This window comes from Poecilia mexicana, unplaced genomic scaffold (assembly GCF_051168715.1).
Source record: "Poecilia mexicana isolate PSO_F unplaced genomic scaffold, ASM5116871v1 scaffold_15, whole genome shotgun sequence".
Lineage (NCBI taxonomy): Eukaryota > Metazoa > Chordata > Actinopteri > Cyprinodontiformes > Poeciliidae > Poecilia > Poecilia mexicana.
The window spans coordinates 25,621,396-25,876,537 of NW_028263384.1; the positions used below are offsets into that span (position 1 = coordinate 25,621,396).

The 255,142-nt window shown below is 39.3% G+C and overlaps 6 protein-coding genes across 10 annotated transcripts; 4 read left to right on the forward strand and 2 right to left on the reverse strand.

The window, feature by feature from the left end:
• The first annotated feature begins 22,051 nt into the window (after window positions 1–22,051).
• LOC106933308 (phosphofurin acidic cluster sorting protein 2) lies at window positions 22,052–72,767 on the forward strand. Its single transcript, XM_015012452.2, has 25 exons — window positions 22,052–22,375; window positions 43,315–43,402; window positions 49,403–49,492; window positions 50,685–50,810; window positions 52,131–52,293; window positions 53,175–53,266; window positions 53,748–53,828; window positions 54,179–54,238; window positions 56,404–56,555; window positions 57,336–57,429; window positions 58,721–58,804; window positions 60,432–60,565; window positions 60,777–60,909; window positions 61,021–61,125; window positions 62,029–62,135; window positions 62,982–63,136; window positions 63,203–63,313; window positions 64,311–64,413; window positions 64,858–64,890; window positions 67,914–67,956; window positions 68,043–68,085; window positions 68,231–68,369; window positions 68,449–68,672; window positions 69,385–69,498; window positions 69,605–72,767. Exons 1-25 carry the CDS (start codon window positions 22,167–22,169, stop codon window positions 69,718–69,720), a joined length of 2,799 nt encoding a protein of 932 aa, XP_014867938.2. The 5' UTR covers window positions 22,052–22,166; the 3' UTR covers window positions 69,721–72,767.
• Window positions 72,734–76,466, reverse strand: mrpl2 (mitochondrial ribosomal protein L2). Its single transcript, XM_015012454.2, has 8 exons — window positions 76,122–76,466; window positions 75,813–75,889; window positions 75,560–75,731; window positions 74,852–74,993; window positions 74,656–74,771; window positions 74,456–74,566; window positions 73,139–73,212; window positions 72,734–73,048 (listed from the first exon to the last, which is right to left on the reverse strand). The coding sequence occupies exons 2-8, from the start codon at window positions 75,882–75,884 to the stop codon at window positions 72,839–72,841; spliced, it is 897 nt and encodes a 298-aa protein (XP_014867940.1). The 5' UTR covers window positions 75,885–75,889; window positions 76,122–76,466; the 3' UTR covers window positions 72,734–72,838.
• Window positions 76,467–77,937: 1,471 nt separating this feature from the next.
• On the forward strand, window positions 77,938–106,627 carry klc1b (kinesin light chain 1b). 4 transcript variants are annotated; one of them, XM_088013059.1, is made up of 16 exons: window positions 77,938–78,036; window positions 85,708–85,978; window positions 86,177–86,407; window positions 87,707–87,788; window positions 88,176–88,404; window positions 88,511–88,598; window positions 89,886–89,987; window positions 90,830–91,003; window positions 91,481–91,580; window positions 92,822–92,874; window positions 93,182–93,249; window positions 93,428–93,536; window positions 93,903–94,055; window positions 104,517–104,641; window positions 104,773–104,830; window positions 105,366–106,627. In XM_088013059.1, exons 2-16 carry the CDS (start codon window positions 85,730–85,732, stop codon window positions 105,438–105,440), a joined length of 1,896 nt encoding a protein of 631 aa, XP_087869185.1. In that variant the 5' UTR covers window positions 77,938–78,036; window positions 85,708–85,729; the 3' UTR covers window positions 105,441–106,627. The 4 variants fall into 4 exon arrangements, with proteins under 4 accessions (XP_087869185.1, XP_087869187.1, XP_087869186.1 ...); XM_088013061.1 differs by having other exon boundaries at window positions 93,903–94,028; XM_088013060.1 differs by having other exon boundaries at window positions 87,710–87,788.
• Window positions 106,628–108,323: 1,696 nt separating this feature from the next.
• On the forward strand, window positions 108,324–186,389 carry ptk7b (protein tyrosine kinase 7b). Its single transcript, XM_015009789.2, has 20 exons — window positions 108,324–108,880; window positions 156,948–157,244; window positions 164,324–164,426; window positions 164,533–164,717; window positions 167,527–167,674; window positions 170,680–170,810; window positions 172,655–172,921; window positions 173,612–173,748; window positions 173,852–173,987; window positions 175,632–175,751; window positions 176,863–177,012; window positions 177,215–177,362; window positions 178,574–178,701; window positions 180,250–180,450; window positions 181,450–181,608; window positions 181,689–181,921; window positions 182,016–182,096; window positions 183,133–183,284; window positions 183,992–184,170; window positions 184,286–186,389. The coding sequence occupies exons 1-20, from the start codon at window positions 108,769–108,771 to the stop codon at window positions 184,444–184,446; spliced, it is 3,228 nt and encodes a 1,075-aa protein (XP_014865275.2). The 5' UTR covers window positions 108,324–108,768; the 3' UTR covers window positions 184,447–186,389.
• A 4,702-nt stretch (window positions 186,390–191,091) lies between these two features.
• On the forward strand, window positions 191,092–221,668 carry srfb (serum response factor b). Of its 2 annotated transcripts, XM_015009794.2 has the most exons (8): window positions 191,092–192,016; window positions 198,717–198,983; window positions 211,068–211,308; window positions 215,706–215,870; window positions 216,178–216,288; window positions 217,438–217,635; window positions 217,744–217,820; window positions 219,342–221,668. In XM_015009794.2, the coding sequence occupies exons 1-8, from the start codon at window positions 191,381–191,383 to the stop codon at window positions 219,450–219,452; spliced, it is 1,806 nt and encodes a 601-aa protein (XP_014865280.2). In that variant the 5' UTR covers window positions 191,092–191,380; the 3' UTR covers window positions 219,453–221,668. The 2 variants fall into 2 exon arrangements, with proteins under 2 accessions (XP_014865280.2, XP_014865281.2); XM_015009795.2 differs by lacking the exon at window positions 215,706–215,870 and having other exon boundaries at window positions 191,109–192,016.
• Window positions 221,514–236,615, reverse strand: fhip2a (FHF complex subunit HOOK interacting protein 2). Its single transcript, XM_088013067.1, has 17 exons — window positions 236,303–236,615; window positions 234,934–235,012; window positions 233,476–233,645; window positions 233,269–233,373; window positions 233,063–233,185; window positions 232,755–232,973; window positions 232,256–232,452; window positions 232,026–232,140; window positions 231,826–231,902; window positions 231,527–231,719; window positions 230,079–230,251; window positions 229,411–229,557; window positions 229,250–229,340; window positions 229,030–229,173; window positions 228,316–228,456; window positions 226,934–227,037; window positions 221,514–226,848 (listed from the first exon to the last, which is right to left on the reverse strand). The coding sequence occupies exons 1-17, from the start codon at window positions 236,345–236,347 to the stop codon at window positions 226,737–226,739; spliced, it is 2,235 nt and encodes a 744-aa protein (XP_087869193.1). The 5' UTR covers window positions 236,348–236,615; the 3' UTR covers window positions 221,514–226,736.
• Between the last annotated feature and the right edge of the window lie 18,527 nt (window positions 236,616–255,142).

Consider the following 255,142-nt stretch of genomic DNA (forward strand, 5'->3'; position numbering starts at 1 on the left):
AATCCCCCTGCCGTTGCTATATATGTATAGCAACCATTATATGTAAACCTCTGCCTTCTAAACCATATTATGTCCTTAAACTCTAAAACTTTAAATGTTTGGTCTGTGATTGTATGTTTTTATCCTGCTCTAACCCTGAAATAAATCCCAAACCTTTTCCTCTCTGAGAGCAGAGAGATTCACCCTGCAGATGCAAGATAACTTTGCATCTAGACAGCTGTGAATATTCATCCTGCTAAAGCCGGAGAAACAGAACAGATTGTCTTTGTCTTCCAAATGGAAGTTTATATCACCACCCTGGAGAAGGGGGAACTGAGTTTCGTTCGACAGCAAGCTATAGCTGCCCTATAATGCATTGTGGAGAGGAATGAGTAATAGCTGGAAGATTCACTGCATCGGCTGTGGGGAAATTTCAGATCGATTACTGCGTCGTGTAGGGGGGAGTTATCCAATTGCTGAGAAACTCCCCAAACAACCCTGTCCAGTCCCGCCTAATAACAACCCATTTGTATCGATCCTGTGTATGAAGGTTTTGTCACTGCTTTCAAAATCCGTTTCGTCTCTGGCTCCACGTGGACAACAAACAGTATCCCAAATACAGCAAATAACACGGGGTGTAACAAGTGTGTGTGAACACTGTTCTTTATAAAGGGTAGTCTAAATGGAAACTAAGCTCAGAACGCTAATATTTATGATCAGCAAAGAAGACAAGGAGGAGGTTGCTTTTCGAAACTCGTTGAGGCTTTATAAGACTCGCAGTCTGTCAAGTACTGCTGCCATAAATTTTGTCTCTTAGTAAGTCTGCTGACACTGCATGTTTATACCATGTGCAAATGGCACTTTGAAATCATAGTAAAGGTGAGCTATTATGTTTTCTTGAACATATTAGAATAGGTTTATTGGCTATGCAAATCCTGTTTATTATTATTCTGCACAAAATCATTCTTGGATAATGATATTTTAGTCTGCTCAGTTTTTTCTATTTTGAGATGTGCAATTATTCAACCTGTTTAAAAAAACAGAAGCAGAGCCTCCACCACAACCAGCAAGAAAGCAGCAAGTGGTTTGTGAATGGTAAGTCAACAACAAAACACTTGTGTTTTCCAGCAGCCATTGTACAGCAAACATAGCGGTAAAGCCAGCAGACCAAACATCTGGTTTTACCTTGCAACTAAGCCCATCACCTTGCTGAGCTCATTTTCCAGACATCAAAAACATTAACTTATTGCCAACATTTGGCTGGTTGTTGATTTTTTTTAAGTGCTTGGGTTGTTTTCAGAAGCAGTAAAAATCCAAATGACAGTACAAAAATGTTCAAAATGTGAGTTTTGCATAATACAGCCCCTGTCATACTTTGTGTTGGTGTGACAGACCAACACAAAGTAGTGCAAAGTTGTGAAGAAAATGAAACATGGTCTTCAAAATTGTTTTTCAAATAAATATGTGAGAAACCAGTAGATTTCTTTGAGCCTTCAGCTGAAAAGAAATCTACTGAAAGTAAAAAAGTGGAACCTGCTGCCTTCAGTGGTCACCTCATTAGTTAAGAGCCAACTCTGTATAAAACCTTCAGTGAAGGTTTTGGAGGTTTATTGGAAAACATTAGTGAACAAACACCATCATGAAGACGGAGAAACACACCAGACGGTTCAGGGAGAAAGCTAAGGAGGTCATGCACTCCATAAGCCTGGTCCTAATAGCAGAGTGCCAAAAAGAAAGCCATCAGAAGTTTGATGTGGAATAAATTGCTCTGGTGAGGAATATCAGCTACCCAACCACAGACATCCCTGTGATTGCACCATGGAGAAGCTTAGTTGTGGTAGCATTGTCATGTGGGGATGTTTTTTCTGACCAAACTCCTTTGAGAATCTTTAGCAATACATAAAAATCAGTGTTTATAGTTGGTTTGCAACTGTAAACTTTGCTCGAAAGGCCCGTAGCATGATCGGAAAGAAGTCGAGCCGTCAATGTGGTTTCAGGACGTTCGTTTTTCCACACACCGTTCAAGGTATACATGACACGCATTGCTGAGTTCCTGTGAAACTTCTGCATTGCTGCATATGTCCCTGTGTTTTCTCATGTGTGCTTTACAACATCACATTAAACACTGCAGTCATAGCTAATCATCTTTACATCCTAGGAGAAGCCTTTTAAAAGGAACAAGCTTCTTTAAGTTACATCTCCTCCACTTCTTCAAGTTGAGGACAGAACTGGTGACAAAGGTTTCAGATCAAATGAATGCAAATACAGGCCCTCTGACAGCCTTTGGGCCTCAAGTTCACACAAATGTGTTAAATCAGTCAGAAGCTGCAGTTCAGGTGCTGAAGCTGAGGCTGTCTCTTAAATTATAGATAACAGGCTCAGTTGGATACAGTGCAGGGGAGTGAGATGTACAGTCGTCCATATGAGGAGCTATAGGCTAAGGTGAGCTAGCACCTGTTTGTTGTAATTGCCCTTTATTTGTATGACACATTTACACAGAATTAAAAGAAATAATCTTTTTATCTGCCGACATGTAAGTTTGTACTACCTGGAATAGCTTCAACCATTCCTAGTCAGAATATCAATCAAAAATCAAGATTATATGAATGTTCAAAATTGATTTGCATTTCACTGAATGATTCTTTTAACAAAACTTGATTTATTGTTGTTTGGTGGAACCTTCTTAGTTGGAAAATCCAGCAATAATACAAATCTCACAGTTGGTCACCAGGTTTTCACTCATCTTCAGATTACAGAACTTCTCTAAAGGTTCTTCATGGTTTTTTTTGATGCAGCTTGCTCTTCAAATTGTACAACATTTTGGTCAGCAGTGGTCATTTTTAAATATGCTTTACAATTAAGAAGAGTTCAGTTGAGTTGACTTACAGTGTTTCTGCGACAAAGAACAAAACTCATGATCATGTCATTTGGGAGGATTTTTATTCCGACTCGTGAGACAACCAGACATTAGAGACTGTTCATCACTTGGTACAAACTCACAAAACATAAGAAATTCAAAGTTCCCCTCATTTCAGACCACAACAGTTCATATAACCCGCAGAGTTGAAACATTTATATGACGGTGTGTTGCAGATGGTGACTTGTCACTGTGCAGTGTGAACATAGTAGTTACTATTTTAATACTTCCTCTGCTCTCCAGAACATTACTTTTTTACCTGCTCAACTCTTGTTGATCTGCATTTGTCTGGAGCAAAAGAACAGAACTGTAATTGTATTTTCTTTTCTTTTATTATTGAAAGCTCATTTGACATCTTTATCTCAAACAAGCTGTATCGGCAGATGTGTTGCAACTTACAGCTCCAAGTAAAAGTCAAGCACAGAGCACAAACAATTGGCTTCATGGATTTTCTTTTCTCTTGCGTTTGCTTATTGGTTTTCTGCTGTTTTTAAGCATCGCTGCTTGCAAATTGATCTACCCGACACTTTTCTTCTGATTGAAAAATAAAAAATACATGCTGCATGTATTACATTAAAAGTTTCACCATAGTCTTTAGAGAATGAATCAAACGATCCCTGGGAATAGTCTGCACACCACTTAAATTCTTTCGCATTTTCTCACATTCCAACCACAAACTTCAGCATATTTTAATGGGAGACCAAGTCTGACACTAAATCTGAGCATAATTGTGAACACGTCTTACAAACAAATATGTCTACAGTGTATATATGTATTCAGCACCCCTCCTGAATCAATACTTTACAGAAGCTCATTGTGCTGCAATGGAAACAAAAGTCTTTTGGAGTACGTCTCTTCCACATCTGTCTTGTACCTGAAATTTCTACTCTCTATTCTTTCTAAAACAGCTCAAACTCTGTCAGACTGGATGGAGAGTCATGCTGTTAATTTTCAAAGTTTGTTGGATTTGTATTTTCTATTATTCTTTTACTTATAATTTGAATGGATGTGTTTGGTAACGTTTTGTTTTTCTACCTTGCGCTGATTTATGAATCTTATGTCTATATGTCATTTTTTCTCATCTCCTCTAGTAACGCTTCCCTCACAGCTGTAATGCATTCTGTTAATTAGTCTCACCTGTAATAATTTCTCCTCAATATTAATCAAGTATTCATTCACTTTTGTGTAATTTCTACTGTTGCTTTATGACTCCTGCTCTTTTGCCTTCATAATCATTATTTTTCCATTATTCTGCATAATTCTAAGCTGCTGACTTATGTTATTTATTAAATCCACTCATTATGTTTTAGTTGAAAAGACAAAAGAAAACAAAAGGAATTGTGTGCCTGGATGGTGTAAGATGTGCAGGTATATTTGTGCATAAAAAAACGTCAATAGACTGTGTACCAGAAGTGTGAAACACTGTCCAAACACCAGAGATCTGCAAATAGGAATGTTAGAAACAGCAGGGATGTGATTTGAAATGAGAAAACTTCTACAAATAACAAAGAAGATGCAAACACTTATTGAGATTTTACAATGATGGCTTGGATTCTCAATGACATTTTTCCTGGATGTTGTCTGGTCCATTATGAATAAGTATTGATCTAAACTATTCCGTTGCAGCTGTGGCTGTATGTTTAGAGTTGTTTTCCTGCTGGAAGATGAACCTCAGACTCAAGTCTCTTGCAACCGCCTGGTTTATTTCTTTTACCCTTTGTTTAGCTCTGTCTATGTTTTCACCAACTCCTAGTGCCTTCAATGTTCTTGCTGAAGAAAAGCATCCCCACAGCATCATGCTGCCACCATTATGTTTTTGTAGGGCCAAAAATTCTAGTTTGAGTTCATCTTTTTCCACATACTTGTTGTGCCCCTGACATGGATTTTGGCAAACTGCTTTCTCCTTGCCACTCTTTCATAAAGGCTTGATTTGTGCAGCTCATGACTAATAATTGTGATTTTGTTTTACTTTGACTGCTTCTCTAATCAAGTTTCTGAAGCAATTGGAGCAACTGGATTGAATTTATGGTGGATCAGTAATGAAGTAAGAACAAATGCACACCGTTGTCTTTAGATTTTTATTTGTGACAACTTTTCGGAAATCATATATCATTATCCTTCCACCTCACAATTATGTTTATATCACGGGTTACCATATTAAATCTCAATAAGAGTGACTTTTATTTAGGAGCCAAATTACAAGAATGTTTACTATGAATGGTTTGGCAAGGGGATGTATGTCATTTGGATGGAAATTGCGCTTTGTAGAAGAATTTTGCATATAGTCAAAATGTGTCTTATCATGATCTTTGCCTGATAACCCTCACACAAAGTGTTTACGTTCTACCTTACTTCAAAACATTGCTGTTTTTGCCAGAAGGTCAGAACATTTAGGATTATAATGTTCATTAAATGAGGCAGCACGTTGCCGAGGAGGCAGTCGACTTTTCGGATTTTCCCTCGAGACGATTATGCATCTAAAATTATGCTCTCGTTGCCTTCAACATGATCCACATTACATTTGTGCATGAAGGTGCTGCTCTTGCTTCACTTTGTAGCATTCTAATCCCACTTTATTCCGTTGTGGTTTTCCCTGCGTCTCAAGTACAGACAGGCAATAAGTCGACACCAACTCAAAGTTAGTTAAGTAATTAAGCTGTCCAACCTGATTAAGTTCATATTGATTAAACAAGTGGATAATTTAGGGTGCTAATGGCTGTGAATAGCCGTAACATTTCATTCATTTGCCAATATGATGTCCAGTCTCGGCCGTATTTGCTTGTTTTATGTCACACTACAGCTAAATAGCCTTTAGAGAAGAAAAGGTTCTTTGTTTGGCACAAAATCGAGCTTCTACTTTAAATGTTTTTGCAGATTCTCCACTGCGCTGACATTTGGCGCCACATCCAATGTGCAGTTTGATAAGTGCATCTGTCAGACTGTTCCGAATCACATTCCAAGTAGATAAAGCTAAACAACTATTAACCATTTCTAATTTTCAAACCGCGTCCCTATAAATTTCCCATCTTCTCATCGGCTTTAGCGCTGCGATATGAAAGTTAATAACCAGAAAGTCATCACTGGAATCCAGTGATATGTTTATGGTGATAAGGAGCTATTAAGATTGGTGTGAGAGGGTAAATGAGGTGGCGGGGAACTAAGCCTCTTTGTGACTACGCATCAGGCTGAGGAGAGGGAGCCGAGTCATTAAGGTGACAGTGTGTGGACAAGATAATGAAAACGTCATATCTAAAAGAGGGAGGGGAGGACAATAAGCCTGTAATCTGTGCCTCAAGATGCGATAACCCATTACCCACATAAAGATGACATCTGGTGCATAGACTCCCGCTAGGTGTGAGATAACAGACCATTTTATATTTGGTTTCTTATGCTTTTCTAATTCCTTAGCCTCACCAAGGAAAGTCGTCCATGTAATCGCCACACATAAGCAAACTCTTTATCTTCTGGAAGCAAGAACTTTGGAAAGCTAAAAAGTCATGATTTTGATGAGCCTCATACGTCAACATACCTGACCTGAATTTACCAGTAAGTTTTAACGGTGCTCCGAGGTGACGTACTTTTTTCTTACGACATTATTAATATAAACTGTCTGTGCCATAAAGAAATAAATGAAACCAACTTACTTTAGATGGTACATTCCAACACATTTTTCAACGTGGTAGTGGGAGGACGATGGTCAGAGCTGCTTTGCTGCTTCAGCATTTGGATGAGTTGATGTAATTAATGGAAACACAACTTCTACTCCACACCAAAAAAAATCCTAAAGAAAAAAAGCCCGACTGTCAGTTTGTAATCTCAAAATCAAGGATATTGGAATCTGCAGCGAGACACCAACAAATTTACCCCTGAACGGTGGAAAAATATAAACAAAAGGTTTTGGAGATGCCTAGTCTGAACGTACATCCAGTTGAGATGCCATGGCATATCAAGTTGTTCATTTCAGTTTGAAAATCTTCTAAAAGAACTGAAAGAAAACTATTTTTGCAAAATGGAGGTACAGCATTCATTTTCTATGCTCCTCTAATCGGAAACAAACTTGTAGAAAAATTCAAACCTGCTAACATGTCTTTTAATCAACAACCCATTTGTTTAGAAATGCCTTTTATTAATAATAACAACTTAAAAATAGATTATTTCTGGTCCAGACAGTAACCTTTCATTACTTCTACTTATTCTGTCACTGTAATGTAATGTGTCTTTTCTGCTTAGGTTGTTAATTATGTTGTGTTTTTATAGTATAAAGCATTTCAAACTCCCTCATTACTCAAATGTGCTGTTTAAATAAATGTGACTTGATTTGACTTTCACAGGAATATAATATAAAAACAGCTCTTCAAAAGGTGACAAAATAATTTATTAGTTTTTAGGCAATTAAATTTTCACATTGGGCCAGGTTGATGATTAATAAAGTTCTCATTTTAAAACTGCAGGTTTTATTAACTCAGGTTATCTTCATCTGACAGTAAAATGTGTAAAAAAGTGCAAGTGGAAGAAACCTTTGAGGGGACATCTTAGTGTCGTAGTGCCTTCTTGGTTTAGCAGCCTGACTCAGAGGGCTTTTATGGTTTCTAAAAAAAAAGTGCTTTTTCAAATTACCTTTCAGATTTAAAAATAATTAGAAAATTACTGGTTTTGTACTTACATACATTACTTTAAAGCTTTTCTTGTTTTCTAGCTTAAAATGTAATAATTAAACTCGACTTTACTATTATGACAAGTCCAGCTGACTCCATCCCATAAGTCAGATTCCAGTGTGCCTCCTTCTGACAGGCGTTGCATAACGCAGAAAATTTCCAGTGCTCTTTTCCTGTCAAGAGTCAGATAAAGAAAGTGCTGCCTATGTTCCTTTCAAATTAAAAAATTCACTGTGTTACATTTAATTAAAAATCAACTTCATTTCTAAAAAAACAAAATCTAAAGTTGCAAGGAAAGTTCCATCTTTTTTGCAAACTCCAAAATAGCTATCATTAGTCGCTTTCAAAAACCCCAGTCTCGTTCCAGTGTCCCTGATTTGTGTGTCTCCTTCTGAAAAAGCGGCATTTAATTTACAAAGAAAAGTAAGTCTGCTTTCTGTTCACGGAAAAGTCCCTGCAAAGTCAAAGTGCAAGCTGACAAAGAAAAACTCCACAGAAATCAAACTTTGAGAAAAAGAGAAGTTTCTGTCACAGTGCAAATTGTTATTTGTCGGAGCCTGAATGTAGCAGCACGAAATAAATGAAGGAGATAACTGCTTACCGTTTTAATAGGAGCGAAAATAGGCGACAGCTGGCGAGGTGACAAACCCACAGATTCATTGCTACGTGCAATAGATTGTGTGGGCGTTGTAAGGGAAAAGTACAGGAAGTATTCAGTGTTGCTTTTCAAGTTTTACTTCTGAAGAGTTAGTTTTTATTTCCATATCTGGGTCGGGCAAATGACGAGCAAGTTCCTGAACTTGTGACTTGTGATTTAATTTGCATGACATAATTAGTTTTTATCTTGTGAGATTTTACTCTCTGTTTTGACACCATGTATCTTGATTTGCTACCTGCAAGTACCACCTGAATAAATTCAAATGTTTTCTTGTAAAATCATATGACAGAGAAAAGAATACTTTGATATAGTTCCATTGTGTGTTCCATATTTACTCAAAAGTCAGATATTTCCAGGCTTAAAGCGACAAAATAATCAGGGAGCTGCCCTGAAGTGGGAATTACAAGTAGAGAAGTTGGAGGTTTTTTAACAAACTCAAACTCAAAATCCAACATGGCTGCCCTCTGTTTAAGGTAAAGTAATGGCTTCAGAAATAAATTGTTACACTGTAATAAACTGTAATAAACAGAAGTAAACTGTTACTTCTGATAGTTTGTGTGTTATTTGAGCATTTGATACTTTCCAACCTCTGTTGGTGAACAGGCAGGTTTTAATGTATAAAACTTCCAGAAAACTGCAAAAAAGTCGAAATCTAGACTAAAAACCCACCATTTTTACAGTTGCTTTTGAAACATTATAAATGAAACATTAATTAACAATCTGATGTATAACAATAGCACTTGACAAAATGTAATGCTTCAGTTCTTGACTGTGTGCTCTATGACTTTGTATTTTTGTGTTTTTATGATGTGAAGCAATTTGAACTGCCTTGTTGCTATGCAAATAAACTTTGATTGAAAACATTAGGAATGTTTTTAGCTTGTATTGCTAATAGTTACCTTGTGAATTAGCATAACTCACCAATTATCTAATCTGCAATTTAAAAATAGTAAAAAATAATTTTAACAAACTCAAACTCAAAATCCATCATGGCTGCCCTCTGTTTAAGGTAAAGTAATGGCTTCAGAAATAAATTGTTTGCACTGACTTCAGAAGCAAACATTGTAGCCATTTGCAGAAGTTCTCAGTCTCTCTGCTAATTCTCCTCTAAGATACTTCTGTTTGACGCAAAGATAATTATTTTACCCTAACAGCTCATCCTTGTGGCTTTGATTTCTTAACTCAGAGTTAATTCACCTTGTAAGTGCCACCCATCCATCGTCTTCTCTTTAATCTAGGGTCGAGTTGCGGAGGTAGCAGCCTAAGCAGAGCGGCCCAGACTTCCCTCTCTCCATGCAGCCACTTGGGCCAGCTCCTCTGGGGGAATCCCAAGGCATTTCCAGGCACACCGTCCCTCCAGCATGTCCCGGGTCGTCCTCTGGGTCTCCTCCTGGTGGAACATGTCCAGAACACCTCATCAGGGAGGCATCCGGAAACCAAATGCCTAAGTCACCTAAATTGGACCAGAGGCAATTATGCTAACATCAGGTGATATGCTAACATTTGGTACATGGGTAGGATTCCCTTTTGTAATTGCCCAAATAGAGGATTTTGTGTATCAACTGGTAAAGAAAGTTTGACCTTTAATGTTTCCAGATGACTAAAAGTGTTGTTTCAAATCTGGAAATATATTCAGCAATTTTCAAAACCCTCTCTAGAAGCCCAACTTTCTTTTCTGTTAAATGAGCAAACATAAGACAGAGCATGAACATGTCTGAGGAAAGTGTGTCTGATAATTAGCAAAAAATTAAAACTTTACATCTTTTAATTTTGTCAAAAAAGTTTGCCAAGGCAGAGGAAAGTCTGAAAACTCTTAAGATGACAGTAGCAGTTTATACAGCCCTAATAATAACACAGCATAGGCAGGCATGTGAGGGTGTGGCACTCAGGACTGTGAGATTAAATATATTTACATATTAGTGGACAGAGAAGTTTTGAGTTTGAAACAGACTGATTTTACTCGTATGCAAAACACATGGCGGTTTGCTCTCAGTTCTTCCATTTGAACAAACTCTGATTTTCTGATTAAGCAATAAAGGAGCCAGTGAGTCTTAAACTTGTTTGAAAACTGAATTTGTGGTTTAGCACAACAGGACACCTCACAGAACCATTTTTTATGCTGTTCACATATAGGTTTGACCACTGGCTTGTAGTGGATCTGATTCCAGAACTGCACAGCCCTCAGTGCACTGAGGAAAAACTAACTGATAGTGCTTAATATGTTATGGAAAAATATGAAAGAAAAAAAATTTTTCTGTACATCTGTCTGCTTTTGATAGGCAGAGGCACATAAACACAGAAACTTTGGCCAGTTTTTCTCAAATTGCTTTGCAGATGTCTCATGTTGCAAAACAAGTCGGCGTCTTCTCTCAGGCTCTGAACAGCTCATGTTGGGAAGCATAACTCCCACTCTAATATACGAAGCTTCTGTTTTTGTTTTGTTTTTTTCCTGAATCTGAAGCTGAAGGTAACAGGTCACACACTGAATCACGGCTTCACTTTGACAGAATTTAGTTTTGACAGAGGTCAGGGAATATGCTCCTGACATTTAAAGCTCACCAACAAGATAAAGTCACGCTGTTTTTATATTGTTGCCCTCAGGGCTATGTTTGCTAGGTGATCCTTTCCCTACTCCTGTTCAGCTGTAAAATACCAATTCCTGTGCTGCCTCGAAAATGCCGTCAAGAGGGGGAGTAAGAGAAATCTGTGACAACTTCTGGGCAGAGGGGAGGTCAAGGCGAGGCTTGCTGACATTGCTGACAGGCTGTGCGGCCTGCTTCCCGTCACAGCTGAGTGCACGTTGAAGGACAGCTTAAAGCGAACCATTCAAGAGCATTTTTTACTTTGCAAAACATAACATGTACACTAGAAAATTCATAAAACATAAAAACATCCTGACATCAGTCTTCCAGTCATAGATAGTTGCGTTTTTTTAGTTGCATCGTTGTAGCTTGATGCGAAACAGGCGATACTTTGATTTGTTTCCCTCTTTTAATGCAAATCAAAGGTTGTAGTAGCTCTTTTTTTGTTCTGATTTAAAACAGTCTTCTAGTTCCTTAACCCCAATCCAAACTCCTATGGCTTTTCTAAAGAAGGATTGTGTCCTGTCCACCTTGTGAATGTCCTGTTTGCTGAGGGCAGCTCAAATGAAAACGAGCACTCCATAAAATCTGTTGGCTTTCTCAGTTTCCCACTGTTCCACAAATTTGCATTTTATAATTGGGGTATTATCAAATCCATGATGGCCTAGTCTACAGTTCATGTATTACTGCTGAGTAAATGAACAGGAGTAGTACATGTTTCATCACTAATACAACAAGGCTGAAGGTGACAAAGAGTTGTTCTCCAAAGTGCTTTCCATCCGTGACAAATCCCAAGACTTTGCAAGATTGGATAAGCAATTTCGCCAGACCCAGAGAGATAAGCAATCTTCCTTTGCTGTTTTTTTTTTTTTTTTTGAGAAATGAAAGAATAAGATGGACTATCATCCTGTTTGACTGTGTGTTTCGCAACACACATAGGACATCATCCTATTATCAGGAGTAGCCAAATACCCCTCAGTCTCAAACTGTGTACATATACAGAATAAGCAATTCTCTCCAAAATGTAAAAATGTATCAGCTAAAACTTCCACTAAACTTTTTAGTCAAGCTAGCAACATTCAACTAAACTACTAAATAAAACTGGAAAAAAATAACAACTCAGGAAATGGTCCATATCTTCCCCTTCTTTCTCCTCCCTGCAACTGCTGAAACAAATCTTTAAAAGAAGAAGGAAAAACTAATAAACGAGAAAAATGTAGCAAAAATGAAGAAATAAATGTCAAAGTGAAGCTGCTTTGTTGACATCTTTTCTTAGGGAACCTATGATCAGATTACAGGATACACTGACAGCAGACTGTACTTCACTTTGGATACGATCATAGCAGCTGCCATGAAAACAGGTTAATTATGTGCATTTTGGGATTCAGAGTTTTCACTGGTCTCTGGGTATTTTTCAGTCCTTGTTCTCCATGTGGCTGGGATTAATTTGTGCTTTTGAATTTTTTTTTTTACTTTTTTACCAGGTGTTACTCTTTTTGTGGGCTCGGTCCTGTCCTAGCAAATTTGCTCTACAAAAGCTAGAAAATGTGACATTACCCTGTTTCCCCAGTCACCTTCATGAAAAAATTGTTAAACAAATCATAAATTTGAAACTCAACCTTTACCACAGCTGCTGACCGACACCCAGCAGATCCCCCCAACCAACATACGCTGTCAACAAGACCTCACGCCATCCCAAAACCCTCACAGAACTGAAAACACACGATCCTATCCAATAACACGGCTGCTGTGCCAAGCTATGTGGCCTATGACATCTCAGAGTAAAATGCTTGTTTTTAGCATACAGTATCCTGCAAAAGATTTTTCTTTGTTAAACATTCTGAAAACCACACATTATTTTCTTCCCACTGCACAAATATGCATTGTAAAATCCTAGCAAAATGCATTGTTGTTTCTCTTTATAGCATGCCAAAAGGTGGAGAAGCTTAAAGGTTAAGAATATTGTTGCAAGGCATTGCATTTTGCTTCAGTCTTGAGATAAAATAAATCTTGTTGCACTTTCTTTCTACATGGACAGAATAAGCATTTTGAAGCGAGGGCACAGTTACAGTAAGCGGCTCTCTGCGGCTGCTGAGGAGGAATGCTGATGGCAGTTGTTGCTGCCATACGCTCCAACAGCGACCGACCCTTCAAAATACGGCATTTCGCAACTTGCTTCGAGACTTTTTGGTTGACTTCAGGGAAGCGCTGTGATAGGTAGATACCTTTTCAATTTCATGGAGAAGTTTCGGTTTTCCGATTGCAGCTGAGTTCAAAGGAGTGCAGGAATCAGACCTACCTCGGGGCTGCCATTTTAGAAATTGAGGTTAATAGAGAGAAAGATCTGTACTTGAAATCCAGGTACAATTCCAAAGGAGAAAATAACCAGCTCTTATTAAAACGGTGGACGTTTTACTTTGGGAAATCTAAATGGAAAATGACTCCTCTTGAACAATGGTTCCCATCTGAATGCATGAAGGATAAGAAGGAGAGAGAAAGCAGGCAGGTGCATATCCTGCTTCTATGTAAATGATGATCTAAATGGCAGCAGAGCTTTTCCTCCTAATCCTGGCGGGTGTCCAGTGTTGTGTTTTGTGAGGCTACCGAGTCGCGCCGTGAGACCTGCTGCAGGTCTTTAGGACTCCTGGAGGGTTTCTCCTTAGCCAGCTCTCTGACAGACATTGATGCAAACAGATGTCTAGAATAGAGGAAAAACAATGAGTGGCAGGGGAGTGTGCTTGTACATTCTTCACATCAATTGAGCTGGTGCGGTAATGCTGCTGAAAGGATGGGAATTATGAATGCTCAATGCAGAGTTCACGTACAGCAACATCGAGGGGAGCGTTGAAGCTGGCACTTCATGTCCTTTCTGATTTACAAACCTTATGATCCTAGCAGGACTTCATGAACTAATTTTATATTTCCTTGTTGTTTTTTATAGCATTGTCAAAATGTATGCCTGTTAAAATGTTGAAATATGTGAGAAAGAAAACAAATGAGAATCTACACTGCTCAAGAATCTTAATTATGAGTTTTAAAAGTTGCAAATATCCTTATCTGGGTTGAATTGCCAGATATGTTCCCCTGCAACAATTATTAATGCAACCACAGATTTCAGGAATTTTTTTATGGACTTTGTGTGAACATCAGCTTTCTTGTGTTGTCACAGGTTCTTCGATGAGTTTCACTCTTGACATTATGAACATACTTTGATCCAAACCAGGAATTTCAACCTCAAATCCTTGGGAGCTGCTCTCTCTGGAACTTTTAGATGTATCCCTGTTTTCACACTGCTGGTAACAGGCTGTACATTTAATTTATGTTTGTTGGAACAGGGATCAGAGCTGTGGACTTCTGGTCTGTGTGTTAGGTGTTGTTGTCCTGCTATAAGGTGAACGTCTGCTGCAGTCTCAACTGTTTTGCAGCTTTTTCTTCATCAGCTTCATTCATTTTTCCATCAACTTTGACCAGCTCCCCTTTCCCTGGTGAAGAAAAACATCCTCAAAGCATCATGCTGCCATTTTCATGTTTCACAGTGGGAATGGTGGATAATGTGCAGTCTTTTTTTTTTTTTTTTTACCACACAGAGTTTTTCATGAACGAAAAAAATATTAATTTCGGTCTTATCTCACCAGAACACCCTCTTCGACGTGTCTGCTGTGTCTTCTACGTGGCTATTGTCAAATTTAAACAGGACGTCTTAGAGCTTTCTTTCAACAATAGTTTCCTTTGTCCCCACTCTTCCATGAAAGCCATATTTGTGGAGCGTCTGACTAATATTTGTCCTTCCCAGAGCTTCTTCCAACTGAGCTGGGGATCTTTGTGGCTCTTCCAGAGTTACAATGGGCGTCTTGGCTGTTTCTCTAATTCTTCTTGGCTAGCCTGTTATGGTAACTTGGAAATTGTGCTTTGTGTGATGTTTAAAGCTTTCAATAACAACTAAAAGCTCAATAAAGTACAACCAAGTGTGAGGTTGTTGCACACCAGTTGTGGGGGGAAAACAGCTGAAAACGTATTAATATTTCTGCAAAGCACTGTCTGTGCAATTTCCTATTAACTATTTGTCTTTTTAGAAACCTTAACATTGCCACAAGGCTTTCTTCTTTGATAATAAACCAAGTACTGGTGTTAAAGAATCTTATTTCAATCATAACCTCTAAAGGGCATTTTCATTTCAGCAGTGGACTGCTACCTATTCCTGAAATGATCTCCATTTCTTGGGTTTCTCAGTTCCATCAATTTTAGTTAAATCATTATTTTATCTATGATGAAGATAAGATGCCTCTGACCTTAAATAATAGTAAAAAGATAACACTTTGAAAATTAGGTTTTCAATATCTGAATCTATTTTCTAAACTCTACCTCTAACTGCTTTTGGTGCGATGCTAAGGTGATCCAAAATTCACAGCACAACTTTTGATGTGTAAAGATATGCAAAAAATAACCGATAACTGTTGTACACAAAATCATCTGTTGACTACAGCATCCATTACTTCTTGAATCAAATAAGTATTTGTAATGTCTGAAGACATTTTCAAATATCTTACTGTACTTTTTAAGGTGGATCAGACTGTTGATAAAATTAGACGTTCACACTAGCACCACCTAGACATATGCATGACATTTTTTTTTTTTAATGAAGTGTCTCCTCATAGGTTTTAAACCAGATGTAACAGGTAGCACCTTTTGAAATTTTCAATTTTTGTCTCATCAGTTTTCTAAATGTCTTCAAGATCTCTTTGGGATACATTTAGGGTTGAGGCATGTATTTTTTTTTTTTTTTGTTCTGGGTTCTTTTGCAACTTCTACGACTAGAAAATACAAAATAAATCTTTGGAATAAATTTTTGCCCACTTGAAGATGATAAAATTGGATTTTCTTTATACTACATAATTATTTATTCAGTGTAAACTGTTCAGGAGATTATTTAAAGACTACAAAAAACACACACACATAGTCTGACAGCTAGTTCAAAACAGACCCTTTTTTAGAAACTGTATCTGGTCAGTAATCCAGACTGCACTGACGTCTCAGGATTACTCATAGAGACATACACTGAGCTTTGCTTCCCTACAGCAATGTTATAATTTCACTGAAACAGAGATAAGTGGGCTGTGTTGTGTCTTCTCATTGCAGCTATCCAGATTTAATAAGATCTATGATAACAGACGTCTTATGTTTCACCTCTCTGGTGAAATGTTGCTCACACTAAATCAGCATCACAATCTAAGCCAAGCAAAAAATAAATCATAATAACCTGGGCTGAATCATAATTCACGAAACTGTGCATTGATGGCGTCTTGTCAAAGGATATAATCCATGAGAAATAATATCCTTAATGTGCCGGGCTCGCACAACCTTAATTAGATCAGCGGCTTATCTGCAGCCCCTTAGCTTTTTGAGGTGTGACTAGGAGTGAGAGGTGCAAGGCGTGCTTTACGAGGGAACGATGTGTGCTTTAGATTGATCTGTTCTATTGTATCAGGGCATGTGGCAATCTCTCCAGCAGATTAAAAATAGACTGGATCTTTAAATTGGGCCTGGCTGCTCACTGGAGACCAATAGCTGAGCACTGAGAGCCGGGGTGGCAGCAGGATTGTGTGTGGGAAATGAGCTAAATCACTGCGCGCGGTTTCCGTGATGAATGAAACCTCCTCTATAGTCGTGGTAAATGACTTGGCCTTGATAGACTCTGATGCAAACCCCCTTTTTTTTTTTCTCAATGCAGCTCCACAGATAATCTAAACAATTAAGTTGTGAACATAAAACTGCAAATCCTTTCTGCTTTCAAACATCAATGAAGTCAACAAAGGAGAGAGAAAGAGAAATGTTTCTGTTTGATATCTCTAGGTAGTCTTCATTTTCTTTTTGAAGGTAGCAGGAGACAAAGTTATAATTCGCAATACAGATGATTTTGAAACTTTGGTACGGTTTTTCATACCTAGACTGTAGCTAAAACAGCACCACTAATGGATAATAGCTTCTTGCCCATGCATGAAGCTGTTATTGTGCTACAGACCGTCTTCAGTTACAGACCTTCTTTGTGCATCTTAGGTTTACAAAGCAACATTGTCGCAAATCCTTCCTCCCAGCAGCTTTTGGCCTTTGTAATCATCACTGCTCCTAACAATAAAATCTACTGTACTATGTCTTATTCTTATTTTAAAATTTTTTTCTACCTTTGCGTGACTCTGCATGCTTCCACTTACCTGTGATACCTGAATGGATTCTATTCTATTCTATGCTATTTCACGTTAGTTTATATTTTTGTACAAGGCATTATACTTATTTTATAGAGTCTGCTAAGGATACCAGTAAGTATGGCATCTGTGATTTTGTAATAAATAAGTAATAATGCTTTCAATTGAATGTTTGGTTTTCTAAGTATTTAGGCCAGTGTCTCAATCAGCTATTCTTCACTTTTTTCTTTTTTTTTATAGAATTTTTTACAGCATCTTTTTGCCAGGGGTGCCAATGAGTGTGGAGGTGGTATTTATTTATTATACTTTTTTTTTTTTTAGATGGAAACGACTGCTGCATGTGTTCCCAAACTGTTGTAAAATTCTAGCAGAGATGATGCTTGTTTTCTCTCTCCTTTTTTAGGGGTTAGAAGAATTCTCAAAGAGCAGTCTTGAAGTTTTCTCTTATTTTCTTACAGCTCAAAACATTCTCTCTACCAAGTTTTCTCAAAGGATTTTATTTCAACATTTAAACCAGAATATGGGAGTTCACAGTCTGCACTGTGATTGAAAAGAAGTTGTTTGTCCTCAAAGACTTCTTCATTAAAAGAAAAATCCCATTTCAATGTGTGGGGGTGGCATGCAAACAAAACCCCACACCTAAAACAATAGCTCACACCTAAAAATAGATGTATGCTTGGAAGCCACATTTGCATTGTCTTGCTCTGGAATCATGAAAGGGCTTCAGTGAAATAAGATGTTGCTCCCTAACAGAGGCTGTGCTGAGAGAGATGCATTTCAGCAATCGCTCTTCTGCCAGTGTCAAAGTCTGCTCGCCAGCTCTGATGCCAGGAAGTGCCCTGCGGTCTTTCTGAAACATCAGCACTCGCAGCCCTGTTTCTCCTCCTGATCTTTGTTCGCTTGACATCAAGATTGGAGAACGCATGCCACAAGAGCATGCATCCTGAGGTACATGACAATCTCATGGCTGAGGTGAAAGCCATGTCAAAAGTGTCAGCCTGTCGTTTCGGTGGAAACATCAGTTGTGTCACGCTACGTGCACCACCCACTCACACTTGTAGGAGGAAAAAAGTTCAGTCGGGAGTGATGAGAAGGAAGAAGGAGGCAGCAGAGAATCAATTGTTCTTTCAATGTCAGACACACAGAAACATAGAGATGGTGTGCCATCTACTGGAGGATCGGTAGAATGCAGCAGCTGCGGTGAATGCGCCACATTACTTTTGCAGTACTGTTTTTGAGCACTGGGTGGCAGTACATACCAAAATACATTTGTAGCTCAACGTTCTTAGAAAGGAAAAACAAACAGGTCTTAGATAAAGGCTTCAGAACTTTCAGCCTTTTTGTGAGGTTACAAACTTTAATGTATTTAAAATTGTGCATAATTTTGAATTGTTAATAAATAAAAATGAATTACATTTCCATATGACTTCGGGCTGTTCTGTGAACTTCTTAGGTTTGCAAGGGGACATTGATGAACATTGGCATACATGCTAAATACTGTGTGATGGAAAGCAAACTCTGCAAATCACCCTGAACAAATCCTCCCTGTTCTCATTGTGATATACAATGATTTTCAGCATTTGCAGGACCCTAGACATAAAGCCAGAACTTCAACAAAATGTTTGAGATCAGTGGTTTACAATTATTTTGCATCCCAAGCTGCTAAAGAACTAAAATAAATTTAGTAATTTATTAACAAATAATAATAATTAACAAATAATTTAGCTGAAACATAAAGGTTTTTTTTTTCTAGTCCAAAGTTTCTTTGACTAAAGAAAAAAAATATATTCTCAACAGCAAAAACAGGAAACACTTATGGCACTCCTCTTTTTTTCAAAAGTGCTTGCTGTAATTTGCCACATTTTATTCTAAGTCTGCTTTTGAATTTTGTTATCAAACCTCCTAAAAAAAATAAATTAAAGAAAATTTGCACTAAAGATTAACCAAAATGCTGTAATCTGTTTTACATAACATTTATGATTTTTGGAAGATTTAAATTTTTCTGTGAAAACCTCCTGTAAAATCTCTTTGAGTGTCAGCGCTGACAGGTAAAATTTGCAGCATTCTTGAATTGCAGTCACTGGCCACAGAAAATAATTTTGAGAGCTGTAAATGGCCCACAGGCTTCATGTTGAACACGCCTGGTTTAGATCAGGCTTAGATATTGAGGTATCTGTAGCTCAGTTGGCAAAGTATTTGTCTTATAATTAGAAAGTTGTGGGTCTGATTGCAGCTTCCCCCGTCAAATGTCAGTGTGCGGGCAAGACATTTAATCCCAGGTTACTGATCTGTGTATCACTGTATCAGCCATTCTCATGAATGTGAGCCACTGTGTATCAAAGTGGCTCTAGTGTAAAGCACTTTGAGAGGCCAGTATGACTAGAAAATCCCTATAAATGTAATGAATTTCTATTACCAAAGGATAAATATGTGTTAGAATGGCCTAGTGAAAGTTCAAACCCAATTGGCAAGACTTGAAAATTTCTGTTCACACACACACTCTCCATGCAATCTGACTGAACTTGGCTCTTAAGTCATTTAAAAATACTGCAGCAGTTTTGCAGAGTCTGGAGAATTAATTGTTTCTCCCTCCATACACCATGTCCTATTGAGATAGGTCATTATAACTGTTAATCTGCCAAGTGACGTAGTGAATTCAGTTTCTTTTCTTTTTTTTTCTTCTTTTTTTTTTTTAATGACTCCAGCTTTGCTTCTGGCTACAGTGTTGCAAATGCATCGTGCGTAAAACCGGATTTTAAAAGACAATAGAAAACAAAAAGGAGGCTTATTCACTGTGTGTGTCATATTTGTGGGTTTTCCCGAACTAGTAACAACTTGTTGCTTTTTTCCACTTTTCAAAGAGTTTAGTGGTAATCTGTAAGCGTTTGGTTTTCAGCCAACCCTAAACAGACTGTCGCACTGTTACCCAACCCACATGAGCATGTTAAGTCAAGTCAGCTCGACTGGAGTCTTTAGTCACGGATACTGTCATTGGATTTCCTAACATTTGCGCCATATGAATAATGACACCATCACCAGTTGAGCATGAGGTTTCAGGTGTTGCACAATCACAAAAGCATGTGAAGACATTGAAAAAAGGTGGAAGATGTAGTGATTTTTAAAAGGAAATTAAGTTTGAATAAGTTCACTGCTCTATTTTGTAGATATAACGATTTATGTGTGACCTTCGTAAATTAGGTGGCAATGTTTTGTTTTATCTGTTTAGAGTAAATAAATAAAAAAAATCAAGAATTTAAACACAGAAAACACCTGAAAGGTGAGATGAAACATATTGTGGAGCAACACAAAACAATGGGCTCTGGATAGACTTCATGGGATTTATGATGAAAAAATCTTGAAAGTCAGGTTATGACGGAGAGTCTGTGACGGTTAGAGGACAGCTTGGGTGGGCAAAGTCAGAGCATTGAGCAATCTGTTGGAATCGGTTGGGCGAGGCCCTGGAGAGGCAGAGAGTTCACTTGGAAAAGGACAGAAGGAAGGATGACCTGGAAATTTTGCACAAGTGTGTTGACTGAATGAACCAGAAGAGATATAAAAGACCAACAGACGCATCATGGGTCCCTAGCAAACAGTTCATGTAGGAAATAGAAGCATAAAAAATTAATTATCCTGATAGGAACCATATCAAAACATCCACCAGAATTACAACATGAGCAAGAATGTATGTATAAGTTAAAACATTTTTCAATAAAGGGTTGCCAATTCAAACTTACAAACTTTTCCAGACTTTATCAGGCTGCCTTCTGTTTTTTTTTTTTTTTTTTTTTTTTTTTCAAAAATAACAAAAGCCTTTTTCCCCTTTGTTTTCTTGGATCTGGACTGTCTACAGACAGAGCCATTTCAGAATGTACAGCACTTCAACTTGTCAAATCTGGGCAGCTCCAAATGGTGAAATTTGGTTTAGCTCAGTTTATTTACATAGCACCAGTTCACACCGAATGTCATTCCAAGGTAATTCATGTACAGAAAGATATAATTATCAATCTATTCACATGACTGGAGTTAGTTTCACACAGTCAGCAACAGCCAGATTTAGTTAAGATTTTTTGTATCATTTTTATTCAATCTCGACTTTTACAAGGAGAGTTCCCCTTAAGTATATATTCACCTTTGCAAGGCTGCATGGTGGTACAGTTGGTAAGACTGTTGATTTGTAGCAAAAAAAAATGTCCTGGTTTGAGATCCTAGCCTGGGATCTTTCTGCCTGGAGACTGCATGCTCTGCCTCTACATGGGTGGATTGTCTCCAGGCACACCGCCTTCCTCCCGTGTCCCAAACACGACAGTTAAGCAAACTGAACACTGTAACTTGTGCTTAGGTATGTGTGTGAGCGTGTGTTTGTTTTTCCTGTTTCAGCAACTCTGCATGGAAAACTGAGTTTAGAGTTTTATAATGGTAATACAAAATCAATACCATAATATCAGTATTATGGTAATAATTCTCAGAATTATTCTCAGAATTATGGTAATAAAATCAGAATTGTGAGATTTCCACAGTCTGACATAAATTGCCAAATTTAAGTCAGAATTCTTTCTCAAAATGGCTAGCATAAATTCAGAGATTAAAGTCAGAATTCTAAGATTTAAATCAGAATTGTGGGATTTAAGTCAGAATTGTGAGAATTCTCAGAATTCAGAATGTTGAGTTTAGAGATTAAAGTCAAAATTTTGAGGCTTCAATCAAAATGATCAGAATTACGAGATTAAAGTCAGAACTACGAGATTAAAGTCTGAATTCTGAGATTGAAGTCAGATCTGTGAGAATAAAGTAATAAAATAAATTCAGACAATTGTTCTGAGAAATTCTCAGAATTCTGAATTTACATTGCAAGATTAAAGTCAAAATTGTAAAAATAATATCAGTTATAATTTTTTTAATCCAATGGCCCACCTCCTCTTCCATTTAAATGTACCTTGAATCAGAATCACCCATATGTTTGCAAGTCTTGCTGAATTGTAAATAAAAGTCCCCCCACCCCCCAACACTGCCCCCTATCAGCGGGGACAAGCCCCGCCCCGCCTATCAACATCCCCAGTCTGTGAAGGGACGCTGGGAGACCGGAGGAATAGGAGCTGGTGGCGGCAGGGCATCAGCGGCTCCCGCGTTCGTCCGACGCTCAACTATAGCTGCTTCCAGGCAGTGGTGGTGGTGGTGATGATGGCGGCGGCTGTGGAGCGAGGAGGCGTTCGGGCTGCTTTCCTGAATCCGGGCAGCAGCAGCGGCGGACCTGCACCGACGATGCCCCCGACCGGAGCGCTGGCCGGGGCTGTGGTCCTCGGCTCTGGATCCAGCAGTATGCCCGTGCCCATGAACCTCTTTGCGACCTGGGAGATTGACCGATCATCTCCAAGCTGCGTTCCGAGGTAACATGTACGCTGCTGTGTTGGAGAAACTTGTCCCACGAATCAGAATATATATATAAAAAATAATGAAGCATTGCTTAATAAAATATAAATTGAAACGAACAACGCCCTCATTTACCGTATTGTGAAGCAGGGGAAGACGAGCTTCTTCACATTCCCACAACAGAGGCTAGCTAGCACGGGAGCTAATGCTAAAGGTATCTAGCTAACAGCGTTGATGCTTTTTTTACTCTTCACTACATCTCAGTTTATTTTTATTCTGTTTTGAATGTTACGTGTCAGGTTCTAATTTCCAGCTGTCGAATTAAGTAAAATTATTCCCTAAACAAGTCACAGAAAACCCGAAGTTGTTGGAAACATTAAATGTAAAATTGTGTTGGGACCGTTATAACAAGCTAACAAAAGTTCAGTTAAAAGAATTTCATCTGCTTCTCGTCTACGCTCAGAACAATTTAAAAGTTGTTTTTTTTCTCATGCTGCGTATTCATGTGAGACTGATCGGATTTACGGAATGCATGCCGCCTAATAGCATAACTGTCTATAAATAAAGCGACATGGATGCCGAGCAGGCATCCTTTTCATCTTTTAGAGCTGATCCAACTGATCTATGTCCGGAGCTGGCAGGCAGTTCGTGTCAACACATGTTTTTGCTTTTTATTCTGTGGCCAGCTGTTTTGATGCAGATATGCATGCTCTTTTAGGTCAGCGTTGTGTGTTGCTTTGTCGGTTATTCTGCTTGCGAATGTCACGGCCCATCCGTTTGGTTTTAATGGTGCTGAATGCAGAACCATTCAATACCCCTGCGTTTGCATGGATCGTCAGTGAACAGGCATTGCTGCCACCTGATCAGGAACCCTCTGGGGGGCTGTGGGTACATTAATCAGCTTTGACCTAGATCTGCTTGGTTGGAAGTGGGCTTGCAAAAGGGGAGGGTTTCCTCTGCTATCGATTTGCATGTATGCGTTTGTCTGCTCTTGCTTTTGTTCCTGCATGGGTACGAAAGTTCAAGTGGGATTGTAGCTATTTTCCCACATTTGGAAATATGTGATGAAGGTATGTGTACATACATAACCCAGTCTTAAAAAAATTACAGCATATTTAGTTGACTTTACAAGACAGGATGCAGCTAGAGACACATGAATGAATCAGTTAAAGATCAGAACTGGCTCACATCATCTAATAGAGAAATCCTGACGAGTCTGCATCAAAATTAAGAACTGCCACATGCATGTTTTTCAGTTCACTAAAAATCAGATAATTTTGGACTAACTGGGATAATTTTACAATTTCTGTTCGGTTCAAATCTACCAGATCTATTAAAGATATGGCAGCGCATTTGTGTTTAAACTAAAAAAAAATCACCTCAAACAAAACTGGCAATTGGTATTAGCTAGGATAAGTCTGAATGGTGCATCCCTTACTTATAGCTATACAACATTTTATGTCTTTGCATACATCAAAATGTAAATTCAATCAGCAATGTATTTAGTTTTTTCTTACAATGTGCCTTCAAATAGAAGTTTATTCAACTTGGTAAAAGGAAAACACTTCTGATTAAGCGATATATGTTAGATTGTTAAATCATTTATTTTCACAATGCAGCAACTTTTTTGCACATTTTTATTGGGATTGAATATTAATTTATTAACAGAAGAAACCTCACATTGTGTGAGAGAGAGCAGCAAGTGTTGCACGGATCTGCAGCTCAACGGGAGTGGGTTAATATTTGAAAGAAACCTCAAAATTATTTTACAGTTGTCATTTTAAACCATGTTAAATTTGAGATTAGCACGGTTAGCTTATGATATACTGAAGTTGCTGAAGCATTTTGCTGCAACTGCAACCTGTTGCTTTGTTATGCTGCGTTTACTTATTTGAGAAAAACGGAGATATTTTTGAGCGTAAGTCATGGCTGCAGAGTGTGGAGAAATTAGGGGAGGAAGAAAATGAGCACATATTGCACTGATTGTCATGACAAGATTTACTAATATTATTTTCAGTTCAAGATGTTCTAATGTAATGCAGCCCTACTCTGAACGGCAAATCAAAAATTAGAAAGTATGAAATCACCCAATTCCAATAATTCCAGACAGTGCATTCCAGACCCCAATTTTTAAGCATTGTCCCTTCTTTGGATGCGATAACTCAAATTTCGAAGTCAGCAGTTATTACACTAAACAGTGTATTGACTTTAGGGTTCTGCTATCTAATTTATTTCTTTGTTTAAAAGTCGGATGACAGTAGCGTTTCCATTTTAGATTCTGATCCTGGCACTTGTGTGTTTTATTGCACAGTTCTTGCTATTAAATGCTTCACTTTGTGATGATTTCATCATCAGAATTCATAGCAGCAGCAGCTGGTGGTGGTTGTTTGCCACAACACTGGCGCAGTCATGTTCAGGTAGCAGCATTCACAAGGTCAGGAGGCTACATGACGGTGCATTAATAGAACGACTCATACATGCTGCATTGATTTCTCATCTCCCTTCCCCCATGACTTTCTCTGTTGTTTGCAGCTTAGAAAGGGCTGTATTAAAGACAAATGTGTTTGAGCGTGGTAATAGATTATTATTGATGCGCACAGTAAAAGCTCACCACTCAATTGGTGGACAAAGACTGAAAGTAGTTGCGTTTCTCTCTCTTGCATAGGAGTAAATGGTAATAGTTAATGAGCCAGAGGATTTATGACACTGTTTATGTGGCTTTTAAAATATTTATTGTAATAGATTTTAGACCTGGTGGCTTTGTGCTTAATTAATTTTCAAAGTAACTTATGCCTTACGCAGATTTAATGCTCTCAGACATGTTTGTATGAACACTTGTGCAGAGAGCCCAACCCGAGGCCTGTTTTGGGGGATTTAGCCTTCGCATTCTTTCAGGGGTTGGGCTATTTCTCTGTGCAGCTGTTTGTTCCTCTGCTGTAGTGAATGTGGGTGTCCTGCCGATGGAATGGTTTCAAATGAAGGCAATAGGGGCTGCTATTGATTTGCTGTTTTTTTTTTTTTTGTTTTTTTGTTTTCTTTTTTTCCCTTGTGAGTGTTATATGCCTGAGATCACACACAGCTGTGCATATTTAGTAATTACCAGCTGGTTTTACTATCTAAAACCTGGCAGCTTTATTAAAAGCACTGCTCTACTTTCATGGAGTCTTCTAGCACAGGTTTGTGATTCCTGACAGTTATTCTGCTGACCCCACCCTTGGCACTGGGCCACTTTATGACATCTTTTGTCCGTTGCCTCTCTTTGTAAAATCGAGGTGTGCACTTGTTCTGTGTCTGTGCTCTTGCACTTCGATTAGCTCGCCGCTGCATCCAACCACATCCATGAATTTGCATGTAAAGTTTTACCTGGAAATGCACTGCTTGATTTCTATCTGTAGTACATCACATCTTGTTGATAATGCAGGATATGATTGGATATGTGTTGTTGCAATTTTATAGTCTGTGAATGAAGTTATCCTTCGTGCTCACATGTCAGCACTTGTTTCTGTGCACACCATGTCAGGCTGTCAGCGTATGGGGGTCAATATGAAAATCTCAACTATTTAACACAATTTCTCAGAGGTTTTGGAAATGCTTTCAATTTTTTCACATTTTCCCATGCAAAATGTGTATTTATTATTTAAAGTAGATTTTTTTTTTTTTTTTTTTTAGCTTTATATCATGTTATTCCCTCACCAAAAAACGTTCCTGGAATGATGCCTTGATACTTTCATGAATGCCTGAGAAATCCTTGAATCTCCCGTGGCAACCATTCGGGGTACCCAAACACTTGCCCATACAAAGCACCTCCTATTTCCACAAAGCTACATATCGGAGTTGCAGTCTCCAGTCGAGCTTCTGCCGTAGAAAAGCACTTCTACCCTGCACCGTCCTCACTAAGCTCCTTCAGACTAGCAGCAGCAGCAATAACCAAATAGCTAGTGGAACTTTGAATCTGCTAAGCTTATCAAATGAACTACCTCTCTGCCCAACTCTCCTAAGAATGGTTGATGGAGAAACATTGTTGCCATGACGTGCTGAAGACGGAGTGTCGGAAAGAAGAACTTCTTAAAGAGACAGAGATCAATTTCAAGGCGTCAGATTGTGAAGTCAAATTTGCTTTAAGTTATTCTTGAAGTATACAATATGAACATAGTTACCTCACTGTTCTATAAAATGGCATTATGTGCCTGGAAAATACAATAACAATCTCTGATTCACAACAGGGTTAAAAAGGTTTCAGATAGTTTCTAACTGGACTGTAAACACATGAGGCTTAGTCGTTATTTTGAAGAATAATATGTACGGTAGCTACATCTTCAGCACACACCCATCTTCATTCACTATGTAATTGAATGAACGAATTCCACTATATCACATGTTTTAAAGTGGAGATGTTTTCTGCATTGTGGAAGCCCATCGGTAAGGGAAATGTGGCGAGATTTTGTTTAACTTTCATTGAAAAAACAAAGCTTGCCTGTAAAGTTCGACATAGAAAACTGGATTTATTTCACAATTCATTTTTAGTTACATTTCATGTGACAAAAAAAAACAAAACTCCAGTGACCAAATGCTCCGTCAAAACATTTTTCTTAAGCGAAACCTTAAAAAATCTGAATTGCCAAACTGCAAAAAAATAATCTCATTTGGGGCTTCTTTATCCAACTGTGCTGATATTTGAGAGGCTTCTGTCTGCTAGATTAGAGTTGTTAAAGCCTTGTCCTGAACAGGCTGCCTGTTGGAACAGTTGGACTTGAATTGTTTTGATTCCAGCACTCCCATGGCTGCCAGACTGCCACCCCCAATCTTATAAATGCCATGTGGTGTTGGTTTTGTTGCTTATTTCTCTTTGGAGGAATTCATGTTTTTCTTTGTCCGCTGATTTTAACACAAAACCTTTTGAGGGGGCGTTGACAAACAAAACATAAAGGACCAACACACATGCCCATGTTTTCCCCTTGGCTTTGAGCTGACTAGTGCTGTAGTCATGCTGCTGACTAATTAAAGAGATCAAGAGAGATGTGGGGTGAGATTTCTAAGAATATTGAGTTTCCATATGAAGGTTAAATCCTGTTCGCGTGTTAATGTATACACAAGTGACTTCACTGAAATGGTTTCCAAGTGAGAAAGCGATTAAAACGAAAGAATATGACTCCAAGTCTAAGCCTTTCAAAGAAGTGAAGCAATTGTGTTTTTCTCTGCAGAGAGCTCTATTGTTAATGTAGATTGTTAAACATCTTTTCAGATGGGATTTTTATTTGGTACAAAAAGTTCAGGTACAGACTTTTGGCTTCTCCTTCCCCAGTGCTTGGAGTCATAAAAAAAAATAGCATCTTGTTGTAGAACATTAATACCTGCTTCACATGGCAAAAATGTAAAATTTCCAGTTGGTTTCCAAAACCAGAGAGACCCCACACATAGATGTTAGACGTGAGGTTTGTTCCCACAGTCTTTGGTGTACAGCCACACAACAAAGACGACACACCACACACGGATTGTACTCATGAACAAACAGTCGACTAAGAAGAAGCAATGGCGATAGTTTATGGACTATTTGTAATGGAGGAAAAAGAGAAAACACAAAAAGCTGGACTTTCTGGTGTGCCATGGCCGTTGTTTAGTCATCTGTGTATTTTGTGTATTTATTCCTTGTTTGTGCACATAAGCTTGGCCGATGAGGCTGATTCTGATTATTCTGGACACCAGCATTCTGACTTGTCTATGGCAAATTGACTTTAAAGACTTATAAAATCTATTTAAATAGATTCATATTTTAGTATGACAGTCTACTCTATTCCTTATATGTGCTAAATATTAGCTTAGCTTCTTAAAAATATTCTTCAGTAGATTAAAAAGATAACTTCTTCTGTCTGGCAAATAAATAAATCTAATAATCTTGAATTTATGTCGTTACCATAACTAAAAGTTTCACTTGTTGGCTCTAAATTTTCTACTATTGGTTCTTTGTATGTGCTTGTATTAGCTTCTCACCACATGATGAGCTAAAAGGCAACATGGTTGCATGGTGTTTTCACCAAAATTTAACATGTTTATTTTTTTAAAACAGAAAAAGCTAAAACAATATATATATATATATAGGCTACTAATATGGTTTAACATATTTATTATTAATGTTATATGACAGAAGGATGGATATACTGAGGTTAATACATGGACTCAAGCAAAAAGAAAATACCCTAATTGAACAGAATTTTGTCAGTTCTGTAACACAGATGTAACAAACTAGCTGGTTGTGCATAGCAACAGGGGAAGCAGTTCTGCTTTAACCCATTTTCTAAAAAAAAAAAAAAACCCTAGCAACCTCCAGTCTCTAAAGTTATCTCACAAAAGTTCTTTATAGTGGAGGAACATTATGGCACAAATCTTTAGTGTGCTTGAAACTTTTTACAACCTTGGTTAACTTTATTACTAGAAACCAGCCAATGCCTCGTTGGTACACAAACAACCTAAAGGTGATGAGAAGTTATTAGGTGAAGGTGGAGAGAACTTGTCTGACGTTTGAATGACTTACTTGTTGAGGAGATAAATTTCCATTAAAGAAAAAAAAAAATGCATACAGTCAGTTGTGGGACTTTTAGTTGATCCTCTACTAAAGTTTATAGCAAATATATTTTAAAAATGACCTAGTTATCTAAAGGACACCATGCTCTTAAAAATGTTGCAAATTTATTTGAAATGTTTACAAGACTAAATTAACAATAAAAATCTATTTGCCTCAGGCTTTTCTGCAGAAGGGGGGAAAAAAAACCTCTGCTTTTGATGCTTGAATTGTTGTAGAGTCTGGAGTTTATGTGTTGATGTGGTGTGTGTGCAAACTTAGAGCTGACGCAGAGTTGTAGACGATGCCTGCAGGCTCCCATGGAGCTGATGAAATAGAACAGGGTTTTTGCAGTAGGTGACAGATTCTTTATTCATCTTTGCACTGAAAACTGTAAAAACAACAAGCTCTTCCCTGAAGGCCTAATGGAAACTGCTACGAATAAACAAGCCCCCAACCTGAAAAATTCTCCTTTAATATTTTCAGAGATTATGTTTATCAACAGTATAAATCCAATAATAGCATTTTAACATCTCTATCAGTACCATAACATAGAAAATATTGAAGAGAAATGAATTTCGTCAGAAATTCGAAAAATATTACAAATAGGTTTAAAATTGTATAAATATCTCAAATGTGATTCTAAATATCTGTCCTAACATTAAAATTTTTCGTTAAGCATATATTAGTACTTCCTTTTTTCTCCTTGTTCCAACGTGCTGTTCACACACACTCTTAACAGTCGACCAATCGACACTCAAGCCCCCTTCTTCTCGCCTACTCCCACTCCCTGAAATGTGTCAAAAATCTCTTGGTTTCCTTCCCTGCTTTCCTGAAGAAGCAGGAATTTCCTTGGGAAACATTTTTGCATTCCTGGGAACTCGAGATCCGGCTGTGCAGCCGAAGAGCGAGCCACTTCAGGTTTTGTCGTCTTTTTACTGTTTGTCAGCCAACAACAAACTCTCAGGAAAGGGTTGCCAGAACCGCTGAAAAGTTCTGCTGACCTGGCTCAGAGCTTTTTCATGCCTTGAATGTGGATGTTTAATTCCACACAGGGGAAGATGTGTTTGTCCTCTCTTCCTCCCCCGGTTTGGACCTCTGAGTGGGAGAGGGGAAGAAGGGCCAGATTTACATGAGGGCGGATCCTGGGGTCCCAGTTGAAAAGAGATCTGAATTTCTAAACAAGCGAGTGAGACAAATGCACCGTCTTCTGACACGGGGGACGATCCTGTCAGAATGAAAACAATGGGAAATGTGTTTCTACTTGATTTTTCTTAGAAAAAAAAAATAGATAAGATCTTTGTCACTTATCACAGAAACAGAGTTCTTGTACAACAATCTAATAATGCGTTGCTGTATTTACTCATCTGTTGTCATATTTGAGATAGCTGCAGTCATGCTTATTCTGCTTTCTGAAGTGCTCCCTGTGATTTAAAATACAGACAATATTATGATGTTCAGAATTTTAAGACAATTTTAGTAACATTACTGAAGATACCAGATACAAAGGCAAAGATTCCCAGCACTGGGCTCTTTGCTCTTTCTTTCTGCCCATTCCCTGTCCTAAATACAGCAAATAAAGGCCACAAATAACCTGTGGAAAAAAAAAAATCTTCTGGCATTTGGCAAATAAAAATTATTTTGGTTACCCTAACGAATCTAAAACAAGAACAGATTAGTCTGATTAATTATCAAATGGTGAGGGGGAGAAAAAAAAAAACAAACTCCAGCACACTCTGGGATTTGTCTGTTTAGTTTGGGACATAACAGCCTTTAGAGGGGTCATTTTTTTAAATAGCTTTAAGCTCGATGCCCTCCCCACTTTGTCTAATCACAGATTAAGTTCTCTGAACTGTCTGGAGCCCTGTTCCGTCTCCGTAGCGCCTCACCACCACTGCATTCAACCACCCCCCTCTTCCGTGTTTTAAAATAATAAAACAATGGGATATTTGCTTCATAGATTAAAACCTAAGACTTAGTCAAAAATGATTATGAAATCCACCGGATTTAGCTGACACCATTGGAGATATTGGGGGCCGGTATGCTAAGGTTGAACTTTTTTTTTTTTTTTCTGCATGGATTGAGAGAAAAGCTAGAAATCTCTGGAGAACTTGGAGGCTTTATACACCCAGTCCATTAGTCATTTGGAAACGTCGGGCCTGGGGAGGTGAACTGGACCGCATACTCAGCAGGCTGGTTCGGGCTGCTATTGTTCATTCTAAATGACACTGATACAGGAGGATTATATGCAGCAACTGTTTTATCATTGTTGTTGAGTAATGTGAAGAAGTGATTCGTTTCACTGAGTAAATTTTGTCTTGAAGAGATAAGTCTTATACAGGTACGAAGGCTTAATTAAGGCATTTATAAGAGATGCTTACCCCAGGTCTCCAAGGCCGCTTTTCTTTCTGAACGAGCTTCTCTACATAGCAGTGCATAGTTTTGGAGTTAAAGAACATTCAGGCACCACATGTCAGCATGAAATATAAATAATAAAACTCTGTTGATATTTCAGCCTAAATACCAGAAATGGTTTCAGTGTAGATCCAACCAAAAGAAAACCACAGATCTTTGTTTGGTTTTTTTTATTGTTTTAGTTTGAGGGGGGGGGGACCTCTTTGTGTCTGACTCAGTTTAACATCAAATCAAATGAGTTTTGTCATTTGACTGTTAAACAAAAGCACCCAACAGAAAAAGATCCTTTCACTATCCTCTGGTCTTTTGTCTGCTGTATTGCCACTGGAGTCAAAGTGTTCTGTAGCACTGCTCTGCTGGATGTTGTGATGCTGCTGGTAGGGAGTGATCTTTGAGTTTGCAGGCTTTGCTGGACCCGTTTCTCACTCCCAGTGGTGTTCTTTGACCACCATCAGAAATTTGAATTGGATTGGATTGAACCAGAGCAGAATTTGTCTGCTCTGACTTGCTAGTGGCTGTGAATGTCTAGATGTGTCAAAATGGGCAAGATTCAAAGAACAGCAGCAACTGACAAAAATAATCCGTTGGACCATGTTGTTTTTTTAATGGCCTTTTCTGTTTTTGATTTACTATGCTGTCAACATAATAAACTCTGCAGGTTTTTTTTTTTTCATTTTGCATATGCATGTCGCATATAGAGTAGTCTGTTTGTAGTCGTTGGTTATCTCTTCTCAAACTGTACGGTGGGTGAAGTGTCTGCTTCTGTGGTAAATTAACCGTGTTAGAGAAGTTTTTCAAAGGTTGAGGGCGTTCTACAGTGTTGGAGTACTTTGAGTTAGTGACAGAAAAACCAGAGCCACCTCAAGTATTTTTTCCCATGCAGCTGAAAGCACTATTAAGTTAGACATGTAGTCTATCAATTGCATAAATATTTTAGTAAACTCTAAGACTGGAATTTGGACTGATGTTTGATTAATTAATGTGGTGACTGCATGTAAACGGGCTGAATTTATAAAGCACTTTTCCAGTCATATTGACCACTCAAAGCGCTTTACACTAGAGACATATTTACACACCGGTATACAGACTGGTTGGCAACTTAGGGATAAGTGCCTTGCCCAGGGGCACATGGACATGTAACAGGAAGATGCTGAAATTGAACCTACAACATTCTGATTGCAAGACGACATCTACTCCACCTACAGTCGCCTTAATTTAGGCATTATAACTACTATATAAATGTCACTTCTGCCTATTTTTAAACCATAATATTTCTACATTTGGCTCCTTTAAAAGATACAAACCTGAATAAAATTGCCTTTAATTCTTTTGAGGAAAATTTGTTTAGTTTAATTGTTAGTTGAAAAATTAGTTAATTAAATGGCAACTGTTAATCATATTTTAAACTAGGTCTGTTTTTTTTTTAAAAAAACAAACAAACATTAAAGCATCTCTTTGTCTTGACTTATTCATGTTTTGGAAGGCAAAGTGTTTTTCACCCCGCATCAAGTAAAAATTCAGTACAGTATCATCAACGAAAGATTATTTTTCACTCTGCTAGCTTAAATAAAGTATTTCATAAGGTGATATGTGTTTTTCTACATTTGCAAGGTGCCAACAGGGGACCACATCAACCCCCCATATAAACTGTTTAATTTATCAAGAATAAATCTTCTCTGAAGAGGTTTGCATGTATTTGATCAGTTAATTTGACACAGATTGTTTTAAATGAAGCTTTGCTCTTGATACAGACAGAGGGACATTCTAGTGAGACAGAGCATCCACCATAATAGGATTTTAAAGCTCAGTCATAACATTGTCAGAGACAGTTACATTTACAGGATGTACCTTGATCTGTAAATCCGGTGGCTTAGGCACAATGTGAATTCAAGAAGTATGCACCAAATAATAGAGGGCCTACCGTTACTGAGGATGAACTGTATGTTGTCTATGTTTTGACTGTGGTATGGTGTCCTGTGGCTGATCTGGTATTCTGTGTCCATCACAAACACAAACCTGCTGACTTTGTCGGTTTAAGGATAGAAAACAGACAAAAGAGATGTCAGCCACAGCAGTATCAGCAACAAAAGATAAAATTCATTCCACGGAGTTCCTGAAAATTACTGTCAAATCCGTAGAGGTTGTGAATGCACAATGGGTTTGTATTTTCTGTTAAGCTGTTGCTAATGAGAGGACTTACAGACTGACTTATGACGATAAAATAGTGTTTTATCTACAAGTTTACCATTCTGTATTTCCTATTTTTTGCTATCAGGTTCTAGCAGAGCCTGTGATTCACACGTCACTATTGGTAATCCTTTTGAAAGTGTGAGAGAAGCTCTAGTTTGAATCAAATGGGAATATAATCTGGCACTAAGCTGTAAAACGCAGTACCATGTAAAGTTACATAAAATATGGCATTAATCCCAACAACAGTCGGATTGTACCATGACTGGGCTCCTGACCACACTAATACTATATTATGGAGTATTACAACAGTTATAGGCACAGCTCTTACATACTCCCGCCTCACAAGAATACCTTTTCATCTCAGTCCGTCTTTGTCTTTTAAAACGTCTATTCTGATGGTTTAACGCCAAAGTGATGACACCTATCCTCCTCCACGCTGCTGCAAATTAAAATCCTCAGCAACAGTTCTGCACAAAATAGATGGTAAGTACAGAATAATAAAAATAGACACAATAGAGCTAAACCATTCCTCTCTTCAAAGTTGGTATGACAAATCCTTCATATTATATTATTGCAATTTTTGGAGAGTGCTTTTAAAAATTATAGCTAATCCTGTTGATGGTTCAGAGCAGGGATCTTCAAATTCAGGTCTTACGGGCGGGTTTTCTGCAACTTTTAGATGTCTCTTAGCCAACACACCTTGCATAATTAGGTCATCATCAGGACTTGAGTGCATGGTGATGCATTTCTCTCATTTGATTAAACTGTGTTGGATTTGGGACATATTGACAAGCTGCAGGACACCAGCCTTTGAAGACTAGAGTTTGACACCCCTGTTCTTGATTGACGAGGAGCACACTGAGAAGTCAAGCTGAATATTTAACAAAAAAGAGAGGTTTTTATAGTGGTTTAACTGTATAGTGGATCCCTGCCTATTCCTGGTTCTGTATTCCCGGACTCTTCTTTGGCACATAACTCCAAGTTAGCAGAAAAGTCGCTTTTTTTTTTCCTCTCTAAAATATCGAAAAGAAAATGCAATTTGGGAAGCTGAAATATCAACCAGCCAATCTAGAATCACCATTAATTTTCCATACCACTGACTAGCTATAACCCAAGAGCGGAGATGAGGAAGACTGTTGGCTGCTTCCCAAGACGGTTTGTATTGTCCGTATTAAGACAAATCTTGTGTTTAAACTTTTAAAATAGGCAGTTGTGAGCGGTTTTAAGTGGGTTCTCAAGTATTGGTCCACTGTACAGGGGAAATTACTGGATTGGAGTGTACCTTTATGAATAAGTAAGGCTCCCTTTATGTAGAGGTGCGATGTTCATCATACCTCATGAACACCATGTATCTATTGAAGTGTACCTTTATGAATAAATAAGGCTCCCTTTATGTAGAGGTGCGATGTTCATCATACCTCATGAACACCATGCATCTATTGAAGTGTACCTTTATGAATAAGTAAGGCTCCCTTTATGTGGAGGTGTGATGTTCATCATAGCTCATGAACACCATGTATCTGTTTGCACACATGTCTACTAAATTTAAATGTACCACCTGCCACCTTAGTTAAATGAAAGATTTTACAAATATTCCAAATAGGGTTGTGATGAAATCCAGTGATGATGAAATGTCACCATTTTTCCTGTTAAAGATAACGACATCTTTAACAGGCGTCGCCAAAGCACTGTCAGTCATACAAAGCACTGTTCAGTTGCTGACTCTTATCTAGTAAAGAGTAAGTACAGCTCTGAGGGTGATTTAATAACATTTTGTATTTTTTTAAATGTAAAATACCATTTTGTTTGATACAAAATGGTATGAAACAAAACAAAATACTACAGTTTTATACAATGGTATTTTCTCTGTGGTTATTCTGCAACACTTCCATACTGATCCATGGATTTTTCTGACTGAAGGCAAAGTATTGACATCCAGGCATAAGTCTTGTTAAACACACATGGACAGCTCTCTGAATAATAGGCTGTAGCTGTAAAACCTGGTTGCCTCTTTAAAATGTATCTTAAAAAAGGTTATATTCTTGTCATTTTTTAATATTACTTTTGGCTGTTGTTAAACCTGACAATCACACAAATCTGGCTTTGGTTTAAAAGAGACTTCTTCTACTTTGTTTACGCTCTTCAGTGTTTTTCTCCACACTGTGACCGTGAGAAGATTTAATTCAGGGATTTAAAGCTCAACCAGCATATGGCCATCTGGCACACATGACCAGATATTTGGGGTCTAAAAGAGGTTTTGATGGAAGCCCAAGTGCAGGCTAAGCTCTTATGGCACACACTACTGTGTAAATCTCGTAAAACTGTTTTGGTCTTTTCTGGCTTGGGCCACTTTTATTGGCCAAGAAATTAATTTAACTTTTTCCAAATAACTAACCATTAGTCTTCTTGCTTTTGCACAGCTTTCACAAAAGGCTTGTCTTTCCATTTGATGTTGCTTTTTAGTTTAATAAGGAAATATACGAAAAAGACAGCTTGTTCGTGATGGTGTTAATGAGTTTTTGGGATTTACAACATATAGTTTCAATATGTGGTTTTTGGCTTTGTATTTTGACAATCTAAATCAGATGCAGTAAGTGTGGTTGTTTTGTAGCCTGGGGAGATTTTAGTTGTTCCTTTTGCAAGTCCCTTTTGAATAGAGTTGCACTTGTGCTTGGTGTTGGCAAATAAAATATTCAAAAGAAGTTGCTTTCAGAACAGCGTTTCTTTTATTTGGGTTGAATTATACATTGAAACGAGAACAAACTGTGATGTTATTATATAACCTAGTACTTTGGCTTTCATCAGAAAGTGCCTTTTCTTCAGAGTGTTTTTTTTTTATCTGCCACTTATGTAGGACAGTACCACTCAGCTTGAAGAACTGAAGAATTTAATGTAGAGCATTCTGTTACAGGATGCTTTATTAATTGAATCTGACTGTATTCTCATCCCAAGGAATCAAGAAATGGTTTGTTGAAAGTAGTGAAAACATAATTGGAAAATTTTTCTTTAAGGCTGAAACTCCCATGAGCACATACCGGACAAAAAGTGTCTCTTTTCATCCAGCACTCTGTTACATCACTCAGCCTTCATTCACCACTTCCCCCCGCTTTGTGCCCCTGACAAATGCTGTGCAGTGATCCGAAGGCATGGAACTGGCAAAACATCAACTAGATTGCTGACCAGGGAAAAGAATAGCAAAAGTGCCCCTTCTGTTGTGTCAGGATATTGTTAAAGTCAGAGCGCTCCTTTGCCGTATCTTTGGGTCAGATCGCTAAGCAGCCGGAACATAACAGCTATGCTGCACAGACACTTTTTAAGCCATCGTATCTCACAGTTTTAATTTTTTAATTTTTATATGCAGCAATGATTTGGTTAGGGATTGGAAAGAGACTATATATCCTGTTGTCTGAAGGTCAAATATCCAAAAAAAAAAAAAAAGTACTCCCCTCTCCTCCATTTAGTAAATGCATCACTACTAAGAACTGCCAAAATCATTCATCCATTAACGCATCAATCTGTAACGTACTCATTTAATTTTGACTTAAGCCAAATAAAGATTGGGAACATGCAGTGTTAGGGTTCTTGTTCAGTCCTAGTCTGGAATTTTTGGAAAAAGCGTGGAAAAATATTTCTATTTTTAAAGGTTTTACCATAGAGTTGTGTCCATACATCCATGTGTTTATCATCCAAGTGTCCATTTTGGTCTATTTGTTCATCCATCAATCTCTCCATCTGTTCCTCCGTGTATCATCTGTCCACACATGTATCCAGCCTCAGTTTATTTCTAACCATCATAGAAATACCTGCAAGGTATATGAGGATAGGGGCATTTTGAATTTATATTTAAAATTGGCTAACAGGAGCTATCACCTTAAGAAGTATCAGCCTGGAAAAGTAGATAATTTTTAAAATGAAAAGTATGTGGGATTCATAATAAATGTATTTTTCCTTAGAAAAATAATTGAATGGTCCAGAATTAGAATTGACAGGTCAGAACCTTGAAGATAACTGGAAATTATTATCAGCCAGAAGAAAGCCTGATCAGTTCATCTCTTAATGTAGAGTATTCCCTTGGCTGCAACTGCTGCTATTTTTGGTAGACCCATAAATTAGAGTGTTTTTGTTAGAAATTGTACTATCACAGAGATGTCCAGAAATAGCACAGTGATAGAGACCACATGTACTCTGAAAGTGGAAGCATTTCTTTGGCTGACGGCCTTGAAAGAAGATGATTTAGATCTCATGAATCAGTTCCTGCCAGAGAGACGGTTTTCTAAAATTCTTTCAGCCATGTATTCATTGTTTCAAGAATAACATCGGACCCTTCGTGAAATAAAAAGAACACCAGCAGTGTTTTATATATGTTTTATGTGGATTCAGATCTAAAGATACTTCCTTTTTGGAGATATGCAACACAACTTCTTATTTTGCCTTAGCTCATGTCATTTGTAATGTCAGACAAAACTTTAAGGTCTAATTATGCCTTACTATACATTATGCTCTCTCACAGATGCCTACAGTCACATAATCCATTTTTATTCCAATTCCAAACGTTTGAAGGCACGAGGATTTCAAAGTATGTTTATGTTTAAAAACTTTGCAGTGTCAGTGTAATGTAAACTGTATGATATCTTATAAGACAAGGTCATCATTTCGCAAAAGCTGCAGACAAAAGGCTCAGAACTGTTCCAAGTTTTGTCGTCAGCAAAACCTGCAGGAGAAAAACCAGACATGTCAGAGGTTGCAGTCATTCTGCATTTTTGACTTCCACCTATCTGTCCATATTTAGTCCATCTACAGCATTGCTTTGACTGAGAAAATAATTGTAGTTGAGGTTTTCAATTGTGTTGTTCAGTTTATTTGCTATAATTACTATTAATGCTTATTACTAGACAAATAGGTCCAGTTCACCTGTAGTTTTACATAAATATACAAATCAAATTAATACCAGTACTGTTTAATCATTTTGATTCAATGACAAACATTGCTTAGCATTAGCTCTGTTAGCGCCCGTGTCTAGGAAAGATAAGTTACTTATCTGAGAATTGCTAGGTTAGTAGATCTGTGTGATGAAAAACGGAGAGAGAGAGCTCATAGGTAGTTGTCTTAATAGCTCCTTTAATGGCTCTGTCTATCAAAGAGATGAGGTCAAAGATATAATTATTGGAGAAATTGCATCCTCTACGGAAAAGGAACAGAGAGATCATTCACTTATCGGCAGCAGTAACTCAGCCGAAGGCAACAGGAAAGCAAACCAGCCATTATTGAGGGGCTTATCCACCTACTGAACTACACATTTATAGTCATAGCCTTTGTACTGTGTAGTTATTGGACAGCTATGTATACAGTGTTGCTACTGTGCGACATATTTATAGTCATAGCAGGCACTGTGTAGCAACGCCTATTTATATACAATTCATTTTGTGTACATATGTCATTCAATTACTGCTTAATTGTTTTCAGTAAGATGCAATTTGTGTTTCGTTGTCAAATTTTATTGACATTCCCATGTCAATAAAATTTAATCTGAATCAGTCACAGTACACTGCAGCCAAAACAATGGACCGCCATGGAGAGTTTGTGCATGCTCAAAGCAGGAAAAAGCCTTTGGTGCTTCTTTATGGATAATGAGGAGAGCCTTACCTCTTAGACTCTACAGAAACCACATTTGTTCTGGATGGATTTTATGCTTCGTTTGGGGTAAAGAAGGCCTTAAGAGGCAGATGCATGTTAGCCATAAGCATGTTATAATGATTGTTTTGTCTGCCGTAATATTTAGTTGGTTTGCATAATGCTAAATACTTTTCACTTTGTGGTAAAACATGTTAATCTTCCTCTACTTTTAAAGGGGTCATAAGGCATGTTAGATAATTCAGTCATCATTTTACCCACGATTGCTGCAGTCTTATCTAAAGTCAAATATTTAACTACGGCAGAGTGGGTGCCCTGCCTGATTAGTAGTTTTGTTTGTTCAGCCCAGATTATTGTTGGATGGTCGTAGCCACAGATAAGCTATCTCACATTATACATTAGGTTCAACAGTAGCTGTCTGCTTCACTTTGAGGAATAATATATTAAGATTATTTAATGATTCAACCAAGAGCTCAGCAAGGAAATTCATCTGCTTCTTTAATGTATACCTTTCTATTGTACTGATCCCTTGTTTAAAGGATTCACTGGGAGCATTGAATTTCCTGCTGGTGCTCCTGCCTTCTTCAAGATGTCATAGTTCATTGCAAAACCACTTTATTTGAGCATGTTATTAATTTATATTTCTTTTTAATTTGTTTTATCTGAAGAATCAACCTTGTTTTGAATTCTAATGGCCAATCAATCAACCAATCAGCCAATGGTTACTGGCATCGCATCTTATAACAGACACTACCAAGTAGGGCTGCGGCTAACATTTAATTTAGTAATCAATTAATCTGATGATTATCATATAAAAATTGGCACATGCTACAGATTTAACTTCTGTATTTTTACAAGCAAACTTGAGGAGTTTTGGCTAAAGCCTTTTTACAGACAAAGGTGTTTTTATCTTAAATGTATGTATATTTTTAGTTTTGGCTTGATCTATTTTGATTTTTCAGTAAATGGCCTTTTTTGAGTCTTTATACTCCAGTTGGTGATTAATTGTAACCAGGTTGCGGTGCGCTGCAGACTTCTGCCCAGGTCCCCCTTGAAAATGAGATCTGGATCTCAATGGGGTTTATCTGGTTAAATAAAGGAAAATAAAAAAAATAAATAAATAAAATAATCGATTACTAAATTACGGTAGTTGACAATTATTCCAGTAACCGATTAATCCAAATTAATCATTTCAGCCTACCACCAAGACAAAGTGCTTTTTATTAGTGAAATAATTAAAAACATAGACTGGAATAAAAACATATAAAATCAAACAAGTTAACATGGGTAGAAACATAAAGATGTCACTTTAATACTATGTGCTAAAAGCAGTTTTAATTCATCATTGCAATTTCGAAAGGTAATGAATTCCACAGCTTTGCGCCAGCGACAGCAAAGTAAAGGCTAAAAAAGGTCAACATTTAGTGAGTGACATGGAGAGAGTAATGGGCTTAGATGGAGCAGGGCTGCTCTGTTGCTGTTAGCGATGGCATATAGATTAAACATTTCAAGCTGTGAAGTGCTCAGACTCTGACTGGGCGCCAGTATGAAACTGTTCATTGTAAGATGACAGTGAAGTTCAGCCAGTCACCAGACATGTCTGTCAGTCACATAAGATTATATTTTGTAAAATATTTCCTTGTAGTATGTGTTACTTTGAAGGAGACTTGATTTGAGTTACTGTTGTCTTACCATCTTCATATGGTTCAATGTGAACCACATGCAGGGGTAGATCTGACTGAGTTTTAGGACGTTTATACATATGAGATGTTTAGTTTGTGTAAAATTCTGGTTCTTTTCCCCACTTGATGTCTTTTGTTTCTGAAGATGTCAACATAGCAACCTCAATAAGATGGAGACCAAAACAATTGTACCGAGACCAGAGGAGTTGATCTCAAAACGAACTCTAGAGTGGTTTGTGTATGGCGTTAATCCGACTCAGTCCGACGTAGCTGCGACATTGATGTGATGTATGTTGCAAGCTTGAATGAAATGCCTTCATCGGGTCACTAAACACACTAAACTTTCTTGCCTGTTTTGTGGTGACAGGTTTTGGTTCATTTGGAACGTTCTCTTTGGAAAAAGGAACCAAACTGCCAGAAAAAAGTTACAAGTTATCAAAATCATCAACTGATTCGGACCAAAGTAAACAAGCTATTGGTGTAAATAAATAACAAAAAAACCCAAAAGATCAGGGTTCATCTTCAGAGAACCATCTGCCCAGTATTAATTCATCCTCCCTTAATATCATTAGGAATTTCGGAAATTTGAACCTGGAAAAGTAATACGTTTTTACATGAAAAAAATGTAGGGAACCCTGTTTGTAGGAATGTCAAAGCTCTCTAAAATGAGAGGTTGTTTGGTTTATTTGTTGTAGTTAAAATAAAACCACATTAATACATGAAAGACATTAAATTCTACAGCTAGGAAGCAAAATGTTAGAGGAAATTCTCGTTTCCTCTATTTCCTTCCAGAGTGAAGGCATGGCTGTCGGTTGTATTTTTCTCTCCACAGATTTAACTAGACGCTAATCAGGTCTGTCGATCAACAGGGAACCAGGTTTCCTAGATATAACAATAAACTGGATTTCTATCCATGATCAGTCAATCAGAAGGGTTTACCAGGAAAAACAAAAAAGTGCCAGAGGTATTGCCCTTAAAGGGGCTTATCAGCTGGGGCACAGAGAGAACACGTGTCACTTATCTTTGCATTGCACTGAGTGTTTGTAGATATCTAGAGCTAGAGACGACTCCATAGATGCCTTCTCTCTTGACTGTTGACATAGTTTTTGGTACAGAGCTGTGTTTTGACTGTCAGCGGCATTGAAACCAGTTTATGATCCATCTTTTGTGCATCAGTACTAGCAATCTTTTCTAAACTTCCATTCCTAACCCTGTGCATTTCTGTAGCTACTTTAACCAAATATTTGTTGTATTTTTTTTAATAACACCTGGTCTGCCTGAAATTACTGTTTGGGTGTCAAAGCGAACTGGCGCAGAGTATAAGCAAAGGGACGTCCGGGCACTGGGCCAGAACAGATGGCAATGAGTTTCATTTACAACAAAACACAGTGGCAGACAGGAGTGGAGATACTTGTGTCTAGTAACAAAGGGATTTCTGGCATCTGATCTGACCCCTCCGTCGGCAGCAGACTTTTTTAATTACATGCGAATTTGGGTCCTCAGAGATGACATGAAAACTCACAGTGATGATGACCTGGGAATGCTGAAATATCAGCGCTTCTTTCATAAATCCTGCCAAAGAAAGCCACGGCTGACTAATGATCTGGTAGCCAAACATCAATGATTCACCTGCTTTATTAATTGTTTGACTATTTAAGCCTCAAATATATGTGCAGTGCACAGTTATAAATTTGTAAAATATAGCATTATTTTTGTTTGAGTGGCTATGACTGAAACACTGACACATTTATAACCGAATAGACTTTTTGTTTTATTGTTCTCACAAAGAATACTGCTAAACATTATGATAAAAATCCATATCACCCATCTTGGGGGAAGACCATTAAGTTTCGCCTATAGACTCATGTTGTAAGTAAACTACAAATAATCCGACCAGGCCAGTGCTAGAAACAGAGGCCAGGCAGCGAGCAGGAGTTGTCTTTGATGTGCTTGTAGCATCTAATCAATCATTTATCTGAACTTTCTGTCTGGTTTCAGTGACGACACATGAGATTGAAGCTTTTTTTATGCACTGGTGGACTCATGAATAATAATTCACCACCATGTCAGTAATGATTTTAATTCAGGAGCACATTAATTTTTGTATATATCCAAAAGTATTCTTTATTACAAGTCAGGAATTGAGATCATTGTTTTGTTTTTCTGCAGTATGTTTTTCAAGACAATAAAAAAATATTGGCGTTAAAAAAAACTTCTATTTTTTTCATAAGCAGCAGATGGCTATGCACATTAGACTCTGTGTTTCTTATCTTAATGTGTTGTTGCAAACCAACAATATAAATTCTTAAATTGTTTTCTACCTCATTTTAAACAAAAATCCCAATGTTTAGTATCCAACAAAAAGGACTGCTTTGAATAATCTGTGGTCTCGGTTCTTAGTGCAGACTCATGCTACTGATTTCTTTCCTGTAGTGACGGTGCAACTTTTTCTAAGTGCTTGTCTGCTTGTTGTTTCCCTCAGGCTGTGCAGCCTCACACTCAAGAAGCTGGTCGTCCTCAAAGAACTGGATAAGGAGCTGAACTCGCTTTCGATAGCCGTCAAAATCCAGGTTGGTAACTTAACCTCCTATGTGTGATGAGAAAAGGTTCATTGTCAAGACTCTTGAAAGTGGGGTATCTCGGCCTGAACTCGGTGCTTCACGTCGTGTCCGCTTCCTGCTCTATATTGTTGGCCTGGTTGATAAGACATTCACGTAATCCTGCTGCAGGATAAAACCCTCTTTAGCTGCGCCGAAAGCCCCAGTGCCTTACATCCACTCAGGTGGCAGTCCGGCTTACCGCTCTAAGCAGGAGCATTAGCACCTTTAAGACGGATTGTGCATCTTGCATTGATTGCTTGTGCATACATGTGCTTGCAACGTTTAACTTGAAAACTTTGTCGTCTCTGCTTTGAATTATTATGTGATAATTTCACACAAAATCAAGCACAATGGATCCAACATTAAATCTCACTCTTTTCAGACACTGGTTTTTAGACGGGGATTTTATTTTAATGTCATTTATTATGGAAATAAAGACTGCTATCTCAAGCTTACAGACGCAGCATAGAATTCTGTTTGGAGAGAAAAAATATGGTATAAAGTGTGACATGAATCGCTCCTGACAGACAGAAGCCCCATGTCAACTGTGCAGCAGCTCAGGCTGTCATGAAGACAGTGGGAAACACACACTACCTATAGTACAGTCACATGGGAAATAAGCCCAGCAGTTTATATTGAACTCTTTGTTTAATGTTATTCACCATTCCGTCCATTTCTAAATTTAGACGTGCATTCATACATCCCCTGAAGTATCAGTCAATATATCTATCTGCCCAGGCATACCTCCATCCATCCACACATGCATCTCTTAACATGTCTGAATGCATTTATTCATGCATCCATTCATCTGGTGATGGATTCATTCATTCATTTGGGATCAATTTGTGCAGAGTTGATGTCTTAGTTTTCATACCAAAATTATAACAATATTTTCAAATCTTTCACCTGCTCAGATATAAACTGAAGATAATCTTCAGTTTATCTCTTCTTGTCAATAAGACTATGGTGGTTTAAAATATTCTACTTGTGACTAGGCCTGCCACAATAAACAATACATCAATAAATCTCATTATAAATGAAAAGAAACTCAATAAGTGTCATTTGCTTGATTTATCATTTTTCTCTTTTTTTTAACCGAAAACTGAGTGATAAAAGTCTTCAGTCTGGTGCTTTGGTCTCATCTAGCCCTTTAAAAAAAAAAAAAAAAAAAGAAAGAAAATGTTGTTTACAGAGACTTCATAATTCATTTCATTTGTTCTTTTGTTTCCTTGTCTTCCAGCTCCAGTGTTTAAATGTTCATTAGAATTTAAAGGCTATTGATTCTTGAGAATGTGTTCTTGCATTATTGTGCCATTATTACCATTATATAACTTGAAAATGGCCTCAAAACTACAATATTATAGTATATTTATCGTCTAACAAAATGTGTTATTGTGACAGGCCTACTTGTGACACAGACTCACTTGTAACCCAGAATGGTCTGATGCTCTATCAGATCATATGCCAGACTAATCTGCAGTTGCACAGTGTTGGATTGCTGCCTGTAGTCAGTAGTCTGACTGCACAGCTTAAAGCAACACAGGTAGCAGCAAGCATAGCTGCAGTTAAAGAAACAGTCAGTTTTTTCAGCTGTTTTAGTCATCAGCTGTTCTGATATAATGACTATGAAAGGTAAGGAGGATTAGGTGGGAGCTAACAGGAGCTTGTCTTTTGCTCTGTCCTTTAAATTGGATCACTTAATCTGTATTTGTTTTTTTTTGTGTGTGTGATTGAAAATGTTTGCTCTTACAGATTTTCTTTATAGATGCTCTCCGTACATTCTGATTCAGTTTCAGCTGTTTTCTTATGAAGAATAAGTGGAGCACCCTGTGGCTCAGTTGACAGGGCAGGTGCACAATATTAGGAAACTTTAGACCTCAACACAGCTGTCCTGGGTTCCACTCCTGGTCCCAGGCCATTTCTTTGCTCCCTTTTCTGTCGCCTTAATGTGAAATAAATGCCACAAACTCTTAAAAAACAAAAGATCAGACAAAAATGTTACAATCTTAGATGTTCAAACTAAGTAGAGACTTACTTCAAAAGTCTTGCAGCTGTACTTGTAACAAAAAGTGATTCCATAATGTGCCGACACAGCAGGGCCGAGAATACAAATGGTTGGCACACTTCTCAGAGTTTCATTTGTAAAAGAAAAAAAAAAAAAAGAAAGAAAAATTGGAATCCAATGTAAGAGTTCTTCTCTCCAGCACTGCCGATGCATGCTCAGTGTGAGTTATTGCTGCAGAATTATAAAAACGATGCAACCGGGTGGTTTGCCTTGGTGGAAAACGTTTTACCATTTGGCATAGTCAAATGAATTTTATTGTATTGTTTTATAACTTTGTGAAACTTAAACGTATGCAATTGAATTGAACATAAAAAACTGAATTTAACTTTGACTTCACAATTATACCTCACATTTTGTTGGTACTGCGATGGACTGGCGACCTGTCCAGGGTGTCCCCGCCTCTCCCCCGAAATGTCTCGCTTGAGATAGGCGCCAGCTCCAGATCCCACTATGGAAAAGGGTGTAAGAAAATGGATGGATGGATGGATTTTGTTGGCATATCCCATAAAATACCAATGAAATTCATTGAAGTTTGCAGTTGTGATATATGAATAGTTTTGCAATCCACTGCCTCTGTAACAAACAACCAAATTAACAGAATTTCATAAACAGTCATTTGCATTAGTTTGGTTTAAAGGTCAACTAGCTTTTTTTTCCTTGTATTTAATTGATGAACTTTGACCTCTTCATTATGAAAACTAAATAGTAACTCTGCAAAGCTGCATAATTCTATTTAAAGAGAAACCACGGCATCCTCCTGCTGCCGCTGTCCGGAAGGTAAAGGCAGCCAACCAAGTGTGGCCGTATCCATGAGCTACGCTGTCTCCGGAGCGTGAAATCTCCCCATTTCTGCTGAGCTGCCCCGAGGACAGCTGAGTAAAGCTCTGCCCGCCGCAGCTCTGGAATTGGAGCATTAAATGCATTTTCCAGCAGGTTTGGTGAGGAGGGAAAAACAGACGACGAAGAGCTGAAGGAACAAGTTGGGAATATTCCTGGAATCGCACGGCTTTGTTTTTACAGTGAATAACAAAACTTCCTGTTTTACATCATTGCTTGTCTGTTGAACACAGTTGATGGTTGTCTCTTATCAGTGTGGGACTCATCAAGTTAAGTGACATGCAAGCTCAGACTCGGCCCTTGTAATGGGTTTCCATATAGACAGTCTCCAGGCCTCCGCAGTTGTAACGAGGATGTATTCTTGTTTTTTCTGGGCATAGTTGTTGTATCAGATTTGATTCTTATCACTTCAAGTATGTTAAACATGTTAAAAGCAGCCCGATGCATTTGTATTCAGCAAATTGTACAATGAATTCTGACACAAATGGTGCACAGTTCTCATTTCAGTGCAAGTTGCTGTCAGAAAAGCTTTGGTGTGCAGCTTGCTGAGATATGATCCAATTATATTTGTGTGCGTCTTCATCGGTGTGTGTTGGGTGGAAGCAGAAGCCTCCAAACTCCTGTAAAACCTCTGTAATATAATTCCCCGCCGAGCACTTTGAGTGACCTAAACAGACTTCCTGTCATTGCTGCAAACAAGAGATTCAGTTCAGAGTTTTTAATGTGTTCAAAAAAGATAACCATAGGAGGAAATGTGACATTGAACTCATTTTTTCCATGAGCTGGTAGTTGCTTGGAGGCTTTGCTAACTAAGCCCGGCACCCCTCCATCCTCATGTGGCCCCTGAGAGATTGCTGTCGGAGCTGTAGCTGACAGTAAAAGGGGGCCTGAGGACATTGAGTGCAAGCTTTCCTTGCCAAGGTTGTGCCGTTTCAGTGTGCCTAGGTTTTTTCGCCTTGATTCATTGTGCTAGTCAATGGGCATGCGAAAGGTCTGCATACAAGGCCTCTTTGTGGAGCTGATGTTGACGAGGTCAGACTCAGATTTATCCTAGTTTTTCTTGTTATACCAACACAAGAACCACAGCTGCTGTCAAAGGCCTTTTACTCTCTTTTTGTGGTACTCTGAAGCACATTGAGTGAAAGCTCACAATAAGTTGTGAGCTTTCAGAAGCTAAGGCTGCATGTTGGAAGCTAAAGCTGTTGTCCAAGGAAACAAAACAGCAGCTGAAGCTAAAATTGATGTAAAGGTTTTTTGTTGTGTAAAGGGCTCACAATGCCTCCATCTTCACAAAAATGTATTTAAAAAGTTGCTTCTGGCCAATTTTCGCTCTTTTAGCAAGAAAACAACGTTTTAATACTGTACCTTAGCATTTTCATACTGCAATAGAAAACTATCCATCCATCAATTATCTCACACATGTATTCCGACTGGAGTCGGAAGGGGTCGCAGGTCAACACAGAGACAAACAGGACAAACAACCATGTACGCACAAACCCACACTTAAGGAGAATTTCGAGGGACCAGTTAACCTGACAGTCATATTTTTGGACTTTCAGAGTACCTGGAGAGAACCCACGCATGAACAGGGAGAACGTGCAAACTCCACGCAGAAAGACCTCAGGCAGGCAGTAGAAAATGAGTGTTACTGAATATATTGCTGACCTGAATCAATCGGATTCATCTAACATTTACTGTGGTTCAAGTAGTTCTTTGATACATTGTACCACTGGTATTCAGAGGTTAGTAACTACAGCCACCTGCAAACACCTGAAATATATAAATACTTCAGACCCCCTTTAAAGTGAGAGACAAAATAACGTTAGCATAGCACAAAAGCAAACTGGTTACACTGTCTGAAATATCATTGAGTGAGTTGATCATCACTATGATTTAGAAACTCTGGTAACTCTGTGCCTAATTCCTCACCTCCTTCAGCATTACATCATTATTTAGGAATTTATTCTTGAGGAAGTCTTAAGTTAATTGGAATGTGTACTAGATACGTGAGCTAAGCTTGGAAGATTTGTGAACTTTTTATTTATTGCCGTTGCCAAAACTGTTGCACAACAAAAGTCCGCTTACAGCAAGCTCGGCCTAAACTTGTTACTATAACCTGATGAGTTGTTGGTAGCTTCATGCTTTCCTGTCTGTAGGATTACAACCAGCAGAACAAGAAAATTGATTGTGAAGTTAATCTGAAATCTGTAATTCAAAAGTAACTCCATGGATTAAATCCATGGCATGCAAGAGAAGCATGTTCAAGCCTGACAGAGATCATCTGGGGACATGCTGAGTGCTGTTTGGCTTCCGCTCGGATGAGACTGCCACGACCGGTTGTATTTAAATCCTCAGGCGGCCATCTCCCAGAATTAGCTCAGGTGATGAGTTTGTCTTAAGCAGAATGGCAAGCATTAGATAAGGAAGCTTAATGTGGTTTCAAGTAGCAGCTTGAATCAGTGGTTGTGCTTCTCCAACAGAAAATATTGGCTGCAATAGTTAACATTACAGCATCATACCAGGGTAAAGATTTGGCTGATGTGTATTTAGAGCTCTGAGAACAAAATATTTCTCTTATTCTGCAAAAATAAAAAATAAAAAACAACAAAAAAACACACACACAAAAAAACTGCTCTCTGGGGAGAAGTGATGGAGTTGAGACTGTTTGTTCAAGGGTATAGGTTGGCGCGACTCTGCATGGAGGTGTGAATGTGGAGCAGGCCTGTTCTAAAGAGAAAAAAAAAGAAGAAAAACATAAGACTTCCAGACTTGCTCACTGTTGTCTGAGAGAATAAGCTTTTTTTTTTCTTTTTTTTTAAGCTTTGTTTTATTTGTATTAATTAATTCTGTTTAGGCTTACTTACTGTTGAGCAATAACTGTTGTCAAATTTCACATTGATGTATTTAAGTCCGATTTAGTTTTGACCTATTTTCCCCAGATTCCACATCATTTGCTCTACCGGTAGAAATGTATTGACGAAAAAGTCGGCCCTCTGTCAGAGCCTAAAGTTTATCTTTAGTAATTATTCATCAAATTTTAACATTTACTTTCCTTTTGCTTCTCACAGGGCTCAAAGCGTCTTCTGAGATCAAACGAGTACGTCCTCCCTCCCAGCGGACTGATGGAGACCGACCTGGAGCTCACCTTCTCACTACAGGCAAGCCGTCTCACATTCCCCTGCAAACTCTCACACAGATGTCACTGCATCTTAAATGTCTGCTGAAACATTTCCTTTCTTTGTAGTTATTTTTGTTTAATGGCAATAGTGATTTAAGTATCGCGCATAGTATAGTAGTTAGTAATTTAGGTAAATTACGACACGTGTGCGCATGCTAATGGTAACTTTTGAGGCATTAAACACTGGTTTCCAAACTTTCCAGATTCTGACCTTCTAAAGAAAATGCAGGCCATAAATAAACTCAACTCTTGAGTATACAGGCATTTCTACAAAATTAAATAGTGGTACAAGGATAACAGAATTGGTATCAACAGCTGGTATAGCACGTTGCTTTTATTTATTTTACAACATTTCTAAAATACATGTGCTTTCTCATCATCATAATTGGGGTCCCAACCTCAGCTTCTGGTACCGCTTGAATAAACGACCTGCTTTTGAGTTGTTCTGGGCCGCCTACCCAGGATTGGAGGCCCTTTTTCAATAGTCGTTATATGTTGAAAAAGTTTAGGAAATTCAAAAAGGAAAAGTTCAAGCGATAAATTCAGCCAACTTATAAAACCAGCAACTACCAGGTGATTATTATGAGAACGTTGTGGACCTAAAAGGTGAGAAAGTTATTCGAAGAATTTAGTTATGGATTTCAAAAAGGTACATTTCTACATAATAAAAATCTACATTCTGACTACTGATACATGTGGTACAACAGTGAGGGATTAAATTCTGAATCAGTACAGATACCTCGATAGACTCCAGTGGAAGAATCTTTAATGATTCCTTTCCAGGATGTCCTCTAGTGTGAGCAAATATTGCAGTAAAGACTAAAGAAATCCTTGTGCAAACAGACTTTTTTTCTTCTTTATATCACCTGAATAATGGAATTATGTATATTTGGACTTGCCTTAAAAATTAGTTGAACGTTAGTGCAATATTATCCTTCGGGTTATAGAAATGGTCTAAACATAGCATCAGAAAACATTTTTTTAATTTTACAGATTAATTAATTAGACTGATTTACAATTGAATATTTGGATATGTGTTTTAATCTTCAAAAAGTACATAAAAATGTAACCATGAACGGGTTCACCCTTCTTTTTATTTTTTCTTTGTAGGACTATATAAACTGATGAAATGTATTACAGTGAGTGACGTGTTTTCCTCCGATTCATTACAGTACCCACACTTTCTAAAGAGGGACGCCAACAGACTGCAAATCATGCTGCAGAGACGGAAGCGTTACAAAAATCGAACCATCCTGGGCTACAAAACGTTGGCTGTGGGAGTCATCAATATGGCCGAGGTAACGTCCCCTCATCTGGGGGTGGAGTGCTTTCACCCGCTTCATTTCATGTGTCATTCTCAGCCGTTTTGCTTGAGAAACGCGCTATTTTGCTCTGAGCTTGTGAACGTGTTCTACCTTGCTCTGCTTGCCAGGGAGAATGGGCTCCTGTGATTCATTTTCATCAGACAGAGCTGTGTGAAATGATCGACCATCTGGTGGTTGCTCCATATATGCTATTCTAGACTAAAAGAAAAAAAACAACAACAAAAAAACTGTGCATTGATTGTCGATTTGCTGTTGGAATAAATATAAGCCAGTTTGTTTGTTTGAAAAAGAATTAGATAATTTATTATTGAGCCTTTTTACTTCTTTAGGGATAGTCATATGCTTGTTGTTTGTCCCCACAATAAAGGGAAAATAACAGAGAAAACCAACTCCAAACCACGCATTCACATGATGTCCAACCCAAATAGTTTGAGGCATGCATACCTTTGCACGGTACAGGTGTTATCAATCATTTTCTAATCACTATCTGTCCTCTGGCAGAGATGTTTTCCTGCTGTGGCCTTCGGGGCAGAAACTGATTGGCATCGGAAAACAAGACTAATGCATTATTGTGTTTTAAATTCCCACTCAGCCGCTCTGCTCTTTCTTCTGGGAAATAACCCACAGACCTTTTATGAATGAAGCCAAATTGACCATTATTGGACCCTGTAGGGTAATTGCGTTGTCATCCTGCTGCAGAGCAGAACCCTCCCGTGCCTCGTGTTCTGAAACCGTCGAGGCATTGTGTGGGAGGAAGTGGCTTCCTGGGCTTTGCTCGGAGAGTTCAAGTGGACTCCTGCTGGTGGTTGAGCGAAATGAGCCTGCTCCCTGTTCAGCCATTCATCAGCTGAAATATTACAAGCAGCCCCCAGACAGAGCTTAGACGGAGAGCTCATCCTCTCTCATCTAATTCAAAACCGTTTATTTAAAACTTGCGCTGCTAGGCGACGCAGATTGGATTGGGTCACTTAGGCAAAAGCAGTTATTTTTTTTGATGAAGACTTATTTACAGATAGCTTAGCTGTCAGTGGTTTCAGAGAACCTGCTTTAATCTCTTCACCATCTATGCATGTGTGAAGATATGTTTTATTTTTTTGACTGTTTAATCACTGCTTTAGAAAAACGGAACAGAGCGATGGGACCAGATGCGATCTCAGATGGTGTTTAGCTTGCGGATAAATTAAAACTTTCAAACCCGAAGAATCTTTTTTTTCTGGGTGAGACGTATCATTAACTAAACGGATGGATTTTAAATGTGATTTAAATGGGATCTAAATGCTGCACTGTGTCCAGGTGATGCAACACCCAACAGACGGGGGACAGATTCTGGGTCTCCATAGCAACGTGAAGGAGGCCCCGGTGCGCGTGGCAGAGATCAGCGTGTACTCGCTGTCCAGCCAGCCCATCGACCACGAGGACAGCAGCGGGCAGGCTTGCCGCAAGACCAAAACCTCAGGTGGGCGAGCGCCATCTCCCGCCTCCCGCTGTGGGTCTGTTAGCAAGGTCCGAGTCCAAATCCAAATGTGTTTCAGTCCTTCAACCCCAGAGCCAGCACCTCCCTGCTGTGGCCTCTCTCTTCCCTTCTTCCACCTGGCTCAAGTTTCCCAACTGAGAACAGAATAAACTCCATTAATCCAGGCCTGTCCCACAGCCAGAGATATGTTATTCTCTTCAGCTGCGGCTGCAATGTCAATGTGAGACCTGAACAGATGGAGGGACTATTACCTTTCACTGCTCTCTTTCTGGACAACGATGATCCAAGTCCGGACTCCGTGGCATTATTCTGCCGTTCTGATCCGACCGACGCTGTTCTGGATGTTATTAAGGAAGCCGCTCAAACATAACACATGAGCTCATGGGCGAAGCATGAAACGAGTGTCACTCCGAAGGAAGGGAGGGAAGAAAAGATGTTTATCTTTCTCCGTTCATTGATCCTTAATAGCATCCATCCTACCTTGGAGCGTGGAACAGGATGTTTCACAGGCAACAGGAAGAACAAAGAAGCTTCTCCAGATTAATAGAAAGCAGATTTATTTTTAAGCTGAAAATATTTGTTTTCTTTAAAGGATATTTAATTAAGAAAAGCTTTTCCACCAAATCTAAAAAAAAAAAGAAGTCCAGTAAAATCAACATTAAGCCACATCTGCCTTATTAAATGCTTGAAAATCAAGATAGAAATTCAAGATTATTGTTGTTGCATAAAAATGTCGTATTTTCTTTTAAGAACTTTTGCAAAAAAACAAAAAAAAAAAGGAAAATAATTTTTCTATCCATCATAGCCTCTATGGTAGCCAGTATCGCTGTATTTTGACATCTGTTTTCATTTGTTGACCTCAGACCGCTCCCCTGATATGGATAATTATTCAGAGGACGATGATGACAGCTATTCGTCGGAGCAGGAGGCCAGTGATGACGCAGTTAATGCCCAGGTTGGTGCCAGAACAATCATTTTGTGACTGTGCTGCAGCTCTCTGTAAAATCTGGTATACATTCATGTTTCACATTATTTTTCAGCTGCTTGCCAAACATACCACTGTAGCTTCCACAAGCTGCAGTTGGAATTTATATGGCAAACCAACACAGAGTTCATAATCGTGAAGTGGACGGAAACAGATAAATGATAATAAAGATTGTTTTGGAAATGGAAATCTGTAACGTGGGATGTACATTTGTCTTTACTCCAAAACCCCAAAATAAAATCCAGTGTAGCTAATCACCTTCAGAGGTTGCCTAATTAGTAAATATACTATCCATGTAGTTTATTTAATCTCAATATAAATGTAGCTGTTCTTGGTTTATAGCCGGGTTAGGCCATAAAATGGAGCTGTGTTGAATTCATCATCTGAAAATGGAAAGAACATGGCATAGCTGAATGACCTCCTGTCTCATTTGCATTTGTTTTAATGCCAGGATATTTACGATGAAGATGACGAAGTCCGGAAGCCCAAGAAACCCTGCAGGAAAATGATCAGAACCACCTCCATGACCAGGGTGAGTGGCTCGCTCTCCTGTCACAAAGAGCTTAATGTTCGCCAATCATTGACCATGAGAATAGCATAAAACTTGTAGCGTACTGTTCCACAAGCTTTTAGGAGAAGTAGCACAGCGTGTTCCATTTGTCCAAGCCATTAGCAGGATGTGGATGAGCATGTAAATGACCAATGTGGGCTCGCTGAACTGACTATAATGGCCTTTGCATGAAATAAGTAATCCAGTAGTTGGTAACAAGGATAATTTATAAATCCAAGCTTCGCTGAGATGGTTGTTAAATGTGAGATTTATTTCAGCAGTTTCCTTTGCTCATATTTACACCTTTTTTTTATTTTGGTCTTCTCTTACAGCAACCTAACTTTAAGCAGAAATTTGTTGCTCTGCTGAAGAGGTTCAAGGTTACAGACGAGGTAAGCTACAGCTGCTTTATGTTTTTTTAGTTGTTGCCCAAACAAGCATCTTTTTGAGCACCAAAGAAAAGGTTTGCTGGGTTGTTTCTGTGTTCTCAGCCAGACTGTTATGTGGTCTCAAGTTAGTCAGCTGTGATGCTTGTAGTTATTATATTGCCATTGAGGCAGCAGAAAATTATCCCGGCATTGACTGCCTGAATAGTCTTTTACTGCAGAGCAGTGAAAGGTAGAAGAAAAACAAGGTTACGGGCATTGTTGCAGCTAATTAATGTCTGATTCATACATTCCCCATAGATGTGATTCATACAGAAATAATTTACAGCTTGATTAACTCATTACTTCTTATAACAAACGAATGACTAATCTACTTTTTAGAGTATATTTTCTGTGGATCCTGTTGAAGACGTTGTATAAAAGGTTAAAAGTGAGAAATTTAGCTCTTTTTTGGAGTAAGATTCAGATGTTCGCTCGAATCTAAACTATATTAAACTATTAGAATGAGCATAGCCAGGTTGTAAAATGTAAAATCTATAGGAAGAAAGTCAAACATTGTTAAACTGTATTCCTCTTTTTTTTTTGTCTATCGGTAAATTGCAATATTCATATCACAGGTCATTTCTTAGAGTAGCGTAAGAGGCCCATGGGAGCTCTGGAGGAGCTGCAGAGATCCAAGACGATCCAAATAGTAACACTTATTCACACACTCTACAAAGCTGATGAATAGGTCAGAGTGGCAAGAAGAAAGTTACAGCTTTCCTGTGTTCGGTTTGCCACAAGCTATGGGGGGGAAACAGCCTACATGGTCAGATTGGACTTGGGCTGTTTATTAATTACTTCTTTTTTTTAACCTATGCAAAACACTTTATTAGATAGAAAGCTAACACTGCACACTGTGAAACACTATTGTGACAGCATCATGCTGTGGGATGTAGTTCTGCTGGAAGGACAGGGAAGCTGGATGGGGTTAAATACAAGGCATAAGCTGTTAGAGGGTGCAGAAAATACAAAATAAAACTAGTAATAAAACCAGTTGCAGTTTTCTGGTTGATCTGATTCTGATTTTGGCTGATGCTGATTTTTGTTCAAAAAGTTGCTAAGTTGGCAACGGCGGAGTGACTGTTGTTAACCGTGTACGTGCAGACCTGACCTGGTGGGTGGGTGAGTCAATCAGCCCTCTCTCATGGCAAAGAAAAAGGGGACATTGGCTGATTTTTCTGACCTTTGCATAATATGAGTGAATAAGATCGGTTTCACAGTCTCCTAAACTTAAGGAAACCCAGGCCGATTTATTGGTGCACCCCTAAAAATAACTGTGGTAGAGGTTTGTGCTACAGTACAACAACTCTAAATTTACAGCCATTCCTATAATGGAATGACTTAGAGCAAAGCATCGTGACGTAAAATCATCCAGACCTAAAGGCGGTTGTGAATATGTGAAAAGACTTTAATTGGGCCCGTGAGACACTCTCCATCTAATATGTCAGAGCTTGAGCTGTTTGGTGAAAAAGACGAACGAACAGAAAAATTCCTCGCCTAGAAGAGCTCCATTTAGTGTTGACTGAGGAGGGCTAAACACAAGTACACCTCACACTTCACATGTAAGTCTGTAGTTCTAACAAGATTATAGGTGAAAAATATCAAGGGGCATTCTAACTTTTGGGAGGCGCTGTATGTCTAACGATGTTCACTCACAGCTACCTCAGTGCTGTATTTTTCTGGATGGCTCTGAAACCTCCAGGTGGCCCAGTGATCTTTTATCACGTTCACTGTCACTAATCTCTTCCTTGTGCCTGGGTAATGTGCAAGGCTTCAGCTCTATAAATACCCAGGCAGAAGGAGGCGGGGGGACAGACTGTTTATCTGCTTCCCGCCAGCTTCTGCTCTTATGGAGTGGCATTAATCACCTGATTAGTCCACAAGCCTGCCTGTGTGCACTTCCTATGATATAAATCCCCACCGTGCAGCACCTCAGCACTCACCTACCTTTTAACTATCATTAAAAAAAAAACAAAAAACTAAGGTATGAATTTATTGGCCTTCCTTGGTCCAGAAGTCTAAACCAACATTAGATTTTTACACTTCTTGAAGCCATGGCTATGAAGACAAATATGTGTCTGTAGGGTACTAAAGGTGTGTGTGTTTGTGTGTGTGTGTGTGTGTGGTAGGTGCTAGACTCTGACCCAGTAGACCAGACCCAGGAGGTTGAAGAGGATCTGGATTTGCTCTACGACAGTCTGGAGGTGTACAACCAGAGCGACAGCGGGCCAGAGATGGAGGACAACGAGAGTGTACTGAGCACTCCAAAGCCCAAACTCAAGTACGTTTTTCTTAAAGCCCAACTTATAAAAATTTTACCATGACAGATGTTAAATAGAGAAGACACCAGTACAGAACCTTGGGGAACACCAGAATTAAGAGCAACTGAATGGACTTGATAGATTTTGGCTGCATGAAGTCAGAGCAGCCTTGGACGTTATCTAGGTTTTATGTCTGTTCTGTGTTTCACTTGTTACTTGAAATTAAAACCCAAACAATTTAACCAAAGTCTAATTTTTTTAATGTGTCCAATTCTCATGACAAAAAATATACTTGTTAGACATTTATAATAGGCTGCTTTTGTTTGAGCCCCTACACTGGCAAAGGTGTTTCATTTTTTTTTAAGTCTTCTTATTTAAGGGTTTAATTTTATTTGCTTGGTGTCATAAAAAATATAATTAGCATTAATTCATCAGAAAATGTACGTACTGCACCATAAATCACATGTACTGTTAAACGCCTGGTATTATTACAGGCTTCTTTATTTCTCGGTGAAACTATTCAAAAGTCAGTTTATCTTTGTATTTGTCTTCAATTTCTCCCACACGACGCAGATGTTGCTGTCTTCTGCTGTTTGTAAATCTGTACTGGGAATATTTACATTTAATGCCTAATATTTAAAAGTGTTTCATTTTATCAGAAGATTTCCCCATAATGTAACAAGATAAGATTCTTCTAAAGGTTTGTTTCCTTTGTTGAACCGAGGCTGAGCGGAAGAGTTTGTGTCCCTTAGTTTTAAACTCCTAATATTTAAAATATCGTCCTCTTTTTTTTTTTTTAGGCCATTCTTTGAAGGAATGTCTCACTCCAGCTCCCAGACAGAGATCGGAAGCACACACAGCCAAAAAAGTCAGCAGAGAGAATTATCCTGTCCTGTAAGTTGATAATTAATCACCACGTATGAACAGACTGTCTTCCAGGCTCATTGTTTATCATTAGAGCTCAGTTTCATTTGTTTTATAGGTTCCTATGTAAAGAAGAAAAAAAAAAAAAGAAGCTATTGTTTAAATGTAAGCTCTCGGCTCATTGAGGTCGAGGGAATCAGAGTTCGAGCTTGAGTGCAATGCAGCCACTAGTAGGACAGGATGAAGACTTAAGTCCTCGCCCTGTCCACCCCTGCAGGCTCTCAGTATTTATAGGGAGTGTCACCAGATGACCTTTTCAGCACCATCAACACACGCGCTTAGACACAACTATGCTCCCATGCTCCATGAGGAAGATTGGATGGAGTGGCCCTGAACTCCTACTCCCAGATTTATGGACCATTAGAACAACACAGGCAGGGCAGGAGAGGCATGTTGAATCCAACGATGTGAGGGAGGGGTGGGGGGCGTTTATAAATATCTGGGAATCCATTTGAGCTTGTAATAAAATAGCCCGAAGCATCGCAGGCTGCTGTAGCCCCATATTTTGTTGTGTTGCAGTGGAACTTCATAAACACGTCTCGCAGCCAGAAAGGAAAGTTGTTTGATCTCAGACTGAAATGAATTAACCCAGATGTTACAAGACGCACAGGGATATTTTTAATGGCTTAACTCTGAGCACGCAAACAGGCTTAGATGTGTGGGTGAAATTAATGCGGTGAATAGCACGACTATTAGACACTTAGGTCACAGAGGATACTACAGTCTGGAAAAATATGGGATTTGACAAAAACATGAACATTTACAGGTCTGGGAAAGTACGAAAAATGTGGAAAACATTTTGTATTTCCAGACTTTATTTTCTGTTACATTGTGTAAATCATCCATTCGTCCGTCCGTTGTCCATCCTTCCTTCCTTATATGAATCCATCTCTCCATTTTTACACCCATCCTTCCATCCATCCACGTGGGTTTTATATTCATCCATCCATTTCTATCTCTATCTAGCTCCGTTTTTATGTCCATTTTTATATTCATTCACTTTTATATCATCATTCATTCATTCATTCATTCATTCATTGTGTGCAGATTATCTATATACTGTAGCAACATGTACAGTAAATTTAAAGCAAACTTTTGTATTTATACTTCAAAACTCTGGAAATTTGAGTCTGAAAAAGTTTGAAAACTTGTCAAACACATGTAGGAATCCTGGGAACTATCTGAAAAACTACAAAGTTTCCTCCATGGAGGATGTAATCTAATGTAGCCGTGTGTGTGTGTTTTTTTCTCCCCCCTGCAGAGCGGAGACTTTCTGACTGTGGACAGATGTAAAGTCCAGGGGAGTCGATATCAAGATGACAGCATCACAGAAACGTCTGTTGGGGTATGTTTTTGGAACAGCGGCACATAATTTAAACCAAACCCCTCTGGAGCATCTCTTTCTCACATTTACTCCTTCCAACCGTTCGCTTTTCACTTCACCGCCTCCTCCTCCCTCGGGCCTTTGAGAAAAAGAAACAAAGAGAGGGAGTGTGAGAGGGCAGACAAAGATAACTCTGAATGATGAGGACTGAGAGAGGTCCCTGAGTTTCCTGCTGTTTTCTTGCTGCTGGGTCGGCCTAACCTTTTTCATTCAGCCGTGGCTCCCCCTCCGAGCACAGGGCGGCCGTCTCAGCAATCTGCTTCACTAAACCAATTTGAAGCGAATATCGAAGACGTTTCTTCAGCCAGCTGCTAACAAACCACAGCTTTTTATCTCCTTCGTCACGGCGGGCATTTAGAATTGCCAAAAACCCTCAGCAACTTGAGCCATGCAAAGACACGAGCAACATCTTATTTTGTTCTCCAGATCCCCTGGTAGACAGAGCAGACACTGCTGGAGATTAATGAGCTAGGTTTGATTCCCGTAAAAGATGTTTTTCCAATATAAAGCTTATTAACGAGGAAGAAAAATTACTACTTTTAAAAATTAAAAAATTTGTTTCAGATATCACTTCCATTATTTATTTTGGGTCAAATCCAAGCCGTTTGGGCTTAAAAGGGACACCGACTTAAATGTCATTTTGCTCTCGTTAGGTCATAAAATAAAATGCATAAACCTGTTTAAATTATCTGATAATACACTGAGACTTTTATGCAATGAAAAGTTCTAGGCTTAGGGAGAATTAAGAAATCTAAAATAAATGTAATTTCAAAAGCTATTAGAAGAAGATATTAGAAACTATCATGTTGTTCTTTTGAAAACTCCCAGTATTTCACAAGATTTACAGACTGTTTGCCTGTCTCATTATCTAAAAAATATGTTAGTTTTTTTCTTTATTCATCTATTTGCCCACATTCCTTCCACTTTGGTTTATGGATTTTTTGCATTGCAGTTCTAAGCTAGTGCCACTTAACATATCACAAATGTATTGTTCTCTCAATGTGTGAATCTTTGCACACATTGTGAAGAACTGCCTGAACTGCTATAAATGTTAATTATTAGCTAATGTTTTATTATTAACTAAACACTTTTTTGATTCAACATTAAAAGATTTTGAGGGTAAAGACGTGCTGCGGTGGTGAAGTCATAAAGAAACTACAGCTAAGTTGTTTCCATTCTGAAACATCAGATGTAAGCTAGAAGCTAATTTTTCAATGAAACCTTGTTTAGATGGAAATAAATAACTTTTTTTTTTGCATTAACTCAATTGTTTGTTCATAATATGAGGTATGTGTTTCAAATTAACCAAATGCAGAAAGATGGACATTGAATTATTAGATTATTGTTTATTTATTGCAAGTCCATATAATCATCACAACATTCAGTATTACTGTCACATATCACATGTTTTCCTAATGTTATGCAGCCATAGTTTGGTCGCTGTAGAAATTAATTTATTAATGAACTTATGTATTTGTCCTTGTATAACGAGCTAAAAAAAAGAGTTGAAGATTGGAAAATAGAAAAGTATGGAATCTGGTTATGAAATATGCTTAATAACTCTGGTTACTCCTCCTCTTTATTTCAGGTCCAGGAGCCAGAGACGGAAAACAGTGGATCTGGAGTCGGGGAGGCTAACAGCTGGGATGTCAACACTGAACGGATCCCCAGCACCGTCGGCAAGCTCTGCAAAACAGAGTCACAAAACCACATGTCACCCAGGTGAGCGGCTCACCACTGCATCCGAGAATAAACACAATAATCCGATCCTACTCAACCCAACATCTGCATCTAACTATGCAAGTTAACCAGAATGAGTCCATGTGGAATAGGTGCTTTCCTTTTTTTATTCACAAGTTGAGTCCAGATTCTTAGATTTCTTGTTCTCTCTGCCGGTCATACGTTTTGAGCTGGTTGCGTTTTGCATTCTCAGTAAAGTGGAGAACAGGCTGCAGAGGCGTCCTCGCAGCACCTCCATGAAAGACAGGCAGAACTCCAAGGCTCAGAGCGACAGGACCAGCAGCATGGAGAGCGAGTGTTCCCCAGATTCCCGGCTTATAGCGCAGGTAAGCGTCGCTCTTCTGTAAAAACATTAACGGGTCTTTGTCTCCATTTTCTTTGGCTGATGCACGTGCTTGTATCAGTTTCAGAGTCTCTGCTCCTCGTTTTTCTCCAAGGTTCCCAGGAAGTCCGTGTACGACCAGCTAAACCAGATCCTCATCTCAGACGAACGCTTACCAGAGAGCATCATTCTCATTAACACTACAGAGTGGCAAGGACAGGTGTGTTTTTCCTTAAATAACATTTCAGAACTTCTTTTAATCTGTTCATAAAATAGCACTGGGTTTCTATAGTCTGAGTTTTCTTCATCTTCTACTCAGAATTCTTATCTATTCACCCATTTCTATTTAAAGCCTTGCCACTGCAAAAGCATATAAATTAATCAAAATCCTTTGTATTTTAACAAGAATTATTGACAATGAAATCTGAAAATTATTGTCTGGGGATTTAAGAAGTTTGACTATGGATGGGTGATATGGAATTAAAGTTTTATCTCAATACTTTATGGTGCTATTATGATAACAGTAAAAGTGATAATAAGAACTATTTTACTCTTTTGTAAATGTATGGCTGTGAGTGCATGATGCAACAATCATGGCCCCACAAACGCAAATACAACTCTTGAAAAACATAAACATTTGTAAAACGCTTCTTTAGGATACTAGTCACATAAAATAGTGTCATTTATATTACTAAACATTTAATCCTATTTTTACATTTATTGATGCTCTCATTGAACAAAAAGTGGAAAAAATAGTACAAATAATAATCTCAACAACACATAACATTGTTGATTGGAATTTATTGTGACAACAATAAATCATGATAAGAAATGTATCACAATAAATGATAGTTTTGACACAAATAATCTGTAGAAACCCTTCTTATAGAAACAGGGATCACAAAGAGCATGATTTAGTCGCATTATGTGTCATAATGTGAGCCAACCCGACGTTGGCTCACATTATTTGTGAGCAACGTTGGGTTGTGGTACAATCCGACGTGTCTTTCATGCATTGGTTGTGCAGGAGGTTTCTCAGATTGTCCTGCTTCTGCTGTCCTTCAGACGCAGTCTCGCTTACCCATTAACCCATTGTGTCCCTCTCATGTGCGTTTCTGTGCAGTACGTAGCCGACCTGCTCAATGAACAGGGCCAGCCCATTGTCTCCACGTGCTCTGCTGCCGACGTGCAGGCTGCCTTCAACACCATCGTTACGCGCATCCAGAGATTGTGAGTCGCCTGCACACGTGCACATACATGCTTTGTTTGTATGAAACGTTTAATCAGGGAGTGTTATTCCCCTCCCTAATTTGGATTAAATCTTGCCAATCTGCGTTTGTTTACGGAGGCTTCTCCTCAGAAGATTCCAGGTTGCTTCTGCTCATCTGGCTGATGTGTTTTTGTTTGTGCAGCCGTCGTTTGAAAATCTGCTGTTTTCAGACGAGTTGCCGTTTTCAGTGTTCGTCTGTTTCTAAATCCGTCGTCTCTGCTTGTCATCTCCACAAGCTTTCAAGTCATTTTTAGGCAAGGTTATTTTTTATAACCTCAAACAGAAAGTCAAAATGAAAAGGGGAAATATTTTAGAATGTCATCAGCATAACAATAAAAATACTGTACTTTATAAATATTGATCTTGTATAGAGCACCCTGATATAATGACGTCTTTGCCTAATAACTGGATGACAAAAAGTCTCTTATCATTAATGAGGAATTCCAACCTCGTTTCTTTTGGTTTAATTCAGCTAGAGGGTCCAGTTTCAGCTGGACTTAAAAAGGTAACACTATTTATAAAGATTTTTTTTAGTGGCAGGATCAAAAGAGCTGCTTAAATAAAGTTGAAAAAGTCTTGCAGATACTTTTAAGCCCTCAGTGCTGTAAAATCTGTTTGATACAATGTGGCTCTTTGGGGAAAATAACAAAGCTGACCTGTTTTAAAGCAACAATCCTGTAGAGATACAAATCTTTCTTTCAGGCAGGCTTTAATTTTTCACACATCTCTGACCTACATTTCTTAAAGCCAGTTTTGTTTTGTTTTTTCTGTTTAACTCACTGCCTCCTTTATTTATCACCTTCCAGCTGCAACTGCAACGCTCAGACACCACCGACAATAAAAGTGGCCGTTGCAGGCGACCACAGTTACCTCAGCACCGTCCTGAGGTTCTTCGTGGAGCAGCTCGCCAATAAAACCCCGGACTGGCTCAGTTACATACGCTTCCTCGTTATTCCCATCGGTACGTCGACCGGAGCTGAGATTTAACCTGAAGATGCCGCATGTATGTAACCGAGTCTGCATGCAGGTTCCCATCCCCTGGCGAAGTATGTGGCCTCCTTCGATAGCCGCTTCAACAACATCTTCATGGACACGGCTTGGAGGGAGCTGTTCTGCAGGACGGAACGGCCCACGTCAGGTAGGACTCGACGCTCCAGACTCGGGCTGAAGGGAAAGTCTGTGTGTCTAATGCGCAGCTAACTTGAAAGGGAAAGAAAGTGAGAAACTGGGTCAGAGCTCAGGTCATGAGCTGCTGAACAGAGGAGGGGATTTCTGTCTGTTGCAGCAGATGGTTTTTGATCAGGTAGTGTTTTCACACCCTGCAAAACATCTTAAGAACCAGGTTAAAATAGCATCACACATCTTTTTTTTTCATATTAGACATATTTTATGTATTTTTCTTTGACTTTGTATTTTGCTTGTTTTAGAAGCGATTTATTGTTTGTGAACTTGAACATGAACGTATGACTGCACTCATCCAATCGTTTTTAATCCACTGTCTCATGATCACTTCTAAAGTATCAACGAGCCCGGCTACCAAAATCCTTCTCCGCTTTTTATCTTCCTTAATTTCAACCTCAAAGAGAGTCACAGTTTTTCTCACATCGTGTTGAGTCATCGCTAAGGAGCTAATGAAAGCAGGAAGGCTTGGCATCCTTTTTTTCTCCAAATCTTTTATCCTTAACAGAAGCTGCTTTAACAACCCACCACTCTTTTATTTGTTAAGCAGTCTGTCAGATGTGTGCTTCGCCTGTCTGTATTAACCCACATTTGGAAGACTGTAAATAATTAATGTTCAGTCTCCAAGCAATCTGATGTATGTGGAGATGTAGACTCTTGTTGATCTGACATGAATGTAGAACTCAGGCTCTCTCTCTGTTCTAGAAAGTTCCGAAAAATGTGAGGAAGGAGAAATATTTGTATTTCAAGACTTTTATGTTGGATTCTACTTAAAAGATGCACATCTATCCATCCATTGCCTAGATTTATCAGTCGATCTGTTCCACTTATCTAAGGCTAAAACGATTAATCGCGATGAATTGATTATTGAAATAAGAATGAGGACTGGTGTGGTGTGTGCACCATGCGCTCATCTGTCTCTCTTTATTGATGATCCGTCTTTCTTTCCCCTACAGACAACATAGATGTAGCAGGACGAATTATTCAGTATCTAGCCGGTGCCAACGTGTCCCACCAGTTCCCCATCTCAGAAGCCATGCTCACCTACAAACAGAAGAGGTAAACCTGGATTACTTGCGTGTTTTCAACCATATTCATACAGCATCTGTATGCATGTTTATATCTGTGCTTTTTATGCAATCCAAAAATATAATTTCTAATTCTAATTCTGACCATCATTGCAACTCGAGCTCTTAAAGTTAATATCCATTAAACTGCATGAAGGCAGTGCTTGAATTGCTTACAAACATTCAGCTTTTGCATATTGAACTGCTTCTTTGTGATGACATACATTGGAAGAGCCCAACGTGGATTCTGAAATTGACAAGAAGATTAACAAAAACTTGTACCCATTGTTTTTTTTTTGTTTTGTTTTGTTTTTTAACCACCCTTCCCGTCTTAGTGAGCACAGCTTCCAATTGGTCAGCAGGTTCTAAAACCAACACAGTTTTTAACTGTTGCATTCCTTCTCCTCCCCCTTTCCCTCTTTGGTTTGCTTTCAAGGAAAAGAAGTCTGTATTTTGATTTTTATATCAGGTATCTAACTCGGCTCTTTTTGTTTGACCTTTTTTATTCCCTCTCCTCCATTTGGCCTAAGCTCCTCGCTGTGTCTTTACATTTCCCTTTTCACACACTATTATACGTCTAACTTCACTTTGTCCTGACCCGTGTCTCTGGTTTGCTGTGACTTTGATTCCTGCTCTGTCGTCTGTGTTGTTGCTGTGACGATTTGCCTAACAACCTTTAAGACAAGCCTTTAAAAAATGAAGTTGGTGTTCTAACACGCAGCCAGCGATAAAGTACCATAAGAATCGTAAAGACTGTGAGAACCAGGTGCTTTCTTTGAAGGCGGGACCATCTGTAGGTAGAAGAGTCAAACCATTTGTCACATTTTTGTTTATCTATTTCTGCTTTTTCAGCTGTGTGTGACTAAATTCATGATCCTATGACCCCAGTTGACCTGCAGAAAGACGGTTCTTCAGTTGTTCGCATCTGAAGTGTACTTTGATACACCTGGTTTGATTCTGAAATAATGCGAGACATTTTTACAATTTTTGATAATATTTTGTACTTAATGCACACATATTTTAGAACATTGAATTTGGCTGAATATATGCAAATTATGTTGATACATGAGCCATTTAGAGCAAGATTGATATGCGATCACTTAATGGATGAGGTGGCAAAAACTCACAAAGATACATAAACAAAGTCACACAAAAAAATATATCAAATAGCCAAAAACTAAATGACCAATTTTGTTTGGAAATGCATGAAACCTAAATACTAACATGTATGTTGATGAATGCTGTGAAAATAACTGAAAAAGACCCTGCTTTGTGAACTGTTGGAACATCAATAAGGAACATGATGACCACTGAAAGGTGGAGTAAAGAACCGATTATTTCTTCCTCAGCACCTGTTTGCAGGTGGGATATTCAAAACACAAGAAGAAAAACTGTCATTCAGCACCACTTCAAAGAAACAGTGCAAAACAAGATTATGTTTCACTAGCTCATAAAAACACATACATTTAAAATCAATAGCAAGTATTAAAAATAAACAAATATCCAATCATTGCACAAGAGAAATGTTGATTGCACTGATATGTTTTTCACAAACTTGTAAAGTAATGTACAAAAAAGCAGCTATTTTACTGTTCAACAGTCTGAAAAACAATTCCTAAGAACCTGCGCCTCAGGCTACAGTATTGTCTACCTGAGGGTAGCGTACAGGCCGTGGTTGGGGTGTGAAGTGTTCCTGAGGAGGTATTTTCCCAGGATTAACATCAAACATCAGGCAGCGAGTGAAGACTTTGTCCTCAAATAGACGTAGAGATGGAGGTTGTTCCTGCTTCTCAACCTGAAAGTTAAGATCCACGAAACATCAGCAAGTGTTGGTTTGACAAGGGCCAGATTGTGATGGTTTGATGAAAATTTCAGAACTACTGCTACTGTAGCTCAAATTGCTGGTTCTGATAGAAATGTGAAGGGTGCAGATGAGTCCGGATGAAGCACAGTGAGCTTGAAGTGTTCACTTAAATTGCCCCATGTGAAGAAGGCCTGATGGGCCCCACTTCTCTACTTACACAGGTTTAAGAACCCACTGGTGGATACCATGGCACACCTTCAGAGGTTTAGTGGAGTTCATCAGGGCTGTCTTGGCAAGAAAAGGGAAACCAATGTACTTCTGGTAGGCAGCCATAATGTTACAGCTGATTCTTCAGTGGAAGATTTTACCACATAGGCAGGGCCTCCATAATTATGTGGTAACGTGAAAAAATAAACTCATCCTTTATCACAGTACCATAATCTGAACCAGAACAGCTGAGGGAAAAAAACAATCTTTAAGTACATTTATTCAGCAGGAGAAAAATGATGAAATAGTTGTTATAAGTACAATGTTGAGCTTTGTAAATCAGCAAATGTCTACAAGATTGCCTGTTCTTGACCATGTGTTCAATCAAAACAATAATAAAATTTAGAGAATGATACCAGCGATGAAAAATGAATAAATCTCCAAAGTTCACTGCAGCAGAGTGGTATCTTGGAGTCACTTATCCCCCGTTTCCATTGAGCTCTATGGCAGAGGTATTTTATGGTCTGGCGTACTCAGGAGACTCTCGCGGGGCAGGCGTCATGCTAGCATGGCATCATTCCAGTGCAACAACAAACATGACGCACGAGTATGTCTCAAGCAGTTATGCTTTTCTGACTCCCAACCAATGGAAAGCTCCGCCCCTACCGCACCGCACCATCGTCCTATGAACCTACTACCACTGAAGGAGGTCTGGTAACGGCTGTTTTTACAGTGGAAACAGACGTAGTGGCGAACAGCACCGGTGACATATGCCGCTTTCGACCCATCTTAACTAGGAATGGCAGTGATAGGTGGGTGCTGCAATGTGTTTAACAACTGCTCAGTTCATGATGTGTGAAGCTTCTCAGCACTGTTACTTTGGTTGGTTATTTTCTTTCTTACTAAAATCTCCTGAAACAGATTTAGAGCATCACTGTGTTGAAACCATCCATTGGATGATTGTTTTGTGAGGAAGTTGCTTTGCAGATATTGCAACTCCTGCTGGCAATTCCCCAGTCAGTTTAGGAGTTGCACTGTTACCTCCTGGTTGTCTTGAGTGCATTTTGGTTTTTTCTTTTGTTGCCTGGGTTTCTGTTTATCTTAATGAGAGGCTCCGTATTTTTTTGTTTTAATCTCTGCAGAGGCATGCATTGGTAGAGCTTTTCCTTTTACTCATTGCTTAAGAATCCATAAATAATCCCAACTGTTTGAAGAGATTTTGAGCCAACATGAAATGCTCTCTTTAGTTACGGTTGTAAGGAGCGGTCTTCATTTTCATCTCATTGTAAGGTGACATCCCCTCCCAATAAAATCCCATATTCCACCTGAGTCATTTCAGCTGCGAAGGGACATGGTGAAAGCCATTCCTAAGCCATCTCTCCTCCAAGAGCATTGAGTGTTCATCTGCACCTTTGGACTGTTGAAATGCTTAGACACCTTTTCCCACCCTCACAGCATTCTCGCTCTTTCTCTCCTCACAGCCCGGATGAGGATTCCTGTCAGAAATTTGTGCCATTTATTGGGGTAAGGATTCGCTTTTCCATTCCAGATGCGTTACGGTTGAGACATGTCTGTTGTGTTTTCACACTGAAGCCTGTTTGCTCTTGCAGGTTGTGAAAGTTGGAATAGTGGAGCAAAGCCTTTCAACCTCAAGTAGGAAACTATTTTATTTTAGATTTGGTCATATTTGGGACTTTGATGTGTGTAAATGTTTAAGCTTTTTTTTGTTCAAAATATGAAGACATTATTTTTTATTTTCATAAGACAAGACTTAAAGTACTTATTTTATTTCTCACAGTGGATTCTGATGATGCGATGGGAGGCAATACCAGCATCATGTCTTCCCCACCGCTCCCATCGGCTGGCCCGTATGGGAAGGAGATTGGGAGTACCCCACCGCAGTCTCCCTCTGTGTCCACTGCCCTGTCAGGAGCTGGGTACAAAGCATCAAGTTTTACTGGCTTGCGTTTTATTTTTTGTTTTGTTTTGTTTTGACCTCGCTTTCTTCCCCTGTAGCTCTCCGTGTTCAGGCAGTGAGGTTATGGGGCTCCAGGTGGACTACTGGACCTGGCAAGGCTCGGAGAAGAAGAAAGAGGGCGAGAAGAGGGACGTGGGACTGAAGAACACCCTCAAGTGCAACTTCCGGTCGCTACAAGTCAGCCGCCTGCCCTGCGGAGGGGAACTCACTCCTCCACCCAGCATGGCCATGACTGTGGTCACCAAGGAAAAGAACAAGAAGGGTACGCTCACCTATTGGTATTTAGCAGCTCTGAATTTAGCTATTTAAGCTGGACTTTAGGCTCCACACGCAGAAATAAAGATGGTCGTTTTACACTTCCAGTAAATTGTACTTTCAAGGGTATCTAACCAATTTAGCTAGTTATCTATGTCTCACCAACTCTAGATGGTGTTAGCTTGCTATGTTTTGAAAAGAAAGATTTGAGCTAAGACACTGCTTGGATTTTATTCCTCTACAGTTGTGCATCAGATTGCTCTATAAGCCAAAAATGGGACTATGTTGCAGGATAATTCACTTTATTTTAGACATGACGCTTGTAATTTACTTCGTTCACGTTTGACAAAGCCTCCCTGTTTTCCAAACTGAGTGTAATGAAGCAATGTTTGCTGCAGGTGAGATGCTGCCCAACAAGTCCAATAAAATCTTTTTGAAAATAGGCTCCAGGATGAGTTTGGAAAGAAAAAATGCAGTCTGGATTATTTACCTGCTCTGATTTATTTATTTTTTTCTCATCCATCAATTATCTATTCTTCTATTTGACCATTCATTCATTCATTCGTCCTTCTTGTTTGTGGTTTTTGCTGCTTTTGTATTCAAAGCTTGATCTCTGTAGAAATATTTGTCATATCGGTAAATTAAGTTCCCAGGCTTGGGGGGAGAAAGTTTGTAGAGTAAACCTGCTCTGACTGAGCTCACGCTTTCTGCCTTCTCAGTGATTTTTCTCAGCAAGAAGCCCAAGGAGAAAGAGCTGGACTCTAAGAGCCAAGTGATCGATGGCATCAGCAGGTTGATCTGCACAGCCAAGCACCAACACACAATGCTGAGAGGTAAGGCGCTCTAGGCTGCACTGCCACCCGCTGTTTATTTTACGCAATAACAGCAGACCAACTTCTAGTCTTATGCATTTGTCTCACAACTGTTTGGTCCTTTTAGTCAACATTGATGGCGTGGAGTGGAACGATGTGAAGTTTTTCCAGCTCGCTGCCCAGTGGCCAACGCATGTCAAGCACTTCCCGGTGGGAATCTTTGGTTACACGAAGCCGGTGTGACCCCGCCCGGCCACCGTCCGGCCCAGCACCAGACTCTCAGCTGCACTTGTCTTACCCAGAGGGCAAAGAGAATTATATACAAACCCAACAGGGCCCCCGGAAGTAAAAAGTAAAAGTTTTCCTGTGGAAATCTTACAGACTTAAAACCACGTGTTCAGTATACAACAATTCATGTCGTTTGTTTGATGTTTTTGATGTTGTTGGGTGTTGCTGTTTTGGGTTTTTTTTTTTTTTTTTTTACACACTACGAAAAGAACAATTTTGTAAGATCTGTGGATATTTTGAGGTTTTCGACAAATTGCCACATTTCAGTAATGGCAGCTGTGTTTGCACTTTGATTTTTGTTAAACATTTTATTATTTCTGTGAAATCCTACATTTATTGTTACTCTATAGACAATGGAGGAGTGTGATGGTGACGTGCAGTGGCGTGTGTGAGATTGTTACCGACCGTGTTTGTGTTTGCTGTTGAAAGTTGGAATATTGCTGTGAATCTAGATGGAATCCTTCTCTTATAACTCGGCTTTCTTACTCGTCCCTTTAATTCTTTTGAAAAACTTTTGTAGGAAGGAGCGCAAAGTTCTTGTTGCCTTGTTGCTTTGAAGCACACTAAAGCAAATCAAGACAAAAAAAAAAGACATTGGAAGGTAGCTATGATGAATGTAGCTATGTTATATTTGTAACCTGTCAGCATTGGTGAGTGCATTCAGACTGTACAGTAACAACCACTTAGAAGCAGGGTAAACAAAACGTTATTTCAACCCTGGACAGCTAAACGCCAAATTTAGTTGCAGCTGAACGACTTGTCTTGTAGTTTCCCAACAGGTGTTTCAATTTAGCTTTCTCTGACATGTTTCAGGATGTAAAAGCATTTATCTAGTAAGCATAACCACCCTGCGTTCGACTAGATATGCTAAGTTAACCTGAAGTACTTTAGCTAATGCTGGACTGTGCAGTGATGTGCCAAAGTTGGTTTTTACGGACTGTTCACAAGAGCTCTTTCTTTAGCCAAAATTCAGATTGTGTGATTCTCAAAACTGAAACTGTGCATTTAATGCGTCTGTGGTCCCTGTGGAGATCAGTATTAATATTACTGAATTGCTAATTTAGACTTATGTAAGTGTTAACACTCCATATTTGGTCAAACGTCAACTTAGATGGGTGCATGTCCTAACCAAGCAGTTACAAGTTGTGTTTTTGAGTACAGCTCCGCCGTGGCTGGTCGGAGAAAAACTGCAAGGATCTGGGGTTTAGTGTTGCGCGAGGGAGAGTTATACAGTGCCAAGTATTCGTACTCTGACTTTTTCGCATTACGCTACATTGCAACCACAAACTTCAATGTGTTTTAATGGAAGCCATCCCAGATTCCTTTGCTTTTAGCTATGTGAAGAGATCTATTTCCTGGTTACAGCAGCTAAATAAATTGGGTCGTCTTGCTGGATTGTGAGCCTCTGCCACCTTCTAATAGCTTGACCTTTAGCAGCCTTCCTCTCCCTGTTGAAGAAAAGCCTTCCCAGAGTACAATGCTGCTGCCACCAGGTGTCACAATGGGGATGATGTGCTCACAGCAAGCCAAAAAGATGATTTTGAACCTTATTCCATGTTTCCCCACATCCCCTACATCGCTCTGTTGTGCACTCTTGCATAAATGTCAAATTTCTGGAATGCATGACGAAATCTGAACAGATTTTCCTACGTGAGCTCCAGCTCGTCCAGTTACATTGCATTTTATTTAGGGACGTTTGAATACAAAGTTTGAATACCATATCTCGCATAGATGCACTGAAGTTTGCAGCTGCAACGTGGCAAAAAATGTGATCGAGTTCATGTGAAGCACTGTAAATAAAAGAGTTGACTGTAGTTTTGAGCGCTGTGCAAGTGTTCAGTTGCTTTTTAAAGTTATGATAATCCTACAGAGTTTGGCCAGATGTCCAAGTCCACTGCCTGTGTGTCTGCATTGGTGTGCTACAACGTTCGATGGTACTCCCTGAATAGCGTTATGTGAAAACTTTCGCAATAGGAAAACCTTTCTTTGGACAAAGGGCCTTCTGTTTGAGTTTGCTTTTTATAAAGTGAAGACTTTAAAGCTTTGATAGGCTGGCTTTTTTTTTTAATTACTGTATATAAATATTTACAGGATATACTATTGTGAATCACAAACCATCCCCCATTCCCCTCCACTAAATTGAAAGCACAAATAGTGAACTTTTATTTCTTGACATGAATGCCAAATATATTTCCAGAACTCCTAACTATGAAGTCGACAATGCAAACACTGTTGTGTTATTTCTCATATATTTCCCTCACTTTGTAATGCACTTTCATGTGGTTTTATACACATAGTAACTCTAATTGGGACACACTTTAGCTCAAAGTGTTTCAGATGTTATATTTGAAAAGGAAACCACTACCTATATGTATAGTCAAAAGAAGTTTTCTTTGTGTTGATGGGCTAACGTCCACTGATGTTTTGCCACCCCATGAACTCCCGGTCGTCTGTCTCTCCCTGTAACCTGCTTATTGAAGGAGTCTGTATCGACTCTCGGTCAGAAATCCAGATACTTCCTCACAGTTTTGCTGTTTTGAGGGAACCAGCCACATGGGTTAATTCCTTCCTAATACATACAAGCAAATTATAATCCTACTTTAGTGTATTTAACCTCAGTTTTCCCCTCCCGGTTCTACAGGTAGCATATGGGTGTTTTACAAGGCTGGATCAATGAGCAGGCATGCTCACTCTGTTACCACAACTCGGCAAAAGAAACTTCAAATATCAGTGTTACGCTTACAAAAACAGGTCAGAATCCAGTTAAACCATGCCATCTCATTGCTCCTGGTACTTGAACTGCCACCCAGTGTCTTTGCACAAACCCTATTTTAGATGACATGACAGTATTTTTAAATTTACCACTAAAAAAAAAAAATATGGGTTACTCTGCATGTTTTATTATAGATGTAAATATGTTTTGGATTTTTATATTGTTTTTTTTTTCTTTCCATGCTCTCACAAGCAGTTGTGTTTAATAAAATTTTTAATCTTCCGTACAAGCAGCTTGTCTTTATTAGTTGTTTTTCTTCCAGAAATATCACCTGCAGACCAAATACAGAGTAATTTTGTGTTAGTTAGCGGAGATCGATGGCAGGTTAACGTAGCTCTTCATCGGAGGTAGCGGTTTAATCTTCCGTCCCGCCCAGCCTCCTTTCCTCTTCCACAAGCCGCTGGATGGGCGGATCCCCAGCCACCGGTTGCGACCGGCTTTGCCGATGATCCGTTTGTTGTGGTCGATGTTTGACACGCGGCCCACCGTTACTATACAGGTTTCCAACACCTGTGTGTACCAAAACAGCATCGTTCAGTTCACATCACAGCAGAAAATTGTTCTAAATTTATGTAAAAAGACGACGTGGTTCCACCTCACCTGAACCTGCTGCTTTGAAGGGAGCTGAACGATTGCGGTCCCGTTTACTTTACGCAGCAAAACGCCACTTGTGCCTGAAAACGACATGAAACGAGTTTATATTATTATGACTGGTTGCGTTTCAAATACTTTGAAGATGACATCATTAATAGTTTGGCTAGCGCTAGCAGCTTCTACTTTCTAGTAACCTACCAGCTCCTTTCTGAAATATGTTACCTTGAACTTACTAATCAAAACCCAGAACTGTTATGCAACCCAACAGTTACTTTCTGGAACTTTGCTAACGTTTTTACGTTTTCCAGAAACCTAATTTTAATTTCCCCATAATATTTATGGACTTTGATAGAACCTTCCCTGAACTTTCATTAAACTTTACAGTTACAAAATGAAACCATCAGAATGCTATGGTTACTTTCTAGGACTTTCCTCAAACCAAATTGTTCCTCTTTGTATGTTAATTGTTCATTTCAATAAACATTCATAGAACCTAATTGTTACCTTCCTCGAACTTTCAAGAAACTTTGTTTGATTTATGAAATTTAATACATAGTTATGTAACTTAATGGCTAATTTTTTTAACTCTTATGGCATTTAATTGTTACTTTCCCAGAAAAAAGTCATAGAACTTAATTACCTTCTTTGAATGTTCATTAAGCTTTATGGTTACATTCCTTGTGGTTAATTGTTACTTTCTAAATACTGCAACTTAACCTTCCCCTGGCTACTTTCTAGAACTTCCCTAGGGACCAAATCGCTACCTTTTGTATTTTAATTATTTCCAATAAACATTCATAGAACCCTATGGTGAACTTATTTCATTAAGCTTTTTCATTATAATTATTAAATATAATGGTTGCTTCCTTGAACTTTACTAGAACTTCTTTGGAACATAGTTACTTTCCCAGAAAACCTTTTTAACCTGATGGTTGCATTCTGTCTGATTAATTTTCCCAGAACTTTATCTATGGTTCTTGGAGCATAAATGTTACTTTCTGTAACTTGATTTTTACTTCAAAACAGTCAACAAACCTTATGGTCCTAGAAATATAATTATTTTTTTAACTTTCCCAGAACCTTTGTGGAACTGTTACTTCACCAGCTTTCTCAGAGAATTCAATTAATGGATTATTACTTTCCAAAAATAATGACCTGGTAATGATCTGGTAAACTTCCCAAAATTTACCAGGTCAATTTTTGGGGCTTGGGTTTACTTTCCTTGAACTTGGGTAACTCTTCTAGAAAGTATCTTATAGGTCCTGGGAATTGACAGGCTGTATTATGCAGTGCTACTAAAATAAATCACAAATTATAGAGTACCTGCAGCACGTATGTACTTTGATCCTCTTCCTGGCTGAATCTCCAGGTTGTTCACTAGCGTCCCCACAGGAAGAGCCCCCAGTGGGTAAGCATCCCCTTCATTTGCTGATACTGCAAAGAGTTTCCAAAATGTTAATATTACCTGAAATGAGCCAAATGTCATCAACTACGTCAAGAATCTGAGACGAAGTGGTTCAGACCTGCCATGCGTCCAATGACACCAGATGTTTTAATGATGTCTCCAGCCTGCATTTTCTCAGTTGCAACGATCCATCTTTTGCGGTTGCCTCCTGCTAGCAGAGCGATATCAGCAGACCTTTACACAAAAACAGACAAATAAGTACAATTCATCTCTTTTTCTTTAAGCAGAAATTCAGTATGAGGAAATGATCTCACCTGCATGGATCGTAGCGCACCTCAACAACCTTCTCTTCAAAAGGCTGACCTTCTTTGTTGGGCTCATAGCGTAATCGCTGGAAGTCTACCCACCGGTGCTTCTGTTTATGGCCTCCACCAATTCCCCGTGTGCGAATCTTTCCTGGAAATAAGTGATCAGAAAGAAACACACACACAAAAGAAAAACACGATTTACAAACGTAAATAATGGAATGATGCAGGCCTGCTAGCACAGGCTGATATGAGGAATAGTTCAGATGTTTGACAAGAAACTGTCAATATATACAACCAACAACAGATCACAATTAATTTTCCACAAATGTCAACACACTGTTTTTAACAAGAAAAGATTCATAGTTATGCTTTTCTTTTTATTTTCTTTTTTTGAAGGCTAACAATACAAAATAAGGGTGGTTCTTGGAAAAAATGACAAATTTCCTGTAGTAGATTTAGTAGTAGTTTTTAAAACGTCATGTAACATTGGTGAAGAAGCTTTATTTAGCTGGTATGAGGGCAAAATTTGTTATTTGGATTGTAAATGTTGCAGATCCCTATCCTACACCAAAACATAAGCACTGTACAGACTTTTCAGATAACTTAAACATCCTATTTTATTTTTCACCTAAATGCTAAAAAAAATAAATAAAAAGGGGGGGGAAACTATAGAGAGAACATGAAGGAGAAGATGACATTATTCTTCAGTCTAACCTGTGTGATCTCTCCCTCCAGACTTTTTTATCCCAATTGGCCTTATGGTGTACTTATCCAACTGCTTCAAGTACGCCCTGTTGTGCTTCAGAGAGGCAGTGGTCAGGAAGCCTCTGCACTGGCTGACTGTACTGGCCACCAGAGTTCCCAGCTTCAGCTGAACGACCGGCGTCTACAAACACAAAAAGGAGATGCACAACTCGCTTGGTTGAAAGATAACCTTGGATGTAAAAGGGAAATAGTATTTATTTACCTGTGAAGAGAGCAGAGCAGGCTGGGAGAGGGTCAGAGAGCGCAGAGCTCGGGTCAAACATGACAACGCCATGATAGCTGGAGAGAGAGAGAGAATGCAATCACAAACCATTAAAATACATGAGTATTCCCATAAACACGATCTTAAATCAGGTTTTCAAGGCTGTAATTATATTTTTAAGAACCATACAAACACATTAAAACACGTACAGTACGCTAAATTAATATTTTTATTTTAATCCCTGATCAGTTATGGCAATATTTTTGAATTTTAACATCGTGGGATAATACTGACGAATTAGTAGCTTACCGACACCGATTAGAATGCCTTCCTCTTGCTTTCTGCTGTTTTATTTTTGGATTTTTCCGAGATTTTAAGTTAAATCTCACACATAACCCAAAACAAGCTTAACAACCAGCCTATGTTTTTAATCTTTTAATTATTTCATCCCAAACTTCAGCGTCCTTCACAGATCTGCACGCGATGTCTCGCACTGATGACGTAAGCAAAAGCGCCGAAGAAAATAATGTTTTGTTTTGTAAGATACTTAGTTGAACAAGTCACAAATCCATATCGCTCTCTGTTCAGCTAGGCATAAATATTCGTTTTTATATCGAGAATTATGTCATCATTCTGTAGTTTGTCAATGAGGCGTTGGGTCTGTTCCTTCCTAGTCAGCCGGGGGACGACTCGGGCAGAGGTGATTCAGAAACGGAATGGGAGGAGCTCCCCTCTTAAATGGAGGCTACAGGAGGCATCCAGAGAGACCTGAGCTGACTGTTTCATTCATCACTGACAACCTAAAAACGATCATGAAATAGGTCTCACAATGACATGAAATAATCATTGAGAAGGCCGGATATTTTCTGATACGTGAAGCAATGACCATCGTGTAGCTTTGCTGTTTAAATTTATTTAATAGAGTGGCTGATTGGACAATAAATTTCCATCTCTCCCTCTTGGCCCTTCCTCCTTATCCTCTACTGAGGTCATCAAAACAAGTTCTGATGTCTTTGGTTTTCAGTGTGCTTTGCCAAGGCCACCCCAAGATTGGAGGCTTTGAAAACTTTCTGTAGGCGACCTTTGCCAGGTAAATGCACATCCTTGAAAGGTTGAAAGGTTTAATACTCTATCATATATTTTCACAAACTTTGCTTAAATCAGTCAACAGCGCAGTGATGCCCTGACTGTTTCACTATTTGAAATAGATTGCAAACCACGCTTCCCTGCCGGCTGATGAATGGTGCACACCCACTCTCTGAACGCTGCAAATTTTCCATTCCGCCACAAGGAGGTAGCCTTGCGCTGTCTCGACCTGAAGATGTGGGCTTCAAGCCTTCAGGATCACAAAACTAAAACTTAATGTTTTATTCTTTTCTATTCTAAGAGTCTGCGTGCTAAAGTATTATTATTCTGATCTCATCTACATATCTGCCACAGAAAAAGCTCCGAATCGGATGAACTACACAAGAATGTCATGGTATCGATTTCATTCTGCCATAAGATTGGGAACATTGATAAGCACTTTAGAAGACAGTTTTTTCTTTATATATACTCGTACTGAATATTGTATGTAAGATTATATAAAGTACAATGTTGTTAAAAGTGCTGTTATGATATGGATAAAATGTTACATTTCTTTGTGTTTAAACTGTCCAGCAGTGTTCTTGTGGTTGATAAAAAGGGGTAATATTTTGGTCTTTTATACTAATCAAATGAATTCTGACTCCCCCCTCTGATTTCTGATCAAGATTTTGATCTCTGAATTTTGATTTTATGATTTTAATCTCAGAATTTTTTCTTTTTAGCAAGAATTCTGACTTTAATTTGCAACATTTAAAAGTGAATTAAATTCGACATGGGAAAAAAAGGGAAGTTTTCCTGCACAACTCACATTTGTGTCATTCCAGGTGCCTATCTTCAGTAAAATCAAAATTTTGAGATTAGAACCAGAATTCCCTAAAATGTTTAAAATTCAATTGATATAATTGTAAAATCTGACTTTTTCCTCAGAAATCTTTTTATTTTATTTTATTTTATTTTATTTTATTTTTTACCATTAGTGGAGCTAGTCCTCTGACTTTTCCACAGTTTCAGGACAGAAAACAAGACATGACGTCACTGCAAGCAACACAAGCCGCAGAGGCTTGTGGGAGATTTTTGCTGCGTTGGAGACATTTTGGATCTGAAAGGGGGCTGAGCTAGCCGTCAGTCCCAGCTCTCGGTAAGTGAAAAGAGAACAATATGACGACGGAAACCTAAATCTTGGGTGGTGTTTGTTTCAGTGAGTGTTTGAGTAGCGTTCCTTAAAGCCATGCTGTCCATAAATGGTCGACCTGACGCTGGAAACAGCTGGAAGTCGCAGCAAATAGCCAGGGAGTGGTGAAGCTAGTCACCGGTTAGCCAGCCAGGCAACCAGCGGAGCAGCAAACCGCATAAGATGACTTCAGTCTGTGAAGTTCGCTGTAACAACACAATTTTTCGCAAATAAATAAAACTTACGTTTTCAAAGCAAACTACTTGTGTATTACGGCATTTTACATGGGAAGAAGATGGTTAGACGTTGCAAAATGAAGCCACGTTTGTGATCCACGACGCTTGATTTTGTTGTTTTTAGTCCAGAGTTGTGTTTGAGTTCGATTATAGTTCAGTGTTTCCGCTTTAATGCGATTTTATATATTCAAAAACACTTTTTTTTGCCACGTCAGTGTCGCGCGGAGTCGTAAATATGTAATTACGTCGACATAACATAAAACAATAAACATAGTGAGGTGCAGTTATCACTCATTTCATAAAGGTAGAGAGGCTGATGTTGGGTCCAAGTGTTTATTGGTGGCGGACTGCGGTCTGACATATTTAAAGGTAAAATCAGCGCGAGTGATGGATGACTGTGGATGGTGGCACTTCTTGCTCTGCCACACCCTCCTGCATGCCTGTCTCTCCTTTGTGTCTGGCAGTGGTAGCGATTATACTGGATCAATGTTTGTCCGAGAATTAGAGGGAAATGATGAGGTCAGATTGTCTGGAAATGCATCTTTATGGAGAAAAATCTTTTTATTTATTTTTTTAATAGATTTTTATTCCATATTTAATATGTCCCACAGCTTTTTAGCATGTGCTTTGATGGACTTTCCACCTAAGCTTTAAAAAGGATTTGATGCTTAATTTGAGATGAATTCGTAAATTTCCATTTTGCCTTGATATTGAACTTACTAGCTGTATAAAGAAAACCAACAAAATGCTTGATCTGTGAGCAGCATCACTAAGTTGGTATGAAATTAGCAGAGTTTGTGGTGATTACATAGAGATGAAGACAACTGATTGATGCAAGCCAATAAGATAATTATATAAACACAAATAATGTGTGCAGAGATGAAACTATGGGTAGTCTCTTCTATTTGGGCTGCAGGGATACAAAATATTTTGTGATGGTACTATCAGTTGTGATAAATACAAATTTTTTTGCGCCGATTAGTCAAGTTGATAATTAATTTGGGGGAATTTTTCCCTCAATCACTAGTCAAATAACTCAAATCTCAAGTTGAATTACTCAGAACTTTTGATTTCCTGTCAACTTTTATGCTTTTTTTGTTGTTGTTTTAACAAAAGTCACCCACTGTAAAGGTTTAGGGATATATGCTTAGATGGAAAAATAGGGATAATATTGTCTCTTAATGAAAACCAGAAATCAGTGTTGGCCAGCTGTACACTTGTCCTTACTAAACATTACATAATAATTTAGCTCGGTTATATTTTGAAGATTTTTTTGGCAGAGCTCATATATTGTACAAAATATTCCTAAAATCTAGTGTAAAAACTCTCATATTTCTTTTAATTTTTTTGTGCTGTGTTGTTGCTGTATTGCATGACCTTTGAACTCAAGTGGAGCCATCAAAGCTATCCATTACGTTTATTGTTGCAATGCCAGTTTTTACGATGTGATTTTGTGAATGTTGTTAACGGCAGATGGGTCGTAAAAGCGGATTCCTGCGATGCTTTCAGCAGTAAAATGGCTGAAAATTTGCATTTTCTTTCCACCATAATGGAGAAAACGCTGTGAAGTTTTGCTCTCGCCTGAGCCCGTTTGGTGTCATCGAGGTTATTCCATAATGTCTGAGCATGGAGGAGAGCTGCATGGCTCCCTCCCCCACCCAACCTGCTCCTCTGCGCTCGTCTGTTTTCCTCCTGCTGAGGGCGGGCCGGCTCCTAACGCACACCCTGAGCTGATGCTGCTCGTTCTGACGAAGCAGTGGGAAGGTCACAGTCATCCTGCAGGCAGCTCGCTTTCTCCTCCTCCCTCTCTTCCTCTGCAGCATCATCATTCAGCCCTCTCATCACTGTCTCATTTCCTTCCCATTTGTGTGAGTTTCATGCAGATGTTTTTTCCCCATCTTATAGTGAGATTTGTTGGATTTTAGCAGGAGTAAGTGGCAGAATTTTCTCACCTTTTCTTCAGTCTGCAGATGAGGCCTCCACCAGTGAGACAAAGGTTAGTTAGTTCATATATGTTTTAGTGAAAGCAATTCAGACTATAGTATTTCCAGCACTGATGGGGATTCTTGTCTGAAATATTTTATTATGATGGATTAAGGTTGCAAGTGTAAAAAATAAAAGTCAGTTTGTGAAGAATTAGACAGAATATTCCCTCTGGTGTAAAGTGCATCAACATTTGTTTGGCACCATGTTTCATTCTGTGCTGTTCGCATGTTAAAAATGCTTGTCAGATAGCTTTGAACGTAAGTGCTCCAGCAGCATTTCCGGTCAGTTTCTAAAGATGGATGGTGGATTGAGTTTCTCATTCCAAACCAGAGGTCAGGAGAGTAAAAGGTTGGGAAACAAAACTAGGATTTTAATTAATATTAAGGCTTTATCTTGCCTGATTTCAGCAGCTATTTTTTTTCTTTCTTTCTTATTTCTTGATTCTTGAATTCTTCAAGTCATCCTTTAGATGAATTTGTCCTTAATAATAGTTTAAAGTTACAAATTAATTGAACAGCAGCCTCTTTAATGTACAAACATCGTAGCTGTTGGACTTCGTTCGTTTTCTTTAAAGTCTCTGCAAACATTAACTTCCTCGCTGTGAATAGAGGAAGTGCTTGGAACAGGTGTTTGGAGTGTTTTTGCCAAGATGAAAGCATACGTCTTTATGAGTTAATATGCATCCCAGGTTAGTCGGTACGTTTTATCCGTACAGGTGCCTGACAGCCAGGCTGACACTCGGAGTTGCTCTAAAGGGTAACAAGCTGTGTGATCCCTGAATGTTCTTGATCATTCAAAGGGAAACGTTCAGGGAAGTTGGAGCTTTGAAGACAGATCTAATAAGAGAGATGCTAGGTTCCTGTTATCCGTTTTGACTTTACTTTAAAGTCAATATGACGAACGCAGCTGAAAACAATGAAAGCTCTGTTATTTATTTCACTATGCAAACCCTGGTTAATCTTGATTCTTTTTGAAGCATTTGCGTAAAGAAATGAGGCTGTTAATGTCAGCTGATTCTGCTCTGCATATTTTTAATAAGTCAGTTCATAAATTCTTCTTTTTATTTGGGCGCAGCTCATGAGGGTTTATTTTTGTTTTTCTGTACACAAATATTTACATATAATGATAGCTTTTGCAAAAACATGGAGCATGAATTTTTAGACAGTTTTCATTTCATACTCAAAACACAATAGTTAAACCACAATAAGCAGAAAATAAAGCTACCTCAAAAATATTGGTTGTTTTCTGAATATTGGGTAATATCGCTATGCCATTATTTTCAGTACATGTCCTTCAAATTATTCTGAATATTTGATTCATTTCAGTTTATGGTCTATCTCAAGTTTTGTTCATCCACTTCAGAAGTTTGTAGTTAAAGTTGTCTGTAATTTTGCTTGTGCATTGAGATGGAGAGACTTTCCTTCTGAACATGTTAAACTATTGTTTGAATCGAGGCGTGCATTGGAACAGTTGTTCCAAGCTTTTAGTGGCTGCCATTTTTATCGGGAATTAGTGGAAAGTGAGGCAGCATGGTGGATGAGTGTCTTAACTCCACCTTTCTTAATATATTATGGTTTTAACAACTAAGGTGGTTTTCGTGAGTGATTTGATGCAGCCCATTTTAATCAGTTTTAATCCAGTGTAGCAGAGAGTTCAGGCCCAGCAACAGTAGCTGCATGTTCATTGAGTGAATAATTGCACAGTTTGACATTTTGCAAAGAAATTCACTAAATAGATAAGCCAATTTCAAATAAACTAAATTGTCAATAAACATCTTAGCGCTGATGAGGTGGTTTCCGCAAGACGCGAATCACATGATCAACAACTGGATGTTGCCATTAGCGCAAACCACAAAGAAGACGTCAGGAAGTAGTTGGAGGATGGTGGCACAGATGTTTTTAAATTGCGTTAACAAGCGTGATTTTTTAACTGCATTTCTTACTTAATGAAAAATTGTGGTTTTCGACTTTCGACGGAATATAGAAGTTGTGCACACATTTGTAATGGAAACGTTGCTAGGAGCAATTATGTGTCAGAAAGTTTAGCTTTTATTTTGTCTTGATTTGGCCTGACAGCTGTTTTGTATTTGTGTTAATGAGCCACCATCATTTACTCGACATTGGTAATTTGCTTAGCATCAATCTCTGCTGCTCTAAGGCTCGCCCTCAGCTTCCAGCTGTTAGTAAATGGACACCAGTGGGATTGTGGGTAGAGACCACTACCACAGCTGCATAGCTCTCAGCGGACCACCAGCTGTTCACAGTTGCTGCTCTGCGTTCCTGTCAGGGATTAATCATGACACAAATTAGCTTGATGAACAACTTTGTGTTCACATGATCCGACGTGCGCAGAAAGACATGATTACAGGACACAAGAAGATGCAAAGATCTCGTCAGTGAGGGATGTTTTGCTAAGAAACGGGTGAAACTTCTCTGTTTTTCATGCTCAGAAACAACTAATGAAGAGTTTAAAAAAGTGATTATTGTTGATCGTCCATTTTAAGAATATTTAACAGCATTTTTAAATCTTTTTTTTTCCTCTTCCAGCTGTGAACGGTCAATAAGGAGGCAAGACATAAGAGTTTTACCGTTTTAAAAGACAGACTGATTTCAGAGTTGACATTTTACATTGTCTTTAGCGTTGTGTTATGTATTAGCTTTGCTGTAACATGTTTAGCTTCCTGTTTTCTGATGAAGTCTCACCTTCTGTTTTAAAGTAGCTTCCTGAATGAAGAGTCAACATAGATCTGAGTAGCAGGTCTATTTTGCCTGTTTAAACAATCAGAATCAGTGAATCTATAGAAAGTGATTATTTCCAGACTATTTGTTACCCAGGAAGTGATTTGTATACGACGTCTGTGGTTGTTGACATAGTGAACTTGGATCTCTCTGAAATGTCATCTGTAACCCCTCTGGTTAAGTTCCCCTCTATTTCTGAAGGTAACTCCTTTTACTCCGGTCTCAGCATCACTTCCACCCAACTCATCTCTGTTGACTGTTCAGCAATAAGCTCTAATTACTTACTGTATCATCCTGAAGGTGTTAAACACTCAGCTGTCTTTTCTACAGCAGAAGAGGCTTGTATGACTGGATTTAGATGTTTTCTGCAGACTGTGTTTCTGACAGTAAAGTGGCTCTGAGTCACAGTTAACCTTCAGACTCTTTGGGGGAAATGTCACATGTTTCATGCTCGCTCCACATGCCTGACTTTTTTTCTGGACTCCGTATTGCTCTAAGTCACAGAGGTCTTTGCTGTGTTTTTCCCGGCTACTGGACGTTTTGTCATGTTTTCCACTGTTTGTCATCTTGCAGCTGCAGACGTTCATGGCTGGCTGTTTGGAGGCTGCAGCTCCACTCCCAACCACAGCTTGTTTTAGATGGCAAATCCCAACGGATCGCATCCGTTTTTCTGAGGGTGTGGCCCTTTACTCAACCCACACAAACATCAAATACACAAATCATGTATATTTGCTTTAATTTCCCTGCTTATAGAATTTCACTCCCAATATATGCAGATGAGTTTCCTGCCTGCAAGAAATGCTGACCAACTGTGTGTCTCACATTTAGTGATTAGATAAGCTTTCTGCTCGAGAACGATCTGATTCCCAGAGCTCAGAAATGAAATGGTGTCGGTTGGCACTGGTGAAAAGAAAAACTCGCACGCACGCACACACTGAGATCCTATTTCATGTCATGCAAATGAAAAGAAACATCGTCTGCAAAAGATATTTGAAAACAAAGCTGCATCAATTTATTGAAGAAATGAATGACTTTCACTTTACAAAAGTTAGATTAACTCTGCTCTCAGGTTCTGTGTTGAGTTTCTGCGTCACTCGAGTGAAACTGAGTCATTGAAAGATCATCATGATGAGCAACATTTATATTTTAGCTTCACCTTTTAAATTTTGCCTCGCTTGCACACATTTATTCTTTATTGCCCCACAATGGAGAAATTTCTGTGCAGCAGCAACTAAATGACAGGCACTCACACAAAGAACATAAAATGTATATAAAAAGCATAATGAAAAATAAAGTACTGTACAGTAAAGACAAAAATTCAACATAAATACTGTCTAGATGTAAAAAAAAAAATAAAAATACTCCAGAACAGAAGATGTGTGCAATTGAGTTGGTTAATTAAGAAATGTAAAATACAAGATAGTTTCACATATTGACAGATTGAGTCAACACTCTTATTTTTAGATTAATTAAAGCATTTATGAAGAGCCAGGGTTGCTATTGGTGAAGGACAATAGGTTGTTTTAGCTATTCTAAAAGATCTGCATAAGATATATTTATTTATTTTTCCTCCTTATAAAAAGTGTCTTCCCATTTAGAGTGCTGCTGTAGCATAAAATGTTTTTTTTTTTTACAATGAATTGTTTCAATAATCTTTTTAAACTCTCTCAACCAAATAAACTGCTCTTCCTCCTCTTTAACCAATTAGCCTATTCGGTTTTGTTGATGACTCATCTCAGCTCTGCAGCTTCAGCTTTTCCAACAGTCTCATTGCCGGCCTCAAAGAAAAACAATTTAAAAGCCTCACAGGAGTTGAGAAAAATCAGCTGGCACACCTGCACTGTGTCGCTGTGACGAAAATCTCTGGATCCCTTGGCACAGAAGATCCAGGTCACATTGTGTGTGAGGATAATGCGTTCCATCTTAACAGGATGTTTTTCAATATTCTGCAGCCTTCATATTGACCTTAATTCAAACTTTAAATTTTAAAGGAGGATTGATAATGCAACAATTCACATTTTGCACATTTTTATTCTTCCATTTGGGTCTCTAATGCTTAAAAAAGAAACGCCAAGCTGTTTTTTGACTGAGTTAATTGTGTCTGGAAAATGAGCTGTTTCAAAACCTCTTAAATGTTGAGTCACCATCAATGGGCACTGCGCCATTACCTTGCAACACAAGCTGAGTTCCAGCCCATCTGGTCAGTTTTACCGTTGTGTGTGATGTACAATGGCTGCTGGAAAAGACAAGTATTTTGTTGTTGACTTACCATAAAGAAACCACTTGTTGCATCCTGATTGGGTGTACTGGAGGGTTCTACTAATGTTTTTCAAAGATGTATAGTTGCGCATCTGTTTGCAGCCATTTTCACGTGCGAGTGTAAATGTTGAGTTCGGGGGGCGTGGCCAGCAGGAGCTTATTTGGATTTAAAGTGACAAGATGCCCTAAAATGGCTATTTCTGAAAGGAATCCAGAATAGGCAGAACTGATCAGACTAGCATCTCATTATCTAAGAATGATTTTATTCAAAAAATGTGATGGACATTTTTCGCATAGTCCATCCTTCCATCTATAATAATCTGTTCCAGGAAGCATAATGGGTCACTTTTGAAGGCCGTTTGTGTATTTGTTTTTGAGCTGCACCCTTTACTGTGTTTTTCCTGTTTTCTTCTCCTCAGGTTTCCCTGAGCTCCAGAGAACATGTCAACTATGATGTATCCACGGGAGGAGAAGCTAGAGAAGCTTTCCCAGGAGGAGATCATCTCCAACACCAAGCTGGTAATCCAAGGCCTGGAGGCCCTGAAGAACGAGCACAACTCCATCCTCCACAGCCTGCTGGAGACCATCAAGTGCCTAAAGAAGGATGAAGAGGCCAACCTGGTCCATGAGAAGTCCAACTTGCTCCGTAAGTCGGTGGAGATGATCGAGCTGGGACTAGGAGAAGCCCAGGTAAGGCGAGAAGAGGAGAAGAAACGATAGTCTTCTGTTCAGTGTATTTTTTTCCTCCGCACAGCTTCCTCATTCTATACTGAGGCTGCATGCTGATCATGATTCACTCTGAATCTGACCAGATTTGTACTTTTCACTCTTGTCCCCTTCTGCTGTCCTGTTAAATGTCCCCACTCTTCGACGCTGTCTCCGACCCAGGTGATGATGGCTCTGTCCAACCACCTGAACGCGGTGGAGTCGGAGAAGCAGAAACTGCGTGCCCAGGTCAGGAGGCTTTGCCAGGAGAACCAGTGGCTGCGGGACGAGCTGGCCAACACCCAGCAGAAGCTGCAGAAGAGTGAGCAGAGCGTGGCCCAGCTGGAGGAGGAGAAGAAGCACCTGGAGTTCATGAACCAGCTCAAAAAGTATGACGAAGACGTCTCGCCCACCGTAAGTAAAGCCTTTCATTCAACTATGTGTTTTTTTTTTTTTTTTTCAGTTTTCTTGGGATTTATTGTAAAAATATTTAGCTTCATGTTGGGCTCTTCACTTCTCTGTATCCCGGAGAAGTGAAAGAAAGTTGGCTTTGCCCTCATCAATTAGCTTTAAGGGACACAGTTACTAAAAAATGCTAAAACATTTTTTACACTCTTTTGTAGTGATAATTTGCAACATGTCTGACCAGAAACATTTTCTTGTTTTGGTCAAATATCAGTTTTATTTCAAAACAACACAGAATGAGCATCAGTACTAAACAAATTGCTTTATCAGTGGATACTTAACAAAAACAAAGCGAAATTGGCGAATAAGGAGAAGCACAGATTATCTGTAAATGTGAGCCCTGGAGGTGCACCAGTCTGACTTACTGGCTAATATCAGGTGGACTGGAGTCTTTTTTGTTGTTGTTTTTCTTTTATAATATGTAACATATGCAAACACATTTGTGCACAACTTTTGCTATAGTTTAGTGTCATTGTCTTTGTGTATTTAAAGAAAACACTGTATTTTTCCTTATATATAGTGCCTCCTAACTCAGTAATCGTGTTAAATTATTAGGATTTCAATGTTGCCTAAATATATGACATTTAGTTGTTGCCTAATTTTAATTCCAGCAGTTTTTTTTATTTCTAAGTTTGCCAAGTTTCCATGACTGCATGTTGTCACTTAAGACAAAAGTACTGCTGCTGCTGTTTGCAGAGTAAGAAATCCCCTTTTTCCAGGAATGAGCTACATTAGAGTCTTTATTGATGGGTGAAGAAGAACGAGTCGCTGCATTTTCTTACCACATTCTCTGTCCCAAAACGAGGCTGTATTGGTTTTTATTTACAAACCACTTAAATCAGCAGAAACTCTTCCTGTTTGAAGCCTCAGGGACCCTGTTGGTTGTCTAGATTAGAAGCTGCAATTTTTAGCCTTTAAATCATTCTGAACACTATTGGATGGAAGAACTTTATCCACCGCTTCCAGTTTCCACTTTCAGGAAGTAACAAATAGAAACATTTGATACTTTGTGTCAATTTTGAAAGTGTTTTCGTCTTACAAGTCCAACATTTACATTTGTTTGATATAACAACCATTTTAATCAATGAAGAGTGTTTTCTAATTTACCTTAATCATCTTATTGTCAAGGATTTGAGTTTTATTTTCTGTACAGCTCCTTTCATTTGTGAGATTTTATTTTAAGTCTGGCATTTTTTTTTATCCCTGATGTCTGAAGGAGTGTCTAATGGCTCGGTTTCATTTTACCAGCAGGAGGAGAAAGACAGAGAAACGCCAAAGGACAACCTGGATGACCTCTTCCCTAACGATGAAGAGGAGCAGGGTCAAGGAAGTAAGTAAAACCAAAACATGTTTAATTCTAGTTCTGGAATGACTACAGACTAATCTCTGAAACCAATTGGTTGCTCCGTATTTTATGTAGGGTTAACAGAGTACAGGGTTTAGTTGAAATCAAAGTTTAAATAAATAGAAACGGTCAAACAAGATGGTGGGCCTGGGTGTGCCGACATCACTCTTAATTATGGAAACCCAAAAACTGCACTGACGAAGAAAAAAATCCAGATTTTCCAAAAATGAAATCTTCAAAAACCAAAAATTCAATGAATGTATTAAATCAAGTTGTCACCCAGCGCTAGTCGTGACAAGAATTTCAACCAGATTTATCTCAGAAACCTTCTAGTGACTCATTGTTGTAATGTTTTGGGTTCTCTTCCCACAGTGCAGCACCAACACAACAGCGCCGCTGTGGCTGCGGCACAGCAGGGCGGCTATGAAATCCCGGCCCGCCTGAGGACCCTGCACAACCTGGTGATCCAGTACGCCTCTCAGGGCCGCTACGAGGTGGCCGTGCCCCTCTGCAAGCAGGCTCTGGAGGACCTGGAGAAAACCTCTGGACATGACCACCCTGATGTCGCCACCATGCTCAACATCCTGGCTTTGGTCTACAGGTACAAATGGGGAAAAAACCAAACAAACATTGAAAACTTCTCTTTAAGGTCAGGGTTTGTTTTGGTTTTATTACTCTGATCATGTTCTGTTTTTCCAATCATCCAGGGATCAAAACAAATACAAAGAGGCAGCCCATCTGCTCAATGATGCCCTATCCATCCGTGAGAAAACCCTGGGCAAAGACCACCCAGCTGTAAGCATCCGGTTGTCATGGCAGCATGCTCACAGCCATCTGTTACTTCAGATTGTTTATTTTATGTAACTGGTGAACATGCATGTGAAAAACCAGCTCTGTAGATTGTCTACCGTCGTTTGTTCAGATTTACTGGAGAAGGGAAGTTACGGGATAGAAATGCTCAAAACTGGAGTTGGAGAGCCCTGATAAAGATAGATTAATTACACACATAATGAAAAAATTCAAGCATTTATTTCTGTTAATTTCTAAAAATCATGCCTTCATAACAAAATTAGAAAAGAAAACTGATTTAAATATATTTTTAATACAAAAATGTTTGGTTAAGACCTTATTATGGCCTGCAATCATAGGGAAAGTTGCTGACTTTATAGAGAAAAGGAGGATAAGTCACAAAAGATCCCTTCTTAGAAAACTGTCTGTTTTAGAGTGCTGCATCTACCCATATTAATGGAAAATTGAGTGGATGGCAAGGATAGTAAGCAAGACTATTTTAATACAGAAACGTTGTGATATTTCTATGTTATTCCTTGTTCAGTGATTTCCGTTGTTTCCAAGCATATTAATTGAAAGTTAAGTGGACGGAAGAAATGTGGTAGAAAACGGTGCAGAAGCAAGGTTTAATATAGAAATGTTATGTCCTTTCTATGTTATGGTGTGCTTGTTCAACATAGCAATGGAAAGTTAAGTGGAAGAAAAAAGTTTGGCAGAATAAAGTTACCAGAACTTAATATTTATAATTTTTTTTTTTTTTTTTTTGTGTTTGTGATCTTAAAATTTTCAGTGAGACTGAATTTTGGGTTTTTATAAGCAGTGAGCCTCAGTCATCTAAATTATTGTTTGAAATAAATGCTTTTGTGTTATGAATCTATATGAGTTTTACTATTTTAACTGAATTACTGGATTTAATTAAGATTTCTATGATATTCCAATTTATCAAGTTGCATCTGTAAAAGTGCCGATTAGAAAATTTAAGAAGGAGGGTAATCCATTTTTTGTGGTGAATTTTAGAAATTACCTTATAGCTTTCTGCAGAAACACTTCTGAGATGTCAAAGTAAGCTAATAAAACACACTGCTGAAGCTCTGAACTTCATAAATTCATTGCTTTTTGACAGGATGTATTAACCGCCTCAGAGGTTTGAGCTGTAAGGAAAGCTTTACTGAGCTTCTTTCTGTGAAAGAGTTAATTCGCTCTCTGGACTACAGTGGAAAAAGCCCTGAAGTGAAGTGAGTACAAAAGCAAGAGGGAGCTCTAATTATGCTGTCTGTCTGTGTTTGTGTCCAGGTTGCTGCAACGCTGAACAACTTGGCCGTGTTGTACGGAAAGAGAGGGAAGTACAAGGAAGCCGAGCCTCTCTGTAAGAGAGCCCTGGAGATCAGAGAAAAGGTAGGTCGCATCCCCGCACTGCTTCAGCGCTGCCGTCCACCGCGCAGGAAGACCTCACCTCAGGGGCGTCAGCTATGAATAGAGTAAAGAGAAAATTATTTTCTTAAATTGAGCGTGAAGTTTCTACTGGGGGCTGTTCCCTGGTTGGAGGAGGAGTTGAGGGTTTTAATTGAGAGAGCAGCTGGAAATGAATACCAGGCACAGGGGAAGAGAGGCAGATGGATTATGCTTTAGCCAATGTCAAGTTATAATGTGTGATAAAGATTGTTTTTGTGCCCTGTCTGTTTATTATTTTTATTCTAATCTTTTTTCTTCTGTATGTAGATTTTTGAATGGGTTTAATGAGGAACAAAATAGTGAAAATATTTCTAATATAGCAACAATCAATTGCACAAAACCACAAAAACAATTGCAAAAAACAAAAGGCTATCATTACACTGAGATTTCCAAAAAGGTGCCAACGTGTCTTTTTAAATCCAGAATGTTTCCTGGCAGATGGAGGTCAAAATAGAGCGACTTTGCTGTTATACACTCAGCCTTCCTGTGATCTGCCCTAAGTTTTGTTCTCTCTCAGGTTCCTTCAGCCTGAACGAAACAAAGACGTATGTTGAGATGTTGCAGAGATTGTTTTCGTTTCAATAGCGTCTCATGACTTCTGTGGTTCCACTGACTTCGTTTTAAACATATTCATACTGAAAACAGCTCAGTAAAAAATGTTTACATTTCTGGATCTTGTCCTAAAGTCTGCTAGTCTCAGTCACCAGCTGATTTGTGGGAGCAGCTATAGCGCAAAGATAAAGTAAAAAGTTAAATTAAAACATTTCATTGTGGATTGCCGTCAGGTTCTGGGGAAGGACCACCCAGATGTAGCCAAGCAGCTGAACAACCTGGCCCTGCTGTGCCAGAACCAGGGCAAATATGAGGAGGTGGAGTATTACTACTGCCGCGCCCTGGAGATCTACGAGTGCCGGCTGGGTCCAGACGATCCCAACGTGGCCAAAACCAAGAACAACCTGGTGAGAAACGCAACGTCTCTCCTTTTGGTTTAAAAGCTCTGTTTATTACTCGGCTCACGTTGAGCGAGATAAACACTAAGCCTGTTTCAAGGTAAAGTGACAGGAAGATGACTTTGTGTTCTGAAGAGTTTTTTTTTTTCTTTCGCTGTTCTGAGGTTGAGTTCTGCAGAGGAATAAATCTTTACAAATTGAATTCTGCCTGCAAAGTTTTCACTTTGATTGACATGTATCCAGCTCATTTCTTTCACTAATAGTGTCCTTGACTTCAGTTAAGCACAGTTTTCTCTGTGAGCATAAGAAGTTGGATTTTTGTGGCGGTTAGTGTCCTTTGTCTACCTTACTTTCTTCCCAGTGAAGGCTGCATGCTGCAGTGTTGTTCCTGCGTGACTCATATGCAGATGGATTCTTCTCCTCAGGAGGTTTTAGAGTCAAAAGCATCCATCTTTAAATGTGTCTTCTCATCTGTTTCTCCGTCAGGCTTCCTGCTTCCTCAAACAGGGGAAATACAAAGAGGCTGAGATTCTGTACAAAGAGATCCTGACCCGTGCTCATGAGAAAGAGTTTGGATCGGTTGATGGTAAGAGCCCATGATGGACGCTGAAGCTCACACTGAGGCTGTTCTGTTGGAGATTTTAGTTTTTCTGAGTAAATGCACTGCGTTAAATCAAATCAATAAAGGACAGATGGTCAGTGAGTGGATCACTTTCTAAGCAGGTTGCCACTTATAGAACCTAAACTTTACAGAATGACTCAGGGAAAATCAAGAGTTTGCTTGTTTGAAGGATAACTCTTTGAAAAGAAATCAGAAATCATTAGTCTGCTTTCTTCACCTCTTTAGAAAAGCCTCTCTCATTCTCCTAAGAAGACTTTTTCATGCAGCATTCAGCAACAATGTCACATCATCTTTTCAGTCTCAAAGTTCAAGGATGAAGTGGCGAAACTTGAAGAATGTCGGATTCATTCCCTTCATTCACTGCCTTGCAAAAAGCATTCATACCTCCTGAATAACACGTTTCCATGTGTTTTATTGAGATTTTATATGGTGCATGATCTGTGACACAAGGTACTGAATAACTACGATGGAGTATACAAGTCATTGTCGATGAAAAAAAGAACTGGCCATGGAGGAGTACATTTTGAGATTCATTTCACATATTTATAAGAAAAGACTTGTATACTCTATGATGTCAAAAAGTCATAATACTGCAGTTTTTTCTTTCAAACTTCTGACTTGTATAATGTCAGATTAATATCTTAGTTTGAATATCAAATTTATGCTTTAACTTATAGAAAGTTGTAATAATTTCTGCATCAAACGATCAGAGTTTTTTAAGTAAGTGAAAATTATTCTCCATATTTCTTTGCTTTTTGGCAGAAATTAATTCCTCTGTGACCATGTTGTCTTTTTTCATCTATAAGAGCCCTGTTACTCAGTTTTATAATCATTTAGTGGTACAAAAACTTTCACAAGGAAGTTCATGTGGTTTATTTTCTCAGTATGCTTTCTTAAACATGCAACTTTCCCAAATAATCCCTTGAATACTAAAGATTTTCAAGACTTTTTTTATTCCTGTTCTTACTTTTTCCAGTAAGATCTCAGATATTTGTTTAGTTTTATTGCACTATTCAGTTTAATAGATAAGCTCCATTGTTTTCCGTTTTAATATCCTGTGTTTCTTCACTTATGGAACTGTAATCTCTGCTCAATTCAAACATGAATAAAAATAAATGCATCACAAAGTGTTTGAGTCCAGATTTAGAAGGTCCGTTGCATCCCAGTTGTACAGTATGTAGACACTCTCTCCTGTCTGTCTGCAGCTGAGAACAAGCCCATCTGGATGCATGCAGAGGAAAGAGAGGAGATGAGCAAGGTGAGAAAGCTGCCCTCCATACTCACAGGAGGGATAACTGAAATTATAGCTACTTTTTCAAAACATTTTCTGTTGTTTGTAATTTCTTCTTTAGAAAAGAAATGGAAAAAAATGCGATAAAATCAGAAATCGCATTTGATACGAAACAAATCTGAGATTTTACTTTTAAACCTTATCGCCCAGAAGATTAAAATATTCCTCTTTTTAAACGATGTGTCAGACACAAATGTATAAGCAAAGAAAAATGCTGCTTATCAGGTCTAAACACCGGTTTTTCTTTCTCTTTTGCTCACTGAATTACTTCCAGGGCAAACACAGAGACAACACCCCATATGGAGAGTACGGAGGCTGGTACAAGGCCTGCAAAGTCAACAGGTGATGCCAATAACCGTGATTTATGACTCAGCCGTAAAAGCTCTAAGTTTAGGTCAACTTTTGATTCAGTGGAAATCTTTAACGCCATCTTTACCGCATTTTCTCTTTTGCCTGTCCCTTTTACGTCAGGATTTACATTGTAACCTTTTTGAGTAAATTTCTGTCTCTTTCCATGCAGCCCTACAGTGAACACTACCCTGAGGAACCTCGGTGCTCTGTACCGCCGCCAGGGCAAACTAGAGGCAGCGGAGACGCTGGAGGAGTGTGCTGTGAGGTCTCGCAAGCAGGTCAGCGACATCTGCTAAATAGAAACGGCCCTGTTCTGCATGACGGTTCCTGTTTTTTTTATTTTTTTATTTAAGAAAGCAAATCTCATTGTATTTCTTTCCCTTTCCCTGCAATGCTATGGATCCAGAGCAACACAGTAAGTGGTTCGTCTCTGTTGGCTCCCATAGAGCTTCCACCTCTCCCATCTAACATCACTGCCATCTCACAATCATCTAAGATACTTGTTTGTCGCTGAAAACGTGACGGACGGACAGGAAATGTGAAATCACCTTAATTCCCCCCCATAAAACTTTCTACTCTGACGAATTTACACAAGCTAATTTCTGCATCTGCAGCTTGATCTAATCAGGTTTGTTCCTCTGCAGGGCATCGACCCCATCCACCAAACGCGTGTGGTGGAGATTCTGAAAGATACAGACGGTGAGAGGCGGAGGAGCAGAGACAGCCTGACCAGCGTTAAGTACGAGAGCGGCTCTGAGACCGGCGAGGAAGTGAGTATGGGCGTGGAGTGGAACGGGGTGAGTACAAATCCACTATTGTAGAGTAAACATGACCCGTCTGGAAAAACCAGGCGGTGTCTGCGATTTCAGAGAAATGAAGGGATGGTACAGAACTTCACTGCTACTTTTTCCTGCTGTTTTTTTAAAGATGGCACAGTGCTACATGATGATTGGAAGCTAACTTCTCTCTGGAACATAAGCTGAATAAGCTGGTGCATTTAACAGGATGCTAACCCCTGGCTCTGCACTTTATTCATAATAAAATATTATATAGCGACAAAAAACACAATACCAACCTGTTTTAAGATGCCTGTTGTTATTATTTAGGTGATATAAATGTCTCCAAAACAGGTGCAGAGCCATGTAGTGATCTGAGTCTGTACCATCCCATCGACTCTCTGCGGACAGATCTTGTCTTTGTCCTGAAGTGACCCTGGTGTCATAAAGCTGATTGAGTGTCTTGGCATGCTCGCCTTTTTGTTTTCAGCCTCGCAGTTTGCTCTAAACTCCCTGCTTATGTCTTTTGTTGATTTGGAACGAGTGGTTCTGTTGCTGGCAGTGCTTCTGTGCAAGTGAAACAGTAGGAAAAAGGCACACGCTCAGTCCCTGTCGCCTTGGTAACATAATACCTATTCGCATCCACCTATGCGAGCACAGCTAACGAGGTTAGCCGCTAACACAATAAGCACAAGGAGCCCGCCCTGTCTGCTGATGTTTTGACCCAGATCAGGACTTTATACCGATTGGGTTTCAAAGAGGTTTGAGTCTAAAACCTGCAGCAGCAAGAATGAAACGGGTGTGGCAGCTGAAAATTAGCTCCTCTTCATCAACAAAGCGGGGATGCTTTCCTTAGCTTGAGCTTGTGCCTCTTCGTTCACTTGAATGCAGCCTCACCTCGCGCTGCGTCAGCGTAAGCATGCATGTTCCAGCCTGCCACTTTCACCCCCCTAACATGCACTAATGGACCACGTCTGTTTTCACATGACTGAGAAATGTCTGTTGACCCTGAGCTCTGTTGCTTTTCCTAATGTAGGAATTTTGTGGGGTTATTTTAGTACTAAAGTGTGAATGTGAAAGCTCCGCTGGTAGAGATGTGTAAGAAGCCTTTAAATGAATACAGCTTCTGCTGCAGTGAGGTAATAAAAAGAGAAAAATCCAGCCTTTACGCCATCTTGACATGTAGTTTTCTGCTATAACATTTCATAAGATTGTAGTGTACAGAGACGACCAGGAGTTTAACTCAATCACTCATTTGGCCAAAATTAAAGACTAAGTTTAATTTAGTCTTTAATTTTAAAGATTTAGTCTTTAAAAATTTAAAGACTAAATTATCATAAACAAATATCAAAAACCTTGATATTTGTTGAGAAATGTCATATTTTCTTACACATACAAGGTCTATATTGTATGATTGTGAACAAATATTATGCTTCCCGCCTGTCCATAAAGCTTCTGTTTTCCACCTTTTTGGGAGGGATTGCCTTGATTGGCACGCCAACGCAACAGCAAAGTAATCTGATATTTGGATTTATCTTGAGGGGGAAAATATAGTTGCACTGCATGCCAAATTTGACCCAAAAGTCTGATTTTGACTGATGTGCTTTCAGGTCTTTACAACTTGGTTCAATTGGGGACCAAAATTGCACCATTTGTTCCATTTTCAGCTGATAAAGTTCTCGTTCACACTGCTAAACGGGCTAAACGACCGAAACCCTTCGAAAAACCAGTTCATCTGTTTTACTTCCTGCTTTTGGAGGGATCTCTGGTCCATTTGCATCCAAATATGCATTTGAATTGCACCAGAGTTCACCTTTACCTAACCAACTCCTAGGTTTCAATTCGGATAAGAGTTGGACTTTTTTCTCTGCATTAGAGTCTGACTACGCATTCACACCTTCCCAAATGAACTGGACTTCCTAGACAAATGAACTGGAGTTTGACTAAAGCGGACTGAACTGGGCTGTTGTGAATGCACCCAAGATGATCCACCGGCCTGGCTTGTCTGTTTTTCTATCGTATCTTCAGTTTACACCGCAGGTTTTCTACAGGTTTTGGGTGTTAGATGAACATGGAAGAAGGCTGATTTTGAGTTCCGCCTTGATTTGGCTTTTTGTTTTAGATCATTATCCTACTGAAAGATTTGATCTGGACACATTTTCGGTTTTCTGGAAATGACCTGAAAGAAAATGGCACCAATAATTGATTTATTTTGAAATATGAGGTTTTATTTCCTAAATTTATTAAATGCTTTCAAATAAAAGGCTGGATTTCTATTAAACTATTCATTGAGTGATTATCCTACTGCAGTGAAAGATTAATTTAAGGCTTTGTCCACATCCTCACCAAGGTGCTAATACATGTAAAACTGTTTCCAAGCTTAACAGCAGTCGATCTAACCGCATGTCCATTCATGCAAAAGTGCAGTCCATTGTAAGAGGAGAGTGAGAAAATGTCTCTATTTGCTCATCGTTTCTGAAAGCTTGACCTGTTTACTTAAAGTGTTAATTACTTCCATCCATCCATTTATTTACAAATGTAAAAACATGCCATGTAGCTCAGCTAGCCGTTGTTGGAATGAACAAGCACTTAAAGACCCATCGTCTTCCTCGCTTTAGACATTCAAAGGATTTCGTGTCGGAGCTGATACCCATCTGCTTTCTCTTGTTACCTTTTGCCACATTATTTAATTGTCTGCTTACAGAATCTCATCAAGTGTGTCTTGAACCAGTTTGGTGTACAGATTGCTAACCCGATGACATCACAGCTGTTTCACAAACACGTTTGTGGTTGTGTGTTGGGTTCATTTAGTTTCATGTCTCACTAAAAGCATGACTTGACCTGTGAAAAGTGTACGTGTGCCTGCAGGAGTTTTGATTTTCGCATTTAATGCACTGCTTTTCAAACCTCTTCTGTTTTTTTTTTTTTTTTTGCTTTTCCCATCCTTCATTCACCACTAACATGTTTCTTTGTTGATTTGTCTTGCCATGACAACCAATCAGCCTGCCAATCAAATTTTCCCCCCTGGCAATCAGTGGATTGTACTCTCCCTGTTAATGAAAACAAACCTGGGCGGGGTGATGCAGAGCGAGGAAATGAGAAATATTTTGTTAGTGATGGAACATAGTTCAGTGTTGTTATTGGGATTTCGAGGTTTAGTTTAGTTTGTTTGGTTAAAATGAGGTTTTCTCAGAGTACTTGGTGCATCATGTGCTGCATCTGCAGTGCACAGTCAGTTACTGTGCACTCTCTGCCAGATTCAGACTTTCCAGTACCCAAGGAGAAAATAAAAAGAGCTGAGTCACAAAGACTGCATCGCTAATCTGACTGCAGCTTTCTGGGTTGACTTCTATTTTTTATAATGAAATGCAGCTCTTATGCTGCAGCATTTTCACGTCACACAAATTCAGCATTATCTCAGGGATAGAAATCCTGAATTTTACTATATTCCAGCTTGGGTGAGCAATATATATGGAAGAAATATAAAACGGAAAGGTTTGTTTTTAGACATTGAATTAATGGCATTGAAGTTTTTATCAAATGAAAAATATGAATGTTTTTAATTTGATATTTGCCACCAAAAAATTAAGCTTCAGAAATTCGCCTGCAGATGTGATGACCTTTTAGTGACTCAAACCAAAGCATTCAGCTCTAGATTGAGTCAAGCAGCTTTAACCAATCAAAATTACGCTACTTTGATCATGTGATACCGGGTCTGTGAAATATTTCACTCAGTTTGAGTAAATGAAACCATAACGAATCTCCAGTGACTGTCAATAATTGCCTGTTCTGTAATGGTCTCTGTTTAAGAGAAAAACATCTTCATGAAACCCTGCTAACCAGCTGCACTGGTGTCATGTGATCAAAGAAGCGTAATCTGATTGGCTGAAAGCCGCCCGACTCGATTTGGTACTGACTGCTTTGGTGTCACATTTGCAGGTGATTTTTTTTTATTTCTTTTACTGGAACATTTAAAAGAAAGAAACAAACTTCATACATAATTGCATATGAGAACAATTAAAATGCCTAACTCTAATGAGACAATATTTCTTCCATACAAATAGGCTTTTATCACATTGTTGTGATATTTCTCTACAAAAAGAAGGTTAAAAATATTTAAAATTCATCAGGGTTTTTTTTTCTATAAATCTGTCACTGCGGTCAGAGCCTCAAAAAACAAATCAAGCTCCAATAAATAAGACATTGCACTTAACCGTTATATAACTGTAATTAACTGTGAATAACACAGTAATTGCCCATTTCCAACTGTGGAAAAAAAAAAACATTAGTGTTTCCAGACAATATTCTGGTAATTTCTTCTACAATATAATGCATTTTTTGTTTAGTTTTTGAGTAAATTGAATTTTATTTTTGCTAAATATAATGTAAGGTTTTGTCCCTGAGTATTTTTGTGAACTAAATGGTCGCATCTACATCAGATTATGTTGATGCATTAATTTTTAGCTGCCTTTAACCTGAGGATTTATCATAACTTTCTATAATCTGGTCCTAATCTACTGTAAGGAAATATTTTTACATTTTTAATAAATATTTAGCAGCAGAAAGTCATTTATTTTGGTAACAATGTGGTTACAATTTGTCATATCTATAAAAGTTATCTGGCACTTAACCAGATAACCAGATTGCACAAGTTAAATAATCTGAAAATCAGATTTTTATTTATCACCACTTATCTCCATACTTGAAAATACTTAAAAATACCAAAAAAAAAATAAAACCATATGCTTTGGTTTGTTTAAAAATAGTCTGATTAGAGGTATGAAATACAACAAGTAAGTCTGAAAAAGGAGTACCAATAGATAAACAAGTGAATTAACCCAGACTAATAAAAATATTATATAAACACGGAGAATTAGCATGAATAAAAAGTTAAGATTCGGGTGGTGGGACATCTGAATCTTGCTAAAATAGTCAAGAAATCACCTGATAATTTCTTTAATGGTGCTCTTAATGTCTATTATACACTTTTTTTTTAAACGTATTATAAATTAGCTGTCAGATTTAGAAAATGTGAGTCTACAAATGTAATGCCTGAGGATCGATGCACCTCAGACGTGTCAGAAGTCAGGGAGCTGTAGCACAGGAAGCCCAACCCAGAGCTTTTTAATCTTACAATGTCTGTCCTTTTTTTGTCCTTGTTTTTGTCTCTCTTCTCTCTCGTTTATCAGGCCTAAGCCATCAAGATTATTCCTTCATGCTTCTCTCCTTCCCCCCAACACAGTAACAAAGGGATGTGTGTTGTCGTTCCCTCTGGGCTCCTTTGTCCCTACAAACCAACAACTCCTCTTCCGTCTCCGGTGCCCCCCCACCCCCTCTGCAGCAGAGACTCAGAAAGCCCCCCCCCCTCCTGGTTGTCATCTCTCTTCCCTGCTCAACTGGCCACTGCTGGGACGTTTGGTCTTCTCATCTCTGCTCTTCTTAAACTTTCCTGTCACTAACCAATGTCAGAAGTCTTTCTTTCAGCTCTTTCTCTCACTTTGACATTAGAGGAAGTTGTTATGAGTGTGTGTGTGTCTGTGTGTGTGTGTGTGTGTATGCGTGTGTGTGTAATCTATCCCTGTGAGAACGTCACTTGTACGTGTTTTTTTCCCCCTCGGCAGAATTTATTTATACTTTTTAACGTGGGCATAGTAGATTTATTTATCTAGTTAGTACATCTGAGGGTGGGAAAATAAATGTTTAGAGTTATCATGGAGTCAAAATATTAATTTCTACAGTTTAGTTTATCTGCATGATCTCACGGAAATTGTTGAAGCCTAAAAGTTGAGCTGCCATCTTGGTGCCTGGATTTCGCCACTTTATGTTTTACAGAAGTTTATTTAGTAAAGTTTTAACCTTATGCCTGGTTCAGAAATGGTACTGTATGATATCCAATGAAGGTTGTGCAGCCTAGCTGAAGAAAAGTGATCGTTGCCATTTTTTTTTTATTTTCACGTTAGGTGTTGTCGGTTCTCTTGTATCATCATTGTTTACATTTTTTTTAAAGGCTTTTGATACGTTTTGGCCCAGTGTAAAGGCTGTAGTGAGCGTTGCCTGTTGCTAATGAGAGAAGTTTTGCCTGATGACAGAAAGCTACTGTTGCCATGGTAACATGTTCTGGTGGCTCCCACCAGCTTGCGGTGTCCTTGGATTCTATGGTGTTCAAGAAAGGCTCGGTTATGCCAAGATACGGTTCTGGCGTGATGTTTACAATTGCTCATCTTTCTGGGTGGCGGCAGGAAGTGCAGACCCAGAGGTTCCCGGTTCGAACCATCTGTAAAACATCTGCCAAAGTCTGTGCGCGCGCAGCTGTGGAGAGGAATCAACACACACAGACCAGTGTGGAAATTTCTTAACAATTTAAATTTCATGGATGGATTTTAGAAGAACATGCACAAGTTAAAATTGGGCGGGGGGGGGGGACTTTTAAAAATCACTTTTGCTGGTATTCTATCATGCAGTGTGTAGTAGGACAAGAAAATTGTATTGAGAAATACTTTGACCAAAAAATAATAAACAGCCATAATTGAGGAAAAAATAACATTTCACTAAATTACGCTTGTGTATTACACATGATCCACTATTAATAAATCGTTAATAACATAATGTTGAGGCTGAGGATGAGTGTATGTAAACGTCTGACCAGAACTATGAGTTTGACATGTAGAGCAGAGAGCAGCTGGAGCAGTCAGCTCAACTATGAACCACATGAGAGATTACCTTGCCATTAATGTTGGATTTTGATCCCTTTTTTTTAATGCAAATACCCAGAATTCTTTGCTCCGATGGCATTGCAGATGTAACCTAATGGTGTAACTTTACAGATGTCAGTGTGATCATGTGCTCGTTTCAGTGGTACAGTCACAGTGAACCAATCTGGCGTTGGAAACCGTAGTTTGAACTCAAAGCTTCGAGCCTTTTTAGTTCTTGCTCAGCGTAGATATTGTAACTTTGGTGAATCATGTTGTTTTGGCACCAGGAATTCAGTGCGAGTGTCTCCTCACGGTTTACCCTAACCGAATGTAAATGAAATTAACATCTTGGAAGTGTAACTGTAGGCTGTATTTATAGATTCGACAAGTGCATTCACTCTATGGCTTTTCAATGTGCTACATGCCTTGATTCTTCATTCCTTTCCATTGAGTACGCCTATACATCTAACGCAACTCTGAACAAAAGAAAAATAATACAGTGTTCACTCAATTATGATGATATTGTTGTTAGTGGAATGCTTGCTTATTTATTGAACTGTCTGTTCTCAACATATAGAGTGGGATTCTGTTTCTATTTGTGAAAGAACAAAAACCATAAGCTCTATAAGCATTATCTTAGTATGTAGAACTGCATTATATCTATATATTCACCATTCTGCATTGTGACGATTAATGCATCAACACTTGTTGGTATTCTCAAATAAAGTTTTTCATTTGTGAACACTGTGTCTTTCTCTGCTTTGGATGAAAACATGAATGCGAGCTGCAGAATTGCAGCAAAGCAGGAATCAATCTCCATCTCTAAGTGCCTGCATCGCCCCCTGCTGGTGATGCTCCTACACTGCAGCTGGTTTAACTTTGGGTGGGTGGATAAGATACTGTGGTGTAAAGATAAAGTGTGACTATGGCAACTAAAATATGTTTATTTTCTGTACTGTTAAAAATCTCAATTTGCTCTGCTTGATCATTTAGTTAAAGCTCCTTTAATAAGTTATTGGTACTACATGAAAAGTCTGCAAAAAGACTCTGAAGTGAAGTCTTTGCAGTAGCATAACCACAGGAAAGAATTTAAAAGAAACATCTTGAACGTAAAGATGATTTTTAACTTTTCACTAAAATAACTTTTAACACGGTAGCATCCCAAACATAAAACAAGTGAAGGCCAAGACAATGTTTATGTTATGTTCACATAACAGAACCATGGTGAAAATGGGAAAGACCAGAGAACAAACTATTCTAGGTTGACATCAACTAAGGAAGGGCATTTATCACACAGAAAATATATTTTTTAACAATAAACAATCATAGGAATTTAGATTTGTTGTGACAGTGATAAATAAAAACTCAAAAATGGGCTCTATTGTCTGCATTTTTACTATTTTTCCCTCAGTTTCATGAAGTTATTAATAAAAGTCAGTACATAAAAAAATAAAATCTGCGCACAGTGACTGTGCAGCCTTAGTGACAAAATCACATTTCCTTATGTAAATGAAGTCTGGAAGAGGCCAGTTTATCGTCACTTTGATCATTATTGCAGTAAACTAACTATGATAAAAGTTTTAGTCCATATCGCCCATCCCTAGCTGCAGTAGCAGGTAAAGAAACAAGCCCCCATTAGTTTCTATGAAACATTCAAGTTCTTCTATGACTGTTTTAGTACAGTTTTTGGTGGGAAATGGTTAAAATAACTTTTAATGGGCAACGGAAGGTTTTTATTTATGTAAAATTGAAAAAATGTATGACTCATAGTCTCATCATTATAAGGACAATCGCAAAGAAATCATTGCCTGCCGATCGATTTCTCACTACATTGGCTGTTGGTGTGAGAAATCTTGTTTAAACAAAGATAGAAAATGGATTAAGATAATATTTTGAAATTGTTCAAAAGATTTAAACAGTGAATATTTTAGAAATTAACTTTAGTAGTAAGTTATGCTTATCATGATTGGCTAAAACTGTACAAATAATCCTCATAAGTCACAGAACGGCTGTAAGAATCTCCCTGCTTGCCTAAGCCTGCCCATGTCTGCAGCTGGCAATATAATTTAAAAATAAAAAAAGTGGGATGAGGACACAAGTTCACCGTGGCACCATTCACAGTGAAGAAGACAAAAGAGGAAAATATATGCACGTTACTAATTGGTTTTCAAAAATTATGTTTTTGCTGATTTACGCAAAAACCTTAGCTATAAAATGCTGCAAAAGAACAAATTTTATTTCCTCAGCATTAGACTTAACTCTTAGCCCCCTGAGTCGTCAGTCTTCATCAAAGTTACATTTATTTTCATTTTTTCGCCTCAAGATTATGAAAATCCTTCCATTTGTGGCAAAATGTATTGATAAAACTATCCATTAGCAAACTGTTAAAATATTAATAAATAGCTGCATTTGATGAGTACTACTTAGAATTAAATATTGAACATCTCACAATTTTGTAACTTAGCAGTATACAGATATAAACTGCTTTAATTTGACTGTTAAAATCATATTTAAGCTTGCAACTGTTATCTTGAAATTTCTACTTATTTGGCCCTCAGATAAAAACTTATGGCGGCCTTGAATTTGGCCCCCTGGCCTTGAATTTGACACATCTTGCACAGAGTTAGCTAAGCTACTAGCATGCCTCAAATACAGGCAGCATAGCTTTATGACTGGATTTTAAGCATGTATCCGAGTTGACACACGTGTTGTAGTTTCAAAAAAGCCTCCCTTCTGTTTTCATAATGAACAGTTAGCTGAAGAGCTAGGCTAACACTAGCATGTTTACTCTGTTTAGATGGGATTCGTTGATAATTCAGCTGATGAGCCGTTTAACCGTGTCCAGACAAAACATAGAGAAATGCCTAGTCTCCAGTTTCAAAATGTCAGATTTTGCTTTTCGCATCATAAGTGTTGATGACTGGTGTTTCAGCTGCTCTCTGGTCGCCTCTCATTCAGTTGACTGTGGATGTCTGATCATAGTGCAGAGAAGGTTACTGAAGCAGGTAATAGCAGGTAATATGGCCTCTGACACCTTTTTAAAGGAGGAAAAGACTTTGGTTGTTTGGGAAAACCCAGATTTGTTTGCTCAAAATGGAAAAATTAAACAAATACACAAGAAAAAAGGCTACAAATGTTAAAAACATTGTGCAAAACAAAATTGTACAATTGAATGATGGATATTTAATTGTACCGGATCCCAAACATTCCTGCTCCAAATCTCTCTGACTTCACTTCAGCTTGTCGTTTTATGATTACGCTAATGCAATACATAAATAACTTATTTTAAGCCCTTTTACACGTCTACCAGGGACCAGTAAATGTAGAACAAGCTGCTTTTTGCTGGTACGCCTATGCAAATGATGACAGAGGCATATTATGCTTTGTTTAAAGTGTAACTTGTCTTATGTAATCAACAGACCACAGAAGTGTGTGTTGACTTCTGCTAAGACTCCCTTAATAATGACTGCCTGATCCTGTTTTTAGTGATCACTTTGGCTCTAGCTAGTTTAGATTAAGAAGAAAAATGCACAGCAGGAACCTGGCTTAATGCATGAGTTTGCCTGATTTTACATTTCTACATCTAACTATAACTGAGGCATGTCTGCATGGCAGCATCTGTTCTTCAGCATGTTTTCACAAAGGCATATCTAATTTTTATTTTTTCCTGTCACAAATTCTACAATACTGGAACAAACATGGGTCTCAAAGTGTAAAAAAAGCAGCTTCCTGTCAGAGAATGGCTGATGATGTTGAGTGTGTGTGTGTGCGTGTGTGTGTGTGTCCGCAGGACGGAAGTGGAGCTCTGCAGCGCAGCGGCTCTCTGGGGAAGCTCAGAGACGTTTTGCGTCGCAGCAGCGAGATGCTGGTGAAGAAACTGCAGGGCAACGGACCACCTGAACCTCGCAACACCAAGTAATTAACAAATAAACATTTTTATCTAAGTAAATGCAAGTTATTAATGCTTTTTTTTTTCTAGTTTGATCATTCGTCAGTTTTGTGAAAATAACCTGATATACAAACTATTCCTCTTGTTACTTTCCCAGCATGAAGAGAGCTGCTTCCCTGAATTACCTGAACAGAACAAGTGACGACTCTTTCCAGGTGAGGATGGAAATATTTGGAATCTATTTACGCTTCCTTTTCACATTTTGTTTGTACCAAATTTCAAAAACTAATTATCATTTCCCTTCCCTTTAGCAATTGTTTACTTCACATAAAAACTCTATAGGATACATTAAAGTTTGTTGCTGCAAAGAAAAATGTGCAAAAGTTGAAGGGAAATACATACTTTTGATAGTAGATGTAGATGTTGCATCATCGGCTTTTAAACTCTCTTGGCCAGTAGCCAGAGAGCTTATCCTGGTGTTTGTTGCACAAAAACTAAAAGATCATGTGTGTTTTGAAATGGCATCAAAACAAACACTGTTCTGATGCCAGAACAGTGCAATCTCTGCACACATGCAGAGATTGTTTGCAGTGGTGCAAGCAATCTCTACGTGAGATTGTTTGTATTTTCTTTTTGTCTTCTTCTTTTGTTGTGTTGACCAGAGTGGTGCGAACCGAATTGCGTTTTTTGGGATTTATAAAGTTGTGTGATTTGATCTCTGCTTTCCTCTTCTATTAACCTCCGTTCCAGACTCGAGGAGGCGGAAACTTCAGGGAAAGCCGGGGCCTGAGCTCCAGCACCGTGGATCTGTACACTGGGAAGTGAGCGGCTCAAGAGGTCGCATCTCCACATCAGAGTTATTCTTTATACCGACTCGTCTCCTGAGACGCAACAATGACTGACGACACTACCACACAGAACCAGCCCCTTCAGGGTCTTTATCCTCGCAGCTGGGCACTTATTCACTCCCAACACCCCAGACCTCCACAATCGGAGACTTCCCTGCATAACTGATACGCTGTGGTTGTAAATGTTTCTGTCTCCTGCTGACCGACAGCCTTACCCCCCTTCATCATGGCCCTGAACTTCTCTGTTGCCCGAGTGCCTCATTAACGTGTTGGACCTCGTCTCGTAGTAGCTGCTGCACTTTGAATCGATTTGTTGCCATAAAGTCACTCGTGCTGGTTTTATTTTCCTCTTGTGTTGTTTGGATCTCAGATTTTTGTGACTTCCTCTCTTCCTGTGCCATTTGATTGTTTTATCAGTGCAAGAAAATAAACTGTAGACTTTGAGGTTTGAGATGAGTTTGGGTGAACGTGTTGTTTTCTTGCCTTTTGAGATTTAATTTCCAATTAGGTGAAAGCTTTTGGGTACAGGGTGAAACATTTATCAGACTGATACAATTTTAAGTCGTGTGAAATTATCTGCTGCTTTAATTTACTGTTTTGATGTAAAAAATAGTTTTTTCTGCTGCTGAACTTTAAAACTTTGAGGCATTTTGGACTCAAAAAGCTGGAAAACAATATTTTAAGTTGTTTAAAATAAAGAAAAAACCCTAGGCTGCTTGATTTATCTCGACCTGGATGTCTTAAAAAATATTTGGTGCAGGATTTAAGCCTCTTAGCACCAGCTGCCACATTTTGAGAGCATGTTTGTATAAAGTTATTTAGTAATTAGGATGGAGACGGTTTGTTTTTGCACGACTCTCAGGTGGTGGTCTTTTTCTCACTGATTGCATTTTTAGTGAAGTGTCTCCTCAGAAGATACAGTTTTATTTTTTATATCTCTTACTTACTCTCAACAGATTTTCCTTGAAAACTTTGTAAGAAAAAAGTGCATTCATCAAATGATAAGTCAACATACTCTGAAGAGGTGATCCTGATCCGTTTGTTGGGATTAAACTGAATGTTTTAGATGTTTAGAGCATCAGATTGGGCCTGATTCTTGAACAGTCCTGTGTGTAATCAGTAGCCACTTTCTCTGAGGATCCTTGAATAAATCTTTTTGATTAATAGTTCTCCTGTCTTTTTTTGTCCAATTGATGTTGAGTTAGAAACAGTGAAGTCTGCACACAGCTTCAGTTATTACAGCTAGAAACCAGTGATCAGATCCAAAATCTGGGTGTAGTGATGGACTCGGACCTGAACCTTCTCAAGAAAAACATCAGAAAAATAGAACATCACAGGACTGGTTGGATCCCAGTTTGTGGGGGAAAGGGAAGAAGAAACTGCCTAAAAACCTTGGTGGTCCAGAAAATTATTGGCTCTCTTAAAACAGGACTGAAAACCTGCAGTTTTTCTATAAAAACCAACACATTTCTAATCAGTTTATTTAATCTAGTCAGGTATTTAATTTGCCTAATGTGCATTTTACTGGTTCCTATGTCATGTAAACATTTAATTACTCAAAGTAACTATTTTCTGCGAAGTCCTCCAATCATATGTTCAACATAAACAATAAATGCATTTACTATGCTACACAAATTGTTTCACAATATTTATGGGCCGTTAAACTCAATTTGCACTCATTTGTAGATCGATAAAACTTATATTTAAGTTGGTTTTTTTTGTCAAATATTTGCATCAAATAAAAAATGTCCAAGTTTATAATGACAGTGATCTATTTAAACCGGAGGGTCGCACTGTTGTATTCCTGATCCAAGTTGAGTTACCGGAAGCTCCGTTTGGAAAAGAGGGATTCATCTGTCAAGGTACCGGAAATATACACGTTGTTAAAAGGATGTAGAGAACTTCAAAGTAAAATTTTCTTTTTATATATATATATATATATATATATATATATATATATATATATATATATATATATATAAGGTTATGTGATCATTGTGTTAAAAAATTTTTTTTTAATTTAAAAAATATCTTTCAATTATTTATCTTTTTCTTGTTTGTTTTTTTGTTGCCAGAATTAGGTCAAAGCATATTAATTTATCAAAATTGCAAAAATGCTGAGTTGGGTAGTAACTAGTTACATTTACTCAATTAATTTTACTTGAGTAATTTCTTTTTTGAGAAAATTTACTTTTAGGAGTATTTTTCCTATGGTGTACTTTTTACTTTTGCTTGAGTAAAACGTTTATATTCTCTACTCACTGACTGAAAAACAAACATGTTTTAACCAAAAATTCACCAGACACACACTTACAGGTTTTGTTAAAGTTTCATAAGTTTTATATTGAAGTATATTGATTTTATCCATTTTTATTTTTGCTTAAGTCATTTTTTTTTGTTACTTATATGAATTATTGTCATTTGGTGTTTAGTATGCCAAAGTGCCCACCTAACTTTATACTTTGGTCCACCTGATGATGTTATTTCTAAATGTTAAATGACTGATAATGTGATCAGTCACTCAGTAGTTAATAGACTTTTTAATATTTGTACTCTTACTTGAGTAATTTCTTGGATGGCTACTTTTTACTTTTACTTCAGTAAAAATATGTGGAAGTACTGCTACTCTTACTTGAGAACAATTTTTCGGTCATCTACCCACCTCTGCAGAATGGTCTAGTCAAAGTCTGGACTTAAATTCAAAATAGAATCAATCTGATTGACCTTCTTGAAGAATTATGCAAAGGCGGAAAATTGGAGAAAATCCCGAGTTTCCGCCACTTTGCGACTCTTATTGTGAAAGGTATCTACAGGAAGCGCTTCCCGTTTTTCCAGCCTGCTTCACTGCGTGTGTGTGAAGAGGGAGAGAGAGAAAGAAAATCCACTCCACTCAGAGTCTGCGGAGCGGGAGGAAGCAGAGTTGGGAGGTAAACCGGGCTGAAGGAGGTCCGGGTGGTTCTGAGCTCGGTCGGACCCACGCAGCGGGCTGGAATGAGTCACAGCAGCCGACATTTCCCGCAGCTTTCCCCCTGTGAGCCACCTGGAAGTTCATAGAGTTGGGTCCAAACTTTCGGCTGGGTTGCTCGGTGTGAACTCAGTGGTTCGTGTAGCTGGCCTGGTTTGGGTTCCCTCTTATTTCTGCCGTGTTCCGGTGAAACCAGGTGAGCAGCCGAGGCCGTCCGGGCTTCTCCCCCGGGGGAGCTGCGCAGGGAAGCGGCGCTGGGATACCTGTGCGCACACGGTGACTCGACTCTCGCTTTGACTCGACCTGCGGGTTTTTCTTCGGGAGAACCGAACTAGGAACCATGGAGGTACCAGCAGGGGGTAAAACCCGGCGGAGGGTAAACTCCGGGGTAACCCGGAGAGGAAAAACCCTGCTGGATGTTCTGTACGCGGCTGGATTCATCTTCCTCCAAGGTCGGTACTAAGTTTCTCTTCGCTCAGTTACAATGTATCCGCTTCCGAGCCTGCTCTGCTGGTTAAAACGCTGATTAATCATCATCATGAGACTTCTGCCTGGATGTGGGGTTTCGATGTGAAAAGTTGGAGTTAAAGTTTGTGTTTGGAGTAGGAGGGGGTGGACCCCTCCCCCACTGACCCCCGGTGAGGGGGAGAAACGACTAACATTTATAGTGCAAGCGAAGCCTGCCTGCATAATGAGTCAAATTTACGGATGCATTTTGTTCTGCAGAGGTTTGCACCTCAAACCTTTTTGTGAAGCATACGAAAAAGTGGGCGTGCATTTGTGTTTATTCTGTTTTGGATTATTTATCCTTGTTTTATGGAGCTTTTTCTGTATAAAAGTGTATCTGCATGCTCCTACTTCCTTAAGTGTAACACATTTTAGGTGTTACACCTCCACTGTGGGACAAAAACAAGTATGTCCTGACACAGACTCTAAAACTGGTTAAAAGAGGCAGTAGCCCAGGGCTCCGAGTTTTAGGGGACTCCTAAATTATTGTTGTTGTATACTGTGTGTGTTTTCCAAACATGGCCTCATTTTGCATGTAGTATTTTATTTTATTTTTTAAATGCTGTTGGAGTTTTGTTATTTTAATCTACACAGCAATATTTGAAAATGATGTTTTTGGGACCAACATGGAGTCATCTGTCAGATGTTTTAAACAAACTATTCTTCAATTTGTACCTGTAAATGTGTGGGCTTGCCTAACAGTTTCTGTAATTTGCATGAGTAAAATATGTTTTATTTTTTCTGGGACAGGGCACCAAACTGGCTCCAGCCCAGGGGCCCCCATTCCTCTAAATCCGGCCCTGGTTATTTCTCTGCCAGCTTTGGACATCTAGAGAGACAAATATGTTTACTTGATTATTGTTCTTTGCAAAGTAGCTCAAACTCAGTCAGATTGGATGGAGAAAATCCATGACCATTGATTTTTCAAGTCATGCCACAGTTTCTGTTCTTGGATTTGGGTCTGTACTTTGACTAGGCCACCCTCATGCTTTGATTTGAACCAGTTTTGTAGTTGTCTTTTTTTACCCCCAGGGATTCCCTGTTTTTAGCTCCATCCATTTTTCCATCACCTCTAATCAGCTTCCTTGGTTAAGCTGAAAAAACGACCCCACAGCATGATGCTGCTACGACCCGTTTCCCTTGGACTTCATGACAGGGATGAGCATTTATTGTGGAAAAATTAAATTTATTAATGCCCTTATAAACTAACAGTATTTTAGAAATACTTTTTTTTTTTTTACACACAAAAGCACCAATAAACATCAATTAAAAAAGCATGATTAAATGCATTTGCCTTTTAAAGTAAGTAAAGAAGCGCATTTCAAATGGCAAATGTTTTAAGTCACAGCCATACAGATACTTAAAGGAAGTAACTGTTTTTATACCATCACTTTTATTGTTATGACAATAATACCACAAAATATTGCAAAAAGATTTGTAGGCCCGTATCGCCCACCTTTACTTCATGATGCTGCTTGTTCTCAAATATCCTCACAAACGTCAAAACGCCCTCAAAGAACTGCTGGGTTTACACTGAGATTAACATAAAAAGAGAGAACTCTTTATTTTTTGTTTTGATTTGGGGGCTTACGATGATCAATCAATCAAGTTTATTTGTGTAGCACGTTTCAGCGGCAAGGCAGTTCAAAGTGCTTTACATCATTAAAAACACAGAAAGCCATTAAAGACGCCATACAGTCAACAGAGGAAACCAGAAAACATTTCATTTTGCCAAGTGCCATTGTTGGGCATCAAATATTTTGGTCAATGTTTAATTTATTATGGTTCCCAGGCAGCTCAAAACAGTTGGGCTTTTAGCTTTGATTTAAATGAACTGAGTGTTTCAGCTGGTTTGCGGTTTTATTTTGCAGATTTGCAGTGCAGAGAAGCTGATTGCTGCTTCTTATGATGATGATGAGTTTATTTAATTTAATTAAAGGGGAGCACTGTAGCCTTGCAATAAGAAGGTCCTTGGTTCAAATCCCGGTCTGAGGTCTTTTTACATGAATTTATGTATCCATTTCTTTCCACTTCAGAATTATGCACCTTTTTTTTTCATTTAAATACTAGTGAAATATACTAAAATGTTGGCTGTAACATGATAAATTGTACCTTTGAAGGCACAGCTGTATGCTTTCCAGCATGTTGGATAACTGCCTCTCTGGCAAACGTTTATGGATGTTGCATGAATCCTAAAGTGGAGGAAAAGTCTCAATCTGCTCCCTGATCGTTGACCTCAAACAGAGGAACAAGAAGAAGAAAAATTAACTTTGTTCTTTAAGACTCAGAAGTTCAAGACCTCAGCTGCAGAGTGAGAAAGAAGAAGAAGAAAAACAGTGTAAACATCTGAGTGTGTGGAAAAGGAATTCTGTTCTCCTGCCGGTGATAAAGCTCATTAAATCAAAGCTCATCAGGTCAGAACTGAGACGGTTTTATCTGATTCTTGCAGATTGAGTTTTGCTGCTGCCGTGGCCGTCAGAGTGCCTGAATAAATTCCTTACAGCTGAAGTGTGTCTCTGCTCCCACTGCCCCCCCACCACCACCGCCTCATGGTGCCCGTTTTTGGGGATGAATGTGTCCTCTGTGCGCCGGCGGCAGCAGGGGAGACGGGTCCGCTGCGGGTTTGTTTTTATAAAACGTCTGAACAGAACCACTCCAGGTCCTGTCGTCTCAGATGGACCGCTGTTTAAAAAAAAAGAGGAAAAAAAAAAATCGCTTTTTTTTTTTCTTCTTCTTGATGGTTATTTTTAACTAAATCTGCCTGTTCTGGTCAAATATTTGCACATAACGTTTTAGAAAACTATTAAGTGAAACAATCACACTTGAGTGTGTCGACTCTTTGTTTCCATCTGTGGATGAAGCCATCTGGATCACCGTCCGACATAAAACCTCTTATATATAGTATTTTAGTGTTGGAAAAACACAACTCGGCGAGTTGTTTTTGTTGTTTTTGTGCACATTCATAGGATTTCTTCATATTGGTGTGCATTTAATTAAACCACTATTGAGTTCAGGGATGCAAATAATTATTTTAGTAAAATATTGCGGTTATCAATCACATAAAAAATTGGAACATTAAACAGGTTTTTCATTTAACCATGTAAGACTTTGTTATACAATATTAGAAAACGATCAAAATATGCAAACAATTTCCTGAAAACGTGTTTTTACAGACGAGGGCTGAAATGTTCAATCATGACGCATCGATTATTGAAATCTTCAACTAATTTAGTAATCAACTAAACGTTAACTGGCCTTTTACTGAAAAACGATATAATCAGAGCAATAATGGAGCCAAAACTGTACAACATGAATACACATTTTGCATTTAAGAAAAAAAAAACATTGATCTATAAATATGGCTAAAGTTTAGTTTTGGCTAAAGTTTTAACTTCACGCTGTTAAAACTCACTAAAGGAATACAATGTTACTGTATTTTAAGCAATAAAATGTTTGTTTTTCTTATTAAAAAAGGAATTGAATTTTTAAACATTTTTACTGTATAAAAAAGGCTCAAGTGGTTAAATTAAATATCTGTAAAAAAATGATTTTATCTGATTAATTGTTTGGATAATCGGTTTCTAAAACAATTTTTAATTGCAGCCGTATGACAGACAGATGTTTTTTTTTTTAATCTAAAATGCAAAATGTAAGTATATTTTTGCACATTTTTGGCTTAATTACTATTCTGAAATTGTCTTTTTTGGGTCTGTATACTCCAGTTATCAATTAATCAATTACTAAATTAGTTTCATTATTTCAGTAATCGATTCGTCACAATTAATTGCTTCAGGCCTAATGGAGTTGGTGGCTCAGTGAAAGCCTGGACGCTGTTCCTCTGAGCCTGTGGGACGTGTCCGTCCTGCAGACGCCCTCCTGACCTGCAGCACCGACCGGCGGTTTGCTTAGCCCGTTCATAAACAACAGCTCCTACTGTACTGGAACAGATGGCTTCCTTTGAGAGCGTTTCGTTGGCGTTCACACCTGCTGCAGCTTTATTTAAGAGAGAGAGAGAAAAAAAAACCTTACGCTTTGCTCTCATTAACACTGCTGTGCCTGGAGGCCGCTTGGCTGCTCCTTCGTTTCCTGAATGCTCACATTGGGACGGGATAAGAGGATTATTACTGAATAAACTGAGATGTGTTGTGTGTGGATGAACTTATCTCTACCGAGCGATCTGCCAGCAGTTTATAAAGACAATGTGCACTTTGTTGTGTTATTTACAGGACACTGACTGTCATCTGAAGTGGATGATGCATGAATTAGCATGGAGCTTTAGAGGGAGAGTGGTAAGAAAAACGAAATAAAAATCTGATATTTGATGGTTTCAAGTCAAGTTGAAGTTTTCTATCGGTCCTTAGAAAGTCTGGAAAAGTACAGGATGTGATTTGTCCAAATTAGTCATGAAAAGATGGTGAAAGTTCATGCTTCCTATTGTGTTTGTGTTTGAAAGATTAATGTCGGAATGTGTGGGGAAAAGAGTCTTTAAACATTGTGTTATAATGGAGTCGCTGCTCTGCATGAAAAGTCTCATTTATTGCAGTATCTTCTAGATCTGGATGAGAATGAAGAAATATTTGTTTCCAGACTTTATTCCATGTCTTATTCTCTAGACCTTCCTTCCCTTTGTCTTTCCTTCCATTTTTCTCCTTGTCCTCCCTTCCTTCCTTCTTTGTCTCTTTCCTTAATTTTACCTTTTCTTCCTTCCTTTTGTTCTTGTTTCCCCATCCCCCTTTCCTTCCCTTCCTTCCTTGTGTCCTACCTCCATTCCTTCCTTCTACTTCTTGCCTGCTGAACATTTAGCCATTTTATATTTTAGCCATGGCTTATAGTTCTGGGAACTCTGAAACTGTTTTTCACGTGAGGTTTACAATATTTAAGAACAGTTTGTCTTTGTTTAGGTTTTGTTACATGGAGATTTAACAGCGTCACAAAGAAAAAAGGGGGAAAAAACACAACTGAGGTTAAAAACTTGTCGAGGATAAATATGTGTCGTCGTGGACATCAGAAACTTTCACTGGTAGCTGTGGGACCGTGGGAGGATTTCTCAAGGCCCTCTGAGGCTCTGGTTTCTGCTCATTTATCAGGTGATGTTTATTCAGCTTTAGGTGAAGCTTTTGAACTTTTTCTCTTTTTTTTAACCCCAGTCACTATGCAGTTTACTCTCAGTCCATTATGGAGGGTTTTGGTCTCTGGGGATGATCTTCTTACACCATTTCAGTGGTTTAACTCATGGTTGTGAAATCTCTTGTTACCGACTTCGTGTCACCCGCCAGATCGATGCGTCGCTGGCGCTCGTTTGTCGCTCTCGTCACGTCGGTAACGGCAGTTTGAAAGCAAAACTATTTATGGATTACGCGGCTTTCCCCGTCTCCTGAGCTTTCCTTACATTTCATTGAAACCATCGTCAAGTCTTGGCTCAGTGGTTGCCAAAAAACAACCGATTCACCAGCCTGAGGGAGAGATTAGAAAGAAAAATGGATATGATAGCTTATAAGACGTCTTGTCAGCTAATATTTTCCGTGCTCTTACATTAAACCTTCGGTATGTGTGTGGGAGAATCATACATAAATGAGAAAACCTTACCCCTTTTTGCCTTTTATAAACTTAAAAATAGCAAAAATAGTGACTACCATGCAACCGAGCCACCGTATGTTTTTAATAAAGATCATACATGTCGGCTCATGTGTTAGTGATTTGGCTGCTCTGTGGATTTTGTTGTGGATCTTTTTCTTTTCTGCCGGGTCTGTTCCTCGTCCTGTCATGAAGGATCTCTGTTGTTTATCGACTTGGTTCCTCTGCAGCTCTTTGTCCTGTCTGAACTGTAGGACTGATTGTGACACACTCTTGATTTTGGTGTGTTAGGCGTAGCGGCATTTTTCTTTCTGCATTGTTTCTGAGGATTTGCTGCCATGCATCACTTGGTTAGCCTGTAAGAGATGCTAAATATTAATTTTTTTCCCTAAAATATTCCTAACTAGAATTGGAAAGAAAATCTAGGATGTCAGATGCCAAACCAAGTCATGTTAGACGAGGCATTGTTTACGCTGTCTTTCACCGCAATACTGCAGCACTGTAATTTAACACCTCTGAAAGTTGCTAGTTTTAAAGGGAAGTAAAATAACACACCAGAGTGAACCACCTCCTGCTGGTGGTTTGTGCATTTTTCTAACCATTACTGTAAGGAAAGCCTGCCTGTCCATTAGGGTTGCACTGATAAACGAGCCCCAATTTCCTTAATATTGGGAGATTGGCGATCGGCCAATACTTGCATGACAAACCGTTTTTATCCACCAAAATGATCTACCTCTGCAAAGATGTGAAAATCAGCCTCTGTACCTGTTTTTCTCCACCATGAGAGAGGAGTGACTAACACTCTCTCCCATCAGCATTTATTGTTGATCATGTATCATGATACATTTATAAGTATTTTGATTTCTTGTTTTTGCGATAAATTGCAATTAATGCTTTAAAAAATGATCTGTCTATATTGTTAATTTTGCAATTTTCTCCACTTCAATGAAATGTCAATAAATTTGAAAATATGATTAAATTCAATTACTGTGTGCAGCTTATTATTATTCACACTTCTTTATGTGACTGGTGTCCTGAAGACGTATATTACAAATAGGTATGCTTTTCAAGAGCAGCATTTATTTTTGTGGGGTTCTGATTGCTCCGTCTTTAGACACTACAAATCTATGATTGGCCAGAAAACTGGTGCACACACTGCTATCCTCAGATTTTTCAAGAGTATATCTAAAATATTTTAAAGCAATGTTTGGGAAGCTGAAATAACTTGGCGCAATAACATGACACACAATTAGCTGGTGTTTGTATGCCAGCCAATCCAGGAGGAACATTTACTTTTCTTGGCGCTCATTGGCTGCATCCTCAAGAGTTCAAATATAGAAGACTGAAAGCTTCTGCTGTAGTTCCAAGATGGTTTTTCACTGTGCATGTTGATGCATATTAAGGTGTATTTGGCATTCGAACATGAAATAGGCAGTTACAAATGATTTTAAAATGAGTCTCGGGTCATTATAGGTGTTAGCATGAGGTTGTGGTCCTCAACACCCACAAATACCGTTCCAGAGGGTAGCCAGTAAAAATATTTGATCGTTGTTTAGGGACAAAGAATCTCTCAAATGTTGCTCAATTAATTTTTAAAGATAAACTTTTGAAATTAAGCAGAATTTGGGCTTTTAAAGGAGCAGGCACATTTATTAAGAGTTGTAAACTTTAAGTTTGTTTGGCCTTTTAAAGGAAGCATTCAGTGACGAGTCACAGCTGGCAGTAAAATGAACCTCATTGATGTTTTCCTGCAATAGTTTTATTGTTTTTCCACTCTGTTCCTTGGGATCTGGACTAAAGTTCATGATTTCTGCTGAACTGCAGAAATAAGATTTGGTTAAACTCATAGCAACTCAGTTTTTTTTTTTTTTTTAAGTTAAAATTTTTTTAGGTTTACAAACTACTACTACTACTACTAGAAGTGTAGTAGTTTGGCAGCCTGACCTTGTAACTCCCTCCTGTGATACTCCAGCTTCTCCGCCTGGCAGGCAGGTATGAGGCCCACATTGAGGAGGGGCGGGAGGGGCTTCACAGCGTAACAAAATCCCCGTTTTGTTTTCAGTGTTTGGGGCAAAGCGTGAGCGTTGCTGCCGCTGCATTTAAATGCATCCGATTGAAACGTGCAGGAATGCCTCATTTGGCTGCAGCCCGTTTGAAGGGAGAGAAGGGAATAAAGGAGGGCGAGGAGGGGAGGAAGGCATGCCATCGCATAAACCCGGCAGCCATTAACTCTTTGTTGCCTGAGGCTGAATGAATTCATCAGAGCAACAGGCCCACAGGCAGAGAGACACCAGACAGCTTCTATTCAGCTCGTCTTTGTCGCAGCGGTGCATGGAAACAAGCTGACGAGGCCTCTGGTGTCTGATATCGTCAACGGCTGTTTCACCTCAGAGCCGTTCAGTCGGCCCAGCCGCTCGGATGCTTAAAAACTAATCTGTTCTGTGACCGATTTTCTGTTTGGAGATGCTCTTTGTTTTTCTAGTGGGGTTACAGCAGAGGTCCGGGGAATGGGTCTGTCTCCATGGCAGCGTGATGCGTTGACCTCGTGGTCCTCTCACCCAAATTAACCCAGCTGCGCCGGTGTGGAGGATGACGTGAGCCGGACTGATGTGGATGGGCTTATCAGAATGTTTTAGGTCTTCCCGGCTCCCTTCACTTCCTGTTCAGAGCGCCGCGGCTCTGCCTCTGTTCTCCTGGGATTTGGAGCAAAGCGTTGAAAATGAATAAATCAACCGAGAAGATGCATTTATTCTCCTAAACTGTTTGGATTTTTTTCAACTTCCACGAACTCCTTTTTTGACTTCTTTGAAGTGATTACTTTGCTGGTGATTAGTCGTCAGAATAAGCAAATAATTGATCAAAAACTATGAGCATATTTCTACATGTTTCTGTGTGAGATTATGTGGCTGCATTAAAATAGTTTTTAAAAACCTGTAAATGCAGAAGAGTGATGCATCCTGGATGTGAACATTGTTTCAAATGGGCCAATTTAACATCATCATTGTCAGATTTTGACCAGTTTCACCTTCTAGGAGACCCAGCCTCCCTCTGGTTGAATTTAATGGCTTCATAATCACTAGATGTGACCTGTACTGACCAAAGAACAGGCAGGCCATGTTTGTGGCCTGTGCACCCAGCAGATCTGGCTGATTACGAGCAGCATTGTTCTGTGTTAGCAGGCAGTAATTGCTTTAGAGGAGGGGGGCTCACCAGACAACAACCATGGTTGTTTTTCTGGGGTTTTTAATCACGTTAAACAACCCGACCACCAGCAACAGCTTCATTCCTTCTCCACCATTTCTGTAGCCGCACACTCTTTCACCTCCCTCTGCTCTTTTCCACTTTGCTCGTTCCACTTTCGTAAACCATGCCAAGTACCGAGCCACCCCTCCCTAAAGCCCCTCCATCCTTTCTGGTGTTGTCCTCTTTTTGAACCTTCCTCTAAGGAGTCTGTGTTAATCCAGACAGCAGGATGGAGCGGCGCAGGAGGAATAATTGAGTAGGTTTGCAGAATAAGGAGGTCTTGGAAGGAGTCCGTCTCTCTGAAGCTGCTCTGCTGATAGGAAAAGCAGATTCATCAAAGCTGTTTTTATATGCGGGTTTCCTCCAGAAATATCCTGACTTGTTGGCGTGCTCGCTTTGTCTTAGGGGTCCAATTTGTGCCTCCGTTGTCCAAAACACCCCCAGAATATGTAACCGACAGAGAGCCTGTTAGGGGTTTTGTTCTCAGTTGGCACAAATATTTTCCTCTAGTTTTTTTTTTTTTTTTTTTTTTTCCTTGTTCATCTTTGAGTTTTATGGACACTTTTTGTATTCTGTTAAAAAAATGATAAATTATGAACAACCATTCAACTGGCTCCATAACTCATTTTAACAAAATTTGATTTAGAGCTGCGACTAATGACTATTTCAGTAATTGAATATTCTGATTAACTGATTTCTTTTGATGATTAATCTGAGAAAAAATGTCCAAATTCTTCAGATTTTTCCTTTAACTATCTTATACAGTATTAGAAATGCATTAAAATGCAAATAAATCAATTCTTCTTTGAATTAGAAATTCAACTTTGCATTGCCTGACATGCAATAAGATGGCGATCCTTTGGAGAACCCTTGATCATTTGCAGGATGCATCTGCAACTACAATACTACTTCTAACATTAGTATGTGAGAAGCTCAGCCCTTTCTGCTCAACTTTAAATCAATACACTGTAAAGCTAATGACTGCATAGGAAAACATCCCTAAGATCTTTTGCACAGAATTTGAACCAGTTGGAGCAAAAACTATGTCACTCGAGGAGTTCTGAACAAAAAAGTTTTATTAACTTCAATGCAAAATGCATTTTTTTTTTTTTGCTCCATTTTGGCTTAGTGCCCTTAAGGTGTTGTTCCTTCAGTAAATCTGCTTTTTTAGAGTCTGCATGCTCCGGTGAATGATTGATCAATTACTAAATTAGGTGAAGATTATTTCAACAGTCGATTAATCACAATTAATCTGTTTAATCACTTCAATCCTCATTAGACTGTATGGTTATGACTGCACATCTCCATCAGTTATTATCAGCCTCAGTCAACATGTTTCTTTAGAAATGAGAGTTTAAAAGCCCACAGAGGACAGACGTAACGCAGGCCTTAACAATGGGCTGCTCTGTGCAGGTGCAGCCAGCTGACACAACCTTGTTGATTATGCTGCACAGGGCCAGTGTTTCCTGTTCTTATCTGCTGAGGTGACGACAGACAGAAATGTGTTGTGTTGTGTCTGACAATTAACAATGGTCCCTCAGCTCGCCCCCATGTACCAAACGGCGGAGGAAATCGATGTTGTGCTGCCGTCGTTTCCTCCTGCAGTAACGCACAGCGGATGAGGATCTCAAAGCATCCTCCCTCCCCCCGGACCACCGTGGCTTTTGTGTCCTCATCCAGGTTAGGACCCAGGCGGACGGCCACGGTCCTGTCTTTCGTCGCGTTGCCGGGTGTGTGGGTTTTGTTTACGTGTGTGTGGTGAGGAGGGTGAAGGCTGCGGACTCCCTGCGGGCCTCAAAAACAGCCGTGGCAGGAGAAGACCGGCAGCTGTTTGGTTGTTGACTTCCTGTGGTGCAGACGGAGACCCCATGCTGCTCAAAACCAGATTCTTTTACTGTGGCTGGATTTTTTTTTTTTTAGTTTTAAGTTATATGAACACAGATTCTTGCTTGAACAATAGACGTCTCTGAGGATGAGTTTATGGTCTGCTTCTGGCTTTTAAAAGCATGTGACTGATTATTGATGGACTCTGGAGAAACCCTCTTAATGTTGTTGTGCTTCATTTGTTGCAGTTTGCTTCCCTCTCATTTTTAAAACATGACTCCATGATACTTCACTCTGAGGTAAAAATTTAAGTGAAAGCTTCACACAATAGAAACAAGGAGGTGTTTTTCTTGGTTATATTTTAGTGAGCAGTGGTGCCATCTGTTTGTTTAGCATTGAAGCCCAGATTCAAAAGCACTCTTTCGCCATTCAAATGCAAAAAATGGGATGATTGTATTTCTTTCTGGTTGTTGGGCTGGAATGTGAAATCCGAGATTTGTTGAGTCACCTTGACAAGCTATGAAAAACTATATTTTGTAGTGGATTTTACTTGTGATATTCTGCATTTTACAAATCACATTGTATAAATCAGGAGGTTTCAGTTACAGATGAAATTGCCCTATATTTGCATTAAAAGACGGTCAACATGGTGTAATCTACTATAGTCATATACTTCACATAGGGAACAGGACTGGGTGATGTGGCTCAAAAATTATGTCTGATTTTCTCATATCAAATCCAGTTTTAATAACTTTTTGTCTCCATTTTATTTCTTAAATAGAATTTACAAATGACAGAAAATACTTAAAAGTTATTTGTGTTTCAATCATCTCTTCTTGGAATTGACCTGAATTCAAAGTCTAAATAAATACAAGATGGATTCATTGCTATGAACTATGGAAGCCCAATAGTGCAATGATGAAAAAAAAAAAAAAAAAAAAGATTTTAAATATTCATAAAAGGCTAATTTAATTAATCGGTAAAATTTCTTTACCAGACCATGTCCATATATGTGCACTATTTTTTGGCTGGACCAAGTTTTGGTACTTGTAGGTAGTTTGGGCAGATGACAAGTTCTAATGGAAAATAAAATCAGCATCTCCATGAAGCTTGTTAGCAGACCACACTTTTTCCTTTCACCAAATGTTCCACTATAGACCAAAAAAAGCTTTCTAGTGCCACTATTTGAATTCAATTACTAAAACAACCTTTGCTTTTGATCAAACTAATTTCTTGATGTATTAACCTAAATCACAGTGCCTACTATTTCAAATTTATATACATTTTGCTATATTTTCAACAGCAAAACCTGAGCTCCATTTTAACTTTTGACCCAATAGGTGTCTTATGCACATTATGATGCTACTGGCAAATCCTTCGCTTTGCATCACACTAGTTTGTCAAACACCTCCCTATCCTCCTTTGTGAGTTGTAGCATTTTGGCATCTTATTCAGAGATGTAGCTCTGCTTTCTTGCCCAGATGCGTTTTTGCGCCATGACTTCACCGGTACTCTTTCATCTCTTTTGGGATGGTTTCCAGGCACAACTCTTTCTGTGCCTTTGTGTCCTGTCATCTCGCAGGAAGCAAAGAAAAGGTTGCAGTGAAAGCTACACCTCTGCCTTTCCCCCTTGTAACCTCTCAGGGCCGTCTTGAAATGAGGTCAGATGACACACGAGCCCCCGAGTTGAACCTCCGCCCTATGTCTCTTTTCAGCGTTTACACGGATGCTCTGAAACCGGGAAAAGACGACTGAAACAGCAGCTCGCTCCCTGGAGTGAGATTGAGAAATTCTGCGGTCGGCTGTCAGAAAAAGAAGAAATCATGTTCAAACCAAGCGTCTTGAGTGACGGACGCCTCGGAGCACTCGTTGCTTTTAAATACAAGCAAAGCTGGAAAGATATGTGCCAAAAGTCAGCTGCAGAGTTATTGACAGTCAGTCTCACGTTTCCATTTAAAGTGCTGTGGTATAATTAGCTCCCAACTTTCAAGTGTTTAGGTGAGAAAACCATTGTGTCCTGATGAAAGCTGCAGTTATCTTTACATCAGCTCCACTTGTAAGAGTGAAGATTCTGCAGCAGACTGGGGGCTAGTCATGAATTAAAGAAGTCCCGCTGCTCGTAGACACACGTCCAAGTGTTTCTCATCTTTAACAAGAAAGGGCTGGATGTCCTGCAGCTTTTCCTCTTCCCATCCTTCCTTTGTTTGATCGTGTTGTTTTCTGGCGCTGTGAGTCTTTGTGAATCTCTGCGGTTCAAACGGCATTAAACATGAGTGAGGAAATGCTGAGGCCTCCACAGAGTGTTCTGGGCTCATGGAAGCCATGCAGCTGGTCCAGACCTCCAACTGTTGACTCCTTTGGGAAACCTAAGATTGTCACTAATTTTACTGCCTACTGACTTTTTTGGCTTTAGTGTTCTTTAGTTGATAAAGGTCAGTGGGCCGGGCCTCGATCCTGTGATGAGTGAGTTGAGGCCTGAGGCCTCCGTATATAGGTTGCACGGTTTATCCCTTCACCACCGTCTCTCTTTAAACTTAGTTTAAGTCCAAAGGAAACCAGGATTTGTGCAGCTATATGTACCGACCAATAAATCAGACCTGTATTTTGAAAATTGTTACCACAGCTCAGGGTCCCAAAGATACCTTTCTGTCCATCTTCTCTGGACATTATTTCTATTTACCCAGGACAGGTTTCTCATTAGTCAAACACAAATTGCCTCCAATGTCCGTCTTTGTCCAGAGCAGGTTTCCGTCTTTGTCGATCTTCATTCAGGACAAGTTTCTCTCCATGTCCGTCTTTGTTCATTACAGGTTTAGCTCTTTACTCGGGACAGTTTTTGCTTTTCATTTGTCTTTGTTCAGGACACGTGTTGTCCTTTGTCAATCAGTTGAGGTTTCCTGCATTCTCTTTTTCCAGAGCAGGATTTCATCTTCATCCTGGACGTGTTCCCCGTCCATTCGTCTTCATCGAGGACAGGTTTCTCCCTTCATCTGTCTTTGTCTAGGGCAGGTTCCACCTTTTGTCCATCTTTGTTCAGGACAGATTTACCCCTTTTGTCCACCAGATGTTTCCTCCATTGTCCATCTTCATTCAGGGCAGGTTTGTCTTTCTCCTGAAATTCGACGTTTCTGTCTGTGTCCTTGTCCCCATTTTCTGAAATCAACATTTTGTTTACTGTAATACTCTTTGTATATTTAGCCCCTTCAGTCTTCCAGTCTAGACAAAGATGATTAATCCCTTATAAAATTCTAACACGTCTTTTTGAAATTGCACGTCACATCCTGTCACAAATTTACATGAGCATCTTGTTTTCTTCTTCCACGGTTGCAGTTCTGTCTAAAATGCCTTTGAGAGCTGGTATTTAATGTAGTTTTACAGAGGGGTAAAGTTGGTGAGTCAGTCCTTGAAAGTCGTTTAAAGTCGTTAACCTGAGTTTTGAACACTGCCCTCAGGGCGGCTTCAATCTCAGGCGGGAATGTGGTTAAATTAGGGATCTGGAGAATGTTGGGTTGTGAGTAGTCAGGGAGGATTAGAGGGTCGATGAAGAAACGAAGGTCGGTCAACCTTCCCCTTAAAGACACCCTCAGGTTTCTATGTAGTCTGACACTAATGGACATTACGTGATCATAAAGGTTGAACATCCAAAGATTTTCAGCAGCTGATGAATTATTAAAGTTCACAAGCTTTTTCGTCAGTTTGTTCCTGAATAGACTTGCATAAAATATTCAAGACACTGTGACTCATTGGTATATGAAAGTTGACTGGATCTTGATTATGCTCATGTTGCACAAGTGCTGCCTTCGTCAGTCTGGAGAGGAGCTGAGAAACGGTCCACAACACGGTAACTAACCTAATTACCCTTGTAAAGAATTGCATGTGTAGCTATGTGTCCTCTTGGTCTTTGCCAGCTTGATCCTGTGATGCTAATCTGGTTCTGGTTTGGGTCATGCGGTGGGGTCTGACCTCCTGTGATCCCAGTTAGATGTATTCAAAACAAATCTAAATTATCAGCTAAATAAACCAGACAAGAACAGGATATGTGTGTTCAGACTTAGTTATATAAGGCTGAAATGATGTTTCTATGATGGAAAATGTCCCCAGTGTTGTTTCTCTCTTGCTACGGCTCATGCATTTTACATTGTGTTGGTCTAAATACTAAAGTTTGTGGTTGCATACTTTTGCAAAGCAATGCATGTTTTATTACTAGTGAGTTTAATTGGAAAAAGTAATTGGAAGGCATTTTAAAACTAGAGTTTTAATTTAATGTAAGACCATATGCTTCCTATTTGCTCCTATTTAACAAAAAAAAGTTTTTTTTTTTAGATTTTAGCTGTTTTGATGGTGTTGAAGTGCTTAAATCTGGTATTCTTAACATACTGTGGAAAGTTTGTTAATCGGTTCCTTGTGATTGTTCGCCTGCTGCTCATCGTCTGTCGAAGCTGTTTCACATTTATTAACCTCCTTTGAGAGGCGATAAGGAAAGGCTTGGCACTTCTCACTCTTTCTTAGCAAACTGAACAAAAGGACATTGTTTGTAAAACTGTTATTTCTTTATTTGATTAATATACAAGTAGGTTAATTGTGTGAATTTCCCATAGAGCATAATATGACTTTTGGCACTAACCCAACAAAAGCAAGAAAATTCAACTTAAAAACGGGTTGATTGCAAAATAAAACAAATGTAACTGATTTTCCTTCATTTAATGGAGCCCATTTTTTCCTGTTGACTCAGGGATGTATAATACATGGGTTTTGTTTTTAGGAGTACAAAAAACAAGTGCATTGCAATAAACTTGTGGGTCATTTGTGTTAAAAGCCCAGAAAGTAAATTATTTTGTTTTTCTGCTCTGTCTTCAAAGCAAACTTTTACCCCAAATGAGTCTATCAAGCCACTGGAAAACAAATATATTTTTCTTTCCATTTTAACAAGACTTTATTGAATCAATATATTGTTGCAGCCCTACCTCAAACCCTCTGTCAAGTACAATGGAGGATGCGTGGTGCTGTGGGCCGGTATGTTTTCTAAAGGCAGTGGAATCGTTACTAGAGTTTAAGGCACATAAACTCCTTAAAATGGCAGAGCATTACATAGAAATATCTGCTGTGCCTCTTCCAGAAAACTGAAAATATTCAGAGGTTTGCTCTTTCTATAAAATTTTGTCAAACGTTTGGCTTAATTGATGTAAAATGGATTGCAAGACAAAAAAACAAACCTTCCTTTGTCAGCTTTGTACTCTGAATCCATTAGAAAACGTGCAGTGAGAGCTCAAGAGAAGATGAGCAGAAAATCTAGAGCTTTTGCAAAGAGTTGGACTTTACCAACCAGGTCAATGGGTGTAAACAGCAGTTCATTTGTAGTTGGGGAAGTTGTTAACCTTGTTTGCCAATGTAATTTTGATTGTCCATAGCAACCATAAAAAAAAAAAAAATTCTTTGCTCACTAGAATCGGTGGCTCATTGTGTCTGCATGGCAGAAAACATCTATTTTAGACCCTCGGTGGTTACAATAGAGTCTCCCCTGCTTTAAAAAACATGACCAGGGCATCAAACATGGGAAGAAAAGTCACTATAATAAGAAAGTCAAGAACTGTGCTGCTGCCATGTTGTAAATTTTGTAAGAATTAAAGTCCTAGATGAAAGTAATTTCGGTCTGTTTGTTCATAAAAAAGCTGGACCATTGCAGTGCTAATGCTACAAGTCTGCACAGAAAATGCACTTTGTCCAAACATGAATAAATGAACACTGACGCAATGGTAGTCAGTGACTCTCTCCCTCTCTTTCTATCTTTGTGAAACTCAAACAGTGGGTCTATCTCACCTTGCATACCTTAACATTGTGGGAATTTTTCAATGCAGCATTGTAAGGACTAAAGAGGACAGACTATAGAGCTTTTCTGAAAGAATATCTGTTTTTTTATCCACACAGAGTGGCAGAAACTAGTCAAGCAGCAAAGTGTGAGACGGAGACTAGGTAGAAAAACGGGTTGTTGGTGATAAATGGCAGTCCTGGGTTGGAAAGTGTCTCCTTTCCGACAGAGGAGTGGGGCTTTGTCTTGAAATGCAAGCTGCTTCTCTCCAGCCGCTGCCAGCTTCTCAGGATCTCCAACTTTCAATAGGAGAGGTGGAAAGAAGAGAGATATTTGTTACAGGGAGATGCCTCAGGGTGACACGGGGGGATAAAAAGATTTGAGTAGCTGTTGCTGTCTGTTAAAAAGGGATTAGCATTTAATTAGAGCCGTGGTCAAGTATCATTATACCATCATATATTCTCAGCGTAACGGGGAGAGCCCTCTTCAGGTGTCCACAACTAAAACCTTCATTACCATGATGCATATGTGACATTTAAGCTCCCCCTTTCCACAGTGCCTGGCAAAAACAACTTCATCTCCCAGTTTTTATTGGGGTTTTATGTGGTAAACCAACACCAAGCAGCACATAATTGTACAGTAAAAGGAAAACAATACATTGCTGTAAAGCTCAAGGAACATCTGACAGATCAAGACAGTTTAGAGGCCTACAGTAACTTTGGAATAGCTACAGAAATCCACAACTCTACAAATCTTAAGGAAAAGTGGCTAGTAGAAAGCCACTGTTGTCAGAGTACCATTAGAAGTCCCATTTAATGTTTGGCACAAGTCATGTTGAGGACTCAGGAATATGTGGAAGAAGATGCTGACCCAAAATGTCATAGTCATGGTTGCTGATTTCCTGCATTTGTCATGACAAATTCCTTAATTTCCAACAATTCCACGTAGGTGGACACAGTGCCTCGTCCTTATAGTCTGAGGCGTTTCCTCCCATGTATTTTTAGTTCGCTGGAAGACCATCGCTTGCCAATCTGATGGAGCTTGAGATATGTAGCAAAGAAGACTGCGCAAAGAGAGAGATCCAATAGATCCATACCCCAAAGCATTTGTAGCTGTAATTACAGTGAAGGGGAGTTAAACAAAGTAATGACTTGGATTATAGTTTTTAAATGTTTTTTGTGAACCACTTTTCACAGTTTTGTTCTACTCGTTCTTGGTCTACAACCAATAATCATAAAAAAATACTTTGAGGTTAGTGGTAACGTGACAGAATGTGAAATAGTTGGCGTATGACTACCTTGTTGTAAAACTTTATTCCTCCTTTGTGTTATCATGGTTTAGAGATTTTTTTTATGAAATGTCTTTCTAATTATATTTGCACCTAATTCTGGACTAGCTTTGAGCTTCAAATTTACTGCTTCTCTTTAATTTACACCTAATTTTGTTCATTTTGCTGGTATTTCAGAAATCCCCTTTTTAAATGAGCTTGTCTATTCAACAGACATGACAGAGATTAAAGTGCTGAAAACATTCCCTTCTTCTCTCCCCTTGAAGTGTCACTACATGCCACGTAAAACTGGAAATTCCAGGAAACCAATTTTTTCCTTCAGGATAATGAAATGAAGCCCCCCTTTTTTCTGTAGAAAGACCTGTTGTGTGCAGCCATAGTGGTCTTTTTGAGCTTTCAACCAGAAGTTATTGAAGGCAACATGCACATCATGGCCTGTTTAAGTTACTTTTGCTGCAAGGTGAATGTTGACCTTTTGCGGTCTGTGATTTACTTCTTCCTACTTCAATGATCCAGCACTTTGTGGTTGGGGTATTTTGGGTCTGTTTTTTGTGCTTTAAAGGTTACAAAAGTTGTGTAGTGTTGAAGGTAATGGTTGCAGTCAGTCTTATCCGCCTCCTCACTGTTTTGATTGATGCTGAAGGCTGATGGAAATTGCGTTGCCTCATTGTTCTAGTTCCTGGTCTTTGTATTCTAATTTATGCATCTTTAGAGGAGAGCTTGTTTGGTGTAAGGGTGACTCTGCATGTGTTTAAGACTTATCAGATGGGTGTCCTTGGATCTGTCTTTGGAAATGCAAGATTCAGTCATTGTGAGGCATTCCTGCTGGTAGGACTGAGATTGCCTTGGTTGGGAGCTACAGGATCAACAAAATGCACAGCGTCAATGTTCGGTGATTTGCTTTGATCAGCCAGTGAGACCAAATGGGAGTCATGAAGACCTCTGAGCTCACCAGTGAACCATGACTCTTGAGATGGATTAATCTTTGTTGCAGCAAGAGCAAAGTAGAGACACAGACACTGTGCAATGAGTTTGTTAGACATTTAATTAATAAATACACAAAATATATTTCCCAGATCTAGTCAGGAGTGCAGTTCTGTAATAAGTCAACCCATGATGAGAGGGAGTAACTGGTGAACTAATGCTATCGCCATCAAGTCAGAACGCAACTTTGTGGGCTGATGTAAGATGTTGTTCATCCTGATTACAATAAGCTGATGTTTAAGACTGTTTTGTTGAAGAAAGGAAGCAGTTTTTGAGTTCACCTGTTGTGACAACAAAGGTTAGCCAACAATCACTTCTCGGGAAAACGATAGAAAAAGATGAAATTGATTTAGAAGCACAGAGAATATCACTGCTGGCTAATTTATAGCTAGGTAAGCAGATGCTAAAATTAGCATCTCCCTTGTAGTGTCCATCTAGTGCCACATTACAAGGCTATTTCATTTTTTCCTTTTAATCAAATCTGGATTTGATAATCTCTTTGTCCAAATCTAAAGTAGTTGCTTTGTATAGTTCTAAACCAACCGGAAATTAATCAAAACATGAAATTATAATACACTGGCTGAATGTTGCAGTGTTGATTCTGATTAACCCACATTTTCCTGAGTCGTCTTGTTCTTTTTTTCATCATTGCAATCCTCACAATTTTTCTTGAGCTTCATCATCTTGGCTACTAAAGTAATTCAAGTGTAGCATCAGAGGTAGTTGATTCATCTAACTAGCCAAATATTCAGGGTTTGAATGCATGACAATAAAAATACATTCTTCCAAAATATTGCATTACAATTTGCACTGTGATTTACTGATTCACCAGTCAATGAATTATTGATCAGATTAAGACAATTTCCCCTTAATCAGCTCTGACAGGTTATTGACAGGAAATGCACAAAAATTTGATTGCTTTTCTTTTTTATGTATTTTTACTTTACGTGTAATTTGCTTTGAGTTTAGTAGAAATTATCTAAAGGTTAAGAACATTTGAATCACAAATGGTAATAAAAATTACATAATTTCTTAATATTGCCAGTCTGGTATGTAGATTAGACTTCTATTTAAAGAAATAAAAAGAAATCAAGCCTGACCAGTATATCTCAACCTTAATTGTCAGTTGAACTGGCTTTTTTTTCTTCTCTCGCTTGGATTTATCTGTGGAATATATTAGTTTTCTATGCCACACCAAGTAAGTTGTGACTCATACTAATGGAGACCAGAGTTTCAGAAGAACCACAGAGGCAGTCTCATTCAAAGCATTGTAACGTAGGGCTTAGTTTTAAGGCTGCCACTCTCACACCATGGAGCAGAGAGAAGTGTCTCGACACATCTTATTCCAACACAAAAGAAGACTGTGATGTACATACAAATGAGCCTATAATTGGTGTTTTTGTCACCCACTTTCTTTTTAGTTTAATCTCACAAACAAACCTACTGTGCACAGGCATATGTGTGCAATCCTGGTGTTTTAGGGTTGTGTTGGTGCACATTTTATGCAAGCGTCCGGTAAGCAGACTCTGAACTCTTCCCCCCCTTCCTGTTTTCCTCCTCAACTTGCTCTCCACTGTCCCCATTAACTCTCAGCCTGAGCCTTAGGTAAAGTAAAACATTGTTCTCTGTGTGTGTGCATGGCTGCAGGGGGTGGTGTGTAAAGCAGGAAGTAATTAGAGCTAATTATTCAGCTTTAATCATTAAAAAAACCTCCACTGATGCTGCATCACCACCATGCCTTGTTAACCAGCATTCACTATATAATTACTGCTCATTGTGGTTTGTTGGGCGAAACAATGAGGTTTGTTTTTAATGGTCGCTCTGAGTAACTTGAAAGTTTTCTAGAAGCCTCATGCATTCCCTGAAGGTTTTAAATCTCGACTTTTAGCGCCTCTGTCTTATCCGAGTTGGTCTAAAGTGCTGGGGGAAGTAGGACAGTCTTTACAAGGAGCCATCTATTGTCATCGGAGCAATTAAGTTGGTTTCTTTCATCTGAACATCTCTTTTGAAACGGACATTGCACTTAGCAGCTCACTGAGCAGGGACCAAGTGCTAAAATAAAGATATGTGGGGGTGTTGAGGTTTGTTGTTGGGACGCTACAGATGCAGCGTCCCTGATCGCCAGACGCTGTTGGCTCTGTAAAGTTCGCTACGCTAAAGAGATGTTCGGTTACTCATAGCTGTCAAGAGCAATTTACTCTGGGATCCTCGTTCTTCAGATGTTCAGTGTTGTCACCCTCAGACTTCAATAGCTCAATCCTGCTCTGCAGTATTTCACCTCACAGCAGTAAACTAGGAGTGCGAACTCACTTTATAGCCCAGTTGTTTTCAGTGAGCTCCTAGATCTGCTGCCCAACTTTTTTTTTATTGCGCCTTTTGAAGCTAAAACAACAGTTGGGATGATTGAATATGTGCCTGCAGGCTGTTGGCTCATTGTCACAAATGTCAGAACAAAAATCTGCACAGTTCTTTAATTCTTTATAAAAGGTAGATGATGTTTAGACTATGAGGACTTTGCTGATCCAGTTACGATGGTTAATAAAATCAGATTTAGAGAACAACTGTAAGCCCGTCACCGAACTATTTCCTGCAATCAATTGCTCTTTTGGATAATTCAACATTCCTGACGCATTTTAATTAGGTTCAGAGAATCTTATTGGACTGAAACAATTATTTTTAGTCTTATAAATAAAGATTTTGACGTGATGTCAGACAACCTTACTGTCCTTCTCTGGTTTCGGACACTCAGGAACCTTTGACCATTTGTAAAATGTTACAAAGTTGAGCTCAATTACTTACTTCAGCAGTTTTCTCATATAACTTTCTTTCTTCATGCCTCGTCCTGCTTCAACGGCTTCCTCTCCATTGTAGATTTTAGCAGCTAAAACACCAAACCAATAGTATATTGTTTTTATGCTATAAATTCTAGTATTCTTTGTGATTTTATAAGTGCTATATCATTTTTTAAAAGTTACTTCCTTACTGAGGAGAAGAAGGGTCGGTGAAGTTCTCTACTGTGGAGTCCTGCAGCCTTGTATTTACCGTATTTTCCGCACTATAAGGCGCACGGGATTATAAGGCGCACCTTCACTGATTGGCCTATTTTAGGACTTTTTTCATATATTAGGCGCACCGCATTATAAGGCGCATACTCTATTATTACACATCCACATTTATAAAGAACTGGTCCCCGAGTACTTTATATAGTAGGCTGGCCCAGTTGTTGTTTCACTCACGGCGTTGGTGTTGCCATATTATGCCCAACTGCTTTCTGGGTAACACAGACCAACCGACATGCTGCAGAGAGTCTCTGTCTCTCTTCCCCTGCCCCTCCCCCCCTGGCTTTAAATGTATTATCAAACTTTATTAACAAACCAACGTTCTGACAACTATCCCAGCATGCACCGCGCATTTCTTCTTCTACGGGGGAAAAAGAACCACTATGTAAGCAGCTTACTGCATGTCTGTGTAAACATGAGGTCTTTAATTTCGATCTGAGTTAATTAGCGTAGCATTTCTGCCGGATTTTCACAAAATATCAGCCACGACAATGGACAGGGGAACCAACAAGTTCATGTCATCTTTTTTGGACGACATCAAGGTGTTTGAGCCATGGGATGCCTCTAACATTGTGCGCGTCACAGCTAAAAGCTACCGACAGATGAGGAAAACAGCAGATCCTCACACCCTCAGCATATAGCTGTGGGCAAGATCACTGATGCCTATTGTTCTTGCAAGGCTGGGTAAGTCGGCATTCATGGTTTTGATGGTCCACAATGTACATTAGCATGTGTTTAGTACTGTAGCTTGTGTTTGTGAGACGGTCACGCACGTGGTAGCTGCGCTGTGATGTAAAATGGGCATTAGCCAATGAAATGGGGCCCCTGTGGTAAGGTCCGTTGCTAGACCTGTTGTGGCTAAATATTGGTCCATATATAAGGCGCACCGGATTATAAGGCGCACTGTCGGCTTTTGAGGAAATTGAAGGTTTTTAGGTGCGCCTTATAGTACGGAAAATACGGTACTACCATCTTCCATAATTTCTGCTTTCTACTAGAGGGGAAAGTAGAGGCATGAGGAGGAAAAGGTGTGACCCAAGCACCAGTGGGAATAAACTTGATAACTACAATGTGAAAGGCAAACTGACAGCCACTAATTAATTCAACATATCATTGAATCATCAATCCACAGCTCTTCTTTCTTTCCTTTGTTTCTGTCTATCCTCCCCTCGCTTTCCCCCACACAACTTTTTGTTCCCTCTTCCAACTATACAGACTCCTAAAACTTGGATGCCCGAAAAGAAAATTCTTGCTGCGTTGCATTTCTTTCGCTTCCTCCTCCTCATCTACATTTAATTGAAACATCAGAAGCAACACACAAGTGTTGGAGAGTGTGAACAGAGCAGATCTTTGGTGCACGTAAGGTACCCTACTTCCCTGACCTACTTTCCCACTAACTAGTGTAAACTACGGGAATTTTATATTACTTTTTGGGTAGACACTGTGGACGCAAAAGGGATTGGCCTCCAAATTTATTTGAACTAACTTAGAATTTTCTTTTTTTAGATACATTTCCTAGTTTTACTAAGTTTCCCTTAAAAGTAAAATACATTACTGAATCAGAATCGGCTTTATTGATCAATATTGTGTGTATGAATATGAAATTTGACTTTGGTTTCAAGTTGTCCCAGCAAACAAAGTATAAAAACTAACCTAAACGACTTAATTGCTGGCTCTTTAATAATCAAAAGCCATCTCATTTTAATCAAAAACTGTATATTGACAAAATAAAAAAATTCAAAAATCCTTTTTGCTTTGGCTGGTCTAGTAGCAAAGATTTTTCTTTTTTATATAAATTAATAAAAGAGAAACTTCCACATTCTCAATCTGAATCACATTTTTCTTCCATTATAAATTCTCATAATTCATGAGTTTGTGTTTTTTAATTTTGTTTGTATTTTTTAAATAACAAAATACAACTTAGAAGTTGCTTTTGACCAAGATATAGGAGCTTGTTTTAAGTCAAAACAAGTCAATAATATTGATGAAAGAGTGCTAGTTCCACTGGCAGATTATTTCACTTATAAAAAAAAAACATTTTTGCCATATCTTAGGGGAAATAATGTGCCAGTGGAACGAGTACTTTTTAAAATCAATATTAAGGAATCAAACAAGCTCCTATTCTCATGTACTAAGATATTTGCACTAGAAGTAGTTGGAAAGATTTAGTGTTTTTTGCAGTGTAAAATCTGCTGGTCAGGCCTACAGGAAAACAAAATCAGCCAGTATAAATAATCCTGATCAGTGTCTTTTCCAGTTAAATTGTTAAAACGGTTAAAGCGATGGAAGATTGTGGTTGAATTAAGGTCTCACCAACTTGAACAAAAATCACGTTGATCTTTTCTCCACACCTTCTTAAAGAAGCATTCTTTGTGCTTTTATTTTTCAGAGTGGATTGTGCCTGTGTGGGTGGTGCACAGTGCCTATATGTCTGAAGCATGTGTCCATTGAATGCTCATGGCGCTAAAAGCGGTGATGTTTCTTTAGACCCCCTCAGAGTGCAGCCAGAGCGCTCCTCCCGCTGTTATACTGCTCACTCATGGAGAGGTGCTTGACGGTCCAGTGGCTTGCACGCTGAATACCTATCATTGTCTTCCCTGGTTTTAGGGAACTCTAGAGCCTGGCGTTGGACTTGCTGGCTGGGGTTCAGGAACTCTGCCGGGCCAGAGATTAGCAAGGCATGGCAGGATCCCTGATAACTGACACCCTCCATGCAGGCATCTGAGCCTCTCTCCCATCCTGCTAAAGACTACAGCCACAAAGATGCCTTTCACCGCCGGCCACGGTGGCGCTAATCCCCAAAACACAAAGACCCTAGCCACCGATAGCATCTAAATAACTCTAAAGTAAATGTCATTTGGCTGAATTAGCTGCATCTCATGTTGTCGGTGGATTGTGGTGTAGGGGCGAACAGAAATATTTGTGGTTGTTGTGATTTCCGTTGGTGCGATTTTTGAGTGTTGGCGCTCGATGGGACACAAAGTCAGATCGCCCACTGAGATGGCTTCACCGCGGGGTTTGGACTGGTTTCTTTCATCTTTGTCAGAAGCATTCTGATGATTCATAAATACCCCAAGCCTTCACTGATGTCAGCTTTTTAAATGATCTCAGGAATATCTGCATGGTTGCAGATATTCCTGGGGAAGTTCTTGGGTTTGGATAACTTATTTGATCTGGCCATCTAATGTTGCCAGATTTAATGGTGAAAAAGGGTATAAAAGCAATAATGTTCCAGAATATAAATGTCGATTTTCCCCTTTCAGTCATGGACTGACACAAGTAGGCTTTACACATGTCTAAAGGAAACCTGGATGAAACAATACATTAAATTACTTGTTAATGTTATGAGACATAGTTATTGGATAACTTTTTGTAAGATGTTTCATTAAAATTATGAATTCTTTCTGTCAAAACAAGAAAAAAAAAGAATCCCATAACCGCCATGAAGACGCTGATGTGTGGAAATTATGTTCATATTGAACTGAAACAGAACAAGAATCTTCAGGAAATGTAGATGAACCTTAATTTTGTCATTATATGCTTTGGTGGTTATAGTTCACTGTTTTATTCTACTTCTTTTAATAGAGTTCCCCCTGCATAAAGAGACATTACTTACTGTTATTAATCACTGGTTAGTATTTTACTTTACAGGCATCCTTGGAGGATTGTGCCACTGCCTTTCACTGAAAACAAATTACCCTGAGTTGATCTTTGACTTTAGAGGCTCTACGTCCCACGAGGATCACTGGCCACTGGTTGCTGTGGAAACGCCCATAGAAAAATACAGTGAGACAGCCATGTATGAAGGATGAGCTGAGTTAATCAAGTTATGATGTGCACCACCATCATGTGGGAATCTAATACCATACATTTGTCTTGATGTAAAGTGCAGAGATTTCCAATAACCAGAGAATTTGTCCCATCTATGTATAAATTAGCTCATATCCTTTTTGTGTGAGACTATCACGCTCTGGGGAATATCTGGGCCTCCTTTAGACTGGAGTTTGAGCTTCACAGGGCTACAGATCAATATTTCTCACTGAAATGAAGAATGGAAACAAACGGGTTGAGAGTACAGGTCTGGGAATGAATGAATAATCTCTAGCCTGGTGTTTTCTGCTTTCCTTCATCTTGTCCTTCTGGGCCTTGGTGGGTTGGGAGGAGGTTGCATGGTATTCTACTCCATCCCTCCTGGCTTTAATTCAATAGGTCTGATACCTGAGAACTGGACCAGGACTGTGTTGTTAGCCCTAAAGCCTGGCTTCTGGGTCAAGGCCAGATGGAAAGGTTGATCAGGCCGTTAATGGATGCCTGGGATGGGAGGCTGGGAGGGCAGGAATTGTGCATGGATATAACCGTTTTAAAAGCGTAACTCAATACATTGTTGTTTGCCATTTGTGCATAATTCATCACATAATTTTCTGCTGGAAAATACCTTCTTTGGGGTTGCAGATGGTGGTGTAAAATAACAGGAAAAGGATGACTTACTGCTGCTTCCTAAAGCCTCTGAAGCCAGTGAAAAATCATTAAATCACCATGTCTGGAGGGAGCGGTCATCACTGATGTGAGGGGAAGCAGAGCGCCTCTTTGTGTTACTGATACATGGGCGGGGGGAGGCAGTTACTGATGACGCCTAACGGTCAGGGTTACCTTACAGACCTCGTAGAGGCTGATTTATTGGACGCGTTTTCTTTGAAGCTGGCTAAAGATGAATTTCAGGCAGCGGGAAATGTTTTGGTTTTGATGGATGGTAAAAAAAAGGATATCAAACCAGATATCAATGAGGTCTCAAAAGTAGAATTTATAACTAATAAATTATGTTGTGTTATATTTAATATATGCAGTTATTTTTGTCATGGATGCCACTTTTTTGTTACAACTTTTCCAACATTTTAGTGCTTTTCTGCCTTTTTATTGGTATAGACACTAAGGAACCAATCTTATTTATTCCTTATTTGGTTAAGTAAGTAAAACTTTATTTATACAGGACTTTTCAAGATAAAAATCACAACATTGGCTGCCTCACAAAGACATGAATGAACAAAATCAGAGAAGTCTTTATAGTTGCGAGCTTTCTCAATGCATCTCATTATTGAACCTAGAATTGGAAAGAGTAACAACATTCAATTAGGCTTTAATGATTTAGTATTGTGCTTAAATGTGCGTCAGACATTTTTGTTTTTAAACATGAAGCCAGATGAGGAGTTCATTGACATCTTGTTTGAAATATAAGACCAGGAACAATGCATCTGTTTTTTTCTTTAATGTTTTACACATGCAAATTAGAGATTAGCACAGTTAGCTGTAAATATGTTTTGCAATTAATATAGATCCTTACATTATCTGCACCAGAGAGAAATTCATATGGTGATCCCAGGCTGATTTCTGTCTCATATTGCTTAGAAACCACAATAACAAGTCGTTTATATAGCAAACAAAAAAATATTCAGCCTAGAAAACTTCATCTTGCTTAAATCGACAGGTCACGTAAAGTTTTGTTTAGCTTCGTCCTGTATAGACCCTCCTCCTTGAGCAGGGAATGCTGGCAGACCCCAAAACCCCTCCTGCTGTTGGCCTTTCTTTACCTAATCCTCTTATAAATAGGCCACTGTGTGTATTTTACAGGCAATAAAGCAATGTGTGCTTGGCGTGTCAGTAAGGCTTAGGGGATAAATAGCAGGGCAAAGGGTCTCGCCTGGTGGCAGAGATCTTGCTCCTTAAGATTCTTGGAAAATGAAAATCTTTGTTTTCCAGATTTGAGTATACTTGGATGTTCCCTCTGTTTGGCGCAAAATGGTCAGAATATTATTTTTTTTTAAAAAGACAAAAAAAGTGGAGTCAGACCGTGAACACAAAAGGAAAATAGATTTCTCTTTCTCTGCTTACAGAGGCTTTCAGAAACCTTTTCAAAGATTGTTCCTTTGAGGCAGTGAGAACGCAGCAGAGGAAGATTTGTTGACCTTAACTACTCTTTCCCAGATGAAAGCATTACCCAGAAGCCCTCTGGCTTGGCCCACGAGACCACCAGGGCTGCTGGGAGGTTTTCACTGCCAGTGCTCATGAACCAAATCCATTAAAGCCATACAGTTTGGGAGGTGAAGGGGGGGGAAATATGAAGGATGAATAGGTGGAGTCATGTTTACTCCTGGATTGATTTATCTATCCCAGCTTTCACTTCAGCTTCATAGGGGATCACTTGCCAGGAGGCATCGCACGGTTATAGAAGCAATACATTAAACGAAAAGTGCATTTAAGAAAATGCCTCACAACAATGGACAGGGTTATGCTACCCTGAGGCTAAACTCTGTGAAACATTAAAAAAACAGAAGATGCTGCAGACAGAAAACCTCTGCTGTTTGTCTCATGGAGTCAGTGTTGACCCTGTGGCTAACTTTTCTGTTTTCTTTCCTTCTCTCCGCATGTTTGCTTCGATGTGGTTGATGCATTGATTTCCATCAAAGGTAAGCCTAAAAATGTCTCCATGACATGTTTTCCCTTCCAACTCTAAATGTCAACTAAATCCTTCAGAGTCGGTTTTGCCTGAATGGACGTGAATAGAAATGCTACCGTGATTCTTGTTTTTACTTGCTTAGTATTTGTTACTTTTATGAGAAGATTAAAAAAACTTCTTGGCTCAGCTTTTAATTTTTTTTGGTGATCAGTCACTGAGCTTGTTGACAAAGTAGCATGGAACAATCTTAGACTAATGTAACTGAAGTACAATTTTTTTTAAACCATCTAAACTTTATTTTTTTTTATTTAGAAAATGTATACCAATGTACAAAAATGACAATTTAAAGGAAAAACAATAGTTTCTGTCCAGGGTTTCTCCCAGAAAACTTTCTAAACCTGGTGGTAGGCTGCTGGATGACTGCCATTTTTTTAGGTTAAAATGTTTAAAGTTGGCAAGAAATTTGAAAATATCACTTGATAATTGTGTTCTTCGAAGATTAATACCTGAACACCAACTATAGAGTCTTAAATAGGGGCAAACATTAAAACATCCTAAAAAAAAAAAATAAACAAGGTGCCTGGCAGGGGCACAAATAAAGCCTGATGGCCCGCCAGGCTTATAATTCACATATGGAAATAGAACGACTTTTTTTATTCAATACTTTGTTTATATCCTGTTGTCTTCTCAATAAATATAATAATTTCTCAAACTGGGTTGCGTATTTCAGACCCGGGGCCTGCAGTTCCACTGTACTCCAACTTTTGGATACATCCCTGCCCCCAAAACACCTGAATCAAATGAATGGTAAAGGACCAGGTCTTTATAAAACTTCCTGGGAAGAAATTTCCAGGGAAGTAATTCAGGCTTTTGATTCAGGTGTGTTGGAGCAGGGATGTATCCAAAAGTTGGAGTACAGTGGAACTGCAGGCCCCGGATCTGAAATACGCAACCCAGTTTGAGAAATTATTATATTTATATTTATTTATATTTATTTGCAGAACAACAGCACTCAAGGATTGGAGTTAAAGACTTCTGATGCAGAAAAAAAGATGCAAATTGATCATTTTGTTCATCCACAAATCCATCGGTCTGTCCATTTTTATATCTCTCATCAAGCAATTTGTCCCATCAGTTAATGGTTTGGTCCATCCACAGTCCTTGCATCTAGAGATCCCTCTGTTTTTTGCTCATTGATAGAGTTTGTCATCTATAGATCCATCAATCCTTCAGCCAGTCGATCCATTGATTCATTAGTCAGGCTGTCTGTCCTTGGATGTGTCATTCTACCCAATTATTTGTCTCTCCGTTCATAAATCAATCAATTGGTCCAAGGATTGTCCATCCACCTATCGATTGATCAATCAGTCCATCCATCGGTGCATCACTTCATCCATCAAACAGTCACTCTATCAGTCAGTCAGTACGTTTGTAACTAATGAAAGGACTGAAGCACAAAGGGATGGCCGGCTCATTGATAACTTTTTTCAGGATGCTTGCATCCATCTGTCCTGTCCTTCTGTCAGCCTCACCACTTCAGAAACATTGAACGCGTATGTTTTCATTTTGCAAAATGGGCCAGAGATTAGTTTTTTAACTGCTAGTTTGAGCCTTTAAAAGTATGAAATGTTGAACTGGAAAAACATGCAAGGACCATGACCTCTACAGGTGTTTAGGTTACGAAAATACTTAAATGGCCATTAACTTGTCTGGGCGGTTTTCCCAGTGCAGCCTAGAACTGACAAAAGCCCACAATGTTTTTCTTCAAAAAGAACTCAAAAGTGACTAAAGGGCTAAGAAAAACAAAAATATCACCAGGGCACTGATGTGGAAATGATGGTAGGATAGCAGCTTACCCGTGGTCTTCCAGACTGGCAGGGGATTGCAGACAGGAAGCGGCATTGTCCAATCGTGCTTAAAGACGAGACGGGCTCTGACAGAGAGACGGGCAGGGCTCCGGCTTCACACGCAGGTAATTGGCTGTTGGCATGGGAGACACCACAGCATGAAACCAGATTCTTTATCCCAGACACACAAACTCTCCTTCCCTTCCTCTTCCTCTTTTCCTCCCCTCCTCACCTTTTGAGGGAAGTTCCTATAACAACAGCTGCGGCTCCGCACCCAGTTAGCATTCACGAACGGCCAGGCAGGCCAATTAGGGGCCTTAAAGTGTATAATTGCATGGCTGGGATTGTGTGGGTGTGTGTGAAGGTGTCATTTCGTTAAGTCTCAGGGGGTCGCGCCACCTCCCGCAGTGAGGTGTCTCTGCTCAGAGTGTGAGTGGCAGGGCGCTCGGGGGGAGGTCATTGTGCCGGTCAAGCCTCACTGCTTTTCAATGCTGTTTACACTGAAGACGAGAGGAGACACGTCTGTTATCTTTGTGTGTACTGAAGACTGAACAACTCATCACAACGTCATTGTGTGAAGGATGGGAAAAATATTTGCAAATATTAAGCGTAAAAGGGAATTTAGTCTTGAATACAGTGCATCGGCTCTCTGTTTAAACCCTGACTCTGATGCTATTCTTAAAACCTTCAATTTAGACTTTGTGGAGAAAGTACTTCACTCTGTGAGTATATTTGCTTGCACAGATCATACCCCGATTTTTTCAAGTGGGTTTAAGAAGAAGCCTCTATTTTGCAGGATTTGATAGCTCCTCCTCTTTCCACTCTCTCTGCATTGGGAAAACCCAATTCCTGGTGGATGAATGCACAAGATGTAGAGATAAGATCACAAAGACAGATGCGAACAAGTGACCTTGGGTTAGAGATGTTTGCACACCTTTCCTCCTATTTCTGGGTAAAAACCAGATCAGTTATCTTATCTAAACAACTTAGTGGAAACATTTCATCAGCTTTGGATGATTTTCACTGGGATCATTGTCTCCCACAGTCTGTTTTCCTTGGCAGGTACTGATATTTTGTCCAAACCATAGTTAATGTACAACAGCCTCAAAACAAGCATTTAGCAAGGTCACTACTATAACGCATCAAGAACATGACTTCTAAAACATGCGTACCTTTATTTTTCATTTCTTTTTCTAAATGTGTATCCTACTCAACACAAGCAGCTATAATCTTCAGTAAGCTCACAGATTACTGATATTTTTATGCAGAGAAGTTTGCATATGTGCATGCTAATGCTAGCATGTTAGCTCTGTTTTGATATGACTTGTTGAAGATGAGAGACAGGATGATTCTGGCTAAAATTACATCATTTTTAAACAATGTCTCCCACGTACTTGCCTGGGGCAAGTATAAAAATTGCATTTTCTTTTTCTTTTAACTTTTCTTATAACTTTACGACAACCAGTGTATTGTTAAAATTTCTTCACAATTAAACCAAATAACGATAATATTGCTGCGTTTCTTTGAAAATGAATGAAAGTCACTGTATGATCTAGTTGGATGTATTCAGGTGTATCATGTTTAACACTGTTGATGTTCCCATTGTTAAGTTGACCTTTATGTATGCAACATATATTGATGTAAATTACATTTAAATTTCCCTTTTCACCTACCAATAAAGGACTATTCTACTCAAACCACTGATAAGCTGCCCGGTTCTTACATTTTGCAGTAAAAGTCTTTGCAACTTCAGATTTCTGTGTAAAAAACCATACACATGGAAATGGGGTTAACACTTGCTTTATAGAATAACTTACCTAAACCCTGGAGATTGGAGTAGGTGGGAGGTTTCGGTTGATTGGTCAGCATCATTGCTGGGCCGGCCGTCGTCTATAACTCCATAAACCAGATCAGTCATCGGAACAGAACCATGAGCAGAAAATTGAACCCTTCTAGCAGAGAAATGTTGCTTATTTGATCTCCTGGATACACTCCACATCATTCCTAAACAGAGCCAGGATTACAGTCCCACTTGACTCTCAAAATAGAAAGCTGAAATGCAAATATAGTGGAATATTGGCGTATATCTAGCCTGATCTGTTTTTCAGGCCCTTTCTGCGTTTTGCTTTTCCCCTCTACTTACTTTTCTCTCTCCCTCTGTTTTTGCCCTTTTCGTTTCAAAAAATCTTTCCAAAGCTAAAATCATCTGGATAAAATGAGTCTTTTAAGCAGAAGTGAACATTTCATCAGTCATATCGAACCTTTTGAGACCCCTATTGCATTTCAGCTGGATAGTCACACTTATCTCTAAGGAGCCTTCCAGATCTTGCCTCTCCATTCTTCAGTCAACCGTTACAGCACCTGAACATGTTTCATTTCTTGTCGCCCATCCTTTGAACAACATATGCAAACAATGTGTAATTGGATTTGGGTGGATTTAGCACTGGGCTGTTTGCGTGCCTGCTGTGTGAACACATTTTCTGAGTGCAGAGGTGTGAAAGTTGAACTGGTGCTGCTGGATTGTTCTTGAAAAAAAGCATAATTATCTGAATTGCGCTCAGATCAACCTGAGTGGGAGAAAATGTGTCGAGTGGCTTGTTGCCAAGTAACACAGCTTGTAAGTATCAGTGTTTTTGTCCATAATAATACTCGCTTGGATAATCTGAATAAAGTTACCATTTAGTGTTGCATTTTAAATGCACAATAAAGACTTTTTTTGTTGTTGTTTATCCTGAAATTGTCAGCCGAATAGTTTAATATCGTCTGATTTATTCTCTTCTCTTGACTTAAACCGTTTTTATGTTAATAAAAACTCTCACATGGCTTTCAAAGCAAAACGCGAGCCTCACCAGGGGGTTCGCCACACCCTCCCCCTTCTCTCTGTTATTCAAATAATCGTAGGGAGTGCAAATGTCATCGGCTCCCCTGAGCGCTTTGAAAAAGGTGGCACTTTTCCTTCACTGCTCTTTGGATATATTTTACTGTATGATAAACTCCCTTTTACCTTCTTGCTCTTTTTTTTTCTTTCTTATGCCGCTTTAGAATGCACTTCAAATATCTAATCCGTGTGTAAAATAGCGTGTTTGATTTACTTGAAGCTATTTAGGTTTTCAATGCCATTGATGTCCAGAAGTACAATACTGTTTCTAAAACCACAAACTCAAATGCATTTTATTGCGGTTTTGTTTGCATAATTGGGAAGTAGAAAGAAAATTATGCATGGTGGGACTTTGACTGGGCTGTTCTAACACATGCATATGCTTTGATCTGAACCGATGTTTAGGATCGTAGTCCTGCTACAAGGGGAAACTTCAGCCCAATCTCAAGTTGCAGTTTCAAGCAGGTTTTCTTCCAGAATAAGACGTGTATTTAACTTCACCTCTTCCAGTCAAATCTTCCTATTAATGTTGAAGAAAAGTATCCCCACAGTATGATGCTGCCATTACCTATCCTCACTGTTAGGCCCGTCAGAATAACACATTTCTCTGGATGGTAAATCATCCCAGTAATTATTATGATAAATGATAATGTTGTTTTGAGACCATTTTCAAAGAATACTTTGATAATCGCATAATAGTTCAAGTTTGTCCTTTCAAAGACTAATAAACTCTAATTTTGTACAGAAACTCCCAGAGTGGAACTGGAAGACATTTTTAATATCCAAAGTAAAACCTAAAAAAGTTTTTGTTGTCCACATATATGCTCCATCATACATGAGTTTGAAGCACACTATCATCTTTTCCCCATTCTGTCCACTAAGGCAATATTGGTGAAGTACCCAACTAATAGTTGTCATGTCAACATGTTTTCTTCCCTGAGCTGTGAATTTCTGCGGCTCCTCAACAGTTACCCTAGTCATCTCTGGTTAGTGCTCTGCTTGTCTGGATTGTTAGTTCACAGTGTTCCCTCATTTTTATGACACTGTTTGATCATTAATGTTCCCTAACAAACCTTAAAGTCCTTCAAAGAACAGCTGTACATAGTTTATGCTGCTATTACATGCAAGTTTACATATCTTTACTAATTAATTGATTTTAAATGAAGGAAGTTTCTGCAATGAATTTTATCCAAAGGTTATCAGAGTGAAGAGGTGGGGAAATGTTGCATATGTACGCCACACTTTTCAGATTCTTATTAGTTTAAAAAAAAACAAAAAAACATGTAAATCTGGGAAATGTTAACGACTGAATGATTTCAAAATACACTGTAGGCTTTAGAAATTCGACCACAAGGTTTGTTTTAATAACAAATAAAAAGCTGGCAGGAGGGGTGGGAGGTCTTCGTTTATGGCTGCGCACAAATGAGCGCGGCAGTACAGTCGGTGCTGATTCATACTGGCCTTGATTGAAGACAATAGTTCTGTCAGGAGACTGAAACGCAGTGAAGCCGTTATTATCCTTCCTTCCTCCCCCTTCCTTTGTTCCTCTCTGGGTGATGCAAACGGACCACCTGCCGGCTTGCAAACACGATGACACAGCAAGCCTTCTTAATTAAAAGATAACTTGACCTAATTATAGTAATTTGGGGTTCAGCTGCCATTAAAACACTAAGTTGATTCTAGGCATATATTGGGGCTTTCAGTGTAAAAATGTGATGTTTTGAATGTCTGTTTACATTCAAATGCATTTACTATTTATTTTTAAGATATCTTGTTGAATGTCTTTGGTTTTTTTCCTGCAAAATATTCACAAAATAGATGTATTTGCTCCCCCCCCCCCTTATGCTTCTCAGTCTCTGAACCAGAGGACCTCCAGTGACATCAGTTAAAGAAAATGTTTTTTTTCTTGAAAGTTTGTGGGCCAATTAAACTGCAAAGCCTACGCTGAGCTGGCCCTCCAGAGGCAGCCAAGCTCTGCTGGGAAACCCACCCCACAGAGCTGACATATCCTGGAAAAAAAAATCTCCATTTGCCAGGTTTGTTTGATTCCCTCCTGCCAGCATAAACATCTGCATGTGTTCGTGTGTGTGAGAGGGAAGGAGGACAGAGGCAGGTCCAGAACACTCTGTGTTCTAAATATGGGTCACTTGCTTAACTTTCTCTAACTTTGATGATGATGTTTTTATTTATTTATTTTTTTAATCTCCTAACTTATGGATGGAACCTCAGGGTACATTTACCAGAACAAGCAGCACTTTCACTGCTGCCTTGATGAGGACAGTAAAAACGGCTTTTACCGGAGGGATCCATTTATAAACGGCCATTTGCAGATGCACGGATTTAATGTGATGGACGGAGACAAGCGAGACAGAATGAGGTTTAATGGAGTCGTAATTGACCCCAAGAGTCCCAGGGATTGACTGGAGGAATCTCCATTTTAAGAATAGGATTTCTCATTGTTCCATCAACCTTTTTTGTAATCACTCTTTATTTTTCTCATTGGATTTGATTTATTACCTCCTGTTGTGATGATTAGCATATTATGATGTACCCTTTTAGCAGCACTAGTTTCAGAGATCTCCTCTGAAAACTAGTAATTCATGTTTAATTCAATTTGGTTTATTTGTACATCACTAATTACATCAGATATTATCTCAAGACCGTACGCAAGAAAAACCAGCGTATTTTTAAGTAAATGCAAAAAATCCAAAATCATTTCAAATCTGGATTAGTAAAATACAATCAGATTGTATAGTCACCTTTGGATCAAGATTAAGTCCATTTTGGTACAACTTTTAGCAGTTTTTAGGATTTCTCTTTTGTTTTTGGTAAAAGACCACAAGCCGTTTCTCCTGTTTGTGCTAGACTCGCACGTTGATTTTGGTTTTATTTACCCAGAATGCTCTGCGCTATAATCTGCTTCTTGCTTTTGGAGAGGTCTCCAGGCTACTTGGCATCCACATTATGCAATTGAACCTCACCAGAGTTCACTTTAACCAAACTGAGACGTAGGTTTTAAGGTCAACCAGAGTTTGTTTGTTTTGGACAGTCAGATTGAGTATTCATACCTCCCCAAACGAACCAGACATTCGAGACAAACGAACTGGAGTTCAATTAAAGCGGACTGAACAGGACTGGTGTGAATATGCCCTAAGTCACTGTTGGTAGTTTGTCTATGTTCTATGAGGTCAGATGTAACCTAAAATAAGTAGTTTACACAGAGTTTACTGACTCTGGCCTGGACAGAAACACAGCTACACACTGTGTAGGGAATACTTTCTGTGTGGGGTGGAAAAAAGGGAAAACCAAGTTAATGCCATTAATAGCTTCCTGGCTTTGTTCAGGAAATAAAAACAGAAGCACTGAGCCTGAAAGAACTTGCAGTACAAAGGAAAAACACAGAGAGCACACAAAGTTAATGCCATTGATGGTTAAGTCAATGACCATGTGGGCCAGAGATACTTTCTTTGAAAGTTTTTCTCAGATTTTTATGAATTTACAGGCCGTCTGCTGCATTCAAGTTTTTTTTTCTTCTTTTAGTCTGAAAGTCTCCTCAGCTCACTTTCCTTGTTGTCAGGGTGTTGTTTGCCAGAGAAGTGAGTGTCATCACATTCCAGGCTGGCACTAATGGCTGACGTGCAGGCATTAGCCAGAGCAGCCTGCGGAGAAGAGAATGGTATTGGCAGACGTGGATTCGGCGTTCATCCACTGCCGGAGCTGGCTAGGGAAACACAAATTATTACAACTGATGTGAAACCAGTTCCTGTCACCGTGGAGACGCTGTGTGCTGTGGCTGCAAATTTGCAGTGGAAGTATTTTTCCATTCTCTTGTTTTATTTCAGATAATCTACCATCTTTGTGGGTCACATTTCGCCTCGTCGTTCTGTTTTGTCTTATTTTCTTATATTGCTGTAGAGACTGTGGTAACTCTGCAGCCAGGTCTGATTTCTGACTCCCATTTTCACGGCAGACTCTTTAATCTGCTTCATCTGACTTGTGCATTTTGTCTGGTTTTCAACAGTCGGGCCTTCTTCTTCTTGAGTTGCCCTCCTGTTTTTGATTTGTAATTGTTCAAAAATATTGAGAGTGACCTTCACATGTTTGTTATCTCTGTTTCTTTGCATGCTTCAGCTGGCTGAAAGGTAGTTAAGCGCTGTCTTGTGTAAACCGCTAGCGTCAGGTCTCCATGTGTGGAGTCTTTGTTGTAAAAATCCAAACATGCGTAGCAGAAAGAGTTTCCCCTGTTCCACATTGCTGCTGTTTTTTTTTTTCATTTTTGTTTCTTTAAAAGTGCTCTCATTATTGGATTAAATCACATTTTTTTTTCCAACTCCAAAGAGATGGGAACAACCCAACCTGCCTTATCTGAGTAACGGCTGATCCCTGTTAATCTGATAATTGCGCCCATATTTTCCCTCATCTTGAAGGAGCACAGCTGCGGAAAGGCGGCTGCAGCTCCAGATTGCTCTGAATCATTTAGAGGGGGGGAAAAAATATTCTGGTGCCTTTCATGGATAAAATCAGATACCTAGACGCTACGAAAAAAAGAGTCTTCGTCATTGTTTGGGTGCTCCAGACAAATTGTTTAACCTCTTATCGGCGCTTCTCGCGCTTTCATCTGTCCTTTCTTCTCTCCTCCCTGTCAGCTCATGTTCTTTGCTGAGGAGCAGGCAGGTCACGCAGAGATGCATTAAGCTGCCTGTGTTTCAACAGTCCGCCCTTTATGAGTGGGTGTTGAAAGTGTGAGCGAGCTGGCTGTGCTCAGATGTCTCTGTTTTAGATACAACATGACGGTTATGAAGGCTGGTGAAGAGGGACGGACCGGGGAGCTTGATGAGCGATTTGGTTCACGTCTCCCCTTCAGAGGCTCCGTCACATATTGGAGCACCAGCCATCTAACGCAAGCTGTTCAACCTGAACGCCAGAGTCCCAATATTCTGGACAACATGATAAATCTATTTTCAAAAAATGATTGTTTACATTTTATTTTACTTTTTACCCTTCTGTCTAGGCCTGGGCAATAAATCAATAACGATGTATGTATTGTGATCAATATTAATAGCTAATGCATCCAATTGAATTTTCAATAACTCTGATCCAGAAAGGCTTTCGCTGCTTAATTTCTCAAGGCCAGCTAGCAAGGTTGGTGGCATGAACTAACTCAAGCCCCCTCCAGTTACCTAGCAACTCACTTTGGTTACCTAGCAACAACCTCTTCCGTAATGAGCGCAGCAGAAGTTTCAGGTTTTTCTGCAGTGCCTCATGACTGCTTAAAAATGGAAAAACAAATGGAGTGAAGGGGCAGACATTCCTGTAGAGGAAGTTGTGGATAAAACAGAAACGGTCGCTTTACCAGTTTGGCAGTATTTCAGATATTTAAAATTTAAAAACTAATCAATAATTATGGCTATTTGTGAAACCTTTATATATTTTTCAACCATATTGTCCAGTCCTACTTCTGTCAAAAAATCTTTTTGACCCAAGATCAACATTTTACCATTTTCTTTAGATATAAAGCATCTATGTAGCAAAAGACGGACGTAAACCGGCTGAGTTCCCACCCTATTTGTCCATTTAAGATATATTTGAGTCTCATACTTTGCCGTTTCATAGTATTCACCAAAAACATAGTTGCTTTTAGAAAAACAAAAAAACAAGATCCTACAAGTTCTTTTTAATAAAAATGAAGGTTTTTGCTGATCAGTAGCTTAGACATTTATTCCTGTTAGTGTATGGAGAAAACAGGAAATTTAAAACTTTTAGATTAGTGTTGGCAAAGGCACTTTAAAATATCTATGCACATATATATTTTTGTAATCAAAAAGTTTTTCTGGGGTGGTGCAGGTAATTGATGTTATATTAGGAAATCATGAATATAGCAATGTTATCATTTGCGAATAAATCCGTGTTTTCTTTACTTCTCTCTTTCTCATCTGCCATTACAATGCCTCCAACGTTCTTTACATCTTTTAGCATCTTGGTCACGATCATCTTTATCAGGTGAGAGTCTCTAGTGCTGTTACCTTCCATCAAACTGACTGAATATTAATCGCATGTAAAACTGTTGGAAGTACAAGTTTAATGAACTAAGGTAAATAACTATGGACGTTTTTTGCTGAAAACCCCATGGTGCAAGTTCTTGTTGGTCTAACAGAGCCAACGCTCAGTTTTTGGCAGGCCTCTAGAAATAATGAAGTGGAAACGACTTAGGATGTGTAGCCCATTAGGGCGTCCTTTGAACATGGGTTGAGGTGGGACTTACCCAGCACTTTGATGTTGTGGACCACATCCCGGTGTGCTCAGAGATTTATGACTGATTCAACACACACTGCTACTTGTCGTGTTGCCTGACTGTTTGCATCATTTCCCCTGTCATGGGAACATATGGAGCAGATTGTTTCAAAGACGGAGGTGTGCTGGCAAGCAGCGGCTCATCAATGAGGCGTTTTCATAACGGCAAAGCAGAAGTGACATTCTCCTGTCAGCTTTCTTACGATATTTAACGTCTGTCGTACAAAAATGATTGAGAAAGGATACATGAGATAAATGTGTGTTGAAGAGATGTCAAGATTGGACTGGTGTTAGTCAGTTTTTGAATAACTGCTGCTGCTTTATGGGAGTCTTGATTGCCGAGTCTGGGTTCGCCAGGTGAGTTTGCGTGCCGGTTGCCATCCCAGTGTTGCCTAGTAATAAGCTGGTGAGCAGGCCTTTGTCTCGCCTGCGCGGCTGTCAGAGTTGAGATGGAGTGAAAAATGCGAGAACTGATGGTAATCTCTGTGGGGTTTGTTATAATGAGGCCAGCATTTTCTTTGCATAGTGAGATCCCTCCACACACCAATTACCTGCTACAATGAGAGCAGCGATTGGATTTAGGCAGCATGTATGGATACCGGTGTCTGTAGTAGAAAGCCAGACAGGCTCCACTGCTTTGAACTTGGTTTTCAATTAGAAACAGTGGAAGGAACACGGATGCTTTCTGCTGATGTTCTTCACACAGAATCAATTCCTACCTGAGGTCATTCTTTTTTCTTTTTATCTAAAACACATTAGGTTCCTGCCTAAATAATTGATTCCCAGAGTCCATTTCCTGTTCCTTACTCTAAATGTAGCATCTATCCGGAACCAACCATTTGCACACTGTGAAGATCTGCCTGCATTGCTGTCAGTGTTGGCTAATTATTTAAGTGCCGTACATTCAGGCTCTCCATTCCTCTGGTGACACTTGTTGTTTAATGTAGCGTAAAGATTTTAGAAGGTAAAGAGGTGGAAAAGTCATCTGTTCATCTTTCTGTCTGTTATTTTGTCTGTCTATCCATCTTTCAATCCATCACTCCATTGTTCTGTCCACCTGTCTGTTTTATCTCATTCATCTTTCTTATCTATTATTCTTCTTCATCTAGCTGTTTTTGATCTTTTTTATCTCTTTCCATCCATCTTTTTTTTTACTATCAATCCATTTTAATTATCCATCCATCATTTTCTGTCTTGTTTTCTGTTATTTTCTGTCTATCCATTCATCTTTTTGTAATATCTATCCATTGTTTAATCTATCTATCCTTCCATCCATTCCATCAAAATATGTTGTGAAAATCGGGTAACCCGAGTCTGGAAAATAATGAAATTTGATTGTGTAAAACTTTGATCTTGTTTGGCTAGAGAAACTTTGTGCTGTGGGATTATCAGAGGCTGAACATTTTAAAAAAGTAAACCTGCAAGATGTTCAGTTAGATTTTAAACACCCCCAGGCAGTGCCATAAGATCTCATGGACCAGAATAATAATGAAACTTGTAATTTAATATTCCTTTAGTCAAACAAAACAAGATTTTAAGTTTGAAACGACTAAACCTCAATAGGTAACCAGCAGAAATTGAACAAAAATTTTCCTGCTTTAAATTTACTTTACTTCTTCCTCTTTTAATTTTTATTTGAACTAAATCCAGGACACATTTTGAGTTAATATTCCAAAGTGAGGTGAGTTTGAGGCAAACTAAGTTGTCCCTCTTTGTGAAATAGCTCGACAGAAACATTGTCCCTTGTGTGCCGCTGTCCTGTTTAATGTCTTTTATGTCAAGTTAAATAAAAGGACAGCATGACCTCTTTGTATTGGGGCACATTTCTGCTTCATGCACTGCTGCTCTGCTGTTGTGTTTTCATTAGAAATGCAGCCCTTTCAATGACGCGTTCGAAAGGCTTATCAAGCAAGCTCCAAAGACATACTACTTACAAAAACTTAAGATTATACAATCGCAACAGTTTGTCTTGCAACTTCTCCTCTATCATGTCACAGAAATGTAGTTTTTCTGAGACATTCGTCAAATATCCAAGTTTATCACTCTGCCTCACCTGTTTCATGCTCTGATTGGTTTTTCCTGTGCGTTCATTAGACCATAAACGCTGCTGAAAAGATCCTCCATCTAGTCTTAAAGACGGCAGCTCAGTCATACAGGGAAACTGATGTGCTGCTGACGGGCCATGAAAGCTCTGTCAGAGGGCCTTGGAGCTTACCGTGACTATGCCCTCCGCCTACATTCTCCAATTTATCTCTGACATCTCAGTCTGCACAGCTGAGGCTGAAGCTATCGGCCTCAGCTGAGCTTTTACTTCAGCTTCTAAAAAAAACACACCGCCTTGCACTTTGACATCTGGTTGTCAGCAAATGTTAATACGCCAATCATTCAAGCCGTCACTTTTCATCATTTTGAAATTATTTGCTTTTTAACAGTTTGTCATGTGCCTACTGACAATACTGGGAAAGAAAATGTAGATATGTAACATAGCACAGCTTAAAAAAAAAAGTAGTAAGTTAAAGGCAATAACAATATGTCTGTCATCTGTCTGAGTTGGACATGTTGCAGCAAAGCAGCAGGCATCTACTAGAGACTCATATTTTGTGATTCTGAATGTTTTTACTTGACCACACACGCACACAGACATGCACACAGACACACACACACACACACACACACACACACACACACACACACACACACACACACGCACACACAGCTGCTCCGTTGCAGTTTTTTGTTTCTTAAACTGATAAATCAAAACTAACACAAGGCATATACTGATATATATGTGACATGTTTAGAAATGATTGATCAAATTTCTGTTTGCAGAACATTTATTGGCTCTAATTCTAAACTTCCACTGTAAATTCAGCTAAAACATCACAAAACTCGGCCTAATATCCAGTCCGAGAATGTTAGAATCTGATTAGTCCATTTCTACTAATCAGATATTTTCTTAAGTATTTAAGAAAATAGTAATTTGTCTTTAACTCCTTTTCAAATTTTAGATCCCATTTTTTCATTCTACAGGTTTAAGAAACTTTATATTTAGCATAAAACTGCAGCTGCTAGAAGTTCTGCTGATGGCTGCTTTATTCCCCATCTGTGCTCTCTCTCCATCTCTTTAAAAAACTCACTTTTTCATGTTGCTTCATGTGCTTGGCCCTTGTTTGACCTCTTGATTGACAGGAGCCAAGTATGACGCCTTATTTTCTTTCCAAGTCATGCACACTCTTATAGATCTTAATAAACAAAGAGCTTTTAATCAGGCTCATTAATTGTTCCCAGATCCACATCAGAAAGTCGATGTTTGATGCTGCATGTTGCAGCTTTACTGGGTTATAGTTCTGTACACTTTTTATAGAAGTGGAGAACTTGAGGGAAAAACTGTCATGTTTTCATTAACAGTGGCACACAAGAGAGAAATGACACTTGTCAGTAAATCAACTTTTGGGTTTTGGGGGTTTTCTTTTTGACATCTTTGCATGAGATCCTGGAATATTTATCACTGAGGCATTAAGGTAAAAATAACAGCCAAGTGGAACGCCACCAATCACTGTCTCATGCATCACCGGCACTTTTCACTTTCAGCGACTCCGAGGCTCCCCGTTCTGCCAGCTCGTCACTTTAAAACATTTTTAAAGCAGCTGTCCCATGTTGACACGGCCTGCAGAGGAGCTCCTAAACCACACAGTTGGGGTTATTTGAGCTTCCACGGTGGCTGTTCCTGGTGCCAAGTGTTTGTGGTGTTGCCGTTTGTGTCTGTGCATGAACGAGCGCCTTCCCCCATTGACCTCCAGGAGAGCCGGGCCTCTGTGTCACCGCTGTTCATCGTCACCAGGCGGAGGCATGTTTAGAGAGCGCTTCAGAGATAACAATGCTGTGTGTGATGGGCTGCTGGAAACGCACAATCGCGATAACAGGATTTCCACTGATAACATCTCCTTTTATGCTGCTGACCTGAACAAAAAAGAAAGCCGTTTCCTCTTTCTTTCATCTTGTGTGCTTAAAACACCACTTTCTATAACGGGTTTGTTTTTATTTAGACAAAAGGAAGTATTGTGATTGCATGCTAGCATTCTGCTCTTCTCTGAGTGTTGGTAGAGCAAGATTCACCATAATCTCTGCATTCTTGTGACAGCAGACAGAGCTGACAAAGGAAGAGAAGAGACGTAGGTTGCTGATGAGCTCATTACGATGAGTTCTGGCTGTCAGGGCGACTTAAACGCATCTTCAACCTGACAGCCCGACAGCCGCACCGAGCCTAATGGGGTCGACAGTGCAACAAGCCGAAGAAGAATATCCCTGTGTGCAGATATTCCCGTCTCCGTCCTTAACCCCGGTTCTGTCTCATCCAATGTCTTCCCAGAAACTCTGATCAAAATCCAAACATTGTTTCTCATCTCTCTGCAGAAACTGTTTCCAGTTGGAGTTTTTTCTTGCACAGTGATTAATGTCAGAGCCACGGGCAAACTTGGGTTTCTGCTTTTATTTGTATAACAATAGATGTGGCAAAGAAAGCCTGTGTCTAATCATCACATGCGATGAAGATGTTGCTGATTTACAGCTTCCAGCTTTTCCAGTGTTGTGGGTTTTCGCTTTTCAGATGGTTTAAAGCGGAATGTAACAACGAAAAAACAAACCCAAGTGTAATGATTTAACTTTACACCTGAAATGGGAGGTTGGTTGATAATTTACCAGCTATTTATTTTATTTCCAACATAAAAAATAAATTAGTTCATAGATAAATGCTAATTTGTGATTCATCCCTGAAACACGTCACTTACAATTGAATTTTCCTACTTAATTTCATTGTCAGTCTGTTTTTTAGCCTTTGTGTAGTGAGCAGAACATATTGGTCAAACCAAATGATTCATTATTATTACTAGTTATCGCCTCTCCAGGTTGGGTTTAATTTTTTCCCCAAAACAGTTCTTCATCTAAGATTTGATTGCCAGATTAATGCGTAATCTGCAGGAACGGATACATTTGTTCTCTCTCCTTGGTTTGGGAGTTGAAATTCGTTCTTGACGTATATCTTGCGCAGAATTTTTTTCTAACGTGTCCAAGAAATATGAAGGTTGTGGTGCAGCAGTGGGAGAAAACTCTGAAGACTTCTCTGGAGTTCTGCACTTGAGTTTTTGAGAAGTATAATATATCTTGACAAGCAAGAACAGCTGTAACAAAAAAAAACTCATTTCTACACTTTTGCAGAATATCTCCAGACCATCATGACGTTTTTCTCCTCAACAGAATTGGTGTTTTCTTCAATAATCTTCATATATACATACATATTCTTTCTAAAATTCAAAGCAGAATTTTTTTCCCTCTTTCTTTTATCTTTTAGGTTATAACTACATGTTATGATAGAATATTGACAAAAAAAATGCAACAGGACAATATTTCAACTTTATTTTTTTAAAGGTTGTTTTTTTTTTGCATTCTGAAAAATCCCCACCTCATTAGTTGAGAGCCCAGCCACTGCATAGCTTGTCTGTTCCTGGAGCCTCCCCATCCTGTTTGCCCACTATCGGCATTTTTGTTTGTTCTTTATCTTAAACTCTCCCTTTCAACTGGTCCGTCTTTGAAAAGGAGTTCAGATTCTTCTGCTTATCTCCCCTGAAGCGCCGCTCTCTGTAGACCCAGCCATTTTCTTCCCTTCAGCTCTCTGAAGGCTCTATAAAAGAAGAGTGAGACCTAATTTAGCTGTTAATTCAGTCCGACAGATAGAGCTTCGGTGAAGTTTATATGTCTGAGTGGCTTTTTGTAGAGGAGGAGGAGGACCGGAATGGCTGCTGTGGTTTTGTTCTTTGTTTATACGATGATGTTCGTACTGTTAATGCTTTGTTCATGCCTGTTAGCCAGGAATATAGGTCACGCTGCCATCTCTGTTTGAACAGAGAGTAAACTTGGCAGACTTCTTCAAATGTGAGATCCAAACCACCCCTCCTTCCTCAAAGACTCACTTTCATGTCTGTCATCATGCAACATGTGACACCTTATCTGCTGAGACGTCTCCGGGAAGTCATCCTTTCTGTCTAAAATCATCAACTGGATGCCTGTGAGCTGCTGCATCTCCACCTAAACGCCATGCTGCTTGTGTCGGAAGCAGCCATGTTCTCCCAGGATGCAGCTGTTGCCACGGCTCCTCTGTCTCTGCACATTTCTCGATGACTTGTTTAGGTTGATGTCGGATCATTAGGCTGTTTTCTCCGGCCCATATGCTGCTCTTCGTCCCGGTTTTTTGTACACAGATGGGACAGATCCGCTTCCTCATGGGGAAATTGTTTAGGAGTGAAGAATATGTTACAATCCTTGGTGCAATAAATCACGCGGCGTCTCCGTTTAACACCACAATCCAGATGTTGTAAGGATGATTTATTATTCTTTATATAATATATTTTGCCACAAATCCCAAACATTTTCAGATAAAATAACCCAACAGGCCTTAAATCTCATGTTCACTGGTTTCCAGAAGTATTCACGCCCCTCGGACGAAAACCTTCACTCTGAAACCACTAAATAAAATTTACCTAATCAGTAAGTAGCCCACCTGTAGTTTAATCTCAGTTCTGTAACGGCCTCAGAGGTTTGTTGGGGAACATTAGTGAACAAACGGCATCATGAAGACCGAGGAGCACAGACTGACTGAATACAAGTGAAGGTTTCAGTATTTATGTCCACTTCAAAATTATCTTTCCACGTTTTTATAAAGAAATCCCAATAAAATACACTAATTTCTTTACTATAGTGTTAAAAATGTGGAGAAGGTGAATATGCATTATATGCATAATCCCAGTTATATCGTTTACAGTTTATGCTTATAACAAAGGAAAGAAAATCTGTTTCTTTTTCCCCCTTGTGGCTTTCAGTTGTTTTTAATTTCCTTCCTTTATTGGAAAATGAGTCCCTGTAAGGCTGTTACTGTGGTAGTTTCGTGAACAAAGACATTATTCCTGTGCAGTTGTATCAGTGCTGCTCTGCAGAAGAGGCGTTGATGCTCCGCTCTTGTCCCTGCAGCCTGAGCCATAGTCCACTCTATAAAAGATGCCTTGTTTGACCAGAATTTCTCTTCAGCTCTGCCACACCTGTCAGATCCAGCCACCTGCAGCTGAGACAAAGGTGAACTTGAAGTAATAAGTGCAGTGGGGTAGGAGTGGTGGGATGTGAAGGGTCAAAGACCGACTCATCTTCAACAGCCTCCTTTATGTAGCATTATTAAAAGATTTGCTTCACTCCCTTAAGAGACTCGTAACACCCGTCACACACACACACAAGCACACGCCCTTTGCCAGGCAGGTGAAGGTATGCTTAATCGACTTTAGCGATGGACCGTTCCTTCTGATAACAAGCTGGTATGATAACATTGTGTTGTGAGAGGCAGACGACCTGCATGAAGATGGTTAGCAGTTCCCTGTGGCAGTCGCTCAAACGTGAAGCGACTTTACAGATTAAATGGAATTTTTCTGATGAAAACTGTATTTCTGGGATACTTTTGTTCTTTTAATCTGAGGTGGATAAAAGAAATTGCCTTGTGGTATTTTTGCCAAAATGGCGGCCTCAGTCAGTGTCCAGGTGAAAAGATCTGCAGGAAGTAATTTTGTAGGTACGACGCTGCATGAGTGAGCTGGATCTGTACCATTTCGCTGCTCTGAAGGGTTTCAGGGTAGAGCTACTCTTTGAAGTTTCTCCCATGTAGTCACCCTTCATTTTATTAATCTACTTCCAAAAAGCTCTGTCTTGTTTGATCAAAGCACACAGTTCCAGTTAAAATCCCAGTAGTTTCTGACAAGCTTTGTGATTGTAGCAACAAAAAAAACAGTTGCATTTTTCCCGGTATGTTTACTAAGCAAATCCGTTGGTATGGATTTTGCGGTGTCTAATGGTTGTTTTGGAGAATTGCTGATTATCCAAATCAGCTATTCTGATTGTGTTCTGCCAGTGTCTAAGTTGGGTTTTTGGTGGGGGGGGTTATTTTTATTTTTTTTACCTCCCTTACCTTCATCCTCATTGAAACAAGACAAACTTATTTTTCACAGTTTATCACAGTTCTGATGTTTGAAACTTTTAAATTGTTGCTTTGGGTAAATAGGTGGAGCTTCGCATTTGCAGTCAGTGGGCCACCCTCAAACGGCTGCCATATGAGACTAAGGGATTCAGAAACACGCATGAAAGAATCAAAGCAACACTCCAGGTTGTTTTGATGAGGGAATAACATCATGACATCATATGAAGCTGAACAAAAGTTTTTTACATAACGTGCTGCTCCAAGATTTACTTTTTGTTATTTTGTACAAATCAAACATTTTCTTGGTCCATCTGTTTACAACAAAGTGAACAAAAATCATCATTTTCTCCATTTAGATGTGGCCATCAGGAGTAAATGAAGCTGAAAGTGATCTTGTTTACAGCAGCGTGATGTAAAAATAAAAGCTTTATGAGTCCAAGAAAATGCAGGGTGTTTTTTTTTTATTTTTTTTAATCTTTTTAAGTAAGCTGATCTGATGCGATGTGCGACAAACTCGCACCGAGGCGTTACTAATGGGGGGGGAAAAATTCTCTAAGTCGGGTCTGATCTTTTTACAGCATAATAATTTATCCTGAGTCATTATTGTCTCAACATCACATTCTTCCACATGGCTAAGTGGTTGCTGTGGCGTACTCTTAATGAATGGAAAAAAGCTATAAAATGTTAACAGCAGCCCAGTCGTAATCCTCTTGTCATTTACTTTCCCCCTTTCTCTCCCTCTCTCTTATTTTTTTCCAGTTCTGTCCATTCAGGCCGCTTCAATCCAGTTCACCAAGCAGCCCATGTCCCAGGATGCTTTGCACGGCCGCAGCGCCATGATGCGCTGTGAAGTCAGCGATCCGACCAACATCACATACAGCTGGTATCAGGGCGACAAGCGCTTGACGGACACAGAGCGGCGCTTTCAAGAAGGGGGGAACCTGAAGTTTACGGCGGTGGATCGGCAGCTGGACGCCGGCAACTTTTCCTGCCAGGTGCTGAACCACGCCACCGGAATGGCACAGCTTTCCACTAAGGCCTCCTTTAATATCAAATGTGAGTGTTCACCTTTAACCTCTAATCAACCTCGTTTACAAAAATGACATGTCAAATTTACTGACTGATGGAGCTTCACATTGTCTCACAAAGCACTCACATCTTTTTTCCACATTTTGTCATGCATCTATACCCGTAAAGTACAGTTGTAAGTCTGTACTTTGACTAGGCCATTTTAACAAATAGACATCCTTAGATCTATTAAATCTCTGACTGTGTGTTTTTGGTTATTGTCCTGCTGGGAAGTGAGTCTTCGCCCAATTTAGCTCCATCTAGTTTCTCTAACAAATGTTGCAATTTTGGTCCACAATCGAACCGAGTCTGCCGGACCATCAGGTGTGAAAACGCCCTGAAACAACAATCACGGTAACGATGTCAAACAAATACCACACGGCAATCCCCCTCCAGAAACACAAATGGCAATAAGATATAAAAAAACCCATAATTTGATAAGATCTATTCTCTTTCAACTGATGCAGATATATTGTTTTCACATTTACGCACCATTTTCTTGGTTGTAATGTGACAACGTGAAGAACACAAAGAGATGTGAAAACGTTTGCAGCACTATTTAATGACGCCAAGGCCAAGTGTCGAGTTCCTGGTTAAAACCCTGAACAAAAGTCGGCATATTGGGTGACGGGCTTCATGAGCTGGAGGAATGTTTCCACCTTGTTGCCTTGTTCTTTGTGGCTTCTTCTTTCTACTGGAAACCGGATACGTGCGCCACCAAGCATGTGTTTCTTGTTGCTTGCATTTTCCTCCCTGTTGTGTAACACCGTTTTTTCCCATATATCCCTCAAAAGGCTTTTGTCGAGAACTTGCTGGCGGGCGTAATTTACCTCCTGGCTATATAATTATTTAGATTTAGTTCATTACTGCCCTCTTTGCGCTGGCTTTTTTACCCGGCAGCTTTGTAAACTTTTTGTGCCTTCTAGACGGGAGGCACGCCAGCTTCTTAATTTAGTTTAACCTCATAACTGAACATGAGTGGGTCTCCTTGTTTCAGAAGATGCCAGGGGAATTCAACCAAGCTCTGTGTGGGATAAATAACAGAGAGCCCTCAGGTACCAGTTGTTGCTGAAAAGCCTTTTGTGCGTCTCAGTCTTTGCAAAGATAGCAGTGGAGGGGATTGAAAAAGAAAAAGGAAAACCAGATGAAAAATGTCTCCATCTGGAACACGTTCTCCTCTTTGGCTACATTCAGATGGTTTCAGGAGGTTTTTCTTTGCAGTGATGATACTTGTTCAAAGGCTGATTACAGGAACAGATGCGAGTTCAAGCCTCCCCCTCTGCCTGAGAAGAGGCAGACGGAGTGATTTTGAGCACCATCTTTAAAGGGTTGTAGCCAGAAAGACCAGAGAGGTACGTTCGTTTTTTGAATTCGAAGATGGCTACAGTTTCATTGAAGCTGCAGATGATCCAGCGTGTCAATAAAGATCAACTGACACACTCCCACAGATTAAAGTCATGAAAGCGGGAACGAGTTAGACAAGAACGGCCAGTTCTTCTTCAGTTTCCATCGTGATCCAGAATAAACTGTATTTATCTGCCAAGTTGTTACCATTATTCCCACGCACTTAAAATAACTCTTTCTTATTAATAAAAGGCACTAGAGGAAAGAAAGCTGAATAAAAAATGTATCTGGAGTATGTGTTTAAAGAAGAGCAGGAGTTTATTTTCCAAATATGTTGAATTTTAGACCCAACAGACGTTTCCAGATTCCAGAATCATCCCGGACAGATTTAAATATTTACTTGCAACTAAACCAAACATTGCTTTGTTTAGGTGCTCAAAAAGAAACCTCAAGCCAAATAATGAGAAGTTTATAATTAAATTTCTTGCAGGAAGCCAAGTGTAGCCATGACTTGATGCTACATGCTGGCCTTGTTCCTGGAGGAGGATCCAGCCTTGTTTTGATGAATTGTGCCATATTTACACTACATGGATTAAACGGACGATGGAGCCCTCTGCAGCTTTAACGTCAGCCCCTTCGGCATTAGTCCTGCATGTGCGTTCAGTGATGTGTGTGCAAGTTTGCGTGCATGGCACTAAATGCATCTTGTAAGGAGGGGTGGGTGCTCCATATGCACTGTACATGGACTTGAGGGCTGTTGCCCTTCCCCCACTGAAGAGTGAGTTAATTTGTCTTGCCTTCAGTGGTGGGTGGGCTAATCCTGTCTCAGTTATTCAAGAGAAATTGTCCCCCCTCTGTTTTCGCTAATAGAGGTTTTAGCCCCTGTCTGAAACCCTTTTGTCCTGTTTGGTCAGTGGTCTCCAGCAGAGGCCCTGAGCTCAGGCCTCTCAACTGTTAGTTTCTCCATGTGAGTCTCAGAGAAGATGCTGGCCCGCGCTGTTCTGGATTTGGGGACATAGCTTGCAGAAACGAATCAAATATTGAAATAATGCAATTCGGATCTGAAAGCCCATGCCTGCTTGCACATGTGGCCACCATCTTTGCTTTGGTCACGCAGTCCTTAACCTACATTTATCCAGCAGAAGCCACGAGTGCATTTCCACTTTCTCTGCTCCCATCACAGTTCATTCATCCTGACGATGATTTTCATTTTCCTAAGGAGTCCTCCTCATCACAAACATCTTCTTGATTCCCCGCTGCTCCGTTTGATGACTTATGTCGGACACAGCTGATACAATCTGACCCGTCCTGACAGCTGGCCCAGACCGCTCAGGGTGTGTTAGTGTTTACAGTATAAGAACAATCCCAACACACATGGCTCTGCCACTCAAATCCTGCCCGCTACTTGTCAAGGTAACGACTTTTTCACTGCGCTTTACTGCTGCAAAGACCCTTCACCATGGCAACAACTCGCCTCGCTGAATGAAAGTCACGCACATTCAACTTACCGAAGAATGTTGGATTTATTTATCTGCACAGTTTGTCTATTATGACGATCGTGCTTCCCGTTCTGCCTCCCAACATAATAATTATACGCCCCTAATTATGGCGTCGGCGGCCAGGCCTGCTGCAACACTTCGTCATGCATTCTGAGAGGAATTACGGGGAGTGTTTCTCCCCCATTTAATAGGTTATGAAAGAGTATCCTGTGTTTGCAACGCTGACAGCTGGAGAAACCTGAACTGCGAATGGAGCTGTTAGAGGAGCGGAATGAGCGGCTGTTTAATAATAAACAGGATGAATGTGAAAAAGGAAATTCATCCGACAGACTTCACTGCATTGTTTCACTGGAGGTTTATTTGGATAGTAGATTTCAACCAGTTGTTAGATTCTATTGTTTATTAAGCTTGAGATATTTGCAGGGCTTTTCAAAAGCATTTGTACACTAACTTCTTCACATTGCAAACATTACATCCTTCAATAAAGTTTATTGGGATTTTGTTGAAAGAAAGCCATAAGAAGACACGTTTTCAGCTCTCCGCAATCTGTGTGTGGGACACACCTAGCTAGTGGAAGGAAGTGTTGACGTCACATAACATGAAAAGTGAACTTTCTGGTCTAAACATTTTTTTAATGCAAAGAAGAGAACAAAACAGGTTTTTTTCTTTCCTGTTCCTACTTTATTTACGTGAAAATTTATTGATTTTTTTTGTTTGTTTACAGAAGGGCAACAGAAAAGGCAATGAGAACGTGTTTCATTCAATGGCATTTAAACAGTTTCCATCATTGTTTTTATGTAGGATAGAAACCTGACTATCATCTGCATAACAGTGGACGAGCACACCATGCTTCTTTAATGTGGAGCCGAGCAGAAACAAATATAAGGGAGCCTCAAACCGAGCCATGTGGTACCCCACATGATAGAGGACCTTACTAGCTCAGTAGGACTTGAACTAGTCCTTTGGTGTTTTCCTAATGCCCATCCACTGTGCCAAATGAGAGAGTAAAACGTTGTGCTCCGCTGCATCAAATGCAGCAGTTAAATCTATACTGAAAAGAACGACACAGTTACCAGAGTTTGTAGGTAAAATATATATAATTTAAAACTTTTAGAGGGCCAATTCAGTGCTGTTTAAAATTTGAAACCACACTGAAAGACCTCTAAAACGAAATCCTTATGCAGTGTTCTGTCATTGTTGGTTTGTTTTTTAATCTGTCCATAAATTGGACTCGTTCCTTCAGATTATTTCGGCTCGTGAGTCACAGATTTTGCTCCATGCCCGTTTTGCTCTCAGTGACTTGGCCCAAGTTTCTGGCCCCGGGTCTTCATTGCTGACTTATCCTTCGTCCCCTCCCCCCAACCAAGTTGTCAAAGCTGTTGACCTTGAACAGGAAGCGCAACCGATTGTTATCTTCTGGAGTCTTTATAATTTGAGTACATCTGCAGGCGTGTTTACAAGCCCAGCATCATTATCTGTGCATCACCCCTCACCAGCACATCTGTACGCTCGTCTCTCGCGCCTTAAATGACTCGCTGAAATGCAGAGCGAGAGCACTCACGCAGTTGTTGGGCATCTGCTTTGAGTAGGCTCTAATGAGCAGCGCCCGGCTCAGCCAGAGAGATAAACAACAGGGATGGAGGCCTTGTTACTGTAGAGACAGTTTGCTATGACACCTCAGGGTGCGGAGCTCTGCCAGGTTGGAGCGTAATTCTTCGTGACAAGTCTTCCTCTAGCGCCCCATGTGACCTCGCAGGGGAGCTGCGTCTCTCCTTCCTCCCCTCCGCTGTCTCAGGTTGGCTCATGCCATGCATATTTCATAGATGATCCAGGCGTACCATCAAGCCACAGGCTTTAGGAATGAATCTCTGCTCCAGTGGAATGTTTTGCATAAATACACGCTCAGCGCATGTACACAAACCCAACAGAGTCGTGATTATACCTGCAAACCCAAGCAAACTCTGTTAGCAACACCACAGCATATAGAGTTTCATGCTTGTATATCATCGCATAAACAACAGATAGTTGCTGTTTTTACTTGATGTAAGCTGTAAATATTTGTACAGTAAACAAAACAGAGTTGGAAATCCAGGTAGGTGGGAGCTGGTTATGTATTGTGAGTAAATCATAAGAGCTCAGTGTAATTATGATTCTCAGATGAGTTTAGAAACATTACATTTATTGAAACTGTTTCTAGTCCACAGTTATAGGTATAAATTTAAACCAGATCAGTCAGATTAAATTCAATATAATCATATCGCAACTTTTCTTTTTAGTAAACATGTTCCTGTGTGCTGCTGTACAAATCATAGTATGACTGAAACAATTAATCAGCTAATTCTGTAATTGATTAATTGTGAACTTGAGTGTTGAAACTCTAAAATGGGCCATTTGCTGAAAGAACAACAAACTCGGAGCATCTGTTAAACCAGAACTGTACAAAAAATGTCTACCTTTTGTATTTAAGATTTAAATAAAATCTTCCTTGTCTGTAAATATGTTCTACCCAGAACTCAAGTGTCAAAGTTTTAATTTCTCCTGGTTGTAAGAAAATCTTCAATTCAGCACTTTTTGTTATCCAATTATTAATCAGTTAATCCCCAAAATAATCAACAGATTATCCCTACACTGTATTGATCAGTCAAGCATAAAGGATTACATTTTTCACATGTTGTTTGAAGTACTTTTTTAGCTGCTGATTCATCCATTTGCTACAAATGATCAAGAATTCACTAAAAGAATGCCGTAATTGTATTTTAGGCAATTACATTATTTTATCATTTAAAAAGTAGCAATTTTTTATCTGCATCACTTAATATTTTTAATATTGCATAAAAAGGCTTAAGTAGTTGAAAAAAAAATCAGCTGAATATCCCCCCCGCCCCACTTCTGCCTTCTGAATCATCCTGAACAGTTCTTCAGTTTTCACATATCTGTTAATAAACCTTCATATGGCCAATTAAATTATTTGAATGCACAAGTTTAATGCATAACACTTGAAATGTGATAGCTGTGGAAATGTTGCATTAAAGCATTCCTTTGCAAATGCATTATTGCACTACGTGCATAAATGTAGTGCATTCAGTAGTTGCCGTGACGATGATGGGTATTTGATATACCTCTGATATGCATGGACTTCATGCTTCCCCATCTATTATTATTCATAGTAAAATGCAGATTTGTTTGATGGCATGAATAAATGCCATGAAATTCCTCATTTTCTGATTCATTTCCTCCCCCTGGGTTTTCCACATTGCCGTAAAAATACTTAATTACATTCATGTGATCATTTGGAACTGTAACTGAAATTAAAATACAAGTGCAATTTATTACACATCCTTTCCACCAATTTTCCGTAAAATATAAAAAATATTAGTTTGTTTTTCTGTCATTTCAATGCCACATTTTCATGAGCTGACGGTTCCAAGTTATTCCTCTGAGTTTAGTTGGAGGAAAAACAATACAATTTCATTTGATGTGGAGATGAGAAGGTTGGTATTTGATGCACGGTTGGTTCAACCTTGTACATAAGAAGGAGAAAAATACTTGAATGCCCTGCTGGCCTGACATTTGCATTTTTGATAGTTGATGTAAATCAGCCAGTGTACTGGGTCGTCTTTTCAGCGGTAGATTCATGACATTACCTTCTTATTTCTGCTCAATTTGCTTTATTTGTTTCAACAAATGACATAAATTCACCTCCACTTTTCTTTCCTTTCTCCCTTTTTCATTTCCTACTCGAAGACAACCAATCAAGTTTTGCATAATTCCCTCTGCCTTTGGTGCGGCGTTATCTCCAACCTTCTCTAGAGGTGCAGACATGCTTGAAAATTATATTCTGAAGAAATAGTCTGAAAGTTTTGCCTCACTTTTGCTGTCAAATCATGTTCATTTTTGCCTCGTTGCTTGCTTTCTCCTCTGGCTCATTTTCTGACAGCGGTGCATCCCTTATCACAGCGAGTCAATGAAGCGTCCTTTAAATGACTAAAAAGCCCAGCTGAAGCCCATCTCACTCTGATGAGTGGAGTGGTTCGGTGACGTTAGCTAAACAGGAGCTGTGGTCGCTCGCTGGCCGTCACAGTGATGATGCTGCACACCTTCCTCATCCCTCCTGCTCTCATTTGTGCTGCTGTGTGTCCTGTGTTGACAGATGACAGGATGACCACTTAACCCAATTTTTCCTCCTGTCCTTCTCCTGGACTCTGCTTCATTTGTGCTCTGCAGGGTTGGAGAGTGGTGGTGTGAGTCTGAAGGAGCCGGCTTCTGAAGGGGAAATTGAGAACTCGTCTCCGGTCATGTTGCGCTGTCACATCGATGGACACCCACGGTAACTGTCGACCTCTGCTTCTACAGCAGGTCTCTAAAGTAGATAAGTGTGTGTTTGTTGACAACACGTTCCCTCCTGAGTCCTGCTCTCCTTCCCTTCCTCCCAGGCCGACCTGCCAGTGGTTCAAAGACGGAGTGAAGCTGATGGAGAGCAGCCATCAGACCAACAACAAGGACAGGACTCTGACCATCCAGAGCGCCAGTCCGGGTGACAGCGGCGTTTACTCCTGCTGCGCCAAAAACGCAGCCGGCTACGTCTGCAGCAGCAGCAACTTCACGCTCACCATCATAGGTCAGACTTGAACTCTTCTCACTCTTAAAGAAATGATGATGAAACTTATTCATAATTCATTTGACATTATTTAAGCAAAAGAGGAAAACGATAATAACAAATGGTCAAAACCTCAAAGATACCAGCGACGGGTTTCCAGAAAATTTCAATAACAAAAGACTCGTCCAGATTTCTGTCGCTCCCTTTAATGAGACTTTAAGGCTTGTAACTCTGTAAGTTGTAGCTCAACACACCTGTTGGAAAATCCCAGTGAGCTTAACATTGATGTCAGTGAGGACTAAATGCTCATCCAAAACTGCTTATAGCTGCCTATTTTTCCAAACAACAAATGCACCTTAATATGCACTAATACGCAGTTTAAACCATCTTAGCACTACTGCAGAAGCTAACATCCATGGTCTTTCTTCTCTTTCTGTTTTTTTCTTTTTTGCAACATTTAAATGTTTAAGATTAACAAACAGTATTAGTATCAGACAAAAACTCTGAGTAAATACAAAAAGCGGTTATCGAATTATAATTGTATTTATTAAGCAGGAGAATGCTCCCTTTACTAACCTGCCTGTACAGTAATTGCCTCATAAACGTAATAACCAGTTGTACCAGCGATGATTGCTGCAGCGAGCGTTTCCAGTAACAGGCGATGAGTGGGTTTTTTTTTTTTATCACTCTGGAGGAACTTTAGTCCACTCTTTGAGGACATTTTTAATTCATTGCAGGGTTTTCAGGGTTTCCGCTGCCTCTTGGACTTTGACTATGCCTTTCCAAAATCTTTTTTTTTTTTTTTTTTTAGAGCCATTCAGAGATGCACTTGCTGCTTTGGGTCATTGTTCTGCTGCATCGCAAAAAAGTTAATGAGCTTAATATTAACAATTGAAAGACAGAAATTCAGGATTTATGGTTCCGTCCACTGCAACAAGTCAATTGGTTGTGAAATCGAACTAAGAATTGCTGTCATTTCTTGATTTTCACATCAAATGATGAGTTTTTATTTGTTTGATCTGAAACTATTTTTTTTAAATCTAAGATTTAAAAAATCTTAAATCTTAACTGTAGACACAGAAATGTCCAGTATTTTTTAAGGTGTAATATCTTTCTTTTTGTCATAAAATATTAACTTTTTCCAAATTTAATAAAAAACCAGTCCCAGACAAGAGAGTTGTTTAAAATATACATAAAATTACACGTCTATACACATATGACAAAATATAAATACATTTTTTTATGCAACAATGTTTTTTAAAAAAGTAATTAACGTAATAAAAGAAAGTCCCTTTCTGTTAAGTGTGACTCTGGATCACCAATTTAACAGATTGGCTCAAAGTGCTCCAGGCAAATCCTTGAGTTGGAGATAAAGCTGTAAAATCCTAACATTCATTCACATTACTTTCTTTTTTATGTGGGTTTTCTCTGCCTTTTTCCAAGTCTGCTGCTGCTGCTGCAAATGAAAGGAGAGCACGTCAGTTTAAGCACCATTAGCGATGAGAGGAAGCCCTGAAAGAGCATCTAATGAGATTATAAAAGAGTGTACTTGTACCTTCATTTCCCGCCTCCCACGCAGACTGAAATATAAACATAAAAACGTGCAAAGCGAATAATAACTTGATATCCTGAAGCGGAACTGATGATCTGAGTGCAGCGGCTGCTTTCAGACAGTTTGCTGTTCAGGGAGGCTGTTTGTTTTCCTCCAGAAATCTGTTGTTTAACCCATTATTTGTGGCTTTAAAGTTAATGCAGCAGCATGTCTGTGCTGGAGAAACCTAACACCCTTCTTCATTTTAATTACCCACCTGTAAGACTCTCAAATACCTGCATGGGGGGGACAAAACCCAACAAGCTTCCAGTTACAGTCTTGCCGCCGTCTGCCTCTCTAATGGGCGTCATTGTGAGAAAAAGCAAATTTATCCTGTTTTTCCTGTGTATTGAGGCCATCCCACTGATTTCTTTGGTGGGCCAGGTGTTCTCTGACTGCACACCTTTTTTTGTTCTCAGTTTTTCCAGAATTAACCCTGAGCCTTATCCCAATGCTGCCTCTGGCACGATTCCTCCTCCTAGGTGTGAAAATTTGAAGTTTTGACCCAAATCTGTAAACCTGCTTAGATTTAGGAGTATTTTTATGCTGCGCCTCCTGTATGGAGCTCAGCAGTTTCCAGGATTTTATTTTGAGTACAATACTTCCCCTCAGGCTTGTATTGTACAGCAAATCTCTTCCTTTGGCATATCAGAGTAAAGTTTATCCAAGCATGCCCGTTTGGAAAATTATAAAATAATATGGGCTCTACCAGGTTTGGGAATCATTTAAATCTCACCTCCAGATTATTAATGGTCACATTTTGTATATTTATTAAGCAAAGATGGAGCCGAAATTGACAAACTGCTTTAAAAATAAGTACAACCTTGCTTCTCTTTTTTTTTTTTTCGTGTGCTGTCCATCAGCATAGAAATCAGAATTGTTGTCGTCTGAGTGCCACAGAGAGGTCACAGATTTACTTCACAAGAGGAGCGTTATGGCTTTTACCATAATGCTCCACTACAGAGAATACAAGAAAACGCCTTAGAAGTCACTTCTCCACCTGCAGAAAGAGAGAAAAGCAAACGATATATCCACTTATAACAGCTTTACTGAAAAGTACACAGAACAGCCCGATATAGATCCAAACACCTGTGTGTGATTATTCTTACGGTTTATCCGTGTGACTGTTAAGGAGGAAAGACTTCAGTAATGATTGGGAAAGCAATTGTTGCTGCCGTTAGAACCTGTTCTGCTGCTTCCGCATGTAAACATGCATATGTTTGTCCGTCTGTCTCACAGATAAGAGCGTCCCGAAGCCGGTGGTCACCCCTGAGAACCAGGTGGTGCTGAAGAACGAAGAAGCCATGTTCCACTGTCAGTTCACTGCGGAGCCTGAACCCACGTTGGAGTGGTACCATGAGAACGAGCTGCTGGTTAACAAGTCTCGGTAAGTTGCTTTCTCAAGTCGTTTCTTCCCCTTCTACTCATACCGGCTGATCATCCAGCTTTCAACTCTTTCTATCGTTTCACAACACAAACTTAAGCATCCACCTTCCTAAACTGCTCCACTTCCTTAGTAGAAACCTTTGCATTATCCTCGTGGCTCTCTTTCTCGAGCTTTAGACAAATTGCTCATCGAGGGAAGCCATAGCTGTAACAATGGGCAGTCCGCCATACATCACTTGAACATAGCCTTTCTCTGCAGTCCTCCAGCGTTCTCACAGTGAGTGGGAAAAGCCCTCAGGCTGCAGTCATCTCACCAGTGCAGCCATTATACCACACAGTCCATTTATTCATATTTTGTCCCATTCCAACCTAAAACTTGACTTTCACTGGGATTTTATGAACCATAACACAAAGTAGAGCATAATTAAATCTCCCACATCCGAAGCCAAACTGTCGACAACGACGACTCCATTCCCACTTGGGAGTTTTTAGCCATTTGACATTCTTATAATTATAGTAGTCATTTAGAGAAGAACCGTACAAATGTACATTTTTCCTCAGCTCGTCACGTAAGCGTCCCTAAAAAATGTTTTTGTCTACTGTAGATTAGAGATGCACAAGATGGCTGAAAAACATTTATATCGACTAATATGAAACGCTTATATAATTATTGATACGTTTTTTGTTTAAAATATCAGAAATATTGCCATATTGGCAACATGGCCTTTTCTGTTTTACCCCCAGTTTTCACTCCATGCTAAGTTTTAAGTTTTTGAGCTGTTACAATGTAAGTTTCAGGGCGAAACCTGAAACTGCTGCTGCATAAATTACTCAACAGGTTGTTGCTACGTGACCAAAGAGTGAGTGAGTTGTTGCCACTCACCTTGCTTAGTTATCGATCAAAGGTTGAGCAACTAAAGTGTTTCCTCTTTTCTCTTTCTTACTACTACAGGAAGGGACAATTTTTTATTTGACTACACAATTATTTGTCAGAATAATCAATGACGAGGCCTGTCAGAAAAAAAGTCAATTTTTCTGGACAATAAATTGTCCCACAATTTATTGCAATAAACGATAATATTGATGTCTTGAGACCATTTTCAGTTACCGTTTTGATAATGGCATAATAACGTGAATAAATACAATAAATTTCAATTTTGTAAAGACTTGGCACTGGCACTGGGACATTTTTGACCACAAATAATTAAATACACAAGACCAAAATCATAAATAAAATAGATTATGATGTCACTGTAACCAAAATTGGCCTTCAAAGACTATTAATCAGAATAGAAATTATAAAGCCCATTTTGCTTTATCCTGTGGTTAATTGATTATTGCTTGTTGTGGCAGGCTTATTATCAGTTACTAAAATAATCACTTACAACATTCCTACTTTCTAGTTACTCATTTGTGTAATAAGCAAAAGGCATTGATGGCACGATTGTAACACAAAATTGTGTTTGATTCCTCTTTAAAATCTCCATTTGTTGCTGGAGGAATTCCCAGGCAACGTTGTGTTTTGTGTATTCTTGTTTGTTGATGTGAGCTGATTGTAACCCCAGAGAAATGCAGCTCGATGTGGGGAACAAAACTGTTTAGATAACCCTCTGCACATTTTGTTTGACTACCAGATGAAGATTGTTTTTCAGATGTTTTGAAATCAGGAGAAAATAGACATGTTTGAGCTCAAGGCCGTTGTGCAAACTGCGAAGCCGAGTGTTTGTTTATGCACAGGGTCCAGCAGAGCTATGAGGATTTTCTTCTTCTTTTTTTTTTTCTTCTTTTTTTTTTTAAGGGAAAAAAAAGTCTGTCTTGACTTATTTTCTTGTGAGGTTATTTTAGAGGTTTCCCTCAGAGTGAAGTCGGTTTCATGGTCGTCATAAGGGGAAAACGTACTAAAAGTCCCGCAGCTCGTTTCCCTTCCTCTTCCTGAACGACGAAGGCAAGATGACAGAAGTATCGCTGCCGCCGCCTCAGGGATTCAGTCCATCCTGGACAATTCTTCTTATAAAATAGCCCCAAAGCATTTTCCTTTTATTAGATGTTGTATGTTGTTTTAAACTAAATCCACAATAACTTTCTCATCAAACTGTGATGAGCTGCTGATTTGCCTTTAGCGACACCATCACATGTGAGATTTCCATCTCGGTCTGGCTTAAGGTCAGTCTTTAATTACTTTGCATCCTTTCCATCACTCACACTGAAGCTGGCAGCTACTTGGGTCCAGCTGGCAGCCTTCACCCCCTGAAGGATAAAAGTTTTATTTTTAATTATAGCAGAATGTGGGAAGCTTTCCTTTCTTTTACTGTAGACTTGTTCTCAGTGGGATGTTGGTTTTTGTTCTACTGCTCCTGTGAGACGTTGGTGATTGTTTTTTTGTTTTTTTGTGAATCAGCCCAGTTCAGGCAGGATGATCTTACTTGTCAAGGATGAAGGAATTGAGCTGGGAATTTCTTGCTGATGAGTTTGGTTCGTTGTGGAGAACGTTGTTGTTGCATGTGCTGGTATGCAGGCAGGGTGGCTGTCCAGGCTGCCTGGGCTGCAAAGGCTGGAGTTTATCAGCAGCTTCCGGGTCCGGATGAACATGAAAAAATACATTGACATGTTCAGATCTTATTCTGCATTTTTCTTTACATCTGTCCATTCATCCTTTGGTCTATCCATTCATATCTTCTATTGGTCTATCCCATCCATCCATCCATCCATCCATCCATCCACCCACCCACCACCCTCCTCCCTCCCTCATATAACTTTTATCCTTAACTTTTGTCCATTCATCCATCCTTCATTCCAGACCGCTGTAGAAATATCAGCAATAAATTCATGAGGAACTTTTGCAGTTTTAAAATAGCCCAAAAGATGAACCCAGAGCTCTGAGAACTTGAGTCTGAATTGGTATGAAATTCTCACACCCAGCGTGTGTCGGAGCCCTGGTCAGGTTCTGTCGAATTCATGCACCGATCTCATGTAAATCGTCTGTTTTTATCTGTTTGTTCTCCGCAGCGTGTCCCTGCTGTCCAACGGCAGTCTGCTAATCACACAAGTCAAACCCAAGTACACCGGAACCTACAAGTGTGTGGGACGTGGCATCGGAGGATCTGTGGTTACACAGACTGCATCTCTCCAAATAGCTGGTATACACACGCGCACACATTAAACTGCAGCTGTTCAACTGGTGACGGACAAAAACCTGTGTTTCTGAAATCCGAGGAGGGCTTATGTTACCCCCTGACCCTGTCCACGGCTCTGCTCTGCACTCCACTCCTTTCACTTAGAGCCAGATATTTGTGATGATGATCAGATTCCCATACGGACATCCGGCCCTGCTGGATCCATTATGTGCCGAAGATGCCAGTGGATCACATTTTTTCCAGGTGTTTTCCAGACTTGTTCAGACCAATGAGCTCTCTCCAGAGTAAACAACACCTGGCAGAGATCATCAGTAACAAATAACATCCTGGTGTTGCTGAAACAGGCAACGAAAAGACAATACAGCAAAACACCATGAAAAAATGTCATAAAGCTCATTATTTTCCAAATAAAAGTCTGCCAAGTACAGTATGAATTTGTGTTAGAGTCCAAATATATGAACTTGGAAAAACTCCCTACAGAATAGTTTTAATCAGCATCAAGCTTCTCATCTTGCATTTTCTGATGCATGTGCATGCAAGTCCAGCATTGCGACTGAGCTCAGGGTTGGAATTTCTAAGCATTTCAAAGTCCTGATCACCTGATTGCTTTCCTCTTTATCCCAAGGGTCAGGGATTAACGAGAAATGACTGAGTCTGCAGTTTTAACCCACAGAACCACAGATCCATATAAACGCCATATTTCCCAGCTGGCACCACATGGAGATTTGTGTCACAGTAATAGATAGTCCCATTTCTGCTCCACCTTCTTCATTTTTCAGCATTTCCCAGGTCTGGATAAGTATGGAAAAAGTAAATGATTGGACAAATTGCTATATTTCCTGACTGTATTCCCTATCCCATTGTTGAAATATTAGTCATTTTCCCTTCCTGTTTTGTGTCTTTCATTTCTCTTTTGTTATTGTGTTTCTCCTTTCCTTCAACCTTCCTTGTGTCTTTTGATTTGTCCTTCCTCTTGACTTCTCTTATTTTTTATTCCATCCTTTCTAACTTTCTCTTCTCTTATTTACTTACCTCCCGCTCTGAATCCTTATGACTTAATTTATTTCCTTGCTTGTGCTGCTTATTTTTTTGTTTCCTTGTGTCCTACCACCTTTTTTTTTCCAAGTTTCTTTCCTTACTCTTTGTGTCCTTCATTTATCTTTCTTTTCATCCATCCTACCTCCCTTTTTACTTCTTTCTTTCCTTCTACTATTTTTCCCCTCTGTCATTTTGTTTTTCCCCTTTCCCTACTTCCCTTCCTCATTATTCTACCTTCATTCATACTTTCTTTTTCTTTCTTACTTACTTTGTTTTTTCTCTTTGCTTTTTTCTTTTATTTTTTTTCTTTGCTTGGTTGTCTTTTCACTTTTCTTTTATTTCCTCTCTCTGTCTCTGTTTCTCTCTCTCTGTCTCTGTTTCTCTTTCTCTCTCTCTCTCTCTCTCTCTCTCTCTCTCTCTCTCTCTCTCTCTCTCTCTCTCTCTCTCTCTCATATGAAGTATTAATGGTATTAATGCTAACAGCAGGTCTTGTGACCTGTAACAGATCTTATTGCTCTTTGTATTTAGGGGCTGCTGATTTTTGGTGACCAGAAGTGAATCCCCCTCCAAGTCCAACCTGTTCTCTGTTTGTCTTCCTTCCACTGGTTTCTGCAACTTGCTCCTAAAATCACAGGATTTACTTTAACAAGACAAAAAATCCTTTAACTGGGAATTAGTGTTGCTCAGGGCCAAATCGAAATGCTTCAGTGACTCTGAAAGCAAATCGATGATTAAATGGAAATCAGTTGGAGCGTTTTAAATCTCTACTTCACACTCTGTTATTTCCATCTCCCTTCTCTTTGCTGCAGACATCGGAAGCATGTCGCCAAAGATGTCGAGGGTGTTCACCACCGACACCATGCAGCGGGTGACCTGTTACCCCCCAGCAGGGAGGCCCGACCCCGAGGTGTGGTGGGAGAGGGAAGGTCACAGGGTGCCCACGGAGGGCCGGGTGTACCAGGAAGACCTGGACCTGGTCTTCAACCGGACGGAAGAGGGAGACTCGGGCGCCTTTACCTGTGTGGCCCAAAACAAGGCCGGCCGCAGAACCCAGGATGTCACGTTCACCGTCGCAAGTAAGTTGTGCTTAAAACAGGGAAACATTTTTGAGCTCCTAATGCAAGCCGACGATGTTTGAATGAAGACGTAAAATGGATTTCGTGAAAGGTAAAGTTGGGATGAGATTAAGCAGATATCTTTGAGATTATTTATCAAAAATCCGTGGCTGCATGTCCCTGTAAAAAACAAACAAAAAAATTATTTGTTATGTTTATATTCAGGGAACATTTTGTTGATGCAGCCATTAAAATTAGGAAGATCTTAAAATACTAAAACCCTAAGTTCTTAACTTTGACAGCTTTTTCTTTCACAAATGAGAATAAAAAATAAAAACACATAAGTGGTAATAAAATGAAGTCATAAAATTACATTTTATTTCATGAAGAAAAAACTAAATGGTTCCTTTAAAATATAAGTAAAAAAATACAAGAATTTTAAATAACTGAGTGATTATTTTAATGCTTTAATAAGCATAATTTCCAGTAATTGTGATGTTAATTCTTGTATACTACTGATTTCTACTCTTAAAGCCATAATAATTTTTGTTTGTGTGTTTTATGACAGAAAAGATCCAAAGAAAACCAAAAAATAATAATTCTTAGCATTAATTTAAATGCACTTTGATCCAAGATCCATCAGAGGGAGTTGGGTGTATATGGTGACTATGAACTGATGTTGCATACTGATGTCTCTCTGTGCCTCCACAGCTCCCCCGGTCTGGGTGTCTAAACCTCTGGACAGCAGCTTAGACGAAGGTAAACCAGGTTACCTCCACTGCTACGCTCAGGCCAACCCTCAGCCTGAAGTCACCTGGTACCGCAACGGCATGGAGATTATACCTGAGGTTTGTTGTCACTCACAGCTGTGCGCTTTTCTTAACAACATACAAGGTTGTTGAGAAGTCGCACATGGAGCTTTTTTTCCCCCCTCTTCATTTTGCCGTCCAGGACTCTCGTTTCAAGCTGTTTCCTAACGGCACCCTGAGGATCAACAACGTGGAGGTGTACGACTCTCAAATGTACGGCTGTGAAACCAGGACAGTCGGCGGCCGCCTGTCTGGCCAAGCTCGAGTCACCGTGCTGGGTAAGCTGCAGGGGGAACGCTCTAATGATCCGTACGCCCATTTAAATTCTTTCTTTGCTGAAAGGTTGTGTGAAATGGGTGAAATCAAAATTTATTTTTATTTTTTTCAGAAAAGAAACAAACACAGGTTAATACCTGAGGGCCTGTGTGTTTGCCTGCTAAATCAGGAATCTGTGTTATGTGGGCTTTCTGCAGGGACACCCACAGAGGTGTGAAACATGACTCATACATAGCGGGTTTGGTCCAAGCTGGAGTTTTAACACCTTATCTCCATCATGCATTCCTGTCTCCTGTCGTAGAGCGAAACCGTGATAGATGGCCAGCATGTTTACTTGATCTCAGCCTCTGATAGGCCACAGCCTCTTTGTAACCATCAAGTTGTGTGACATTGTTGCTGCAACACCATTTGGTCACATTTGTCCCTTTGTGACCACCAAGTTGTGTTTTATTGGGATTTTATGTCATTCTAACTTTTTAGAATGCCTTCAGCTCACCTGATTGGAAAACATCTGTGTGTAATTTAATTTCATTTTAAATCCAGCTGTTCCAGGAACAAATGGAGGGAGCTGCTTCAAAATCAAACTGTCTGGCTTATCTGCAAAACTTTGTGTAACAATGCATCATTCGGACCTCACTGTCCCTTATGAGAAGCACAGTGGTGGCAGCATGTGATGTTGTCCAGAGAAGCTGGTCAGTCTTTCTGAGCTGCAACTTTTAGACGCATCCTTCCTTTTTGATCAAAGCGCGTTCATGTTAGAATGGCCTAGCCAAAGTATGAGTGTGAGAAACTCAGTGCTCTGTCCAGTCTGACAATTTTCCTCAGTGGTTCTCAATAAGTATGAATAAAGAACCTGTTTTTGGTTTTAAGTATGGATATAACAACTAATGCATGTGTTTGCAGGTTGTTCATGAAATAATCATATTACATTTCCACAGAAATGCCACTAAAAAGTACAATTAAATTTTTTTTTAAAATCTATTTTCCCTGGAATTAGGCTGGAAATTGTTTTCTGTATTTATATTTTTTAACAGATTTTTAAGAAATTAATCTACCCCTCTTTTTGTCTCTTTTTTAAATGTTTTTCTATATTCAAATAAGTTGGTGCTTCTTTAAAACCCCTTAAAAGTTCAGTGTCCTCATATGCACATTGACTAACATGTTGGCGTCTTGACGTTGACAGTTAAGCAGTTAAAAATGACAAAAGATTTTCCTAAAGTAGATGTTTCTCCAAAAGTTTTATGGGTTTTTTTGGTTGTGTAACATTAGCAGCTCTATAAAAGATTTATTTATCTGGCCTCGGGGTGAAAATGGCTGTTTGGATTGTAAATGTTGCAGACCACTGAACTATGAGAAGAGAGTGTTGCAACATTTTAATGTCTGGATGTGCAAAGCTGTTAGAAAAAGTGATGCAAAACATGTATGTACTATTGTATGTTTCACAGAAAACCCCAATAAAATTCACAAAACTTACTGCTAAACATTTAAAGGCTCCGAATTTGTTCGTAAGGCGCTCCAGATCAGTTTGGTTCCATTTCATCTGCAGGGAGAGTTGCACAAAAGAAGCTTTGACCTTCCCCCACCTCCCCGTGTTTTCACCGCATGTGTTAACCACATGTAATGTTTCCCTGGAACTTGTGTTTCAGAGCGGCTGAAATTCACACCCACCCCCCAGCCGACCCAATGCCTTGAGCTGGATGAGGAGATCACCATCCAGTGCTCCGCCAAGGGCCGAGAGAGCCCCGCAATCCACTGGACCAAAGCAGGTACGCATGGCGCTGGCTTAACCTTCGCCCTCTGTTGTTGTAGATCTGATAAGGAAAAGGCTGTCTGAACAATATCTCACCCCAAAAAAGAAGCAGTAGCAACCTGCAGATCTTTGTCAACATTAAGGCGAGACGTGTTAAAACCTGCGTAGTCTTCAGCAAACATTGTGAGGAAGATTTATCGTCGCAGACCTCGTCTCGTTTGTCTTCATTAACCGAGAGGGAGAGCCGGTTCCCTCCTTAACCCGCTCCCTGCCAGGGCTGGGTACTTAAAAACCTCATCATTTAATTACATTGCTATTCTTTGAGTCGTGTTTCAATATCAATTTGATTCCATGTTGATTTAAATACTTTGGTATTGATTTAATAATGAGTAGTATAAAAGTAATTTATTGTATTATCAATGAATTTATTGTAATTACTTCAGCAGGGTATATATATTCACCTTTTTGAGCAGTAAAATATCTGAGAATAAAACAGTAGCACAGTAACACTTTGGCTTAATATGGAGTTCAAAAGTTAAAACATGACTGCAGTACCTGAGTAAAGTTGCCACCCTGACCGTCTTCAAATTAAACAAAATTAGTGTCAAATATTTATGCTGTTTGTGCAGCAAAAAAACTATTTTGTTTTTCAACTTAAATAAAATAGTGTCACCCGAGTGAAGTTGCCACCTCCCACTTTTTTCAAATTAATTGAAATTGGTGTCAAACGTGTTTGTGCAACAGAAATTTTCCTTTGTGCTGCTGTGATTTTAAAGATATTAATAAATGTTTCCATAAGTCATTGAAAGTCAACCAGTCCCCCACGTTTACAAAATCAAATGAAATGTGGTGTCAGTCAACTGTGCCATGTTTGTGCAGGAAAGATTTTTGTTTCTGCTGTTAACATTTTTAAGTTATATTAAAAAGAAAACCCAGAGATCAACCTGCTCACTCCTTCACATTAATATTATCGAACATAACAAATATAACTGAATTGTGCTGTTTGTACAGCTAAAATTTTGATTGATAATATAGCGCAATTCACAGTTTTCCAAATCGATATTGAATTGGAAAACATATTAATTACATTGATAAACTGATCTTTTCACCTGCCACTCCGCCCTCAGACGGAGGAGAGCTCCCGCCACATGTGGATCAGAAGAACGGCCAACTACGCTTCAACAAGGTCACTCGCAACGACGCCGGCAACTACACCTGCATCGCCTCCAACAGCGTGCAGGGGGAGATCAGAGCCCTGGTGACCCTCATTGTGGCCGGTAAGAGAGGTTTAATGTTGATTTTTCTCATTAAGAGTCAAACAAAGTAGCATTTAATGTCCTCTGAGAAACCATTTTACTATAATGAAAAGCATCCAGTAGCTGAGAATCCATCGGTGTGAGTAGTCGAGGTTTTTCCCCAGTTGTGTCCTCACATTAATGAGCTTTTTGCTTATTTTTCTGTCCATGCTTGCACATGCAGTGTATGTTCGCTTTAAGGTGGAGCCAGAGCATACATCTGTGTACCAGGGACACACTGCTGTCCTGCACTGCCAGGCCAGCGGTGACCCCAAACCTCACGTCCACTGGATTGTGAAGGACAAGGTTCTGGGCATCACCAATAACGACAGGTAAATGAGACCAGGCTGATATGAAGTGAGCAGAATTATCACTTCAAACAGCTTTTAACCCCGGAAGAGAAGAATAAAAAAAACTTTCAGTTGCTTTTGTATGAATACTTTGGAGACTAATATACAGCTCTGGAAAAAATTAAGAGACCACTGTAAAATGATCAGTTCTCTGATTTTACTTTTATAGGTCTATGTTTGAGTAAAATGAACATTGTTCTTTTAGTCTATGAACTACTGACAACATGTCTCTGAAATTCCAAGCAAAAATGTTGTATTTATTTGCAGAAAATGAGAAATGATCAAAATAACGAAAAAGATGCAGCGCTTTCAGACCTCAAATAATCCAAAAAAAACCAAGTTCATATTCAATTAGAACAACAATAATAATGTTTTGGCTCAGGAAGAGTTCAGAAACTAATATTTGGTGGAATAACCAGGAGGTTTTCAATGGGGTTCAGTGCAGTGGTTTCTTACTACTTTTCCAGAGCTTTATGTTTTCAGTCTTTTTAGGTGTGTGTGTGTTGTACAGCTTTGTTGTATATATTCCAGCTTTAGGCAGAGTTTTCTGATAAACTATTGATAATCATTGTCAGAATAACATTGAAGAAATGTTTGTATCTTAGTTTAAGCAAAATGATTAATTTCCCTTATTGATAGCTTATCATTTTGCCTCTAACCTGTAAAAATTATGACTAATATTGCAAAATGTCCTTCCTTTCTGTTTTCTCTTTTCCTTCTTTGCACCCTTCCTTCCTTCCTTCCTTCCTTCCTTCCTTCCTTCCTTCCTTCCTTCCTTCCTTCCTTCCTTCCTTCCTTCCTTCCTTCCTTCCTTCCTTCCTTCCTTCCTTCCTTCCTTCTCTCCCCTCCTTCCTTCCTTCCTTCCTTCTCTCCCCCTTCTTATGTCATTCCATTTCCCTGATCTAAACAATTTGAGATAAACTCTGATACGTTTGAATCTGTGAAGGTTTCTTAATTTTAACATAAGAAATGTTCAGGAATCCTGTTAAATTTAGGACAAATGTCTGCTTGTAGCGTTTCATCCCGCTGGCATGTGGGCCCCTCCTGCTACGTTTTGATGTGTTGTTTTATCTGACGGCTCTTCACACTTCCTCAGATTAGGTGCATGTCTGACAATCTTCAACAGACATCTAAACATGATCATTTAAGACGGACTGTGACTCTCGTGTTCCCGCCGTCTGTGTTTCGTCCAGAATCCAGGAGATGCCGAACGGCTCGCTGATAATAAGAGACGTCACCACTGACGACACGGGTCAGTACACATGTGTGGCTGGGAACAGCTGCAGCATCAAAGACAGAGTGGCTCATCTCTACGTAGTGGGTAGGTTTAACACACACACACACACACACACACACACACACACACACACACACACACACACACACACACACACACACACACAGAGAGGCATGCTTCCAGAGGTTTTCTTTATCAGGGACAAAAGTGCCCACGTGGAGCAGTGAGCCACAATCACAGGAGCAGAGAGGAGGCATTAATTAAACCTCCACCCGTCTGTCCGTCACCCATGGCGACAGGTTAATAACCTGCCCCACGTCTCCGACGCCACGGCTGACAGGGGGTGATGGGCTCGGGTTGATGCTGGATCTAATAAAGCTTTGCACTCTGAGGCCGATAAAAGCTGAAAATTACAGTCACACGCTCACACTTTACCCGAACAGAAGGATTTCAGAGAGAGAGAGAGAGACGATTTAATTTAGTCGTTAGTCTGGGTTGGCGTGACAACGCCGCCCAGCTAAACCCCAACAGTAACCTGATCATTTTAACCTTTTAAGCGGTGAAGGGCTTGATGTTTGCTTCTGTAGAATATGTGATTGTTGCATCTTTCAGGCAGTAGGTCAGACTTTTTAAATCTCTAAACAATCTTGTACCAGTTTCACATGTTTGCTAAAAGCCTCAAAACATTCTGCAACATGCAGGGTCATTTTTGCTGAAGGCCAAGCTAGTACAAAGTGCAGCCCGGGGGCCATTTGCGGCCCTTTGCATGACTTTGTGTGGCCCCTGACCTCAATTCTACAGTGAGGCAAATATGACCCAATTGATGCCAATGGAAAATGTTTTTATTTCTTTTAGATCTACAAATTTTGCAAATAAAATCTTAAAATTACAACAACAACAAAAAAGCTTGGTGCAACACAAGTTTTATTCATTCTAAATCTTAAACAATTTTCCCATTTGTCGTAGTTCAGTAGTATAATAGGACCACAAATATCCAGGAACTCTTGCTCAGACTTTATAAATTGAATAAACTGTAAATATTAACTTTGGCTGATTCTTTATTGAAACCGCAGACTTGTACAACAAGAATGATTTACAGCTACCAATCATTCCAGTTACCGAGAAATGTAAACCAGACAAATGGCATTTAAAAGTATTTCAGATGTGTGGTTGTGCAATCTTTCTTTTTTTATTTTGTTAGCAAATTTTTTGTCCCACTAGCTAGCCTCAGATAATTATTTCACTGGCAAGAATCTGTTCGTCACATACTCGGCTTTAGAGTTTACTTTATGTCACATGTGAATGAACAGTCTGTGCTGCCATAGGATTTTCTATAAAAACTCAAAATCTGTCTCTTTTTTTGATTGCCATAAAGAGGATTACTGTTCTCCTGGTAACAGTTTAATTCACCTCAAGATTTTAACTGTAAATTTTAATTGTAGTCTGTTTTGCTTGTAAAGTGTAATAGATTTAGCATTTTTGTGAATTTAAGTGGTAGCAGATCCCTTCATTGTAGTTTGATAAACTAGGGGCCCCAAACAGCATCCCGCTTTGGGCCCTCACAAAGTTAGAAACGACCTTGTCAACATGTGCTTTCAGTATCAACCATCATAACCGTTCTGTGTCCTGCAGACAAACCTCCTCACCACGACGGCGTTGAGGATGACAAGGCTCCGTATAAGATGATCCAAACCATCGGGCTTTCTGTGGGGGCAGCCGTGGCCTACATCATTGTGGTTCTGGGACTGATGTTCTACTGCAAGAAGAGACGCAACACCAAGAGACTGCAGAAGGGCCAGGATGGAGAAGAGCCAGAGATGGAGTGTCTCAACGGTAGGAAACGGTCTCTGGATTACACGAAGACACCAACAAGCTTCCTAAGACCTTTGGTGATGAAAAAGGCCCAAGGCTTAAAAAGTCTTTCCAAATCTTGCCAAACTATTCAGCTCTCGTTACAATCTTTAGCACATTTTTCAGATTTACTTTTTGTGATGGTAGGAAAGAAACGGCTTTTTCCTAGAATGCTTTGTGAACAAGTTGGGATGACGATGGTGTTGGCAAAACCAATACAGTCATCGTCCAGACATGCAAGTTATTTTCTGACTTATGAGAATCATCACCTCCTTATGTAAAGTGCATGTCCTCATGTCTTTCCCATTTTGAACAGCAGCTACAAAGATTTGGATTTTTTTCGTTTTTTTGTGCTGTCATATTAGAGATGGGCAATTACTGTACTATTTATTGTGGGGGGAAACAGAAGATAAGATTTCAGATTTATTGGGACAACAATAACCTATTTATTAATGATTATTAGTCAGATCAGTATTTTAATTGCCGAAAGATGATACTGATGCTAATTCATTTGTAAAAACTTTTTACCTTTATTTTTGTTATCACAGTAAATAGCACAAATTATTCACTTCATTGTGGATTAAATTATAAAGTCTGTCACCCATTCATACGTCATACCCTAATAGGTCATCAGTATATGATTGAAAAATATTCAAAACAGTTAATAAATTCTCTTTTAAATAAATGTCCTCAAATTAAACATTGGATTTAATGTGAAATTATGCTGGTGCAGTAAAAGGTGAATTTAAGTTGAGACTTTTTACACATTTTTATTAGTCCTACCAATAATTATGAACTCCTTATATGGTTGGTTCTCTTTCCCTGCTTTCTCATGCTGGCGATGTTGCCAACTGTCTGGATATTTGTCGCCATCTTGTGTTAGTTGTGGGTAATGCAGGTAAAAAATAATACAGGATTTATCTGAGTGGTTATTTTTTTGTCTATTTTTGACCTATTGTTGATGTGCGTTGTTTTCTTCAGGAGGTGCTGTTCAGCAAAATGGCCACACCATGGCGGAGATCCAGGAGGAAGTGACACTCATCAACCTGGGCACGGTCGCTACAACCGAGAAACGCCACAGCCACGCCAGCGATAAGCTCCACTTTCCCCGTGCAAACCTCCAAACCATCACAACACTCGGTAGTTTAGCCCTATTATTGTTTGTTTTGTTTTGTTTATATTTCCGTCTGTTCTGATGTGTTTGGTGAATGTTTGCTCAGGTAAAGGGGAGTTCGGCGAGGTGCTGCTGTCCAAAGCGAAGGGTATCGAAGAGAGCGAGGTGGAGGCGGTGGTTCTGGTGAAGTCGCTGCAGTCCAGAGACGAGCAGCTCCAGAGCAACTTCCGCCGTGAAGCCGAGATGTTCGCCAAGCTGAGCCACCCCAACGTGGTGCGACTGCTGGGCCTCTGCAGAGAGGCGGAGCCGCACTACATGATCCTGGAGTACTATGACCTGGTACACACACAGGAACTGAAGCAAAGAAATAAACACATCGTTTCAGTTTCTTTATTTTATACTGCTTTTCCTTCTTTCTTTTTTCTCATGACAGGGAGATCTGAAGCAGTTCCTGAAAATTTCCAAAAGCAAAGATGACAAGGTGAAGTCTCAGCCAATCAGCACCAAGACAAAAGTAAGTCCTGAAGGTTTTATTTTTGCTCTAAAGCTGCGTTCTACATCACATATGCTTTAAAGCTCTATTTTGAGATTTTTATGCATTTTCCTTTCAATCGTGTCCAAGCTTTTTGCTCAGAATAGCTAATTTCAAATTTAGATGTAGAAAAAAAGTTATGTAGCTTGGTGATCCAACCAACCAGCACCCTACTGAGAAATGTAAAAGCACTCTTCAGTGTTCCTATGCAGTCTCAAAAAGTATGAGCTTTGACTGGGTGATTTTCAGAGCTCAGACAATCAGAAAAAGATAAAAGTTGGTTTGAATCTTCCTAAATGTCTTATTTTGATATATAAGACATAATTTTTGACCTTCTGTTTTGTTTCCTGCATCAAAACTAGATTTTTTTTTTTAAATCAAGCCAAAACTATTATGGTTTTTAAATGACTGCCAGATAAACATCAACTCATTTATAATTCATTTGTTTTATGCTTCAGGGTTTTTTACTTCTGGGTCTGCATCTTCATCTGTGTTGCCAGAAGGAAAACTAATGATTCTGTTTGAAACTGTTCCCTCTGTAAAGGTCTACAAAAAATCAAATTCCTGCTCACAAAAGCAGGTCACTGGGTTTCACTGTGCCAGACAGTCTTTCATAACATCTTGTATAGCAGTTCATATTCAGTTTTATACAAATATGGCTCCAAAGACTGAAAGCAATATTGGAAAATAATGATCTGTCTTGAGAAACTTTAAAAGAAAGGAGAATTATGTTATTTATGAGCAGTGCTGAAGTTTATAGACTTTCTGACACCAAAACATAATAAAAAATTGTATTTAGAGATAAATAAAACACTGAATATGTCTTTTGTTTACATTTTTGCCTGTTGCAACTTTTGAAATGAGTCATTTTACAAAGGAAATGAGGTTATTTCAGGTCTGTAACCTTCTGTGAGTGTTAGGAAGAAGTGCAGCTATGATTATCTCTCTGTTCCACTTTGAATGTTTTATGAAAGTCACTTTACGCTGCTCTTCTCCTTTGTCTTTTTTCTCTCTCCAGGTCTCTATCTGTGCCCAGGTTGCTCGTGGCATGGAGCATCTGTCCAATCACCGCTTCGTTCACAGAGACCTTGCTGCCAGGAACTGTCTGATCAACAGTCAGAGGCGCATCAAAGTGTCTTCACTGAGCCTCAGCAAAGACGTCTACAACAGGTCTGTTACAAACACAGTTATACAGCTGCAGCTTATAGTTGTTTCAGTAGCGAAGTAGAAAAAATGGATTTGTGCCTAAAGAAACATCAACAAATTGAAAAGTATCGCCATGTGAAGTATAGTATATGTACCCAATTCTGGATCAAGGCCATTCCTCCAGATTCTGGGGTCTTGATTTACAACATAAAGGACCTCCAGTAGCAGTCAGTCTTGCAATGAATCTAAAGAGACCTCTGACTGAAGACTGTTGCTGTATCATAGTTTGACATCAGTTGGTAGCAAGCTCTGCTAATCCACCTCATTTGCTTTTGCTGCTCCTTTTTAAATTTGTCTGGCCGTATGATTGGAAAGCCGAACAGAGGGACGTTGGAGTACGGCATATGATCGTTCCCATTTATGACTGATGGAAAACGTGGTTTTAACTTTTTTTTTATTATAAAAACTGTCCAAAAGTTTTTATAATAACTTTAAGACCAAAAATCCTTGCAGCTGCACAGCATCCAAAACCAAAATGGATTGATTGTCTAAACATGTCTCAATCAGACCTCTGATAGGCTGCCAGCATGAGAAGAACAATGGCAGCATCCACTGCAGTGGATTCTGGGTTTTCATTTGTTTTAAGTTGACAAAATAAACTCCTAACCTAATCTCACTGTTTGAATTGAATGTGTGTCTTATGTTTTATGTTTCTGTGTGTTTGTGCGCAGTGAGTATTACCACTACAGACAGGCGTGGATCCCTTTGCGCTGGCTGCCAACAGAGTCCGTGTTCGAGGATGATTACTCCACCAAGTCCGACGTGTGGGCCTTTGGGGTGCTGATGTGGGAAGTTTTCAGTCTGGGAGAAATGCCGCACGACAAACTGAGCGACGACGAGGTTCTGGAAGGTAGGGCTGATTTCTTCAAGGTTTTTTTTTTTATTGTTTTTTGTTAAATAGTTGGAGAAATTTGGTTCTTTGTCTTTAAATTTAACATAAAAACCTTGTGATGTTTTTGCTGCAGGTCTGAAGATGGAAAAACTGAAGCTTCCCGCTCCGGATGGATGCCCCTCCAAAATTTACAAGCTCATGGTCCGCTGCTGGGAGCTCAGCCTCAAAGAGCGCCCCTCCTTCACCGACATCGTCAACGCCCTGGGAGATCAGCCCTCTGACAGCAAAGTCTGAGAGAACCGTCCACAAACGGAGGGGGGAACCAGAACTTTTGACCCTTTGTCCCTCTGAAGCACAAATGCTGGATTACTAGTCTCACTCATTTCAGGGAAGAGGTTTGAAGAGAGAACTTTTTTTTATTTTTTTTATTTCAGTTGAGAGTGGGAACTAGACTTTTGCTAAATCAGTGGACGCGTGATGATGGAGGAGTTCGGCCTTAGCTGCAGCATATGAGTCTCCACACGGTCCGTCTGCAGCAGCTCATGACCTCAGTGCCTCCACCCCACGTCAGACACTCAACCTAGCTGTCCACTGCCACCTTGTGGAGATGAGAGAAACAACATTCTGCTCCGATCAGTGGAGATTTTCCCTGAAACTAGTGGATCATATGTGGAAGGAGATCTGGCTTCTTCAATTAAAAATATTTCATTTTTTTAATGGTTACAAACAGGCTATAAAGGTCTGGAATTGATTTCAGAAGAAAAGCAGGGAAAGAAAATAGAGAATGGAAAAATTTCCTATCCCATTGTCTAAATGCAACTTTTCTTTAGTCCTTTTTTTTCTTTCCTTTCCTGCTTACATTAATCCTTCTTTGTGTCCTATCTCTATTCCTTCATTTAGCCCTATCTCTATTCCTTCATTTAGTCCTTTGTTCAATCTATTTTTTCTTATGTCCTTCCATCCTTATTTGCATCTATAATTTTTGTGCATCTCTCTTTTTCTTCCCTCTTTTGTTCCTCTTTCCACATTTCTTCCTCAGGTCCCTCTTCTTTTCTTGATTCCCTCCTCCTTATTGTTCCTCTCTATCTTCCTTCCCTCTTTATTCCATTCCTTCCTTGTCCTTCCCACCTCCTATCACTTTTTATCCTTCCTTCCAGTTTTTCTTTTCCCCAGGTTATCAAATTAAATCTTGCCATACAGTGTATAAATACCGGCCATTGTTTCATGGTGAACATTTGTTTTCTCTATGCTCAAAAAAGAGCATAGAGAACTGAGGAAGGTTGAGTCTGGAAATGTTTGTTTTTTTTTAAATAAATCACGTGTAGGAATCCTGTCTTAAATATTTAATCTGCTCCTTTAACCTTTGAGTGGACGAGTGCTCCCGCCGAACTCTTTTCACTCAGACATACGCGGATAAAAGAAGAGGCCTAACCAGGCTTGCATGAAGGGTCATGGTCTGTTACGCTTCCAGTTTAAAACATCATCTTGTTACACTTCAGGAACAAACTGAAACAAACCTTTTTTAGCCAAGAATTTATATCGAAAGGACGAGTATATGCTGTTGTGTCACTTCGAGGTGCTTTTTGTCTCACCAACAATGTCAGCAGTTGCAGGGATTCAACCCATCACCATGTTAAACGTGCAGCATAACATTCACAGAGGTCCAATCATATTTTATTTTAATTTTTTATCAGTCGATCATTACACCAGACAAAGTGTACATAACGTAGAAGCCATGCACTAACTTCACTTGAGAGGACACCATGTTTCTTTGTGTAGAAGGATGCACAGGTACCTGTTTATTTATGATGAAGGTCCTGTTTTCTTTTGTTTTTAACTGTTTATAATTGGTACTTCCATAACATTGTTATGCTACTTTAGTGTTCACATGATCCATCTCAGTGTGCATCCTAACAGAATATGCTAACAGTCGGCACACAGGAGGTCAAAAACGCTGACTGGAGGTCACCTGGACTCATTTAAGTGCCTAGAAAATGAAGGATTATCCTAACAGTCTCCCCTTTTTTTTACATTATCTAATCAAATACAAAGGCCTTCGTTTATGAGCTTGTTTTTATACGTTTTGTTTTTTTATGAATGCTAGGCACTCAAACCTAGACCTCTTGTTTTTTTTTTTTTTTGTTTTTTACTCTGCTTGAGCAAATGTTCACAGTAATCAGATATATTCAAAATTATACATGCTGCTGTCAATAAAGGTGCACAGTGTTTTTACTCAATGTGAGTTTTTTTTTGTTTTAACTATTACAGTTTGCGGAGTTCAAACTATGAAAAATAATGAAACTTATTTTTAGCAGTATCCAGGGCAGAAGATAAGTGGAAAAACATTTCCATCTGCAGACTTTCTCTCATGTGTTCTTTTTAAATCGAAACACACTTTTGGAGCATGTAAACCATATGCAGGAAGTAACTTGGTGTAACTGTGTGCGTTGCATTGTGATGACCTAGCGATCTGTCCATGGTGTTCACCGCCTCTTAGGCAATGACCGCCATTACTCTGCATGGATAAGTGACTAACAATGTGGTCGTTTCTCAGGTAATGGATAACTTCTTTCACCTTGTGCATTTCCTCTGGCTTCAGTTTTATACTTCATTGATGTTTTATAATGGCTAACTTTGAGCCTTCTTCCAGTAGCAGCCTCCACACTGAAGAGAGTTGTCAGGGTGTTGCTATATTGTTTTAAATAGATGGACAAAGGTTGGATTTTTAAGTTTCTGCCTGGCCTATTGTGGCTCACGGCTAGCACAATACAACAGACCAGACCAGACCAGTCCACTGATCTCAAGTCTAAAGGAAGAGTTAGACTATTTGGGCATCATTAAAATAAAAGGTTGTCTTCATCTTAGTGTGAAGCACCATGAACCCTTATCAAAGATCTGTCTATTTTATAAAACAATATCAATTCCAAGATTAAATACAAACTTGAATAAATAAAATTTGATGTTTTTAATTATTTTATTCTTTGTCTATTCTTTCTTCCTTCCTCCATTTCCATGTCCTGGGTTTGAATCCTGGCTCTTGGCCTTTTCCTGTTACTTTTCTTTCATACTCTGCCGGAGAAGATCTGCTTATTAACCAAGAACAATGGTTAACATGCTCCAGCAGATTGATTTTCTGAGTGTGTTCAAAGTACAGACTGTAAACTTTACAAAGTTCAAAGCTGCAGTTTCTCAAATTTCTAATGTGGTCTTACAAAACGACCTCACAGAACGCTGAAGATTACCCTTATTGACCAGTAGGGGGCGGTAGATTCCCTGTGTAAAGAACAGGAGTCGTAGAAGATTTATTAGTTGTTTTGCACATATTTGATGAAAGCATAACCTCTGAATACTGGACTGGGAGTACATAGTTTAATAATGTAATAATATTTTAGTAATTTTAGATTACTAAACTATTTTAGATTACGTTTTCCCAATTATCGATGACTAACTTCATGCTAAATGTTTGAGACAGGTGTGAATAGTCATGTTCATAGTTTTATTGATCATTAAGGTTTGTTTATGAATGAGGTTCCAGCTCTTATCAAACTATAGTCAATCTGTTTTCTCTGAGCTGATGTCGCAATAAGTGGATATATACCCAGCAGGTCTTGAGAGAGAAAGCCTGTCAGAAATATAATAAAGCATCTGTTCTAACCTGCCTGTTGGGAGAAGCAAGTGGGAGGAGAATCAATACCTTAACCACTGAAGTGCCTCTTGGCCAATTTTTCTCTAACATTTTTATTATTTTTTTTTCATCTGAGGACAATTTTTTAAAGTGTCTGTTCATAAAGTCATGACTAATTGTAATGCACTTAGTTAACGCTGCTTGTTTTAGTTGTCATGGCAACCTGGATTCTTGCATTCAGTGGTTACAAGGATGAAAACTAAAGGGCAGATACCGAGACTTAAATATTAGACACACACAGGGTTTGGCAACTGTCAGTAATATCTGATAAAAAAAAAAAGTAATTTAGTCTGCTCTTTGCATCTGGGTGCGACTATAAGATGTTGATTGTAACTGATTATGGTTTCTCATATGAAGAACAACTCTTAAGGGAATTTTGTGGGGCATATTTTCTACTCTAAAAAAATTTACTATATGTTTGAATGCATAATGCAAGCAACACTTAGTGGCATCCCTGGTAAAAATAATTAAATATTTTATTACTGCATCAAAATCAAAGCTTTTATTGTAAGTACATGTATTTATTGAATAATAGTTTTGATACAATTATTTGTTCCTCTGACAATTAATTGTAATTGAAGCATTAATTGAAGACTAAAACTGAGTCTTTAGAGCAGCAAACACTTCAGGTGAAGTTTATGACTGCCGTTCTGTAAGGTGGAGGATCTGTGATGTGAATACAGGATACAGTTTGAATTTATTTCATCAGGACAGTGCATATAAATCAACATGAACACAATTAAAACAAACGTGTAAAGTGGTAAAGGAGGCTACAGCCCTAAATGCAGCTGGTTCATTTCCAGGTTCATTTTTCTGTAACGTCCTCAAATGGATTTGCAGCAAGGTGATAAGATTGAACCACAATGCCGCTGTATTAACAACCTTTTTCACAGGCAAAGATTTTCTTCTTTCTTGTGCTATTTGTATTGCAAATATGAATAAGATTTAAACAGGTTCAAAACAAGTTGTTTTTTGCATCATCTCTTTTACCAACAAGCCATTTCCTTGGAGTTTTGGTATGTTAAAGAAAATAAACTGCATAAAAAGTAGGCCAAGATAATTGAATGTATCAAAACAAGGACACAGATACAGAGAAATACATTGTCTTTCAGTTGAGTTTAGTTTTTTTGTGTAACTGCTTGGAAAGGACTGTACAAATTCAAAATTATAGCTTAGCTAATGTCGAACAGTCTGGTATTTCAGTTGATTTGCAGATTGTATGAGTTCATGTTTTGTTTTTTGTTTTTTTACCTCTTAAAGGTCAGTGTAAAGTGACATAACTAATCAAAACTATATCTGAGCATGGCATAAGGAGTGTTCTTCTCATGACTACCTCCAGCAATCAGATTTGGTTTTCCTGGAATCAAAATGAAAAGAATCAAGGAGGGGCTCTAGACATGCACAGCATCAATTTCAGTCTGCTGTGTCAACAAACTGAGAAAATATTCAAGACCTCAAGGCCACCAGCAGAGGACCTCAGAGAGCAACTGAATTCCATTCATGCATTGTTTATACCCGTTGGCATTGGGTGAGAGGTAGGATCCATCCTGGTCAGGTTGCCAGGCCATCACAGGGCAACATGGAGATACACAGGACAAACGAGTCATGCAGTCATAATTTAGAACCAGTTAACCTAACAGCCATGTTTCTGGACTGTGGGAGGAAGCTGCAATACCCAGAAAGACAGTATGCGCTGGGAGAATATGCAAACTGCATGTTGCTAAACCGGGTTCAAATCCCCACAAACTTGAATGACTTAAGAATGAACTTGATATTTTATGTCAAGTTCAGTCAAGGTTGGTCTTTTTTGTTGCTTGGGTCACATTTTATGTCATTTCTGACTAAACTGTCTGATGACTCTGTTGAAAAGCTATTTATAACATCCAAAGTACTACTGTTTTATAAAATATTTGCGTTACTGATCAGGTTGTCAAGCAAAACATTTGGTTATAGTCACAGAGCTTACTGAGGCAGCAGCTCAGGGCTACATAGTTTCAGGGATGGCAAAATACTTTATTTTCTTAATGAATGGAAATCTTGGAAACATTGTATTTCATACGTTTCCAGAGAAAACCTGTAAGCCCATATTCATTTTTGTGTAGATGACAAATATAAGGGTATTTGAAAACAGTGACGCAATATTGTCATCACTAACCAAACACAGGCATGTCGGATAGCTTTAAGTATATGTTCTACACCACCTTCTTTATTTTTTTCAGAGTCCATAATATTGCCATACAGAACTGACATAGTTACTTTGGCATTTGTAGCCACTTTTGTATGGTTGAAAACATTTCTAGAAAGGGTGCCATGTTTATAAGGAACCTATAGGAAAAAACAAATGCAAAGATAAAAACTATTTTTCAGGTGGACAATACATAAATGAATACACGAGTACTATTATACAATTCTCTTATACCTGATTGGCATCTATTAAAATTTGCTTTCCTTAAAGAAACATATGTTGGATATACCCCCAGACTGGTTCTGGCCCAGGGGCCCATATTCTCCTAAATCCAGCCCTGGTGGTGGTTGTAGAAGCACTAACTCTACCCTTTGTTTATGTCATCTGAATTATTTGCTTTATAATCCTATCAAAGCTGTAGTTATCATTACACCTTAATGAAAAAACTTCATCCTTCCATTAAACTTCCTATTTAAAATAACTGGCAACAGCTCTGCTTTAAGAGCCATCTTCTTTGAGAACTTTTTAGTAGCAGTGCTGTGGTCTCAGTAGGCCAAGCTAAAGCCAAGTTCTTGCATGAAAACATTTCTAGTTAAGATGTTTTCTAGGTCGGAGTTTACTTTGTAACACTCACTCGAAATATAAAGTTGTCTTTTTATTATTATTTACTCTATTATTGGCATTATTTTGGTGTTCCTGCTTGTCCACGGTGACGTTGACATTAGCTCAACCATGTTGGTATTTATTCTAATGAGTGTACCTCATCGACCAATCACAGCGCTATTCAGATAATCCTCAGCCAATCGATGGGGAACGCTGTGACTCACCAAATAAGGAGAGACAGCACCAAATAAGGAAACGTATCTCTTTATAAGGAGGGAAGTAGTCCCCGGTTCTGGTATCACTCCGCTCTTAAATGCGGCATTTTGAAGCTAGGCGGTTGTTTTCGCTTCTGGATCAGGGATATATGGAGATTTTAATCAAGTACAAGTGAATAGTGATATATGTGCACGAATCGATAGGTTTGAATCGTTCATTTTTTTAAACGTACAGCGGACTATCTGACTCGGCGGAATCTTTCGTGAGGCGTTCTTCGCGCTTTCCTTTTTGAGAAAGTGCTCGGAGTTTTGGAAATAGAGGAGGAGGGTGAGCCTAACTGAGCCGGGGTTTACGGGTCTTGGGGGCAGCATCAGTTTGTAAAGTTTGTATCGGTTATTTCCTGGACACCGCAATCTGTCATCTGGCCCGGTTTGTTTACATTTACTGGCTCGGACGCGTATGCGCTTTAACAGCCCCTCACGGTTCGACACGCTCCAGCTTCTCTGGCTGGCGTTCAGAGACTCGCTTCTGTGAATATAATGTTACCCAGCCAGGTCGGATCGGCACCATCTGGAAACGGGTCGGCATCGGGCAGGACTGCTACGGGACACGGGCCGGGGATTCGTCCCGTTTTGGTCCGAACGGGTCAAGCCTTACCGGGGGTCGGTGAGAGCGGCGGAGCTGCGGGGCGACAGGGGGAGAGAGAGGCTGCCGGGATGCTGGGGGCAAACGGGCCAGGGGGTTCTAGAGGGGCGAGACCGGGGAACGGGGCCGGGTTGAACCCCCTGCAGACTGCCGTCCAAGGAGGCATTGTGGGGTTAAACACCGGGGTGGTGATGCCCCATGGAGCCCGCTTCGACCCGGATCGGGATAATGCTCCTCTATGCAGCGGCTCGGATAATGATTCGGACTCTGGAGACGAGGATGACCCGGTGGGTTCACTCGGGGACACCAGGAGAGGGGTGAAGCGGGAGAGGGGGGAGATGGAAGGGGCGGCGGCGGGACTGGAGCTGGGAGTACCCCCCGGAGGGTACGGCATGGTGACCGGAGGAGTTGCCGGAGCAAAGCCGGGGAAGAAGACACGTGGGCGGGTAAAAATAAAGATGGAATTTATAGATAACAAGTTGAGACGCTACACCACGTTCAGCAAGAGGAAGACGGGCATTATGAAAAAGGTGAGGTGTTAAAAGTGTTTTATGTTTATTGTCCCAGCCTACCTCTGCAGTGCCTTGCCAATTTTTCCAGGTTTCACACATTTATGTCTACATGCAGTTTATTGGGTTAACGTTATTGAGTGTATAAGTGTAAAGTTGTGGAAAAGTGGAGTGTGTCCCCACCAACTTTTGCATATTTTTGCAAAATCTATGTCTGCACTTTGAGTAGGCCATTTTTGGGTCAATTTCAATTAAGACTAGAGTTAGACATGCATGATGCTTTCCCACCATGTGTTCAGGGTGATGTGCAGTGTCGTTTTTCTGCATGTAGGCCAGAAAGTTCAACTTGGGTCACGTTTCCTGTGTGCCCTACACATCTTTCTCCTACATTGATGGAGTCCCCCACCTGAACTGTGGAACTTTGCAACTCCTCCAGAGTTACTGCTGGCCTTTTGGCTGTTTCTCTGAAGATTGGTTCATTTAGGTGGATGGCCATATATTTGAAGGTTTGCAGTTTTTCCACATTCATCCCCATTTCCGACGGTGGATTGAACAGTGTTTGTGATTTGTCCAACATTCTGAGTATAGTTCTGTAACTCAAACCTGTTTGAAATGGCTCCACATTATCTCTGACTTTATTTTAGGGGTGTCAGAGTAAATTGAATATAAATGAAGGGCTGATTTCATTGGATTTTAACGGTAAAACATTTGGAAAAACATGTTTCTTCCTCCTCACATTTATTCATAACTTTGGGTTGTCACAGAAAATCCCAATGAAACACAATGAGGTTTGTAGTTGTAATATGACAAAATGAAAAATCTGATAAAGAAGGAATGGTTAAAGTTATAATAAAGAGTAAATTCAAGTGTTTATTCAGAGCAGCAGATTAGTCCATTTCTTGTGACAAAACAGTTGTACCACAATGTGACTCAGTGGGTGCAAGGAAGTCCGAGCAAAGGGCTGTAAATAGATTTGAGCCAATGACAGTTCTATTTGTGACCAAGCCTCACCCCCCCCCCCCAACTAACCCACACACAGACTCTCAGATTTCCAAATATCCTGACGCACTCATTCATACACAGGTTCCCAGACAGCACACCTTTGCAGTCTCATTAAGAAGGCCTGCGTCTTCTGCAAAGAAGCCCCTTTCAGCTGCATCCGTGCACAGACTGTTGCCTCCGCCACCGCAAAGCAGGGCCATGTGGCAGCGAGCAGCAGTAGTTTTCATGTGCCAACAGCTGAATAAACCCGAGGGGAAACAGATCAGAGGATGGTCAGAGAGCGCTCACAGTGGAGTCTGTGCATGCGGCATGACTCCACATCCTCCTGCAGGCTTCTAGTCTGTCTTTTTTTTGCTTTCGGTTTTGTGAGCTCAGAGTGACAGGTGACACTGAAGATCTGAAGATGACAATTTCCTCTTCATCCTAATCTTCAAAGCCTGTGTTGATGCCTATCAAGCAGTAGTGTTTGGAGAGCTTTGCAAAGCAATCACCTATTTGCTAGAAATTCACCAATCGCCGATACCGATACTTGTGGATTTAAACATTTTTTTTGTTGGTTTTGTTTTGTTTTTTGTTTTGTTTTGATTTTTTCTTTTTTGGACACAAAACAGAAAACATGTGTTCCTCTGTTAAAGAACAGACATAGTAGTTCTGAACTCTGCCAAAAGTGAAAGCAGTAAAAGACATTAACCCTATTTATTGCATTAAAACACATATTCCTGACCTATTTATCAGATTAAAAAAATAAGCTCAACAAAAACACTTAAAGTACTTAAAGTGGATGCTTTTTTATGAACTAAAATCTATGGGAGTTCTTTGGTTAAAATGCAGCTCATGACTGAGAGGAAAAATTCTGATTTTTCAGTATTTGACCCACCGATCTGAGCAGATTGAGGGAAAATGTCAGATTTTGATCTGGAGATGATCCTTTGTTATGTCTCAAAAAAACAAAACAAAAAAAAAAACACAAAATTTGCAGATTAAAAAAAAATCTAAGATATTCAAAGGAAAGTGCAGCTTGGAGAGCTGAAATACCTGGGTGCAATTGGGTGGCGTTTGCAAAGCAGCCAATCCAAGAACATCGTTTATTTTCCTTGGCGCTGATTGGCTGTGTCAGAGGAGTGTATATTTGGTTTTTTAATGATTTAAATAAGCAGTTCTAAGCGTTTTTCTTGAATGGAGACTTGAGTATTGCTGAATTTCAGCTAATCTGGGGGTCCACTGTATTTTATTTGGCTACGACTCAGATCTGGCCCAAGTTATAAGCAATCTAAGCAGCTGCTTAGTGCTTCATATCCAGCAGGAGGCACCCAGGAGCATTAGAAATGTCACACGAGTTGGATTTACTGTAGTAAACTTCCTTTATTTAGAGTTCAAATTAGTTGTAGTCATTCAAAATGAAACTTTTTAAAATGACCTTTAAAAAAGTCAGTTTTCTACTCTGTGGATATTTTTTTGCTTGTGTTAAAATATTTAGATGTTGAAGAGATTCATGTTTTGCATGTGGTATTTCCACATTGTACTTTTCTCTATTCTACAGAAGTCAGAATAAACTATTGTAAAGATGTCTGTGTTAGTAATGTATTTATTGAATATGGATGATTAAAAAGGGGGTAATAGTTGGTTTGAGGGGACTGAAGCAGCTTGTCAAGTTTTTATTAGGGCCCCATAACTCCATTTAAAGTTAATTATTGTGGAACTATGTCTGTAGTTATTTCACTGTAAAAGGAGTGATTAACACCTTTATTAAAGACTAAAATAAACACTTAGTTAAATGTTTTGAGGCGCGTGCATGGTTCACTCTCTTCTGAATTTCTTTTGGTTTTTAATGTTTTTTTGTTTTTTTTTCCCAGACTGTTGTCGTGGAAACTGAAGTGTCTTTATGTAGGCTCTTGGCAACATGAACACTATTTGACACAACGTGGGGAGGGATGTTTTTATTTTTTTAAGCAGTTGCCCACACTAATGCCAGCCATGACAGAAATTGACAGGTGGGTGGAGTGGGTAGATTTATAGTAGTTTGGTCTCTAACAAGGAGGAGCTCTGTTTTCGCTTTTGAAGGATGCAGAGAGCACAGGTCGACCCACATCTTCCCTTCCCTTTGCTTTACGTGCTTTAGCTTTTATACATGGAGACGCGCCGCTTGGTAACTTTACTCAAGGTTTTGTTTTATACTGTTGCATTATTAGAGAATCGTTGCTGGCAGGGATTCAGCCAGTTTTACTTTGATATTTCTCAGTAAAATTAAGTCTAACACACTTTCTCCACCTGTGCTGTCCTTGATTACATAAATTTGAAATATTATAAATATAAAAGTCTCAGTACAAATCTATCTGTTCTATGAAGGCCTAGGAGGTTTGTCAGAGGACTTAAAGTGCATCATAAAAACCAAGCAAGACAGTGGAAGGTGTAGAGAAAGTTGTCAAAGTTTCTACAAGTTATTTAGTAAACACACGAGTCATGACTTGTGGAAAGAAGGCACTTTGTTCAGAGGAGGCAAAAATGAAACGCGCTCCTCCTCATGGTGCAACATAGCGGTGGCACTTTCATGCTGTGGGGATTTTCCTCCTCTTCAGAAGGATCTGGAATGTTGCCCAGAGTTGATAAGAGTGATATATTGAGCTAAATCAAGAGCAATTCTTAGCAAAAGCCAATAAGAGGCTTACAAATGAAGCGACAGAACAACTCTAAGCACACAGCCAGAGCTGTAAAGGAATGGTTTTCTAGAGTTGGGCCACTCATGGTGGCAGCATGTTGGAGTAGATCTGTTACTTTAGTTCTTATGTGTTGACTTTTGTTCATCATTTAGTTTTTTCTTTTTGGTTTAGGCATGTTTGGACAATTATTCTCCCTGGTTTTGGATGGTGTGCAGCTGGAAGGATTTTTGCTCTTTTTCACTTTTGGACAGTTGTTATGATAAGTTACCGTGGGAGCAGCGTCAAAATCAAATTGGGTGGATTACTAGAGTTAGCCAACTGATTGCGTCATCCAGGACGTGTTATATCGACTCTGCTGCCATGAGATTGAGCTGTTGGCATTCCATGAAAGTCACAAGGCTGTAATACAGCAACATGCTTCAGTCAGAGGCTACTTAAGATTTGTTGCAAGACTGACTGCTACTGGACATCCTTCCTGCCAGTCGGATCAATTTGAAGATACTTGGATCTTTAAATTATAAGTTCTTTTCTAGGGTAAATAAAGTATCTTTGAATTCATTTCAATTTAGATCAAAGCATATTTGTTTGCTCAAATGGTCTTGTCAAAGTCTAGACCTAAATGCAGTTGAGAAACTGTGACAAAACCTTATAAGTTGATGTTGAAAGGTGCTTCGATCCAATTGGAGCTAATTTGCAGCAAAGAGTGGACACTATGTCATAGTTTAAAAATTATCCCAGCTGCTCTGAATGAATGTTGCTTTGTCTGTAGGTTTTTTTTTTTTTTTTTAAAAAAGACAAGTGATTCAGGAACATTTTAGGAACTGATCTGCAGGCACAATTCATTCACTTTTCTGAAGATTTCAACCAGCAGGATGAGTAATTTTCTCCGGACTCATTTTGTTGAGTTGGAAAACGTGCATCGTCCTTAGTGTTCCTTTGTTTTAAGAAGCTATGAAGACAAATTACTGGTGCTAATGGATGTTTTCATTACTTGATTACCTTGCTGTTCCTGGAAGCATAGCTGTACAAAACTGTATAATAAGCAAATAATGACCAAATCCTGTCAGCTCAGTGAGAGACGCCAAAACGTTAATTGTTTTAATTAAATTAGGGGTTTATTATGAAAAATGTCATTAGTGGGTTTTATCAAAACTTTGTCCATAAGCCCCGTCTTGTACTGGAACATACTGTGGTGATCCTGGTAGATTTTAAGGAAACCTTTCTCGTTGTCTGTTTAGGATTTAGTCATGATGCTTTTAGTTCTTGGTTTTGACAGTGATCTGTTTTTTTTGTCATTTCCTGATAAGTCAGGAACTTATGTGATGCAAATTGCCTGTTTTATTAATGTCTGGTGTTGTTGCTAGAATAAATTAACATTTTCTGTTCTGCTTTTCCTGAAAGTGTGAATAGCTGCTGTTAACTTCTGAGAGGCTTCATTTTAATGTTTGTCACTTTTACAGAAGCAAGTTAATTAACCTGGACCTGGTCTGGTCTAATCGGTCAGCTAAGCTGTCAAATGGTTTAAGGCGGACCAGAAGAGGTCTATTAAACTAGAATCTGAGAAATACTTCAGTAAGGACCTGAAATTGGACGAGAGTCAGGAACAGGTTTCTGAAAGTTTAGTCCTGTTCAGGTATGAGTCTGAGATGAGGATGTAGGCTGCTCCGAAGTTTAACATTGAAGCACAGCAAACCAAAATGACTCCTATTAGTTTATCTGGCTTTATGTCCTTTGGTCAACCCACCACTTTGTCTAACCTTTTGTCCATCCACTGGTTTGTCTGCTTGTCCGTTATCTAGTTTGTCCATCTTTCCATCTACCCATCGGTTTGCCCACCCATTTATCTAACTATGTGTCCGTCCAGCCAACAACTCAACTATTTTACCAACTTCCTGACAGAGTTTTTTGTCTGTCCATCAAACAGTTTATGTAACCATGTTTTCATCAGTTTGTCTGAACAAACTGTTGGATCAACATGAATTAACTTGCTCAACTGGGACCTGACTGCTCATCAGTTTTTTGTTCAACTGTCTGTGAATTTGTTTGTCCATCTGTCCGGTTTGTCTGTCCATCCTTGTGTTTGTCTGACCACACACCTTTTGAGTTTGTCCAACTTCCCGTCAAGGTTTCTAACGAACAGCACGTTCTTTTCTTCAACCACAGTGATGGTCAGTGATAGTCTACATTCACTTTAATAGTCTGTTAAAAGGGACTGAGGTACTCTTGCTCTGGAAGTATCATGCTTTTTGAAATCTTTTTGAACTCTGACACTCAGTCTGTCATTTTTGGTTTTGGATGTTTGTTCAACTCACAGCTTCTAAAGGCAGACGGTAGAGAACAGTAAGGGGAGCTGTGCGGTTTTGTTTGAGTAATCACTGATCGACATGATGTACAAGGAGGCCGAGCGTGAAAGAGATGAGATGTGGTTTATTACAGCTCAATAAAACCCTTTCATTTGAATGCGATTCGTCTCTTCGCTCTGTCTGACAGCGGACTGCACTCCAGCGTACAATGGCTCGTCTGTCGTCTTGTTCTGACTGTGGTTTGCGTGCCAAGGTGGTGGTAATGACACCGTTCCTTGACAGCCCCAGTGGCATCCTCCACATACCTGATGAGTCTTTTAGATTGAAAGACGTTCTCACTCTGAGCCCAGCTTTAGGAGGCCGGAGTAACATTTCGATGCTCCCTGTCCGTAGAGCCAACGTGTGAACATGATGCAGATAAGGCAGCAGAATCTACCTCTGTTTAAAGAATGGTTCCTCAGTCATCTGGAGTGCTAATATTCCCCCCACTGCTTTTGCAAACAAGCCCTTTGCTGTCTCACATCTATATCACACTCTCTATTCTGGGAGTCTTATCTTCAGCTTCGCGGAATACGTCACAGTTCACTACAGAGGTATTTATAAATTGCACTGGGCTTTTTATTTCTGTTTTTCCACTAGTTCATATTGGGAATTTTTTATATTCCCTTCACTGCTGAGAATAATTCATCAAAAGGAAGTCCAAATTTGGTGAGCTATATATATATTATGTCTTACTGTTCCTGATTTATCTCTCCCCAGGCCTATGAACTCTCGACCCTGACGGGAACCCAGGTTCTCCTGCTGGTGGCCAGCGAAACGGGTCATGTCTATACTTTCGCCACCCGGAAACTCCAGCCTATGATCACAAGCGAAACGGGCAAAGCCCTGATCCAGACATGCCTTAACTCGCCGGACTCTCCGCCGCGCTCCGACCCCTCCATGGACCAGCGCATGAGTGCCACGGGCTTCGAGGAGACAGACCTCACCTACCAGGTGTCGGAGTCGGAGAGCATGGGCGACACGAAGGTAAAAACTCAGAACTCGAGTGCTTCTGATTCAGTGCACGTCTCTCTGTCTGCTCTCTCTTTGAGAGATGAATTAAACAGTTAAGGCATTGTAGAGAGTGACTGATGAATATTGTAAGAAACGTCTCTGCAAGAGGACATAAATCAAGCTGACTACCAGCTGTGGAGGATAGAAGTTAAAATGTAAACAGTTTTAAGCTTTCTCCTGCTTCGTGAAAGGTTTTTGCTTTGGCCTTGTTGTTATCGTACCTTCCATAAGAATTCATCTTTTCCTTCATCTTGTCCCAATAAATGATGCATAAAAGTAAAAAACATAATTGATTATTTTACAAATAAAAACACTACAGTAGCAAACTGTAGCTCAAAAGTAGACTTGTCACAATAAAAAAAAAAATTTGATGGAAGGTAAACAGTCGCCGAAATTATTGCAATGATAATATTGTTGTTTGGGACCATTTTCCAGTAATATATTGATAATGGCATAATAATGCAAGCTCACACGCTCAATGACCAATAAACTTTAATTTTGTAAAGAACTCTTTAAACCTGGAACTGGAAGATATTTTAAATGGCCAAAATAAAACACAACAACCAGAAACAACAAATAAATCGAAATTAAAAACAACACAACTTTTTTTTCACTTCTGATACCGATACAGCTATATGAGGTTCGGTATCTACCGATAACGATCCCATACAGAACAACAGTGCTGAATTGACATAAAAAAAATTTTTTAACACTGAGATAACGGGACTGACTAACAAATTTATTTGACAACTGGACCAGTACAGCACACCTACATGCACCAAATGCTTCACAAGCTTGGTCAAACATGTAAAAAAAACACAACTTTAATTTATTCAGTCAGGTCAGTGAGGAGTATAACATCCAATGTAAAATAAATGACAAAGAAACTGAAACTGACAAAAACTAAAGATTGGCTACGTTGGTCAAACGTATAAAAATAAACTGCAACAAACATTCTTTCACACGGTTCATTATATTTAGTAATTCTAAATATAATTTAAAATAAATGATAAAGTATGACATCACTCAGAGCACAAAGAATAGCATTAGACTAAATATATCTGCCCTTATGCATTGCACATTGTTACTGCTACCCAACTAGAATTTTTTTGCAGGTATTAATTGGTGCAGCTCTAACTTTAACTCTTGCTCCATTTCTGCAGTTTTGCCATGTTCTTCCCATTCTCAGATACTATATTTATGCTTCATGGGATGTTTAAAAGATGTTTAGAATATCGATTTGTAATCTGATCTTTCTTTAACCTTCTCTCTGACCTGTCTGCTGTGTTTCTTGATCTTCATGATTCTGTTTGCTCACTAATGTTCACTAACCAGCCTCAGAGGCTTTGGCAGAACAGCTGCATTTATGCTGAGATTACATTACACTAACAAAAGCCTTCAACCATCCTCTTCACTGTAACTCACTGCATGTCATATAACCCTAATGAATAAAATTTGTTCTTGTGAGATGTTCCAAAATCTCCACTTTCACCTCCAAACCATTTTTATGAAGCCGAGAAAAAAAGTATCTGTAGTTCCTTGTAGGGTTGCAGACTGAAGATGAAGTCAGACGCGGAGATTTAAAGAATTAACCACCGTATGTGAAGGGGATAGGCTTTAACTCATTGCCTCTGTGACCTCTCCTCACCCAGAAAAAAAACACTCCTCCTAAAGATAAATCCCAGCAGGTCTGGGCTGTGTTAGGATAAGAAGGAAAGAACTGCGTTTCTTCTTTTCAGAACATTTTCAGCCTTTAAACTTAATCTGAGCATATCAACATATTAAAACTTCACCCCGTCTTGCTAATTTTAATTTTTTTTTACATTTTAGTTAAGTCAAAACAGACAATTCAACATTTTATTTGGATTTGAATGGTTGGATTTTATTTGGTGAGTGAAAACACACTTTCACATTTTCAATTTGATGCTATTTTCTGTTGCAACAAATCCCGTTAACTTTAATACCTTTACATGATAAATATGAACAAGTTTACCATTTGAATGTACATAAAGTTAAAAATGAATCTTCAAAAGTCTTGATCAGCAGTAAAAAATGTATGCGCTACGTCCTTTTTTTTTTTTTTTTTCTTTTTTTTCCTGATTGTACCTTTTGTGCAATCGCGTGCTGGAAGCCCATATTCCCTTCACTATTTGCACAGCTCAAGTGTGCACCTTTTTGAAGACAAATGCTTGCAGGCCCCCTTTGCCCACTCACTGTTTTCGCAGGGCGCCAGCTAATGCGTACCAGACTCTCGTCAGGGATGGGAGCTCAACCTTTGCATGTTAATCCACTCTCATGCCCACTCCGCTCATTGATAAAAATTAGATTCTGCCTCTGTTGCCATATATGGTATGGTTTCCCTGCCTGCACTCTTGGCTGAGGCCCCTCACATTCCTTATAAGCTGCAGCTGTCTTTGGAGTCCTGTGATTTCGACCCTCCGCTGCACTCCACCCTCTCCACCCCCACCTCTAAGCCCCCCTCACGTTTGGCGATACGGCAGGGAGCTTCGGCTGCAGATGGGAGCGAGTGGGCTAAAGACGCCTCACCAGTGCCGGCCGTCCATTTAGGCGGCTGGCAGGGGATGCTGCCGCTGGTGGCCCATCTCACCTCTGCAGCCATGCCTGCGGGAGAGCATTATGACTCCTGTGAGCCGTCACACAGGAGATTTACGTGTGGTTCGGGGCGGTTATGGCTGAGACCGGGCAGGTGGACACCATTTTTTTGAGGAATGGTTTCAGTGCAGTGGGTCCGCCGTATGGTTGCTGCCGTATGAGCGTCTGGACTCTGTCCATCATGAGAGCGGCGTGTCATGCATACAGACCAAGCTAGTCTAAACAGTTCAGTTTGCAGAGGCTGGTGGGGGAAGTGGAGAACCTTTGGGAGGGAGAGAAGAAAAAAAGCAGGTTTATGAGTTAAGTGGACATGATTTAGTGCTGGGATGACGAAAACGATGTTGCTTGTGGTGTTTCTTGTTAGAACTTTGGGAAGGTTTTTAAGAAAGAAACCAGCTGTAAGGCAGCAGACATCCATCCCCCAACTGCCAGTCAGCTGGCTGAAAAAAGCGGCTATCAGTTTTCTTTGCATAGAACAAATTAGGGCTGCAAGTAAAGATTATTAATGGGTTAATGTATTGATTATACTGATGATTAATCTCAGGAAACTGGCACATTTTTGTAGATTTTTTATTTCCCCCTTTTTTGTACAATATTAGAAATACATTATGTTGCAAATAAATTTACTTTTTTTATGAGAATAAACATTTTTTTGCCTAAAATGCATTTCTTTAGTTGATGCTTGTTCATTTAGAGCAAAAAATATTTCTAACAATATGTCAAAGCGCAACTCTTTCTGCTTGACTTTACAATAATGCAATGTAGAGCTGATCTCTCAATGATTATTTTAAATTACTAATTAATAATTGGATAGCAAAAAGTTGTTATAGCATTTGGACCAGCTGAAGCTAAAACCATGCCACTTGATGAGTTTTGGGTGGAACAGATTTACAGTTTTTTTTTTTAATCTTAACTAAAAAATATTAAATAAATATAACTATATATATATATATATGTATATATATATATATATATATATATATATATATAAATTTCTGCTTAATTACTGCTCTGAATATGTTGTTCTGCAGTTAACAATTAATTGTTACTAAATGACTGTTTCAATGATTAATGTAATTAATTTTTTCTGTCCTATAATAAATAAAAATGAGATGTACGTCTGTTATACACTGCAGCGATCTACGTTTATTGCAAAGTTTTTAAAACTGACATACCTATACTTGATAGGCTGTAATGCTACTTGATAGGCAATGGCCTGGCATTTGGAAATCAGCCAATCCAGGAACTGCTTGGCTACTATATCATTTTGTCTTACCAGCCCAATTCTAGTGTAGAAAACCAAAAGAGCACCATTTGTCACTTCTCATCTTGCCATGTCTTAAAGTTTTACTTGAAAAGCTACTCGTAGTGACTGACTCCTAGAGCAGATAGCTTGACTAATAAACTAGTTAACACCAACTTCTTTTTATTTTTTACTCCATAAAAAGCTGAATTTCAAGAATGGCAAAAAATTCTGTACATTAAGTACTTAAACTATTGTTTGTGTATAAAACTAACCTTTTGTTTTAAACAATAAAATAAACAAATTGAATCATGGTATACATTTTTGTTTCATCCTCCGCCTAAGCAGAGACTTGGACCAAGACTTCCCTCTTCCCAGCCACTTGGGCCAGCATCTCTGGGGGAATCCTAAGGCGTTCCCAGGAACATTGTTTCATTTTTAGTTTTACATTTTTGTGCAAATGCTATTTTTACTTAAGGTTATGCTACAGTGAAGTCCTCATTCTGGCCCATGGTTACAGGAGAATATGTTAACACATCTTTATCTGTTCGGTGTCTGGTTCTCCAGCACTTTGCATTTCAGACTGGAAGCAAAGTAAACCAGCTCTTCCAACAAGATGCTTATTACATCTTGTACCGATTCTAGTAGGTGATTTTTATCTTCATAGAAAACAGAATTGGACATTTTCCTCTTGTTTTCCTGAACAATAAAAAACAAAAAGGTATATTTCCCAGCTGTTCCCTTTTAATACTGACTGGTACAGCAGTGTTGTTGGTTATTAGTTTTCAGCTTCTTTTTGTGTCAACTTACAGAAGTATAATGTTTGTAGTCGTAGAAAGTCATGGTGGAAGTTGCTCTGGGAGAAAAAAGACAAGTTTCAAGTTGATCTTCTGGTCAAAAATCAGCTTTTTAGCTTTGCGTATCAAAAATATCCATAAATTCTCCATTCAACTGGCAAAGGCTTTGGTCACTCCAGACCTTTCTGTACCATCTCATTAGGAGGCTGAAAACTGTACAGTGTGTTGTTGGAGAGACAGGAGTTGAAGCTGTAACTTTAAAAGCTTGGTCTACATCGATGCTGCTAACCGGTCAGATTCAGTTTTCCTTTTAATTGGGTCTGACTGGTGTTTTGGGGTTGGAAATGGTGAGAAAGGAGTCTCCCCTTGTTCGTAAAATGTGCAAGAACTGAAAACAATTTCCACTTCCTTAAGATTGCTAAACAATCGTAATTAGTAAGTTGACTTTTATGGAAAAATGACAGATTATTTCAGAATAACTGAGTAACATCTGCTCTGTAAATATTACTTATAGAAGTCATACAAAACACTTAATTCTTTGTAAGTTAAAGAAAATTTAATCAAAGTGAGTGAGAAATATCTCCAAGGTTACCACGATTTATTACGGTTTTTGAAAAAAAACCCCCAAAAAAACAAAAACAAAAAAAGACATCCATGGAAAACGGTCCAAAAGTCATAAGTTTCGCCAAATGTAATGGGCCATACCCCTTCCAGAAAGTCTCACATTTATCTCATGAGTAAAAACAATATTTTCCTAAAAGGCTTCTGATTATTTTTTATTGGTTATTCTGAAACAGAGTCCCAAAGCCTTGAACATGACTTCATAACCCTTTCCAGATTAATAGTTCTTTTTAGCCTACTTCACGTTGTCAGACTGGTCCCATTTAATTCATTTCTTAATTCTATAAATGTTGTAGTAATTTGGCTAGGCTTTTATTATGTGAAGCTATTTTTATCTGACACTAAAGTTTGTATATTTGATCACAGTCCTCACTGATTCCCTGGATGTTACTGTTGCCATTTTTTCATGTGCTGATGTTTATCTTGTCAGGTTGATGACTGTTCGCCACCCCAGAGGTTCACACCTGTTGTGAATTTGTAATGGCCAAGAAGCTCACAAGTAATTGAAAAAGAAACAATAGAGATTAGTTACAATATCCTACAGTAATATCACACATGCATATTTTCCTAATATTGTAAATATTGTTTGGTCAACATGTCCTGCCCCCTAAAATCCCAGTATGTTAAAGACAACACTGTTAACGCCTCCCTGTGTTCCTCCAGATTTTTCTGTTTTATTTATGTCAGATCTCTAATTTAGGATATGGCTTGAATGGTGAATCTTTAAAAACCTTTTTTGCTCTTTATGTTAGTCATGAACATAAATAACAAGTCTCATAACTCAGACATGCTGGAAAGCAGTGGCTTCTCAGTATGCTCTGGTTTTTCCCTCTTTCTCCTCTTCTCCCATGCTTCCCTACTTCTCGCTCTGTCAGTGTCATTGCTGTTAAAATCCTCCCCGAGTTCGGTTGTAATGCTCATTAGTGCAGCTTGAATAGCCAAACCAACCAGGAAACGTCCTGAGTAAATCGCTGCCATTCTGTGTGCAGCTTGGTTTTAAAGAGCCTCTGTAAATCACTTGACAAGTCCACTATTCAGTATATTGTACACTTATGCATACGCGGTGTGTTGCATGTGTTAGCAGGGGAGGAAAGCAACATGACGTCACCAGCCCCCAGCCCCCCACTTCCACCCCCTTATTTTACAGCAAGCAACTGGACAGGTCAGCCGCCATTGGCTGCACCTCCTCCACTTGGGCTGCCTTGCCTTTTTTAGCAGTCCCAAATGGAGCTGCAAATTCCACGTTGCTGGCAGTGTGACAAACTGGGAGATGGGAGCCAGCAAATGGGAGATTAGAAGAGGGCCAGTCACCAGTAAACTGCACAATGGCCTCTCACACCGACACTGGACCAGCCTGCCAGTTGTCACCTTCAGTTTGGAGTGAATAAAATCCCTCGTGAAAAGGGAATTATTTGTCCTTCTTACTCTAATTGCTCAAATTTATTCTCCTTTTGGAACATGTTTTATCTGGAAGGCCAGAGACTTTTTTTCTTTTCTTTTTTTCTTCGTTTTACATAGAAGGTTTAATAAAATCAAACAAATAAAAACAAAAACAGTGACCTGACAGAAGTCGTCCAGAGTGCTTTAACAGGATCGCTGGTATATTTAAAGAATCTGTCTTAACATTCAACTAGTTGTTTTCAAAGTTCATCTTTGTCTCTGTAGTTAAATGCTTCTGTTGTAGATAGCCAGGTAAGGAGGCAGGTCTTATATCAGATGACTCGGTACTCTACTTGCTCAACTATAAAACTCTGACATCTTTTGCTGTCGTAACATTGAGTTAATCAGGCACAGATTGGTGCTGGCCTTTTTTTTTTTTTCTTTTTTTTTTTTTTTTTAAATGTAAATGCACCAAAACATACAACTCAGACTTTTGGTCTCTAAAAAGATCAGCCAGCACCTAGTATATTACACTTCTTTTTTGATTCTATTTAAAATTAGTGAAATTGCAAGAATTAATGCTTTGATTGGATACACAAATGGGAACAATTTTTTAATTCCTGTTGATTTCAAAACGCTGTCAAACATTTTTGATGTTTGACAGCTATTGCATTTTTTCCCTTATATTTATAGTTCATCTGAATGTGTAGAAGTTTGAATCACCAGATCAGATTAGATGAAATTTCTTTTACCTTACTTCAGTTCAATCATACTCCTCCTGTCGTTGACTTTACAGTAATCCTTCATACTGCGCACACCTGTAGTGACAGTGGAGAGGAAAAACTGCCCCTTAACAAGAAGAAGGCAACATAGAAAGCACAGCTGTGCTTTGTCTGTAAATATAAAGAGCATTTCCAGACAAACGCACCATTAACTTATTGACCGGGAAAGGAGAACAATAATCAGAGAAACAGCCAAGAGGTCCATGGCAGCTCTGGAGAAGCTGCAGAGATCCACTGCTCAGGTGAAAAAAAAAATCTGTTGCCAGGACACCTATTAGCCGTGCACTCTCATAAATATGACATTTATGATGTTTTGGCAATAAGAAAGGCGTAAGAGGTCCTGCTTAATGTTTGAAATGATCCATGTAGGAGACACGGTAAGCATGTGGAAGAAGAAATTAAACTTTTGAAACCTGTGTGGTCAAAAAGCTGCACATTGTTTTCTGGTGGTAGCATCATGCTGTGAGGATGCTTGTCTTCAGCAGGGCTGAAAATTACCCAACAATGCTGGAAGACAAGATCCACTGCACACGTAGAGGCAGCACAAGACTTGAAACTGGGGTTAACCTGCAAAGTAGGGCCCAGCCTCAAATATACAGCAGGAGCTACAACGAAGTGGTTTAAATCAAAGCTTATTTATGTGTTCGAATCGACCAAAGTCCAGAACTATAGTTTGTTTTGGTTGTATTTACCCAGCATGCCCTGCACTACAATCCACTTCCTGCTTTTGGATCGGATTCGAGTTCTCTTCAACCAAACAGAGACCTAGGCTTGTGGGCGGACCAGAGTTTGATGTGCATTCACACTTTCTCAAACAAACTGGACTTTCTAGACAAACAAGCTAGAGTTCGATTGAAGCGGTGTGAATGCACCCTACGAAGCAGAGCTGGACAGCTGACCATCAAACTGGTAAAACAAAGCAGTAGGTCATTGGAAGGTCTCTATGCGGGTCACACAGATAGTGACAGGCTGGTTGGAGGTAGGAGTGTGTGGCACACCTTCTGAAGCTAACCTCCCAGCCACTGATTGGACCTCAGTGACGACACGTCTGCAGAGCAGGAGCAGATGTTCCTCTCTCCCCTGAGTGGTGTGAAATGGAAAACTGGAACACGATGACCTTGTCATGTCAGTGAGCCATTTTCTTAACTAACTGTATAAGATTGAGCATCTGGGTTGGTTGTAGACGTTAGGGGGTTTTACGAGCGGACCCATGCTGCCTCATCTGGCCCAGAGGGGGGCTATTTGCCCCTCGTAGGTGCTCAGGTTTCTTTCCAGCTGTCTGTGCCCTCAGCTGTTTCTTCTCTGTCCCCTGTGATGTATCCCACTCAGATCTGCCCCCACCTACACACTTTCCGTCTCCTCTCTGACTTTGCTGCTTCCTCAATTCAGTTACTCTTATCTGTCTTGTTAGCTTTACTGAGTGTTAGCTGGGGAGTCTGGCGAAAGCGTGAAGACGTGGTTACAGCTGCGTTGTGCTCTGTTGTATGAATGCATTCAGTTTTCCTGTTGAGCTCAAATTGCACCCCCCCCCCCCGCCCCTCCCTCCCTCGACGCTTGAGCTGCTGTTTAACTAAACCAGAGAGGGACCTTGGACTAGTCCGGATCTTAGGTGCAGACCTTTTAAACAGATCATAGTTGTGCATTTTTTAGTCATTTATACCTTATACAGACCAGAAAACTGAAAGTGTTTGAAGTTGAAATGCTGTCTTTACATCATATTATGAGCATTATGACATATAGCTGCTCAGAGAGCCTGTACAGTAGCTCCATTTACATGTTTGCATGGTTGAAAGGTCTTATCAGACGAGTCCATGCTGGCGCAACCACCTCTCACCCACGTAATCAGTCACATATAAAAACCAATAGTAGTATGCCAGGATGAGCTGGCTGCACAGTAACTGTTTCAGCATTAGATATATTACTAATTTTGTGGATCCAGATGATAATCTTGGATTATCTCTTTTTTTCTCTCTATCTCATATACTACTGTGGAGCAATTTAACTGTTTGATTACCTTCTCAGTCTAGAAACATTGAAAAGACCCTAAATGTGAGCCAAATATTGGTCCAATATCAGGTGGATTTTTATTAATCAAGTATCTGAAAGGTTATCATCTGGATGTTGCCCTCAAACTGCTGACGGATTGTAAGTGACGCTGGGAAACTAGGGCAAATTCCATGCTGTATTTTCAGTCCAAGTGCAATACAGACGACAAACAAGAAGTTGTGAAACCGAAATATCAATAAAAAAAATTTTCACCTCGCAATCTCTTAGTTGGATGGTAGTAGCTGTAGCTGCTACTGTAGCTACAGTTATGGCATCTACATAGATTTATAAATATCAGGGATGTCTATAAAGTTTCATGTATTGACAGGTTGGTGTAAGAGAACCCAGACAACTGTGGTTTGTTCCTCTTCAGCTAAGTTTAAAACCTCTCCAATGTCAAGTATTACTTCCCAGAGTATGACTTAATAATAAATGTTTTAGTTGTGATGCCATGTTGACCCAAAACAGAGAAAAGAAATGCCCTATATCAATTGTTTGCAACAATGTGTTCACTCCTTAATTTCAGACTGTTTATCCATCCATCCATCCGTTCATCCGTCCGATTTTCTGACATAACTTGAAACTTTACTCCCTCAGTAACGACATCCACACAGAAGGTGGTTGTTGTTAGTTTGTTGGCATTTGGTTTTGGTGCATGAAGTGTCTGTTCGTCCATCCATGTTTTTCCTTCCTTGTTTGCTTCCTTTGCTCTGGTCTCTGGTTTTCGCAGGTTTCATAAAAGGCCTGAATATCTCTGCCAAAACCTCATCATGAACTTTTTAAAAGTTGGAAAATTTGGAGACTTGAGTATTTTACCAACCCACATAATTAAAGGATTATATAGTAATACATCTGTAAATGGGTGCTTAAATTGAAAATGTTTCTCTATTTAAAGATTAAGCAAAAGGGTTCACAAACTTTTTGGCTTCATTGTCGCTCCATTTATTCCTCCCCACAGTAACAATCGTTATATTTAAGTTTAATCACCTGCAGTCAGACCCTGAGAGCAGTGAACCCACACAGACCTGAAACCTTCTGAATGCTTTCTAATATGCAGGCCTGTTCCCATCCTGCTATTAAACATCATTAGCATCATGTGCTAAGTGTTGGTGTGAGTGTGTACGCTGTGGCACTGTGGGTTTAGTTGGGCTTTTTAGTCTCAGCCTGACGCCCACTCTGCTCTCATCATGGAGCCCACTCACAGACACATCCTGCTAGGTGGTTCAATGGAGCTGCACATTAGGCTACAGTTTGATGCTACATCTCTCTCTTTTTGATCATCTCATCTGCCTCATTTCTTTGCCTTTTACCATGGTCAGTCAGTTGTCATAGTAACCCTACCAGATGGTAGTTCAAAAGTGGTGAGATGGAGATGTATAGGCAGATGGAGATAAATCAAGAAATGAATTCTAATTGCAGGATAAATGGATGAGATGTTCTGACATTTTTTTAATTATTTCCAACCAGGAATGAGCTTCTGTCTTAATTTGGTATTTAATCTAATTTAATAAGAACACCCCATATTGCCACATGGAGCTAATTATAGGGACCGACCATTAAAAACAAGCGTTGGTTTCTATCAGCAGTCTATTGATCCCTGAAATACTGAAAGAATATAAAATGATAAACACTCTCGTAAGCATCTGTTTTGCATCCAGCTGCAATACTAGTTGGTGTTTTGTGGGGAATTCTGAACCTCTTTTGCCAATCCCTACCATCTTTTTGGGACCATGTCACGCTTTTTTATCTCACCATAGATGAGATTTTCAATGATTATTCTTCTAATGCCTTTTTGGGCCAATTGAATCTTGTCAAATACAATATTATGACCCTTTAAAGGACAAGGTATTGTACACTTTATTGGATGCTGGTCATCATGATACCTTCCTGGTTTTGGCCTTTTTAGGGCACGAAAAGAAACTGTCTTGAGACATTTCCTACCAACCATCAGTTTGTCCCTTCATCGATTCATTCCCTTCTACGTTTCATTTGGTGCCCATTTAAAAAAAACAACCTTTGTGCATCACTTTATTCCTCTGGTTAATGATGCGTTTTGGAAACTTATGGATAAAAGCAGACAGCAGAGAAGATCTGACTAAAGATGGTCTTAGTTTGTGTATTCAGGCGTTTATCGGATGGTCCAGTCTTCTTCATTTGTAAAGTTTCTCAATTTTGTGGACATTCAGTACTATGAACTATAGTGATGATCATAAAATGTCAAATCCAGTTGGCTCAAATTTAATTTGACAAATTGTGACCTTCATCATACAATGGTCATTTTGGTCAGTTTCTTTCTTTTGATAGTTATGCATTTTGATAAATAAGGAGATGAATGGCATACAAATTCTCAAATCAGACATAATTGTCAATTTTGTACTTGCATACAAATTGTTTCATATCCATGTACCCAACCATCAGGTTATTCACTTTGTAGGCAATAATTGAACACCAGAGGTTGGGTTTTCTTGGATTGTGGGAGGATCCTTTCCCCAATTTTTTGCTACATGCATCACTAAACCTTCCATAATGGATACCAGCTACAGTTCCTGTATTCAGTTTTCGGTTTCCTTCACAGGACACACTGAAGCCAACGTTCACTGTAGCCAATCTACCGGGCACAACAAGCAGCGCCCAGTCCACGGTACCCACCACCTCCACCACCATGCAGGTGAGCACTGGTGCGTCATTTCCCATCACCAACTACCTGGCGCCCGTCTCGACCAGCAGCAACATCAGCGCTAATGGAACTGTCCTCAAGACGGCCGGCGCCTCAACGGGAGTCATGCAGCTTCCCAGTGGCTTCACCTTCATGTCCGGTAAGTCCTCAGCAGTCGGTGCTCTGTTCAAATTCTCTTTTTTTTATATTTTCTGTCTGTCTTACATTCATCCTGTCCCTCCATGTTTTGCTAATGTCATTGTGCAGTGAAGCTTGTTAGCTGATTAGAATCTGAACGGTGCCACAGCGCGACCTCAGCCGTCATCTTCAGGTGGTCACGCCTACCTCTCTGAGCTGTTCACATCACGCTGCAGCTCTTCATAGCGAGTCACCAACACTCGGCGCCCTCGGGTTTCACAAAGCCCGTGGTATCCAAGGGAGACATGTCGTCTATTGGCGACGGGCCCTACCTTTGATAGTCAGATGGGGACACGAATAATTAAGTGAGAGGGACACAATAGGCCTGGCAAAGAGGGCCGATGAGCAAGCCCCATAATTAGTTATGAATATTCAGCTAAGTGTCTCTGGTTTGTGGTGAAATTATAATTGAGGCACGCTGGAGTTTGATCCTTTGTGTCGGAGTGATGCTGAACTAGAAATGACCTTTTCATTAAGGGGGGACTCCATAGACACAAACTCTGCACTTGATCAACTCTGTGAAGCAGCTTCTGGTTTTAAGTCCCTGGAGGCTTCCTGAATGGTCTCTCTTGTGATTATTAATTTCTCTTCAGGAGGTCACAGAGATTCCAGAGGTATAAATAAGAGAGGCACTGATTGTTTTTGCCAGTTGTATATTTATTTCCTCTAACAGCATATGAATAAGCAACTTGGGCTACATTCACGCAGCGGTCAAATGCGATTCAAATTTGCTGTTTTTGTGTTGTTATGTTGTACTAAATCAGATACACCTGAGCGGTCATGCCGCTTATTATTCAACTTTTACGTCATTGATACGAGACATGCGCCATAGTTTGGCACCAGAAGATTCATAATTTGGTGAATCTGGATGTAAACAATGAATGAAAATTATTATTATGAAAGACGTCTGAGTCACTGAAGCGCATCGCATCACAATCCCACTACTCCTGGTTCCGACTACACACACAAACAGACTTTTCTACAGAAGTTGCAGCCAATATTCCACAAAGCGCAATCTCTGTTAGTAGTGCTTTCTTTTTATTAGCTTCCTCCATCTTATGATATTGTGAATATACTGTCGGCTACTATTGCTGAATAAACTTTAAAATAGATCCATAGACACAAACACTGCGTAGCTCTGTTATTTCAACCTTCTTCTGTGCATTCGGTAAACCGCTCACACAGAAGTCTGATTGCGGTCAGATTTTATTAGTAGTATGACCAGCAATGCAAAAAAAAAAAAAAAAAAAAAAAAAAAAACCAAGACCAGCTGGGTGACCGTAGCCGAATTCATGCTAGCGGTAGCTCCTCTTCAGTTGGGAAGAAGGAATCTGTTTGCTGGTCAGTTTCATTACAGTTAGAGGTTTTCTGTCAAAGCACCAGATGTCCTTTAATAGCCTATTGAAGTCCAGGACTTATTGTGGGGCCTTTAATTTGCAAATATAAACGAAATAGTTTAATCGAGGTGTAGTTCTGCAGATGTGTTTGAAAATTGAAAACATATGGGAGTAATTTACTAATTACTTTTTTCCAATTATGTAAATATGCAGATGAGCGAAAGCTCTAACCTGGTGCCATTTTCAAGAAAATATATATATTTTTTAAATTAAAAGTATTTTAGTATTTTTTTTAATTATTGTTACTAGAAAAAAAGTAGCTTTTACGTGATTTCTTTTAGTTCTTGTAAAGAAACTAGAATCTTCATCAAGTACCGGTTTACGTCACCTGTTCTGGTTTTTGCAAACTGGTCTTTCTGCTATCTGCGCATCTTTTCATAAAATACAGTTGAGTTATTGTCTCGTGCTGAAGAGGTTTCCTGTTGCATTGAAAGCTCATTTTCTCAGTATCAGCTGTGGCGATAAAGCAGTGTTTGTGGACAGACGCATGTTGCCCCTCTAGTGGGTGATTCTAACTGATGGGGGGGGGGGGGGGAACAAGCTACTGTCTCTGCTCAGATTTTTCAGATTTTTGTTTTTATTTTTCTTTTGCCGGCTTTCTCTCCCTTTGCAACCTTGTCCCTCCACCCTCTGCTCTCTTGCTTTGCTGCCTGCTCCCTCTCTCCCCTTCACCACCTGTCTGGCACATGGCAGCAGCACCAGGTGGAACAACGCACTCCACACACACACACACACACGCACACACTCAAAGCTCCACAGTTGACAGCTTGATAGGGCCTGCCCACCCTACTGCAGCAACTGCATATGGAGCATAAAACCACTTCAGAATCCTGCTCAGAAAGGAAATCTGTAGCCTTCTATCTTCACAGATGGATTCAAAATGAATTCTTTCATTCAGATTCATGGAAAAGCGTTCAAATCTTCATTAGGAGTTTGTGTTTTTACCCTGGTGTCTGCATCTTGGAGATTGTCGTTCTTTCTCTGTTGCCAGAAACATTTTGAAGGCCATTAAAGAGGCAGGGAGCGGAGGGGGAGGACAGCTCTGTTGAAAATGACAACCCAAAAGGACAACAAGCCTGAGTCAGAGGAGTTTCAGGCTGTTCTGCTCATCCACAGTTGGTGCGGCTGGTTGCTATGTGCCAACGAGATGAACTTTTACAGCTCAGGATCTTTAAACTTGGATGTTGAACAAATCTTGTTTGTCATTGTTTCAGGGTTCTGAGGAGAACTCGGTGTGTTTGAAGAAAACCTCAGCAGTTCGTCTTGTACCGTTTATACAAATTGAAATTAATTAATTACTCTCACGTTCCCAAAAGGAAGATGTTTCATAATGGGAACGTTGATGTTCCCATTACCCTACATTTACATTTGAGACATCATGTTGAATTAACCACGTCTTAGAATCAAAAGAAGTCGTCGTTTTACTTAAAAAAAACCCTGAAAAACAAAAACTGAATTACTACAGTGTGAAAGTCTGGATAAATACGGAGTTCAGTTGAAGTATTTTGTAGGTTTGAATAAGGGTGGCAAGAGTCAACGAAGTGTTTAAAAAAATAATTTCATTTCCCATCCCTAAGATTTGCTGTCCATCCTGTCTGTTCCTTCTCCAGTCAGACTACCTAATCATCAGTTTCTATTACCATCTGTTGGTCCAACAATCCAAATATCATTTGTTCATCAAACCAACCAATCAACCAACGATCCCTCAGTTTGTTCATCCATAACTCCATCCACTTGTCATTCAGTTTCTCTGTCCATCAATCAGTTTCACCATCTTTCCATTTATTCAACAGTCCCATCAATTTTTTTTCAGCCATTCATCCATCCATTCATCCGTTTGTCCATCTGTCCATTTATCTGTTTGTCCATCCAATCTCTGCCTCCCCGCATCCCGTCATCTGCAAGTTCTGCATTTCAGCTTTAAGGTCAAACATTAATGAACCGGGGCAGCAGACAGAAAACAATGATGGCCGCTCTGACTGCAGCCCTTTAAGAAATCTTCTTGTTGTTGTGGGTTGGTTGCCACCAAAAATAAATGATCCCACTTAGTCCTCGGCTCCTGTGAGTCCTGGCTTGCAGCCAACAACTTGGTGTTTACCCTTAATTCCTCAGAGGCAAAATATATTATACATTAATTAGCAGACAAAATGATAACACTGAGTTACAAAATATAGTTTTTTCCTCAACTGAATTAGGACTATTTTGCAACACTGAATCCAAAAATGACATCCATTTTTCTCAATCAGGTCAACTTTTTATTCTAATTTGATGTAGTGAAACCGATCTTCTAAGATCGGATGACATTTTGTGACATTATCAGTTCATTTCCATTAAGATTTCTCATCCAAAGATTTTAGGAGAAAAAAAAAGGTTTTCTAACAGAGTGTATTAATTAAATGTTACAAACTTGGATTTCTGTAAATTGAATAATAAGCACTGATAAAGGCAAGTGCATGTAAATTGAACATTACATCATCTTTGTGCAAAATTCTCCATCTCTTTTCTGTCCTGATGGAATCTCTCCTCCTGCTCGTCACTCATTGATCCAGATTCTCAGGAAACTGCTCCATATGTGAGAACAAGTCATCCATTTTGCACCTATAGTTCAGAAAGTTGACCTGTTTGAGCAAAACCAATGTGCTTTTTGGATTCAGCTCATCAAAATCACCCTCAAACAGTTGAAAAACCCCAGACAATAGTTTGGCTGTTGACCAGGCTGGTAATGGTAGACTGAGGTTAAGTTCTGTAGGGTTTTGGCGCCGTTCTTGCTTTGACCTCACAATCTCACAGTTTCTGATGCTGAGGGAAGGAGACGGTAAATGTTGCCTTTTTATATTTAGCGAGTCTCTGAACACGCAGAGGACACTTTTGTGCTTCAGGCCAATGAAAAACAGGATTTCTGTTTTTTCTTAGAATACTATTTAGTTTTAACCCATGTGTATTTGTGTGCGTGCCCCTGCAGCAGGCACTCCTCTCCCCCCCAGCACCCCCACCATTCCTCTGAGCCAGCTGCAGCAGCACTTTCTGGCCCTCCAGGGGCAGCATGGTCAGACCCTGGCCGCCGCCCCGCAGCCACAGCAGGGACAGCAGGCTGTCCTCCGCTTCCCTGCTGCTGTCTCCCTCACAGGTGATCTGCTCTGCATGCTGCCACCGTGCCTGCCTCCGCTAATCTCAGTCATACCTCCATGAACCTGCTGCTTGCACACCGCTTTCCCTACTTCCTCTGCTAATATTCAACCACCTAATGCTAGAGTTACTCTCTCCACACGCACGAGGACTTTCTCCTAACTCTGCTAACGGTACTAATGTGACGTAGTTCTTTGCTGCTTGTTCCCTGGGTCAGGTTCTGTCGAGTTGCCGCAGTGGCTTCATGGCCTGTGTGTGTGTGTGTGTGTGTGTGTGTGTGTGTGTGTTTTATTATTTTCTTTCTGCAGGTGCAGGCGTTCCTCAGCAGCTCCAGGCCATCCAGGTCCATCCCAACACACAGCCCACCTCCAACAGCGACAGCAGCCCCGAGATCTCTCACACCTCCACCAACTCCACCGGTAGGTCGGATTTTCACTGGAGCGATCCCCGTCTACACAGGTTAACTTTATTTCTGGTAAATTTACAGCGTTACGAAAAAGAAAACGTCATTTCGCAAACCAATAATATGTCAAATACAGGAATAGGCTGAAGATAACACTTATACTTTCCGACCCTATTCAAAGAATCAGCAGCCTACAATAATGAAAGATATTTATTTTTAATACACATACTTAATTTACATGGTTACACAATATGTGTCAATCAATCAGTGAAGTTTATTTGTATAACACATTTAAGCCACAGGGCAGTTCAAAGTGCTTTACGTCATGAAAACATAAACACATTTACAGTCAAAAAATATAAGATACAATTTATATCTGCATAACACTTTTATATTTTCTCTTTTATAACTTTTACATTTAAGGTTTCTTATAAAACTCGCCAAAAAAACACATCATTTGAGATCATCATTTTATTCATTCCAGTTTCACACTGAGAACTAAAATACATTTAGATTTTACTTCAAATATTAAAAAAAAAACCTTGTAAATTATTTTTACTCCCTCTTAACTTAAATAATTTCTTAATTCCAGAAGAAAGACTTTTGTTCAATGCTTTATTCGCTATTACCAGAATTTTTATACATACAGTTTTTTAATATTTTATAGTATTTGAATAAAAAGTTTACAGCGTCTCAAAAAAGTATTGATACCTCAAACAATGCCAAACTTTAACGGATTTTATTTCCATTTCAGAGATTATTGTTGGAATATTGGTCACCTTGCCACAAATTCTCAATGAGATTTAGTTCAAGGCTTTGACTAGGCCACTCTAGCACATGAATTAACCCATCAGTGTTTAACCTTTACAAACCAAAGAGCCATTTCATTTCCTTCAAAATAAAACTCGTTTAGAGTCGCAAAATGTTACATAACCATTCATGAAATGAAAACTAAACATTTCTTAATAAATATCTATTATAGGAAATCTGTGCTAATTTTTAAATGCTCTTGATAAGAAATCTTCCCGCTACAAATGATGAGCAATACATTGTGATGGAACGCACATGCCTGAGCAGGAAGGAGAGTTTGGATATCAAGCGCCATCTGCTGGCCAACATGTTGCGCACCCCTCATGCCTTTAGAGTCTCTCTCCGTCTCCCCCAGCAACGGTGAGTCTCCCGGCAACCATCGTCACTTCGTCAGTGCCAACGTCTGTGCCGGGCCACATGATGTACCCCAGCCCTCACACGGTGATGTACGCCTCCACGCCGGCGCTGGCCGACGGGGGGCTGGCCGTGCTCAACGCCTTCTCCCAGGGAGCCCCGGCCATGCAGGTGTCCCACGCGCACAGCCAAGACACAGGTGGGAGCCGCGCCGCGCCGCGCCACGCCGCTTCAGACAGAGGGATGGATGGCGAGGATTCACAGATTTTTTTTAATCTTTTTGATCTTTCTGTGTTTTCCTGCCCAGGTGCCGTCCCTCAGGTGTTCCTCACGGCACCTCCCGGCACGGTGCAGATCCCTGTCTCAGCAGTGCAGCTACACCCAGTACGGCAAGATCTGCATTTCACAAGTGAAACTCTCATATTCCCTATGCAACCAGCATGCCACGTTGACTTCACTAATGCATCTTAACAGAGCACTGGGCACACAGACCGCAGGGCGGCGTCCTGTTTGGTCTTTATTGAATGAATGTGGAGTGGTCAGCTGGCATCTTGTTGGTTTTTAATTTGTTGCCAAACACATACAGAATACACCAATTACACAGGTGCATCTTGGTTAAAAAAAAAAAAGAATCGCATCAAAAAGGTCATTTATTTTAGTAAACTAATAATGATTCATTACGCATAACAATAGATTTCAACCACTTTGTTCTAATTTTGATGATTGTTGCTTGCAGCTGATGAAAACCCAAAATATGCCAGTGTATCTGTTAAAAATATGAATACATAGCGTTTGAAATCAAATCAAGTTATTTTCAAGTGTAGTGGAAGGAAAGGAACCAGTGAAAATAGTTCCTTAAAAAAAAAAAAAACATTATTTGTCTTTAGTTTCATAAACTCAGTTTTTACTTTTGAATAGAAGCATCGAAATTAACATGTGTATAATATGCATAATGTATCTATGTGTATTGGTGTCATCAAGATTAAAGTGTGTACCATAAGTTATTTAATTTGTACAAAAGCAGATTAAAAAATGGCAATTGATTAGAAATCATTCCAGACTCATTCTGACCTAAAGAGTGAAAAATATCTAATATTCTCTGGTTTCGAAAAATACATTGCACATCTTATCCATTTTTGAAATCTGAAAGTTTAGTGGAAGGAAGAAATACAGTAGAAAAATGTCAGCATAAGATTTCTGTATTTAAAATACTTTTTAAAAATATAGTTCCTATTTAATAAGAACAGAAAAAATTAGAAAATAAGTTTTTAGAAACTTAATTTTGGGTTTTCATTGCCTCTGTCACATTTACTTGAAATACACACTTCTAATATGTCACTCTGTGTGGAACACATCAATATATAACATGAGCTTTTCAGTATACCCATTTCCTCTAACTTCAAAAAATTGAATCTCTGATGCATTTTAGATGAACATTTACTGGAAGGAAAACTTGTGTAGTCCTTATAATCATATCTGATCAAATTTTCTGATAAACAATTTTTTTTATTTATTTTTTTTTTGATACTTGCAATATTCCACTTTCATCAATAAAATGAGTTAGAATTATTTAATAGAATTACTAAAATAAATCGACTTTTTGAAGTTATTCCGGCTTACTGAGCTGCGCCTGTAGCGCCACGGTAGCAGTGCATGGATAAAACGATTGAAATGAAGTGGCAAACATTAAGCTAATGTGTTTTATGGCGTCATCTTGAGTGTTTTTTTTTTCCAGGGCAAACGGATTGCTGTGGATTAGCTGCAGGATGTCCATTTGCTCTGGCTGCTGTGTGCTGTGATGACCTGTGATTGGCTGTCTGTAGTCCCCCCCCCCCCCCCCCCTCTCGCCTGATACGCTTGCGTTTAAAAAAAAAAAAAAAAAAAAATGAATTAATTTTTCTGCAGATGTTGATTGGCCAGCAGTCGAGCAGCAGCAGCAGCAGCAGCAGCAGCAGTAACCTGACGGAGCTCCAGGTGGTCAATCTGGACGCGACACAGAGCACAAAGGGCGACTGACGGACGGCTGGAGCTGTTTAACATGGCAGACACACACACACGCACACACACACACACACACACACACACACACAGACACACATCTATTTATTGATGCCTTCCTTTGAAATTTACCATCACTCTTCTGAATGTGATTTATCAGTACATATCTATAAACACAATGAAGGGCATATGTGTGGCAGGCCCTTAAACAATATGAAGTATGTTTTTGGTATATAAATATATATATATATTTGCAAATACATAGGAGATATATCACTATATTATAATTGGAGCCTATTTTCTATGCTGTTAGATGGTGTTATTTTTAGCGTGAGCTTTGTTTCCTTTTGACAAAATGTAATGACACACACGGACTGCAAGGTGCCACCAGCTTCACACCAGCCAAAGAGACATTTGTTTGTCTGAATGTTCCTGTGTGAGCCATCCGTGCACAAGCATGTGCCTGTGTGTGTGTGTGTGTGTGTGTGTGTGTGCGTGAGTGTGTGTGTGTGGCGCGCATACACACATCTGGGGTTTTGTAAAACGGGGAAATCGGGGGGTAGGGAGGACAAGAGACTTGCTTTCTGGCTTAAAACAAAACGGAAAAAAATAAATACATTTGGAAATGTAAATAGTTTATAAAACAAATGAACAGTTGTATTTTTAGCTTGGTTCAGTTTGTGCAACGGCATGTAACGTTTTTTTTTTTTTTTTTTTTACATAGTGGGTTTTGTATGTAGAAGTTGAGTTATTTTCATGGATGTGTAAATTAATGCACCATCGTTCACTACAAGATGGAGAAAGAAAGCTGTTATCTACAACTTTCTGTGCTTTTATTTTTGTTTATGCTGTTTTTTTTTTTGTTTTTTTTTGAAGGAATTTCCAGATCATGTAACTTTGTCAGTGAAAGTATAACACTTTTATAATTTACTGCTGTTGTATTCTTTACTTTGGTAGAGAAGATTTCAGTACTGGACCCTCTATTAGATGTGACAATCGGATTGAAATATTTCCTATCAAAAACGTTTGTTTAATGTTCATGAACCGACGTTTATCCTTGGTAAAATGAGTAAAGAGCCTTAAAATGATTTGAAAAATACATGTTGACCTTAAGTTTTGGATCATAATTATGCAGAAAAACCCTATAATCACCCAGTTTGAGTTTTACAGTAGCTCCCACGAGATTATAATTAAAATATTGAGTTTTTCAAACATAATGCCAGATATCATGGGGAGAAATCGGCTAGACTAGGTAAAGCCTTGCTTGTATCATTTTTAATTAACATTGTTTTTATTATTGTTGCTCTGACTGTAAAGATCTAAAAAAAAAAAAAAACTTGTAACTATTTTTCTTCACTTAATTTAAAGTCAAAAGTGTTGCAACATATTTATACCCCAAGAATATAGCAAAAAATAAAAAATAAAATAAAATAAAGTTCCCAAATGAAGTGAAAAACTATCCTGTGCCCTTTGTTGCATTGGGATGCTGGCACTTAATTTTATAAAAAAATTTCCCTCCCAACTGCTGAGATGAATTTGTTTACATCTTCCAGTGATGCTGCAATGAAAGACAAGTTTCTTTTAAGGCTTTATACTGATCTTTACCAGGGATGCTGTATAAATACAACTAATTCAGACCAAGTAGATCCATTTCCAGATGCTACTCTAGTTGCCTTGATCCATCTGTGGGTAAAGTTTAAAGCTGGCGGGAAAGAGAACGGTTTTCTGCGTGAGAACAAGGATGTGATTGTTAGGGATTGTGTCCTGAGGTGCTTTAAAATGTTAAGATTACTGACAGAGTCTGAGTTGCAAGACCAGACTTGCGTCCTCTTTTTGCACCATAGTGCCTGTGATCCAAAGGCAGATTTTGAAAGCAAAGTAATGCAAGGCTGTAGGATATTTCTCTCACACGGCTTTTGGACCTGCCGCCCTGTTTTGTGCTTCTCCCTGCGAGGGGGATTGCTCATTGTTGACTCGTTTCTCCAGAACTGGTGGGATGACGGAACATGACGAAGGAAACCCGACTGTCGATCATGTTGCCGTCCTGCAGTCTGTCAGTTAGAGACAAGTTACATTCACTTCTTTACTCTGGTACTCATTAGGAAATGTTTATTTTATTTTATTTTTTAAAGATTGAACAGTTTGTGTTTTTCACCTCGTTGTTGAAAGAAATGATTGTGTATTTTTGTTGTATTGTACAGACATTTTGTAATAAAAACAAGATGAAATGCAAACTGTTGGAAAAAATGATCACATCTGCTGAGAAGCAAACTTTTTTTTTTTTATCAGGACAGAGAATGTTGAACAAAATCGTGCTGTTTTTGAACGGACCCGAATAAAAAGTATAACCATCAGTTAGCTGATGACTAAATGAACTTCCTGTTCTACAGCAATTAGTAGGAAAAACCACGTTAAGGTGTAAAATGACTGGCCGTGAAATAAGACCCGTCCCACTTCTGATAAAAACCAGACATGATGCAGCGATTGGTGTCCCGTACATCTTCACACATCAAGAAAAGAGCCGACATCAGCAAAACCTGCAGGGGCATCTCAGTAAATTTAGAATATCGACATATTTGACAATTCAAAAGCTGATTTTTTTCCCCCCAGAAAATTTGAAATATTAAATAAAAAATGTGGAAGAAATGTTAAAAGCAAAAACAGTTTTTCATAAAGAAATCTATAATGAAAAAATCTGGAAATTAATTAGAAGTTCGGAAGGAAAAGTGTAGAAATCTTAAAGCCACAGAAGGTAATTTTTATTAAAAAGTGCAGTAGAAAAAAAAATTTGGCAATTAAATGTTAAGTGGAAGGAAAAAATGTGGTAGAAAAATTCTTACGCAGAAGGCTAAGGAATAAAAAAAATTGGGGGAAAAGAACATTTCAGATCATTTCAGTAGATTTATCACTCTTCCAAAGAATTCAGTAAAAGAGGTTTTTAATAATTAAAACCAAGATTTGTTATTGCCACCACAACCAGGGGGAAAATGCTGTCAGGCACTTGTCCAGTAATGGAAGCTGGCTGTTTTAAATTGCTGTATCAAAACATATTAATGGAAAGTTTAGTGGAGGGACAAAGTATTGTAAAAGATTCACAACCAACCAAGGTAAATGCAATCTTGAAAAGATTTATAAAGGCAACTCTTAAGTTGGAGTCTCATCACTTACCCAGCCACACTTTTTCCTTCCAATTAACTTTTGATCTTGAATGATATCCTAATTTATTGAGATGCACTTGTAGGATAATCGAAGGATCCACAGTGTTTAGTAAGGCATCTCTTCCTGTCAGTGTCTTCCCAAACCAAAGTGCTGACAGCTGAGAACAAACTCGGCTCCACTGTCCCTTTTCTCTCTCTGCACGATGAAAAATAATTGCTTCAAGCATGCATTTTCACCAGGTAGTATAACTTTAACGCTATTGTACACATACAATATACAACTGTACACCAGAAGTTGCAAAACAGTCGATTTAAAAAATGTGCATGACAGTTAAAATAACAAAAGAAACAATAGAAATGTTACTCCTGGAACATCCACAACTTCTCTTTCTTTTTCTTGGTGTTTTGGTTCATGAAGAAGAAGAAAAGTAAAACATACAAAACAAGAATTACAACAATGTGCAAATCTGTATCCATGCAAGCAGTTTGCATAATGTAGCTTAGGTGCAAGAGTGATGAATTTGGAGAAGGAAACAAAAACAAAAGGAGCAGATACTCATGGCTTCAATCAATAACACTGTCCATTCTTCTCAGCAAACAAAATAACAAACAGCATCGATCCCTTCTGGGATCAAATTAAAACAAAAAGCACATTTACAAACATTTCTATGAGCAGGATTATAAATTAAAGACAGCCTCCAGACATAAAGGCAACACACAACCAGTCCCAACGCCACCGGTACGTCATCTGTAGGATGAACGAGTAACACTGCAACACCTCACAGGATGTCATGACAACTTGCGATGGACGTCTCTGTATACTGTACAGGGAAGGGGTTAGGACAAAACTCTTTATAAGTCAGGGTTTTTTTTTCCTGCTTTTATCCAGCACAATTAAAACAAAAAAAAAAAAGAAAAATGAGACATAGGTTCCTCTCAGACTCAAATGTTCATCCCTAAAAGTGAGAAAGTTCAGATCCTGACTAGAATAATAGAAGATATGTTTCTCCACCAGGCATGAGCCGTTTTCCCCCCAAACTGACCCAACTCCTTCAGAAGAGACGCCAGAGAGAGCGTCACCCCTCCCCCACTTGTTTCTGCACATTGCCAGTCAGCTGGCTGAAAGAAAATCTCCTAGAAAATCAACATCCAGCTACACGTTGGTGTAGATTCTGGGACAGGAAGGCAACTTCACTTCTCTTTTTATCTTGAATGTTTCCTGTCAACCAAGAGGCTTCTTCAGACAGTAATGTGAACATTTTAGACAGGAAATAGACGGTTTGATAGATGTGTGAAAGAAGTCATCGATGTCGAACATGAAAAGCCAACCGGAGGTTTCGTCTTTCTAACACCTACGCTGCAGCCTCGACTCATCTGAGAGGCAAAACATCGAGATAAAACCAAAAATCCAGTTGCCCATTCTGCCGTTTGGAAATATTTACAGTCAACATCTACAGCTATTTTATGTTGTGAAAACTAAAAGAAGCATCCTCTTTAACCGCTGCACACTGCCTTTCAGCTGGCTGACAGAAGATTTGTATGTCTTGTAAGTAGGAAGTCAAAATCATCCGTTCTGTAGTATTTGCTCTGGCGAGAAAACTAAAGCATCATCCCTGGATTCTTACTGAGAGGCAAGAAGTTTTAAAACTATTGCACACTGCCGGACAGCTGGCTGAGTAAAGGTTGGTACACTTTTCTACTAGAATGACAAAATCAGCTTTTATGGACAGCTGTTTTTGACGACCGCCATCCTCTGCACTTAATAAAGTATAAATACTTTAAAAAGCGCTGCACGCTGCAAGTCAGCTGCCTGAAAAGGAGTTTGCTACACCAACTGTAAGTGAAAAATTTGGCTGTTTAGAAATATTTCTGGTAGTAAGAAAATGTGGATGGTCTCGTGTAAACTTAATATCTTACTCATATTGAGATAATGTTTCCAGGCTAAAGTTTGTTATGATCCTAATTTTAAATTTTACGCTTTTCTGTATTTCAAAAAATTTCAGATTTCTTTCTGAATTCTTTTTTTGTTGTTGCACAAATAAGATTCTACAAAAATTTACATCCAAAGTGTTAAAAAGACGAGCTTCTTTTCCTGCTCGGCATCTATCCAACTACATGTGCATGCAGGCACTGAAGGCTTCCAAGACAGTCACGACAAAAAAGCTGACCTCAAAAATTGTATGGAGAAGCAGCTGTCGCTATGGTAACCGTGAACAAAATGGGTGCGAACTTCTGAGGAGGTAATCTGCTGGCACCAGGTTTTATCAACCTGGAAATTAAAATATATTTTTTTCCAATTTCTAACTTTTCATGACCAGTGAAACAAAAAAGTTATTTCCTGAATGAGAACTAGAAACCAACAACTAAGTTTAACAGTTGTATATTCATTTTATGTGTGTATCAAAGTCAACATAATAAATTGTTTTTTTAAACTGACATAATATTGGTATTTTTCCGAGTAAATCAAAGAAATCTTCACTCGATGTAACCACACAATGAGAATCTCAAAGCGGCCCAGGCCTACTGTCTACAGAGATAACTAGTTATGAACACTGATGAGTAAAACCATCATCATCCCATCTTCAGTGATGTAACCAGTGAAGCGAGGTGAGGTCTGTGTGCAAATTCTCATTTTCTGCAAATTCCCCGTTTTCGCTCGACACGACGTGATGGAGGGTCACATCTTTGGGTGGTGATGCGCTTAAAGCCAAACCCAGGAAAGACACCAAAACAAATTAAAGTCTCTGCAGTCGGTCATTAAACAGACTCTTAATTTCAACAAAACATTAGATAAAAAAGGCAACATGGAAGCAAATCAAGAAATAAATAAGATGACTTGGCATTTAAAATGAGTGCAGTACGTCACTATGGATGTAACTACAGATAAGTGTAAGGGTTGATGGTGAGGGGATTTTCCCCTCTACAGCTTTTCTCTTGGTTCCTGCACAATATTCAGAAAAATGTAAGACTCCCTTATAAGAAAGAAAATTAAGGAAACATAGGAAGGACAGAAGAGAAGAAAGACAGGGGGGGAGGAAGGAGAGCACCATGGTGTTTCTCAGAAATGAAGGAAGAAATTTAGATAATTGGACAGGAAATGAATATAAATATGTCTCCATATTATTCACTTTTGTTTTTCCATAATTTTATGATTCTGGAAAACACTGAACTCAAAATCCAGACTTTTCCTACTCAGTTTTTCAGGGACAAAAGAGGAAAGGAAGGAATGACAAAAGAGAGGAAGCATAGAAATGACAAGAAATGAAGGAAGCAGAGAATACATAGGGTGAGGGAAAGAAGAAAGGACAAGAAAGGAAGGAAGGACAACGGCATGAAAAGAGAAAAGACACAGGAAGGACAGAATTTTGTTTCGATATTCTTATTTTGTTTTCTTATCCTGGAAAAGACTAAACTCAAAATCCAGAGTTTTCCAGTCTTAATGTTCAAAGATGAAAGGAGGGACAGAAGAAAGGAAATAAAATAACACAACCATCGACTGGATATACAGAAGACAGAAGGGAAGAAAAAAAATATAGGAAAGGAGAATTTGGACAACTGGAAGAAAAATAAATTATTTCCATACTCTTATTTTGTTTTTCCGTAGTTTTCTGATCCTGGAAACTTTTCCGGATTGTGCAGGAACCTCTCTCTCTCCGAACAGACAACACAACGGGGATTAAAGATAAAATGTTCCACAGAGAAACACTTTGCTGTAACTGAAAGGTGTGACTCCACACTAAGGCGATGAAACATAAATACACACTTTTACTCCTCGATATTAAAACTCCACACTCATTCCAAAGGTAGAAGACAAGATGGAGGAGAGAAGGGCAGTGAGAAACTGCACAGGTCGGAAAAACAAAACAAAACAAAAACAAGAGTCCAGTGGACATGTCTGTGCACCTCCATCAACATCCCTGTCCTCCGTCTCGTCCTCTGGCTGGGCAGTGCTGCGCTCCGACCTGCTCAGAGGTCAGAGGAAGGGGGATGATGAAGCCCGTCCACCTGGGCTCCTAACAGTCTTGCAGGTGAAACCAGTCAGTGGTAATTTTTTGCCGACCCCGTGCCGCCGGCGCCCGCGGAAGGCCCCGGCTCGTCCTGACCCGTCCGCCTGGAAGAGGCAGATGGTGGAGCAGCAGGACGGTTACGGCGAGGACGAAGCCGCTGCGTGATATTTGACGAAGGCGATGGCTGCCAGCTCTTTGCAGAACTCCTCAAGCACGATGACACCTTCGAGCAGCGTACTGTGGTCCACGCTGTGAGGACAGAAAGAGGGAGAGAGGGGGCGTTTCAGAGGTCACCTCCAAGAAAGAGCGGCTGATGCCGTCAGTAAGTACGTACGTGACTCCCTCTGGCTCCAAGCCCAGTAGTCTCTTCCTCACAAGCAGCAGTTTGGGGGTGAAGTCTGGGATGCGGTGAATCCTCAGCATTAAATCTCCAACCACCTGAGGACACAGAATTTACCCAGGGCCTTTTCACACCTGATTTGTTACATTTTCAGCTGGTGCGGTTTGGTTTCACACTGTACTGTGTCAAAGGAAACCCCTTTGAAAAAGCTGTTCCCCTCCTAGCCTGTGGTGGCGCTGCACCAAAAACCACTGAAAGAAATGACACAAAAACCTCTGAAGAAGACATGAGTAAAACTTCCTTCTTCACGTAAATGCAGTAGCGTCATATTTGAGCCGTTTTAGAATTTCTCTTTTGTTTTTGACAAAAGTCTTTTCTCCCTCTGGAACAGGGGTGTCCAAACTTTCTGTCACGTAGGCCAAAACTGTCAGTTCAAATGTGAACAATATCATCTTTAAGAAAATAACCAAAAATGTAGCAATTTTTTAACCTACTCAAAAATACAGTAAGCATGAATATTTTAATAATCAATTGTTTTTGTAGATACAAAACTTCAGATAGTTTTTGCACATTTACTTATTAATTTGGGCTCGACTGAAGAAAACAAATATATTTTGTTTGTTCTCAGCAACAAAAAGCAGGACCTAGGTCAGTCTTCTTTTGAAAACACTTGCTGTATTTAGTTAAGTTAAAGGCACTAGAGTGTATATTAGCGCTTAGGTCAAGATTAAATGTGATCCTAGTTACAATAGAAGGAAACCAGAACATTTCTGAAGAAATTTAAAAGGGGCCTGCCAAAGTGTGCCTGTCAGTTGGAACCCAACATTCTGATGCTGAAAATTAGCATCAATGCTAAAGTACGCTACAATGTAGTCAATAGCATGTGGAGAGTCACAAGCATGTTGAGTAACATGGACTTGCTCCATTCAGTATGTTACAATTAGTGTATAAGTTAAAAATAGTCAAAATGCTAATGTTATGCTAAATGCTGCCAGTGGCATGTGGGGTATCACTAGCATGTTGTCTTACATTGACTTCCTCCATTCAGTGTGCTAAATATGGCTAATAAAAAAAACTGCTAATGTTTATGCACTGCCTTCTGATTCTGCTTCAATTAGCCTGTAAATGTGTAAGCTGAGATAAAAGAAAAGCCCTGAGCAAATTCCCAGAATTCTTTCTCCAGGTAGGAACTGTAGTTCTGGGAACAAACATGTGGCAAATTTCACACAGTTATCAAACTGATGAAACTTCTGATAATTCCAAGGCAGCTGCCACAAAATAAAAAAATAACCAATATTAAATCAACTCCAGTCTGTAAACTTTAGTAATAGAAACATTCTCTGTGATGGTTGTGGCATTTCAAGAGGACGTCTCACCCTGACGATGACGGAGAACAGGGACCTGCAGCCGGGGGCCAGGCTGATGTAAGGGTCCAGCAAGTATTCATGTAGGTGAGGGTGGGGCAGCAAGGACAGCTTGGAGAGCACGGCAGTCACCTGCAGGTTGACGTCATAAGGCTGCAGGAAGAAGGACAAAGCAGGAAATAAGCGATTCGTTCTCAAAGTTTCATTTAAAGGTCAAAACAAATATGAAACTCGGGAATTAGGGCCAGACAATAAGAATTTTGATATCCTTTAACTATTAGGAGAATCAAAAGTGTTTGTAATTAAAGAAGTTAATCAAAAACAGAATCGATTTAAGTCCCTAAACTAACCTTGCAGATGCGATTAAGCAACTCAATATTCAACATTCCTTCAAGATTTGACATTACCGTATTTTCCGCACTATAAGGCGCACCTTCAATGAATGGCCTATTTTAAAACTTTTTTTATATATAAGGCGCACCGCATTATAACATGCACAGAATAGTCGCTGACAACTATCCCAGCATGCACTGCGCGCTTCTTCTTCTACGGGCGCAAATGAAATTGGCTGCTGCTTACTGTAGTTGCTAGACCTGTTGTGGCTCAATATTGGTCATATATAAAGTGCACCGGATTATAAGGCCCACTGTCGGCTTTTGAGGAAATTGAAGGTTTTTAGGTGCGCCTTATAGAGCGGAAAATAACGGTATATTAAATCAAACTCACTTGATCAAGGATGCGACCCATTCTGTCAAACAGAACCTTTAGGAAGTGACCTTCAAAGAACGGCATGTCCAAGTTACATTTCTCCAGAGGCTTCGGACTTCCTCTCCAGTCCCACCGCTGGCAGACGCCACAGAAGTCCCTGAACTGAGGCGAAAATAAAACCCTTTAAAGGAAGAAGACAAAAGCAGAAGACTTTCTCGGTTGGAGGAGTGGAGCTGACCTGTCTGTGAGCGTCTCTGAGGTAGGTGTCGTAGCCGGTGCCTTCGACGTGATACGACGACTTGGCCTCATCAGGCACCAAACACAGGAAGCTGCAGGAAACAAACTAGAGTTAGAACAGAGACGCTTCATCCAGCACTGCAACAGGAACAGATCCAGCACCTATTGACGATCTTGTGGACCTCGGTTTTCCCGTCAGACTTTGAGTGATCGGGGCTGTGTTGGGGTGAGGAGCCGAGCCAGTCAGAGCCAGACAGCCTGCTATCTGGGGAAAGGTCGTCTCCAAACAGCGGATCCTCCTCCAGGTCCCTGCAGACGGAGATTTGTTCTCATTATCAAGTCTTGTCTTGTTATTTTTAGACAGATCTATGTTAAAAATCTTTTCTTTTTGTCATTGCTTCACATTGTTTACCAGAACTTGTTCAGAAATTTAAAAAAATAAATAAATCTGACTTATGTCGAGTACTTTATGTGAACAGCTGAATGAAATCAGTATTTCTGCAGCTTATGAAGCAGCTGGATGAGGAAAACCAGACAGCTGTGGCAGGTGTGTGTCTTAATGGTTTCCTTAGATCACATTAACCAAGCTAAAGTAAAGAAGCTAATTAATGCTCACTGGATTTCATTTTTATCCACAACTTTCAATTATGCTAATAATCCTCCACATCACAACGATTGCTACTTAATCACAGCACCAGAGGAACGGTAAATAAAACCAAACTGAACAGAAGACTCTCCAGCTCATTTACAACACAGATAACTGATGCATTATTTTTATTTGCAGTGCTTTTTGTTCAGGCAGAAGCCGCAGGACGACAGCAGGTCCTTACACAGCGTCGTGGGGCTGCCCGTTCTCCAGGGGCTCCCGCTCCTCCCGCTCCTCCTGTGGTTTGTTCTCCAAGTAGTTCCTCTCCTCCAGGCCGCGCAGCACCAAGCTGTGCAGGATGTGCTGGTCGGGCTTCTGGATCAGCAGCTCGAACAACCGCAGCGTCATGATGCTGATCTGAAGACAAGAAAGATTCATTTGCTCGACAGGGAAGTAGGCGGCTGTTGCTTTAACAACACAAAAATGATTCATCTTTCTTTTGTGCTCTGAGAACTTGTCATGCTCTAAATAGTATTTCTCAGCTTTTAGTTGCTCATTAGAGAGCTTTCAAGGAGCTTCAGTGAACAAGAAAATTACACAAAGCAAAAGAAAAAGAAAAAAGATTTCCAATTAAAAATGTATGTGGTAAACCAAGACATACTTGTTAAATGAATGAAAAATAATACATTATTGCATATGTTAGAAAAAAATGTGGCCCTCACAAGTCATTTGGCTCTCAGAGCAGCAAAATAAAACTTTAAAGCCCCAAATGTCATGACTTTTTGGAAAAAAAAGAGGCAACCTTTTAGATAAATGTGTAATTTCAGAAATATCTAGTCATTTTTAAAGAACCAGGATTTTACTTCTATTTTTTAGGATTTAAAATGAAGATATGTATCTATATATAAATATATATAGATATATGTTTATATATGCATAGATTTCAACCTAATGACAAGGAAAACAGATTTAAAACATTTCTGGTACTTTAATATCATAGTTTTTAAATTTAGTGCAAATATTGCAGAAAAAAAACAGTTAAAAACCTGCATTTGTTATTATATCTGTATTTAAAAACATTTTCTGGTTCTTTTAATTTGTAGCCATTTACTAAGAGCCATTGTGGAAACTCCAAAGAGCCACTTGCAGCTCCAAAACCACAAGGAAATTTTAAAGTATTTACTGAAAGAAAATGACATTAATGTTTTTGGCTATGTCCAACTTTTTGATATGCACCCAAAACTTTGTGTTGTAAAACACACACAATGTTTAGTTAGTGTGGTGGTGGCAGTAGCATGCTGTGGGGATGCTTTTCTTCAGCAGGAAGAGGGAAGCAGATCAGAGTTGATGGTAGAATGAATGAAGCTAAATACACAGAAAACTTGAGCTGTTTTTGTTTTTTGTTATTGGCAAAGAGGAATACGCAAAATTTTAGCCTTTGTGTCTAGAAATAGTCGAGACTCCTATTAAAACTCGCAAGCTGCAAATGCATCAAAATGGTGGTTCTGGTGTTGAGTCAAGGTGGCAGGATGCAAATGGACACCACATTTTCCACAGTTTATTAAAATCTTTTTCCGTCCACAGTTCTGTGCTACTTTGTGTTGCTCGGTCACATAATAACACTGAAGTTTGTGGTTGTTTTGTGTAAAAATGTGAGGAAGTTCAAGGGGTATGAATATGATATATAACAACCTCATCTGACAGATGGTCACAGTGCTCGATGAGTCTGTGTCTGAGTGGATTCTGAGCGACGGTAGCCAGAGTTTCTGCCTCCTTGTCCTCTCCCAGCAGAAAGTAAACAATCTCCTGCAGCAGCGCTTCGGACGTCACCTGCCTTATGATGCGGTTCAGCAGCGCTGTGGAGGTCAGGATTCCCACCTCGGACCTGCGGCAGCATGCAAAGGAAACTTGTTTCGGAGCAGTCACGACTCACTCGAGTCTAGAAATGTCAATGTGCGATGATTGATGGATGAATCAGGAGCAGCACTTACGTCTGCATGAGCTGCGGTTCCATCACGGACACAAAGAATCTTTCTCTCACAGCCTTTGCCATCACTGCAGCGGCCGACTGGAAGACAGAAAAACAAAGAAACAAAGCTTTTCAGAGAGAACATCGGTAGTTCTGTCAATTTAGACTACAATACAACACATCAAAGCACAACAATCAGAGCTGGTTAAAAAAAAAAAAAACCTTCTGCGCCTCCTTGATGAGCTGATCGCAATAATCGAGCCACGACAGGAATGATATCAGAGCTCTCTTCCCTGTGAAGACAGCAGCGTCCTCTTTCAGGTTGTATACATCTAGACTGAAACAGACAAAAAGGAGGAAAAAAAGGACTTGTAAGGCCAATCAAAACACAATTTCATACAAAATGTTATTTAAAGACAACAAAATGAAAACAGAGTTAAACTCCGATTTACCCCCAGTTGACTGACTCCACTGTCTCGATGTCCAGGGGGTCCATGGACGGCGGCAGAGCTTTATAAAACGAAACCAGCCTGTCGGTGAGAAGCTCACACAGCTCCGTGTTTTCTGTTAAACACTTGGCAGCAGCTGGCTCAGGCAGACTAACGAGGAGCATCAAGCCCTCACATGCTTTCACCACTATCCTGCCATCCTAAAAAGAAAAGAAAACACAATCCTGATTTTAGACGTGATCAGATTTTGCTTTACTCTGTTCAACCTTCCTGTTTTCAGCTTAAAGTCTTGCTCTCTCTCGCAGCCTGAACCAACACAAAATACAATTTTATTTTAAATTCCTCTGTCTTAATTTTTGGAATAACTCACTCATACTGTAAATAGCTAACAACTTTCAGGCCAAAGGTTGTCGCTGATTTTCCATAAGGTGAGTTCAGTGAACAGAATTAAATAAACAAAATTAATAAATTGAGCAAAATTATTCATATGAAATTGACTTACTGGACTCTTTGTGAGGTTAAGCAGCGAGGTGACCAGATTGTAGTTGTTGGTGTTGTTATTGTTAGCAGCTGGGCTGGAGGTGGCAGCAGCAGCAGCAGCTGCGGCTTGAGGCTCTCCAGGATGATCTGCCTGAGACTGGCCCGTATCTGGAGCCAGAACACTGTCCTTCCCCCCCTCTGCTGCAGCAGGACTCTTTACCTCTGGTCTCTTTGATTTGTTCTGCAAACATTTAAAATGTAAAAACAGTCTGACACCCAGACGTTTAAAACTTTAATAAAAACTCCACATTTCTTCTCACAAGAACCCACCTCAAGGAAGAAGTTGACAAGGTACGGGTCCTGCTTTAGTTTGGCACAGACGATGCAAAGAAACTGGATCTCCTCGTTTTCTGTAGGCGCAGCCAGAACCTCACCACACAGCCGGATCAGTTTCTGACAGATCGATCGGAGGGAAAACATCCTAAGTAACGTGCGATCACACACAGAGAAGAATAGCAGACGGTGAAGCGTCTCACCTGCACAGGTCGGTGGACGTTGATGTGTGGGAGAAGCGGCTGACGAATGTGAGCGAGCAGCTTTGTGTAAAAGGTGAGGACTTGCTGTTTCATCCCAGGAGGACACTGAAACACAACGTTTAGAAACAATCTGATGAAAACCACCTCAGTTTTCCGCAAACAATTAAATAAAACCTAATTATCTAGAACAATGAAAGACCCCCTTACATCTGCTTTGCCCAACGTGTAGAGGGTCTCCAGGATCTTGTGGTGCAGGAGGTACTCCATGCAGGGTCCCGTCTCACCAGACTCCCTTTCTGCCTCCTCCTGGGTCAGAATGTCCAGCATCTGCTCCAGGTGGGATGGGATGTTGGTGTCTGTGACTGGGGCTTTGTCATCTAACAGAAACATGTTAAGCACCTTATTAATACCATAAAAAGCAAAAATGAAAAAGTAAAACACACCAAATCAAAATATAATAGAAATAATTTATAGAATTACATTGATCATGGTGGCAGCATGTTAAAGTAGCTCTGTTACATTAGTTCAGTTTGTTCTTTTTAAAGACCTTTGCGGGCAAGTACTGCTAATCCTCCTCCTTTGCTATTGCCACCCTGCCAGGGATATGATTTTTGCCCATTATGATGGATGGAAGAGACGGTTTGAACTTCCTCCTTCTCTCTCTGCTCTGCAGCCATGAGGCCTCCTTTTCAACTCCCTGGGATTTGGGGTCGTAGTTCAAGTAATATTTGAGATGCTAATCAGCTGCTCCCAGTTGTAAAAACAATACATTGCAGCCACAGCCATGGTTACGCATCATAGCAGCTGTCAGAATGTTAAAAAGTCAGAGCAAAAATCCTTCCAGCTGCACAGCATCCAGAAACGGAGTGAATAATTGTCCAAACATGTAAGGAGGTGAGGCCTTTGCAGACAGAGAGAGTTTATTGAAGCAGCCAAATATATCATTGGCATTATTGCAAGCTACCTGAAATGTAGTAACTTACAAAAGTTGCAACATTAGTCGTTTCCAATTGCAATGCTGCACATGCTTACGCTTCAAGGATTCAATATATTGTGCAACTCTAATTAGAAGAGTCAAACTTTAAAAAGTCGGGTTTTAGCTGCCAGACATTTGCGTAATATGAGCATCTAATATTACTTCTATATATGAGCAAGGGGAAAAGAAGACGGCTAAGCATCGTGAAAGGCTACTGCAATGCAAGCTCGACATTCTCAGAATACTTGACAGTTAGCGACTTTCCATTTTGTGCTTTCTCTGAAACAGTGAGGCTGCTCTCACAATGCAAACAGGCTTCCAAAGAATGTGCAAATCTGAATCCTGCCATTTAGCTCATTTCAAGTGTATTATCAACCCTGAGAAGAGTGTTGATGATATCTAGTTTTAGACTGAAAAAGTGCAACACAGATCAATACCAACATGAAACAGCAGCATTTTTCCATCGGGGCTAAAAATAAGCTGATATAAAAATAAAAAAATATTTCAGGATGATCCTGCCTGACTCAGTTAAGAAAAAAAAAAAAAACACTGTCACTCAAATAAAAAACATGCTGTGAACAAGGTGCCTTTTCAGCATTGCAAAGGACTAATGTGTTAACAATGCAGAAATAAATCTAGATAACAATCATTTCTTCTTCAGCTATGATCAGATTTCAAACATGTCTTACCAGAAGTTTCAATGTAATAATGTGTAATGCCCTTCCAGTGATAGACAAAGTCTTCTTGCAAGGGTAGAGATGGAGCAAGCTGGAAAACAAGACAGAAAAAATATCAGTTAAATTTCATCGTGTCCAAGTGAGTTACTGCTTTTAAAATTTTCCTTTAAATGTATCACTTTTTATTTTTAGTATTTTAATATTTATTTTTCTGCAAATTACCTTAAATATGAATCATGAACTTGTATATGTTGTGGCTTGAATGGCCTCTCAAAAACAGCGTTCTATTTCCTATTGCAGGTTTTGCAATTGCCAGAATAAACGTAAACACACGTCCAGCATATTTGTTTTCTATTTTTCCTCATTATTCCTGTAAGCAACCAGGCCTTTTTGTTGATGTTTTTCACCCAACAAAGTAGTTTTATTCTCATTTTTTAAAAATCAGCCAAATGGCCCTGCAACTTCTGACATATCGGCAAGTTTTATAAAGACCTCGTCATAAACCACTCATTTGATTCAGGTGTGTTGCAGCAGGGATGCATCCAAAAGTTGCAGGACAGTGGCACTGGAGGACTAGTGGTCCTCTTCAGATATTACCCCAAATGATAAGTAAATGCAATTTTAAAATGTTCTAAAAATAAAAATACAAAAAAGACAGGACTGGTTAATAAATTAAAGAAACATTTGGTGTTCTTATTGGGACACTTCTTAACTGACTCGGTACAAATGGTGGTATGCCCAACAATGAGTCGAGGTCATGACTGTTGCATTTTTTTTTTGTGAGGCAGCAACTGGAAACATATCGACGACCACTCCTCTAGGTGGCAAGGAAACCAGTCGACTGTTTAGCTTTACAAACAATAGGAGGAGAAGGACAGGTTTTCCTGCAGCTAGGTGCTTATTGTTAATCAGGCACCCTACTTGGCTTGCAAACATTTAATGTTTCATTTTAGCAAAGTACTGAGGCAGAAAGGCAACGGACTGTCAATTTGAAATGGTTAATAGCATGTTTGCGCAACATCACGGTCCAAATATTTCGACATACTGTTTGAAATAGCATGAACAGCTAGCGAAGATGTTAGCTTAGCTTTTAGCATATCAAGAGCAGAAAGGTAGCTTTTGAAATAATTCGCATTAATGTATACACTTGTCACTCTTTGAAAACATAAAAATCAACCAACTAAACAAACAAAAAAAGAAAAGACACAGATGAGGGAACCGAGTGAAAAGAAACGAGCAGAAAACAAATATCATGCGAATTGTTAGCTGGCTAGCTAACAGCCTAATGCTGACGTTTTGACAAAACACCGATTTTAATCCAAATTAACGCCACCAAACGAAAACCGATACAGAAAAAACGTCCAGCTTTAATAAAACTCACCGCTTCCACGGCGTGCTGGAGAATGGACGTAAATTTGGAGAACATCTTGTTCTTCGACTGGACCAGTTTCTCCCGAGAAGACCTAGAGAATTCCTCTATCTTCTTCTTCCTGTTGTTGCCGCCTCGCTCCAGATTGGAGGTTTCATACAATGACCCTTGAAACGAAAGAATATAATGAAAGCAATAAACTCGCAGCACGTTCTGGGCCTCGCAACTTTACAGGCCTGGCACCGCTACTGTAAACAAGACGTCTAAGGGCTCAGAGGAAAGGTAGGCTCACTTTGGACACGGTGGCACTTCCCTCGCCAAACGCTTCTGATAGTGACCACCAGAGGGCGCCGATGCACCGGGCAACAGTCACTGCACAAAACTGAACTCTGTTTAGAAAGGTGAGCTCAATGAAGGCTAAAAATATCTTTGTCTAATTCCATAAATTAATCCATTTCTAAAAATATATTTAAATGTGTAAAATTTTGAATAGAACATAATTTACCAATATATATTTTAAATGTCAATTAGATAAAAATAAAAAGGGTATTTATACTTTTCATATGCTTTTATAATCTATTTCATGTATTTAATTACATATGATTATCCAGATTAATATATTTATGTATAAGTCATTGGATCTCTTTAATATCAAGGGTCTAAACTGTTATAATTCAATACATATTTAAGTTATTGAAAAAATACGTATGACCATTTTCAAAAATATAATTATCAGCATAAAAAATTATTTCATAATCCTGTGTTGCTACACCTCATCATTTTAAAAATATGTTATCCTAAGATATTAAAGTCAATGTGCGATCCATTCACAAGGAGATTGGTCTGAAGATAACTTCCTGTGCATTCTAACCAATCTAAAGTCATGGTCTATTTGGCAGAGACGTGTTAAATTCTATTTTTTAATAGGCTGAATCAGAAATTTCATTAATGATTTTTGACATATAATTATTTAATTGTGTAAGTACAAAACACTATTAATGTATACATAAATATTTTTATTTATTTTACTGTATTTATCACATTTAACCAAAATTATGACATACATGTATAGATTTTTTTACATGATTGTGGCACTTTTGGTCTTCGATACAATTGAAGTTTGAAGACATTTTTTGTGAACTAACACTGATCGCCCAGTGGGAGGCAGTGTACACATAAAATGTGGCTAAAATGCCTGACAACAATACGAACACAAGCATATGAAAAAAAAATAGAAAAAATAAAGACTTTTGGATAATTGTCAGCTATTCATGACCACTGCTCATGAAAGGATTAATACACCAGCTGTAAATATTTTCCTTCAAACCGCCATAATTTTCCTATATGCCAGGCTGAGTTCACGCTTCCTTTATATGCATTGCATTGAGTATTTGCAGGGGTGGAGGATCCTCCCGGTACTTTAACTGTAAATTTGCCCCAATATTCTGTAGGAATTTCTCCACCGTAACCGTCAAGTTTGTAATTTAACCCCACTACGTGAGAACCGCGCAGTAATCCCGGACAGGGAACAGGCAGGCTCTCGGCTCTCTCCTGAGGGCTGAATCCAGCTGCAGACGAGGCATTTCAAATACGACTCCATAAATAACTGTAATTACCTGATATCATGTTCAAATATGGACAGAAACTGGCTGGGACATAAAAAAAAGAAAGGATGCTGTCTTTTCCAGGACACGCCCTGCAGCTGGAAAGTGCTCTCTCCATCGCGCATTCTTCTCCAGTCCACCTCATTGCAGAATCTTTCCCTGCGTTAAATGCCATTTAATAACTGGAAAAACTTAACGCAAAGATAAGCTATTGTTTTCCCCAAGCTTCCTTAAAGCTGTAGAACCGGGACTGCTTCTCCTACTATTCAATCTCAGCAAAGGAAAAGAGGCTCTACCTACCGGGCATGTCTGCTAGAGGTGAGTATATATTTTGCCGCAGAAGCCTTCATAACAAGCCAAAAAGTCCCACGGTTTATACTGGGTAAGAGGCTGGCTGGTCTTGGTTCAAGAATATTTGATGGAGGGGGGAAAGCCTTTTTCGTCTCGGCTTGAAGCTCTGGACTCTGATAATGACACTGGCATTGCAAGTAGGTTACACTGGTGCATACTGAAACTACACCTTCCACTGCTGCAGCTTTAGATTCTCTTTTAACTTTATCTTTGGGGTATATACTGTAACCTGGATCTATAAATGTGAATGTCCGTACCATCACTGGTGCAAAGCTGCGAACTGAAAGAGTTTCACATTCGTTCCTTTTGGTTGCTCTCTGGTGTTTGAAATCTTGCTATTTTCCTTCAACTTTTCAGCAAAGTTGAGAGTTGAGTATATTTCTTTATATTTTACGTAATAGACCAACAGAAAGTAGTGCATAACTGCAAATTGGAATGAAAATATTTTCTATAGTTATTTAAAAATGACACCCTAAAGTTTGGTGTGCATTTGTGGTTGCTCCACTATATTTGGACATCTCCAAATCAAAATTCAATCATTTTCCTGATTAGTAAACAGAAAGGATGATGCTGTGGGAAGATTTTGTGTTTGGGTTTTTGTCCATCCATGGTCTGAACCGCTCATCTCCAGCATTCGCTGGACGAGAGGAGGAGTTCAGGCTGGATTTCATGTATTAGTAAAATTTATTTAAAAACAAAAACAAGAAAATGTGGTCTGCATTTCTAGCCTGCTCCCCCAGAGTCGATATCTTTCGAACCACCAGTTGCACATTCTTTGACACGCATGTCTCTAGCAGCTTTAACCTTTGTTATCTTTTTCATATTCTTCTTTGAAAACTAGCCTACGATGGATGAAGATCAGTTTTCAAGTCCTGTCACACAGTCTTTAGGTCTGTACTTTGACTAGGTCATCCTAACATCCTAACATGTTGTGGTTTTGTTGTGGTTTTAACGATTCCATTGTAGCTCTGGTTGTATGATTTGGGTCGATGTCCTGCTGGAAGCAAACTTATACCCTGGTAGGAACTTATCTGCAGCCTCTATCAGAGTTTCTCCCATGAAACATTTCTGATTTCAACTAGGAAAAAAATTTAAAACCCTTTCCTTCTATATAATGAGTATGCAATATTTGTGTTGGTCTATTGCATAAAATTCCTATAAAAACACTGAAGACAGACGTGACAACAAAATATGGAAAAGGTTTTTTTTATATGCAAATACTGCAGGTGGATTATGTGTCAGCATATTTGTTTTGTGCTGATTTGGTGACTCTAGCTCCAGCTGTGGGATGTGATCATATGGTATATAATTGACTCACCAAAAGTTGCAGAAAAAGCAAAAATAAATAAATTTAAAAAAGCAAAACCATGATATAACCATATTTTATGATATAAAGTAATGCACTTACCTGTATTCTGTTACTGGCTAATACATCAGCCTTGCATAAAGGATCCTATAGCGCACAGAAAATGACTCCCCCGGGCTGCGTATGGTTGAGTCTGGGTATTAGGATGGCTTTGAACTCCTTACATTAATGATGTGGTCACTTGTATTGGTCCTCTGTGGTTGCTGGTGGAGATCGATGGAGCTCTGTGGTAAACACTGCAGATCTCATAAGCGTAGTTAAATCCTTGCAAACAGTCACTCATTACATTCACGGTAAGTATTCTCTATTCTGGAATGATTAGACAACATTAAACTTTACTGATTTTCAAAAACATGAATTGGATACACAAACTTTAATTTATTATGGATTTTCTGTGATCTACACGTTCAAAACTTTGCAGATGCTCACATATATACACACATCCAGTTGCATCCTCACTGCAGGAGTTTTGTGTCAGTCATCAAGCTTCAGATATGAGTCTGGTTGGACCACTTTCCTTGGAATGGATTGGTAGAGTTCAGTAGAAGTGGTTGGTTTTCTGATGTTCTGAACATGTGACTTTAAAACGTGCTTGAGGTTTAGTCTGATGTTATTCATATGTCACGAATGAAAGAATGTCATGAAAGATTCAGCTGTGCAGTAAAGTAACTTCCTTTCTTTGATTTTAGATTTGTTTTGTTTCAAAATCTGTAACATTTAAAGTTTTAGATAGAATTAGGACTGGAATGTCATACACAGCTCAGGTTGACTAGTCAAAGCTTGATAAGTTTATCTCTAATAAAAGCTGTTTTTGACCACTGGTCTTCTTTCATCACTGGGTTTTTACTCAGCAAGTTGAACAGTTCAAAGATAAAGGGCTAATCTGTGCAAAAAGCTTTTGGAAATTGGATAAAATTGAGCATAGAACAATGTATATAAAAACTTCGCAAGACTGATTTGAAGTGTATGTTCTGGGTTTAGATCTTGATTTATTGCAAGTTTCATGGTTTTTGACAAGATGCATACAATGTTTGGACAAAGCATTTTTTTAAGCTGTGGAAAAATCTTATGTGAGAATCAGAATGCATGCACGCTGCAGAGAAATGCAGACTGCGAACCATCATGATGATTTGTAACATGTTTAGTTTGAGGAAAAAGTCACTGTTGACGCAGTAGTCTTACATTTTGCAGGTGTATCTTTCTCTTTTTTATATCTGAACTCTTGGCTGAACAAACAACTGGAAAAATGTTTCACTTGGAATTTTTCAAAATATGGCTTCACTTCTGTCTCAGTGTGAAACTTGTACTTTGTTAGTACGTCTTTTTGACTCTTAGCGGCATTGCAGATTTCTAAAATTAACATTTTAGACATTTCATAAGAAACCAAAATGTCTACATGCTTCTGTCTATCCTGTCTTTAAGAGGAAAGGACGTACAGTTTAACATAGTTTATCCAAATGTCTTGTGTTTATTAATCAGTGCTGTCCGGCAGTGTGTCTACTGATTGGTTTTGTCACATTAGAACTAATAAGTAAAATGTATTTTGTTGTGATTTTATGTGAAAGACCAAAACACACAGCACTGTATATTTGGGAAGTGGATGTAAAACGATACATGCTTTTCAATATTCTTTTTACCCATAAATACGTGCCCAGCAGGTTTGCACATCTAGAAATTGGTACTTTTGTCCATTCTTCTTCATGAAATACCTTAAGCCCTTTAAAAAATAAGGACACTTTTCAGGTTTTGCCACAGATTCTCAATTGGACTTGGGTGGAATGTCAGAGACTGACATTGCCATGATGATATACAACTCAATCCAGAAGTATATATCTTATGGTATAAGTTTATGGGGTAGGAGCTCAAAAGTTTCTTACTTTTTCCTACTCCTTTTCGAGCATGTTAATATTATTGTGGTACAAAAAATGTGTCTTTTCCATTCCTTGTTCAGGGGTGTTATTTTATATTGCTATCGTAATCGAAATAAATAAATAAAATAAACATTATTTCAATTTGCTAAATGCCAGAAGGCTGAGCGAGAACATTTTTTTAGAGATTTATTTGTAACTCTCTTCAACTTCAAAAGTTTACTTCATACAGTTTTATAATCTTCACAATAAAAGAAGAGTGTTTACTCATCTATGAGGACAAGCAAGTATGATCCGTTTGGAGGTGGTCCATAGAAATCCGCACTCATGCTGTGCAATGGTGTTTCAGTAAGTACTGAGTCATTTTTAAGTCATTTTTAATGGTTCATTCTGGACAAATGCGTACTGCTGCTTCTGATTTGCAATCAGTGTCTGAAAACCAAACTTTGGATCTGAGCAATACTCTATTGTTTTGTTTTTAGCAGTGCCTTGACAGCTCTTTCCTGTTAGTCATTAAATGACAAATGCCAACAAAATACACTGAAATTTGTGGTTTTAGAGTGACAAAACATGACGAACCTCAAGGAATGTTAATATTCTGTAGAAAATTGACACATCTAAGTACTTACCATTGCTTTAATTTTCAGTTAATTTCTACATTAATATTGTTCTTTTAATGGTAAAATATCCTCCATTGCTCCTGTTTTTATGGCTTTTGAGCTGAGGAATAAAGTATAAAATGTTTGATGATTTAATTCTTAAAGACAGAAAAAACAGATAAAAATCACCAGACCATCACTGGGCTTTCAGTCCTAATGTGCTCCTCCACCCTCCACTCTCCTGTTATCAGCTCAAGGCTATCAGCTCTTACCTTGATACCGATGCCTTTCCATTAGTCACACCGCCTTGCAATGCATCCTTACGGGCATACTCTGTCTGGGCTTTCCAGTTTTCATTGTATTTCCTGTTTTTACTCAGCTATGGACAGTTGACCATAATCTTTACTTATTTATTTTGTTTATTTTCTGTATCCATTATCGTAATCATTGCTACCTGTAAGCAGTTTCCTGTGGATGAGTCTGCTATTAACGACCATTATGCAGCTCAGTCTGGGCAGCTGGGGCTTAAGTGGATTGTTGAAGGTCACCTTAGTTGTAATGATTTAATCTTTCCATTTCCATCACTGTACTCTGGAAAATCAGAATCGACAAAAGTTAAACCAGATGGCTCAGCTTTTACCATTCAGTGTGTGCAGCAGAGGTTTTGTAAAATTCTTGCTTTTTTAGAGAGTTAGAACACAGGGTCAGAATTATACAATCTCTTTTATGGCGCCACCTACAGTTCATCTGTAAAATATTCACAATGCTTCACTTTTTCCACGTTTTGCTTTCTTACGGCTTTAGCACTTGTACAAGTGTAGCCGGGTCTTTATGAAAATGAAAATTTCCATCACCTATTTTTAAAATATAATATTGTACACACAGGACTGGTGTCAGAAATATTTTTATTCATGTGAATCCACACAAATCCACTACTGAGAGTTCTTTTAAACACGCCAAACCCACTGTAGCACAAAGCTGAAAAGTATGTCAGCCAATCAGATTGTTTCAAAACAACCACAACTTCCTGTTTGCAATTAAACATGGCGCCAGGAAGCTCATTTGTGTGGATACATAGGTACTTTTAAATAGCTTGTTATGAGAAAAATTAAATAAAAACACAAGAAAACATCAATTGGGAATCATGTCAAAGCAAGTATGCAGAGATATTGTCACATTATTTGTCGCTGACTGTAACTAAATCTCCCATGTGCACACACAAACACAAACAGAATTGGTCAGCGCTTTTATAAATAATCATTTTTAGTGGTATAAAGCAGAGTTTTCATGAGAATGGAAGGGCAAAATGAATAGAAACGTCTTAGTTTTCCCAGCTATCTGGCTATGTGTGGACTAGGCTTTATTACAAATTGTATTGAATGAGTTTCTTCGATGACATTCCTTTAAATTAACTGGTTTCTTGATGATAGCAACCACTTGTTTACTCCTTCCATTATAGATGGGATATTCAACGTCTGGAAGAAAACTGGACTTTATCTACAATCTGTGAATTTGGAGGGACTTTTGCTTCTTTCTAACAATTCCAGCTGAAATAGGACTTATCCAAAAATCTATTCCTTATATATCTGCAGGTTAGGAACTACACTGCTCAAAAAAATAAAGGAAACACTCAAATAACACATCCTAGATCTGAATGAATGAAATATTCTCATTGAATACTTTGTTCTGTACAAAGTTGAATGTGCTGACAACAAAATCACACAAAAATCATCAATGGAAATCAAATTTATTAACCAATAGAGGCCTGGATTTGGAGCCACACTTAAAATTAAAGTGAAATGTTCCCTTTATTTTTTTGAGCAGTATATGTGAAAACACACACACTTTTCTAAACCAGAAAAGTGTGTGTTTCGTTGCTGTTTTTTTTAAGTTGGATGTAGAGCTCTGCCTGTTTTCTTGTGATATTACGTCCCTCTTTTGAAGACGCTGCAGTAGAGATATGTCTTGTGCTGTTGTTTTAAAGATGAAAGACATGGGTTGCAGTAGGGCAGGATAATTAGATATAACTTAATTGTGGAAACCATGGTTCCGTCTTTTATCCCTTTCTTCAAAAGACATGACTGGTTTGCTGTTTCTCTCATAATTAGATACCACAGAAATCATTTAAAGGCCTGCCCGGCTTCAGAAAGCTCTCACCATCACCGCCCTCCTACTTGGCACGTCTCTGGATTTTCCCTGCCCTATCCCAGAGCTGAGGTAACATATCCTGTACAGCATACCTGTTACACTGCAGTGCAATCTAAATGATCAATGGTGGATCAAAAAAAAGGGAGGCACTCTGCAGTAACCCAATCTGATGCCTCCTCCTTTTCCTACCACAGGAGAGGGTTTGCTCAGGCTGCAAGACAACACGACCCTCTGCCTCAGCACTTTTCTCCCCCCCCCCGTGTGACTCCGTGTGTGTGTGTTTGTGTTTGTATATGTGCGAATAAGAGAAAGTCGTGCGCATGCACGTGTCCTGGCAAAAGCCTGAATAATTGAAGAACAGAGGAGAGAGTGAAAGCACTGCCGGACGGGACAGAGTGTGTGGGATTGTGCAGAGATGGAGGAGAGGCATACACTGAAGCAGGAGCAGCCTGGCTACGACGGGCTCTGCAACTACGCCCAGAAAATCACCTCCTGCTTCGGACTGGATGGTAAGACAGAGTGGCAAAGATGAAGGAGATGGTGGGAGGGGGGCTGTTTCTGTTTGGATTGCGTTGTAAAAAGAGGAGAGTTTGTATGAGAATGTTTGTTTGCAGTGTGCAGGGGAAGCTCGTAATTTTCTAGATGTTTGTGTGGATTTCCGAGACAATGTGTAGTTGTGATGGAGCTACCAGCAGAGTGGTTTACGACTAGAGGGAAATGTCCAATGCAGCAGAGTGCCATGTCCCCAGCTACTCTCAGGTGTGTGTGTTTGGGTGTGTGGGCGTAAGGTTCTCCTTGGTCTGTCTCTCTTTCTGTTCTCCAGACTAAAACTCTGCCACTGTGTTCATAAGCAGAAGCAGGCAGTGTATGTATTCAACTCAGCTGAACTCCAGGGAAGACCGCTTTGTCCTCCCTCTGAGACAAAGCAGTTTTCTGAGCCAGAACCATGCATCTCCAGACTAAAAGGTTCTTTTGTGCTTTGTCATTGTCTGCTCATTTCCATCATGTCTGCTGTAGTCTAATTTATATATTTTGTTGAACCTGAAACAGAAATGGCATCAACCTTATCTGTTTGATAAATACTCAGCAATGGAAAAGGATGTCGCTTTTATTTTAGCTAATAATATGTATTTAAAGAAAAAAAAACAGCAATACTTGTACGGAAACACCTTTTATCATTTATCCCTCCACAAAATCTTAATCTTGTTTCTTTTTAATGCTTTATGAAGTTATCTTAATGTGTTTTCAAGATTCCACATTTGCGTCATCTGTCATTTCCCATCTCACTTAAAAATTAACCATATGCAAACCTGCATTTCCAAGAAACATCCTTCTAGATCTAGGTCGTGAAGAAGATTAAACATTCTTTAATCCTTTATTTACATTGAAGATGCTTTGATTGTTTAAAAACCTGGAAGACTCTTTCTGCTCCATGCAGTTTAATTAGCCATGTGGAAGAGCAATACTTGTGCTCCTTCCACAGATATTTTGTGAAAGATATGTATTTTTTAACAGGTACTTATCTTAAAGGTGTAGAGTGTGTTTCTATTCTGCCCCGGTTATCGTTTTTGTTGTCCGGAAAATTTGCTGTTTCATAAACTTTCCAACTGTTAAGTCACAATTGACGGGCATTCCCCCTCACCCAGAATCCCAAGTGAATCTCCAACACGTTTGGTCAGCTGGTTTTACTGCTGTATGCACTTGTGCAATGACTGCTGGAAAAGACAAATGTTTTTTGGTGACTTACCTTCCAGAAACCACTTGGTGCATTCTTGATGAGTGAGCAAGATGCTCCACTTCTTCTGCTTTTGGGTCTGACTCAGAATCAAATATGCACAGTTGCACAATTGCTCATTTAATTGCAACAATGCAATGCGAACATTTTTGGACTTCGCTGTACTTTTACTGATGGTGATTAATTAAAGGAGCGTTGAACTGCTGTCTGCTGAAAGAACCTTGGTGGTTGTTGACCTCTTTTGCCTTGAGTCCCTTTGATGGTGTAAACTAATCCAGTCTTAGATGTATTCCATGCAAGCTTTTTCTTTTTTATACCATGCCATGCAGAGGGATGAGCGTAGCTGGTGCCTTTCGCCTGCCCCCTGTTGCCAGGTTGGCAGGCAACAGGGGGAAACAGGTCATTTAGGATGCATTCACACCAGCCCAGTTTAGTCCACTTTAAATGAACTCTGGTTCATTTGCCTAGAAAGTCTTGTTTGTTGGGGGAAGTGTGAATGTGCAATCAAATTCTGATGTGGACCAAAAAAGCAAACTCTGGTCTCGATTGAAATAAACTTTGGTGGTAGAGTTTAAGCAGGAACTAGAGTATAACGCAGGGCATTCTGGGTAAATTTCATCAAAACAAACACATGATTCTAGTATTAGCGGGAGAAATGGCTCGTGTCTTCTACCAGTGATAAAAGAGAAATCCTACAACTGCTAAAATCTGACATCATTTACATTTTGTGAAGAAGGACGTTGAGTTCATGTTTTTGTGTCGTTTCCATCTGTGTTTCTTGGAGAAGTGCCACCACATGTGAGGGGCCAAACAGGTTTTTCAAAGGGTTTAATTTGTTTTACACAGTGCAGTGTGAAAGCGAACCTCTGCAGCTGAAAATGTAACAAATGTTGCAATTTTGGTCCCCAGTCAACCTGAGTGTACTCAATGTAAAAACACCCTTACGGTTTCCAGTTAACTGATTCACAATAGATGCAGTGAACCCGTGCACTTAACACATAAAGGATTCTGTCAGGTTTTGAACCCACATCTTTTTTTTCTGCAAGGCAACAATATTAACAACTACCACAATGTACTGCCCATCTAGGTTGAATATATATATTTTTAGATAGAGCAAAAATAATTCTTTTTACATAGAAAGATTGGACCAAATTAGGGCTCTTTATTAAACATGTTTGGGTTATAAAGGACTCGGGTAGTGACTCTCCCACACATCATTGGGTAAACAAACTTGGCATGGACAAATCTAACTCCACCCAGAACATAATCAGGCTGAACGTCAACCCTAAGCTGCTTACGGCACCAGGCTGGTTGGGGTGAAGACACTCACAGTGCAAGTTTCTGTCTCGCTCCGCTTCACCTGCAGCAGGATGCGCTCTCATACCTGCTGCTTGCTCTCTGGTGTCTCCAGCGCTCCGCTTCTCGTACCTGCAGCACATGTGAAATGGATCCCATGATTTAGCGATGAGCTGGGCTGAGTTTGCTCTTCAATCTTCTCCTTATCCTCATCCTCATCTTTTGCTTTCTTTGACAACTCTAAGTTCCTGATGTCCGAAGTGGGACAGATTTCAGAACAGCGCTGAGTCCAGACGCAGCTGACTTCTACCTGTGTTTCTGTGGGAGAGTCGAAGGACAGCAGGGTAACCATGCCCACTCTGCCAAACCTCAACAGCCTGGGAAAGCTGTGCAGCTCCAGCCGCAGCCACAGCGTCCACCGGGTCAACCGGGTTCGGGTGAAACGCAAGAGCTCAGTGAAGCGGATGTCCATCATCGAGGATGGAAACGTAGCTGAGGTCCTCTACCTCATTCCCAAACAGTACATCGAGCAGTTCCCCTTCCTCAACCCAGATGATTATTACCTCAGTGAGAGGTTGAATGATATCACTACAGGTAGGACAAAATGCCACCTTCAACATCTAACCATCCACAGAACTCTGTGTCTGGTCTCTAAAATTGCCCAACTTTAAAAATCGTTGCATTATCTAAGGCAAATTGTTGGTGTACCTCCTGTTTTAATGTAAACTAATACATTTTCTATTAGTTAACTTTTATTTTTGTTATCTACTGCTATCTACAGCTTGATATTTATGTTTATAATGCTTTATTCAATAAATTGGATTATATTGATACATTTATTTATTGCAGTAACTCATCAATAACAATACAATATATATATTAAGCTTTTATTTCTTTTAATTTTCTGCTCACAGCTAATAAAAATACAATATTTAATGTTGCAGTTATATCAGACCAATTAAAATATTATAAAGAATTGTGGGCTTAAAGAAAAGTATGTTTAAAATAAAATAAAATTTGGTCTCTTTTGGAAAAGTAGGTAGATGTGGTCTAGTAAGAAGAAGCGGCCCACTTTAGTATCAGTTGATTCATGGAAGAATCAATTGATAGTAAATAATTAGTGCCTCAATGATGAGCTTATGTGGACCAGTTTCCAACTGTACAAAAATAAATATTTACTGTAAAAGTCTGGAATTAATTGAGACTTTTCAAGTCATTATGTAAAGCAAACCCATGTGCGAGGACAGGTCCTCTGGATTTTGCCCAGCAGACGTAGGCGACAGGGTGGCTTACATCAGGATTACAGCACTGGGCACCAGGACAAATAAAGATTTACAGATTTTACACATTCTCTGACTTCAAGCCAGACACAGCTATAAAATGGTAATTTTACTTTTTGGCATGTTGTAAATGAAGGAAGCATCTCCTTTCTGTTTTAGGACTTATATTTGAATTGAAACATAAACTTTAAACAGCTTTTTATGCTCACAGCATTATGCAAATAATGCACCTTCTACTGCAGGCGTCTGTTACATCCAGTTGTACAAATCTGGGCTTTTAGTTATTCATATCACTGTTATTTTTTTTAAAGGTGGACCTATTATATCGTATACAACTGCAATGAGTTAGAAAAGTGAAAAAATGCATTCAAAAGTGGGAATTTATTTTGGATCCTGGATTGAACACGGTAGAAAATACCCTTCTCAAAACAAATGTAAAAAATCTCAAAAAGATGTTTCCCCAATGTTATAAGTAAAAAAATACAAATGGAACTGGGTACAAGTGTTTTAAGATATTTGCACTAGAAACTAGACATACTTGGTATGATTTTGTAATAAAATAAGATCAAAATAATACATACAGGCTGAAATCTTAGCCTCCCACTGATATTTGTTCAAATGTCTCCTAGAAAGCTGCACAAAACTTGTTTTTTGTAACCATCAAAAACATTCTGGTGTAACTATTATGGAACATTTTGATGCTTTTCCTATCAGAATTAGTGGCGTTCATTTAAGTTTGCTTCTTTCTTGGTACAGACTTTTCTTTTAAGCATAGTTCAAAAATGTTTAATTGGATTAAGATCCAAGCCACTTCTCAAATTTGATGTGAATCTGCTTTGTGCAACATCAGTTCCTGTTTGAACACCCATTTTTTTCCCAGGTTTTAAAGGTCTGAGTGTTGATTTCAGGTGAAGTTAAAAGATTTGGAGGTATTCCTGCTCCCTCTCCTCCTTCATTATTCCACCCACTTTTTGGAATTCACTAGATCCAGAGAATTTAAAATAGACCCTCTGCATGATGGCACCGCCACTATGCTTGACAGTGGGAACAACAGTATCTTTGTCTAATCTGAAAGTAAAACTTTTCTCCAAATGGTTTTTGGCTCCCCCGTCTTTAGAGCTGCAATTTTCAATTGTGTTTGAAAGGGTTGATTTTGGAGCAAATGCCTTTTTCTTTGTTAGCACCCTTACTGCCACTGGGAATGTTATTTTCACTTTACACTAGACAGTGATTTGGTATTCCATCAATCATCCAGCTACTAGTGTACTCTGTGTTCTTGAACATCATAAGCAATTTCCTTTCTTCTGACTTTTTGTCAGATAGTTTATACTTGGACAGTAGCAGAACAGCTACAGCAACAATGGAACTTTGGTGAAAGAAAACTTTGTGAGAGGTGAAGCTGACTGCACATCGTTGCGTTCACAGAGGTGATTCTGTTTTGCAGCCTGTTTTAAAATAACCACGTGCTCGTGAACCGTTTGTTGTTATCCAACGTCAAAGAGTTTCCTCTGTGCTTTTCAAGAGTCAAGGAGTTTGTCCAAGTTATTTCTCTTTTCCTTTTCTTATGAGCTTCTGTGTGGGTGAGAGTATATCTCTCCCATGCATTCCAAGATCCTTAAATAATCAAGGCAGGGAATAACGGTGGAGCCTGTCCGCACAAAGCACTGTTGTTACTCTACATGTGACCTCATGCATCGTAATGCCAGCTTAGCTTATACTCAGGAGTCGGAAGCCAAGACTCAAATTGTGCGGTTTTCCTTCACCGAAATGATCAAGTTATCACTGGAGAGGTCGTTAATGAACAGTCAGACGTGAATCATTGACATGTAAAACACAACAGAAACCTTTCATCCAAGGATAATTGCTGCTCTTGGCAAACTCCTTGTAAGCACCAATGTCCTTCAGCTCGGATGAAGATTATTAAAAGAGGCAGGATGATAATGGGCCTCTTAAAGTGGACACAGTAACAAGATACCTTTGAGTTGCTGTTAGTGGCTGCAGTAGAAAACTCCCACTTTTTACTGAGCTTCTCGCACTCCTACAACACCTCCCTGTCTTCATAATATAAAAGGGTGGAGTGCAGGGAGAATTCACCACCAGGAACTGTGTATTTTCCATTGGCAAGTCTCCGTTGCATTATGTCAACGTCTTGTGGAAACAAATGCACTCTGACGGGCATCCAGAAGATGGCACAGTTTTTCCCTACACTGAATGAAACACCCTGCATGCATGATGAGATGCTGCCTCAGCAAATGGAGAGAAGGTAACTGCTGACAAACGCCTTCTCTTTTTTTAGACGCGGAGAAGTACAGATGAATCAGTAACCGCTTGGCCCATAATTGCTGCTGCTTGGGAATTTATGTTTTCCTAGTGGTGTTCACATAGAGTCCATTGTTAACAGGACAAGCTGTTTTCTCTCAAGAGAGCAAACCTTAACACATCACAGTCCGAATTTGCTGGACTCAGGCTAAGTCTTAGTGTTGAAGGAGATTAATATTGGTTATTTTATGTAAAGAGACGAAAAGAGAAGTATCCAGTTTATCAAAGGAAGAGACGAGGGAAGAGTCGGGATGTTCACTGGACTCTGCTCCTGCTCTAATTGGATTTCCAAGGATCCACTGAAGATATTCACACAAAGCTCACGCCAGCAATCATGATAAGTCTAACCTGCAACCTTAGATGGCCACTTTTGCTCTCCAACGAACTGACAGGACAGTGAAGGACTGTAGCTGGCTTTAGTCTATGGCGATTCCCAGAATTGACCACAACTTTATAAACTTTAGGTTCCATCAATGTAGTATTAAGCATGACCAGTTATTAATTCAATTTCTGAAGCATTTTACTTTTAATTAGCAAAGTGATTAAATTAGTGTGCTTTTTATGTCCCTCCATTGATCATTATATTGTCTTCCCCTGTAACATGCACAAATAAAACACTAGGAGGTGCTAGAGTGCCTGCCCTGTTTCTTGTGGACAAAAAAAGTGCCTTTCTGAAATCTTTTGTTTTATTAAAATATTTTTTTTACAGTGCACTCTGTCCCGCTTATCTATTTTAATTGACGTTTTTGGCTTATTTACCTAAAACTAACCATTACATAGATACTTTTTTCTTTTTTTTTTTTTTTTTTTTTTTTTTACTGAATTTTACATCTTTGCAAAGCTAATTGTAATAAGTTGTATTAGTAACACTATCTTTTTAAGTTTTATTTTTTCCTAAGTAGGTTATGGATTGCTAACTTGCATGCAGATTAATGGCTAACATGGTGTTTAAAATTTTACAATTTATTTTTATAATTTAAGTATTATTTCTTTAATTATGATGCGTGAATGGATATTATTTAAATTCTACATAACTTTATATTAAAATATAACATATTATAGAGAGAATGTAAATATTTCTAATAAAAAATTAAATATATTGCTAAAATAAAAACAATATTCACTTTATTATTGTTTTTTATTATTGTAAGTTAATTTATTATTCTTAATTAACTTAATTTCCTTTATAGAAAGTTTTCAGTAAAAATATATCTTTCATGAATAGTAAATGTAAATGTAAATATTAATGTGTATAGGGTATATTTATCCCATCAGCCAGTTTAAATTGTTTATTGGTATTGTTTGCTTTAATATATTATTTACATTGTTTATTTTTTTAAATGAAATTCAGTTTTATTGTGTATCTTTCCTTAAAAAATACAGTGTTGTAAAAATGTCTCACTATATTTCTTCAGATAAAATTACATTGTATAATAGCTTACTACAATAACAATATCTACATTTATGACACTTTTGCATTGTTAGTGTCTTCATCATGCTAAATGCTAATTGAAAATTCATAAGCTGAACTTTTATGCAGAAGGTGTGATAAATTCACAACCATCATGCAGTATAAAATGTTATTTTAGCCAATTAAGAAATTAAAAAAGCACAAATAGAAAAAAAAATAGAAGATAGAAAATTTTCCTAGTTTATTTGGGTCCCAAAAATAAAATTAAAAAACACATGGTCCCCCATCCGTTGAACTGATGTGTTTTGGTTATTTGGGGTCACACAGCAGCAGCGGCTACTTTGTTGCAGCAATGAGGACGAGTCTGACACAACAGAGGGGCTGGGAGAGAGGGAGCAGAATGGGAGGAGTAGGGAAGAGTGGGAGGAGGAGGAGAAGGAGGAGGAGGAGAGGTGGGAGAAAAGCAGGCAGTCAGGAGGCAAACCCCACGCTGTCGCTGTGTTTTCGGGAGGAGAGCTTGGAAGCGCCTACACCTCTCTTTCTGCCTCTCTCTCTCTCCCTGGTCCTCTGGAGTCTCGGCTCTTTTTTTCCCTTATTTTTTTTTAATAGCTCTTCGATCTTGACTATAAAAAGGTTCCTGCAGCTCCCGTGTTACTGCCAGCTGATGGTCAGAGAGTTTTCTGCTGCAGCTGTGCCTGGATTCAAATGGTCATGGTCAAAGAAAAAGGTACCTCTGCACATATGTGTGTGTTTTTATGCCATTTGTTTTGCTTGTCATGCTTGGTGTTGATGTTGTCGGTGCTCACACAGATTTGCAACACTATCTCTGACTTAACTGAGGTTGAACTTGATTGATTTCTTATGATTGTGCTGGACATTTTCGGTAACATGAATACGGGTTTCTTTGTAGGGGAAGGGTACTGTATGTGCTTGAAGCATTGATAATGACTGTCATAGCGTTACATGTAAAGCTTTAACACAGCAACATATTCCCTAAGAGTAGCTGGCTTGAACATGCTACGCCCTTTTAGCTGCCGCTTGGCTTTGAGTCTGGCAGCGTCAGGCTTTATGTTAATGCATACTGGAACAAAGCATGTGAGGAGCTTCATGTTAACTGATGAGACCCTCAGAGCCATGATGCGATCGTTCTTGGTTTGGTCAGGTCCTCTTTGTATGGAATAAAACATTACGAGATGAAAAGTGGAGCACCAGTGTTGGGAGGCACACTGCGCAGAGCTACGAACCTGCACTCTCTCTCTCTCTTTCTCTCTCTCTCTCTCTCAATCACTCTGTCTGCAGCCGTTGCCATGGTAACCCTCTAAAAGGTACACTCCATTGTTGTCATCCGTGGCCCCATTCATGGTGTCCCGTTAAAAAGAAAAAAGATGATTGTTCCTGTCCATAAACCGAGGTCACCCAGCTGTGTGGGATGAATTAGGTGAAGTCAGGAGGGGCCATTGTTCAGAGTTGTTACACATCGCCTGCAGTTTACCAGGATGTGTGGTCCAGAGGTGGACTATTGTTGTCAGAATGACTCACAAGCAAGCGGTAATGTAGAGTATTTTTGTTGTGAAGAAATCTTGTGCTTAAAATGTTTCTAAACTGAAGTAGCGGAGACAGTTAGTTGCTTACGCGACTGGAAATTGATGAAAAAGTTATTAGGTCACAATAAGAAGCGGCTATACTAACAGGGATCTTATCCCATCCATCCTGAAGTGTATTTGGATTCTGACCACTGTAGAAATATTTGCCCTGGGTTCACAGAGAGGTTTTACAGTTATACTTCAAAACATACTTAAAAAAGCAACCCTTCAGTTTTGAGTCTGGAAATGATCTAAATTTAAACATGAGTAGGAACCCTGGATTCAGTCCAAATCTGAGTTTGTTTGCTGTATTTTTGTGCTTCTTGTTAAATTGGTCCTAATTTTTCTGGATATGTTTTGCTCAAATCCATAAAAGATGCTGTAAAATTAACGTAAGCTCTCAAATAATGTATGTCTGCCCCCACCAACATCATAAAATGGGGTTGCAGATATTTTTGACATATTTTATTGAGTAAGTCTGTTTATGCATCTGACCGCGCACTGATGGCTGGAGGCGGCGTCCAGCTCTGAATCTGGTCCCTTCATGTGGGTCCGACTGGCCACAAAGAAACGGCCCTTGCGGTTGAGCTCTGACGCTGGCAGAACTTCTTTAACCTCCGGGTCCCACATGTTCCTTTTCCCAGACTCCCTCCGGACGTTTTTCATAGTTACATGCATCTGGACATTGTTGGGATTTGTTGACAGAAAGAGGTCTACATTTAGAGAGCTGTTCCTCTCCATCACGAGTACAACGAACTCATAAACGAGACAATTGCACAGTATCAGGTAGATGATAAAAGATGTGATTTTAGCAGTGATTTGGGAGGAAAAACTGTAAAGCTAATGGATTCCTTTTTTATTTTGACAAAGAGATGAAAAGTTTCACAAGCCACAAACTATGTTTTGAAGAATTTGTAAACAGTGTACAATTCAGTCCATGTTTGACAACATAGTTCACAATTCTGTCATTTAGTTATAAGTCAATTAGCTGTTGCTTCAAGAAAAGATAAAACAAACAAAACATTATAAGTAGCCATCTTTCAGAGTAATAGACATTAATTTAACAAACAGGCAATAAAATATAAACTGTGTGTCAAACGTTTTGGTGCAAGAAGTAGTGTAAAAAACCTAGCTAGTTACTCCAGTTAGCTAGCTTCATTAGCTAACTACTCCACTTAGCTAGCTTCATTATCTAGCTACTCCAGTTAGCTACCTTCATTAGCTATATACTCCAGTTAGCTAGCTTCATTATCTAGCTACTCCAGTTAACTAGCTTCATTAGAAACTCCAGT

Bases quoted from the DNA above. Each gene is read 5' to 3' on its own strand.
- klc1b (XM_088013059.1), top strand. From the start codon at position 85,730: ATGTCAACTATGATGTATCCACGGGAGGAGAAGCTAGAGAAGCTTTCC. The intron at 86,408-87,706 runs GTAAGTAAAGCC...TCATTTTACCAG, and splicing joins ACGAAGACGTCTCGCCCACC to CAGGAGGAGAAAGACAGAGA. The intron at 104,642-104,772 runs GTAATTAACAAA...TTACTTTCCCAG, and splicing joins CCTGAACCTCGCAACACCAA to CATGAAGAGAGCTGCTTCCC.
- ptk7b (XM_015009789.2), top strand. From the start codon at position 108,769: ATGGAGGTACCAGCAGGGGGTAAAACCCGGCGGAGGGTAAACTCCGGG. The intron at 164,718-167,526 runs GTCAGACTTGAA...TCTGTCTCACAG, and splicing joins CTTCACGCTCACCATCATAG to ATAAGAGCGTCCCGAAGCCG. The intron at 177,363-178,573 runs GTAAATGAGACC...TGTTTCGTCCAG, and splicing joins GGCATCACCAATAACGACAG to AATCCAGGAGATGCCGAACG.
- mrpl2 (XM_015012454.2), bottom strand. From the start codon at position 75,884: ATGGCGTTGTCATGTTTGACCCGAGCTCTGCGCTCTCTGACCCTCTCC. The intron at 74,772-74,851 runs GTGAGATCATTT...TTTTGTGTAAAG, and splicing joins GTGCGCTACGATCCATGCAG to GTCTGCTGATATCGCTCTGC. The intron at 73,213-74,455 runs GTACTCTATAAT...TGTCGTTTTCAG, and splicing joins AAAGTACATACGTGCTGCAG to GCACAAGTGGCGTTTTGCTG.
- LOC106933308 (XM_015012452.2), top strand. From the start codon at position 22,167: ATGATGGCGGCGGCTGTGGAGCGAGGAGGCGTTCGGGCTGCTTTCCTG. The intron at 62,136-62,981 runs GTGAGTCGCCTG...ATCACCTTCCAG, and splicing joins GTTACGCGCATCCAGAGATT to CTGCAACTGCAACGCTCAGA. The intron at 68,673-69,384 runs GTACGCTCACCT...CTGCCTTCTCAG, and splicing joins CAAGGAAAAGAACAAGAAGG to TGATTTTTCTCAGCAAGAAG.
- fhip2a (XM_088013067.1), bottom strand. From the start codon at position 236,347: ATGTTCTCCAAATTTACGTCCATTCTCCAGCACGCCGTGGAAGCG. The intron at 235,013-236,302 runs GTGAGTTTTATT...CTTGTTTTCCAG, and splicing joins TCCAGCACGCCGTGGAAGCG to CTTGCTCCATCTCTACCCTT. The intron at 226,849-226,933 runs GTACGTACTTAC...CTGTCCTCACAG, and splicing joins TTGGAGCCAGAGGGAGTCAC to CGTGGACCACAGTACGCTGC.
- srfb (XM_015009794.2), top strand. From the start codon at position 191,381: ATGTTACCCAGCCAGGTCGGATCGGCACCATCTGGAAACGGGTCGGCA. The intron at 192,017-198,716 runs GTGAGGTGTTAA...ATCTCTCCCCAG, and splicing joins AGACGGGCATTATGAAAAAG to GCCTATGAACTCTCGACCCT. The intron at 215,871-216,177 runs GTGATCTGCTCT...TTCTTTCTGCAG, and splicing joins TGCTGCTGTCTCCCTCACAG to GTGCAGGCGTTCCTCAGCAG.